The 229,929-nt window shown below is 41.3% G+C and overlaps 5 protein-coding genes and 1 long non-coding RNA gene across 11 annotated transcripts; 5 read left to right on the top strand and 1 right to left on the bottom strand.

The window, feature by feature from the left end:
* The first annotated feature begins 27,821 nt into the window (after positions 1-27,821).
* LOC144039523 (uncharacterized) lies at positions 27,822-30,845 on the top strand. 2 transcript variants are annotated; one of them, XM_077552945.1, is made up of 3 exons: positions 27,928-27,971; positions 29,247-29,348; positions 29,591-30,845. In XM_077552945.1, exons 2-3 carry the CDS (start codon positions 29,338-29,340, stop codon positions 30,015-30,017), a joined length of 438 nt encoding a protein of 145 aa, XP_077409071.1. In that variant the 5' UTR covers positions 27,928-27,971; positions 29,247-29,337; the 3' UTR covers positions 30,018-30,845. The 2 variants fall into 2 exon arrangements, with proteins under 2 accessions (XP_077409072.1, XP_077409071.1); XM_077552946.1 differs by lacking the exon at positions 29,247-29,348 and having other exon boundaries at positions 27,822-27,971.
* A 723-nt stretch (positions 30,846-31,568) lies between these two features.
* paplnb (papilin b, proteoglycan-like sulfated glycoprotein) lies at positions 31,569-37,817 on the top strand. Of its 2 annotated transcripts, XM_077553528.1 has the most exons (12): positions 31,569-31,702; positions 31,895-32,004; positions 32,105-32,165; positions 33,422-33,524; positions 33,592-33,719; positions 34,308-34,616; positions 34,700-34,876; positions 36,165-36,315; positions 36,393-36,473; positions 36,584-36,734; positions 36,797-36,875; positions 37,357-37,817. In XM_077553528.1, exons 1-12 carry the CDS (start codon positions 31,601-31,603, stop codon positions 37,567-37,569), a joined length of 1,665 nt encoding a protein of 554 aa, XP_077409654.1. In that variant the 5' UTR covers positions 31,569-31,600; the 3' UTR covers positions 37,570-37,817. The 2 variants fall into 2 exon arrangements, with proteins under 2 accessions (XP_077409654.1, XP_077409655.1); XM_077553529.1 differs by lacking the exons at positions 31,569-31,702; positions 31,895-32,004; positions 32,105-32,165 and adding an exon at positions 32,895-33,351.
* Positions 37,818-38,211: 394 nt separating this feature from the next.
* LOC144039831 (enhancer of rudimentary homolog) lies at positions 38,212-40,124 on the top strand. The gene is made up of 4 exons (XM_077553530.1): positions 38,212-38,353; positions 38,576-38,663; positions 39,383-39,503; positions 39,568-40,124. The coding sequence occupies exons 1-4, from the start codon at positions 38,351-38,353 to the stop codon at positions 39,668-39,670; spliced, it is 315 nt and encodes a 104-aa protein (XP_077409656.1). The 5' UTR covers positions 38,212-38,350; the 3' UTR covers positions 39,671-40,124.
* An 864-nt stretch (positions 40,125-40,988) lies between these two features.
* Positions 40,989-52,305, top strand: smek1 (SMEK homolog 1, suppressor of mek1 (Dictyostelium)). Of its 2 annotated transcripts, none has more exons than XM_077552739.1 (15): positions 40,989-42,053; positions 42,312-42,367; positions 42,451-42,549; positions 44,541-45,158; positions 45,819-45,896; positions 45,970-46,086; positions 46,318-46,434; positions 46,679-46,810; positions 48,019-48,121; positions 48,200-48,358; positions 48,460-48,629; positions 48,921-49,060; positions 49,970-50,160; positions 50,291-50,502; positions 51,126-52,305. In XM_077552739.1, the coding sequence occupies exons 1-15, from the start codon at positions 41,912-41,914 to the stop codon at positions 51,252-51,254; spliced, it is 2,463 nt and encodes an 820-aa protein (XP_077408865.1). In that variant the 5' UTR covers positions 40,989-41,911; the 3' UTR covers positions 51,255-52,305. The 2 variants fall into 2 exon arrangements, with proteins under 2 accessions (XP_077408865.1, XP_077408864.1); XM_077552738.1 differs by having other exon boundaries at positions 48,918-49,060.
* Positions 52,306-54,517: 2,212 nt separating this feature from the next.
* On the top strand, positions 54,518-209,713 carry LOC144039419 (uncharacterized). Of its 2 annotated transcripts, none has more exons than XR_013289437.1 (3): positions 54,518-55,050; positions 97,036-97,103; positions 209,540-209,713. It is a non-coding gene; the product is annotated as an uncharacterized LOC144039419 (long non-coding RNA). The 2 variants fall into 2 exon arrangements; XR_013289436.1 differs by lacking the exon at positions 209,540-209,713 and adding an exon at positions 117,202-117,462.
* mycn (MYCN proto-oncogene, bHLH transcription factor) lies at positions 178,635-185,390 on the bottom strand. 2 transcript variants are annotated; one of them, XM_077553229.1, is made up of 4 exons: positions 185,374-185,390; positions 184,252-184,442; positions 183,320-184,019; positions 178,635-181,586 (listed from the first exon to the last, which is right to left on the bottom strand). In XM_077553229.1, exons 3-4 carry the CDS (start codon positions 183,993-183,995, stop codon positions 180,883-180,885), a joined length of 1,380 nt encoding a protein of 459 aa, XP_077409355.1. In that variant the 5' UTR covers positions 183,996-184,019; positions 184,252-184,442; positions 185,374-185,390; the 3' UTR covers positions 178,635-180,882. The 2 variants fall into 2 exon arrangements, with proteins under 2 accessions (XP_077409355.1, XP_077409354.1); XM_077553228.1 differs by lacking the exon at positions 185,374-185,390 and having other exon boundaries at positions 178,635-181,589.
* Positions 209,714-229,929: the final 20,216 nt, after the last annotated feature.

The following is a 229,929-nucleotide window of genomic DNA, read 5'->3' as shown; positions in this document are numbered from 1 at the left end:
GAGGGCATGCTGCCAAACTGATTTCTGACTTGAGTGCAGACATCCACTCTTGATTATTGACTACGTAGAGTTTGGAATCAGCAAACTTAAGGGTACATAAGATATTGGCCCACAAAGAATCGAAAGAACCAATGGTGTTATTTTGAAATGCCTGCATTTGGCTGTAGACCCCCTGGTACTTATAGGGTTACAGATGAGCAGGAGCCTATCCATTTGATTTTGGGGAAGAGGTCAGATATACCACGGACTGATTGCCAGGCAATTGCAGGGAACTTGGGACACTACAACTTGATCTTACAAATTTGCTCATCCATCCAGGTCATTTCAATCTCAGGGCATAGAGTCAGTCGGAAATGGAGTGATCTGGTAGTCTAGGATTGTGCTGTCCTAACTAGCCTTGTTTTATGAATGGAAGAAGTCTGCTCAGATGAGAGACAAACCAATTTCCAATACAATCAAAACAGTCCAGTTGTGATAGATTCAACGCCCTGAGAACTGACATGCATGTGTTTGGAATATGGGAGGAAGCCAAAGTCTCTGGAAAAAACCCGCGCAAGCACCAGGATAGCATATGCCGGAGCCCAGATTCAATCCACGAACCTCCTGTGTGGCAGACATACAAACCACCAAGCAAAGGAGAAAGAGTAGCTTTCAGATATTTGGCCTATTATCCCCTTTAACAGGACCTGCCAGTCAAAAGACTTTTTTCTCCCCCGAGTCACTAAATGGCACCGTCACTGGGGCATGAAGTCGACCTGGCAAGAGCTGTAATAGAGAAAACTCACCTCTTTCACTCTGCTGTGTCCGAAAAGTATTTTATATTTCACACCAGACCTGGTCCTGTCTTCGTCACTCGTCAAAGTATCTAATTACACAAATATCCCAAAGTCTGTGCAGATTGCTCTAAACCAATATTCCTCGAGGGACTTTGTCCTGCGTGTTTTTGAGGTTTCCCTCCCCAACACTCTTGAATCAAATAATCAGGACCATTATCAGGTTTCTGCAGAGCTTGCTGATGAGCAGATCCTTTGAATCAGGTATGTTAGAGTAGGGAAACTTCTAAAACATGCAAGACTGTCGCTTTGAACAGAAAAAGATGCTCCTTACATTGTTTCACACAAATGTGAACGCATGTAATAATCCGGCATGTCAATGGACAGTCCCAAATTAAGCTTCAAGGGGCAAATCCAGATCCAGAAATTAAAAACCCTGCCACTGTTCTACTAACTGGCAGGTAAAGAACCTTGTTTATCTTGTAAAGTAAAAACTGTGGCAGGGTTTTTACTATCTGGACTTGGCTTTGCCGCCTTGGCTTAGATCCAAGTAATATCAGCTAGCAAAGATCAGGAATCAGCCGGCTCAAAGGTGCACAGGCAGCCTGCTGCGATCAAGTGTTTGCAAGCTTGTGATGATTGTGAGTGTGCGAGGGAGAGCCATCTGGTCATTGTTCTGCGTTCTGAACCGAGGAAGGAGGAAAGTCCCCTCAATGGGAGTCGGTGGCTGCTGTTCCTTCCCGCCCAACGCAAAACTTCCTGACACGGATAAAGTTTCTCTCAATGTTTGCTCCAGCTCTTCAAGTAAAAACACAAGCACACATGTTCACCGCTCAACTGCAGATGGTGTCGCACCTTGACCTTTGATAACTTCACTGCTTGAAGCCCTCTTAAACACACCACTGAAAAATCGCATAGCGCATAGTTTAGCATAGCGTAGCAAGTCAATCGACTCCTGCAGTCTTGAGTAGAAGTGACCAGTGTAAACAGAGGAGATGCGGGTCAGGGACAGGCTGCTATTATCCCGAACCTTGAAAAACCACAAACAGCTACATAGAGCCAAAGTAACTCAACACCACACCTTGCACTTTTAAACGGAAACAAAGGCAGAGAATGGTACCTCCGATCATCCAATCATATCGTTGCATTTATTCTCTATAACTTATCAATCAAGGGTCATCTTCTTCTTCCCTTTCTTGGGTTGATTAAAAACTCTAAATTGCTCAATGAATCTTTGTAGCATTAAGCGACACAAATGATCTGCTGCAAACAGTTTCTGCAAACAACAGGAAGAACAATCACCCTACCGCTCCACCCTATTTCCTGCATGTCTCATGTTGTTGTTTACAGATGAAGCTATCAAACAGGATGCGAGATCATTAGGCAGGTGAATCATGCTCATGTGACAGTCTTGTCACCGAAATTGATTTCAGCGATGGTATCTCCCGTCTTCTCGGACGTCCTGCGGACATATGATGACCAGTACAGGAAACGTTTACGTCTTTGTTGTTCTACTGGCTTGGTATGATCCTTGTCGCTGTTGTTTGTACTGCGGCCACCTTTCATGAGTCATGAGTTCGCCACGATAAAAGTAATAAACCTCAAAACAACCTTTGGCTTGTGGGTACTGCATTGAATGATACAAGATCTCACAGTCTGATTGACCTCATTCAAGGTCTGTCAGTTCCAGTGCACAATACATATTCCACGCACTGTATAGACCTACCTCTGACCAGAGCACGTTTGGTGGTCCAGCTGCAGCCTCCTTGTTATTCTTGACTCATGTCATGCTTTCATCTTAATACTAAACACATGGACTCACCGTAGCAGGGGAGCAAGTGTCAGCTACACTTTTAAAACCACACCATCAAATGTAATTTGCATATCATAACATCATTCCTCTGTGTGTTCCAGATCTGCCAACAAAGACTCGTAGCTTATGATTTTATGACTGATTCACTCTGGGATGTTATTCCATCAAAAGCCACTAATTGAAGCAGTCGTTCTACTTCTTGACGGTCTTAAGTTCTCCGAAGAGGTTTAGACTTAAATTGAAGGCTTACTCGTTACTAGCACAGATTAGAGCAGTTTGTTTGATACTGTATTCTGTAAACATCTATGCCAATGACAAATTGAGACAGGTTTTTGCGTGGCAGCAGCAGAGGTGGCAAATCCAGGTCCAGAAAGTAAAAACCCTGCCACAGTTTGGCTTTAGCCCCTAGCGCTAGCTAGCTAGATCCATAGTGAAGTGAATCTTCTGTTTTAATTTAATTATAACTGTTTTGATTTAGCTAGATCCATAGTAAGAAAACGAGCACCATGTGTGCTAGCTAGCTAGCTAGCTAGCTCCCTAGCAGATAAACGAGCACCATGGGAGCTCGCCAGGGAGCTAGCTAACTGGCACCTGAGGCTAAAGCCGAACTGTGGCTGGGTTTTTACTTTCTGGACCTGGATTTGCCACCTCTGGGCGGCAGTTAACACATTCACTGCCATTGACGGCTTTAGACGTCAAAAATTAGTTTTTATTGGGCTGGTGGAGGCCCTTGAACTTTAATGTCTATTTCCATAACTTCCTAAGGGACAAGTGATAGATAATAAAAATTAAAAAAGCCTAATCATCGCGGAACGAATTGTCTTCACCCTTGGTGGCTACACTGTATTGACATTGTTGAATGCCACAATCTTTTTTTTTTTTTGAAAGAGTGCATAATACGGATTTAAGAACTAATTTGATGGCAGAACTGTTAGAACCCGAAATTGAATAAAGCCACGGGTGAGTACAGCTAGGTGAATTATTAGTTGGTCTCCTGCCTGTGTGGGTTTTAGTGGGATAAAGAGGCAAGAGTGTGTGTTGGCAGCTTCCCATTGACCTGCGGAGGCTTACTTTCCCTCATATTCATACGGTGCTAATACTCTGCGGTTCCCATGCCAAGCTCGAGCTCAGCTCGCTCACTCTTTGGGGAACCTAAGATGTCACAGTGCACAAAAGAAGCCGTGAAGGCCGTCCAACTCAAGCGGGGGCTATTATTTACAGTAGCAAAGGAAAATGGCTCCTCTCAGAAACTCCCCCCGTCAGACGTCTGTCTCCTCGTAATGCTCCCCTTATTTTGCCCTTTTCGAATCCCTTTCTTTCAGTCGCCGTCCTCTTTTCTCAGCCTCCGTGCTATCCGCCAATCAGTCCTCACTTACTGCCGAGCCACGTCTCCGCCGACATAAAAAGGTAAGTGGTGGGTTTTGTTGCCAGCGAGCCCAAAATTAGAGGTGAGCCCTCAACTAAGGCTTTTCAAATCTTCATTGAGCCCTTTAAACCTGACCACCTCCCCCCAAAAATCCAATCTGATCAAGGGAAGAAATTCTTTGAGGTGAACATAGTCCAAAACAAGTAAGAGCTTTAGGTTACTTAGGTTATGGCTTTCAAGTTCTTTCACAGCAAACTCATCCTAGCATGGCTTTATGGACTTTGCTTTGTAAATTCTGGAAGGAAGGGCCTTCCAATTTATCTATTTATTTATACCTGAATCTTACATTTCCCACTACTATGCCAATTGCTTGATGTAATTAAGTGAATGGGCTCTATTTTGGTAGACTGGCGCCAATGGGCTCTGCGTAAAAACGGGAAAAACGTCATTTTGTCGTGGACACAATTAACTCATTTGCTCCCAAAAACGTATAAAAACGTTCTATTTTAAATATTGCCATGGTAACCAAAACGTATTTATACGTTTTTTAAATTGTTTTTTTTAATGGTGCCTCTGACCTGAAGAGGTCGCTTAAAGCAATGGTAGTTATTACAAAAAACGGCCAGCAGGTGGCAGCAGAGTATAAGAGCTCAACCATGGTACAACAAGCTCTTTTCCCCATTGTTTTAAACAGATTTTTGATCATGATAAAACTTAGCTATATTCTAATGCCAAATGCTACAAAATGGAAACAGATACAAACAGAATAATCTTTCTTTTGGTAAGTTCCATGTTTTTATAGCAGATTTGGACCAAAATGTCCATAAAAAAAACACTCGCTTAATACTTTGGTTGACTTTTTATGAAGGGCATTTTCGGCCTCTCAAGCCTAACATGGTGCCCACGACGGGCACTAGGTAGCTCCCAAGGACCAGCTATTATCTATTTTCCTAGCTTGTATTAGGATGTATCATTCATTATTCATACTTTTTTTTTTCAAAAAAATTAATAATTATTCATAATAATTGTGATAATGACCAATATATGTAGACTAAAACATATTAATTATGATTAACAATATATAATTGATAGTATTTTGAGCAAAAAATACAAATGTAAAAGTGATCTTAGAAGTGTGTATCAAATTGGGTTTGTGAATAGTGATGAAACTTAGCTATGTTCTCATGCATGCTAATTGCTGCAAAAACGAAGATACAAATGTACTTTTTTCTGATGAAAAAAGAGATGCTCGTCTTTCTTTTGGTAGGTTCCATGTTTTTATAGCAGTAAAACACAATATTCTGTGGACCTTGCAAAATCGTCAAAATTCAGTAAAACAGCCAGGAGCAAAGGGGTTTGCTTCAGTGAAAATGGCCGGGAATGAATGAGTTAAGGCAGTCTCTAATTGCCCACGTCACATGACCACATCATCCATAAGTGGAGATCTTGCATTTTGGCTACATCCCATCCCACAACGGTGGGAGCAAAAGCACCGTTAAGCATAAATCTACCTGTACAACGTCTATGAAAATTCCTAAAGAAAGAAAACTCCGCCCACACGTACAGTTACACTGCGCTTTGCGCTAGATTTGCACTGAGAACGAAAATAGGGCCCAATACAAGGTCATCAGGCTCAAGATATCTGATTCCTAACTGTACTTTCATTGTGCTGTTATCTGTCTTTAAGATAACTGCCCACTTCACGAACCGGGTTGAATTTCAGCTGAAGTGTGTTGTTAATATATTCCATCAGCGGCTTCACTGACGGCCCGGCCCGGACCCCCAACCTGCGACACACACACACATATTGTACGTGGACACACGTCTCCGTGGAGCTGTAACAGAACCCACAATCTAGGACGCCCGCCTGGGAGAGATACTGGCGTGAAATATAAACCATCACTCAAGACAGGATAAGCGGTACTGTGTGCACTTTCAGACAGCATGGACGGATACTTGTGAGCGCGGGTCAACATGTTTACCAGGGAAGATGTGCATTAGTCCACGTGGCCTGGCTCCAGGAATGTGTGTGATAGAAAAGGAAAGAGGTGCCTTTAATTTCAGAATTGTTCCCCCGTGTCTTTATTATTGAATTGGAGACTTCAAGCTTCACTGCTCTGACAGGCTTTAATGTCGACATTGGTCTGTCATTCCCTACAATGACCCAAATGTGTGGTCAGCCAGTCAGACTCCACAATTTAATTCATCTGAGAGACTGTTTCTGTGGCTCAGAAGGTGCTACTGTTATGGTTAGCAATCACGTTAATTGGGTGTCAGTTTGAGGTGAGGCGCTTAATTTCATGTGGATGGTGCTATGACGGATAACGTAAAAGTAGGGCTGGGATGTCTTAGTACATGAAACATGACAGTAAGTAATACTCACACAACTACTTGTCTCTGTAGGTGCTGCTGTTTTTGTTAGTTAGCAATTATTTGGGGTGAGGCACTTATTTGTTTTCAAGTGCATGATGCTTTGATGGATTCTATAAAAAGTAGGGCTGCTACTTCCAACAATGAAATCTGACGGCCAGTAAGACTTTCATCTGAGAGACCATTTGAATTCCTCTGTAGGTGCTGCTGTTTTGGTTAGCAACTGGCTTGTTAATTTGTGGCGAAGCAACTAATTTATTCAAGTCAATACAATTTTAATGGACATCAAATAAAATTAGCCTGAATTCCTCAGAGCAACCCAAACCTGATTCCAAACTTAAATTAATTTGATACATTGTTTACATACCTCAACAGGTGCTGCTGTTTTGGTTAGTATTATCATGCAAGTTGTCTTAATGAATCGCAGAGTAACTCAAATGTGTGGGAACTATTTACACTCCACACTTCAATTCAACTCAAAGACTGTTTACGACGTGCATTGGAAAGTACGGCTGTTTTGGTTAGCAACGCGGTTAATCGGGCATCGATTTGAGGTCAAGCACATATCTGCTTCCTCTTTTTCTGCAGGGGCTGTTTTGATTTCTAATAATAGAGAAGTTGGACTGGGTTTGAGCAAAATGACCTAAATGTGTGACTGCCAGAAAGACTTCACACTTCAAACCAGACGTGGTTTAGATGCCATGCTACTGTTTTGGTTAGCAACATACTTAATCAGGCATCTATTTGAGGACATGTGCTTATTAGTTGCAAGTTCTTTGATCGATGATGTGGTAGATGGGCTGGTATGCAGTTAGAACAACCTATACCTCAGTAGGTGCTATTGATTTGGTTAGCAGTGCCATTTCTTTTTTTTTCTCTGCTGAGGGAAAAGAAGGAAGTGTCCATTTGACAAACAAATCAAGTCATGATGTGCAATGCAAAAGCAACCACAACAAAGCTAACATATTTCTGGAAATTCAGGAAATGGAAAACCTTACTTGATATTCAAACAAACTGCACCTGTGGTATCTCAATACAGTGCAACTTTCTACAGTACAATCCATCCAACACAAACAGGAACACACGCATACACGGCATTGCAGTAGAACTCCACTCATGCAGACATAAGGGGCTATTTATAAACCACTTCCTTTTATTTACCCAACTCATTGTTCAGACCACATCTGTTGAGGGCCAAGGGCACAATGGCCAGTCCGGAGCTGACCACACACGGACACACACACACACACACACACGCACATAAGAACACACAAAGAGTACGACAGGAGCCAGACACAAGCCGGCATTCAAAAATATCCCCAGCTTTTGTTCAACGTCTGAAACTCCAATAGCTGATACCACCTGTTAGACATTCTTTCTATGTGACACGTACACGAACATTAGGGGTGCTGGCACAGTCTGGCATTTTGCTTAGTGTTAGAGATGACAGCTCGTTAGATCCTGCCTGTTTCTCGTCAGCTTTAATACAAAAGGAAATCAGTTGAACAGCCACTGGACAAGCCTGTAACCTCCATGGCTCGAAAGGCTATCAACTAGAAAGACCAGTAGCACAGTCAACAGTGGTGGGATGCAACTGTCCTGAAATAGATTTGTTACTTTTTTACTTTTACCCCACTAAATTTGAAACTAAGGCAGAAGGAGGATCATGAACCAGGGAGCATGAACATATTTGAAGAAGATATTTACAAATTCAATAAAAACAAAACAAATTTGACTCTGACTTTACATTAAATAATTTAATTAATTTTAAAAAATCAGAGTTTTTTTTTTTTTTTTTAATCCGCAAATGTACATTTACCAAATTGGTGAGCATAATTTGCGGACGTTGCGTATGTCTAAAACTTTTACTTTGAGCTTTTATAATAAAAATTGGAAAAAGCAATAGGAATCCATTTGCCAACCATGTATTGTGTTAGTAATATTCTAAATTTATCCCTTTATACTTTAACAACAGTGTCACTCACAAGACATGATCTGAATACGACTTGAACTACATGACGTCTTGCCTGTGAATGCTCAATAAGAGAATGTAATTGAAAGGGGAGGTCAACCCCCCCAAAAAATCTTTACAATATGTTGTGTGTGCCCCCAGGTGCTAAAAATGTGAAATATCTCCAAATTGGCACTGCTGGTGCTTGTCTGCGAAAATACCATCGTTGTGTCTAACCCACCTCGGTGTAGAGATACACAACATGTTACAATAAATAATTAAATAAATAGAGCCTTTGGTAATATAGTAACACTCTATTTTTATGATTTATGATGTGCTTTTCTGGGGTAACAAGATAACATGTCAGTGCAACATTTTTTCACAGATCATTTTAATTATTTAAAGTGCCAATATCAGCTCATACTAATAGTTTGAACAAATATGTCAAAAATAATTAAAGGGGAAGTCAACCTTAAACATTTCTTGACAATAATATGTTATATGTGACCTCACTAGTCTAAGCATGACATTCTGATTAATATTGCATTTGTGAAATATGAGTTATGCAGCAAAATCCAGACATATCCACCCCAGAGGGCGGCCATTTTGCCACTTGCTGTCTACTGAAGATGACATCACAGTTGCTCAGGACTCAAACAACGGCCAATCACAGCTCACCTGTTTTCTGAAGCTGAGCTGTGATTGGTTGTTACCTGAGAACTGAGCAACTGTGATGACAGCTAGTGACAAAATGGCCGCCTTCAGATATTGATAAAAACTGCTGGACTTGGCCTTTTGACCAAAATATTGTGTTTAGACTAGTTGGGCCGCATAGAACATATTATTGTCCAAAAATGTTGGGGGTGGTGGGGTGGGGGGTGGTTGACTTCCCCTTTAATTGCAAACTGTCCCTTTCAGTATAGGCGTGAAATCAACACTTCTATTTTTAACACTCTTTTTTTAAACACGACTAGGCTAATTTAGTTAAGTACAGAGTGTGGGTACTTCTGCCACCTGACAGTCTGACAGTCTGACAGTCAGTCACACCAACTCAAAGTCACATGGAGCAATGCTGCGGAAATAACAAAAAAGTTCTGAAAATAAAAATAGGCATTTATTTATACGGCGCCAAATCCCCATGAAGCGGTTATCTCTATTTCAGTTTGCTCTGTCTCTCTTCTCTCTGTCCATTTACTCCGAGTTATTTCCGATGAGGAAAAGTGGCCGTGAAGGGTAAACAGCTCTGATTGTTATCGTCCCAACATGTCCACAGGCGAGACGTTGACGTCGCAGAGTTGGGAAAGCGTAAAGGAGGTGCAGGAAACCAGCGTGCTATTTATTTTTACACAGCAGCCCGCTGCTTCAAATGTATAACTACAGAGCCACAAATATGGGCTGAAATCTGCATTATTTAAAAAAGACGCCAAATCTGGCAACACGAAAGGAAATTTTGCATTTTAGTGTTGTTAGGCAAGATAACAGATCTCGGAGTCTTGTTTCTGTTAGTTTTTTTTGGGCAAGCAAATCATATACAATTAGCATAAATATTAATAATAGGGGTGAACCTATGACATATTTCAGTTTTGGACACTCAATTGCTGTTGAGCAGCCGTAAATGGACTGCAGTTGTGCAACTGCGGGTAAAAATCGTTAACATATGCAACCTCAGCACAAAGAGCATTGCGCCAGATCAACAGGTGTTGCGGCAGCGTGCCTGTAAGGCTCGCCAAAAAGTAACGCCTTCCCAAAAGCTCATTTAGAAGCCAACCGCTGCTCCTAATCCGACGGCTATTGCCGAGCATCCGCACTCTGAGGGAGTCGGACCCCTGTCATGCTCCAGACGAGGGGGGGTCCGCCAAAACGCTGCCAAACAATAAAACAAAGGCATCATAGTGCGGCTGCTGCGGGGAGGGCAGGGAGGGTTCGAGGGAGTGCGGAAAGTGAGAGGAGCAGCTGCTGTGTGGGAGACTTGGATAAAAAGGAATTGGTGGCGGGGCAGTTAAGGGAAGCTGGCGGAGGGGGGGTTTCTCTCTTTTCTATGCTGGGGAGATAAATTACTTTTGTGTTTGTTGTTAGGGCGAGGCCGCTGCCCCTCGCCAAGCCACGCACATACTGACAAGACCACAAAGACGTTGAAGACCAAAGCCCAAATCTGACCTGTCTTCATAGTTGGGCTGATTCACTGAAAGCAAGTTAGAGGGAATTGCTTGAAGGAAGTTAATCAAAAAATAGCAAGAAAAAGACCATTGATCGATTATAGCCTCCCAAAAAGTAACAACAAATATGTTTGTAATGTGGGTTTTTGTGCAGTTTTATGCTACAATGCAGATTTGGACCAAAATGTCCATAAAAAAAACACTCGCTTAATACTTTGGTTGACTTTTTATGAAGGGTGCCCACGACGGGCACTAGGTAGCTCCCAAGGACCAGCTATTATCTATTTTCCTAGCTTGTAATAGGATGTATCATTCATTATTCATACTTTTTTTTTTCAAAAAAAATCATAATTATTCATAATAATTGTGATAATGACCAATATATGTAGACTAAAACATATTAATTACGATTAACAATATATAATTGATAGTATTTTGAGCAAAAAATACGAATGTAAAAGTGATCTTAGAAGTGTGTATCAAATTGGGTTTGTGAATAGTGATGAAACTTAGCTATGTTCTCAATTCTCAATTGCTGCAAAAACTAAAATACAAATGTACTTTTTTTCTGATGAAAAAAGAGATGCTCGTCTTTCTTTTGGTAGGTTCCATGTTTTTATAGCAGTAAAACACAATATTTTGTGGACCTTGCAAAATCAGTCAAAATCCAGTAAAACAGCCGGGAGCGAAGGGGGTTGCTTCAGTGAAAATGGCTGGGAGTGACCCTCGCTCTAAAGTTACAAAACTAGGATGAAACAACAGCAAATGTTACATAAATTCAGTGAGGATCCATTGAATATCTCACGTTTTTCAGCAAATATTTACAATATACAGTGAATGGATGATTTTTATTTGTTTATCTGTTTTTTGCTTTGTTTTTTAGCTTAAAGTCAACCTTAAACATTTCTTGACAATAATATGTTATATGTCCCCTCACTAGTCTCAACATGACATTCTGATTAAGATTACATTTGTGGAAAATGAGTTATACGACAAAATCCAGCCATTTTTATCCACCTCGGGGAGCGGCCATTTTGCCACTTGCTATCGACTGAAGATGACATCATAGCTGCTCAGGGCTCAGGCAACGACCAATCACAGCTCACCTGTCTTCTGAAGATGAGCTGCGATTGGTCGTTACCTGAGACCTGAGCAACTGTGATGCCATTTTCACTCAACAGTAAGTGACAAAATGGCTGCCTTCTGATACTGATAAAAACTGCTTAACTCATATTTTACTAACGCATTATTAACCAAAATACAATTTTTTGACTAGTGGGGCTGCATAGACCATACTATTGTCAAGATTTCTTTTGGGGGGGGCGGGGGTGTGGGGGGGGGTTGACTTCCCTTTTAAGTAAGTATACCACACCAATATTCAAATAAGATGACACATAACAAGGAAGCATTTGTGTGGAGCACACTGTCACACGGACAACATGCGCTCTGTAAGCAGAGGGCCCCGCGTAGTAGTTCATTACCGTCCGTGCCAACGTTCAAACACAGCTGCTCCGCCCACGCAGCCAGCTGTGAGAAGAAAAAGCAGCCAAAAGTAAACGTTTGCCACCAGAGCCTCAAAAACATTTATTTGAGCTACTTCAGATCACATAGCCTGCCTGCTCTCTAATTTAATAGGGCAGCTAAATAAATGTCAGTGTTTGCCAACTTGCTTGCCACTGCTTTTTATACCGGTACGTTATGACCCTCCGCCTTTCTCACGTACATTCAAATGAATGTGCGGCCGGGAATAGAGCGCCGTAATCATGGAGACTGTAGACACAACACGAGAGAGGAAAGAGCATATACGAGGTTTTGGTGAGGGCATGCAAACAATGCAACACAATCTGGCTTCGAGTGCAAGTTGCATTAGCATAGTGGCTACGTATAAAACTTAAATCAAATAATTAACTCCATGTCTGCTTTGGGTTTTCTTGAGCTGTCTTGTAACATAGATAGCGGAAGCGCTAAAATTAAACACACCTGATGTCATACCATTTCCAATTCAATCAAAATTTTGGGGAAACTGTACTAGACTTCAGTTCAGTAGCCATTAAAGGATCAACTCTAAGTGTGCTTTGTTGTTTTTTTGTGTGTTTTATTTTTCGGAACCTGAAATTTATTACTGTGATGTAGCGGTAACAATGTTAAAATTCTACCTAAAACATTGCCTGTGCAGATAATAATGTTTTCGTAATGGTGAGTGACTAAAAGGTTACAGATTACTGTGGCACCTTGTTTTTTGTTTGTTTTATTTTTTTTACACATACACTGCCATTGACGAGTATGCCTGTCAATTATGTTTTTCAACAGGGATAGGTGGGGGAAGGTTTGATGTTGCTCCATATTTAATTTAAAGTTTGGAAATAACTTAAATGATGCACAACCACCAGTAGATGGCAGCAATGCACCATTTTAGATATGAGATTAGTCCAGTTTGTGATTCCACAAACTGGATTTACAGCTGATTATAAAACAACCGGAAAAGACTAAAGCAAACTTTATTTTTCCTGGTTTTCTTTCATTTGGCAGATTTGGTTCATTGAACACAACTGGAGTTTTTGAAAAGTCAAAATAGATTTTTTTGTTTATGACGGCGACTAAGTTGAAAGTAAAAATAACAAAAAAACTAATTTAAAAAACAAAACTTTTTGGGGTGTTTGGAACGGATTAATTCGATTTCCATTATTTCCTATGGGAAATACTGCTTCACTTGTCATATGATTCGGTCATAGTCAGACTTATGGAATTTATTAATCATGCCATTATTTCCAACGGAAATCTTTTCTTTGATCAGAACATCCAAAGCCTGACAAACATTCCGTAGCAGATCATGTTTGAGCTTAGATATAAAAACTATTGTTCTTTGAGAGAACCTGTGCAAATGGGCCAGTCATCAGTGTATCATATAATTACCAGTGGAGTTGTTGAAATTTAAATGAAGGTATAATCTCCCGCCAAATCCCCCTTTGACAGACTTTAATCTTTCCAAATCATATCTGATGACATCCCAGATTTCAGGTCCCAACAAAGAAGCCCTTACTAAAGGGATGAAAAAGAATTTAAACATGACTGCTATTGCAGTGGGACCTTCGTCATGTTTTACAGCGCAGTGACACAGGTTCATCGTTATACATGGCAGTTAAGGTTAGGCTTCTTCACATGCTCTCTGCAACTGACCTGCTTCTGTCAGTTATTTCGGCTTCACCCTACTAATGACCTCCTAGCTCTTTGGCCTCAAGGGAGGGAGGGAGGGGCCATGGGCATGCAAAAATTCTGCAAAAATTCACATCATGTATAACAATAAAGATCATTTTATAAAAGGAATTTTGTTCATTTGAGCCCATAAAAAGTCACTCTAAAATCTGTTGCATAAGTGCTCCTTCAAAAGCATGTTTACATACTTACAACGATCATCATCTGAAGCCAAACGGGGCCAAACTTTCCCTCCCGTCTGTCCTCTCAAAATATATAATTACGCCAAACGTGTTTTTGCAGCAAATGTTAAAAGTAAGTGGCGGTTGGAAGTAGAGTAAAACTGCAGCTAAATCACAGTTTACAGGTGTGATGGCAGGAATGCGCTTCCCCGTTGACATCCATTTGTCGGCAGATGCGCAGGATCTGTTGTGACACACGGGGCATAGTCAACAAATTTCGTCGAGTGTGTGTGTGTGCTGGCATTGATCAACTGAGCTGCTGTCATGCCGCCGCTATTTCCGTGCTTTGGTACCTGGACCTTCTGTAGGGGCGATACATTTTTTTTAATCGTAATTAATCGCATGACTTCAATAGTTAACTCACGATTAATCACAAATTTTATATCTGTTCCAAATGTACAATAACATAATTTTCCTCTAAGTTTTCATAGTCTTTTTAGCATAAAAGTGGAATAAAAAATTAAACTTATAGAAATAACCTCTAAAAACAGTTGGGTCAAAAGTAACCCAATTATGGATAAAAAAAATGGACCGATCCACTTTATGGGTCAATTTTGACCAAATTAAAGGATCTGACAAATATTTATGAGTTGTTTTACACTAAATGACCCATTCTTGACTCAAAGGAGAATCGGTCCATTTTTGACCCAACTGTTTTTAGAGTCTTTTAAACTGATACAGTAATTTCATAATAATTAATAAAATTGATTTAAAATTAAAAATATGCACTGTACAGTAGTAAACAAGTGTGATATTGATTTGTGTTGAGGTCATTTTTCTGCCACTAGATGGCACAATTGCATTTGTAAGACATTGGTGACAGCTCAGTGCATTTTTCTTTTTCATATTAAGAGCTATCTAACTTGTGAAATTCTGCACATTTTTAAAAAATTGTAAAAATACAACTTGACCCCAGTCTCTACAAATATATGCATTATTATTAAATTTATTACTGCAAAATTGGTCATTAATCGCGTGTTAAAAAAAAATAGTGGCGCTAAAGGAACTTTAAATCAACTCAAAATCAACGCATTAATTTTGACACCCCTAATTTTAATGCTATCACTATCATGGCACAATTTTATGAAACATTTATATTATACAAAAACACGCCAGCTAAAGAGGAGTTCCGGAAGCCTGTTAGCTCTCGTAAGCTAGCTGTTGGTTAGCGCCTGTCATTACACTGTAGAATGATGAAGCATCCTTTATGGTCACCTTGGTTCATTTTGGCTGTGTGTGCATGTGTGTTTTGGGTCAAGGTTGTCTATGTAGGTTGTCTGTATTTAGCCCCAAGGTAAGAAGGCCGGGTCAGTTATTTCCAGATCAACTCTGTATGAATGACCATGATGTTTTTTCCTAAACGATGGAATCTTGTCTCATTCCATTTTGTAGCCTAGCAATACACAAAATCCAAAAAGCAGGGAGGAAACTATTATTCAAAAATAAAAAGGGAAGTATCTCCACTCGGTTCTCTCTTTACAAAAATATCACTGCAGTACTAGAGCACGTCTGAGCATGTCCGTCTGCTGCTGCCAGTCTCAGGCATGGAAATGTGGGCTGGACCTGAAGAGAGACCAACTACCCCCTATAAAAGAAAAGACATACACACCTGACTACAACAGGAAACATATGGTGATATCCATCAAGTCTGGCCACACAACACAAGCACTGTGAATTTGTCTGGATTATAACAGGAAGCAGCAGAGCGTGTGCTTATCCATCAAGGCAACAAAATGGATCAACCAAATAGGATTATTGGAACTAAGTAGGATTTTCATGCAAAATGCAATGTTGTTAAAGTGAAACCATCCATCCATCTTTTTCGACTGCTTAACCTGTTATGGTCACGGCTGAGCTGGAGCCTATCCGATGCTGACTTTGTGATACACCCTGGACTGGTTGACAGTCCACCATTGATACTCATACCTGACTATATAGAAATCAGGTGAGAGAACCACTGCACTATCTACAGTAGACCATCAAAAGTCAAACATAATTCATGCATTGAATCGAACCGAATTGTATCGTTCCACTTTCAAATGTACCGTTCTTGAATCACACCATATATTGAGATACATATGAAATAGTCTATTATTAGACAGATGCACACCCCTAATGTATGTATATAGGTGTACCAAGATCTCATAACGCTAGTACTTTTGATACATAAAAATTTAGCCAAAAAAACAGACTGATAATTTTAATATAGATTAATTAGGAGTGTCAAATTTTTAGTTAATTTAAAGTTTCTTTAATGCCACAATTTTTTTGAACGCGCCATTAATGACCGCCCTTTACTTGGAAGGCCTGTACTGGGGGTCAACATTTATCAGTATAATAAATGTTAATAATAATGCATATATTTGTGGAGAATGGGGTCAAGTTGTATTGTATAAATTACTTCATGTTAAAGATTAGTTTTTAATATGAAAAGAGCAATGCACTGAGCTATCACCCAATGTATAACAAATTCAACTATGCCATCTAGTGGCAGACAAATTACTTCAACACAAATCAACATCACACTTTTTTACAGTACATCCTTTTAATTTAAACTCAATATTATGAATTATTATGAAATTACTGTATCAGTGGCTAAAAGATGCAGCCATATTTCTATTAGTTTAAAAAAAATCACCTTATGTTAACAAGAGTATGAAAACTTTTAAAGATTTTATTGTACATTTTATTGTACATTTAGAACAGATATAACATTTGTGATTAATCGTGAGTTAACTATGGAAGTCATTTGACTAATTAAAAATGTTAATCGCCTGACACCCCGATATACTGTATGTATTTATCCCAATATAGCATTTTTCCTTATAATTGCATGAAATTAATTATGACAATTTTCTATTATTTTCATTTCTAATTTGTAATTCCTGTTCGTAAAATGACAAAAGAGGGCGGCCGATACTGGTATCAGCTGACGCGGAATCAAACCAAATCGAATCATGCTTCATGCCGGGCGCAAGTGCTGATGATCCACTCATACTTTATTCACCAGAGTTGAACAACACATCTTCATGTAGGGGTTTATCGGGAAGCGAGTATCAATGAACAAGCGTAAAGCGAGAAGGCCGTCTCGTGTAGGGACCACTCATTTGCCTTTCCTGTGTGGCCAGCAGGAAAAGTCACTCAGCTGTGCGGCGTAAAGGCACAGGAGATGATGGATGTGCTACAGATTATCAGTCATGCATAACCACTAATTCCATTTGGACTCACTGCAATAAAAGGATCACTACCAAGTAGACACACGGAACAGGAAAAAAAAAAGTAACATGAAGGAAAATAAAGTCACACATTTTAAAAGGAAAAAATTGTTATATAAATGTGTCATTGTTTGTTAAACAATGGATGTAGGTGTAACTTCTTCATTGGAGGTTCCTTAACAGTACGAGTACTGTATTTAAAAAAAAAAAAAAAAAGAAGTTTATTCTTTTTCCTCGTAACTTTTCTAATAAATATTTATTTTTCTTATAATATAATTTTGTTCTTGTATTTTTAAATTTCATATTACAGTATTAAATAATGATTTCTTTTTCCAGCACAAACATTTGCTTATTTTTGCATAATAATAATAATGATAATAATAATAATAATAATAATAAATTATATTTGTAATGCACTTTACATTGTATACATTTATGTAAACTTGCAAGCTTTTTCTTTCAGTATTTTAGATTTTTTTTTCCCATCAGTCCACTTTTCCTTTCTATACCGCTAACCCTTACACTTTTTAAGCGGGGGGAAAATTGGCTTTAAAGCAGAGTGTCCGAAATTTTTCTTCCGGGCCACACACAAAAAAAGAAAGGATGCAAGGGCCACTTTGAATTTTTTTACTTTAATTCATCAAAGACACTCATCAATAGTCAATCCAGCAATTCATGTGATCTGTTTAGAATTTGGACATCGACGCAGAGCAGATTGTGGAGGAAACCATTTTTGCTTGTAAAAATTGATTATTTTTATTTGTTATGAAGGAAAACATTGTTACCAATTTAATTGTAAATAGTTCCTTTGCACATTTGCATAATCAGAAAAACTCAGCAGTAATAAAACAAATTTATCAGTGGCAAATGTCATTTTTGGTTTATGTCGCAGACCGCTTAAAACTTGACAGAGGCCACAACTGGCCCCTGGGCCATATTTTGAACACTCCTAATTTAAAGTGATATACATCAGAATTTACTATATAAAGTACTATTTAAGGTCCAGTGGACCTTCACGCTTTGTCACTTCAATTTCTCTCCCTATTATCAGCCCCGTCACGCCTTTGCCCTGACATGTGACATGCCAGCAGGGGAGGCGACCAGGCAAAGGTGAAAGGTCGCGACCCCCCCTGGTGCCCTCCTCGAGTAGAGAAGGTTCAGCGTCCTGCCTCAAGCAAGGATTTGTAAAACAAGCAGGTATCACATCTCTCAGCAACAACAAGACCAATTGCTAACCCGTAAAACCGAATCCCATCATTTGGTCACCTGCAAGAGACTCTTCTCAGAATAACAGGCACCGTCATCACATGTGTTAAGAATATGGAATTATTTCTTTTAGTTTAGATTAATTCTAGAGAAGAAGTTGTTGGTCTATATGGAGTCATATCCGTAAATAAACTTCAGTTAGCACCACCATCAAAAACAGTGATGCACACATAAGCCCCGTTTCCATTACCATATTGCAATAGCGGTATCAGTGACGTAAAGTGTGACATCACAGCAGCTCAAAAGCGGTTAAGGGTGGATTCTGTCTTGTAATTTAGTTCTCTGGTTCAGACCAAAGCAGAAAATGATACATGGATTGATCCTGGTTCACTTAGCGTTCACACTCCCAATCTTTCACATCAGGCCAAAATTTGTCCAAGGAGTTACGAGTTAGTGATTTATGTCATAAAAAAACCTTGTCTGTGTCTTTGGCCCTTTGGTCTTTGTGTGTCAGACCAACTGTCCCAAACCACACCAATGCCACATCTTCAAGTGGTTTTGGTCTGTTTGTTTGGTGTGCAGTTCCAGTATCTTCTATTGATCTGCTTCCAGGTCTCTGACTCTCTGTCTCACATAATTTTTTTTAAAAAAGACCAACCCAAGATGGCTGCATCAAATGAGGGATTATTGTCTTGGATTATTTATTCATATCGACTGAATGCTTTATCTAACAGTCGGCTTCTCAAGGAGACCCAAATGAAACCTGCTAGACCGTAAATTTGACTCTATTTAGAATGGGACTCAGTTTTAGAGTAATATTTATACTTGGAAGAGAGACAATTAAAGAATTTAAAAAAAAAAGTCACTAAATGGTTGAGGAACGAACTCATGACCTTCAGCTTGGTAGACAGCCGATCTACTCCCTGAGCCATGTAGCTCTTGCTGTGTGTTGGTATACAGTATTGCTCATGTCAGATGGAATCTTTGTAACTCCAAGAGACTAAAAACCTTGTTTTTTGTCTCCTCTTGGAGATAAGCAAACAGTAGGAGGGGCAATATCTCAGGTGGTAGTGTGGCAGTCTCACAAGCTGAAGGTCGTGAGTTTGTTCCTCAACCCTTGAGTGACTTTTATTGTATTTTTTTCAATGATTTATTTTACTCTTCCAAGTGTAAATATTAGCCTACTCTAAAACAGAGTCTATTTGGTCCCACTTTAAATAAGGTCAAATTTACTCTACAGAATTTAGAATGATCTTGAACATCTACAAATAAACAATGACCCCGCATGGCACGCTTTGTAGAGAACGATCAGACTCGCTGATGTGTCTCTGCAACCTACGGGGCTCTGAGAAATGTTATACGGCACAAAAGCAACGACATCATGGGGAGAATTCCCTTTCTTAAAGTCCAGCACTAAAAACGTTCGTCATGGAGACAGCGCGAAAGGGACTTGACAGCTGCAAGATCACCATTTATCATTTTACCCAAAAAAGTCTACCATAGGTATTTGATGTGTTCTCAATATAATTTATTATTATAACTTCATGTAGTATTGACTGCACATGACAAACAACAAAGTTCTTGGCACTGGAAGCGCATCAATCTGAAAAAAGAAATCTCATAGATCTAACATCTGACACAACATGGGAGATGTTTGTTGTATTGGAGGTTTAAAGTTACACCATACTGCTAGAGGTTGTTGAGTCTCCAGTTATGTTCTCACGAGATTTAAAAAAATGAAAATAAACATGTTGTGATGTGGGCAACGACAACAACAAAAAACAACAAAACTGCCATTTAACTGACATAGATTTAGAGGTGAATTAGCTTAGATATAGCCGCACACATTTATTAATTTTAAACTCAGTATCATGTTGAAGTCAATCGGGACAGATGATAAATGATAAATGTATTGACTGGCAAGCAAATTTGATTGAGTTTGGGTGAAGCCACGTTAGTCATCTCCCAAGCTGTTAACGGCTAAGCTAAGCTAAGCTAAGCTAAGCTAAGCTAAATAGGCTATTGGCTAGCGGCTACAGTTACGTATGTTTGACATCTAAATTGATAGTGTACCAGGGAAGACATTGAGGAGCTTAAATGTATCATTTACCTGTCAATCAGAATATAATAACAAGCATATGCTATGTATAAAATAAATACAATAATAAATGGGGTCATAATGAGCAAGCCCAGGGAACGGAGCTCTATTATTCGCATCCTGGCCCCTCCTTGCTATGCCCTTTATTTTTTTCCCACATGGAATGTAATCTTATTCCACTGAGAAATATCTGATACACACACTGTGGTCGAAGCAGATGTGTGCGTCCCTTTGTCTCGTGACTGTATTGTTAATTTCAATGTGATTTATACGTCCCAGTCTACTTTGTAGCGATAATAATGCCCGTGATTTGGCGTTCCATTGGGCCGACCTCGGCCTTAAAGGCTTTCGCGTACAATATCAGCTTTCCCAAAGCTAGATGACTTCATTGTCAACTGAAACCACTAAAATCCTGACAGTGATAAGCATTTGGCCTCAGGTAGCAGCTGAACAGACAAACAATGCCGAAGCTGTCTATTAACATTGCTGACCTCTCGGCATTTCATCGTCTCGGCTTCCAGTGAAAGACGTTATAGATGGTTATAATCGTTTTTTCCCCTTCCGACGTGAACGGACAAGTCTCATAGTCCAAATAGTTTGGAGCTCAAGTCAAACATTTATGGTCATGGATGTGCTTAAAAGGCTGTTGCACTCCAGGTATCAACAAATCAATTTTAACAGCACAAACTGAGCACTTCTACAACCTTTTTCGCTATTATTGGTTAGTCCATCTTCTGGGGAGTCTTAAAATGCCAACTTGAAATATAAGCGTCATGATTTTGGTTCAGTTTAACAATAACCCTGACATTTCTTAGGCAAGAATGTCCCTCCGCAAAGAGCAGACCTCCACCAAGGCCATACTATCAACAAAAGTGGAACATTTTGTCTGCTTGTTAATTTCTAATTATTTATTTGAGGATCTCCATTAATCTCTAACAGTGCAGAGACTAATTAATATAAAACCTCAACAATGACAATTGGTACATTTCCAAAGCACAGCCAATCGTACATAAGCTCAAGCCAAATTATGTTTAATTCAACAACAGTCAAGATAAAAGCGAAAGAATGAAACAAAAACAAGACAAGTGAATAACAACTGTAGCTATATAAATTTAGCATAATTTCACCACTGATCACAGGCTTGTCAAGCTACTTCCTGGTTCATGGAGCATGAAATTTTGTTGAAATAGCTTCTATATTTTTTGCTCGTCGTTTCAGCCCCCCCAACACACACACACACACACACATTGGCGCGCACGTTGGGGGTGGTTGTCTTGCAACCTTGAGGTTGTGGGTTCAATCACAGGCCATTATGACCGTGTTGAATTATCCTTGAGCAAGATACCGAACACCCAGTGGCTCCTGATGCAGAGTCGGGTGGGGAAATATTTGACTATTCTCTAATATTTTGCCCTTTACCAAATTAAACCAAAATATTAGCAACACACGCTCCATCCTATGCTGTAAACAAAAGCAATATGAGCACGTTGAGGCGTTGGTACTTAAGGTGCACATTGCTGCATATTTAACAAACTCTTTCATTACTAGACACCGAGTAAGAAGTTCAACGCCTGCAGGTCAAAAATCTGTCAGGATAACGTGTACATTTATTTACATGAGCACTGTCTTACAGACATTCTGACAGCAATTTTAAACAGATTGGCATCAGGATTACATTGTTCTACAATTCCCCCCCCCCCCCCCCCGAGCCAAGCTATATGGCTGCATACTGTAGACATCCGTGCACTCGCTCCCACGTACAAAACACATAGACACCTAAAAAACTTATCTCCACCATCAGCTGGGAAATACGGCGAGCCACGGTCTGCTGACTGTGTATGTGTGTGTGTTTGTGTGCGCGCGCGTGTGTGTGGGAGAGCCTTTGTGATACCATACCCTGAGACAGAATGGACTGTCGAGGGTTTGCCAGGATTAATGGACATTAGCACATGAGGTCATGAGGAAAGCAGGAAATGCCTGAGAGGGTGTGTAATGCCATCTCTGGCCGTTGCCCGTGGAGCGGCCCTATTATACTATATGTGCTGATTAAGTGGGAAAATAGTAGCGCTTTCATCCACATGATGCTAAATATAGAGCCGTGTTAAATAAACCATTGTTCTGGAAATGTCACATATTTGATAGTCAACTTTCATAAAGTAACTTTGTGTATGATTTCCCCTTAGATAACTGCCTCAGTATTGCTTCATGCTGGAAAACAGTAATTGGGACCTGTAGCACTAGCCAGATAATAAATACATTAATTGTTCACATGACCAGTGTCAGGCAAGTCCCATTGCAAGCTAGCGAAACAGGGAACACGAGCTGCTATCTAATCAGCACAGTCAGAAGAAATATTGTGTATCTGTCATCAGCACCATTGCTCTTGCTCAGTCTGCACAGGAAACGTGTAACATGTACACACTGTGGAGCCGCTAAGATCACTGACTAACAAAAAAGTTGTAAGGTACTGTACAAGCAATTGTCTTTATGTTTCTTCACTTGAATAATAAATAAAAACATTTATAATTTATAAAATAAATAGCAAAAAGTCTACAAACAAATGTTCGTAGAATTATTTTCTGCCCCATTTTCATTTGCCATCTTTTAATTGAACTAAAAGGACTTTAGCATTGCTCAAAATAGCTTATTTTAGTTGAGCTCAATTGAGCTTCGTTTAGCTCAAACCAGCCAAGGTTAATTATCCCATATTAGTTTTATCTTGTTTTGAATCGCAAAGTAACTGATCTTTTCAAAAGCTTACGTTGTCACACCGCTTAGCTAAATTTAGTTGTTAGCTGAAATTATGCTTAGGTTATGTTTAGTTTAGCTCAAAATTTGACATTAGTTTGCCGCGAAACTAATTTATATGGTTATAGTTAGCCTGGTTTAGCTCAATTATGTGTAGGCTGTTTACCTTAACTTAGTTTTTGTTTGTGTGTGTGTAGCTCAACTTATATTAATTTATGTATCTCACAGATGATTGGTTCATTTTACTTTAGCTAGTATTAGATTGGCATAGGCTACTGTAGCTGCTTTGTTCAGTTTAGCTCAAATTATCTTAGATTACCTCAATTTAGCTCAACCATTAAATGAGGAAACTGGTTTAACTTAATTTTGTTTAACTCAAATGTGTTCAACTTCTAGTTAAAGTTTAATTCATCTCAAATAGGCATAGTTCACATAAACTCAAATAAGATAAATGTTCACTCAACGTAGCTTATCTTATTTTCACACACACACAAAATGTAAAGGTTGACTTTTTATTATATTAATTGAATCCAAATTCAATTTGAGGCAAGTAAACAAATCAATTTACATATTTTTCAGGTAAATGAAAGCTTTCTCTCTAGAATGTTCTTCAAGAAGCCAGGATGTTAACTGTTGGCTGTAGCTACATTGCTATGCCACCCTACTTTACAGGAAGCAGACTGAAGGAAGTAGGCTGCCGCTACGCTAAAGTTAGCATGCAATTAGTTCACACTGTAATGAGCTGTGAGAGGAGCGGACGCAGAGCAGATTTCCCCTGGTGTCTGAAAACCTGCCTTTTAGCCTCAATAAGACGAAATGAGGTCCTTGCAGAGGGCAGGAAATATCCAAAAGGAAGCAAAACATGACAGCGTGAAATCAGTTTGAGTGGGAAGACAACGATAACTGGGTAGACATTTCTTGTTTAGTTCTAGTCTGATTAATTGCTTTGTCACTTTATTTATTTTAATGGCAGTAGCATGAAACACACATCTGTTCTCATCTTATTTGAAATGTCCCCCAACCCTGCTCATTCTCTGGTTTATATTACTTTCCCAAGCTACGCAATTTGTCGGAAAAACGGATGAGGTAAAGCTATCAATAAGGGCCACATGTTCCTCTGGACGAGTCATTCTAAAATCAACTTGACGCATTCCAACTCAAAGGACGTCCTTGTAATTTCCACCAAAATATATGTTCTCCTGTTTAACCTTTAACCTCGCATGAGCAGGAGCGCTTCTGCTCCGACAGTTTGCTTGACAGCTTTATGCTCTTTATTTATGTTAAAGTATCTAACCATACTCCTTAGGTGAGCTATTCCTATCCTCTTTCAACAGGTGTCCACACATTTCAACTACATTCCCAGCATGCCCCCCAGTCAAATATTAATGATTTTGACTGAGACTTCGCCGAATTGTGTCAGTGGCAGTGTGAAAGAAGAATCTCTGGAAGCAAGCGAGGTCCTACCCATTGTTGTGTGTGGGGGGAAATTAGCCGTTCATGCACTTGTACTCTTCCCCCAAGGGACAGGAGCCGGAATCCCACCCATTTACCAGAAGAAGGAAAGTGATCCAGATATAAAAGGCTTGGGGTGGGCCCAGGCTGTAACTGTTTGTTCAGTTCCACTTCTTTGAAAGAAAATACTTACTTGTGGAATTTTGTTTCAATTTCTGTCTTCCTTAGTGTTTAAGTGTCTTTGAAAATGTTAGGCTGAAGTTTGGGGATTTGTGTGTGAGACCACATTCAGTCATTTCTCTTTGATCATTAGTCGTTTATAATTTTGGTTGACCGGCCAGTACACATCATTTTCGGTTAGCATTACATGCTATTTATTATACCTTGGGTTCTGTTTGGGTTAATCCTAGGAGGGATGGTGTGAATGTGAGTGTGAAATAAGTAGCAACTGAAAAATCCATCCGTTTATATCCATCTCAGGGGGAGGCCATTTCGCCACTAACATTGTAGACAAAAAATCACATCAAGACCAAGTCCACAGTGCCCCCCCTAAGGGACCCTTCTAATGAGGGTCCACCACGGCAGAGTGCCAGCCCATAATTCTCTCCCAAATCCCGCGAGTGACAGGGATCTTTCCATATGCTCTCATTTACGTGAACAAATCAAGGAGCGGGAAAGCGTTTTCATTTTCTGAAGAAATGACTGACGGTGATGACGGGATGTCTGAAAATATTCGACAGAGATGAAGCAGATGTTTTTCTTTGGAAACAAATAAGGAAAAGCGATGAGTTTACAGGCAACTGGAGAGTGAAACATGAACATAGCGTGTGATGCTATTTATTCATCTTAAAAGTCATTGTTTTCATCTATGATAAATTTGTTTTCCACTCCACAACAGTTAAACTGCCCCCGTTGGAAAAAATTCAACCATCTGAAGCTTTAAGGGAATATTTGCACGACACATTTTAAACTGAAAACAGAACGCCCACCCCCTCATCCCACCCCCACGCACACACAAACCCCCGCCCCCTTCCCCAGTGTTGCTTTCATTGTTAGTTTCATTGTTAGTTTACATGTCTGGAAAGGTAAACATTTGAAAAAATAGTCTCATACCGGATACTGAAAATTGAGGACAGATGACAGCTCTGTTGTTGTCTGAGTATATAACGTTTCTCCAGCAAAGTATATAGGTGGCAAATCCATGTCCAGAAAGTAAAAACCCTGCCACAGTTTGGCTTTAGACTCTGACGCTAGCTAGCTAGCTGGCTCCCGAGCAGGTAAATGAGCACCATGGGAGCTAGCTCCCTAGCGAGCACCTGGGGCTAAAGCCAAAAAGTGACAGGGTTTTTACTTTCTGGACTTGAATTTTCCACTTCTGATATTAATACCGCTTTTCCACTGAACAGTAGTAGCACAAAATAATTATAATAATAAAATAATTAGCGCCAACTACTGGCCTGGAATGGATATAGCAGCATATATGGTCTCTGTTAAAAAAAAAAAAAAAGAAGAAAACTTAAATCATTTGGTGGCTAATCAAAAAGTAGATTCTATTCTTGACCGAACAAATTCATGTCTCATGTCTCCAATTCTCCTTAAATGCCGTTCGACACAAAGTGCAGTAGTACCTCTCTCATCGGCCATAAGCCACATTCAAATGTGTACGTTAATCCTTTTTACAGTTGTAAAAGAAGTTCTAAAATGGTCCACGTCTGATGGGGTCATGCATTTTTTGCAAGTGTGTTCTTGTAAAAAAAAAAAAAGCTCCACTAGTGAATCTATTCCGCCAGGCACCTCTGACACTCATCTGGATCGCAACAATGATCCTTTTCTCTCCTCTGCCTCACGCTTGGCTGGACTCCTTGAATAGCAAATAATCCATACTCCTAAACCCCCCACACAGCTCCCACATGCACAAACGCATACACACACAGACACACACACACATTATTGGAATTTAAATGATAGCATGTGTCTGGCGGGCTCTCTGACAAACGGGAATATTCACCTGAAAGTTTAAGTAAAAAAAAAAAAAAAATCCACAATTGCCTCGTCTTTGAGAGGCTAATATTAAAATAAATGCAGCACATAGACTAGCTTCATTATGCTGAGCAGTCCTAATAACAATGTCACAACACTGCCCTCATGTGAAAATTCAAGGGACTTACAAAATGTCTGCTGAAACACACTTCTCTGTAGGGCAAAAATGTTTCCAAATTGATGTTAGAATGATGTGTAATAACTTTGCTTGAATAAGATGCAGGCATCTTTTTATTTGACAATATTAGCATCATCATAAATGATTTCCTCTTTATCAAGTCCACAGGCTGGTTTCTTTCTTCTTCTTCTTCTTTTTATATTTTTATTATTATTATTACTTTATATAGTGGAAAATATGTGCACAATTTTGAAACAATATTTAATTAATTAATTAAAGTATTTAAATAATAAAATACTACAGTAGTATTTAAACATTAAGTTCATGTCTTAAAATTAAAAACTATCGAGGGAATACAAAGTTACACAATAATTTGATTAAAACATGACCAAAAAAAACTTGAAACAAAGCCAATGTCTTTAAACTAGGGGTTGTCAGGCGATTATTTTTTTAATCATAATTAATCGCATGACTTCAATAGTTAACTCATGATTAATTGCAAATTTCATATATATTTTCTAAATATACAATAAAATGTACAATCAATTTCCCCCTAAGTTTTCATACTCTTGTTAACATGAAAGTGAAAAAAAAGTTTAACTATTAGCAATATGACTGCATCTTTTAGTCATTGATACAATAATTTCATAATAATTCATAAAAATTAGTTAAAATTAAAACGATGTATTGTACTGTAAAAAACGAGTGTGTTATTGATTTGTGTTGAGGTCATTTTTCTGCCACTAGATGGCATAATTGCATTTGTAAAAAGTTGGTGACAGCGCAATGCATTTTTCTTTTCATACTAAGAGCTATCTAATCTTTGTCCTGTATTAACTTGTGAAATTGTGCACATTTTTAAAACTGTAAAATACAACTTGAGCCCCAGTCTCCACAAATATATGCATTGTTTTTAAATGTATTACTGCTAAATTTTGACGTGATTGTATCTGGTGCGTTGCGACTGGAATTGCCCCTGTACGGGTTTTCAAAGTAAGGGGCGGTCATTAATCGCGCATTTAAAAAACGAGTGGCATTAATTCACTCAAAATTAACACACTAATTTTGACACCCCTATTTTAAACATATGCTTGTTGTGAGTATGTGTGTGTACTGTGTGTGTGTGTATCTAGTGAAAAGTGGGCGAGTTTCTGAAAGGATCCACTTATCTACAGTCTACATGCTGAAACATAGTAGATACTCACATACTGTATGACAAGCAGAGAAACAGGTAAGGTTTTTCCTTATGTGACGTTTTATGTATTTGTTGCATACTAGGTGTCATTACTGCGCTGATTAGTTTAAATAAATGGCCTTTTGTTCTTTTCTTTTAAACTAATGCAATGTGAAAAATTTTAATAGAGCAGTGACATGATGAGGAACATTTTGCTATTGTATATAAACTTGTAACTATGCAAACTGTGTAAATGTCTTATGAATGTGTTTAGGTTGGTCATTAGGTCTACTATCGATTAAGAAATTGAAAGATTACAGTAGAGTCGTCAGTCGTCTTTTGTGTAGCAACACTAATAACTTTTGATGAATAATTACACATAATTTTAAACAAATATATGTATATATATTTATATTAATAAACTATCCCCAAATGTATTATTTGTTGACAATTCTGTATTTAAAGGGACATTGGCTGTCCTCCCTTGCAAGTTGTCTTGCCATGATAAGAGAGTGGTGAGGTCATCCTCAAGAGTCCTTATCTCTATTGACATTTAAAGGGTAGATACCACTGCAGCACTATATTTTTTTTTACACATGCAGAAGCTCCATATGTGTTTTTCTATGTCATTTGTGTTTGTGTTATTTCTTCCCATGAAGTGATAATGGGATAAAATGGGGTGGGGGGGGGGGGGATTGTTGCCCAAATTTGTGAGAAAATCCTCATGAACGACAACTCCAGTGCATAAATAAAATATATTTAACATCGATCAAAATTAAGTCATTATCAAGTGCAAAATTTTCTAAGACAGTGTTTACAAATTAATTAGAAATGATCATGAAGGAAAAAAAACATGTTTGTTCATGATTTATTATATTATTTAAATAAAAAAATTGAATGTATTAAAATGAGCACATTTACAGTATGTTTTGTATGATCATTATTAGGGATGTTCGATACAACTTTTTTTCAGATTGATACCAGTATGAGTACTCAACTCTTCAGTAGACGCGATAACGATATCAAGTACCGATACCACTAGTACTAGCAAAATTTCAAACAACAACAAAAAAAAAACACACAAAAAAACAATGAGAGATCATTTTAAAGAAAGACCTGAATATCCCAATATAGAATTTTCGCAGCTAACAGCTAAACGAGCACCATGGGAGCTAGCTACACCTGGGGCTAAAGCCAAACTGTGGCAGCGTTTTTACTTCCTGGACCTAGATTTGCCACCTATGCCAAAATTATTTGTAATATAAAAATTAGGAAGAGGAAAGCCTCCCGAGAATCCTTTTCCCACCGTTACATTGCATCACTTGTTGCTAGGCGGAGTCCATGGAACGCAAGGACCTGAGTGTCAAAGACCAGGGCGGCTGCTAATCCGTCTGGAGGGTGTCACTTGGGATAGCTCCCCTAAATGGATTACAGGTCGGCGCACCAGTGGGCACCTGTACACACACACACACACACACACACACGCACACACACACACACACACACACACACACACACACACACACACACACACACACACACACACACGCACACACTGATGCCCAAGAACAGCAGATTAGTCACAAGTGCCTTTTTCACCCCCTGCAAGGAGCTTAAAGTCGGCACCAGCCGAGCAGCACATAATCCAAAAGTTGAATGATTTACTTGTCTTCCAGATACTCAACTCAAGCATCAGGAGTCATGGAAGAAGACTCGAAATCAGAACCAGAAGCAATTGCAGGGACATCGGCGGACTGGACGTCGCTAACGAAGGTGGCTATCGCGGAGCCCGACAACTCCCAAGTAGACGACAGCCAGGAAACATTCGAAGTGACGGCGGAGAGTTTGAACGAGCTGATGAGGAGCATGGAGACGATGCTGTCGGACGTGGAGCGTCTGAGGAGCCAGTGCAGCGACCAGGCCAAAGAGCTCCTGGAAGCCGCCATGGAGCTAAAACAACAGCAGGATGAGCTGAAGGAGAGCTACAAGGAGCTGGCCACGGATATGCAGGAGATCATGGAAGCCATGGAGGGCTTGTGCATCACCAAGAGCGCCTTTGAAGCCCGGGAGAAGGACACAGAGAAGCTGAGCAAGCAGTTTTGATGGACACAAAGTGACTTCTGGCTTTGTGGGGGAAGAATAAGGGCTGTAGTTTTAGATGTGAATGTGTGAGCTTAAAACCCTCGTGAGGAAAGTATCCAATTTTGGGCTTTTTGCTTTTTATTAATATTAAATATTAAATATAAAGCATATGAAAAAAATCACAGAGTGAGCTGAAATTGCACCCAATTGTTCAAAACATATTGAAGTTCATAAAGGCACCGTCCAAAATTTCAAAATTATTGTTGTCATTATTATATGTGGGAAAGAAATTTTTATAGTAAACATGAGTAAAAATGTCCAAATTTTGGCCCATTGACTCCCATTATAAATAATATTTTTTCATGTTTTTTGATCCACTGTACACCTGATGTGTTATAGTGCATTTCCCACAATTACCCAATTCATCCCTTCACTGGGGCATCAACTAAACTTAGATTTTTTTAATATATATATTTTTTACTTTGAGTCAGAAAAGCCATAATACACCAGATAGCGCTAGAGAGCTAATTATCAATTTTGGTTGACCTGACATATGTGCTTACTATGTCCCCATTCTTATACCAAAACAAGAAAGCAGAGTTGGGATCGAGAGCTCAGGCCTGTGAGCGTGTGTGGACGCAGTAACAGTGACGTGCACATGTGCTGTGCCATCGTCTGATGTATTAAACTTTGGAACTTTATCAAAGTAATCAACAATTATTTTTGATAATCAATAAATAATTTTGGAACTTCTCAACAATAAATATTATCTGATTTCTGTAGTCCTCCATGAAAGCTGACTGAATATCTTTATGTGGAATCAAAATAAAACTTTTTTTTAACGCTAAACATGATCAACATTTTTGCATATTTTCTGACATGTCGCAGACCAAACAAATGTTTTTGAATGAAGGCGCGAAAATTAAAACGTGTTTTTTTTTTTAATGTGATTTCATTTGTCAACAAAAAGATTGACATTAATCGATGATAAAAACAATTGTTAGTCATTTAATATGCTATTCAAAGACTATTTTATCATAATTATTGCTTGAATATTCTTGGATGAAATCATTCAAATAACTACCTCCTCCTCCTCTGGTTTTGCAATAAACACGTCAGGCATGAGTCCCCAGACCATAAACACCCCTTTTACACGTAAACGTTGTCTTAAATCTGTAATGAACGTGGTTCGAAGAGGTATGGTTGAACTCTGACACCTCATTGGCTGCAGTGAAGTGCTGACTGAGAGGGGGGAAGAGTATAGAAAAGCGGAGTGTGTGTGTGTGCCGCTTCACTTTTAAGACCCGCAACACATCTGGACTGCAGGTCTACTGGATTTCCAGCATTTGAGCTTTCTCTTTCAGAAGGTAAGATAAAAATGATATTGAAATATTCACTTTTGACAAAAGTATTGGGACAATGGCATTTACGTAGATTTAAAATTTGGTCATAATTGTGTCCACTTCTAAACTACCCAAGGGGGAAAAAATGTACCGGTAAGCATGATAAATAGGTTTAAAAAAAAAAAAAAAGTGTGTGGTTGTTACCCTCGAATGCATACGCTGTAAAAAAAAAAAAAGAGAAAAAAAAATAAGTGATATTTAATGTTGAGCCTCAAATGTTTTACAGTGTCTGTTAGCGATAAAAAAATGGACAAGCTGAGAGTCTTGGCTCTCCTCCAGCTGCTGGCTGTACCCGCCTTTACAGTGAGTCTCACATCTGGTAATGTTTGACATGCAAAAATTTCAGAACAGTATGTTCCGAAAATACATACACTGTGAACGTGCCAGCTACAGTATATGTTTTGTATTAAAGGGAGTAGCTTGCGGTCTCATATGTGTTTGCACAACATGTGAGCGCTTAGACTGAGAGAGGTTTTTGTCTGTCTGCACTTAAAGCAATCACAGTCACTACTTGACCACTGGGGGGAGTTTGGCCCCTTTGGCCCCTGCAGCCGTTCTTGTGGCACTGGAGTTGCAATGAGGACCAGGAAATGTATCACGTTAAGGTGAGATATAAAGGTTAGGCAGCAATCTAAATAAGATAAATGAGTTGTGCATAATTCCCATTAATATGTGTGTGTATTTTTTTTTCATTTTATTTTTTAGGACGGATGGAGGTCATAACTGTGAGGGCTCATCCAAGTCCTTTCAGATTTGTAACATGAATGTAAATATTCATTTGGGAACATGGATTTATTTGCTTGTATAATGCTCACCCAGTATTGTATTCTCCAGCCAATAAATAAGGTACACCTGAGATGAGAAAGAGCGCTCAATGCGAATTAATGACATCAATATTGGTTAAATAATATATTTTTATATATATACATGGAGAACCTTCACTGCAAAGCCTAAAATCTTAAGTAAGATATAATTTATTAAATTTAACCTAAATTTTCTTATTTTGATTTGACATGTTATTTTTTACTTAAAATGAAATTGTCAGGCAAGATCATTGTGCTTATTTTAAGATACTTATTACTTAATTATCTTATTTGATCAAGCAGTCTTGACATTGAGTGTTAACAGTCAGTCAATTTCCCACATTTTAAGATGACAACTAACATCAAAGACCCTGAACTGGGAATTCATTAGTTTTCTTATTTTAAGATTTTGCATATTCTAGTAATAAGATAAATGGGGGAAAAAAATACAAGTATAAAAACAGACGCGTGCAATATGGTTAATTTTGTTATATTTACTAACCCTCAGACTTGAAGGTTGTGGGTTCAATTCTTGGCTAGGTCATGACAAAGAAAATGGGACCTGTTACCTCCATGCTTGACACGTTATCCAAGTGTAAAAATAAAATAGTTTTATTTAGTATAGCTTGAAAAAAGTCGACATTACTTGTTTTTAGTCTGCAAAATACTATTTTCAAGACCGCAGTGGTTGATATGGGGCTAGTATTATTTTCTAAAATTTTCTTGTTCTGTTGGCGGATAATTTGGCTTATTTGAAGTAATAATTTTCTTATTTTACTTTTTTGTTTCTTAAATTTTCTACAGTCCTTTTTGCAGTGTTAATTAATTATTTCTGGCTCTGATTTAATGGGGTATATGCCACGGAGGAGGCTGGACTTCCGGGTGTCACACACCGGCGCTTTTTGGGGTTGCTATTTGCGACGCATGGGGCGCGTCTCGGTCCTTGCGCTTCCGCCCTTGTGCCCCTCAGTTGCGCGTTCCCGTCGATAGGTGCGAGCGTGTACTGTAGTGTGTCTGTCTCAGTTTTCCGAAGCATTTCAGCAAGCTGAATCGGCGGGAGCGCGCGGTCCCGGGGGGTTGGATGGGTGGGTGCGGGTGCGAGTGTTGAGCCTGTGTGTCGCAGTCCGTGGCATCTTCTCCATTATGCAGGTGTACCCTATGAAATGGATGGTGAGTGTAGCATTAAATTGAAACCGTAAAGCAGCTTGTACTGTTGTAGGAATGCCCAGTGGGATCCAGAGACTTCCGAGAGGAGCAGTGTTCCCAATTTGACAGAATCTACATTCAGGGCAAACGTCACACTTGGGTGCCATACTATGGAGGTACGAGATGTACAAATCATTCAAATACTTAGGTGGATACAAGAATGATGAATATTCTGTTCTGCAGCCATCCCATGCGAGCTGACCTGCGTCACTCGACAACAGAACATTGTCTACCGGCACCGACCTAAAGTGGTGGACGGGACACCGTGTCACGTAGGCCGAAGTGACATCTGTGTGGATGGTGAATGCAAGGTGAGAACATGGACCCAATAAAGGAAATTATTTTAGGTTTTAGGGCTGTGTTTGCACACATTTCAATGAACCAAGAAGTGCCAGTGAAAATAACACTCATATATATATATATATGGATATATATATATATGGATATATATATATATATATATATATATATATATATATATATATATATATATATATATATATATATATATATATATATATATATATATATCCATATATATATATATATCCATATATTTTGATTGGGGCTTTTTTTTGGCCACAGGATTATTTGTTTTATTTTATTTACCTTTTAAAATTCATTTTATTGTGTGTTCTATACAAAATATGATTTTATGAATAAATGGGAAAAAATATCGTAGGAAATTGACATTCATTTTAAGGATATTTACTATATTGGGAGTGTGGCATTTTGGTCTTTGTTTATAATTATCTGTTATCATCTTTTTGGGAAATTTTATGTATCAGAACTAGGAATTTTTGTTTTTACTTTAAAAGTTGACCAAATGTGATTTTTTATTTATTAAATTTTTTTGGGGGATTTTTTAAAAAGTATATGCTATATGATTTATCTTCCAGTCAGTGAGCCAAGGGGTGATTTTGGGTTTCGAAGATGCCACACAACCCGACTACTCTGCTCCCACTGACGCCAACCCGAGTGAGCCCCAAACATACGAATACAAAGCCAATGCGTACGGTGAGTGCTCAGCCACCTGCGACGGTGGAATGCAGTATCGCACCGTGGAGTGTTGGCTTCAGGACCCGGCGAACCCCCGCGTGGTGGACGAAACCCTCTGCATTGAGCAGCACCTGCAGAGGCCCCAATGCCAGCAGGCGTGCAACATGCACCCATGTGACGCCAAGTATAGCGCCTCCATCTTCTCTGAGGTTGTTATCTCTCACCATTTACAACAAAGAGAGCAGCCAGGTTTGAAGGCACTAAATGTCGTCTTGTTTTGTTTGCTAATCAGTGCTCGGTGACTTGCGGGGAAGGCCAGCAGACAAGAGAGGTGATCTGTGAGGGTGCGGGAGGTGAACGTCTGGCTGACCACGCCTGCGCAGCCCTCACAAGACCTCTCTCGGTCCAAGTCTGCAGGAGACCGGCCTGTCGCATATACGCCACCTGGCATGTGACAGCCTACGGATTGGTAAGTATAATATTTGAGATGGGAAGAGAGGCAGAAACAGGCACTGACAATAGCCCCACCCTTATATTATTTTTGTTGACCTATTCATGACTTTGCCATATTGTACTGAACAACCAGGACAGGGACAAATGTACTGCTTTCCTACATGGCAATAAGTTCCATTTCATTCTTCCATCCATATCATGTTTTTTTCCTCTTTGCCATTGATTCGAAATTGGATTTGCTGTGGTCTCATGCAGTTCAAACTTTTGGTGTGTAGGTTTCATAAAATTATTGGTAGTGTTGAACTGCTGTATTTCAAAATTAGTGCGTTAACCAAAAGTTCCTTTAACGGCACTATTTTTTTTTTTAACGCGTAATTAATGACCGCACCTTACTTGGAAAGCCTGTACTGCGGGAATTCCAGTCGCAACGCAGCAGACACGTCCACGTCAAAATTGAGCAGAAATAAATTTAATAATAATGCATATATTTGTGGAGACTGGAGTCAAGTTGTATTTTATAATTTTAAAAATGTGCTGAATTTCATAAGTCAATTTATTTTAAAGATTAAATAGCTCTTAATATGAAAAGAAAAATGCACTGAGCTGCACTAACATCTTACAAATGCAATAATGCCATCTAGTGGCAGAAAAATGACCTAAACACAAATCAATATCACACTCGTTTTTTTTACAGTACAGCACATATTTTTTATTTTAACTCAACTTTATGAATTGTTATGAAATTACTGAATCAATGACTAAAAGATGCATCCATAGTTTAATATTTTTTCCCACTTTTATGTTAACAAGAGTATGAAAACTTAACATTTTATAGTACATTTAGAACAGATATCAAATTTGCAATTAATCGTGAGTTAACTATTGAATAATAATGATAATAAAATGTTATTTGTAATGCACTTTACATTTCCAACGGAATCTCAAAGTGCTATACTGTCAGGTTAAAAATAAAAATAAATACAAGTTAGAAAGTGCAGGTTTGTAATCACCATGTCACCATCAACAAAATAGAAAACATATACAATTTAAAAGGCCTTCTAAAATAAGTATGTCTTAAGATCTTTTTTAAAAGCCTCTACACTTTGTGGGGCCCTCAGGGACTCTGGGAGGGCATTCCAGGGCCGCGGGGCAACTGCCTGGGAGGCCCCGTCTCCCATGGTGGAGACACAAGTCCATTGAAGTCCAAATTGAAGTCATGTAATTAATTACGATTCAAAATTTGAATCGCCTGACACCCCTAATTTCTACTGATATGTGCGACTATGTTTTTCTTGTGTCTGCAGTGCACTCGCAGCTGTGGCGGCGGCGTGAGGGAAAGGCAGGTGGGCTGTTTCGATAGTGACCTGAACCCCAACCCAGTGGTCCGGTGCGGTATCTCAAGGAGGCCTGTAGCTGTGGAAGAATGCAACGCACAGCCCTGCCACGAAGCTCAAAGTCAGAAAAACTCAATGGTGGAATACTATTTGATTAGTTTTTTTCATATTTATTCCATCAATATTTTTTCACTCTAGTGGTCCCAAGTCTACAGAATCCAGGGATGCATGAAAGCACCATGACAGGATTTGTACCCCATGTTCCTGAAGATCCATCAAGTGAGTAGTATTTTTTTTTTGTTATTACTCATATTACAAAATATATCACACATTTATGACATGTATGTTTTAATATATGCTTTATCTGAATCTGCATTAACTGGCTCTAGCTTCTGGACCAAACACTGACAATAATCCCAACGCTAGAGTAAACGTTCCTGACTGTGCACGATCTTATTATGGCTGCTGTCCCGATGGTCGTACCTCCGCCAGCGGGCCGGGACATGAAGGCTGCATCCGACATGACTGTGTTAACACCAGGTACAACTTTTTATGTTGTTTTTAATGTTAATTTGCGATGCTAACGCACGTTCCATTCTTAGGTATGGATGTTGTCTGGACGGGGTTACTGCTGCTAGTGGATTTGGGAGAGCAGGATGTCCTGAATACCAAACCACGGTGGTAAGAAGAATGCTTCATTTTTGCTTCCATTTGTGAGATAAAACAGTTAACAAAAGATACATTGAGTAAATTGCAGTAATGGAGGCCTGAATATACCTAAAAAAAAACCTCACGAATTTTTGCAAGTGAATTCTGGTAAAAATGTATGTATTCCCAGACACGACTATCCAAAATTTACTTCATCACCTAGACAGCCCAAACCAAATTTGCCCTTGACACTAGTTTACCCTAATGCACATAATGAAACAGGAAGTCAAACAAGTTGTTTTGAAGCAGCCATTTTGGGTGAAACTTTATCTACGAATATGCCCGAAATGAGCACTAATCGGAATACGGTATCGTCGACAGATGTGCGCAAAATTGTATAGCATTTTTTCCTAACTCGCCGTTTTCATTTTGCTTATATGTTTGTTTGATGCAATTTTGGATTGGATTTCTTTAAATACGATTCATACCGCATTTACCTTTCATTCCAATGCAGCACTCAAGCGATCCAGTCCCTCCATCTCCACAGAGCGCATGCTCCCTGCCACGTGATGAAGGCTCCTGTGATACCTGGAAGAGACGGTTCTATTACAACGCAAGCGTCGGCAAATGTAAAGAGTTTTGGTTTGGAAGCTGCCAGGGCAATGCCAACAACTTTGTTTCTCTTGGCGAGTGTCAGAGAGCGTGTGAGGGTGTTGCAACATCTTAAAAATGTATAAGGTTAATTCTACAATACATATTTGAGGTTACAAACAGTTTGTATATGTACTGTACAGAGTTTCACGGCAAATACAAATAACTCACCACCCTTTCTTTTCGCTTGACTTTACATGAAAAACACGTTAAGAATATGTTTATAGGAAATATATTTCCAGCTGTTTGCTGTGATGTTGTCTTATTCATTGTTCACATCTCTTTTTGCTGGTCATTTCTTTTGATAATATGCTTTGTTGTGTATTGTGGCTCATGTGTCAGAGATATAATAAAGCAACATGATTACCAAAATGTAATAACATAAAAAAAATTGTGGCATTTATTTATTTTTTGTGCTTCAAAGGGCCCTTTTTTATTTATATTTAGAATTGTTTGCTAAAGACAACTAATCGCAAACTAAATGACCACACATAAATGAAGTACAGTAGTTAGTTCAGTTTAATTTAAGATATTGTCACACTTACAATATTTAAAATGAATTATGTAAAATGTACTAACTGCAATAAATTTTAAATAATACAGTGATATACAGGCAACAATTTACATACTGTAGTCTTCATCATAATGTATGAAAACTACACTACTACACTCTTATTTTGTCATTAACACTTTATTCTGAAACCCTTTCTGTTGATACCGGAAGCGTAATCAAATCACTTCCCTTCGTTATCGTAGCGTAAACAGCTTCAAGGCAAAGGGGATTTGTAAAGCGGAGAGTGCCGTTTAATCCCAGATTTCTCGTATAGAATTTAAGATCATTTCAATTCAACACGAACATGGTGAGTGAATACGTTGTTTTAAGATCGAACAAATAAACGTGCACCCATTTCGTTTGGACGCTGATGGGCAGTTGCAGTTGAGCTAACGAGCTAGCTGGCTAACTTAAATCAAACGTGCTGTGAAAACATAAATAATCAACTAAAATAATATTGTTTATGTACTCATTTTACGTAGCATTTTGTGATACTCGTCTCACCTTCTGACCTTTGTCCATTTTCCAGTCTCACACGATCCTGTTGGTTCAGCCCACCAAGAGACCCGAAGGCCGGACATATGCTGACTACGAGTCGGTGAATGAATGCATGGAAGGTCTGGCCTGACCTTTAACGATTCAAATGTCTTAAGTCTCTATAATACTATTTGTATCTTATCTTGAGTGGTAAAAGTTTTCTATTGTACTGCCAACTTGCAATTGACTCAACTATGATCATGACTGGGCTATTAATATATATTGTTGTGATTAATTCGAGTATAGTTGTTAGATTATTATTTTTTTGTTCAAAGCGAGTCCCCGCTGACGTAAACTGCTTCAGTGCTTACACTAACATGGCTGTGAACAGAGATGGTGAGTTAGTTGACATCAGCACAGTCAGTATTGCCAACTACGCATTTTTTGTCCTAGTGACCTTTTTTTTTTTTTGAATAAATATTTTAATCTTGTTAAGAAACAGTCATGAGCAGAATAACTGTCACATTGTTTACTGTACGATGCGATAGGACATCAGTCACAAAGTCAATTGCTTTGAACTTTGCCAAATACATGATGGCCATTCAAGATGTTGTAAAAGCATTGATTTGTAGGTGGGAAACTTTTGACTGAGGTATGTGCTTTCAAGCCGCAAATAGTTTACTGAGGTTTCCTAAGTGAAAAGGCAAAACTTATTTTTTTGTAAACAAAACCATTGCCACTTTTTCGATTAGGTGAAAAAAATGAAATCTTTTTTTTTTTTTTTATATAAATCAAAGATTTTCTATCTAAGCCGTATCCCAGTGTTTTAGTGTCTTTCCTATCTGCATCTTCCTCCCAGGTGTGTGCAAAATGTATGAAGAGCATCTCAAGAGGATGAATCCAAACAGCCCGTCCATCACATACGATATTAGCCAGTTGTTTGACTTCATTGACGACTTGGCTGACCTGAGCTGTCTTGTGTAAGTGTCTTAAGTGTTCCATTTGAATTTTTCAAAAATATTGATGTGCCTTTTCCATATGAAGTTACAGAGCGGACACCCAAACGTACCAGCCGAATAACAAAGACTGGATCAAGGAGAAGATTTACGTCCTGTTGAGACGTCAAGCTCACCAAGCAGGGAAGTAGAGAGACAGTTTGCCATACTGAGTGTATGGAGCATAGCTGCATTTCAAGAACATCTCAGAGATATGTGTGACAGAGGACATCTGTGTATTTTAATGAGAGGATGTCCATATTACTTTTGGGGAAGGTCTTTAAAACTTTATTTTAATTTTTCATTTGCTATTCTCCAAGCCAAGTCATTTGGTTTGGATGTTACCTTTCTCTGTGCAGTGAAATGTCAATTTAGATTTTTCTAGACGGACTTTACATACCCACATTTTTCAAGAGTTCTTTTTTTAACGTTATTCTGACTGAAGTGGTTACTTAAAGGATGTTTAATGCTGTTTGTTGTTATAAACCGTTTGTTTTTACATTGTATCTGATTCCAGTGAAACAGCAACATGTGGCTGTTTCCTTTTGATTCGAATGTAATCAATTTGATATTGGAACTGTTCTTTAATAAACAACTTTAAAGTTATTTCACATGTTTTGTCATTTTTTTGTCAATATATAGAGATGGTCTCATTGGATTAATTCATCAGTAATGTACACATGCTAAATGAGGGAATAATACGGTAATTGGTACCCTAATACATGAAAAATTTTACTAATTGGCTACTGGATTATGCAAGCAAAAGTGTTTTGAAATGCAAAGAATGGTCACTGATTGTTCTAGCATGTATAATAAGTAGTAGTATAGTATTTATAGTGGTAATTTAATTGCAAATTGCCCCATTGTGAGACTAATTAAGGATATACTGTTGACATCAAATTACTGCTTTTGGCTCGATCATGGCCACCTCTTGCCAGGTGAAAACTATGAATATGACATATTTAAATTCCTTGTTTACTACATACAATTGATTTTTTTTCTTAAAATGTTATTTCCCCTACCGGATTACTTAATTTTAATGGGAAAAAAACCCCCACCCATACATGTGTACAGTCCAATAGTCTAGATTTGTGAAAAATTTTTAAAGTTACCAAATGGCGACATAGGATTTGGCCCGACACCAGCGATATACAAAAAATATATTTTTTAATAGTTTGACAACCAGTGCGTTAAAAAAAAAGGAATTTGAAGGGTTACAAAAATAAGAACGAATGGGTATTGTAATGACAACTGATGCCACTGAAGTTATAGCTTTAAGCAGTAGTAGAAGCAATTCTACCAGTGATTATTTGTATTATTCCTTCTTTTTTTTAACACAACTATCCATACTTTTTTGAGAGTAGTTGACTGTAATTACGTGCTCGTAATAAAGAGAACGTGACTTCCGTCATGTACTGTCTCTTTAAATGTGGCGGGCTGCCCTGTTGTTGCTGTGCTGGAAACCCCGTACAGCCTGTTGGGGCCCAAGATGGCTGAATACTCACGGGGGACTGTTAGCAAATATCCGAGCAAGACATCGGGAATGAATGACAAATAGCAATACGGTGTAAAGCAAAACGCTCGAAGTAATTTGACGCTCACGGGTTGTTGGTTTGCATTGTTTTTGGGATGTATAAATACCAGAAAGGAGAGAGTTTTCTCTCCGCGGCCCCGAGCCAGAACATGGCGGAACACTTTGGGAAGAAATAGCAGCTAGCGCTAGCCAGCTGGCGCATTATTGAGTCCTATTTAGAAACATTGTTCCGGATTAACATAAACGCTCAGTACTGCCCGTAAATGTGAAAAGAATGTTTTCGGTGTGCAGTTGGGGTTATTTTGCATTAACACGGGCAACATACGAATCGCTTGCATTTGGCTTACATGGAGGCAAGTCAACTCGTTAGCTTTGCTATTCGCTAACGTTGTGAGTCCGCCGGAGCACAACAACGGGGAGAGTGTTTTGTGGAGAGTTAGTCGACTTCTGGATTAATTCTCGCATACATGGGCATGTAATTAATGTCAACATTGCGCGGTGTAGCGGTTGTATAAACTACTACCCCATCCGCGTTGTGCATTTATCATGTTTTGTTTTTACTACTCTTCACGGGTCTTTTATGTAATGTGTGGTGGTGATAATAATCTCTTGGTCGAAAAAATATAGTGTAAATATATTGGATGTGAAAGGGGAGGTTCGGTAGAGAGTTGCACCTGCTACGGAGGAATAATTGTCGGGTCATCTGTCAAGCTCGCAAGGCCGTTGTCGTGTTCGATTGTTGGACCGGGTCCGAGGGGTGAATTGGAAGTTGTGGCGTTACTAAGGTGAAGCAGGTACCCTGTAACAGCCCAGCAGGGGTTGGGTGAAGGGGGGAGACCGCTCACGACTACCTGCCAGGATGACGGACACTCGACGACGAGTCAAAGTTTATACCCTCAATGAGGACAGACAGTGGGACGACCGCGGCACCGGACATGTCTCGTCGGGGTATGTGGACCGACTGAAAGGCACGTCTCTTCTGGTGCGAGCCGAGAGTGACGGTGAGTAAGTTTATGCACGCCTTGACATCCCCTGTACCTCTCAACATTAGGTGGAATAAGTCCTCACTCCATACTTGAGTAGAAGACAAAAGTTTTGCCCAAAAGGGAGTAGAAAAAATAAATTTGTTCAAATGTGACGAGTAAAAGTAAAAAGTTGTCAGAAAAACAACACTCAAAGTACCTACTTAACCAATTATTTGTACTTTGTTACAACCCACCGGTGCCACTCTGATTTGTTTTCTGTTTGTCGCCCTCAAGGTTCTCTACTACTGGAGTCCAAAATAAACACAAACACAGCGTACCAGAAACAGCAGGTTGGTGATTTTTGTCAAGCTCAAGTGCAGTGTCGCAATTTTTTACGTCTTAATATGGACATTTTGTTTCTCTCTTTTGACAGGATACGCTCATCGTGTGGTCAGAGGCCGAAAACTATGATTTGGCCCTCAGCTTCCAGGAGAAAGCCGGTTGCGATGAGATCTGGGAGAAAATTTGCCAGGTGTGTTTGTCAGCTACACCGGTGTTTATTTTCCCGTCAAGGGCATCATGCATTTTAAAGTGGGAGTCAACGGTACCATCGTTGTTCCCAATTTAGAACACACAGTCTGTAAATAAATAACAAAATGAAAATCTTAAATGCTCAATGAATCAGTTTCATACAGTACAACTAGGGATGCACCGAAATGAAAATGTTTGGCCGAAAATGAAAAATGCTTTTGCGGAAACCAAAATACCGTCAAAAAAATTATGCCAATTTTTTTTTACTATCATTGCATTTATTATAATTAATTACAATTATATCATTATTAGTATAAAATATTTATTTAGCACTGGCATTTTAACAAAACACTATCTAAATTTAAATGTGCCCACACAGCAGACATTTGGCTGGCTGGTACAATTGTACATTAAACACCAAACGAGGGTTGAGCATTTTCTGGCGGTGTGATTGCACTTTATAGTCAATGTAGTTCGCACAGGCGGGTACGGATGCGTGCGGCGGGACAAGGTGCGGCGCACTTAAAATCGGCACATTCTCATATTGACCAATGCTTAAAACTGTTGATAGCAAAAGTGCTAGCATTAGCTAAAGTATTTAGCACGGCCACCGGGATGCCGGTTATAAAGTGGAAGCGTTCGAAGGGGCTCTTATTAAAAAAAAAAAAAAAAAAAGGAACGCGCTGCAGGAGGAAGAGTGGCTCACCTGTCCTGCAGTACACGGCAGTTCTGTCTTTTTTCGACCCGCTTAAACGTTTTAAACCAAGCGATGGTTTTCCGGCGTGCCCAATGACCTCGGGGGAGCCGCTGCGACCGACCGGTGCCAACTCACACGGTGAAAAGTCAGCGAGGAGAGACGCGTACACTCACCCCCGCGTTCGCTGTTTAATTCAAACAGACGCTTGCTTGCGGCGGGTTTTTGCTTGCGTCACCACAACCTATTTCGTTCATATTCTTTCGGCTTTGATTTTATTTCGGCCGAATGCCGAAAATAGCAAAATTGGCCATTTTCAGACGAATATTCGGTGCATCACTAAGTACAACATATTGGAAGTGAAACTAGTGTCTTTGTTTTGACTGCCGACTTGACGCAATAGCTCCTCTTCTTTTATTAATCAACTCTGCAGCTAATGTTAGTTAATGTGTGATCTATATATTTTTTTATAGTGATAGATCATTATGTCTTTTCCAGGGCCGATACGATACCAGTTATTAGTAGTCAAGGAGGTTGATAATGATATTTGACGTTGATGTTTAATTGCAGTAAAACAGAAAATATTAGCGTTAAAAAACAAACCAAAAAAACTTTATTTTGTTGAAATGCCATTGAGCATATTTGTTAAAAGGTAATTATTTTCTTTTAATTTAACCATATAGAAAATGGTAATGTGTTTTAAAAATTTTAACAAAATCATAATTGAAATGTTAAACTTTCACTTATTTTTGTTAATTTTTTTTTAACAAAAACAAAGTACAGGAAGTTCCCAGTTTCGGCAGCATTTCTTATCAAGTGAAATATTAGCTAAATACATCAATACAAATTCCCTGAAGTCAACACTGTTTTAAATTGATCTTTTAAGATCACTGAGCGACCAACGCTTGCAAACTTAGCGCATTTTGGGTTTTCGTCAGGGTTCATAAAAGGTTTCCAAAGATGTTCGCAGACAGTGAAAATTTGTCTGAACATGTTAAAATGTCTTTTGCCACAAGAAAAACTGTTTGTGACAAGTAAAAACTGTTATCATCTTTTGCAACCTTTTACGAATCCTGACGAAACCCAGAATTTCACAAAGTTCGCAAGTATTCACTGCTCAGTGATATCGGAGCTTTATCGGCCTTCTGACTTATAAAAAAAAAAAGCAGATGCCGATATTTGCCAAAATTCCAAATATCTGCACCGATAATCGGATATATGCCTATATTTTTGGTTCACATATCAAAAAATAGGTGTCGGGCTGTCACTTCATCTCATTAGTTTTCTCCATTCTCAAGGTGCAAGGAAAAGATCCATCTGTAGACATCACCCAAGATGTGGTCGATGAGCTGGAAGAGGAGCGCTTCGATGACATGTCATCGCCTGGTTTGGAGCTGCCGCCGTGCGAGCTGAATCGGCTGGAGGACTTGGCGGAGCTGGTGGCTTCCTCGCTCCCGTCGCCGCTGCGGCGCGAGAAACTGGCGCTGGCCGTAGAGAACGAGGGCTACATTCGCAAGCTCCTCGAACTGTTCCGCGTATGCGAGGATCTGGAGAACCGGGAGGGACTGCACCACCTGTACGAAATCATCAAAGGCATTTTTCTACTCAACCGCACGGCGCTCTTCGAGGTCATGTTTTCGGACGAGTGCATCATGGACGTCATCGGTTGTCTGGAATTCGACCCCGCGCTGCAGCAACCGCGGCGGCACCGCGAGTTCCTCACAAAGACAGCCCGCTTTAAGGAGGTGATCCCCATCTCGGACCCTGAACTGCGTCAAAAAATACACCAGACGTATCGGGTGCAGTACATTCAGGACATGGTACTGCCCACTCCCTCCGTCTTTGAGGAGAACATGCTGTCCACCCTGCACTCCTTCATCTTCTTCAACAAGGTGGAGATTGTGGGCATGCTTCAGGTGAGCTCGGATCCACATCAAGCCATGCTATCGTAAAATTTAGGGTCAAATAATGAGGGATTATTATTCTCATTTTTTGTTTTGTTTTCGAAAAATGTGGGATTATTTATAATAGTTGGCTAAACCCTCAAATTAAACGCTAAATTAAGTACTTTCAGTGTGAAGCTAAATGTACTGTAAATCCTGTTATGACTTCTTTTTTTTTAATCATGTGATCTTTTGTGTCAAGTGTGTAATTGTCTCCATAGAGACCAAGAAGTGTTGTGTAAACTCGTTATGCTGAATAGAAGAAACCTCAAATGTGTGTGTGTGTGTTGTTGCCTCAGGTGAAATTCAATATAAGATGATTGCTGTATTTTAGGACAAGGGTAGATAGAACTCAAGCACACACATTTATTTAAAAAAAAAAGTGGTTTAAGTGCGGTGTTATCAGTGCTGGGAAAAACACTGTACTTGGAATACAGACAAAATAAAAATTAAAAAAATGGCTTGACACAAATCACAAACTGAAGATACAAATTGTGATTTGTTGTTTGATTTTTCACTTTAACACAAAGAAAATGAGCACGATAATATAATAGAGTTTCTGATGTTACTTTTACGACTGATAAATGGCGCTCACCACTTTTTTTTTGCCCTCCCTCTCTTCTTCGATGACAGGACGATGAGAAGTTCCTGACAGATCTTTTTGCACAGCTCACAGACGAGGCTACAGACGATGACAAAAGACATGAACTGGTATTACAAAGATTCTTTTTGAGAGAGAAAAAAGCAAGCCGGCGATTTCTAAATGTTTCCTTTTCCCGTTCAGGTTAACTTCTTGAAGGAATTCTGTGCGTTCTCACAAACATTACAACCTCAAAACAGAGATGCCTTCTTCAAGACTCTGTCAAACATGGGTATTCTTCCTGCACTGGAGGTCATACTGGTGAGTCGAGACACTTGAACGCGGGTTTATTGTATGTGCTGCAATCCTGCTTCACTATTGGGATCTTGTTATGTGCACATGTAAATAGAAGAAGAAGCCAGAACATTTGTTCCTGTTTTAAATCTTTTTTTAGCCGCAGTTCGAAGAAGCTTGAGGAGAATTGTTCCTTTTGACCTTCTTTGACAAAACATTAGAATCCACAGACTGACGCAACTTTTGCATGTGATGCAGGGAATGGATGACGTTCAGGTGCGGGGGGCGGCAACTGATATCTTCTCTTATCTGGTGGAGTACAACCCCTCCATGGTACGAGAATTTGTCATGCAGGAGTCTCAGCAAAATGATGACGTGAGTTCTCGGGACGAATACAAATCACCTCATTAGCCAGAATATTTTTGGTACCACTCGGTTAATGAAATGACCTTGAAGCTGACGAAACCTATATACTGTATATATATAAAAATAAAAAAAACTAACGAAACAATGATCATCTAGCCCCCGCCCCAATTAACAGAGGGGTACCGAAAACGTTACTCAGTCGTGTTCTTAATATCTTCTGTTTTTTTTTTTTTTTTTTTTTTGTGCTATCCAGGACATCCTACTGATCAACCTCATCATAGAACACATGATCTGTGACACAGACCCCGAGTTAGGAGGGGCCGTGCAGCTGATGGGTCTGCTCCGAACTCTGGTCGATCCAGAAAACATGCTGGCTACCGTAAATGTGAGTTTGCACGGCTTCATACCAAGTAAACAAGTACGGTATTGATGCGTGGGTTTAAGTGTATCTGGAAAGTAAAAAAAAAAAAAATGTTTGTCTACATTAAACTTTTGTAATTCATTGAAAAGTTACTGAAGAGGTTTTGGTAATGTCATGGAAATATTGTGTGAATAATATTGAATATGTGTAAAAAAAAAAAAAAGGTTTAATGTGCGATTAAAATTTAAATTGTCCCGGAAGTGCAATGTCATGCTGTATCGGTTATGCGACAGTTCATAATGTTAGCGTAAAGCAAACAAGTCGATCGTTCACCGACACTGACAAAATGACAGGGAAATGTTGTTAATCAGTGTTTTTTTTTTTTAAGTAAAACATTTAATTTGCTGAACACTATGTGTTGCTTAGTTTGTTACTGCACTTTTATGAACACAAATATAGACGGCTGTAGCTGCAGCAACTGCAATTTTTGCGGCAAGGCAGAGGAATTTGCGTGCACGTAACGAGAACAGATTAGAAGTCATGAAGGCATAGTGTCCATTAAGTGATGTACTTGTCATACTCCTCCTACAAATTGTCAGTAGACGTGTCTGATCTTTTCAAGATAGTGTTTTCCGACGGACAGTTTGCTAGGAGATTTATATGTATCTTTTTTCTTACATATTTTTGGATACAAAATGTATTTGAGAAATCAGGAGATTCTAATTATGGCCCTAAAGCATTTTTTTTTTTTTGTTCTCGGTTGAGCTTAATCTGTTATGGAGAGCGCTCAGATGGTTGAGTTGTTAATGTTATTGATACCCGCTAGTTTTGCTACTGTTGAAATTTGTACATGACGGTGACAAGATGTCTGGTTTGATTAGAGCATTGACTACAATGTTTGAGGTGATGTGCAAGAGGACTTAAAAAGTCAGAGCGTAAATAAACGACAAGCAGTTTTGGCAATCGTGTAGATCTGGATTTTTTTTTTTTGTTGTCTCCTTCACGACACAAACCCAAAACGTAACTTAGCTATTGCTGAATTGTCAAAATTTTCATACGTCTGTATTATTTTGCCGCTTTTGCTTGATCCTGCTTTTTTCAGCCAATACATTGAAGTGAAAATGACCTGATTAACCCCAATTTCTGTTCACATAATTGTATTGGGATAGGCCTTTAATCAACGTGTCATAGTAATATTAACAATATGTTGTATACCGGTACGTTCTCTACAGAAAACTGAAAAGACCGAGTTCCTGAGCTTCTTCTACAAGCACTGTATGCATGTCCTGTCAGCTCCACTTCTGGCCAACACCACCGAGGAAAAGCCTAGCAAAGGTAACCTGAACCTCCGCGTGAACAAGCCCAAGTGCTGATGTCATAAACCCACTGATAAACAAATGTCTCTTCTCTTAGATGATTTCCAAACATCTCAGTTGTTAGCGCTCATTCTGGAACTGCTGACATTCTGCGTGGAGCACCACACCTATCACATCAAGAACTACATCATCAACAAGGACATCCTCAGGAGGGTTCTGGTACTCACAGCCTCTCAGCACGCCTTCTTGGCACTATGTGAGTTAGCTTAGCTCATGCTAAATCAAATTTGTGTGTGTGTTTTTTTTTTTTTTTTTAGTGTCTTGTCATTTTCAAAATGCTTTCCTGACTCACACCAGGTGCCCTGCGCTTCATGCGGAGAATCATCGGCCTGAAAGATGAATTCTACAACCGCTACATTATGAGAAATTTTCTCTTCGAGCCCGTGGTGAAGGCCTTCCTCAAGAACGGCTCGCGTTACAATCTCATGAACTCGGCTATCATCGAGATGTTTGAGTATGTCCGTGTGGTGAGTAGTTGTGCTAAAAAAACCCAAAAAAAAACCACGCATCCTGGGCACTTAAACACTATCAAATAATAATAATAATAATTTAATGAATGCGTATTAATTTGTATGGTGTATTTTCTCCTTCCTCCCCTTGTGCTGCTGCTTTTCTTTTTCCATACTGCACTCCTCCTTTTACTCCTCTTCCTCGTTACGATACACTCCCAAACTCCCTGCTTCTTCCCTTCCAATACATTCGCACCCGTCTTCCCCGCATCAACCCCCCCCCCTCCTCTTTTCCATTACTCCTAGGAGGATGTGAAGTCTCTCACCGCTCACATCATTGAGAATTATTGGAAGGCTCTCGAGGATGTGGATTACGTCCAGACCTTCAAGGGCCTGAAGCTGCGCTATGAACAGCAGCGCGAGAGGCAGGACAACCCCAAGTTAGACAGGTAGACTTCATATTTTGCACAAATGTTGACAATTCTCAGGTGTTTTTAGTGCATGATGTGATAGATATAATCGGATAAAGGTGAGATACAAAGTTGACCAATTCCAATTTAACTCTTAGATCTGATTGTCTTTTTTTTTCTCGATTTCTATGTACATTTCAAGTGACAAGGAGCTGAACCAATTACATGTCAATAACTTAAGGTATCAACACCAGGGAGTGACAATACATTAGCGACCAATATTAAATACTGTAATACAAATATTAAATGTTACATACCGTTAAGTTGACCTGGGCTGTCCCTGCCTCCCCATTAATTTAAGTGCGTGTACTTTGTGCATTATTTCACCATAGATTTGGCCTTTGGTTGGCACAAAAAACAGCAAATAGATGTCCAGTGAATAGCATAAAATAGCTTTAAAAAAAACTAAATCATGCATATTTAAAATGTGTAAAATAGTGGTGTCAAACATAGGGCCCACGGGCCAGAACAGAACCCTCAAGGGGTTCAATCTGGCCCCCGTGTGGACAGAACACAAACTGCTGGTTTTTTTTTGCTAAAATTGACTGTTGCTAATTTTGTCCACTTGGAGGGTTCACTACCAACCACTTAAATGACATTTGGAAATTTTGGCTATTAAATAATAAATACATTAAATAATATATAGTTTAAGAATGTACTTGTTATTATTTGCACCCAAAAAAGGGGATTTTTTTTAACCTGTCTCTCTCTTTTTTCGGGGGGGTTAAAGATTTATTTGCCACGGACATACTGGTACGAGATCAAATTTGGGTGAAATTGGCTCCTGAATTAAAATGAGTTTGACACCCCTGGTGGGAATACTTCAACTACTGTTAACAAAAACGTTGCACAAACATGTAACTTGTCTCATTCCTTCTCATTCATCAGCATGCGCTCCATCCTGAGGAACCACCGCTTCCGTCGCGACGCCCGCACACTGGAGGACGAGGAGGAGATGTGGTTCAACACGGACGAGGAGGACATCGAGGATGGTGAGGCTGTAGTGCGTCCCTCGGAAAAGATGAAGAGCGAGGAGGACCTCATGGAACCCATAAGCAAGTTCATGGAGAGGAAGAAATGCAAGTACTTTTTGATACCTATTTCAGAAACGGAATTCCATTGTATTTCATCAAAACAGAATAAAAGAGAGTACCAGTGTTGCCAAAAGTCAACATCTTAGTGGCATCTCTGTTCCAACTCTTCCTGCAGTGAAAGACGCAGATGACAAAGAAGTTCTGGGGAAGTCGAGCTTGTCGGGCAGGCAGAACCCGAGCTTCAAACTCTCCTTTTCCGGCGCCACCAAAACTGGCCTGTCAAGCCCGCCGCCATCTGCCTCCCTGAACCCCGGTTCCCCTGGCTCACCAGAGTCTCCGAGCTCAGGAACGCGAAGCTCAGGCGCCACCCCAGCGGTAACCACAAAGGTAGGTTAAAAGGACGAGCAGTCGCTTTTAGAAAATGCTTATCACAATGGCAATATCCAACTCATTTGCTCCCAAAAATGTATAAATACGTTCTATTTTAAATATAATCATGGTCCCAAAAACGTATTTATACATGTTTTGTTTGTTTATGCTAGAGCATAGAGAAGGCTTTGATATGCAGCCTCTGAATGGAAGAGAACGCTTGAAGCAATGGTAGTTATTACAAAAACGGCCAGTAGGTGGTAGCAGAGTACAAGAGATAAAGTTGCAAAAAAGCTCTTTTTCCCCCTCTGTTCTAAACAGATTTGTGAATAATGATGAAACTTAGCTATATTCTAATGCTAATTGCTGCAAAACGGAAACGTACAAATGTACTTCTTTCCTGATGAAAGAAGAGACTCTAATCTTTCTTTTGGTAGGTTCCATGTTTTATAGCAATAGAACACAATATTCTGTGGGCCTTGCAAAATCAGTCAAAATCCAGTAAAACAGCCGGGAGCGAAGTGGGTTGCTTCAATGAAAATGGCTGGGAGTGAATGAGTTAAAGCACGTTGTTTTTTTCTTTTTCTCCTGTTCCCAAATAAGCTTTCAAACTTTCCACTCCATTGTCTTGTCTTCTGCAGGGAGGATTAGTAGGACTGGTGGATTATCCCGATGACGACGAAGATGAGGAAGAAGACGAGGAGGAGGAGGAAGGAGAGAGTAAAGACGACCCTCTGCCACCTTCCAAAAAGTCCAAACTGAACTCCTAAAGACGCGCCACGGACCCCGTTTGCGCTCCAGTCAGACATTTTCTGAACACAGGAATTTCTTCTTCACACGGGAATGATCAACCTTAAACAAATGGAATGAACGAAAGCCACACTCTGCTGGCAGGTCACGAGAGGAGACGGACGCGAACGGATTCTTTCTCCTCCTCCCCCTCAGACCAGCCCGATTCAAACAAGTGCCAATCAGGAGAGCAGGAGGGAGACGCGTCTGAGAGGACAGACAGGTGGACGTCAAGTCAAGGCGGAGGGTCGGCCGGCCGCGCAGCGAAAAACAAACAAACAAAAAAAACAACCTCTTGCTGTTATAATGAAGATGACGGAGGAAATGACCACATTAAAAAAAATAAATAAATAAAAATGTATATGCAGACTGAAGTCCCCCAAGAGCTTGCGCACTTGGATCATAACCCCACTGCCCCCCCACCCACCGCCCCCCACCCCACTCAGGGAAGGACATCATTTGGCCAAATGGTTCAGCCAATTCAGACCCACGCACTCATCCCCTCTCCAGAATTCACTTCTTCTTGTTCTTTTCTTCCTCTCCTTGTCTGTTGGTTTGTGTCCTTTTTAAGTTAGCATATAGGACCAGACAAAGAGAGCTGTATTTCTTGTAGTTTGATGATGTCATCAGTGTTGTCGTTCTCCGGCAGTCATTTCTCTGAAGAGGAAAAAAAAAAAAAGCCAGCATTTTCTTTCATCATTTCACGTTCTCTTTGTCTCGCAAACCATTCTCCTGTTAATTTTCCTTTTTGTAAATGACAACAAAAAGAGACCTGCCTTTAAATGTTCAGGATGTTTTCAGTCACACTTGAACAGGTTTTTAAAGACCTCAGTAGGTGAGCTAGTTTTACCATTTTTGCCCTTTGAAACTGCAGATTTTTTGGAGAAATTTGTAATCCCGTCTTGATTAAAGATTGAGTGGAATTCTCGATATGATGTATTTTGTCATATCTTCTCATTTTGTTTCCTTTTACATGAGTGTACACTTAGTTGTTCAGAATATTTGGGACCATTAAAATGATCTTTGCTGTAAGGTGTCCTACTACCGTTTGTCCTCAAGTGTCTCCTTGTTGTGGCAAAGTTATTAGATCAGGATTTCCCATAGTTATTCTTTTTTTACTCCACTGGATCCAAAAGTATTACATTGGGTCTGACAATAACAAAAAAATAGCAGTAAATGACAAGACAAATGAATCAAACAGGACTTATTATTTTCAGCATTTTACATTACAAGTGTTATTAAAATGGGCCAAAAGTTTGGGAATTCTGACTTGGTCCATTACTCCTACTATTCTTGTACAACATGTAAACATTTAGGTCAGTTTGCATAGAAAAGTCTCCAGAAACATGCAAGTTGTTTTAGTTCACTCCTTGTCCACTAGATGGCAAACTTGTCCTGCAAGAGAGGACATAAATGTCAATCATGCATCTTTTCATGGGCCATTTAAGTTGCAGCTTATAGCTCAGCTCTACAGGAATGTGTGCATTCAAATCTCTACAGTAGTTTCCATTGTCCATGCGGCGCCATGGTGGTATGTTAAAATAAAAGTTTATTTATTAGTCTTACAAAAGAAAGGGAATCCTCATCCAGGGCTTGCTGTGAAAGGATTCTAAAAGGCAAAAGCCAATAAATGCCTGATCTTGCAACGATTTTTCTTCCTCTGTCTGATACCGTATGCCACATCCCAACTTTTCCCACAACAGGCTAAAATTATTTATGCTCAAGTGCATTAATGGCCTTCAACCAGTTCTTGTTAATTAAAAGTCAACAAAGGAGGAGCTCACTGCTCAGATGTCACACATATGCCTTTCACATGAAAGCCATCATTGGACAAAAGAAGCCCTCTCTACCACTGTGTGTTTGTGCGATCTTCATCGCCGCCACCTCTCCCCGCTGCCAAGATGCCGTTACCCGTCCCGGTCCGACCCGCCTGTATGTCTGCCAGTCTGCAGGGTCACCATCAGAGACATAGCTGTTCCTCTGCTTCCCGCTGGGCATGTGAAAAGCATAGTTGACACTTCCTTTTGATCGACTCGGCTCCATGGCATCGGCCCTGTCACGTTAACAACTGGACCCGGATTAGACTGGGTGGACATTTGAAAAAAGGCCAGTATCTATGTAGCTATCAATCAATCTATCCTAATGTTTTTATGTGGCGTTTGCTTGATTGATCCAGCCGAGAAAAACATCGCAGTGCTCAACCTCCCTACTCACTTGACCCGACTGAGATATTTTTCCGCTTTCCCAAGCTCAAAGGGTCATCAAGGGCACCCATTCTAAAGATGTTGACGACGTCAACATGGCCGTGACGATGGAGGTGCAGGAGGCCGGGCAAATCCTTCCAGGAGGGCATCAAAGCGTGGAGAAGAAGGCTGGGAAATTGGGTAATTTCGACTCCAAGGGATTTGCTTTGAAAAATGAAATCTTGTAGTTTGCATCTTTTGTGACAGCAGTCCTGAAACCTTTATGACCTACGTCTTATATTGTTTTTGATTAATGCAAGGTGATAAAGAAGAAAGGCAAATATCCTGTCTTGTGAGTAACATCCTAATCAAATCCATACCATAACAAAAACAATAGCAATCTGTACTAAAGTAACCTTGCTAACCTTGAAACAGAAAGGGGAGCAAATCATCGCTGAATGTCTTGCTGTCTGTCAGTCATGCTGTATGAAAGGTGTGATTGGTGGCAAACAAGGAAGTGAAAGATGATCAACCCCACTGAGAAAAAAAGCTAACTCCACGCATTAAGTAGGATTCAAACCAGAAACCTCTGATGATGCAGATGCAGACGTTCTGTATACAGTACTAACCACTTGCTCCTCCCACCCAGTGTTGCCAACTTGGCGAGTTACTTTCCAAAGCCTGTTGGCGATTTATTTTTTTTTTTTTTTTTAAAGTCAAAAGCGACTGGCGACTTTTTCTGGTAGACAAAGCATTTAAATCATGAAGTTATTTTGAGAATCGATGGCCTATTTCAAAGGCAAAAACAAACAAAAGATAATATATTTTTTAGTTCTAATTCTAAACATATTTAGGGCGTTTTTTTAAAACTTACTTTTTGCCTGTTCCGCGACGTTTTTAGTCTTCTCTCCTATTACAATTACATGCAAATTAGCAATGACGTAGTATTTATGACAGCCAATAGCTACTGTCCTTACTGGAGATTTAGCAACACTGCTCCCACCTGCCAGAAATGTAATCAACCAATCAAATGTAGCTAGCTATTGGTTGACAGCTGTAGACCATTAAACCACCTGCGTTAGCCAACACATCATTATAAAAGTGAGTCCAGTCGTTAACATACTTGGTTACATTATATACAGTAGGCCTACACCAAAAAAATGGACTAAGTTAAAAACAAATAAATAAATCCGGTAGCTGCTGGTATGCTGCTAGCAAACAAGGATACGAAACGGAAATATGACGCGCACGACGCCAGACGAAACATCAGAAGCCCGGTTAGGTTATGTCAACACCGGCACAAGTTTACCCTCACCAACCCCCCTGCGGTGGGCCGTGGCGGACAATAACCTGTGTTTCCCCGGCATAAAGTCTTCTCTGTGTCCGCCGAAGTTCCCCCGGCCTCCGTGGGAGCTTACGGCCCCGCACGCCCGCCGCGTCGCGTGATTAATCACCGCCTTCCATGCCCCGAGCTGGCCGCCCCACCAGGTGAGAGTTGGAGGCCAGGCCCGGCAGGACCCCGGGGTTAACAAAGACATCCGTGAAAAGAGTGGAGGAAAGTCATCATCCGTCCCATCTGGTGTACATTACAGAGGTGAGATACAGTCACGCACAAAAGCCAACGTCACTTTTGACTACCCTGATATGGTGGCCTGCTGCTTTTAATGGATTGACAGGTTCCAGTCAAAAGAGCAGAACATGATATTATGGTCACATTTTGGGCAGTGGTCGAAGGTAGCAAACGCCAAATACATAGTCACTGTTTAATAAGTCAAGTTTAGCGGCTGTAGGCATTCCTTCCATGCTCCTTACAAGTGTTTACATTTTATATTCTTATGTTTGACTGTTGGACTTGTTAAATGAACTACTGAAAGTGCATTGGCGACTGTTATGCTCCAAAAGTGTTATGATATGATTAATTTCACTTAGAACAGAGGTACCTGTGTTATTATATTTCTTTAGGTCATATCAAGACATGTTTCAATATTGAACGGACTGTGCAAAAATCCTTTACGCGGTACTGCTTTATTTAACATAGCAGTATGCATTCTTTGTGCATTCTTTGGACGTTTGAACTGCGCTAAAGGATTGCGCTTAGGCTCAAAGTAGCCTAACCAACAAGAGACATTGAGTATACGAAGATCCTTTGAGACCCGTGTGTTCAAAGCAATAGAGTCTGATTCGGTATGGTATGTTACATATTTTTGTGTGTGTTTACATTGAGAAAAATAGTAATATAGGTAGACCTCAGCTGTTCGCATGGTTATGGACCCAGACTCACCCCGAACAGCAAAAAAACAAAACATAGTAGCTGGCCCCTCTAAAAATGTGAAGAATATTCTCTTTGATAGTGCTCTACAATGCCGCAAGATGGCTAATAGAATAGCTGTAATTGGTGTCAAGGAAGTATGTAGCTAGACTCAAACTAACACATTGAGGAAATGAGACTGACTTGCTGCAAATTACAAAATGCCCTCCCTAAAATGTTTTTAATCCTTATGGCATAAACACTACCTTTGCTCTTATGCTTGGTGGAGGTAATCAGAGTTTAACCCTCCAATGTTACGCATTACGCCTGCCATCCTGTTATCACTCTTTGTCAATCTAAATCAAACAATTCCCATGACCGATGTGAGGAAGTGGAAGAATTTGGGCCTGATCTGCCGTCACTAAATGTTGAGTGGCCTGTTTTGTGGGCACAGGAAACATGGATGTGAGTGTGAGAGCTCCATAGTCTGCATGTTAAATGGAAATGTCACAGTGATAAAGACTGAACCTTCCGCACCTTGTGTGTGCGTGTGCGCGACGGGTCGGAAGTACAGTACACTGATTGGGGGGTGGGGGCCCCCGCCATAAATCCACACCATGCGGTGCAGATTGTAGCAGCAACTGTAGAATTACGATTTATAGCTTTGTCTTCCGAGTAGTGGTATGCTTTCCTGGAATTTTCAGTTGAAGTGGAACCGAGGATCTACAGCTAAGTCGACCACAAAAATTTGTCGACAGAAAAATTTCGGCCCCAAAACTATAATGAATAGTTTTAATATACTAATATTTGCGACACCCACAACCGATACTACTGCAACTTCTGTGTTTACTGTATGGACACTTGTTGTTGACAGGCCGTCCGTCAGCACCAAATGTCCGGGATGGGTTAAAAAAAGAAAAAAAAAAAAGAATACTTGATATATCGAATCGATTTTCCATTTCGAGCCTATCGATTAGAGCTGCAAGATACTGGAAAATCATGCCATATGCGATATAGTTGCTGAATATAGCGATATATCGATTAGGGTTGTACCAAAAAAATCGGTTCTGATAATGATGATTTAGTACGATTCAGAATTGATTTTAAATGTCCAAAATCTATTTTATTTAAATAATTTTATACCGTCTTGCCCTTGTTTGTGTGTGCCTTTTCTTTGGCGCGCTGTTCAGGTTGTACCCGACTTGACCACTTGGGGGCAGTGTGGTTCCGCGCGTTCTGATACACTGTTAAGTTGTAGAGAGTAGAAGGGAAAAAAAGTCCCGATCAAGTTATGCCAATAGAAGTTGCTTTTTTGCAGCGTAGGAAGTGTATATGCTGGTGAGTAATGTTAAGATGCTTTTCTGTATACATTCCTTAAGCATTTTGTATGAATAGGCGTTCTTTTGAGTGATAAAAGTGCTGTGAGTAGCGCACTAATTAGCATTAGAGAATCAGACTGCAATAGATAATGATAATTCTTCATCTATAAATTGAAGCAGAAATCATAGTCAATCAAATCATTTTGAATCAAAAATTGTTCTGAATCGAAAATCAATTTTGAATGGAATTGCAGGTTAAAAAATCGGAATCCAATCGAATCGTGAGACAGTCAAAGATTCCCACCTCTAATATCGATAATATTGCGATATTTAACATGTCCCTAAAGAAATGAAATTTTTATTATACAATGAAAGAATGAAATTTTTTCATGCGGCAAACTCAGTGTATTCTTAGTTAATCGTAATTATCTCTCAATAATGTTCAACTATTGAATGGCGGCATAAAATTCCATATGAAACTTATCGCATATTTTTGCCATATGCATATTACGTCGGCCGATATCGATATTTTTTTATAAATATTGTGCAGCCCTACTATGGATTCATAAAACCATGAATAGATTATCTTAATATCTCTTTTGCCCATACGTTTACAAGAAAATACTATTGGAATTGCCAACGTTGCCAGTTCGAATAAAACTTTATTCAGTACACAACTCGTAATAAATCCTGTTCCATGTCACTCGGCAGCATTGCATTTCCTTGGTACTGAATGTGCTTTTTAAGAACTTGCTCGTCAACATTGTTGCGCTGCTTTTTGACTACATCCTGCATTCACGTGTGTCCCGATGACCAAATTTGAACATTTGATTTTCCACATTCAAGTCAAAGTCAGCAAATCCAAGATTATTGGGTGTTTCTAAAAGATGAATGATAATCCTGTGGTTTGCGTCTGTAAAATTTGCGTTAAACGGAGACATAACCAATTAGAAAGTGACTAAACTATAAAGCTTGCTGGACACAAACAGAGGAGCAACTGTTTCATTGTTTGTACGGAGAGACTACCAAGTCTTTCAGTGCAGTAGAAATGAGTTTTTCCTTGAAGAGAAAAACAGGATGACTCCTGTGAAGGAAAGTGCAATGAAAAAGCATATAAAAATCACCCAGGGCAAGTATGAGCGAAATAGTGATGCCACACGAGCTATTGAATCCGCTTCGCGCGTTAGCATGAATGAAGCCCTTAAAGGTGTCGGTTTCTAGTCAATAAACATGCCGATCGGACGCCCGGTTCAGTGGGAGTTGAACATGTGGGACCAGTCACTCGCACATTGGCCCTCTGGTCACTTTTTCAGGATACCACTGTGTACATTCAAGTCACTATTCAGCCACACAAATCAAACCTCCGCTTAGCTCACGGCTGGTAACGTAAAACTAACTAAACACAACGTTTCCCTAAATACAGTAGCAATCAAAGCTCTGTTTGACAGAGTGAATATCGCTCTATAATCAACTTTTTTTTTTCTCTCCTGCTTTCTCTTTCTTTTTCTTTTTTTATCGTCCATGCAGCCAGGCCTGATGGCTCCTGCTGCTGGACTGTCTGAGACTATTGATGGCGTCTCAACATCATGCGGCGTTGGTGCGCGTCGTGCCAGGTTCATCGCGGCACGCCGGTTAGCGTGTGTGGTCAACAGGCGACGGGGGCGCCGTAGGGGAGCGGGGTCATGGTCCGTTTGGTCCAAAAGCTGGTGCCACACCATGTGTCCATTCAGAGTCTGTTCTGTTTATTGAATGATCATATTTAATGTGTCTTCACTGGCTGACCTTGAATGAAAATTAAACACACACACTGATTTATAATTTTAAAGCCCCCACAAACATGACCTGACAAGGAGAAGAGTTTCGCCACTTTTATTGTGTTGAATGCCTTTTGAGACACATTAAACATAATGTGGCAACATTATGGGGTGACTTTCCCATCAAAACAATGTATGGACAGACATGGAGGCCATGTTAACAGGGGAGAGAGAGAGAGTCCTTTCAATGTAGCATAGATGTTAGCTTAGCATCCATCATAGGCACATAGCTCAAAGTAGCATGTCAGATTGGTATTTACTTTCCCATTAAAACAATGTATGGACAGACATGGCGGCCATGTTAGCAGGGGAGAGAGTCCCTTCAAATGTAATGGAGCATAGACGTTAGCTCCAGAGGTGGCTAATCCAGGTCCAGAAAATTAAAATACCTGCCACAGTTTGGCTTTAGCCCCTGATGCTAGCCAGCTAGTCTCTAAAAGGTAAACAAGAACCATGAGAGCTAGCTAGGGAGCTAGCTAGCTAGCACATGGGGCTAAAGCCAAACTGTGGCAGGGTATTTACTTTCTCGACCTGGATTTGCCGCCTCTAGTTAGCTTAGCATTTGTCAAGCACGTATCTCAAAGGAGCATATCTTATCGACCCATTTATATATCTGGCTGCTGTTTTTACAGAAGCAAGTAGCGTATACGTCTCTCAACCATGCTATTTTGGTATTTGGTAAAAAAATAATAACAAAAAAATAAAAAAATAAAATATATATATATATATATATAATTTTGTTGTGTACTGGGTGTTTTTAGGTCCCAAAAAAGTACTTTGATGTAACGGACAATCAATTCCAATTAGTTTGTTAAATCGAGGTTTCACTGTACAACAAACATGGCAACATGTCTTAAACTAGCCAATATTGCCCACCAGTGGTCGTGTTTAGTGATTGAGCTACTTAAGTGGCCTTAAAAAACTCTCAAAGTCTTCGATTTGATGTCCTTCAACTTGCAAATAAGTTATACTACACTCATGGTTCAAAAGCCCTCTGCCAAGAAATTGTGTGCTTACAGCATTTTAATCTGACAATTGAAGGTGCAATAAAAAAAAAGAAGCTTTTTTTGTTCCGGCCACTTAGAGAAAGTGCGGCATATACTTGACACACTCACACAAACTTGCAGCTCATCTTTCTCCCCTCTCACTGGCCAAGGGCATATGGTTAGTCTGGGCAGGAGATAAGAGGAATGTGTCAGTGTGCGCTACTGAACAAACACATCTTTCATTCCTCCCTTTCTTCTTCCCCCTTTTCCTCGCGTTACCCTCTTCCCGGCTCCTCACCTCTTCCGTCTCGCTGACGGCTGGGCACAATTAGGAGCAGCAGCAGCAGCAGCAGAAGAAGGAGAAGGGGCGCTGTTATATTTGCGGGTGATGGCGAAGAGGGGAGGAGAAGGCAGGGAATGGGCTTCAGATGCTCTTCGGGAATGAGGGGCGGCTGTAAGGAGAAGAGGCAGTGCCTGCTTACGCCGCATTGAAAGAGGCTCTTTCCTCTCCGGTAGGGCACATCAGAGGCGCGCACCGCGCCGCTCGCTTTTGCGGAGAGAAAAGTGGTTTCCACCCAACTCTGCTTCCATTTAACTTTGACTTCCTCAACTCACACATTTGTACAGCACATGAATGCACATGCACGTACTCTGCGTTCGCTTTGATTTTTGATTGCGTTGGTTTCTGTGGCGTGTGCAAATTTACGGAGATCAATACACGGCCAATTATACGATTAGGGCATAATAATTGGAGATTTTTGTCTTGTGTAGAATTTGACTAGGGCTGCAGGCAGCTATCAAATATGTTTAAGTTGAGTATGCTATCAATTATACCACCGATAATTTGAATAATTGTATTTAGAGCTGTGAAAATTAATCGACAAGTAATTGATTATCAAATGAATCCACATTTTGGAGCTGTTTTTAATTTAAAATTGTGTAAATCCTCTGATTTCAGCATACCAACAGTAATTGTTCACTGATTTCTGTAGTCCTTCATGAAAGAAGACTGATTATCTTCTGTGTTGAATCAAAATAAGACATTTGCAAACATCTGTTTTTACTTTGGAAAACAATGATCAAACATCCATCCCCCCACCCTCCTTTTTTAAATGTCACTATATGAATACAAAGTATATAATAACCACCAATTACTGGTTAATAAAAAGTAATGAGGGAAAAATGCTTTTGTAATGCACTTTAATGACAAATTAAAATGAATCAGATTAATCGATCGTAAGTGATTGAATAATCGACAGATTAATCGATTCTAAAAATATTCGATAGGGACAGCACTAATTGTATTAAAAAATATTTTTCAGTATAAACACAATAGCACATACAAGTGGCGATGCAAGTATTAGTCTTGTACAATTGGGGTGGCCATTCTCGTGTTCTATTGTAGTATCTGTGACTTTGAATGGTCATGGCTTTAAAAGGCGAAAGTCTGCCGAGGTGAGTGATGTGGACTTGGAAGGTAGAGTTGGCTGGCTGTTTACTAGCTAATCCGTTAGCCACAAAGTCTGCATGTTGAGTGACACACCTGACCGCTGATCTAGAGGACTGCAAATCAACATTGGTAGAGCTAGTGCTCTAGAATACAGAACTTAGACATACTTTGGTGACATGTTCACAGTACGATGATTTCTTCGACAGTATATAAAAGTTTGAGTTACGTCGCTGCCCTAGGAACAGAAATCCGTCGTAAACCGAGGACCACCATAATTGTATCCCGAAGCAACAGATGCAAAATGGAGCTCATTACCAGCACAGACGTCAACCAGGAACGGACATTTGAAGAAGTCCATGTGCCTTTGATTAAATTTGTGTTATGTCCCGGGTGACTTGAGATTCTACACAGACGTATCCCTCATGTAGAAAAGTGTGAAGATGGTCCCTCTCAGCCAAGTGTTGGGAATAACACAATTCCAGCTGCTATTATTAGCAGCACACTGTTCCACAGGCCTGATTCAATTCCTCCCCGCCACTCCCTCCATGTCTCCTGCCCAACGGGAATCGTTTCATCATTATCTCGCTGCGGCTATCGCAGCTCACTACAAGAAGGGCAGCCCCTTCGCTTCCATTCCAACCAGGCTTTTTATAGGCTTCTGCTTACATTGTGTTGCTCACACAGTGTGTCAAGGGTTCCGGGTGTAATAGTTCCCAGAGTCAGGCCACGCACTTATCCTTTCATTGAGCACTCAAACACTCGCACCCCTTCATCCGCCCGACATTTCAAGGGCACCGGGGGGGGGATGGGGGCTGCGATGTCAGCATATCACACCTCGCCCCGTTTGTGTCACTCTTAGAATTCGCACATACAAATAGAAAGACAAATATAGCAACATTTCCATGAACACTCCCACCAGCCCCAAACTGATCAGTCTCGCAAAGTGTGTTACATTACAGATAAGTGCAAAAGTCACAATGAATCGCCTCTGCCTTGACCTTAGCCAGCAGCTATTACGTTAGCCAGATGGTCAAAAAGGGATGAAAGGCAGAGTCAACTGTAGACAGATGATGTAAGACATTTGAAGGCTCATAACAGACCAGAAGTGTAAAACCAGTATTTCCTGTGAGCTTTTGCATACATTAAACCCTGCGTATTCATGGGGAATCACTCAAATTTTATGTTGCAATGGTTGTAACTCGAAAAACTTGCAAGTTGGGGTACTTCTAACTCACTGTACCTCCATATTAGTAGTTTGAAATATAAATACATGCATGGTTCCAGAGGTGGGCATTCCATCAATAAGGGGCGACCATTTTGTTGACGATTTACGATTGTCAGGAAGCTTCGAAAAATGGACAAATTTAGTACTGACGGAAGTGGGTTTTCGTCCGTCAATGTAATTGTTAATCCGTCAATGGAAGTCCCATTTTGGTGAAGGATTGATGGGTGCCCACTGCGAATGACGGAAATATTGACGAAAGCTAATTTTGCTGAGCAATTGATGAATGATGGATTTGATGATTCGGCTTGAAATATTGACGGATTGACTCTTATGGAAGGATGTCCGACTCTGACTATGATCGAATGATGGACGCTCAAAATTCATTGACGGGCCCATCTCTGCATTTTTCGAAGACTCTGTAACCTACATTAACCTAGGCTAAACCTCCGCATTTTAGAGCGTTATAGAAATCACAAAAAAACACAAATATCAGAATTTTCCATCAAATGGCTGAAGACAAGTTCCACCAAAAAAACACATGAATTGATGAATTTGCAAATAGATGGGGTTTGACTGTATTTGTGCTTTGCCACATTCCCAGACATCCCTGGACATCGTTGTTACAAAGAAAAGGCACTTAACACCCACAGAGAATTAAATACGATGTCAGTTGTAGCTAAAAGTATGCGCTGTGTAAATGTACGTTTAGCCTTACATGTGAGTCGTCGAGCCCTGAACATAAATAAACTGCCAATTAACAGCGTCTGACGCATGCTGAAATCCGACTGCCTTCCTCTTGTGTTTAATAGCTGACCCGCGACCAGCGCGGTGTTGGTTTAGCACTGCTGTACGTTTGTCCCTGGAGCTGTGAGCCCGATCCCGGGGACGAAACGTCTGTGAGGGTTTGTCAGCACTCTGTGTTTTTACAGCTAGTGTCAGTTCCGAAGTTCAGGGTCTGCACTGTAGGAGGTGAATTCTGATGCAGTCTAAACACAAGTGATGAAATGTCATCCTTGTCAGGAACTTGGGCCTTTCGTTCAGCTTTTTGTCTCAACGCTCAATGAGGATATGAGAGTTTTTGGCATTTTCTGGGGAATTTTATCAAGCTTGACATTGGAAAAGGAGTCCCTCTGTCTCAAACCGCAAATACAGATTGTCATGTGAAATTAGATGGGGGGGATGGCGGACCCAAATGCAAGAGAATAAGACGGAAGGACAGGAATCAAGTGCATTGAACCATAGGGAAAAGGTGAGCAGACTTGACCGGACTGGTCGCCATGGCTGGACAGGATGTGACGGTGCTGATCGCCATGACTGGACAGGACGTGACGAGACTGAACCTGATTTGCCTTGACTTGACTTGGTGTGGAGTGGCTCTGACTTGGCAGTGACGAGGACGACTTGGCAGTGACGAGGACGACTTGGCAGTGACAATGGCTACTTTGCTGTGACGAAGACTTGACGCGCAAACTTCCACACATAACATAGGCACCCACAACGACTGGACAAACACAACAGACTAAATACACCGACAATGAGACACACCTGGGGAAGGGAAGACACACACAGATGGACGTGGTTAGACATAACGAGACACGGGAAGAAACCAGGAACACAAGACAAAAAACACCAACCACTGACAAAAATGAGAACACCCATAACAAAAAACAACTGTGATGTCATTTTTCCGTCGACAGCAAGTGTCAAAATGGCCGCCCCGTGTTGAAAACACTGGGAAAAAGAGTTTGTTGCAACATCTCTTATACATCTCTGCTCTCTTATACTCTGCTGCCACCTGCTGGTCGATTTTTGTAATAACTACAATTGCTTTAAGCGACCTCTTCATGTTAGAAGCTGCAAACCCCCAACCCTCACAGAAACCGAAAACATGACGCAGATCATGTCACCCTTACAGCATTGTGATGTCATAAAAATTGACGTACGTATAAGGGCAATTTCTCTTTTTCAGGGTTATTCTATCAAGAAATTATATCAGATATAAATATTAATGCTCTTAAGGTCGAGAGAAAAAAAAAGCAAAAAGTAGGACTGCTAGGTATTCAAAGAACAAGAAAGAACATATTTGCAGGGAAGAGTATTTCCTCTTCCCAAAGGGCACAACATTCTGGTTAGCTTCAGTTAAATCCTCCGCCTGTTGGTCATGGCACTCACGAGGTATCGGAGCACGCTAATGCCGCTGAAGGGGCTCGCTGCGACCCGCTGGGTGGTCATGTTCATCAGGTGGCACATAAAGCCAAGTGGCACTGAGAAGTTTTTGGTCCAAGTCCAGAATTCCAAGGTGTTTATTTCCCACTTGTGGTGACTTTGGCTGTATTTTCATACCCTTAGCTGTAGCGCTTGACACTGTATTCAGAATAGATTTTTATTTGACATCTCCGAGGGCTCTTCCCCTGATAAATCACAATTTCAAGGTGGAGAAAATGAGACACTTAAGTGCTCAGCAGGAAATGAGGCAGAGCCAATGTAAACATGTGTGTGTGGATAAGCGCAATCATTATCCATGCAATAAGAGACCAAACCAATGGGAGTGATTGGACTTTTCAACATATCTCATCCCATGTCTGTGTGGTCCTTTTTTCCTCCATGTTCTTGACCAACTCTTGTCTTATCTGTCATCTCCTCCATAAGGCTCAATCTTATCAATGGTCTTACACACGCTGTCCAAATACCGCAACCTAAGGCGAGCACACGGAGGCCAAAGTTCACCTGTCTCTAATGTGACCCCCGTGTGACCTCCTCTGATGTGATTGACCACAGCAGCAGCCATAGCAGGGGCCTGATGGGGTGGGGTGGTGGGTAGGAAGGTTTCTAGGTCAGGGGTCGGCGAGATGCCACATGTTCGCTCGTCTGTCACATGGTTCAGTCCTCTCTGGTGACAGTGGCCGGCTTTGAGAGGCACGACGCGGCACCCCCCCCCCCCCCCCACCAAAAGGGCCCAACCCCCTCAGGGATGCGTGCGGTTCATTCAGGCCTCTGAGGAAGGTGGCATGTGACTCGGGATGATCTTGGACACACGTTCCACAGTGTGCTCATGATGATGTGTAATGGCTGGAATACAATTCATAGCAGATTAGCTAAGGGTAGTTAAAAATGGTATAGCTCAGATTGTCCCATGGTCCCAAAAATGTATTTATACATTGTTTTTTTTTTTTTGTTTTAATGTTTTTTTATTTATGCTAGAGCATACAGAAGGCTTTGATGCAGCTTCTAACATGAGGTCGCTTAAAGCAATGGTAGTTATGACAAAAAATGACCAGCAGGTGGCAGCAGAGTATAAGAGCTCAGATATGTATAAGAGATGTTGCAACAAACTTTTTCCCAGTGTTTTCAACAGGGGGCGGCCATTTTGACACTTGCTGTCGACTGAAAAATGACATCACAGTTGCCCAGGTAACGACCAATCACGGCTCACGAGTTATTTGAGTTTGGTCATGTGATGTTTGCAAGCTGAGCTATGATTGGTCATTACTTAAGCAATCATTTTGTGTCGACACCAAGTGACAAAATGGCCGCCGTCTAAGATGAGTGAAAATGGCTGACTTTTGCTGCTTAATTCATATTCCACAAACACTGTCATAAATGGAAATTCCACTGTGTTTCTATCCTCTGATAAAAATTGCAGACAAGTATGATGTCTTACTGCTTGGAATGTCAGTCTGACAAAACAGTCTTCTAACGTATATAACCTATTTTCATTCATTATTGTAAAAAACTAAACAAAAACTCCAAAGTTTTCATTTTCAAGTTTCACTAAGTCTTCTCATCTATTTGAGTGTTTCTAGAGAGATAATCGGTTTGTTCTCAAGCTATTTTCAAGGCTTTCAGTTGTTAATTATGCATTAAAAATAACAATGAGGGAGCAGACCAATAGTATCGATTTGTGAGGGGGGGAAAAGAGAGAGTTTTCCGCTTGACCGCGAAGATACATGATCTCAAGATCCGAAAAAGGTGGTCTACACATACGCGCGAATAAATAAGACGTGATACTGCAGACAATCGCATTTGTTTTCGGTGGAGGTGACCCTGTCCAGACTTCCATGGTAGGGCGCTTGCGTTCCTGCTGAGGAGGTGAAATGTGAGCCGGCTTGCTGTCCTGGATCGATGGACTCGCCTCTGCTGCCGTCCCAGGAGTCCTCTCGATCACTGTCACCGCTTCCCCGTCTTTGCGTCTTCCTGCCTCGGCATTCTGTTGTTTTTTTTTTGGGGGGCTTTTCGGCGGCTCGTCTCCTCTTCACTCATTTTCTGCCCTTCTTTCCTTGTCAATATCCTGTCAAAATCTGCAAACGGAAGCAACCATAATACTGCTGAGGCATGAGAAAAACACAATATTTGATTAATCACAAATATTGTTGGCCGCGTGAAATATTGAATAACAGAAACCCTTGACCAGTCTGTCCACTATAGCTTTTATTAAATTCTTCAACATCCTTTGTTTATTTCTATTTACTTCCCGTTGTGATTCTTTTGTCAACGTTTGACTTTCTTTCCAATTGAACCGCTTCAGAAGCAACTGGCCTTTTTTCGACCGTGAAATAAATAATTAAAGAAGCTTTTTAATTAGTATGGATTCATTGTAAGAACAAAGGAACGCTCACTTTATGTCTCAATTGTGCGTTTATGGCTTATACCTGAAAGGGTTGTGTGTTAAAATTATAGCATGCCACATTAATTGAAGCCATTCATTGTACTGAGCTCTTTTGACCACCTTTTGTTATAAGGTTAAAAAGATAAGAATTAAATGAGCCATTTGGTGGTTAATAATTGATTTTAAGTAGAAGTCTAGTATCACATTTGAATGAAATTTCTTTTTAAATGGCTTTTTGTCCTGATTTAGCAAGTTATTTTCTCAAAAGGATCACACATGGGCTAAGGAAGAAAGCATTGATTTTAGAATCCGGATAAAAGTGTGTATAAGAATTTTTTTTTTCTCGTTTTAGTTAGGGTTGAACCTTCTCCCCTGGTTAGCTCATTAACAAAGTTATTAAAAAAAACGTAGAACCGTACGTTTTTTAATACTTTGTCCATCACTTCCAAAAACGTATTTATATGTTTTTTTAATTTTCATGCTACAGCATACAGAAGGCTTTGCTGCAGCCTCTGACCTGAAGACGGCGCTTAAAGAAATGATAGACGTCCAGAGGTGGCAGCAGAGTATAAGAGATCAGCCAGGGCCATGTTGCAATAGCTCTTTTCCCAGTGTTTTCAACAGGTTTGTGAATAATGATGAAACTTAGCTATATTATAATGCTAATTACTGCAAAACAGAAACAGATACAAATATACTTTCCTGATGAAAGAAGAGGCTCTAATCTTTCTTTTGGTAGGTTCCATGTTTTTAAAACAATATAACAAAATATTCTGTTGGCCTTGCAAAACCATTTAAAATCCAGTAAAGTAGCCGGGAGCGAAGGGGGTTGCTTTAGTGAAAATGGCTGGGAGTGAATGAGTTAATAAAGAAGACAATAATTGGTAGATAATTTCTTTCAAACTTAATTTTTGCATTAGTGCTAGATGCAAATACATTTTAAGAAGTGTGGATTTAGACATAATATTTTTTGATATTGAGCAGCCCAATCTTGCGCACCATTTTGTTTCTTGTTGTTTAGAAATGTGATCAGTTCGGCAAAATCGCCGGACTTATTAACAATCAAAGAATTAATTATTTCATTAATAATCCATTGAGTATCATTATAGTTGCAGCTTCTTCATTGCTGAAACAAAAAAAATCGACCAAGTGACGGCTTGCTACTTGAAAAGTTTGTAAGTTGGTGCATTCATGCGTCAAGGTACCACTGTCCCAAAACAAAAAATAAAAGAATTCCAAGATGGACGATTTTCCTGTAAACATTTTCCTGTGGGTGAGAGCCATCAATCCACCTTTTGGCAGCGCTCCTCTCGGAAACAAGGATCATATCCAGTCACAACACTCGCCTGTTTGCTTTCCACCGCAGAGCTCGGTCAGACGCCAGCGGCGAGAATTTCTCTGTTAATGTGTGTGTGGTGGGGCGCTAAGAGGGAAAAAAAAAAGAGCAGAAGGAAGCTCTTCTGCTCTCGAGTATGCGAGAATGAGACACAGGTGAATAGCATGCACCCTTGTATCTAATTTGTTAATATGGCCGGGAGCAAAGACAGCCTTGACGAGCTCCTTCTGTGAAGCTTTCATCTCTTTCACATTGTTCGCAGGGGAGGACGGCCGCTCCCCTCAACACATGTTACAGTGCTTTTGTAATGAGTTGAAAACTCCCATCTGTAGCGGCCTTGCCGATCCCGTTTCTTCTTCGGGTCAGGAATATCAGCCATTAATCATTACCTGGCTGTGTGACAAGCCGCCGTTTGATTGGAGGTTTGATCGTCGGCGCTTTGACAGCGCTTTCTCTCTAGTCGATGTCGCTAGAGGGGTAAAAAAGTGGCGGCGGGAGGTGGAAGGTGGTGCGTAGGGGGAGGGGGGGGGGGGGTCCAAACACACATCACAAGAAGTATAATTGGCCATGAGTGAGCGCTTACTGGATCAGCAGCCCTGCCTCCTGACTAAGCGCTGTGTATCCGCCAAACTGGACCCCCTCCAAGCAGCCGGGAATATTTTTAATTTGCCACCTACATCAGGCCTCAGGAATGTAGCACCCCCCAAGTGCTCCACCACCCTGTCTCTACCTTTACCTAGGCATAGCATACGCCACCTCCTTGTTGCTCTGCTTCCCATTATCTTTATTTAAAATGCACATCAATATTGACTCATCAGAAACACATGTTCTGTGACACACGGGCACATGTGCAGATCATACATGCAATAATAGGACGTGTTAAGCGATTATTCTGAAAGCTGATAGGTGGGTCAATGTAAAATAGGTCCAAGGTGCACTCCGGAAATTCCTACAAAGTAAAGCCTCGATTTATGTTGTTTTCATCACATTTTTATCTCAAGCATACTTCTTGTTTTATCCAGATCGGAGGCTATGCCTCAGGTGCGCTTACAAATACCGCATTTCCGCTACAGTCTTGGCCCAAGTTGGGATGACCAATTGTATTCACGAGCAGACTGATGGCAGCAAGAAATAGAGATAGACGCATATGGCCGATATGCCGATTATTAGTAGTCAAGGAGACCGATATTCATTTTCAGTAAAAAAAGAAAAGAAGGGGGGGGGTGTTGGTATTGGTATTTTTTATTTTTTTTTTTTAAATGCAAATGATATTCTTGACTGTTGTAATGTCTTAAAGCATGTTTATTGAGCAATTTTTCAGACTTCAAAATGTAGAAGTTTTTTTTTAGTCTGAGACAATAGACATCCTTTTAAATTTCTACCAAAATGTTCAGGGAGCTCCCAAGGTTATTAGTATTAGTAGTATCAGTCTTAAAAAGTTAAATGGAAACATAAACAAGTAAACACCATAGCTCTCTATAGCTTTCTACAGTAAATATTTTACCCCCAAATTTAAAAATACCTGAGATCTTAAACTTACACATTTGTTTGTTTTAATGTCGAAGGAAAAATGGTTTGAAAAAGGCCAAGCAGGCAAAATGTGGTTGAATTCTTTATGAAGGGGGCTATCCCATCTAAAACAGGCATGCCCCAGCTTCTAACCCAGTCTTTGGACGCCATAGCATACCTGCTAGATTCTACAATTACTTGCTCGGTTTCACTTTCAAATTCTTCTTGCCCGAGCAATCCACGTCTCCTGGTCCACCTCTAATGCCCCTGGGAAAATAAGTTCACATGCAAAACCACTTGCTTTGTTGTTTGAATGACTCTTCACAGCAGTCATTTTAGCATAGTGGTTAGCATAGTAAAGCAGTAAGTAGTCAGGAGGCTACAGTTAGCAGAATTTTGAAAAAGACTACCAAATTGGTTTTGGGCAAAACTTAGTAAAGGTTGTGAAACACTTCACAATGGCATCAATGGAACCATCAACACTCCTTCTTACTCTATGAACCAGGAAGTAGCCTGTTAGCATGTTTGGACTATAGAGTTAGACACTAGCATATATAAGCAATAAAAACATCTTACACAGTACTGTACATAAATAATTCATTGCACTCTCTAAAATACTCAAATTACCAAGTCTGCCCCCGTGCAAGGCAACCTAAGATCATGCAATGGATCAAAAGGTGAGTAAAAGCTTGCATTTTTCTTCAATTCCCCCAAGGAAGGTTAAGGGGCGGCGTGCTTTGGCAGGGTTCACCGCCAAGGTCTGAATGCGTGTGCTTGTGTGTGCGAGTCCTCTGCGTAGTTAGGAAGGTCTGTCTGAGGAGAGCCCGTTTCCGCCGCCGAGGTAAATTCCTGCGCGCCTCTCACAGTGTCAACGCCGACAGCGGGCCGTCTTTGGGGGTGGTCACGCTCAAGAGGCCCCCCCAGTTTCATGGCTGGGGAAAATAAAGGGGCTCTCTGTCTTTGTGCGCTGGAAACATTAGTGATATGCTTCAGTCAAGTAGCTTGTGTTTCAGCTACCAACAGAGGCCTTTGTGGTGCACATGCAAGGAAGGCTTTGTTTGGATGTACGGTAATCGTTTCAATCCCATCAATTCCAAAGCCTCACATCAGTCATTTTTTCCCATTTGTTTGCGATATGTTATGATATTCCACTATAGATTGAAGGTGGGGGCTGGTAGGGCTATTGGTGATTGAAAAATCTGATTTTATCAACCAACCAAGTTTCATCCACATCTCCTATCAGATTGCAATTTAACATGGTAAAGCTCTTTAATCATGTTTGGAATCTTACAGTAATATATATATATTTTTTTTTTGGATGGTCATGATATAATAATTGATCTCCACTAGTTTGCTGTCCCAAGAAGTAAACCTAACATCGTCGATCATAAGTTGAGAGTTGAGTTGGTCTGCCCTTTCTCCCATCCTATTAACTAATTTTCTCCCAAAAACGTATAAATATGTTCTATTTCAAATGTTTTAAGTGTCCCAAAGACGTATTTTTATGCTAGAGCATACAGAAGGCTTTGATGCAGCCTCGTAACTGCAGAAAACGGTTGAAGAAATGATAGTTATTACCAAAACGGCCAGCAGGTGGCAGCAGAGCAAAATGGATCAACCAGGGCCATTTTGAAAAAAGCTCATTTACCCACAGTTCTAAACAGATTTGTGAATAATGATGAAACTTAGCTATATACTAATGCCAATTGCTGCAAAACAGAAATATTTTTTTTTTCCTGATGAAAGAAGTGACTAAGTTTATTTTGGTAGGTTCCATGTTTTTATAGCAATAGAACACTATCTGTGGGCTTTGCAAAATCTGTCAAAATCGAGAGCGAAGGGGGTTGCTTCAGTGAAAATGGCTGGGTGTGAATGAGTTAAAATATAACAGCACGGACAATGGGTTAGTTGATCATGAATTGTACTTATAGTTGATCGAGGATGATTTGTTATTTTAGTATTTAGAATCTAGACTAAAGCATGTGAAATCTGGGATGTTTGAAGCCTTGGTGGAGGTTTGTGCTCCTAGGGCAGGACTTGACTTGCCCAAGACAAAATGACTTCAGACTTTAAAGGTCATGACTTTTTGAGAATTGCACAAGACTTGATTCGATCTTTGCTGTCTTCTGTAGAATGTCCTTGCTGGATGTGAAGCTGCATATTTTAAGAATTAGTGTACTTAATGCTTAGTGGCATCTAGGTATGAGTCACCATTTTAGTGTGTTTATATATGCATGTTTTGGCGCGTACCATTAGTGTGCCCTTGACCCAGGCACTTTCTCTTTGGCCGTTCAACAAAAACGGTGTGTTCCTGACTGTGTAGCGTTAATGTAGCTCTTGAATATGAGTGTCTTAATAGTCATGTTATTAGCACAAAAGGCTCCACAAGCACTAGACTGCCTGCAAATTGTATAGTAAGTGGTTGCATTGTTGTGCATCCGGCCAGAGCACGATAGTGATCGCCAGGCCAATTACGGTTGCAGTTAATTATCACTGTTGTTGATTATCCTAATCATGTCTTGGGGAGGAGCCACCAAACATGCACAATAAGCGTTTTATTGTCTCTCTCAATTGGACCGTGGAGGGAAATTGAATGTGTGTGGCAAGGGGGGGGGACTGGCTGCGACTGTTATCTAATATCTGATGTGATACTAACACCTGCATGTAACAAATCAGTCAGCTGGGGGAGGGGCTGAAGGGAAGAGACTACCATCAATTCCTCTTCTCCTCATCCTTCTCTTTGTTCCATACATCAGTCGATGTGGTAATGCTACAGAAACATGACGTCACTCGGGCAGTTGCACACATTACTGTAATAGCTTGCGCTCTGTGAGGGGAGGGGAGACCAGACATCTTATTTTGCAGCAATACCCTACATACAGTAGGTAGTGGATCGACTTCCTTTGTCCATCGCTTGACCAAAATTCAACAATAGTGTGGTATACTTAAATATTTGGGTTTCACTATTTTTCATGGTTTTGGATTTATCAATAATGGGAATGGGAAAAAAAACAAAACACACAATTTCTTAATAAATTCCTTCACTGCTAAATTCTCTAGGCACAAGGCAAAATTGTTTCTTTTGTTGCTTTGCAGGACTAAGCACAAATGCCACAAATCTACGCAGACAATGGATTGTGGGAAACTGATTAATGGGGTCTCGAGGCAGCTGAAGCAAAATGGAAAGCGCTACTTGGGTGCAACCAGTAGAGGCACTGTTGAATCGGTCTCGACTAGTTTGCAGTCTGAGGAAGAGCTGAAGAAGAGCAATGAACATTCAGAAAGATGTGACCTTATTCTGTAAATTATTTAAAACAAGAATTGTTTTAGGTGCGCACGAAAATGTAGTTCTATCCCTTGTTTCTCTACAAGATTAGAGTGGAAAAGGATTGGCTGACATGACAGGATTTTCAAATCAGATGGACATGTTTAAGATTGTTCAGGTCTGTGAAAAAAAAAAAGCCTACTAAAACGTCATAACTTTTATTAGGGTAAATCACAGGCACTTTAACTCATTCACTCCCAGCCAGTTTCACTGAAGCAACCCCGTTCGCTCCCGGCTGTTCTGCAAGGCCCACAGAACATTGCGTTTTATTGCTATAAAAACATGGAACTTACCAAAAGAAAGATTCGAGTCTCTTCTTTCATCAGTAATAAAAGTATATTTCTATCTGTTTCCGTTTTGCAGCAATTAGCATTAGAATATAGCTAAGTTTCATCATTATTCACAAACTTGTTGAAACAGTGGGGAAAAAAGCTTTTTGCAACATGGCCCTGGTTGATCTCTTATACTCTGCTGCCACCTGCTGGCCGTTTTTGTAATAACTACCATTGCTTTAAGCGTTCTCTTTGGATCAGAGGCTGCATCAAAGCCTTCTGTATACTCTAGCATTAAAAACACATTAAAAACGTATAAATACGTTTTTGGGACCATGACAATATTTAAAATAGCACATGTTTATATGTTTTTGGGAGCAAATGAGTTAAATGTTGTGTGTTTCCATGCGTTTGAATGGGATTTGTTAAGTCTTGAAAGAACCACACTCCTAGTTACATTAGTTGTAAATGAATTGTTTTTAAATGATTTAGGTTGGTCTTATTTAAAAAATAATAATAATAATTTTAATTTTTTTTTACATATACTGTATATCACAAAACCTATTTGATCAGGGGTGTGTAGATTTTTTCCATTCCAGGCCCCCTGTGCTGGAGACCCAAACCAGATCAGGCAATCATTTAGTGTAAACATGGTATTCTGTTCTTGCCTTTGTCTCTTGTTGTCACTCTTGCATGTATATATATATTTTTTTTAGTATTCCTTCCATCACCACCGTTGTCTCTTTAATCTCTCTCTTCCTTGACAACCACATCTCCCTCCAAAGAGACAGCGTGAACATGAGTGCTATAGCCGGAGTGCACTACTAATCATGACCCTGCGTTCTGATGAGCAGGATGTCTCGCACCGCTAGGACCCCTCTGGGAGGTGTCAGCACCACTCATTGATGGTGTGTGTGTGTGTGTGTGTGTGTGTGTGTGTGTGTGTGTGTGTGTGTGTGTGTGTGTGTGTGTGTGTGTGTGTGTGTGTGTGTGTGTGTGTGTGTGTGTGTGTGTGTGTGTGTGTGTGTGTGTGTGTGTGTGTGTGTGTGTGTGTGTGTGTGTGTGTGTGTGTGTGTGTGTGTGCGTGTGTGTGCGTGTGTGTGTGTGTGTGTGTGTGTGTGTGCGTGCGTGCGTGCGATATGGTCCCTCCGGCATGTGTATCAGTGGTAATGTAACGTAAACATCAATCTTGGGCAGTGGAGAAAATGGAAGATCAAAGCCGAAGGGACACCAGGGGGATGAAGCGTTGCGTCTAAATGCGTCCGTCCCATCGCATCGTCTGCCCGTGATGTGAGCGGACATGAAAACGAAGCGGATGCGCTGTGATTCATTAGAGCGGTCGTAGCGTGGTTGCTTTCATGAAAACGGGCGGAAGAGAAGCAGCTGAAAAGAAAAATGCAGAGCGAGGTCCTCAACTCTCATCTGGCCAATGAGAGATGATGGCTGGTGACAATACAGCTTTCACCAAAAATGTTCCGCTGACCCCGTACGGCGCCGTATACACCCCCCCCCCCCCCAAATCTCTGCTGTACCTTGAGGTTCTGGCTTGCGAACCTCTGCAGCATCCAAGCCACCCTCCTCAAACGTGTAGCTGTTAACTGTCACCCTCAGCCATTGAACTCCTCGGCGGGGCCTCTGACCGGGGAGCCCTGGGACAGCGGCGGGAAAACCGTGGAAGTCCTTTCATATGACGTGGTCTGTGATATGAACCCAATGTGACAGTGGCAAATTACCGCCAACGAAGGGCGCCGAGGGCTGAGGGAAGCTATGACGCGGGCGGGACAGCACAATGACGAGTACAAAGCTGCTGTCCCGCTGCATTAGTTGTGCCTAATTTTTAATTTCACTCCCTCCAACTCGCCATCCCTCAATTTATTACTCCTGTCGTGCTGCGTGAAGCTTGGGAGTTCTGCTTAAATGGACACATGTGGACAGGCTGGCACTTATGGATCTGCCATGTGAACCAATACTCATTCCTTTCATGCAAGCTCTTAACCAAATGTTGGATTAAGGTATTGTGTTCCGCACGCCAAGCTTGTTTGTCTGCTATTGATCACGAAGAGCCATAATCAATCTTGTGAAACCCTTGCTTGGCAACAGGTCATACTTGCCAACTTTCCCGATTCACGCAGGAGACTCCCGAATTTCAACTCGATCTCCAGTAGGGATGGGAATCTTTTGCGTCTGCGATTCGATTCAGAATCAATTTTCTACTCAGAACGATTTTTGATTCAAAATGATTTGATTGACAATGATTTCTGCTTCAATTTATAGATGTGCAAAGAATCGTCATGATCTAGTCCAGTCTGACTCGCTAACGCTAATTAGCGCGCTAGTTGCGGCACTTTTATCACTCAAAAGAACAGCTATTCATACAAAACCCTTCAGGAACATATATATATATATAGATGCATGTTAACATTACTCACTGGCATATGCTCTTCCTACGCTGCAAAAAAAAACTTTGATTGTAATAACTTGATTGTGACTTTTTTCGTCTACTCTCTAATGTGGCTACAATTTAACAGTGTATCAAAACGCACGGAACCACACTGCCCCTAAGTGGCCAAATCAGGTACAACATGAACAGCGCTCCCAATAAGGACGCACACACAAACAAGGGCAAGACAGTAAAAAATAACTTAAATAAAATCAATTTCAGGACATTTAACATTGATTCTGAATCATGCTAAATGAGAATAAAAAAATTTTGGGGTACACCCCTAATCTCCAGTGTTGTTCCCGATCAGTCTCTCCCACTTAACTCACAATGTGATGTCAACGACGTCAACAGCATAACTTTTTTTTAATCTCCAATTAAGTGCGCTAAAAGAAGGCCTAAATACACTGATTTGTATTGTATGGTGTCTGCATATTACATGTCCTTTCAAAATCAATGTTAACACATCGAATGCTACCACCGAAAGGACTTTACAAAAATGGTAGTTATTTTCACTACCAAAGAAATTGTGGTAAAATTACAAATTCTTCCTGTTAATTTTTCAGTAAATTTTTGTTTTCCTCATTTTAGGGTTTTTCATATTTTTTTCATTTTTTACAGTGATTTCATGTTGTTTTTTTTACATTTGACATGCAAAAAGAGTTTATTTTTGTAAATTAAATATTTTTAAACTACAGAAAAAAACTGTAAAATTATTATTATAATTTTTTTTACAGTGCACTAGTGTTGGTATAAAGAAGCAAAAAAAAACAAGAAGCTGATTCATGCAGATGCCAGTTGCTAGTAATATCGCCCACTTGGCAAATGGGCCTTTGGGTGGTCGCTGTGACCAAAGTGATGTAACCCCTTTGATTAAGGACTGATAAGGGCATGCGATCCTTGTCGAGGAAACCTCGCGTACCCTGACCCTGCTTCTACTCCACATAAAGAAAATTACTGTTAACAATCTGCTGGCAGAGGCGGCCGATCAGACGTTCGCACAAGCAGGACAATGCCATTGTTCTCCCATCTCGCACCCTCCCTTTACTCCCCCCAGCAAATTATAAGTACCCCACTGGGCTCGAGGAAGCCTGTCAGGCTTAATTCCGAGAAACTGGGGACATCTAAACCGTCTTGGAGATGGCAGTGAATAGAAAAATGTTTCTCCCTTTTTTTTTTTGTCTTCAGCCTTTTGTCCTCACAGTCCTTGATTGTCTTTTAATGGGTGGCGCTTTGAGGTTCAAATTCATCTGGGATTTTCCCATGCGAGTGATTGGCCGGATGGCTGCGGGAAGGTGTGGTTAGAAACAAACCAAAAACTGGGATTTGACATGAAGTGACACCGGCAGCATGGTCACCTAGTGGTTTACACCTTTAGACTCACAGTCCTTGGGTTTGTGGTTTGAATCTTGGCTCTGGCTTTCCTCTCATCCAATGTCAGCTGGACCTAAATGATGACGAGCAGTATAGAAAATGGAGGTCAGGATGAAGTGACATCATAACTTTCTCTCGTCCTAATAAGTTGGTAGGTTTTTAAACTTGGTCCTTTCCCCCTCCGGTTACCTGAAGCCACTCCCTTCTTTTTTGTCTTATTCTCTTATAAGCGGCAGGACGGTTTTGGTGTATGGGCTAGTGAGTGAAAAGGCGCTAATAAACATAACATGGAAGACGTTTTTGACAGGCGGTCCTCTTTTTACGACAGAGTTCCATTCTCACGGTGAGACTGAACCATAACAGATGTTTTCCTGCTAAAAATGTGACGAGACATGTCACGTTTCAAGGCTGGAGCAACTTTCTAACTTTCTTACCGGTTATTCACAGTGAACTGAAGCGACAATAAAATGAATAAAAAAATTGGTTTTGTTTTTATTTGATAGAATCAATGTTTTTTATTTCTTAAATTCACATTATGTAAACTTAAACAGTAAACTTTGTTTTCTGGTCTAGAAGCATAGCTAGATTGATTTTTTTTTTAGATAAAAAAAAGCTCTGCTCTAATCAAAATCTATTAAAAAATATTGCTTTATTTGCTCTATGCAGAGCTAAAAAATATTTTTTACTCGAAAAACGGCATACATTTGGGGTTTTGCGCATATACATGGCCTTTAAATATTTTGAAAGGGTTACCCTACTAATTGAATCTAATCACTGGCTTTCCATGCAGGTTTTGAGTTCCTTTAAGCAAATTTAGTGAAATTGTGCAAAACGAACATGTGACTTACCCCCGTTTCCATTTATTATTTTTCAAATATTGAAAGGAGTGGAGACTGCGCCATGAAATTGTCACGAGGGAACGTGAGTGGATGAAGGAAGGTGGACCCAAATGCGCAGGGAAACAGGAAATAAGTGCAATGCGTGGTACTTTTATTAGCCATAGTGAAAAAGTGAGCAGACAATCATGACTGGACGCGACGTGACTTGACTGGTCGCCATGACTGGACAGATCGTGAGTGGACTGGTCGCCATGACTGGAACGAGTGTGACAAGACAGGACCTGATTTACCTTGACTTGACATGCTGTGGAGTGACTTGACTTGGCTGTGACTATGACGACTTGGTTGGCTGTGACGATGATGACTTGGAGGTGATAAAGACTTGACGCACGAACTTCCACACATAACAAAGGCGCCCACACCGGCTAAGGCCCCGTCCAGACGGAAGCAAAGCCGGCTTCGTTCCTCTAGAAAAATCTCGTACACACAGAAGCATTTCAATACTTGTCCAAAAGAAGACGCTGAGGACGTTTAACGGCCGTAATGTATATGCCAAGCCTGGAGTGGCGCTGTAGCGCAGCCACAGGGAGTTAACGGAATGCGTAGAAGAAGAAGATTTACACTTTTTTTCCCCCCAACTTGATTGCAATCTACAAGCCAAACATGGCTTTGTATGTTTATTTTTTTTCTGAGAATATTGCCCTCACCCTCTAAAAAAAAATATCTATTTGTACGTGGCGCTAATATGCCGTCGTACGACAGAGAAGCAAGCCAATTAGCTGCTGTTCCCAGCGCGCTGTCTCACTGTCTTCTGTGTGGTGTAACATCACCCAACGACGCTCGCTCGTTCGCCCTTGACTCTCATTCCCATCATCTCCCTGACTCCTTAAAAATAGACATTGAGCGGGAAGCTGCTCTCATCTTGCCCCTTCCGCCCGGGTCACCTTGCTCGTTGTATCGACCCCTCCCTTTACGTTTGCTCTACTGTCTACATTTTGAATACATTTGCCTCGCTGTTGACTATTTGCATATCAATTTCGACAAGGATGTTCTCATCATATTTCATCGAGCGTAGCCTATCTGTGAGCTATGCTCAGATTAATTAAAGCCATTTATCTGCAAAAGCTTACCTGCTGGGCTCGAGGACATCACCATTTGTCTTTGAGAAGATTGAGAGGAGTGAAAAGATTTTTTTTTTTTTTTGTCCGAAGCAAGGTGCTACCTCTCTTTTGGAGACAAAAGAGGCGGAGTGTATTAGGCGGCGATGTCGAAGACATTCAGCGCATCATCGCACCCAGCACCGTTTCCCGCTAAGCCTCCTGTTGTTCCTATTGCCCCCCCATCCTCCCTCCTTTCACCCCTCTTTCTGTTGCATAATAGCTGCTGATGCTCAAAGCTTGCAGCGGTGAGCTCACACAGCCTGGCCCCGCCCACCTGGATCCAGCCGTTACTGAAAAGCTGCCAGTATTTCATCATCCCCCCTCGACGAACCCCCCTGCGTTGCTGCAGTACCCGCCGCCGCCTCTGGGTGGCAGCCCAGGCACGCATGTCCTCCACCAGACCAGACACATTGTCCTCGTTGACTCCATCCGTGCGTCTTAACGGCTGACAGGAACAGAAAGTGCCTGGAGTCTGCACTGCTCTCGCTACAGTCTGGCATCGACTATCGGCGAGATACACCAGGGAGGAAGCGAGAGGAGAGAAGCGGAGGGCGGGGAAGGAGGAAACGAGTGTTTGGGAAAAAGGGACAAAGAAAATATATAAGGAAGAGAGAAGGAGAGGGGAGGGGGTGTATAGTGATGTATGGAATGGTGGAGAGAGCAAAAACGAAGGAGACAGACACAATAGGATGCTGGAGAGGGATTCGGGAGAAATGATTTAAAACCACGGACGAGGCAAAAATAGACAAAGGCAGGAGACAAATATAGAACAACAAAGAGAGCAGGCCTGATTTAAAGACAGATGTGCCTGGAATGGAACAGGCATGCTTGAAAGGGGTCCACAGAGTAAACTCAATTAGGTTTTCGGAGTTATTTAAGAACGCTGCAGTATTCATATGCATCAAAAAAAAACACATTTCTGAACAAAGGCGTGTTGGAGCTACATTTTAAGAGGGGGAAAAAGACAATTGTAAATTCTATTTCAGTAAAAAAAAAAAAAAAAAGTTGTATAAAGTATACGTTATTTTGAAGAAAAGTCAGAATGTTAAAATAAAATTGTAATATACTGAGAAAAAAAGTTGTTAGTCAGAAGTATTTTCTGGAAGAAAAGTTTTATTATGAGGGGGAAAATGGTTATAAAAAATATTTTTAAAAATAATTTGAAACGATTAAAATTTTTTAATTATTTTTTAAAGGCTGTAACAAGAATGCAATCAATCATAATACAAGAGAGAGGAAAATACAGCTGCAACAAACCATTATTTCAGGAATTGATTTATCGCTCTAACAATTTTTCAATTAATCGCAAAAAAAAAAAAATGTGTCAAAATTTTCACATGGGGAAAAAAACCCGACGAGAGGATTTCTGTGCATATAACTAGGGCTGTTCCGATCAGTGTTTTATGCTGCCGATTCTGACACCGATTGGCCGATACGAACACGTTTAATTACGCATTTTTAAATTTAGAGCTGCTCAATAAGGATTATTTGAATAATTTATTAATCTGTCAATTATTTATTAGATTTTTTATTAGTGCTATCACTATCTAACATTTTTAGAATCGATTACTCTTATCGATTATTCAGTCGATTCATCGAATTTATTAAAATTTTGCATTAAAGTGTATAAAAAATTTTTTTTTCCTCCTGATAACTGTTTATTAACCAGTGGTTAGTGTTTATTTCGCACTTCGTATTTGCATAGTAATAAAAAAAAAAAGAAGGGGGGGATTGATATTGTACTATGTTACCGGTTCGGTCATTGTTTTCCAACGCAAAAACAGATGTTTGCAAATGTCTTATTTTGGTTAAACACAGAAGATAATCAGTTTTCTTTTTTTTTTTTTTTTTTCTGGAGAGCTCAGTATTGTTCATTCGGTAATTTTGCGCTCCTTTTTTTAATTTTTTTTTTTATATATATATATATATTTTTTGTATTTTTCTTTTTTTTGTATGTGGGTGAATATGTGTTATGTGTGCGCATTCACTAGTTCACCTAAAACCTATAAAAAAAAAAGTCTACAAACGATTACTCGATTATTATAATAGTTAGCGATTAATTTGATAATTGATTACTTGTCGATTAATCGATTCATTTTGACAGCTCTATTTTCAACTCATTATTGTTGGGCATTGGGCTCAAATGCTCCCATGTATTTCTGCATGTGTTAAAATGTTCGCACCGCACGCCGGTGGTAGTTTATATTGTAGTAACGTTAGACGGAATGAGAGCGGCACTTAAGCCTGCACCTGTCGTGTGCGGGAGTGTGTTTTTTTTTTTTTTTTATGTGTGTGTGCAGAGAGTGGGCGGGTGCCGGTGAATAAGAGAAAGCGTTAGGGAAAAAAAAAAAAAAAAAAGAGTGCAGGAATTCCGCTCTATCCCCCGAGGTTAGCAGCTCCCCAGTGTCATGCGCCATCTCCCCCAATGATACCACATGGCACTTTTTATGACCTAACAATGCAACTGCGTCGATTACACAAAGAGGGAAGGCACAGACATGCACAGTGCCCAAATGCCCAAAGTGCATGGAAAACGTTGGCCCAAGTCCAGAGGATTATATCACTTCCCCCCCGTTGCTCTACACTTCAATTGGAAGTGTGTGTGTGTGTGTGTGTGGGGGGTGTAATGGAGCCCCACCTGTACCAGTGCAGTAGTGCTTCCCCTTTCCCTATTTGGCACCTCTGCGACGCCAGCTGCAGCCAGATTCCGGGTGGTTAGTAATTTACACAATCTGAAATCCAACGGCATGTCTTATCTGGAACAATAAATATCTCAACGTCCGAGGAAGTGATTAGCTAAATCGTTCGCTCAGGCTTTTTTTTTTTTTTTTTTAATACCTTTTGAATTGGAAGAAAAAAATACATACAAATAAAAGATGAATACAACTTTTATAGAACAGCATTTAAAAAAAAAAAATAAAAATTTTTGCTTAGCGTTTTCTGCTCGGTGAATCGAACCCGTGTGGCGACCATGTCTCCAGTTTGGCAGCGCAGAGTGTTACCAATGCAGTGTTTCCCACACCATGTTAATACTTGGGCGGGCCACCCAAGTAAACCGACCACCACTCAAGTAGATTTCAAGAAAATTTAATAAAAACAAAACAAAAAAAAACATGTCTCGACCAGATATACCGCATGTATCATTAGTTCGCCGCCACTCAATTGTGGATCATAGGTTAGAGGAGAGAGTCGTTGTTGTTTATGAAATGTTCTAGGTTGATTGAACCTGACAGTATTAATAAAGGGGTTGGGATGGCTTTCATTGATACAGACATGGCAGGGCTAATGTCTATATCAATGAAAACGATACACACATTAGCCCTGTTAGTGTTACAGGGCTAATGTGTGTATCATTTTCAGACATTAGCCCTGTAAGGACGCACAGATCCTCTACAAAAAAAAAAAAGCATTAAAGTGAGCTGTCTGGACCCTTTTTACTGCATAATGACCCCCTGTCATGAACTTTGACCTGCAGATTGTACCCATAATGGGGAGCAATGAAAACGCCGGGGATGCGGCAAAGTCGGGGGAACTCCCCAAGGTCACTTGCTTTATTAGCCTGAGAGCGAGCAAGAAATAAAATTGATAGGAAAAGGAAGTGAGCAGAAGCGGTTTTGCTTGACAAAAAATAAGAATGACTCGCACACCAACGCAGACATGTAGGAACACAATAGCCTACTTTCCCCCATTGTTTTGGCCCAGTGGAGACCCCCGAAGTAATTATGAAAATTAATTACCATTCCTCGGGGAGTTGCATGGAAATGAGCTCCTATTTTGCAAAGCTTGCGAGGTGGACTGCAGTGAATTGAGAGAGCTGGAAGTCATTTTTAACATCAACTGGCATACTACTGTATAAAGAAGTTAACCATAGTAGAATATGGCGGCCACAGTTAACTTGCATCTTGTGATGTGCTTGCATATGGGAAAGGGGAGCCGCGGGCGCCAATTTTTAGCATTTACTGAATAGCAGGAGAGCAGTTAAACAAACTAAATGAGCAGCTGTCGACCACTTCTCACAATCAGACACCACCAAGCCCCGCCTCTTAAAGGCACAAATTACACTTACGGGTGTGCGTCTATCAAGAAAGGGCGATTCAATATGTTTCTAAAGACTATTCGATATGCATCTCGATACAGAGGTGTGATACGGTTGAAGGACTCGATTTGGTTCGATTCAGTGGGATTCGATTCGGTAAAGTACGGCTCAGTCTGAAAGAATAGATATAGATATATTTTTCCAATAAAAGTCGATTCGATACGTATTGATTATATTTTCAAGTGGAAAGGTTTATTTCGATTCTATGTACTCGTATCGTTTAAATCAAAAGCGATTCTCCGATTCCAAGCGTTTTGTTACACTCCTTATGTCACTACAATATGTTCAGTATTTTCTCGGGCCCGACCGATATGCATTTAAAAAAAAAAAAAAAAACAGATTACCGATTAATTTGCCGATTATTTATTTATATATATAATGCATAAAATTACCCCTCCTCCCCAATTCCTTTTCCATGGGTGACACTTGCGCACTAACTTTTGCTATTAAAATTTACATAGACCTTTTCAAAAACATTAATGTATAAAGTATACAAAGGTTATTGAGATCATCCCTTCACTTTTAGCATTGTCGCTAAGATAGCAATGTTTTAAAAAATGAAGCATGTTTTGTATTTAAATATACAGTGGATGTCATTCTTAACGTCATGTGTTTAGTTTTACAGTTAACTCCAACTACGGTGTCATTAAACAACTTAAATGACGCTTATGGACAACAGAATAACATGTGCTACACACTTGCTATTTGCTAATGCTACGCACCAAAATGGTGCATTCAGGATGCCTTCACAGCGTCATTTTAAGGGGAAAATAATTGGCCATTTGGCCCAATTGGCTGATTGTTTTGGCCGATGTTGGAAGGCCAATAATCGGCCGATTTTAATCGGCGACCGATTAATCGGTCGGCCCTAGTATTTTCGATACATTTTATGTTTGCAATTTTATTTTTTGTTCACTTTTTTTTTTTTTGGGTGTTTAAGTAAGTTTGGAACTTACCCATGCTATCCTTCACCGTACTACGTCTTTATGAGCATTGAACTACACCAAATCTGCATCGATTAAACTGCGCTTGACAGAAATTCGTATAAGGTTCAATCGACTGCAGCAAAAACAGAAAACAGCCAGAGTCAAGTGTGGCACAAGCCATTAATCCAACCTGGACCGGCATGCAGATGTTACCCCGAACGGCGCAATCCAATCACGTCTTCGCACCATGGAATGCAGTCCGATGCCATAACAATATAGGACATCAAAGCTTGTCGTGTTGTAAGCTCCCGGGGCTTGAATAACCTCCGAGATTAGTGTTGTAAGTCAAGGCGGCCATCCCCACTCGGGGGGACCCAGACGTCATAAATGTCCCCAGACACTGAAAGCCGGTCTCCAGCTTGGCCTCGCTGACCCCCCCCCCACCGGCTCGACGTTTGGAAACGTCGTTAGGCGGCTTCCGGGGTCAGTCTTTGTTTGTCACATCGCGTGTTAAAAGCCCACCGGGGCGTTGTTTTCAACGCTGATATCTGAGAGCGTGTGCACGAGAGCAGCTGTGCCGGGGAGGTCCGGTCCGGTGGGTGCGACAGAGTCACCGTGACCTTAAACAAGCAGACGTCGTGTCCTTGAGTTTCACTAATCAATGGAAATGAGTCATTATCATTACGGATTTATGTAAATATTGACCCATTTGAAGCATCTTGAAGCCAACTCGAGCTAATGTGTTTTGATTGCGCGATGACAGGGTCATTTCCTTGGAACTGGTCTGGGCTTTGCGACGTTTTCATGATCAATCCTAAAATCAAAATGCACTTGAATAGAACATCTTCTAGTTGAGGAGATTACATTTTCATCATTAGCTTGAAAGATTATGCAAAATGTCCCTTAGCGATTAGCGCTTAGCGCTATACTTGGGGTGGGGTATGTATAAATGAATGAATGAATACGATTTGGGCCTGGCTGTGGATTTTCCCCAGCTAGCTCCCATGGTGCTTGTTTACCTTTTAGGAAGCTAGCTAGCTAGCTAGCATCAGGGGCTAAAGCCAAACTGTGGCAGGGTTTTTACTTTCTGGACCTGCGTTTGCCATCTCTGATTAAAGTAAGCTTTAATGAGCTCAAGTGTGTGTAAAACATGCGGGATATCACAAGTAGGTGTGTAATGTACCCTAACTCCCACCACCACTGTACAAATAACAAAGGTTTCATGATGGCTACAGCTGTTTAGTACATCCCAACGTAAAGAACGGTTAAGAAAAAAAGATGATGTTCAAACAAACTCATAAATTTTTATCGGCATCACAATCCTCCCTGTGAGCAAACATAGCATTTGTTTAGCAACGTTTCTCTCAAATATTTACACTTGGTTGAGCAGGAAATGCTATGAGGGGAAAGATGCGTTCAAGAGCGTATGGAAATCGTAACAACACAATTGTATGTTTGTGATAGGAAAAGACCAAAATAAATCCTTAAATGCTCTTCCTCCCCCGTGGTAATTATACTTCCTATTGCAAATACAACCCCCACACCCTTTTCCTCAATGCTGCCTCACATTATCATAATCCTGCCCATGAGCATGGGAGTCATGGTTGCGCCTGGAGGCTGGCGGTGACTTATGTTGTGGCTTGCTAATCATATTACAGTCAGCTGCCGAAAGCTGATGTTCTTGGCACGTCCCCCGCTGACACGCCTGGTAGACTCGGCAGCCCTGCAAACCTCTAAACTCCCACTGATGGAATGATGGCGAGGAGGAACTATGCTCTTCGGATAATTGTTTCGGTGTTGAGGTCAATGTGGTTAAAAAAAAATAAAAATAAAAAATCCCAATCTACTGTGTTGTGAAATTTTATGAGCTGTTGTTAATACTGTTTTTTTTTTTTAAAAATGGGAATTGTGACCAAAAGCAGCGAAAAATTTCTTTCGTTTTTAGAAATAAAAGGATCTCATCGCCCACCTCTAGAGGTCTGAAAAAGTCAGCCGATGACAACTTCTGCTTTTAATTTTGATTTGAGAGAACTACTTGAAATATATTGTTTAATGTTCTTGAATAAAACAAGATTGCAACACTGAAGGTGTATGCTACTTATAATGAAAAAATAATATTCGGGGTCGGCAGGTCAGACTTTTTAAAAGAACGGGGATTGCCCAAAAATTGTGATCGGTGCACCCCTATTTATAATTCAGTTACTGGTTTGGCCCCTAAAAATGTTGATCATTTGTGGGGTTTCCATCCACCCATTTTCATTCGAATTTTCAAGAAATGTGAAAATAAAAATGAATGGAAACGCAAAAAATTCTAAAAAGTTTGGACGGTGGATTTTAAATCGAAAAAAGGAAAATGCTAAATTTGGCTATGGAAACAGGTTTTGCGAATAAACGCTGACAAGACCGGATACACGTCGCATGTTTGTAGTCACAAAGCAATGGCGGACAATAAAGTAAGGTATGTTTAGGGAGACGATGAAAAATAAACCTTTTTGGAATGAAATAAAGAAGCGCATATTAATGCAATTTTAGATGGACAGCAGCAAGGAAACACTACGGTTGATCAAGAATTACAAAAGCAAGCTCATACGGCGTCATTGCACCGCACAGTCGCTTCCTGTTTTTCTTCTTCTTCTTTTAAATTAAGTCCCCTCTCAACAGTGGGGGAAAGAGCTTTTTGGCTGGTTGATCTCTTATACTCTGCTGCCACCTGCTGGCTTTTTTTTGTGTGTGCAATAACTACCATTGCTTCAGGTCAGAAGCTGGATCAAAGCCTTCTGTATGCTTTAGCATAAAAAACGTCCGTCCGTCCGTCTTCTTCCGCTTATCCGGGGTCGGGTCGCGGGGGCAGCAGCTTTAGCAGGGAAGCCCAGACTTCCTTCTCCCCAGCCAATTCAGCCAGCTCATCCGACGGGACCCCAAGGCGTTCCCAGGACAGCCGAGAGACATAGTCTCTCTAGCGTGTCCTGGGTCGTCCCCGGGGCCTCCTGCCGGTAGGACATGCCCGGAACACCTCCCCAGGGAGGCGTCCAGGAGGCATCCGAACCAGATGCCCGGAACACCTCCCCAGGGAGGCGTCCAGGAGGCATCCGAACCAGATGCCCGAGCCACCTCTACTGGTTCCTCTCAACGTGGAGGAGCAGCGACCGTTATGCCCCTCCGTGAGTCATCACCTTATCGTGGTGGAGGGGTTTGCGTGTCCCAATGAGCCTGGGAGCTATGTTGTCCGGGGCTTCATGCCCCTGGTAGGGCCACCCAAGGCAAACAGGTCCTAGGTGAGGGACCAGACAAAGCATGGCTCAAACGACCCCAATGATGAATACAAACCGTGGATCTTCGTTTCCCTTGCCCGGACGCGGGTCACCGGGGCCCCCCTCTGGAGCTAGGCCTGGAGGTGGGGCTCGAAGGCGAGCGTCTGGTGGCCGGGCCTATACCCATGGGGACCGGCCGGGCACAGCCCGAAAAGGCAACGTGGGTCCCCCTTCCCATGGGCTCACCACCGGTGGAAGGGGCCAAAGGGGTCGGGTGCGCAGTGAGTTGGGTGGCAGCCAAAGGCGGGCGCCTTGGCGGTCTGACCCCCGGCTACTGAAGCTAGCTCTGGGGAATGTCATCTCTCTGACAGGGAAGGAGCTCGAGCTGGTGTGCGAGGCTGAGAAGTTCCGACTAGATATAGTCGGACTCACCTTCACACACGGCTTGGGTTCTGGTATCAATCATAAAAAACGTATACATGTTTTTTAGACCATGGTAATATTTCAAATAGAACGTATTTATACGTTTTTTGAAGCAAATGAGTGAACTTTAAAGACAAAATTCTGCAGACACAACTTTTGCTTGCTACCTCGCTTTTACCAAACACTACATGTGTGCACATAAAATAAAAACAACTTTTAAATGTTTTTATTTGTTTTCATGGTCACTGTTAGGACCAGTCAGGGACTGTAGGCGGGTACGATGTGGTTCCCGGGCCACATTGAGCATCAAATTTTTGGGGGGATTCAAATCCTCTACTTCAAATCCATGAGGCAGATGTGTCGAACGCTAGGCTACCGTGTCGGCCGGATTTCAAAGACAAATCAAGATGAACAAATCTGATTTAGTTTTTGCCCCGTAATCAAGAGCAGATCCATCAAACCCAAACAAATGCCTTATCATATTTAAAAAGCAGATTGTGTTGACTTGGCAGCACTTTGAGGTCGCCTTGTCAAAAACAGTTAAACCCCATCAGATGGCTGCGAGTATTTACGTCGTCCGCATAAGGTGATCATCTGTTTTCTACGCCGCACAGCTGTATAAGGCGTGTGCTTACACACACACAGTTTTGACGAGCGTCACAACCTGCATCATCGCCGTTTGATGCTCTACCCGGCGAATCAACCAATGAGGGATGTTAAAGTTGTGGTCCTGCCGTTGACTCGGCGCTTCGCCACCTCCCATCAGCCCCTCAATCACCACCACCACCACCACCAGCTGCCAACCAGAGGCGTTCGCCGCTCGCGCACAGGAAGTCAGCTGTATCGCGAGCGGATGTTGCGGACGTTACCGCGCGCATGCCCTCGCCATGTGTGAGCCGGCTACCGGGAACCCACATCGTCTCGTCCTTTATGACATCACGGCACCATATGAGCTTGACTGACAGACGCTCTGCTTGTTTTCCTCTTTTAGGAGTCCATTTCCTGTGCTCCCTTTGTTTTAGAGCGTATATTTTAAAGGGGTGGGGGGGGGGTCTCTCCTTTTTAAATGTGGTGTTTACATTGTGTGAGTGCTTTGAGAGGAAAGCACAAAGCCACCGCATAGTGGGTGGATTATAAACTTGGACTGAGTTTCAAACAGAGTGAACTTATAAACACAGAACCCCCCCCCCCCCCCTCCCCAATGCACGCTCTTTACTCACGGCCCGCTCACATATGACTTTGGATCAAACCCAGACCAGCAGCACTTTGATGAGTGTGCGCGCTTGTGTCTCTGCTTGCTTTGTGTTTGCACCTTCTTGTGATTGCCGCTTGGGAAAGTAGCGTAACTGATCACGTTTTGTGGTCAGATGCGAGGCGACGCTCAAGTTAGTAGGAAGCAGGAACAGTTTTCCTTTTTGTTTTTGGAACGTTAAATGCCGAAACGATTAAGTAAAAAAATCACATGTATGCATTCCAGGCCACAAGGTGGCGACTTTAGAAAGACACTTTCTACAGAAATTGCGTGGGAATGCTGAAAGATGAATGCTAACTTGAATGCTTATTAAGTAAATTGAAAGATAAATTATGTGTAAAATTACAAAGTATTAATTGTAGTAAGAAAGATAACTGAATAAAAACATCAATCTGTCAAAGGTTGGATTCGAACCATCGCCTCCTGTTCCCAGGTCAAAACTCCGCTGCACTAGCTGAAGAGCTGACCAAGCGGGGTTTGAACCGAGGTTTTCCAGTGTGGCAGGCAATTGCTCGAACCACTGTGCCATTGCTGCCGTAGACGAATCTATTACATTGTACTGACCATTTGCACCGACGTCACGTGATCACGTGACCGCCCTATGATGGACGGCGGAAGGAAATTGTTGAATGGAAGAGGACGTGACTTAGCAACTTAGCAACTGTTATTTTACAAATTAGAAGTTATTATTGCCCATAGAGTCATCAAATCTCGCCTGTCAGTCGAAGTTGCAGATTTAGTCGGGACTCACAGAGCGTGATATTTACTTAAGTTGGAGATCCTTACCTTCTGTTGCCTGCTGTTTTTACCAAGTTAATCAAATCGCCGACTTTGCCGGAATTCACAGCGCACAAGCTATATCCTTATGTAGTCAAAATTTAGCAGTAATAAATGTAATAATAATGCATATATTTGTAAAGACTGGGGTCAAGTTGTATTTTACAATTTTAAAAATGTATAGAATTTAACAAGTTACTCCAAGTTAAAGATTAGATAGCTCTTAATATGAAAAGAAAAATGCACTGAGCTGTCACCAATGTCTTACAAATGCAATTATACCATCTAGTGGCAGAAAAATGACTTCAACACAAAACAATGTCACACTTGTTTTTTACTGTACAGTACATCTTTAACTAAATTTTATGAATTTTTATGAAATTACAGTGATTAAAAGATGCAGCCATATTTTTATTAGTTTACCCCCCCCCCCCCCCCACACACACACACACTTTCATGGTAACAAGAGTTTGAAAACTTAGAAAGAAATTATTTATATTTTATTGTACATCTAGAACAGATATAAAATTTGCGATTAATCGTGAGTTAACTATTGACGTCATGCGATTAATTACAATTAAAAAATTGAAGCTGCTGACACCCCAAATAAAAATTGCTTCAAGCAGTTTATTTTTTTAATCAAAGTACTGAAATTACTCCTACTGGTCACACCACTACTTTTGAGGCTCATTTTCAAAAGCTTTCCAAACCCTTTTTACAACCAACACCCAAACCCCCTCATCCCCCCCGGTTGAATAGGCCGTCAAGTAAACGGCCTCTTCTGAAAGGCGTCTAATAGTCAGTGCACCTTGACGTGTGAAGAGTCAGTGCTGGCACGACAACCCGAGCGGCACTTTGGAGCCGATCTTTGGTTGTCACGATGTGCCGAGGCACACGAGGGGGGACGACCTGCGAGCTGCGAAGACCACAAGGACCTGAATAGGCATTATGTGCCAGCTGTTGAGAATGAGGAGTAATTGCGCTGTTGGCATGACTCCACATGGGCCCCAGTGCTGCGGCTATGCACCCCCTGCCTCCAACCGACCCCCACCCTTTGGCACTTTGCCAAACCCGTCCGCACGCTACGTCCCTGACCCATCCCACCGCAACCAAGTGGCAGCCCAAACCATACAGGGCCACCCTTATTACACCTCAGCAGCCAACCAAACACGCATATACACACCCTTTACCACCAGCACTCTGTTCCACATTCCAAGGGGGGGCACTGGTTAAATCTAATCCCATAATAAGATGCTCAGCTGTCCGGGAAAAGAAAGAGAACTTTCCTCTGGTAAATTCTAGACTTCCTTTTTTTTTTTTTTACGCCCTCCCTTCTTTTCAGCTAAAGTGGAGGCAAGATGACACTCCGGGCCCCACCGGCCATTTGCTTTTGTCTTTCTACGACCTTGATTTATCCTCTCTTCTCACTGTTTTATGTTTTTTTTTTTCCGTCAATGGTATAAGATTGCCTCTGTGTTGGGTCCTGGGAGCCTGAATGCATTGGGGGGGGGGGTGACTTTGCTTAAGGGCCATTTTGCTCTGTTTTGCGCATGCAACACATACATTCTTGTTTAGGTTCCAAACAAGACAGATGTAAGCAATTTTGCACATTAGATCATCTACTACTATGTTTTGTCTTTGTTGTCAAGCATTTGCAAAAGCTGCGTTAGCAGTTAGCATATAAGGGAGGATTTGAGTAAAAAAATAAAAAAAAAAGTATCTTGAGTTTGAGGCCACTAAAGATGTGTTCGCGAGAATTTTGTCTGCAGGTTTCATTCCCCGAGTGCATCGAAGTAAATTATGTTAAGCCGATGACTTAAGTTCATATAGAGAAATTGCCTTGAAGCTTTGCATTAGAGTGGTACGTTATTTGATATTATTTTTTTATTGGCATGGGCTTGTCAGTTTGTCCCCATTACATTTAGGGGAGAATCCTTAAATGATGATGCCAATAATGGGCAAAATATAGCAGTAAGTAAGTGGAACCCCTAAAATGGAAGTTCAGATTTTGAATGAAATAAAAATAGTCCATTCACTGGTCAACTGATTCTATTAACCCCTTTGTAATTGTTCAGGCAATGGCTTAAACATTTTTTTTTTTTTTACAATAATATGTTATATTGTGTTATATTATATTATGCTGAGTTATGCAGCGAAACCCAGCCATTTTTATCCATCTCAGGGATGCGGCCATTTTGCCACTTGCTGTCGACAGAAGATGACATCACAGTTGCTCACGGCTCAGGCACCGACCAATCACAGCTCACTTGTTTTCTGAAGCTGAGCTGTGATTGGTTGTTACCTAATTCTGCATTAGAGGATGGTCGGAAGTCAGACTTTTCAGAGTTCAAACCAGCAAGTGTGTTCGGGGAACACAAAAAAGTACCCCGACTTCACCGACGGACTACAAGTGACGTCACGCTACAATGGCGAACACCTTTGGAAACATAGACCGTGAATGGTAAAACACAATTTACTCGAGTATAAAACTAGATGGCTTTCTTCATTCATAAATATTTGACATAACTTCACGCAACACAACGTAGGTGACAGTATGCCGCTATCTCCCTGCATGAAATTAAACCGGGAACTACTGAACTGTATGGAATGCTCATGAAATAAGATAAAAACAATAAATGAAGCAAAATTGCGAGAAGGCAAGTTTGCTGGAGGTCAAAATGAGTATTGAGGACCAAAATAAAAACACAATTTATCACTATCCGCCATTTTGGTTGTTGACTTTCGCCTCGAACACTTTCAGGTCGGAACTGGGAAAAACCAACTCGGATATATCCGACCATCTTCGAATGCAGCATAAGACCTCAGCAACTGTGTTGTCATTTTCTCTCAACAGCAAGTGGCAAATTGGCCAACTCTGATATAGATAAAAACTGCTGGATTTTGCTGCTTAACTCGTATTCCACTAAAGCAATATTAACCAAAAATACCGTATTTAGACTAGTGGGGCTGAATAGAACATAAATATTGTCAATCATTTTTTGGGGGGGGTTGACTTCCTCTTTCAGCAACTTTTTTAACACACATAGCTATGACATGTGTAAAAAGACCATAAGCACTGTTAATACTAACGCGTAAAATTATTAAAATGCTCATTTTACACTTATTTTTGGATAAGTGCTGCAAAAAAAGCCAAAGAAAAAGCAAAATGTGTGTAGAGGTAATCTTTGGACTGACCTCTTGCTAGGTTACATGTGGCGTCTTGCGTTGGATGGTTCAAACAAAGTTTTGTGCAAATTTGAATGGCATCTCCTCAGTACGATTTTCGACTTGAAAGGTTTGAGTCCAAGTTTAATCCGGATTTCATCCATATTGTGCACTTGGAAGCAAATCTAATGTGGGAAATACCATTTAACTGTAAGCCCTAATCAGATCAGGTAGGATATTAGCGAGGTTAGCTTTTTTTTTAAATTTTTTAAATTTTTTATATATAATATATATATATATATATATTTTATTGTGTATATATATATATATATATATATATATATATATATATATATTTTTATATATATATATATATATATATATATATATATATATATTTTTTTTTTTATATATATATATATATATATATATATATATATTTTTTTTTATATATATATATATATATATATATATATATATATTTTTTTTTAATTTATTTATTGTATATTTTATTTTTTTTATTTTTGTGGTAATGAAGATTTTATTAACTAATTTAGCACAAAAATATATATATAATTGGGCTATCTTTTTTTCTTTTAGCAGTGTTTCAGCAAACTTGCATTTTGTCTGTTAGGAGTGGTGTAAAATGTGAGTTAGATATGCAAGTTGCTGCTTAAGGAGTGTGTGTGCGTCAAAGTGGAAATCTCTAAACTTGGGTTATCAGCTTTTGGAGCCTGGGAAACTATAACAGGCTGAGATAAAGACAAAGGGGCACAGAAAGAGGAGAAGGAGAGTTAACCATGAACTATATTGTGTTATGTTCCGTCAAGGTAGAATAAGTACTTCTGTAATGCTTTTGGATTAGAAAAGGGAAAAAAATACTATTCTTTAATAATTAATAACGCATTGATGCAATGATTTAGTGTTGGGGGAGGTAGAGGATGAACGCCTATGATCAACGGTGGGGAAAAACCAAAACAACAGATGGGACTGTGTATGTCTTTAACCCAGATTCTCTAATCCCATCTTCACTGCAAGAATGTCCATATTACATATTAGACATGACACCAAACGAACATTTAGGTAGGAACCCCCGACTCAGGTGCAAAATGTACCTGTCGCAAACACGCTCAGAGTGTGGGTTTTGAGTTTTCAAATGGTGTTTTTAAATGGCGTTTTGAGGTGAGCAGTTGGTGTGGGGGTAGTGAGACCCAGACTGTCAGCTGTCAGGGTTTAAAGAGGGGGGGGGAGTGGGTAGTGGCGGTGGAGGGGTGGCATCCCTCAGCTGATGCAGCAGAGGTGGGGTGAATCGGTCAGCTGATGCTATCAATAAGAGATGGGGGGTGCTGAATCAGCTGGCATAACATCATTCGCCGTCATTTGACCTCATAAACCAGGTCAGGGGGACGACTTAATCACCCTTGTTACATGCATAATGGTTGGCATCCCGATAAGCCGGTATTGCTTTGTCGTGTGTGACAGCAGCAAGTAGCCAGCGCTTAATGAAATAATCAAAACAATCTTTTGAGTGTGACATTCTCACAGGGGAATTCATTTAATGTACTAGCGTCAAGTCCTATTTTTTAAAATTGCATTCTCCTCCTTTTGCACATATTTACACCAACCTTCTTCCTCTCCATGACCTCTAACATTCCCTCTCTTCCCTAAAAAGAAAAGCATCTCTTTGCCCTTTAATTCTTACCCGCGTCAACCCCCCCTCGCTGTCGCTGACACGGTTTGGCGCCCTCTTGCCAATCCAAACCTTTCTAGGTTGGGTCAGAGGTCGTGTTGGATGCAAGGGATTGCCTTGTAAATTAGTTGACAAATCCCTAATTACACCATTGTAATCTTTGTCAGGGTGCCAGTCTCCAGTTCAGTGGGTGTGCCTTAATCCCTAATTAAGCAGATGAAGTTGAAATGTGAATTAAATTGATTTTAGGATCATGTAAAATTTGCCAGTAATTACATACACTGAATAAATTGGGAAATTTTGTTTTTGGGATATTGATATAGTTTGAATCTTTAGTGAAAATGTGCAATCATTTTGTATTTTTAGCTTGACTATGCAATGTTTTTTTTTAAAAACAAAAATATAATAATAATAAAAAATAATGCATTCGATTTATATAGCGCTTTTTTGGACACAAAATTAAAGGCTTGCATTGCTCTAACGAAAGATTAATACTATACAGGCAAAAAAAAAAAAATGGAAATGAGTAAAAGTAAATGAACTACTTCTCTGCTCTTCTCCACTTAGTGAAGATGTCAGAGTAGAAGCTAGCTGATGTTAGCCATGCCAGTTAGCTAGTTAACATGTTTTTAGTCCTACTATGTTTTTTTTTTTTGGTCTGACAACAGATTGTTTTTCCAGTTTGACTACAGCAGTGACCTTTTTAGAGATAGATTAGTCAGATTGGTTAGATTAGTCGAAATGGCTTACTGAGCAGCCATTGCAGCATTTCCAGCATCTCTAATTGTATTAATGATGTTAGTTTACAATTAGTAGTATGAGATATCAGTTGGTATCGATTCTTTCCTGTCCACTGCTATTACAGCAGGCCTGTGTTTATCCTCCAAGAGTGTCATTGACGGCTGGTTAGAGCTTCTGTCGATTTTTACCTTAAATCAATACAGTGCCAGTGCTGACGCTGCAGAATGGCAGCCAGACAAGAATCAATGAGTCTCTTAATGGGATCAGAACCCCAGCAGTTGCCATAAAACCTCCAAGGTTACAAACACTCACACAGGGGTTAAAAAAAAGAAGTCTCATTACGGACAGAAACAGATTACGGATGCTTTGGACATGCTTACAATTGTAGTACTTGAACCAGTGCAACCAACAGAAACGAAACAAAGAGAATTGACTGCTGGGAATAAATTAATACAATTTCAAGGAACGAGTAATAGACCGGATGACTCATCACTACGTCCTAACCATTCTCCTCTGGGCTGCCCATGATGTTAATGCATTATTGGATATTCAGTGCAAATGTTATTTGATGAGCAGGAGGGCAGAAGCACAGGGAGTGCCTGGCCATGATGGCGTTGAGCCGTGACTGAGGTCGGGAGCGAGTGATCAAGTAGAAAAAAACAGCTGACTCACCAGGGGTCATGATCAAAAGAAAGATGGCAGGGTGACAGCCTCATGTGGTGCCCTTTGCTCTCCAGACAGCCATCAACTTTCCTTCATTAGCAGAAGGACATTATGCCGATGGTATTCAAGAACATATGAAGGGGGTGTCGATATATGTTAATTTATGAACGTTGAAACGTTTGATCGATGCATCGATGAATAGATCTGATTTGCTTTGCTCAGGCTGATTCAGTCCATCCATGTAGTTGTGATCCCATCGTGGAATTGGTTGCGTAAAGCAAAGCAAAAATGAACTGAATCATTTGTTTTATTTAACTTTACAACTGGTTGACCCATCAGTGACTCATTTAATGCTTCCGTGTATTGTTTTGGTGCAAAAGAAACTAGCTGTCGGTCATTCCATGCAAAATTACCTACAAAAATCTGAATATTTTAACCAAGCAGATTTTGATTTTAATGAAACTCGGTGTGCTTGTCGATAGTGATGGCATAACACTGGATGTCAAATTTTAGGTCAATCGGAGCAGGGGTGTGGGAGCTACGCCCTGCCGAATTTGGACATTTTTATCGAAAAAGGGGCGTTGCCACCTTTTTTGGAACTCTTATCTCAGGAACAAATGTTAAATTAAAAATTTTAAATTACCACCAGGCTTTCTTTTTTTTCTATCTTTCATAGAAATGCTCTCTTTTAGGTCTCTGTCCATCCCTATCCAGTGCAAGGAATCAAGAGTGTGATCATCATTCCACCTTCAGATTGAAGGTAAGTTTGTTTCCAGTCTTTAAGGGCCTGTTTTTGTTTCTTAATCAATGTTCCTATTACAACCGCTTCCTGAGATGATTGCTTTCAACTTGCTATTGGCAACAATGGTTGAAGCACCATTAAGAGGATGAGCTTGTAGCTTTTACGTTGACAGCACTTTTATCCTCGCTCCAAGCATCCTATAAAGCTGACTGGGCCTTTTTTTTTTTCTTTATTGGCTAAAACCACATTTTCTTTCTGTCCTGCATGTGAGAACATTTTCTAAATATCTCTCCAAACATTTATTGTCAAACGGTAAGTAGTTGGAACCAGACAATTAATTGATGATTTATTCCTCAGCAAATGGGTTTGTTGTAACAGTAGTTTTAAAATATGTTAATCGGCTGCAGTTTAGCTGTTATTTTTATTTGTCACCCCGTAAAACGTTGTTAAATGGACTGGTGTTGTTAAAAAGGCTTTAAAATTTCTTATGTCTTCTTGACTGATAAAAACGTTAGAATAATGACATGGTAGGTGATGATCATATAAAATTGTTACCCGGGGGGCAGCATTTTAAACGTGATGATTCCAAATCGCCAGGCTGATGACTTCGATTTTGATGGCGACACTCAAATTTGGGGCTTTACTGCATCACTTTATTTAGCCGAATGCTTTGGTGCTGGCTCGGCCTCGGCACTTGATCCACATTGTGAGAGACAAAGGTCGAGTGAAGGAATTTGGGGTGGAAAAAGAGGAAAAGGGTGAACGGCGGAAAAACAGAAGGCGTCCCAGAATGGGAACGTGGGCATTTTTATTGGTGTCATGAGAGGAGAAATCAATAAAAAAGGTGGAAAAAATCCTCCCAGTTTTAAAAGCTCCATCACGGAGGCAATTAAAGAGGCCTTCAAAGAGTCCGTCTAATCAGCGGTTAAATAAAGATAGGAGCAGGCGATGCTTTGGATGGCCCCTGCTCCTGTAATCTAACACCTACTGCCCTGTACTCAGTGGCCCCTTGAACCCAATGTGTGTGTGTGCGTGCGTGCACATCCTTGTGTGTTTATGTGTGTTTTCTCCTCTTGCACACATGTGGGCGTACAGAGATCCCGGACGTGTTTCTGACAGCTTGTATGTGGTTAACAGGCCCTTAAAACGCAGATTAACCCGTTAAAGCGTCCACTCCTTCCCTGTCAGTCTGGCGTGTCTGACCTCTGGCTAAACCACGCGCAGACAAAGCTGATATGTATGCCGGCTTTATATATTGCACTCATAGCGGGACCAGTCTACCCTCTGTATCCATGACCCTTCCGTTTACCTGCCGTCTTATCTGCCGCGCCATAGACTCATTCGTCATCTGTGTAGGTTCTCACCGTGATAAGGCGCCTGCCGGTGGGTCAATACTCCAACATTTGGTCTTTCTTCGCTTGCCTCTCCCTGCTTAAAAAGAGGCGGCGTGTGGACATAGCAGATTCCAGCCAAAGCAATGAGTTTGCTTTAGGCATACAAGAGAGCAAGATAGACACAAATGGCAAATCCAGGTCCAGAAAGTAACAATCCTGCCACAATTTGACTTTAGCCCCTCGTGCTAGCTAGCTAGCTCCCTAGCAAGGTAAACAAACACCCGGGGAACTAGCTATGGTGCTAGCTAGCTAGCTAGCACCTGGGGCTAAAGCCAAACTGTGGCAGGATTTTTACTTTCTGGAACTGGATTTGCCACCTCTGAAGATAGACGGGTGAAAAAAGCTCTTTTACACAGTGTCATCTTGTTAGTCTACAAGCCGGTTGCTTTACCTCGACTCCTGTCATCATGTCAGACATTCTCTCAAGTCTGACTTTATTGCCTCAGCAGAGAAAGATGTGACTCTGTTGTATTAAATCATTCTAGACATGACGGGGAAGCAAATATAAGCCACAACATTCCTCTTCCATTTTAAGATGACTTGTTTTTGGCTGCAAATCAGAAGTTGCCCAATCGGTGGTGAGTCAAGATAAAGTTTACAATCATCAATCAATGTAAACTCCATCAATTATAGCTATTTCAACACTGCATGAAATTGCCTCACAAGTCGTATGTTGTTCCTGCGGTTGCTGTGCCAACCGCTGAATCAAACAGTGAATTAAAGGTCAGCGCTCATTTTCACAAAGGAAGTATAAACAATTTTTCTTTTTAATGGTGTTTATAATGTCATACAATGGCATTTTTTGGCATTATCTCATTCACTTCCTGGATTTTGACTGATTTTGCGAGGCCCTCAGAATAATGTGTTCTATTGCTATAAAAACATTGACCCACCAAAAGAAAGATTAGAGTCTCTTCTTTCATCAGGAAAAAAGTATATTTGTATCTGTTATCAGTTTCTGTTTTGCAGTAGAATATTGCTAAGTTTCATCATTATTCACAAACCTGTTGAAAACACTGGGAAAGCTTGTTGCAACATGGCCCTGACTGATCTCTTATACTCTGCTGCCACCTACTGGCCGTTTTTTTGTCATAACTACCATTGCTTTAAGCTACCTCTTCATGCCAGAAGCTGCATCAAAGCCTTCTGTATGCTCTTGCATAAAAAAAAAAAAAAACATTAAAAAAATCTGTTTTTAATGTTATACAATGGCATTTTTAGTCATTAAGGGTCAAAAACGGGCACAAGCTTGATTACTCAAACAGATGTGGAAGCTCATTTATTAATCCGGCGCACCCACGATTGAATCTGCCAAACAGGATGAATTGCCACACATTTCATTCTTCCCATTTTGAAAGAAATATCATGATTGAGACCTGAAAAAGGCGCAATAGCTAATTAGGAATCGACCAAATCTTGTCCTGTTGCCAGACACAAGTAGAAGAGCAAGTGTTTGCGTTGCGTGTTTGTATAACGGGCCTTCCAAGTCATACATCACATTCACAATTATTCTACTAGTTATTTGTCTTTGTATTTTCTGGCATTATGGAGGCTCAGGTCAGTCATGGTACAAAGACACTTTGACAGTCAGATCCAAGATTCGAACCAGCCAGTGCAGTCATTGGGTTTGTCAGTAGTCTTTCAATAGATGAAAATTTCCATACATCAATTTTCCCATCTATCTGGATCTGGTTCCACCATTTGGTCACAATGTAGTATTTGAAAGTGGACGTAAAACTCTTATACAAGCCATCCCGTGTTGACCATTTAAAAAGGTGCTTCCACCTTGGCTTGGCTTTTCAGAGCCAGGGGGCTTCAGTCCTGTCTTTCCTCCAATCTTGTGGATGGCCGCCCAATTCCTTCTCCCTCCTTCCCATTAACCCCTGTCACCTTGCGCCTCCCAGCACATCCCTGTGCTTAAGCCAGCATTATGAGTGAGGCTCATTAGGACAGCATTAGTGTCAGAGATGGACACGGTGATATGGCTGCGCTGCTCGATCAAGGAAGCCAGGGAAGGACACCCCAAGCATTTTCAAAAGAAAAAAATCTTCTTCCCTAGCTTCGGCGACTCTTCATGCTATTGTTCAGGGAGGCCTCGGTTCTGACACAGAAGGTCAGAGGTCGCTCGTCCACTGGAGCCATCCCGCTTCTTCATCCCTAGTGCACTGTCACTACAATTCGCCAGTCACGCTGGTCCCTGTCAGCGGGTCCCGACACAGCCGTCACTTACGCTCGCATGCATGTGAATGTGCTTACATATGCTTTGCTGGCAGAGCCGTACGGCCACTGGCAGCCCCTCAACTACTTAAAAACCATAGCACCAGAGAGGACAAAGACGCTCTTTTCTTTCATAGTGACCCAGTGTTATTGGAGGCAGCACCGGAACACAAGGCGACAGGGTCTAAACATTTCTTTAAAAAGGGCCCCTTGTGTCATTACATCCCTCATCTTGGCGGAATACTTTGGACAGATTTAGAATTATCTGGGAAAATATGCCTACAATCTCACAAAATTGGAGTTTGAACTGTCATGTATCTGTGACGTGACACACATTTTGCATTACGCCATTCTCATTGAAGGCTTCACACATTGTTCTACACTTTCAACTTTAGCATGTTAGCATGCGCTTTATTCCTCACATTTTTTTTGACGCGCTACTCATTTTACATTTATCAACCGATTCTCACGATTCCAACTTCAACATTTTTGACAAATTCACGCCAAGCGTGCTTGCATTTTTTCTAATTCTAAAAATTCATGGTTTTCTCAAAATTAACCATTTTTCAACCAAAAATTCATCAATGACACAAAGACCAATGATCCAAATTAACAGATTAAGAAATTAATCAATCCCATTTGCAATTTAAATCATTCAGCTCATTCAGTTCACATTGAGAACAATTCTCAACATGCCAAAGATTCCCACAGACCATAAAAAATTAACATTTTAAAATACCCACTTCAAAAAAAAAGCGATTCTTATATTGCTTATTTTTCTCCTCTAAATCCTACAATTTTTGAGCAATTTAAACCGTTCCAACTTTAAACTGTTAAGCTTATTTCTACTGCAACATTTCCAAATGTAAAAAATAAAGCCTAAATATATTATTTTTTGTTTTTCTTTTATAATTTCTACATTTTTTGACAGATTCAAACTTTAAACTGATCAGCTCATTAAAACGGCAAATATATATTTTTCAAAATTTCAAAATAAAAGCCAAATTTTTTTTGTTTGTTTTTCTCCTTTAATTTCTCCATATTTTTTTTAAACCGATTCCAACCGTTCCACTTCAACACGTTCAGCTCATTCAAAGTCATTGTATATCATTTCATGTTCAGTATCATCAGTATCACTGCATATCCACAATTTTTAATTCAGCCTCTCAACCTTCACATGCAATTTCTCTAGGAATTGCATTCTCTAAGTTTAAGTTGCGATTTGGTGTTACAGATCCTGCTAGGTTTACGAGGACACCAATACAGTGTATTACATTTTGAGAAGCGACCAGTGTTTATTGAAGTAGTTTGTGCAGCAACATGAGAATACGTAATAATGCAGTATTAGAAGTTGCTGCGTTTTTACGGTTTTATGACATGACTGGATTGGCGTAGGTAAGTGATAGACTACGTTCCGACTTAAGCACAGATTCGGCTTATGTCGCAGCTACAGGAATGGAACCCCATCATTGACCCCCTTTTATATTATTTGTATGTATTACAGTTTTCAGGCTCAACTAGATTGAGGTAAGGGTAGTTGAACTACTAAAAATCCATGCAGACCTTTGCTTTATCACAACTTGTCCAGGTAACATTTTTCTTATGTCATTCGTATCAAAACAGGAGCTCAGGCTTAAGATTCAAACCCAGGACCTCAGAACTGTGAGTCAGACACACCAACCACTAGTGGAACCAGATATTTAAAAGCTTCCAAGGGGTTAAGCTCTCTATCGTGTTTTTTTTTTTTTTTTTGCTGCCATGAATGTTGATCAAATTTCGAGAAAAACAAACAGGATCAAAGTGTTCTGACAAGTTAGCATCTTTTCCACATGAAGCGGTGGTGAGTGTGGAGCCAGCTGATAGCAAGCCAGTAGCCTTGGCCCTGTGACCCAGATAGCACCACTTAGGAAACCACTGCCCACATTCCCATCGCAAGCAAATGGGCCCCTTCGCCTAATCATTAACACGTAAGCAACATGTTCCTATGCATGTGTTTGTTGTATGCGGTGCTTGACACTAGGTTGCGAAAAACATGGGGCAAAAAAACAGATCTTCTCTTCTGATCGTCTTTGTTCAGTGTTTGATGGAGTCCTTAAGAACATATGTTTGAATGGGTGTGATAGTCTATTAAAAAAAAAAAGCAGTTGGATGTTGGGTAACTTTATGATGCCATAAGGTGTGTTTGATGTATGCGCCGCGTACACGTGTGCGTTTCCACGAGGTCACTACAGCCCAACTCCTTTTCCTTGTGTTTATAGCTCATAAAAGGACCCCCCCCCCCTCTCTCTCTCTCAAACACACACACAAGCTGTCAGAAATCTCACTGTGATTTTTCTTGCGCCCTTGAGGCTGCTCATTTAACAACCAAAGAAGAATGCGCGAAATAAAGACAGGAAAGAGATGAAACGCATGCAAGCAGTGACTCAACCGTATCGAGTGTTCAGGTGTGCATACGCCGAGATCAGAGGTGAGAGGACCAGCGTGTGTGTGTGTGTCAGTGTGAGAGGGTCTCCTGCATTGGTGGAGGAGTGATTGGCTTGACTGGAGCCACCTCGGGGAAGCCACCTGATAGGCTGCTTAGGGCCCCAAGGAGGCAGGTGAGGGTCAAAGGTTCCCGACCAGGAGGCCAAGGGTCTGATTGGGAGAAGCATTCGACAACACTGATTATCCAATAAGGTCTTCTGGCTTTTCAACTGACGTGGCTGTTTTGAATACAACGCCAAATAGTGTTCTATTTTTACAACAAGCAGGGCTGGACTGGCTATCTGCCATTCGGGGCAAATGCCCGGTGGGCCATCCTCTTTTGTGGCGGATGCTGTGCTTTTTAATTATTATTTTCCTATTTTACCCCAAGAGACTGGCCCACAATTTAGAGGGCCAAATCTGTTAAACCGTTTAAATAAAAAATAAAAAATTCTCGTTAAAAAAAAAAAAAAAAAAAAAAAAAAAAAAAGAAGAGGGACAAGTTTCTAAAGCTGAACAAAATGGAGGTGACCGCTCTAAAATTCGCCTTAAAATTAACGTTAAAAATAAATAAATAATAAAATACTAATACTACTACCCTACTTTACACTTTTATTTTTCGGGTGAACTTTTCTCCACAGGTCTCGCAGGAAAACCGTGCTCTTAATAATATGAATGAATGAATGGATACCTTTCACACTGGGTGTGTTTGTTTGTTTTCTCGGTTGTGATTTATCAGGATCAAACAGCAGCGTGGGCATTACCTACAGAGGACTCTGCTCCTTTATTGCCGCTTGGAGGGATAACAATTGTGTTCATGCAGAAAGCCGGCGTGTTCAAGGGAAAAGTGCTCAGGCCAGAGAGGATTTGGGAAAGGGAATTCACCCACGCAAAACCCATGCAATTTCACTTGAAGGCAAGTTGCTTCGTGGCCATGAGGGTACAACCAACCACCCACACTTCTCATTCCTCTGCTAATCTGCTCTAGGTGTGTAGTTGGCTTGCATCATCTTGGTAGTTGATGGTGCAAGTGTTTGGCTCAGGCACCGTAGAGTTGACTCTCTCGAGCAGGGATGGGCAACTGGCGGAATGCAGCCCACACTTGGAGTGGCTCTTGTTTGATTTTTCAAAATTAAAATGTTTACTAGAGCTGAATGGAATTGCATGTCAATCAATAAATAAAAACGCTCTGCTCTCACATTTATTTATTTCATGCTGCAGACGCTCTGCCAGGACGAAATGTTATTCAAATGAGGGGGCAGTCTTAAGCGTGTCTTGTGTTGGACGCCGCCGTTGCAAACTGCCTTTCATTGGTCAAGTGAGCAGGTCGGCAAACAAGGAAGTCTTGCCGACTTGCATTGCAGAGCTTTATTAATGGACGACTATCTTGTCCCCTCGACTTGTTGTCAAGCAACTCAAGTCGCAAGTTGTATTTATATGTAATTCTATTTATATATTTATTTTTTGTATTTATTTCGACATTTATTTTTATTTTTTGAATCTCGTTTTTTATTTTATTTTTTATTTTTACATGTATTTATTTTTACACATTTTTAAAAAAAAATGTCTTTAAGGATATGAAAGAAAGAATATTATATTATATATTATATTCTATTTATGAGAATAAAATATAATTGCACATGCACTACAGTAGGTGGCAGCAGCGCTGTCATTGTCAGAGTGCACAAAGAGTATTAGCACAAAGAAGAAAGAGAGAGAGAGAGAGAGAGAGAGCAATGATGATGACATGATGAGCTCTCTCAAAAAACAAAACAAAAAAAAAAAGTATTAGCACCTCAACGATTTTATAGAGAAATGATACTATTTATATAGTCTGGTATAGAAGCACTGATTTACAATAATGTTGGCTTGCTGTTCAACAGTTTTGGGCCAACTTTGAATGGGATGTGTTTGCAAGAGACTGAAGAGAGACCTTTGCACAAGAAAAAAAAAAAATCACAGTTTATGGTTCATATTCAGCGTTCTTGGATATTTAGGTAGACCTCAGGAGATTGTTAGTTCAACTTCCACATACCCTTCGGCAATATATGATTCACAGTCTAGGCCATAGTACTTTACAGGTTACAGATAAATAGTGGAACGTTTTTAACCACCAACAATGAGTCAAGTTGTATCCGGTTCCAATGCCGTGTGTGGTTTATCCTTGGGCAAGATGCCAAACCCTTCAATTCTTCTAGTGGCGCATCATCAAGTGGAAATTGGAGCACACCAAACCAGGCAACAGTAAAAGAGCCTTGACAATGGATGTGCAAGAAAAAAAAAAATCCAGGACTTCAGACACAGCCAGGATCTATGACAGTTTACATTGTTTAACCAAGGCGGAGTTTCTACTGGGTAACGGTAGTTTTTTATCACCTTTCATTTTAGGGGACTTCCGCTCCCTTCTGAGGGTGGGCGACACTGTAGCCAGAAGTCAGATCAGAAATGATCTCAGCACAAACACACAACAGATACGGATTAATATAATCCACCTTGCGCAAATCTCCAGACAAGAACAGCCGGAATATTTTAGGTGATGCACGAACCCCTTCCGAGCCTCTTTTGAAGTCAGTCAAGAAAAAAACTTAAGACATGATAATTACATGGAGAACCTCTTCACTTATGAATATCACAATAAATCATTCACACCTGTGCGCACCTGAACGTCTCTCAGCAAGCACCTTAAGCAATCGCACCCAGCAATTTAATAATATTACCTCAAAAAAATAATGACCAAGCACATAATGATGGAATGGAAGAGTTTACAGTGTAGATTTCACTGCATTTTAAATCACTGGCCTTGTAGCTGACAATATCTTTGAAGTGTCAAGGTGTGGGCGTTTACCTGCCAGATATATGGATTTTTCTTCTAAACCACACCCTCTTCATTTTTCGCAGAATAAATACTCAGGGTTGACTGTTTGATGTGCTAAGAACAACTCAAATGGAAAATATCCCTCCGCTTTGATGTGTTACCTTAAAATCCATGCCCTTTCCTCACTTGTATGAATACCCTTAATCCCCATTTACATCAAATATTACACTTCGTCACCTCCCCCCCCCCCCCATTTTCACTGTAATAAATAGTTTGTCTCATGAAAAGAAATAAAAGTCTACACGCCCCTGTTCAAATACTAGGTTTTATGATCTAACAAAGTGAGACCAAGTTAAGTCATTTCCAAACTTTTTTCCACCACAAATGTGACCTATAACCTTGTACAACTCAACTGGAAAAAAAAATTCCAGAGGGCAAGTTTAAATAAACAGCTGAGATAATGTCGTTTCACAAATATGCACTGCCTTTAGGAGCTGGGATGTGGCTGGGTTAGGAATGAACATTCAAACTCATTTTAAATCTGAACATAAAGTTGCCTCTGTTTAACCCCAAATAAAGTTCAGCTCTTCTAATAGGCTTTTCCTGACAATGTACTCACATCTCCGAGGTATCAGACAGGAGAAGGGTACAAAAGATTTCTGAAACACAGTGACAAGAGTCACTGTGTGGAGAGAATATGGCACAGCAGTGAAACCAACAACTGTGTCGTCGTCCCCCCCCCAAAAAAAAAAAAAAATCAAACATGATACGAAAACGGCTTGAAGAGTCTGACAGCAAAATTCAGAGAGATGCAGAAATTTCTGTAACAAGGTCTCGTATCTACTTCATATGTCTGGGCTGAGGGGAAGGGTGGCAAAATGGAAAACATCCAAGCTTGGATACATTTGAATAAAATAGTGATAGACCGATATATTTTTTCCAGGGCCGATACTGATACTGATTATTCGTCGAGGAGGCCGATAACCGATATTTCAAGCCGATATTCATTTGCTCTAAAAGAGAGAATGTTTGTCAAAATAAAATAAACATTTTAATTTGTTGAAATGCCATTAAACATATTTGTTAAAATAACTACAAATTTTCAACACTGAAGGTTTTTCTTTTAATTTTTCACATATCAAAAACAGACAGCTTTGTTTAAAAATTGCAGGGAGCTTCCAAGGTCAATCAGCATTCTGTTAAGCTAAATTAAGCAATAGCTCCCTAAAGGTTTCTACTGTAAATAAAGTTTTCAGTAATGTCAACATAATTTCTTTCTTAAAAAAAAAAAGTGTTGGGAGTTCCCAGTGTCAACGTCATCTTTTATAAAGTAAAGTGTAAATTTAAATAAATACTGTACATAAATGAAAAGTTACCTGTATCTCCCTAATTTTGGACTTTTGTCATGGTTTGTAAAAGGTTTCAAAAGATCTTTGCAGACAGTGAATAATGGTCAAAATTTCTTTTTGACAAATAAAAACTGTCTGTGAACAACTTACAAATCCTGATGATAACCTAAAATTTGCTACGTTCACAAGCATTCACCGCTCGGTGAGATACCAGCGCGGCCTACAGATTTGTAAAAAGGCACCAATGCCGATATTTGGTATGCTGACAATAATCAGTCTATCCCCATAATAAAACACACATGTAAACAACGTGGAGCACGTATATGGCAGATCGGAATGAATCGCTTCACATATAAACAAGCCACCAGAAATCTGTTGGATGGAAAATTCTGTGGTTCCGAGCCCGGTACCGCGGGTTGCCTTACGTTGCGTTCGCAGACAATTCATCCCTTCCCAACCCTGGCGTCCTGTAACGTCTGGGATTCAGCCGGCTTTGCGAGATTGGATCAGTCTGGGGACAGGAAATACCCCCTAACAAGCAGAGTCAAAATGTGATTAGTCTTCATTTTTTCCTGATGTCTATTGGGTTTATGTGCGCCGGCCTGTTTCTGGTGACTCACATCGCTCAGGTAATGACACATTATCCCTCAACACACACACAGTAAAGCCCCTGCTACTTTATAGGCATGATCAAAAGCAGTAGTCGTGTTGTTTCATCACTCTTATCCACTAAATGAGGCCAATCATTGCGTTTTATGACAAGTCTCAAACTTTTAAGTCCAACTTGCTTTCATGGTTATCCCTCTGCCATGTTGGGTCCAGGCCTTCCAGTTCCTTTCACAATAAACCTTTATTCCCTAGTAGTGCCTTTATGACAAATTGTCCCGCTAGTTCTGTTTATGATGAACTCCCAACCTTAGGTCCGGCCACGTAGCCTTAACGAGGGTCCTGCCAGTTCGGTTCCACGGGATAGCCTCGAGTTCCTTCGAGTCGCCGCGCACTGACCTCTCCAGCGGCTCAAATTAGATGTAAATTGTGCCTGATTTTTACGGGAGTCCCTAACGTGATCCAGATCCCCCCGGCATCCCTGCCAGCGGGTCAACGCCGTGAGAACGTCTCGCTCCCTAACGACATTTGGAGTGGTCGATGAGAGGGGTCGCGGGTAATGGTGACCTCGCTGGCCTACACTTCACTTCCTTCTAATTAGAGCGCCGGACCAGATCAAAGGAGCCAAGCGTATCGCAGCGGGAGGGCTACTGAAGGAGGAGGCAGGCTAGTAAAGACCAAGGGGAGGCGGGTGGGAGACCAAAAGGCGGGAGGAGGCTTTTCTATAAGTAACAGTCTTTCGGATGGATGGGGGAGATTTTTAACGTTTTTTTTTCATTAGATCTTGAGGTTAAGGGAGCACTCAACCTGTGGGATGGAACCTCTTTCTATCGGCATCCGGAGTCTTTTAAAGGCTAAGTAGGGGAGAAAGGTGGAATCACATTTTGTATGCCTCGCACACCTTAGCAAAGCCCAACACAGACTGTTGCAGCAGATGAAGCCAGAAACGAAACAGTCCTCCAATAAATACGACCACATAGGTGGTTTTGAAAAGGTGCCAAATTACGACCAAGTGTTACGTATTTTAGTTTAGCGACATCTATCGACTATGTTAAATAGTGCAAAAATACAAACGTGAGACTCGAATCCGGTCTGTCTGGTCGGAAGACGAGTGTTTATTTGACTCTGCTATTTGTCCAGTTATTATTTTAGTGTTGACTACATGTTTTGTAATGGTCTACAACCTCACTGTGCCTTTTCCTAATCTCATCTATTAGTATTCCATGTAAAAACCGGCCGAACCGAAAATATTGCGACGCTACGTTGGTCTCGCGCGTGATTGTTCGCTGGGTTCTCAATGGAATTTGTTTCGCTCCACGCAGCAACAGAGGAAGAGGGATTTCCGCTTCGGTAGGTGGTGCTAACTTTATTGTAGCATTGCTAGCTTACTTTACACTTCGACAATTAAACAAACAAACTCCAGATAAACTAACCTCCACGCTTCTTCCTTAAAGTAATCTCCTTTTTGTCCCGGTACACGTAGATCGCCGTGTCGTACATCTCCGGGTTCCTCTAAACCACGACGATCAAACTATCCTCCATTGCTATGCTACACGTTCTGTTCACAAACACTTCCTGTGTTTTGTCTGTGACGTATTTGGTGACATCGATTGGCGGTGGCTGATGCGATGGCGCTAAAAGTTCAATTCAGTCAACACCGACGAAATGGGCGAAGTAGCGAAATGCTCGCCGGAAACGTCCCAAACGCGCCGCCCGGCACGCAATTGCACTCCTCCCCGCCCGGGTTCGCGTTTCAGTTTTGTATTTTTTCGCTATCGAACATGGCCGATAGATGTCGCTAAACTACATTACGTAACACTTGGTCGTATTTTGGTGCAAGGTAAAACGACCAATATGGTCGTTGATGTTGGAAGAAGTGGAGCTTTTTGGGCTTTCTCATCTGCGCTCACTTGGGATTTGAAATGCACCAAAAACACATCAATTTGTAAAACTGTCACACACAAACAAGCCATTGAAAGTCATTTTGTTCCCATGGTTACTAAAAAGGAGCACAAGCAGAATTTATGAGAGTCTGAATTAATATTACTATATACTAAAGCAGGACATTAACTGCATGATGGTTTACCTTCATGATATCTCACGTACCTTAATTGTGGCTACACAACAAAAATACTGTAGTTGAGAATTTTCAACTTAAGATGTTTTTAAATATTATGTAAGACTCACTCAATAATGACCACAGTATAACCCCAAAAATGTATAACCAAAAAACAACTTAGCATTATTGAATTGATGCTAAATACACTGGGATCAAAACATTCATTGACTACATTTAGAACGCTGCAGCTCAAGTTCTGACCAAAACAAAAGAGATCAGAACATGTCACTCCAGTCCTTAAGGCTTTACACTGGCACCCAAGTCAGCTGTAGAATATATTTCAAAATTCTGCTACTGGTCTTTAAATCACTGAATGGTTTGGGTCCTGAATATATTCAAGAAATGCTGACCGAATGCAAACCCAGCAGGGCTCTGAGACCTACAGACTTAGGCCAATTAGTGGAACTCAAGAGTTTAAAGCAAACATGGTGAAGCTGCATTTAGCTGTTATGCTGCACACAAATGAAATAAGACACCAACACAAGTGAAGTCAGCCCTGAGTGTAAATGCTTTTAAATCCAGGTTTAAACTTTTTCTTTTTTTTCTTTCTTTCTTTTTTAATCATGTTTTTTAAACATCCTTATGCTAAATGTTTTAAAAGTTTGCTGTCTAATGTTTTAACATTGACAATGGTATGTTCTTAAAGTAAATTTTGTAACCTACTTTAGTTTTCTCTTCTTTGCTCCGAATGTTAACTACTGTGTTTTTTGATGCCTATATAGATGTCTATACAAATAAACTTGCCTTGCCTTACTATTGCAGTGGAAAAATCAATATATTAGAGTTAGGCTGGCTTAGCAAGTGGCAACGTAAGATGGCCGCCGCACATACAATAAGTTCCTGTACTAAAAAAAACAACCCAAGAGCATGCACAGTTTACAGTATATGACCAAATTATCGGGTTAGAAAATGAGTAATTTGGGATCTTATTCAGGTTTTTAAAAACCTAAAAATGAGCATATTCGGGTGTATAGTTCATGTTCTGTTTTGGGATGTCAAGTTGCAGGACATTGGTGTAAAAAGCACGACTATTGCGAATGCGTACACAAGTCAAGTGTGTAACATTTTGCTCTGTTTTATCTGCAGTAGCATGCTTCAGAATTGTATCGTTTTTTTTTATCTGTGAACATATGGTAAAAATGTAGGCTAATGTGATACCCTTCAATGAGCTTCCATTAGTCATTTGCCAGTGATCTAAATCCACTTTCAACAGATGCTAGAGCTCCAGTGTGTTGGCGAACCCTCTCGACTGTGCTTTAAAATGGATAAATAGGACTACGGTTGTACTGATACGGATGCTAGTATCGCTGCCGGTCCTGATACGGTACGTGTTATACTGAGATTAAAAAAATGCACCGATACTAACACACCAATACAACCTAGCAGTAATGACAAGTGAAACTTAAAACAGATTTTCATCACATGTTTTCAGTAGGTATCAGTGCTATAAAAAAAAAAAAATTCTATCGATTGCATCCTTAATTGGGACCGTTAAATGCAAAGGTACATTATGTATGGGGATCTGAGTTTTAACAACAACTCGGTGCGTTGATGGAGCCAGACTTCTAGGGTCTGGCGGTAATCGTCGGGATAAAACCGTGTCATCCCTGTCACTCACCTAGATTTATCAGCAGGAAATCTGGGAATGCCACGACATTCCAGCACCGGACAAAGAGGGCCACAGTGAAACAGATGAGATGGGATTTGGCACATGAGCGGAGCCCTATCGCACGCTTGTCAAAGTACATCATCTATCAAGATAGGTTTTGGATTATTTGTAAACTTAACCGCAGAGGAAAAGGGCGATTTTGGCTAATCTAAACCACTCATAAATCACGGTGATTAAAAACTTGTTTGTAAAAGTCAAGAAGCAGACCCTCTCTAGTCAGCCATGTAGCCCCCCTGGGGGCGAACCAGCACGCTATACAACCCCCTACTATTGATGTTGACATGTTCACTGACCTAGTCTATCAACACACACACGCACACACACGTACACAATTGGTCTAGCCCTTCCGTGCGAACAGGCTCTGATATCATTTGTGTCGTCTGATCGACTCTGATCCGACCTCAGTGTGTGTGCGTGCTTGCCCTCTGGTTGTGTATGTATCCAACTGAGGGAACCCTCCCCGCCCACCACGGGGCTCCCCAAACACCCAGATGATTTTTTAGCATGACCTAGAACACGTATTTCTTCCAAATAAACCCAACAGAGCTCAATGTGTTGCCAACCATCAAAGAAAGATTTTGATATCGTGCCACAGTGATTGGACTGATCTGGCAACAAAAGGGAGTACACCCCTAAGTGAAAATGCCTTTTAGGATGCTCCAGAGATGTTCAATAGGGTTTGGAGTCATGCTTGGCAAGGCAGTGGCCATCTCAACCAAATGTTTATATCAAGTACATCTTGGTCTCATCAGATCGCAGCACCTGATTCCAGCAATCCATGTCCTTATCCTACTGGTCTTCAACAAACTGTTTCTTGTGCATCATCTTTATGACGAGGCTTCTGACGACAAACCAATTTGATGTTTGCGTATTGTCAGAGCACAAACAGGATGAACGCTGAATTCTGGCCGCACTCGTATGTCTGTTTTCCAAAGGCAAACTCTGGGTCTTCTGACTCTGTTTCCGGATCTGATCGGAACCTGCCCTCTTAAACCGCCTGATGGTCTTGGCCACTGTGCTGCAGCTCAGTTTCAGCTTGTTGCCAATGTTCTTCTAGCCTAGGCCATCTTTATGTAGAGCAACAGTTCCTTTTTTTTCCCCAGGTCTTCAAAAAGTTTTTGGGCTCGGGGTGCCATGTTGAACTTTAAGTGACCAGTATGATAGAGTATGAGAGCTATAAAACTAAGGGTGTATTCAGACCTGCACTGTTTGGTCCACTTTAAACGGACCAGAGTTTGTACTCCCAAAACCATATTCATACATTTTTATGTTGTTTTTTTTAATGCTAGAGCATACATCATAGGCTTTGATACACATTCTGACATGAAGAGGTTGCTTAAAGCTATGATAGTTATTACAAAAAACGGCCAGCAGGTGGCAGCAGAGTATAAGAGATCAGCCGGGCCATGTTGTAAAAAAGCTCTTTTTCACAGTGTTTTCAACAAGTTTGTGAATAATGATGAAACTTAGCTATATTCTAATGCTAATTGCTGCTAAATAGAAACCGATACAAACATACTTTTTTTCCTGATGAAAGAAGAGACTCCAATCTTTCTTTTGGCAGGTTTCATGTTTTTATGGCAATAGAATACAATATTCTGTGGGCATGGCAAAATCAGTCAAAATCCAGTAAAACAGCCGTGAGCGAAAGGGGGTTGCTTCAGTGAAAATGGCTGGGAGTGAATGAGTGAAATACTGTAGCTGCAGAAAGGTGAGGGGGTGCACTCACTTTGGTGAGATACTTATGTATATAAACCACGAATATTGAACTCAAAAAGTTGTATTATTGGTTGTTGTATCACCTCATAATGCCGTTTACATTTTTAGTCTGGTTAATTAAAGATGGAAGCCTTCCAAACAAATGGTCTTCACTGAGGTACCAAAATAAGTTTGCAAACTGACTGACAGCTCTCCACACCAACTCGTTATGGTAACAATTACCTTGGACTCAATTGGTCAGATTCTAGTCCAGTGACTGAGGTCTTATTGTGCGACGGCGGAACACAGCAGCCTTCTTCTCATCTCCCCTCCCGACACATCATTTTGGGCTTGACCCCTCGGGCCCCTTCAACTCCTCACTTCCTCGCTCCTAATACCTTCCTGTCTCCATTATTGGTCCGCGGAGGTCACTCTGTGTAAAGGTCAGGGTTTAGGGGTTATGGCTTCACCCAGGCAGGACGCCAAAAATAGGTGGCATGCGATTTTTAACCCTACGGGAATATCTGCGAGCTATCAGCTTCAGTCGTGCGGTTTTTTTTGGTGATTTATGTTGGTGTCATTAATTTTCTTTACATAGAGATTGGCATGCATTCCCGTATGTATACTTTGGCAAAAGTTCTACTGTACGTTAACTAAACAAGTCAATACCAGTTTATTGACTCACATACCAAGGTCATTGTTCATAACTGAAGACAGGTAGGTCTTTAAAGCAGGAATCTAGTAAGGTGTGGTGGCCAGCCAGGTACAAAACCCCAGTGGTGGGAAGTCACATAGTAAAGTACAAATACTTTTTTCTCTTTTTAATTGGATTTTTCTAGGTGTCTGTAAGGTATAGTGCATGTCAATGAGCGGCGTGGATTTGGTCAGAGACTTTGGGGGATTTGTGAAAGTTTTAAAACTGCAAACTCCCTTTTAAGAAAGTGCGTTGAATGAGTGCTTCTATTTTAGTATAGTTTATAGTGCTCTCAGTTGATTAAATCTTAAATACTGTAGTTATTAATAAAAAAAATTCATATAGTTAACTCGTGAATAATCGCAAAATAATCACATCATTTGTTCAAAATTTGCAATACATTTTCCCCTTTAATTTTTAGTGCTCTTGTTAAAGAACAAGTGGACAAATATGTTTACCTAATGCAAAGTTATTTGAAGTTAAACATATAATACAAGTTAGTATTGTGTGTGTGAAACATTGAGTCATGGATTTCTGTTGAGGTAATTTTTGTGCCACTAGGTGGCATTAGCGTTTCATGATGTTGGTGACAAGAACAGTATATTTTTTCATTTCAAATTAAGAGCAAAATTAATTAGAACATGAAGCAACTCGTGGACTCCTGGCCATTTTGTTAGTTGTAAATTACAACTAGACCCCAGTCACGACAAATATTTCTATTTCTATTATATCTATTATCGCTAAATTGTTTTATAATTACTCTTTTGTACAACATTGCATGCCTATGGATGTGCATTGTTTTTAGTGACACAACTTTCTTGCAAGCGAACCGGAAGTAACACTGGTAATGTAACACGAACCATCTTCTGGAGTTGCTGAATAAAATACGCCTTAAGAGCACGTGACTTGGAGCTACTCCAAGTGACAAGACGGACATCCACTCAGCTTTTGGGCCCTAGGAGTGTCCATGCAATTCCCTTTGACTGTTGCAACAACCTAGCTCGGCGCTAACTGGTACTACCGTTGTCCTCTCGAAGCAGTGAAGCGGTGGTGGTACTCCAGTCCAAATGGCTCCTCCATTCTAGTTTTGCTCTTTAAAAATGATGTATATTAGCTGATGAAAAGTTAGCGCGCTAATTTTGGCACTCCTACTACTTAAGCAATTATGTATTCATATTTAAGTACCTGTATGTGTATTTCAGTACAGTGTATGAGGCCTGCATGCCGTTACAAGCATCAGCCACGGTGCTGGAGCCCTGCAATGTAAATTAAAACGATGCTCCCCGCTAGCATAAACCACTCCCATCCTCGACTGGGGCACAGTCTGCAGGAGCTGAATGCGCCTGCATGGCGGACTGCATTCCCAAGTAGCAGCTCACCTGCGCCGCGGTGGCATAGTGACGGTAAACGACTCATCGGGGCTCTTCCTCCTCACCTTCCCTTGTTGCTGTTAACACTTTCCAAGCAGCTGCAACATGAGAGCACTTCTGAAGGTGCCGGTGAATGGGACGGGTCGACGTACCTGGTTAACTGACACGCAAGTGACAAATGGCGCCGCGCGATGTAAGTGCGTGCGGGTAGCTCCAATTACCTGGAGATTTGAGAGGAAATAGTTTACCTTTAAAGTTATGCGCACTGAAGATTTACTGCCTCGGGAGTGTTTGTTTAGAAGTTCTAATCTGCATCGAGGCAGAGCACACCTGAGAGCAAAGGGCATTGTTAGGAAATGCAAGATGGAAAATGTAAAGGGGCTTTTTGATTATCTCCACCAAGGAAGTGTTTATTGCATTTGGTCGTCTTGCAATTTTATGTAGTTTTCTTCCAGTCAATACTAAGTTACCTTTAAAACCAATTAATCAGTAAAGTATCTACTGTAGGTTACTTTTAAAATCAAGTAATCAGTAAAGCAACCTAGATACTTTTAAAATTGACTAATCACTACATTAACTAAGTTACTTTTAAAATCAAGTAGTCAAAGTAACTAAATACTTTTAAAATAAAGTACAGTGTTCTCTCACTATAACGCGGTTCACTTTTTGTATCACAGATTTTTTTGGGTGCAATTTTGCATGGATTTTTTTTTTTTTACATTAATGTACCTATTTTATAACATTTATAAAGGTTTGAATATTGAGAATGTTTAAACAAGAGAGAAATGGGAAAAAATGTAAATGCCTCGATGGGAAAAGTGTATAAATTGTGTGGTGAGCGGTTTTAGAGCCTTCCAACATTTGTAAGAAATGTAAAACACAAAGCTAACTACTTTGTGGATTTCATTTATTGTGAGTATTTTTTGGGAACCTAACCCCAGCACAAAACGAGGGAACACTGTAGTCAAAGTTTATTTAACAAAATTTTTTTTTAATTTACTGTAGTCATGTTTTTCCTTCCCTAGCTGTAGTGGCTATGCTAATGGATGCATCCAAGTAATCTTATATAATGTCTTCATGTGCAGTTTATTGCTGAAAATGCTGTAAAGCTAATGCTGATCTATGCACCCAACAGCAATGTAGCTTTGCTTAACAGTGGTTCTGTGTAGTGCAGCTGTCTGTTACGAATGGGGGAAAAAAATGGCACCAAGTCTTGGGTAGAGAAACACAATGTGAGGGCAGAAGGATTGAAATTGGCCCGACTATAACAAAAGTAGGGTCAAAATGTGGAGGGTTTGCTGAATGCACATTTTCTGACTTCTCACAGATGATTTACTTGGTTGTGCAATTTCACACTTGACAGGTAGGCAAGCATTCCTGAAACCTAACACTTTAGATATAAGCTATAAAAAGTTACCTTTACATCCCCCATCAGGGTAAAAAAAAAAAAGGTTACGGTACTCGATAGTGTGCTACTCCAATGACTCCCATGTGCTAGTATCAACAAGAGAGAACTATGACCGCAACATATTTCATGACAATGTGCTTTTCAGTACCTTTCAAGTAGCTCCAATCTTCCTTAGATTAAATTAATTACAGTATGAGAAATGGCAGTTTCTTTTGATGGCGGCCGTGCATGAGCACCTTTCATCAGGAGATTATTCACAAAGCAAAACTGTTTGACTTTCCCCCTTTTTTTTTTCTTTTTTTTTTTTAAACAAGAGGAGGAAATGATAATAAATCCCACCTGTGCGAGCGCATCTTCCTCTACTGGAGGATGTAAAGGTTCCGAGGCGCCCGTATGCACCGCTATAAAGACTCCCACCTCCTGACCCAGAGGGGCCAACCTGTAATAAGAACCATTGGAATGACGTGATTGATCGCGCAGCTGAGAAGGCAACAGGCTGGATGGGCCGGTGCTTGCCAGAGATGAGGATGGTATGTGGTGTGTGTTTGTGTGTCTGTAAAATGTTCAAACTGAGACACTAAGAAGCCATCAAGTGCAAGTATTTGCTGGCATCGGGCCCTACAGGGAGAACTTACTTCTTTAGAGAATTGACTGGAATAAATAAATACAATTCCATGTATTGCCATTATGTAAATGTAATCAGTGTTTCTGATAGTTTGCTTGCCCGGACACATTGTCGTTAACAAAAACTAATGAAATAACCAATACTAATGTTGAAAAATGGAAAAATGGAATTTAAAAAAATAATAATTTAAGTCACTGAAACTACATTTTCCGTTTACAAAACAAAATGTAGTGAAAATGTTCGTCATTTTCTTCTTTGGCAATGAAATTAATACATGAGCCTTGGGTTGGTTTTAAATATCATTTTAAATGCATGAATATTGGTATATGTCACCTAGACGCGACATCATCTGACAGCAGCCAATTAAAAAAGCACCACCAGATGACATCGCTCCTCGGCGTCAGTCGTGCTTGCGGCTTTGTCTGCAGGTGATCGCGCTGCATTACTTGGCCTATTTGTGCTGCAGGGAATTTGGAACCCTCAGTACTCGACTTGTAGCTCTTGTGATCATACGTCGGGTGATTTCTTAATATTGTAACCCCTTCATACTATATCGAGTAAAAAAAAGAAAAAAAAAAGAAGAAAAGAAGTGGTCGAATGAATATGTGCAATATGAATTTGCATGTATAACGGAACGTATGGTGTTCCACAGGGTTAAATTCTGGGGCCTCTGCTGTTTTCATTCTTTTTGCTGAGTGGCCCCTGGGTGCCACTTTAAGGAAACAGTGGTGGTTGTTTTAAAGTGCTCTTTAATTAATTTAGTTAGAGTTGAGTGATGTAAGTCAGCGTCCTAACTGCATGATTTGCAATTCCAGTACGCCACAACTAGCTATCTAGCAAAATTAAAGAAAAACTTCTTCAAGCTGCATGGAGATTACATGGGAGTACAAGACCACCTCACTTTCTGAATTCAAGGTGAAGAGACCCAGATTCGAAGAAAAGGCTCCTCTCCCTGTTCATTTTATTCACCAGTAAACCCTATACCTATGTCTTGTGAATGCACATAGGAAACGGGTAGGGTTCAAATACCTCCAACGAGATTAAGAATCACCGCACTTAACCTAAAGCGAGGTGTAAATCACACTGATAGCTGTCAGGCCCTGCAAAAACACTTTATTTGTTCAACAGCTTTGTTTCAAATCTGAGCAAAGTGACATCCGCGTGATGGATGCCCCGCAATCACAATGAAGCGCGGAGGTGAAGGGGACTTAAAAAGACTTGAGCAATTGTTCATATCCCGTTTTGCATACCTGATGTCATCTTGAAGTGAACACCTCTGCGTTCTCACGGCCCTTGCAGACAAGTTGTGTCTTCGCTGCTGTTACGACTCTGCATTCTTGTGACTGTGCCGGTTAAACAGAGATTGTGAAATTATTCACATACTGTACTTAAGTATAAATACAAATACTGGTGTAAAAGACATACTCGTTAAAAAATAAAAAAATACAGGCTCTGAAAATGTACCTGAGCACAAAAGCAAAAATACAACGATTACAAACAATGACTGTCCACATTCTGGCTGTCAAGCAGAGGTGGCAAACCCAGGTCCAGAAAGTCCAAAAACCCTGCCACAGTTTGACTTTAGCCCCTGATGCTAGCTAGCTAGCTCCCTGAAAGGTAAACGAGCCCCATGGGAGCTAGCTAGGCAGCTAGCTAGCAGGTAAACGAGCCCCATGGGAGCTAGCTAGGCAGCTAGCTAGCAGGTAAACGAGCACCATGGGAGCTAGCTAGGCAGCTAGCTAGCAGGTAAACGAGCACCATGGCAGCTAGCTAGGGAGCTAGCTAGCTAGCACCTTGGGCTAAAGCCAAACTGTGACAGCGTTTTTCCTTTCTGGACCTGGGTTTGCCATCTCTGCTGTCAAGTCGTACATCTGTTGACGTTATTGTTAATGCGTCCTGGTTCAATCAAGAGCTCAACTGTTGTCGACGTTATCGCTTCCTATTTACATAGTATTTACGTTGCGTTGTACTGCCCACCAGTAGTGTAATTGTCTAGCTGCAAGAGGATTTATTGCATGAGGACACTGAAGTGAAAATTTGCTAACCCCCCAACCCTCCCGAAAAAAATAACAAAAACATGAGTAGGTGTGATTTGCCGGTGTCACTGGGCCCTCTAATCCGATTAGCCTCATCTCCAAACCTTGCCCTCCTGCGGGCAATGAGGGACATGGAGGCTCACACACCGATTTCCCCGCCATGACTCAGTCACACCTGCAGCCGCTAACTTCCAGGCGTCACACTCCACTGATCGGAAGTCTGATCCCCGATAAGGATTGCGCCTTGCTAGGCGGAGCTGCAGAGCGGCGCTGTCGAGTGAAAAGCTGATTGAGAGTGAAACGGCGGGGGTGGCAGAAATGGGGTTGGTATGAATGTGCTCCTCGATGGGTGGGAGGCGCTCGGATGGGGCGAGTGACAGAATGATGATGTGGGCGGATCAGAGCCCTAAGCTGTTTCTTTTTCTTTCTTTTCTTTTTTTTAGGTTGGAAGTGTTGATTGATTAATGGTTTAAAAACACCTGAGGGAAAACATTGCTTGAACCTCCTGTGCTGTTCATCGGCGTTGGCTCAAAATGCACATTCAGCAAAATGGGGACTAAAACAATCCAATTTCGGGGGGAAACAGAAAATGCAATTTATGGAGAATTGCATGTGAATGCTGGAGATGCCGAATGAAAAAATGGTGGAATTATGTGGAATGATGTAGAAATATGTTGATGAGAAATGTGGAATAATATTGAAAGAACTGGAATAATACGAAATTGTATTGATTTGGATATTGATAAAAAAAAAAAATTATGTTCATGAAAAGCGTGCAATGATATTGGTAGAAAATGTTAAATATGCTGATGAAAAGTGGAATTATATCGAAAGATTTGGAATGGTATTAAATGATATGGAATGATGCAAAAGGAATTTGGTGAAAAATGTTGAATATGTGGATGAAAAGTGTGGATAAATATTGAAAGATTTGAATGATATGGAATGATGTTAGTAAAAAAATGCAATATGGGGCATATTCTCCTGTTCACTTCTAATTTCTTACGCATCTTTTTTGCATACTTTAAAAGTGTGACGATTGTCCCGTCTCGGCTTCTGACACACCAACCATGCGTAACTAGGAAATTCAGTGAAGTGTGACGGTGGCCCTAATTTCCGGATCGGGAAGTTTTCAGGAGACTTGAATTCCATAATGTCACACATTAAATTGACTTGCGTAGTGGATCCAGAAGTTATAGTGACCTTCGCCGGTGACGTGAGCGCTGCTCATCTACAAGCTTCTTCTTGTGTGTTTTTGCATTCACGTTTTAATTCAGAAAACACAATTTAATCAGAATACCACTGGAGGCTTCGTTGTTGGCTATGAGAGTCACGGAGAGAAGGCTAGGAAGCAAGTGGGTAAAAAAGATAAGTCTGGTGTAAAAGCCGGCGTGTGGACAGGTAATTCCTGCTTTAGAGCGCCTCGTTGTTGTGGCATAGAAATGCCCAGTGACAACCTGGTGGGAAATATTACAGCCACTCAAGACTTTTAGTGAGTATTTATTTTCCTAGCGAACAGCTTAATTTCATCATTTCAAGTCTTTTTTTTTTTTTTTACTGCATATACTTTTTTCAAATTATTATTATTGTTCAAATTTGCCAGGGTGGTAAACAACGCGTCTCAGGTGTGAAATTACGGAAACATTTCTTTCCACTTCACATGGACTTCAAGCCTTCTTAGCTGTCATGAGTGTAAAAAGTGCTGTTGATGTTAAAACATCACATGAATATAATAGTCTTAACTTTAATGATGATGATGCGGTGAGTCGGGCCTCAGGGATGTAATTGTCTTCTCACTTGTCACATATATAAAAAGGAGTGAACCAATGTAAAATGTAAAAACAACAAAGAGTGAGTGGCGTGCCTTGGTGATGCCAACATATTCTCTTCTCGCGTTCTTTGTTGACACCGTTCCTTCTTTTGGAATGAATGTCAGAAAATGCTTCTGAGGCATATTTTTTCAACAATGTTGATCAATTTCCAAAGAGACTTCAAAGCTTCCACTACACGACTTCCTTTCATAAATACCTGTACTTTTAACTCCCTTTTTTTTTGCATGTTATTAGCACATCTCTATTGAGTGCTCTCGTGCACCTTTACTGTCGTTTCCTTTAGGACGCTCATGCGTCAACAAAGGTGCATTGTGCAGTTTTACAATCCTAAATAAAAAAAAAAAAAAGTGAAAAGAAACAATAGAGCGTTTGTGGATGCTGCGCAAAACAGCGGGGGGGGGGGGAAGCTTTCCAGGAAGAGAAGTTGTTGTGCAAGTTAAGGAGCAATCCATGTTTGAGAAAATATTACGTAGAGGAGCTGGCAGAACATTCTCTCACGTTTGGCTGTGAAGCATCGCAGTGAGCGCCAAGCCGTGTTCCTCTGGTGGCGGCCAGTACTGCAACTGAACACAACACACGCACACGCTCTGCCTCAGGGGCTGTTAACCGTCTGCGTAGCGAAATATTGCCTTGGGAAAAAAAGTCGTGTGTGTGAAATTGCTTTGTGACTGGCAGATTATACAACAGTTGCACAAGGCTTGTGACAACTCAGCATCTCCTTTTTTATAGCAGTGGATTATTTGAAGATTACTCACACTGTGGTGTCAACACAGAGATTAAGTGCGTTGTGAAAAATGTGTCGACACATATCAGATTGTAATATCACAAATGCATTTAAATATACTCACTAGATTCGCTTGAAGGTTTGGAGCCTGCAGGTGGTAAGGCACACGCCAACATTTTGTCTTTGGTTTCAGGTTCTTATAATAAAATGACAATTCGTCCACAGGGTAAGGTTTCTGTTCTGTGGCTTGCATGTGAAGCCAATGTTGATGTTATTAAATGCCTGTGTGGATGTACAAGAATTTAAGCTTTCCATAATCAGGATTTTGGAGCGATTCACCAATCACCAGTGAGTTTAAAATAAAAAATTATAACCAATCAGCGAGACGATCAAACGATGGACCAATATATCTATTTCAAGCTGCTCAATTCAGAAAATTAAATTTTGAACCGCTACTGCCACATGTGGCTGAAAAATGAAATTACACTCTCCGTTCTTCAGGCACAAAATGCGCACATGACATCACATCCGCAGACAGAGGGTGGGAAATTCCAACACGAATCCAGTCTGAAAACTTGCTGGACAGCTAAGGTGGGAATCTTCTAATCAGAAGACGTTTGAGTCATAAATGGTCAAATAAAAAATCTATTTTTAAAGATATTTTTGGGCAAATTTTTACATTGCGCAGCATTCAGCTTTACATGATCAGGATGGACCAATATATCCACTTTAATAACTTATTTACTGCAACCCGCAAATTTGCAAAAAATGATTCCCATTGAAATGCATTTGGGAAAAAAATAACAAGCCCGAGAACAATTATAAACATTCAAAACACGGAAAATGGGGCACCCCATGTTTTATTTTGCTGATCCAATCAACTGATTGATCGACAAATTATAACATTACAACCATATGTCATTAAATTTGCATAAAATCTAAAATATCTGATCCAGACAAGCAGATTTGTGTAAAGTGTACAAGTAATGTTTATGCTAATGAACATGTACACTCTAAAAACACTTGTCAAAAATAACCAAATTGGGTAAAAAAGAGACCGACACAACTTTTTTTGTTATTTATTTTAACCCAAAAAGTTGGGTGATTAAACTACAAAACAACACAGATTTTGGTGTTATATTGTGGGTTTTGTACAAAACAATTCAATTTTGGAGAGTGGTTTCGTAGGTTATTAATTTGACCCCAAAAATGGAGTTGGACCCTTTTTGGCACAATTTTGGTCTTCTTAGACAGGATCTGACATTAAGCCTTTTTGGGTGGTTACCATGAGCAGAGTTGTGGTGGTCCTTCCAGAACCGACACCGGCTCTGATTTAAATCAATACTTAACGAAATTCTTAATTATATACTGGCATACCAGTGGTCATCGGGTCACCATTGTTGTTGGACCCTTTTTGACCCTACTGTTTTTCGGCTGTACTTGAGTGTAGAATTGCTTAGAAGTGAGTGCAGGCCTTCACTAAATCTGAACCGAATAATACAATCTAACACTTGATAATAATAGAATTAATGGCACTTTTGCACAGGATATGATTGCCCCCTAAAAAAATCTTTGTAATGAGGGCCGGGAAAAAAAGGGGTCAAAAGTGAGATGTTATTCTTGATCCATAGTGTTGCTAAGTCATTTACATTTTTTTTCTTCTTTTTCTTTTTTTTAAAAAGTCGTTTACATTTCAGCGTTTTAAATGCTACTGCAAAGAGACCATGTTGCTAAGAGTGCATGTTAAACTGGTCGCCCACCAGAATGTCCCGACGCAGCTTTTTTTTTTTTTTTTTGCGTGCGTCACACAGAGGCTGACGAGGGCACTCTCGCCTGGTGACACGTCGGCTCCGGAAATCTGCTGACATCTCGGCTTTGAACGGGCGACGCTGAGGCCTGTAGCGACAGTTGACACTCGCAATGACAATGTTCAACCAAGGGCGACGGAAAGATTGAATCCGGGTTCCAAGCAGCGCTTTACTGTCAAATGAGCATTTGTTTGAGCTCAGACCATCGCCACGGAAAGTACATGCCTTTAGGAAGGAGAGCATCACTTATCATTGTTTCTTAATATCCTATTTCAAAAGTGTGTTGCAGAGTCCAAAAATTAATACATAAACGTGCCCTGATGGCATGTAAACAGTCTCGGTTGGTTGCTGCATAATTTCTGACATATCTACTCAGCTTCTAGACTGGAAAGCAGACATCAGCCTTTTTTTTTTTTTGTGCTGTGGAATTGTTTGGGCTGAGGAGGGGAAAGTGGGTCAGTGTCAAACACCCCGGGGAAGAAATAGCATTGCAAAATGGGGTACTGGCTCGAGTTTGCATGTACTAAGGGGGTGAGTAGTAAGTGGATGGAGAAATGGGATGAGAGTAAAGTGAATTGAGAATGCTGTTTAGCTACTCATGCAGAAAAATTAAACCCTTGAACCCTTGCAGTCGTGTCCCAAAAAAACATGGAAATGGGTTGTTTTGCAAGGTAGCACGCATGCTATCATAGTGCGTGGAAATCATAGCATCCCAAGATAGTTATACAAAGAAAACAAGACAAGCTAATGAGCATATGATTTTACAAAATGGTACTTTTTTCCCCCCACCTATTTCCGATTTTGATGTGACCTCTCTAAATCAATCACTGCTTGGTAGAAATGGAACACTTGATTATGTTAGCCTGTAACAGCTAACTGAATCGCGTCAAGTCATCAATGCTTATGAGGAACTGGACCAGTCTAGCTTTTTTTAGAGATTGCCGCTCTCAGTTTTACCTCACAATGCTAGTTTGCTATGAAACCCAATATTTGTTTTAAAAATAGAAAGCGGCCACAAATTTTGCGCTGCACACTCCAGTTCAAATGCTAAAATGAGAACAAAAGAATCAATTTAAAACTTCTAACACCAACAATGCTTACATTTATTTGGGGGTAACCAACGTTATTTTATTATTTTTTTTTTTGAGGTGCACTCACACACATATATGGTCACTCAGCCAGGAAGCAAACTCGCGCCAACCTGCACCGAAGGCAAGTGACTATAACCACTCCGCCACCCAGAGCCCGGGGTAAACCAAAGTAAATGGTGGCAAGCGTGTCCTGACTTCTTTCTGAGCATGAGTTTGAATGTGATTGGTTCATTCTCAATGCATACGTGAGAAACCACGTTATCGCAGTTGTTTATTTATACTTCCCCTCTTGAAAATATTTTATTTTTTCCAGTTGAGTTGTATTGGTTATAGGCCATATTCTTTTCTTTTCTTTTTTTTTTTAATATAAATATAAAATTTATTTATTTTATTTTTATTTTTATTTTTTTAAATTATTTTTTATTTTTGGGATTATAGGCCATATTCTAATGAAATGATTGATCCTGCTGTCATTTTTATATTTAAAAAAATGGCATTTGAACAGTGGTGTGCAAACTTTTTATTTTCACTGTAGGTGGCTAAAGAAGTCTGTCTTGGTTTGTGTTTGAAAAAAAAAGAAAAAAAGATGGTGACATTTTGAAAGAGCCTTTGAATTGGGCCAGCCCTTGAGTGTTGGTATAAGATAGCGGGCCTTCAGAAAAAAAGATGTTAGGATAACAAACATCACATATTTTGGGTTTTCAACTTTCCATATCTGGCATTAGATTTTGAAACCTGCTTTTTTTCTCTCTCTCATCCTTGGGCCGCCATGTTGAAGTGTTTTCCACGACTGAACAGTGGCACCGGGTTGTCATGAAAAAAAAAAACGAAAATAAGCTATATTTGAATAATATTTCCAAATCCGAACCTTTTACGTTGCATTGTAAGAATAAATGCTGTTGTGTAATGTGTAAAATGTCTTCGGCCTCCAAACGCTGGTCATGTGACATTCGCAAGCTGAGCCCTGAGGAACTGTGATGTCATTGTCAGTCAAGAGTAAATGGCATTATATGACAATATGGCCGCTCCCTGATATGGATAAAAACAGATGGATTTTTCTGCTTACTTCATATTCCACAAACACAAATGATTCAGAATACAGTGTTTTAATGTTGTAGTTTAGACCACACCAACCGAGATCAAGACATTATCGAGACTAGAGAGTATCAAGACCAACACAAGACCAAGCTTTTTGGAGGTCTATGCTGAGACAAGACCAATACTTTTGGAGGTGTGGATCAAGACAAATACAAGACTTTTGGAGGTCTAGATCGAGACAAGACCAAGACTTTTGGAGGTTGAGGCCGAGATGATAAAGACTTTTTGAAGTCGAGACCAAGACAAGATCAAAACTTTTAGAGGTCTAGGCTGAGACAAGTTCAAGACTTGTAGAGATCTAGACCGAGACAAGACCAAGCCTTTTGGAGGTCTAGACGGAGACAAGAACAAACCTTTTGAAAGTCGACACAGAGACCAGACAAAATGTTTGGAGGACGACAGAGAGACAAGACCAATACTTTTGGAGGTCAAGACCAAGACAAGACCAAGAATTGTAGAGGTCTAGACCGAGACAAAAACAAGCCTTTTGGAGGTCGACACAGAGACAAGACCAAGACTGTATACCGTACATCAAAGAAAAATCACAAATACAAGACAGAACAAAATGACCAGTATCTTTTTCTGTAATGACGTTTGCAACAAAAACAACAAACGATGAACTTTCTGCAGCCAAAGCACTAACTTAGAGGACACTGTTGACTAGCACACCTGTAATATTAAGTTGCTCTGAGCATTTAGCAAAAAAAACGATCCTTTGACCCTGATGTCAAACCTGATGCCAACCTTGACTTGACCTTGAGCAGCGGTGACTAAAAAGTATTGAGCGTCTCAAACAGGGCAGACAAAACTGTGGAGGAATGAAATAGTAATGAGAGGAGATGGGCCAGTGCTCCACCACCGAGCACCTCCATCTCCGCTCTCGCCCTTACCCCCCGCTGTGATAATGTCCCCTCTCGTTTTCGTCTCATCCTCCCCTCTTTCGTTGCACCACTTCCTTCCCTCGTCTCCTCGCCTGAGTCCTCGACAGCAGGGGAGAAGCGACCAGAAGGGGCGAGAGACGTCGACGTGTGAGAGAAGGAACACTTTCTTCCACTCGCTCGTATAAAGCCATCACTATCCCTGTTAAGTCCCTCCGCCGTCTGTCCTCCTCGCCCGCCGCCTGTTTGTCAAAGTGTTTATTCAGCCTGGCATTGTTTCCCCGCTCCTCGTTTTCACAGAAAGACTCCGAAAGCGTGATTCACTGCATTCACTTGAGGACAGTAGGGGAAATGAAAAGACATTTGGGGGGTAAAGACCCCCTGCCTCATGCGCGCCAGTCAGTGGGAGGCTGTGGAGGCATCCATGCCAGTGAGAGCTGGCGCTAAGGTGGTGCGGCAATGGAAAAAGGGGGCCTCTTTGGTCCGTGCCCCTGCTGATTGAGATGTACCCCACACAGGCTAAACCCACTTTGAGGTGGTACTGTGGCGCGAAAGGCCCCCTTTAGCCTCCGGGGCGCGCCAATTCCAGTCAAGAGCCTGCTGGGAAGCAGCTTGTAGAGAGGGGGGGTGAGCTTGACATGCTTCTGGACGGAGCCTAAAGGAGGCTACGGATGAGGAGGGGAGCCAGGCGGGATGGGGTACAGCTCGGTGCCAGGGTTGCCCGGGTTACAGGCACAAGCAAGAGGCATGATTCTCTCTCTCTCTTCATGTATTATTTTTTGAGCGAGTGTTGTTTTGTGCGCTGTCTGGTTGTGTGCTGCTATCCCGCTGTGGGGATGCGCCAATCCCTGCCGCTCTGGTGTCTTGGACGCTGCACTTTGATGACACACACACACTCACACAGATAAACAGAGAAAGTCTCCCACACTGCTTCGGCGTCTGTGCCACTTTCATTTGAAGCTAGACGTGACATTCATGGTATAAAGATGACCACATAAACAATTTTTGTTTGCACTTTTAAACATTGTCTTCCTTGCATAGACGGGCATAATTGTTGTTGTAGACGGCGATGTCACTTTTCACAGAAACATTGTCATGATGGAAAGTGAGTGGATGAGGGATGGTGGGCCCAAATGCAGGGAAACAAGAATCAAGTGCAATTTGTGATAATTTTATTAAGTATAGTGAGAAAGGCGAGCAGACAGCCATGACTGGACGGGACAGGACTGGACTGGTAGCCATGACTAGACTGGACGGGACAGGACTGGACTGGTAGCCATTACTGGACGGGACAGGACTGGACTGGTAGCCATGACTGGACGGGACAGGACTGGACTGGTCGCCGTGACTGGAAGGGACATGACTGGACTGGTCGCCATGACTGGACAGGACGTGAGTAGACTAGTCGCCATGACTGGACAGGACGTGAGTAGACTGGTCGCCATGACTGTAATGAGTGTGACATGACAGGCCCTAATTTGCCTTGACTTGACTTGCTGTGGCTATGACTTGGCTGGGGTTATCGCTTCTTGGCTGTGACGAGGACGACTTGGCTGTGTCGAGGACAGTCAGGCTGTGACGAGGACGACTTGGCTGTGTCGAGGACAGCCAGGCTGTGACGAGGACGACTTGGCTGTGACGAGGACGGCTTGGCTGTGACGAGGACAGCTAGGCTGTGACGAGGACAGCTAAGCTGTGTCGAGGACGACTTGGCTGTGTCGAGGATGACTTGACTGTGTCGAGGACGACTTGGCTGTGTCGAGGACGACTTGGCTGTGTCGAGGACGACTTGGCTGTGTCGAGGACAGCTAGGCTGTGACGAGGACAGCTAGGCTGTGACGAGGACAGCTAGGCTGTGACGAGAACGACTTGACTGTGTCGAGGACAGCTTGGCTGTGTCGAGAACGACTTGGCTGTGTCGAGGACGACTTGGCTGTGGCGAAGACGACTTGGCTGTGGCGAGGACAGCTAGGCTGTGGCGAAGACGACTTGGCTGTGGCAAAGACGACTTGGCTGTGGCGATGGCTTTGGCTGGGTGTGGGTTTGATCCCTGAGTTGGGTAGACACCTCAAAAGTAAATCCCACCCGTTGACACAAATCAACTCACCAACAGCTCTAAAGCAAGAAACACTTGCCTACCCAGCCAAGTAGTTGCCATGATTTACTACTATGGTCAATTTAGAACCTAACATGCATGTGTTTGCAACTTTGGAATATGGGAGGAAGCCAGAGTATCCTGAGGAAGCCCACGCAAATTTGGGAAGGACTTTTGCAAATGCTACACAGGATGTCTGCAGCGGGGCATCTTTGAACTGTCAACTCACCACAAAATTTCCCCCCCCATTCTACTCTATTGTAGTTTGTTGAAAAACTGACTGGCCCCCCATGTACTCACAATTTTTTAGCTTTTTTTCCATTATTATTAATTTTCTGTGAAAAATGGTGTGTATGCACTCAAGCACAGACACTCAGATTACGCCCTGAATAGAAGTTGGACCCTACAGAAGTGTCTGACAATTGGTCCCATTCAGTGGCTTTTATGACGGCCTAATCACAATAGTTGGAGAAATTGCCTCGGAGCCGACAGATTGATTGTATGTGCAGTGAGGTGTGCGTGTGATTACAGGAGTCTGGCTCGTGTTATGGATCTGTGCAGGGATATAAAGCGCTTACTGTACTGTGAACCACTATAAGGTGTTCTGGTATCCATTTGGACCATTCGGCACTGATGACTGGGGGTGGCGAGAGGGGCTTAGGGAAGGGGGGGGGATGCTGCCCGCAGATAACTACTGCTCTTCCCTGATCAAACAAACCGCCGAGGTGGTCATACTCTCGCTCACTCTACTATCCATATTTTCCTTCTTCTTATACTTACCTCACCGTCTCGACTTTCTCCCGATTGACCCGAGTTGTTATTTTTTTCCGCCATCTGCCTCTCACAATCAACATTATCCACGAGAAGCAGCACGGGGAAAGACGACAAGAGGGGTAACGATTCATGATTCATCAGCTGGAGCTGGAGACAGGAAGCATTTTGGCGATTCAAGTGGAAATGTTATACCTGATGTCAATGAGTGATGCATGGAGGGGTGGCGGGGATGAAAGAAGGGCGGTCTGGGCCTAGCGGAGGCCAGACAGTACTCCAAAAAGAATAATTGGCCACTGCCCACTTCGTAATGGAACTGTCAAAGGGTTCTACTTTCACAAAACAATGGCATTTGTGTGTGCGCGCTTACGTCTGTGTGGGCGTGCGCACATACATGTTTGTGAAGGCACAGGCTTTTAACATGATGCCTAGAGGTTGCCATTAGGCCTCTTGTATGGCCCCGAGGGACATTCAGATGCCTGTAAAGGAGATGCAACTAAGGGGCAAGTGTACGATGTCACCCTCAAGTGCACATTTTAAATCAATACCCGCGCTATAAGTCGAATTTTTTTCATCATTTGGCTGGTCCTGCAATTTATACTCAGGTACGACTTAAAGGTAACATAGGCACCCAAAATACCCATTCCCTAATCGTGTTGACTTTGTTTTGACATTTTGGCCCTTTGTCGTTAGCATGCTAAAGAAGGTAGCAGTAATGCACAAAACAGTATTTTCCTACTGCCAAAAAAACAGTAGAGGAAGAAATGGAGGAAGAAGAGAATTAGTAGTTATGTCCATAGATATCTATAAAGACTAGATGTCTCAGCCGCGCTGCTGGGCACGAGGCGGCCATCTTGCCACAGTCACCTCGCTCCCTTCTCTCAATCATTACTATGTGTTTTTATCGTACATGTTCTTTTAAATAACTCAAAAGTAGCGTTATCAAAAATCAACTGATTATTATTATACCACATACTTGTTAATAATTAATTATTCGTTGTCCTGTAAACCGTGAGTTGTATAGTTTGGAGGTGACTAGCATGACTAGCATCTTAGCATAGCTGAAAGACACCATTTGATCTCCCAGTAGATTGAACAAATGAAGAAGGAAGTAAACAAGAAGAATCGAATGACTCTCCGTGAATTCCGTTTATTTGTGTTCATTGGTAGCATAAACACCTTTTAGAACATGAACAACATATTTTAAGAATCATCATTCACCTGAGAAATGAAGGAAGGGACCAAGAAGATAGAAGTAAAAGCAGTTCTTGATGTTCCTAATCCCTCCTTGGTGGCCTGGCTTCCTTTCAACACAACAGGTCCTATAATTACCCCCTCTCTGCTGGCAGCTCGCACTCACAACTCTAGCAGCGGGGAGCGGGCTAATGCTCTTCATCCTTATTGCAGAAACACACACTCACGGACGTTGAATCTGTCTGGAAAATGCTGCGAGGAAGCAAAAAAAGACGGACACAAGACGATGCGGCCGCTCGCTGTGACCCTCGGCCCAAAGTCTGACAGAAGATGTCGTCAAGTGGCTGCCGCTCTCCGGCTGTCTGTCGGCCTCTCGCCGCCTGTTTGCAGCTCACCTAATTAACACGCTCTCGTCGCCAAGATAGTTTTCGCGCGCAACAGCCACCCAGTGGGTTTAGCAGAACGTGTACCAGACCAGCAGTGTTTTTGTACAAATTCTGTTTAATGAATGTTACATCATCCACCAAATGTGCTCATTTTGTTCTCTCACTTAACCAATGTCCACTTTTTAAATGAATAACTTTGATGGACTACACATTTTCTGGTAGGTTTAGAACATAATTCCCGTGTTGAACAGTGGATCACTGTAATGGATTTCAAATGGCATCCGCAGTGTTTTTGTTCAAAGTGAGCGAGCGACGGACTCTCAGTAGGAAAGTAAAGCTCCATCTGCAATGCACACAGATGCCCCCTGATGCTGCACCCCACCAGGAGATCTCATGCTTAATGAAGCAACCGTAATGGACTGCCAAGAACATTAATAATAGATCAACTCCGGGTCTCTTATAGCGGCTAAATAGCTTCCGAACATGATGACATAGTTCGGATCGATAAAAGGACACTTTACACTTGGCCCTGAGTTCCGCCTCAGGAATGAACATCCTTCAGTGCTCCGGATTGATTTTGTCAACAGGGGGAACTTTGTGGTAAATTTGTGCAGTTCAACTTTTTCGCCACAGTAATCCATAATGACTAGCGAAACATACAGCTTAGGCATTTGGTGTAAATTTGATCTCTCTTCCACTCACATGAACCTTTGTTCTCGTCATAGTAATGCAAAAACATATGTTATCTAGAAGCTTAAATTCCCGAGGTAGCTGTAGTAGCAATTGGGTTTCTACTCCCTACAGTTCGGAGGAAGACATTTAATAATCTTGTCAAAAGCTAATCCTAATGCGGTTAAAGGGCTCGGTGTTGTACGTCCACATTTCATCTGTAGAAAGCCTTGACAGAACGTGAATAACGTACAGTTCCCCATCATAACGTGACGGATGGGTAGGGTAGATCGTGGGCTGAACCGTATTACAGAAAACTTGGCAAGACTTGAGAAGAGAAGGAAAAAAATTGCCAAAATCCCACGGCGCGCTACGTTTCGGGCACTTGGGACCGATGTAGCTGCTGGGAAAAAAGGTCGCATAACAAATCCATGTACAACACAAGTGATTTAGGTTCAGCATGATAACGTCACAGTGACTATGTTTACATGCAGTCAATATTCGAGTTAAGGTCAGAATTCTGGTTTCTGAAACAATCGAGGTAATACGTTTACGTGCGGACCGTTAGTTATATAAACGCGATCAGGGGGACCTTCTTTGAACGGAACTTTGTTTTGTGTTCTGCGCATGCTCTGTCTGCAAGGAATCTTGGTCTTCAGGAACTATTTGTATGCGCGGCGGCCATCTTACGTTGCCACTAACTTGAATAGGTTAATTTCTCAGCGACATTTTCACGTTACTCCCCAAGTGTAATGGTAGAAAGTAAGAAGCGGAAATCACGTCTAATTTATGACGTGGTCCGTGGGTCAAGGTTAAGAGCAGGGGTGTCCCAGTCGATCACAATGACCATGTACAGTATATCGGAGTAACTGTCCGTTCACATGTAATTGGGTTATCCCGACTCATTCAGAAACCAGATTTAAATTATTTTTTTTATTTACTTATCATTGCTTTGATGTTTGATTAGTATTAGCATGCCCATCAATAAACCGTAAATGTCACATGTCGAATTTTATTTGATTAGGAAATTACTTGCTCATAAAGTTAATGACAGCTTTACATATAATTGTGAGTTCTGTATCTGGAACACACAAGGAATTCCTCTCTGGTAGTTTGAGACACTTTGGAATTACAGTAACAAGCCTCTATAACAAAATAACAGTACAGAGTACAGTACAGAGAATCATTAAGCAATTTAAGGATATCATTAGTGCGGTAGTACTGAACAGCGACAGCTGTGCAAATGATGCGGCGAGTCGTAAAGTTTCCTGAGCCGTAGAGTTAATGTTTTGTTTAAGATGACAAAACCACATGAAATCAAGCAACTCAATTAAGATATAGCCGTTTAAGTGTCTGAATTCGCTTGCGGAATGACTGCCTTAACTCGTCCTTACGGAGCGTTCCAAAGGTACTTTTCAGTATCTGCTCTTTCTCGTAGTTCGGTTGCCTGCGTTGCCATAGGTGGCATTGTTATGTAACATCTCATTTGCATATCAAGACACATAGCTGACATGTTTGCGTGGTGTGAAGCAAAGCAGATCAAATCCATCTCCCTGCTGAAGGCTCGGGTCGAGGTGAAGGGTTAGACTGAGTGTTTGTGTGCGTGTATGTGTGTGTGTTCCTACTTAGTTTTTGTTGTGATAATTAATCAAAGCAGTGCACAAAATAGCATGTATCAAAACATATTTTTCTCTCAGCTCCTTCAATGAAGCTCCTCCTCACATTCAACACTATCATCCTGCAACTCTGTTACTTGTGGATAAGAATTCCATCCGAGGTTACGCACCTCCCAACTCCCTCGCCCATCCCACCTCAACCAACCATGACCCCCCCATGGGGGTCATACAATGACTGTCATGCATATTATTATTGGCAGGGGCCCTCCTTCCCCTCTGGGGGTCCGCTCATTGACCTCCCAACAAAGGATGAAAGTGTCCCGTCCAGGGGAGGGGGCCGGCCGGGCCGAGGTTGGGGTGAAGAGGCCTGCGTCCTCCTCCGGGTCGGGATAAGACCCAGCAGGGCTTTCTTCACGCTAATAGGCACGACCCCTGAACCCCACACAAAGAGCATCACTTCAGGAGCCATGGGCACTCAGTGTGTGAGAGCAAGTGGGAACCAGTGGGAATGAGATGGGGGCTCTAGGTGCCTTTGACAGAATCGGACCACTGACTTTACAGAGGACAGAAACAAGAGAGTGAAGACCAGAGAGAGGGAGACGGGAGATAAGGGGAAGCTTCGGTTTTTGTTTTGGGGGGAAAGGACTTGTTGCAGGGGTTCAAAGGGCTTTTCCTTCATTGGCCCATTCCAGCAGTTCTCCAGTGTGGTAATGGCCAAAGTGGGAGGGATTATTGTGCTTTTCACATTCTGTTTAATTACTTGTTGCTGGTGTGGGTTTTAAAACGTTACAACAGTGTCTGACATGTGTATCCAATCTATTATTTGAGCTGCCTTTCGCAGAATCGCAGGATGGTAGCCAAGAACATGTTTTTTGGTCCATCAATCCATCCATTTTCTACACTTGTGAAGGTCACGGATGAGCTGGAGCCAATCCCAGTTGACTTGAAGCAAGTGGCAAAATACACATTGGGCCGGTCGCCAGCCAATCACAAATGCCGATTTTTGTGTTATCGCTATTGGTTGATCTTTAGATCTACATCTAATTGAGCATTACGGATTAGGAGTGACTCGTTTACAATTTATTAACAAGCAGTGATTTTTTTAAATTTTATTTGATAAGCTCTGAGACTTTCAGTTGCCAGGAAGTGACAAAATGGCCGCTTTTATTATTATGATTAATTACATCTTTTATATTCTTTTGTTTTTATGATGATGAATATTGGACAAAAATTAAGAATTCTAGCTTTTGTTTCATGCTATTAACATATACATGTGGTAAACCAGTGGTTAACAACCTTTTTTTTAGTGATGTATGCCCTGTGAAATATTTTGTCAGCCGAGTACCCCCTAACCAGCGCAAAGCATTCCTGATCACACTTTGGGGATACCCGTACCCCTACTTGGGAACCACTGTGTTAAACACCTCAGGACAGAGCACCTTTGAACACACCCATTTTTCAAGTGAGCAAAAATATTGGAACGGACATTAACTCTTTGACTGCCAGACGTTTTCCGAAACGGGATGTCGCCAGTGCCAGCCGATTTAAGCATTTTGACTGATCTTTCAAGGTCCACAGAAAATGTTGTGTTTGGACTATGGAAATACACATACTACCAAATGAAAGATTGAACTCTCATCTTTCATCAGAAAAAAAAGTTTGTTTCTACCTTATTCCGTTCTTCAGTAATCAACAATAGAAAATGGTTACTTTCACCGAAATGCTCTGTTTTGAAACAAAAAGCGGAGAAAAAGAGCTTTTTGTGAAACGATGTTATTTCATGCACTCTAGTGAATTGTACACTTCTTTTTGTCCATGAATGATGCCACAAACACCTAAATAGTGCTTTACTTCTGTAAAACGCTTTCACCAACAATGAAAAAGTGTTTTTAGTTTGCAAAATACGTTTATTTCCATTCAACAGTGTAACAATTTGACAAAACAATTTCGCAAACTATTTACAAATGTGTGCAACTGTTGGACTACTTATAATTATGTGGATGTTTCAAATACAGTTTTTCTTTTTGTAACGCTCTCCTGCGTGCAAGGAGAGGGAGCAGGATTCGCACAACTTACTTTCACTTTCATTGTCCGTTTCGCGTGCAGACGTTACACTTTCTTGACGGCCTTTTTTTCCGGGGAATAAATAGCAAGTAGCAGACTGTACACACTCCTCCGATGAATATGCATTGGACTCGGGGCACTCTCCGTCGTCCGATCGAATGTCCGCCTGAGCGTGCTCGCTTGTGCTCCGCGTTTTCCGGTGTCAGCATCGCTAGCCCGTGAACCTTTATGACGTTGTCATAGCCGCCGTGTCAATGCTTCCAACTTCGCCGTCAACCTCGGAGTCACCATCATCATCATCATCGATGATCGTCATCAATGTGCTCTTTAGCGTTGAAAATTCCCAACTGTGAGCTGCTTGCAACATTGTCCGCTTCCTCCTCCATCTAGCTCCGCCTAACGTATTCTACTGCCGCGTGCTTAATGATTCCAACCACGGAGTCACCATCATCATCATCATCGATGATGATCATCGTCGTCATCAATGTGCTCTTTATCGTTGGTCGATGCTTTTCGTCTTTGAAAAAAACGGCTCTAGCGTGAGCTGCTTGCAACCGCCATTATGGCTTCTTCAGCCATTGTCCCCACAACACTCTAGCCCCGCCTCACGTCTTCTGCTGACGCCCACCCGATCTTGTCAAAAGAGAGTCATCGCTGCCCTCTAGGGGCCAAAAATACTCATTAAGCTCACTAGACCTGCTTGAAACTTTCAGGACAGCTCCGCAAGCCTTCCCTGCACCCGTTTCAAAAAAATATATAAAAAAATGGGTGGACGTCTTTTAACGTCTTTGGCGCTCCTCTGAGGTTTTTGCAGAACGTCATTTAACGTCTTTGGCAGTAAAAGAGTTAAGCTTTTCAAGGCCTTTACTGCAGCCTCTTTCAGTTCTTATTTTCGTTTCTGGGGGTTTCGCCCTTCAGTAAAATGCATGCTCTATTGGGTTAAGGTCCAGTGATTGACTTGGCCAGTCTAAGAGCTTCCACGTTTCCCTCCATGATGAAGTCCTTTGGCAGTGTGTTTTGCAGTGTTCTTTATCTTCTGTCATAATGACTCTTCTCGCTATTAATTTCAATGCATTTTTTTCTGTAAATTGCCAGACATCATGCTTTTTTTTTTTTAGACTTAAGAATTCATTCTGCTACTAGCCATCATGAGTTACTGTACATCACATGATGATTCTACTTTCCTTGTGTTTTTGAAACATACCAAAATCAATTCTGTATGCTATAGTTTGGCATTGTGTATGCTAAAAAGTAGGGCCCACCTCATTAATAGGCTATTGAATTTGACTGGCCAATATTGACTCTTTTAAAAACGGCAACAGCAAAAATAATCTGCCTTTTTTGGGAAAATGTTTATTTATTTTATTGTTTTTGTAACACATTACAACATCAAAACAAATGTCAAATTAAAACGTCCAATAAAAAAAATACTAATACCCCCCACCCCCACCCCAAATGCTAAATTTTACATAATTAAAAAAATTTCAAAATATGAAATATATTGTAGCGTTGAACTTTTGTTACATATTTTTTTTAAGGGCCGTGCATGATGTATTTGTTTGCAGTACAGTAAGCTCTTAAGGAGCATTTGGAAATTTCTAATGTGGGAACTAGAGGCCCCCTTCTTGTTTCAGCTCTGTTGATCAGAGGGGGGAGCGAGAGGTTAGGCTGGTGGCGGCAGTGTGTGTGTGTGGGGGGGGGGGGGGGGTTGGATACTGTACCTGCAGGGAAGCTCCAGTGTGAGGCAGCAAGAGGGGTCCACTTTTGGTTCTGCTATAATCCATCAACAATGCCCCCCCAGCTCCCGCTTCACCTTCACCCTGCAGAGCGACATACCCCACCACCCACCACCCACCACCCTCCACCCCCAATAAAACTCTCAGCATCTTCCCACATCCTCATGCTATGCGCCAGAAGAGGCCAATGATGGAAAGTGGGTATTCCACTTGAAGCCATTCTATTTTAAAGCCATCACGAGCTGTCAAATGGTTATTTTGGCTACTATTGATTTTGTTTGCAGGGGCTAAGCAGAGTCATTTTTTTCAGGGGGAGGGTGTTGCAAGCTGCAGCAGAATATGACACTTGTGACAAGGCTTCCTCCCACAAATAGTATGCCCTGATCTTTATGGGCTTGCCGCCTAACACTTTTAGAACAAGTGTGTCAACATACACATAAATACCTCTGCATTACAGGTGCAGTATTGGTTGTCACTACAACTATATATCTATATCTATATCTATATCTATATATATATATATATATATATATATATATATATATATATGTATATATATGTGTAAAATCTGCACACAAAATTCATGTTGTAGTAGTATAGAGCAGTATCTTTAAGACCCGGTCTAAGTGCATGCCATCTAGTGGTGAATGGTGATATTGCAATGTAAAACTATAGTTTTCCCTTTTTTTTTATGATAATTTTTTAAAATATATTTTGTGTTTTTCCTATTTTTCTGGGATTTTCCCTCCATTTAGCCCTCGTTTTACAAGTAAAATGTATATTGAATATTTATCAACATTTTTTGAAGAATTCCTTGGGTTTGTAAATTAAAAAACAAACAAAACGAAGCTTATTATTATTATTATTTTCAACCAATCAAGGTGCCACTTAGTTGCCCAAGTCTAACAAGCAATGCATGTGAATATTTAGGTAAAATTTGTGTGAAACTATATGAAAAATGTAGGACTTATGTAACGATCATGTCAGCTCTAATATATTATTAATGATAATTAAAGTTAGATACTTTTGATAGCATTCGTCTCAAATTCCACACTAACATACACGCATTATTTAAACATAAAGTGATGCGATACTGGACACGCACACACACACACACGGCCAGGAAGAGTGTTATGTCAAGTACCTCCCATCAAGCTTTGTTCCTGTGTACTGAAGTGAGTGAAGCGAATGGCAATTCTTCATTCTCACCCTCGGCGCTCACCCCAACTTTTATCCTCTCCTCCCTCCTTTACCTCCTCACCCCCACCCTCCCCGCGGAGTTTCCCCTAATCCGTATTGAGGAACGGCACCCCTACTCTTTTCCTTCCTCTTCACCCTAACGGCCTCCCCTTTTTTTTTTTTTCAAAAATATTTGAATTTATGTCTGTTTTTGCTCCCTCAATTCAACTCCTTATTTTCTCCATTTCACATTTCAAATGTTGACAAAAAGTTTTTCCCAGCCTGATTGACAGCTCGCCTCCCCTCGGCTCAATTCCATCAGTGACCCCTCATAAACCCACTGTACCGATCCATCACGCTCCCATTTTTTACATTCTATCACTCTTCTCCAGCATCCCTTGGTGGACCTGAGACAAAGCAGACCCCCGTTGTACGCCCCTCCCTGCCTTCACAACCCACCCACCCAACAACCCTTCAGTTTCCGACCAGGCTTGGGCCGGTTAATCTTCCTGAGGCGTTCAGTGTCTAAACCCCCCCCCCCCCCCACCCCAATGCAAGCAGACAAAGAGAGGGCTCCCTAATTCTCCCTTTCTCTACTTTGCCCTCCACCCCACCTACATTCTCCATCCACCAGGCCTCAGAACCAGCGGAAAGGCTTTGAAGAGGTAGAACCACCGCACCGCCACCCCCCCACCCCAGTTTCTGCCTTCCATCCTTATAGACTGGACTGTCAGGGTGGCCCTTCTTCCTAAATCCTGCCTCTCCATATAGATGCCCCCTCCCATGCCGTAGAATGTGTTTTTTTCCAACCTCATTGAGTGTATGATTGGTGACGTTGACAGCTCTGCGTGAGATGCGGCCATTTTTAATCGGACGTTAATTTATGGCGCCGCAACCGCGAAGGCGTTGCGTTTTGTCCGCCGAATGAGTAGTGCTGTTTTTTCCCCCCCTTGGTTTTGTCAAAAGAGTGCAGCGTGATGCTACAGCTACATAATAGAACCACTGTGCGTAGCGCCAAACTTGCCGACATCGTGAATTTGGCATAGAAACAACTGTTGTGTGATTTTTGCACAGACAGACATCATTTGGTTAGAGAGGAAGCAAAGTAATTTGGGAAGGATGTGATTACTTAGATTAGGGAACGAGACAGACTGATTAACTTTGTGACTTTGCAGTAGATAAAGGCTGATGAGCATCGACTCAAAAGCGGAGCCTACACTGTAGACCTTCACTTGCTGGTTAGTGAGAATTAAAAAGTTGTATGTGGCCCTACTAGTATAGACATTGTGTTTGGATTTTATGAATTAAGCAGAAAAAAACACACCCAGAGGTGGCAAATCCAGATCCAGAAAGTAAAAACCCTGCCACAGTTTGGCTTTAGCCCCAGGTGCTAGCTAGCTAGCTCCCTAGCTAGCTCCCATGGTGTTCGTTTACCAGCTAGGGAGCTAGATAGCTAACGTCAGGGGCTAAAGCCATACTTGTGGCAGGGTTTTTACTTTCTGGACCTGAATTTGCCACCTCTGATCCACACCTTTTTTTTCTATCCTGGGAGCGGCCATTTTGCCACTTCCTGCCAACTGAAAGTCTCAGAGCTTATCAATTAAAAAAGAAAGAAAAAATTTGAAAATGACATCTCAGTTGCTCAGGGCTCAGGTAACAACCAATCACAGCCCATCTTGTGAACGTCACAAGACCAAACAGTAAACAGACTCAGATACCTGAAGCAGCTAAGATTTACTGTAAGTCAAAATATGTCACAACTCCAACTTGATGTTAATTATATCTATCTACAACTTAGAGTTAACCATTGTACAGTTTATTTGTCCACAAAAATGTTCAATCAAACCCTATTTTGTGGAACGAAAGTATGCTAGCTTAAGGCTAACATATCAGGTGGGATACCTTAACAGGCTAACCTCGCAGCCCAATGGTGGCTTTAATATTATTTTCAATAAATACGCCTATATTTATCCACCCTGGTAATAATTTTCAGAAAGTGTTTGAGGGGTGAAATAGAAAGCCGAGAACCCAGAGAATAATAAAGTCGTTATTATAGCACTGAGGTCAAAACGTGTCCTACTCTGTGTGTGTGTGTGTGTTTAGGGGGGGCTAATAATCGCTCAAATATGGGGATAATAGTGCACACTCACAACCTTTGTGAGGTGACATTTATAGTTTTGGACAAAGGTGACTTGTGTAACTGTGAGAGAGCACATGCGCTGCCGCTTTCTTTCTCACCTCTGAGTGTGTGTGTGTGTGTGTAAATTCTGTTGGGTGTGTGAATGAGCCCTGGCAGAGTAGGGTGGGAAATGAAAGCTTATTCAAATTTAGAGTATGATTAAGTGAGAAGGAGCTAGTAAAAATTTGAATATATATATATATTTTTTAGCATTTTTAGAGTTCAGTGTCAAATGATAATGCACGTGTTGGTGCAAAAATGACTGAAAAGATTTTAATTTGTATGCCAGGCCAGTACAAATTTTTCACACGCAGGAGTATTGCTAGGTTTTGCTAACAACCTCATGATACTATGATATGTATCATAATACATGTGTATCCCGCTACACGGCTTTCAAAGTGATACCCATATTTGGCATGACATCCATTTTTATGAAAACTGTCATATGTATACCCAAATGATATTTTTATTATGCTGGATGGCAAACATGTTTTCTTCTTGTAATGTTAGCAGCACTTGCGGTTTTCCGCTAGCGCCGTACCTGGTCGGAATGTGTGCGCTGGGAAACTTTATGAATAGATGTGCAATATCGATTCTATGTTTTAAGTTCGATGCATTGTAATTTATAGCAATATTGTTTCGGAAAATAAGTCCACCTGTTGCTGAACTTAACCCTTAATTCACAAACATTATAAAATATATTATAACTATTACTCGTCTGGGTACGTAGAGAACCGGCAGGCGTTCTGTATTGGACAAGTTGTGACTGTGAAGCCAAATTCCTTGTGTGATTTTACATCTCTTGGCCAATAAATCTGAATCTGATTCTATATTACATATTATAATATCGTTATTGTTATGAAAAGGTTATGCTATAGAAAAAAACAGGGCAGATTCTGAATCAGTGCAAATAATTCATCTAGAAAAGTTTATTTTGGATAAAAAAAAATTTAATTTATTTGTTCACCAGTGCAATTATTGGGATAATAAGTTTTGTTCCTGCATTTGCCAACTACTGCCATCTACTGACCTGGCATGCAAATGACAGTGTTTTAGTGTGCTGGGATCATTTTGACAAAAATGATCATCTCCATGTCCATCTTCAAAATTTTAACAATACGTTTTGTGTTCTTTTAATGATTCTCCAATTCTATTGAGATGTGATTCAAATGACATTTAACCATAGCTTTGGAGTGGGAAGTGATCTTGGTGCCGGAACTTTTAAGCAGTTGGACCGTATTATAACGACTTTTCCTGGGAACAAGTTGCTTATCTTCTCTCCGCTTCAGAAATTTGTGAGTCAGGATCACGTCGGATAGCTGATCTGCACGGATGAAGACCAGGCACCCGATACGGGCTCTCGTTCTACTGGATTTGCTGTAAACTGGCACAGTCGAAATCTGAGATGGAAGCATGACCAAACAATCAGCGCTGGTGTTCTTCAAGACAAGACCCCCAAAACCCCCCCCGCCAAGGTCGGTTCCTCTTTTGAAAAGTGACGGTCCTTCCCCTCTTTCTTCTGCGCGTCCCGCTTTCATCAATGCTTATGGCGCAAATCTTTTCAGGTCCACTCTTCTGCGGCATTCCAAAATCCATTAGCAGCCAAAGTAGAGGTTTAGGGTTTTAGAGGGGGCGGCATTGCTTGTTTCTGTGGGTGGATACCTGCTTGAATGGCATGTGCACAGCTGGAAAAATGATCCTACTTCAAACAAGCATATGAATCAGAGGTATCACTAACACCACCCACTCCAAAGCAATAAAACAAGTGCAGGGTGGGGTTCGCCGCACGTTTGCGCCAATCTGCGCCTTATGAGAAGTGAAAGGAACCAAAAGAAAAGAAAAAAATTAGTCGAGAGGTCCGCCGATGATCTTAAAAATGGAAATGTTTTCGGTTTGGTGGCATGTCGCCAAGCAGCTGTGCCAGTTATGTAACCGGCATAGCAAGCAGTAGCAGATGTATGTATAGGGGATTTACATACATCGTGGTGGGGGGGGGGGGCACTTTTCCGAAACATTTGTGGGGCTCCTTGTTAAATAAGACTAAAAAAAGGAGGCTACAGGATATGAAGTCAGGGCTTGAAATTGCCACCATACAGGCCTGAGGGCTTTGAATGCAAATGCATACAAGAAGAGTGTAAACGTCCGCCCGCACCTTATTAATTAACCCTAATAAAAAAAATGCCAATTGGCACTAAAATATGACACAGTTCAAAGAGCCACCAATTTTTCTTTTGTTCTGCCGTATCTTATCGCAGTACAGGAAGCAGTGAGCACGATAAGAACTTTTTTTTTTTTTTTTTATTGTTTGGCCCATGAATAACTTGGATGGGAAAAGTGTGGGAGTACATACAGTAGGTGTGTGGAAGATAATGTTTGAACTTGACCGTTAAAATAAAAAGAACAAAGTGTAAAGGGTTAAGTAATAACCGACTGACTGTTTGAATGCGTTTATAGTAAATGCTTAGTCGACTTCCTGGGAAAGGAAAGTGAAAGTGGAAAGACAAAGGATGTTGCGAATTTTCAGTTAATTTTAGACAAGCGCACATAAAAAAAATTGTCAGTTTTTCCACTGACAAGCTTAATTTATGTTTTTTTTTGGCATTCATTTTCATCTCTCTCTCTATCTATCTATCTATATATATATCAGGGATGTGATTTTTCCGCTAATTCGCGGAATTCCGCTTTTTTTTATCTCCCCCCCAAAAAAAAAAAAATTCCGATTATTTTTTTATTTTATTTTTTTTAGTAGTTCATTGTGTATGCACATGACTCCGACAGATAACATCTTCTGCTATAACAAAGACATTTGTGGTATGCTCTAATATGAGTTACTTTTCATTTGGTCATGATACAATTATTTGTTCATGAAATTTGAACTCTTCAACATTATTTATGTGTTAACTTAGTAATCACATTAGTTAGATATGATGATATTCTCAGTGATAGTTTTTAAAAGCAAAGGCAGTCCAATGTTTTTGAATGTGACTGATTTTGAGTTGACTAAAACTGCCATTTTATATGGGATAGTTTAATATACATTGAAAATTTATGCTGTTGTTTTGTCTATTTCTTTGTCATGTGAGTGCATTGAAAGTACTTAAAAACACGGAAAACCCTGGACCTAGCTGGGTGCCATCGCCCCCAGACCCCCGGCTAAATTTTCAAATTATTTCACTTTGGTCAAATCACATCCCTGATATATATATATATATATATATATATATATATATATATAAAACAAGTTTTTTTATTTAAAAGATGAGAGTGCATGGAGTCAGACCAAATCAAATCGTTCCACTTTGAATTATATCAAGATATGTATGGAATCGTATTGTATTAGAGAGATATCGTTGAAGAAAATGGCACTTTTAGGTCTGACAAGTTAATTTGCTTGTATGTAAAATGACAATAAAAAAAAGTAATTGCATCAAATTGAGCCATGTTGAATCATAAACTCACTCACAGTCGATTCAGATGATTGATTATTGATTGATTTAAATATTTGTTTTCAAGCTATTATTGCGTAAAAATAGCAGCGGAAGTGGTGGAAATGGGCTCGTCTTGTAAATGCGGGTATTCCAAAGTCTTCTAAAACCATCAGAAAACAAGTCTCAAGTGACTACTGAGTCTGTTTCGGGGGGGGGGGGGGGGGGGGGGGCTTTGTTCTGCAGACATCATTTAGAATTCCAGTACTATTGAATGAATGCCAATGTTTGGACCTTTATAGCCACAACATGCTAATGCTAACATGACAGGTGTCCAGGTTGGTTCACTTGATCTCATTAACTTGTAAAGTAACTGATTTGAGGGATAGATGAAATTTAGAAGGCCCTTTAAATCTAATTTACACTTACAACTTTATACATACCGCTGCTTTAAATGAAAATAGTCTTTTTGTCTGGCTGGCACAAAAATCCAGCAGGCTGATTTCAATTGGCCGTGGCACCGCACATAAACCACCAAGCAAGCCCGTTAAATTGAGCAGCACATCCTTTTTAACATAGTGAAAAGCCACATATATTATTTTTACATTGGCCTTGACGGAGGTTCTATGCACTCAACAGAGAGTGCCCTTTTTGTTGTGCGACGTTACGACTCTGCTGCCCTCCCTCAGCCGCACACACACACAAACATACAAATACTCGGCCGGCTGATGGAAGGCAAACTCGTAAAAGTGTCACATGGTCCCATTTACGCCAAAAGGGAGTCATATGCCATTGTGCACGGCTCCGTTTAAATCGGTTCTGCTGAACTGAATGAGGGTCTCGGCTCTTTCCTCGAGCCTCGCTGTGTCTCCGTGTAATTACACAGAATCCCTTTTATGTATTGTTCATTGTCCTTTTCGTTCTTGTACATTTGCTACAGGCATTTTATTTGCGAAAAGACCATTGTGATGGCAAATCTCAATCAAACGTTAGGACTTCATTGCGCAGTCAACTTGTTACAAACTAAGCCAAGATTGTTTGTCGTTTTTAAGAACACGGCGGCGAATATGACTTGAAAGTCGAGCTGAGCCCGAGGGATGTTCCCACAGCGGACGGATATAAATTACATTCACATGAAAGTTTATTTCTCAAAACGACCATTGAGGAGTTGCTGGCGCTTTTGTCCAGCCCATAACTGATTTGTGTGGATGCACGACCACCTAGGATACAAACCAGAATAGGGTTTGGTTCTCAATAGAATTCAACAAGTATAAAGTATGAAAAATTATATATATATATTTGAAAAAATAAATAAATACAATTTTGTTTCCTGGAATATTTTTTTCTGTTTTTCTATAATAATAATAAAAAAAAAAGTAAAAAAAAAACTGAACAATAAAAATAATAATAATAATTTGGCAGAAAAAGCCAAGTCAGAAAAACTGGATTTTTTTCCTTCAAGAGATTGCAATCTGCTTCCATACTTTTTAACCCCCAAAAATGTTATGCATTTGGGCTCGTGACTTTTAGCGGGTGGTTCATTTTAAAATTCCTCATTCTTGTTCAAAATGGTTAAACATTGTCAGCTCACTGAAATTAAAGTCTGTGTGAAAGCATTTCATAACGCTAGATGGCTACTTATTTTCATGACAAGTGGCCAAATAAATGGGTTAGGCGCTATTAGTGTTTATTTTTTATTTTTATTGTAGATAAATTGCACTAATGGGTCATAGTGGAGGTTTGCATATATTTAGCTCAACTTTCCATAGCTAACATTGAAGTGTTGTACGCTCCATTTTGCCTCTCTTGTTTAAAGGCATAATCAGCAATCTTTTCCACACACACGCTCAATTCTTAACAATGAGTTAATCAATTATTACGCCCATCCTGATTAAAGACCGCGGAGAATCGCATCAATGTTAATCTGTTTTCCAATCCTAAAACAATGAAAAAAATTGTAACTTTGTAGATATCAAATGAGAAAAAAACATTTTTTTTTTAAAAATGACAATAAAACCATGACCAATATTATTGAATGTTGGTTGGCTGCCCAGAGCTTTGTTTTTTTTTTTTTTTACAGAATGCAATTACCAGCGTTCTGGTACTGCTCAGTGGCGCAGTTGGTAAAAAGCATTGTCTCGTAACTAGGAGGTTGCGGGTTCGAATCCCACCTCCGACTGTAAATTGCAAATATATCCATGGTCATTATGCTAAGTGATACACATGTATACCTGGCTATTATAACAGGAAATGCATTATAATTTCACTGAAATTATTAAACATGTGTACCCATTCATCCTTGATTGCTTTTAGCTTTAAATATGAATACGCCCTGACCCATGAGCTCGAACAATTCACATAGCTCAATGCTTACAGCCTGCCACCACAGAGAACCTGGGTTCAAACCCCACTTAGACCACATTTTAGTACATTCGATGGTTTGAATCCCGCCTTAGACTGGTTGCAGGTCAACTTTTCTTTTTTCTTTTTTTCATTTATCTTTCAACTACAATTAACAATGAGCATTTTTCACATAATTTATCTTTCACTGTATACTTCATACGCATTCAACTTAGCATTCAGCTTTCAGCATTCCATTTCTCAGAAATTGCACTTAGTCTAGTATATTTGATGATGATAATAATAACAATTGTTATTATTAAGTATATATTTTTAAAATCAACCTTAACTCATTCACTGCCATTGACGGCTAGGTGTCAAAAATTCATTTGAACTATTTCTATTAGTTTAACATGTTTTCCACTTTTGTTAATAAGAGTATGAAAAAAAATGTGTTGTACATTTAGAACAGATATTGCATCTGTGAAATACAATAAAACATTTTAATCGCCTGACGCAATTTAAAAAAAGAAAAGAAAAGATTATTAAAAATTAGGGGCGTCAGGCGATTCAAATTTTCAATCGCATGACTTCACTAGTTAACTCACGATTAATCACAAATTTTATATCTGTTCTAAATTTAAAATATTTTTTTTCTAGGTTTTCATACTCTTGTTAACAAAAGTGGGGGAAAATGTTAAACTAATAGAAATAGTTCAAATGAATTTTTGACGTCTATAGCCGTCAATGGCAGTGAATGAGTGAATAATAATAATAATAAGTAATTATGTATTTTATAAGTAAGCAATTATAAATATATATATTTGAAATACTCTGGAGCATTGTAAGAATTGTCTGATGGTTCACATGCAGCAGTGTGATGTCGGGGCGTCATGTTGACTGTCCAGTCATATTGACCGTCATCACTTCAGGTGTTCAAATGCTCTGCTATGATGTGATGAAAAGGCACCTCGCAGCATTCCACAAAATCATTTCCATGTAAAGGCCGCACCATCATCTACTGTAATATAATAATCAGGCTTGTCAGAGCACATTTTTCATTGCCTTGAAAAGTGCAAATTATCATTTCTTTTGTCTAATTGTCATACTTTCAATCTCTGATTTCATCATTTCTTTTTTAAATTCCCCTCCGCCATTCATCCCTGTGAGGCACACTGGATGCTCATCAAACATGATTAAGGCGAATAATAAGCCTTTTATGTACATGAAATCATTTTACATACATTTAATGGCTGCCCACATCTGCACTCTCGCCGTTGGCCTTGAAAAGTGGAATAATTTCAAGGCTTTGAGGATGATAAAGAGTGATGGAGGCCGCTGTATGGAGAGGCAAAGCGTGCTTTTCCCATATCAATCAAGGCCTATGGATGGCGAGGCTAGTTAGCGGCCCGCGATTGTATTGAGGCCCTGGGCCGGGGCTTCCAGCATGTCCCCGAGGCCGCTCCCTTTTGCTTGGCCCAGTGGGGGGGACGAGGTGGCGCCTCTCCGGCCCCAAATCCAACCCACGTTCATGCGTCCGTTCGGATCCATCATTGCGGGGCTGGTGTGGCGGGGCAAGGGCCGGCCTTTGTCCGACGCCGCATTCTTTGGCCCATTGTAGGCCCACCGCAACCATTTAGGGATTTTAAAGGCTCGTTTGCACAATTCCTTTTGTCGGCGACCCTCGGCACAGAAAAGTGTCCGACGTGGGGGGAGCAGCGTTTTTTTTCAAGTGAAAGGGGGAAAAGATTTCAAACTAAATGGGAAGTGGGGAATTTTATTTGTTGGCGATGTTAATTTTTAATTAGTGGAACCTCTAAGGATGAACACAATCCGTTCTGGTATGCTGTTTGATCTCTGCTTTGTTTGCATTTCGTAACAATTTTTCCCTGTCGGAAGTCATGGAAATGAATATCCTGTTCTGGGGTCAAATTGCGAGTCATACTAATGTAAGTTTGTCAAACGTAAAAACAAATAAAAAAAAAATAGCGCTTTTCGATACCACTTTTTTCAGAGCAATACCAGTATGAGTACTCAAATCTTGGGTAGTCACCGATACCAAATGCCAATACCACTTGCTTTTTTGAAACATAAGATTTCCAGCCCCCAAACACATTTTTCCTTAAAATGCATGAAATTAATGACAATTTTCTATTCTTCTTATGTCTAGTTTCTGATCATTGGCTGCTGTCACTAGAACCGATACCTTGAAATAAGGACTGGTACTCAGCCATTCCTCATTTTTACTGTAGTGATCCAGGTGTAATGCCAAGGTAATTTTTTCTTAAATTCCTTTGGTGGGCTGTGCGTCTGGTACGCACACAATATAAAACAATTACTGGCCACATACATCATCATTTAGCATTTAGTAATTAACTATTTTACCGCCATAAATGTCAATTGACGTTAAAGACACGCCACTGTATACCACCAACAGCATCAATTGACGTTAACTACGTTTTTTTTTTCTCAATGGGCAGTGTAATGTCTTGTGCAGCGCAGGTTTGTGAAATCCCAAAACACCCACTAACTATGGCCAACAGATGGCAGCGTTGTATCTCTTTTCAATGGGCTCCCGGGTATCAAATTACATGAAAACATGGCGGATCTCAGGAAATAGAACGTTTTCAACGATGACGTGAATGAATCAAAGCGTTTGTCACATTAAATCTAATCCACAGAGCGTCACGAAACAAAAATATGAGTGTCAAAGTCACTGTTGTGCAGAAAATGTATCTTTTTGCGAAAAGCTTGTTTTCGCCTTTTTTTTTTTCCATTTTCGCTTGATGTCTCTCAAATTACCTATTTTCAAATGGTGATTACTAAAGAACGGAATAAGGTAGAAACATACTTTTTTTTCTAATGAAAGAATGGAATCCAATCTTTCATATGGTATCCTCCATGTTTATGTGGTATTAGCACACAATATTCTGTTTGCCTTTAAAGATGAGTGAAAATGTCCAAAATTTTCTGGCAGTAAAGGGATTGTCAAAAAAAAAAAACATAACATCATAAACTACATCATGCCCACCAGAGATGCTGATTATTTAATGTCACAGATTGCTATCGATGTGTTTTGCTAGTCAAACTTAGCTCTAACAAGTTTTGCTCATACCAGCCAATCAGAGAACAGAAAAAAGTTGACCTTATTGTGAGCCAGCCAGCCTGGCCCTGTGAGCCAAATCCGAGATCTGATTAAAAATAAAATTAAAACATTGACATTGCTAATATAGTCAAAGTTGCAGTCAGCCAGCACGACAGATTGACATGGCAACAGATTGAGGCTGAAATTTGATTGGACCAATAAAAATCCACATTAATCCAACGTTTAAACAAAAAAACACCACAAAATCATTGACGACGTGAATGATGACGTTTTCCATCCTCATTTCTTCTTTTGTTAGAAAATCCCAAATCTAATCCTTGAACGCTCACTGACTCGCTCTCAAAAGTTCTTCTGTCTGTCCTTGGCTTCCACCCGCCATGTTTTTCTCATGCCAAGCGAGGCCCATGTCGTAATGGGATGTACAGATAACGACTCAGACGCTTCGCTTTTTCTCAAGAGTCAAACAAACGCACAGCACAACAAAAAGCTATCGCCAGCCCCTCCCGGCAGCCTGTATGAAAACAACCCGTTATCAATGGGGAGGGGGAGGGGGTGGGGGGGGATATTTTTGCTGTTCTCTGCATTCCCGGCCTGAGCTGTGAAGGGACCTTGGTGCGAGAGTTATTTTGACTGTGATAAATGCTGTGTGTGTGCGTTGCATCACCCATCTCGCTTATCCCGCATACTTAATGACATCATCATCGCCAAGCGTTTCGATGTCAGATGATTTAAAGGATGTCGTTAAAGGTACTTATTGATATTCAACTGCTGGTGCGACCACCCTTGCGCCACTTTAGTGCCTTAACGCTGATATAGATGCACTCAGCATTCTTATTCATTCATTCCAATACGGCACTTATATCTTGTTCATTTCTAAATTAGGGATAATACTAACATTATCAGATACAGTGGTGCCTTGAAATACAAGTTTAATTCAGTTGTAACTCAAATCACTTGTATGTCAAATTATCTTTCGCTTTTAAGTTAATGGAAATGCCATTAATACGTTCCAGCCTCCCCAAACTGTAATCCGTTTTATTTTTTAATGATGAAAAGAGAGTTGAGTAAATATTGCTCCCATTCATTTCCCCCCTTCTTGGCAAGCAGAGAGAGGAGCGGTGAGCAGTTACGCATGGAGGAAGGACGACGAATGAAACACTGCGTACACAGATGACTTTTGCTCTGGTGATTAATTTGTCCTTTTTTTTTTTTAAATTAAGAAACAAATGTGTCAGTGGGTACTAGTTAGCCCCAAGGACAACATGAGTAGCATATGGGTGTGTTTTAAAAATAGATCACCAATAATGGGACACTATCTCTACAAATATATGCATCATTAAATTTATTACTGCAAAAAGTTGACATAGTTGTGTCTGCTGCATTGCGACTGGAATTCCCTCAATACAGGCTTCCCAAATAAGGGGTGGTCATTAATCGTGCAATTAAAACAAATAGTAGCATTAAAGGATCTTAAGATAAACTCAAAATGAACGCTCTCATTTTGACCCCCCTAATATTTTTGTCACGTTTGCTATACCATCAGAATCTAATATTGGCCCAAGACTAGTACAGTAACAACAATGAAATAGAATGGTGTTACATGTATTGGCCTCTGGGGGCAGTATACTACTGCCATTTATGTTATAACTACTACAAGTGACTCAGTAAGTACGGCAGAGGACAAAGAATATTTGCCTTTTAATATTGTTATATTGTCAGTATAGATGTTTATTTTATTTTTTATTTTTTTGCACAGTTTGTGTTAAGAAAAATTAATTTGTGTTCCTTCAAGACATAGTCCTTCAGGGGAAATGGCACAGCTAACGTGAGGTAATCACACATAAAGATAAAGAAGTAGCTATAGTGTCAGCAATTTTGAATCCCATTTTTTTTGCTTCCTTAGCGTCGATTTGCATTTTAAATATAATTCTATTTCACTTTCCGACAACAGGGGGAGTCCTAGTGCAAGAAAAGCTCATCGTAGCACAAAGCCGTAGCAATTACTTTCCCTCCTCCGGTGTTTTGAAAAACAAATGAATTCAAATGTGATTGTTTTATTGATTGCTCCTCGGCTATCTGGTAAAGCGTCTGAATATGCGTATGAGCTCACAAATGATGTGACGGAGGGCGTTTATTCGTGTTGTTGTTCAGCGTCGTCCGGACGCAAGCGCGTGAATGGTCCGCCCCCTGGAGGGAGGTTGATGGTTGCAGGCTAATCTGATGCTATGTAGGATACTTAAAGACTCTTACGGTCTTGCAAAGCACATTGTTATAATCCTGATTGGGTTTAGCACTCAAGCAGAAAGCAATGCATTCCTTCCTATTGTGTTTCATTCAGCGGAAAAGCTTGAGAGAAACAATAGAGGCTGCGCATCTCAATCTGCGGCTATTGTTCCTCTTGCAGTGACGAGCGGAGTCTGGAGGCAACTTTTACTGACTTAACACTTGACTGTGAGGAGGAATCTCCGCAATCGTTTGCTTTTTTTTTTTTTTTATTCAACGGGGCTTTTTGCGGCTGGATTCGGTGTCCCTTCGGGGAAAACGGGGAGGGGGCGATGAATGAGGGAGGGTCATGGCTTGTGGCTGGAGAGGTCACAAATGTAATGACGTGTTAGGTGGTGATGAACCTAAAGGAAAAAACAAAAGGTTGCTATGGAAAAGCGGACGGCATTTGAGCAGTAGACAGCTTTTGAAAAATGTTTTATTAGGTAGATTGTGTTGCATCCTGTGTGATTTGTTGGACTTGTGATTTGTTTGACGACGTGGCCTGGCGAATGTAGCTGCGTGTGTTCTTTTCCTCAACTGAGGAACGTGATAGAGGCCGTTAAATTTTTGATGGATGGATGGATCGTTCATCTTGGTAATTGCACACATTCAGGATTTATTTATAAATCATTGTCTTAATGTTTTTTTGCTGACACCTGCAGGACTGGAATGGAAAATGAACTGCAATTTTATTGTTTGTCTGTGTGCTATTTAGTTTTTTCAATTAGAATTTATTGGCCAAATATCTAAAACACACAAGGAAATTGTCTTGTCACAATCCGTCCATGAAATATAAAAAAACAAAAAAAACAATGACCAACAGTGGCTTCTCAACAGAGGTGGCAAATCCAGCTCCAGAAAGTAAAAACAGTTTGGATTTAGCCCTTATCGCTAATTGTTTCAGTTGTCGTGGTAGCTAGTTAGCTCCCATGATGCTCGTTTACCTGCTAGGGTGCTAGCTAGCTAGCTAGCACCCTGCCTTTAGCCCCTGGTATTCAAACTGTGGCTTTAGCCCCTGGTGCTAGCTAGCTTGCTCCCTAGCATAAATGAGCATCATGGGAGCTAGCTAAGGAGCCAGCTAGCGACCATAACAACTTGAACAATTAGCGATAAGGGCTAAAACACTGTGGCAGGGTTTTTACTTTCTGGACCTGGATTTGCCACCTCTGTTAAGAAGCCACTGTTGGTTATTGTTTTTTGTTGTTGTTTTTTTTCATTATTGTTTTTTTGTTTTTTTTATACATTCCACAGACGGATTGTGACATTTCACCACTGTACAAAAATGCCGTTTTTACTTACTGCAATGTAAACATACTCCTAGTTGCAGTCAGGCTTGGCAAAGACTTAATGTTGAAAAATAACAAAAGTCAAACCACTCTTTGGCAGTGTTAGTGCATCCTTGGCTCAAAGTTATTTTTTTTGGTATGTAATTCTTGTTTGATCTATTAGTTTTATTCATAAAGTGGACATCTTCTGAAACACTGACTCCAATTTCTTGTATTTGGATCCCATTAGTGTCTGTCTACCCATCAAGTGGAAAATTATTCAACCTAGTACTGTATATCCTTTAGGTCCTACCCCTCAAAACGAGCTGTATTTCTTTTTTAGCATTGTGGTATTGACTGACCATTTTGCGAATGTGCCCGGGAACCGTTTTCATTTGTGCAAACGTGGCATAAAGTGTCACCTTGAACGTTGCCTTGCGCAGGTGTGCGGTCAAAGGTTGCGAAAGAGAAAACGCGTTGACTGATTTCATCTTTGCGTCGTCAGTATTGAGACGTGCAGACGAGCGGCGGGTCAACTGTGTCAACTTGCCGAGTCATGTTTGAGGAACGCCGGAGATTTTTAAAGCTCTCTTGGAGCACACTAGTTTATACATCGTCTTTTTTTCTTCTTTAGGCTTTTCCTTTTCTGTTTTTATTTGTATTGCACGGAGCTGCGCTTCCAGCAGCAACTCACAGGAAGTCATTCACTTCCTAATTATCTGCACATCAAACAGAGGCCGCCGCGGAGACGCAGACCATAAATTCAAGCGCCCCCCCCCCCCCTTCACCCCCTTTGTCCTCTTCCTCCTCGATGCTGTGGTCCGATAGCGAGGCAACAGCTGCCTCTAATTGGGGCTGTATGGTTGAAACTGCAAACATATGACTTCCCTCCCGTGCGCTAATGCCAGGGCCGCGGCGCGCAGATCAGGTCACCCGCCCGGTGAGGGATGGGGTTTCAAATAAAGAGAAATAAAGCCCCTTGATGGCACACGGGAGAAGCGCGGCGCGGTTTTGCGTCTGTGAAGTGGTCTGGCGCGGCCCACTCCTACTGCACGGAGGCCCCCGGGGTCAACAGGAGCTCGCCCAGATTGACAAAGAGAAAGAGAGGGATGAAGAGAGAGAGAGTGACAGGCTGTGATAACAAAGGCAACCACAGTGCGGTTTGGTGATGGCTCTACGGGTGAACGCTGACGAGTTGTTAGATCCGGCCCGGCCCAGATGTTGCAACCTCTGGAGATGTTTGCTACACTTGCACTCATTTGCCCTTATTGAAACCACCACTATCATCTACATCACTTTGCCGTTTTAAATGATCTTTTTCACAGCAGTCATTTTGACACAATAAAACGGTGGGTTGCCCTGAAGCTTTACTGTACGTTGTTCAAATGTAAATACCGTTCATCTTCAAAGAGTGTCGTCAATTAGGCGCCACTTGCGCCTTTCCTCAAATAAACACCATCACCCTTATACAAACATTTGTACAAATAGGGAATCATCTTAAAGTGTTGCCTTACTAAAAAAAAAAAAGACATCCTGCACTCTTTCCAGTTGCATGCCTTCAAGTCAATATTTGAGGAAATATCGTTTGTATGTGACAAATAAAAAGGGACTGATTATATTTTATTGATGACACTGGACATAATTTTTGTATGTGGACATTGTCTAGCCATTATTTTCTATTCCACTTGTCTTCATTAACTCATTCACTCTTAGCCATTTTCACTGAAGCAACCCCCTTTACTCCTGGCTGTTTTACTGGATTTTGACTGATTTTGCAAGGTCCACAGAATGTTCTGTTCTATTCCTATAAAAACATGGAACCGACCAAAAGAAAGACTAGAGGAGAAAAAACGTCCATTTGTATCTGTTTACATTTTGCATTAGAATATAGCTAGGTTTCATCTGCTGCTTTTTGGTAAAAACTACCATTGCTTTAAGCGACCACTTCAGGTCAGATGCTACATCAAAGCTTTTTGTATGCTCTAGCATAAAAAAACATATAAATATGTTTTTGGGAGTGGAGGACAGAGTATTAAAAAACATATATGTATACGTTTTGGGGTTTGAATGAGTTAATGCTGCAGGTTATGCCGTAACGGTCACATGTTCCAAAAATTACATTGCAACAGTAGATTCATAGACCACTTGACATTTATTGAGTGGTATCAGTGGTGGTACGTAATGCAACAATTTCTCCCAGTTATCAGTGTTTCTTCTTGTACAAACTCTAGCAAAGCTGCAAACGTCGTAGATCGTCAACGTGTCTTTCTAACCAGGAATGTCCCAATCACATGATCGGAATTGGGCCTGATCGCGTCAATTTCATCTGATTGGATTTGAGGAGAAAAGATAGGGTTTTTAAGCAACAAAATAATCTAGAGGTGCATAGATATTGCTTAAGGAAAAAATAACAAACGCTTTCTACTGCGCAACATCTCAAAACGGCCGGAAAAAGCGGAAGCAAAGACAGCCAGTAAGGGAAGGTTCTGGTAGTCGCGGGAAGCTAACGTGAAGCTAGCGTATACAGTATGGAAATATTTTAACGTGGAAATGATAGTGCTGCATTTAACACGACCAATTTAACAAGTCACAAAATATTTTTACCCAGCACAAACATTTCTTGCGAGAGGTGTCACCAATGTTAGGAGGCTTTAGTAGCTAGCACTAGCATGTAAATTGGACCCTCAGAAAGTGAATGAGCCCATCTATTGTCTCTTATGGCCTCTTGTTCCCAAAAAACGACCGCAGTGGGAATTTGACTTGCTCTGGGCTATGTGCATATGCGCTTCCTTGCTTTCTTTACAACATTCAGCAGGAAACACAATTAGCCCAATCAAAGTGAAAGGAGCGGGGAGTGGGCGGGAGGGGGTTGGGGGGGGGGCTGTGTTTTATGAACATGGGTGGTGGAATGGCAGCATTGTGACAGCGGAGGGTATTAGGTGTTGGCCTGCAGCTTTTTTTGATGTAGAATCACGAGTGGGCATCTGACTCTTGTTAACCAGTGGACGCGACAATTAAAGATATATGGGCCGGCGCAGCCTTGTTGTGAGGATACATTAGCAGATTAGATTTTAAAGGGACATGTTTAAAGGATGGCCAGTAAATAGTGTTCAGCACTAATGCGCGCTAGGCACGTTTAAAAGCGCAGTTTTAAAAGCACGTTAATGGAAGTCTATTAAAAGTGGTGTTGGAAAGATTCATTACCGCTCGGCAAACTGCTGTGTGAGCTGATTTTGATTAATATGGTCATCATTGGAGATGCATCCATCTCTTTCCCACAGCGTTTCGTTGACTGGAAAGCTCTCACATGTGTAACCTTTCACCTTGTATTGAAGAGACACAGGGACAATTACTCAACTGCTTGTTTTTCACGTGGGCACGTCTTCACGAAGATTAAGTCATATCGGACGATCTTGCATAATCTGGCTCAGTGTTTGACGCGTTTAGCTTTAGAAGTCGAGGAATCATGTGGTTAAACTTTATTGCAATTGCATAGATTTACTCCTTTCTGTACATTATGAACCAGCGTCTTATTCTTTCATACATAAATAGACCCTTTTATAACTGTTCTTCTAAGAACAGCATTTATTTTTGAGTGTCAGAGGGAAAGTGAGTCAGTTTTCCACAAAATACTACAGCAATTTCTGGACTATAAGGCACACCTGGCTATAAGCCGCACTAGCTAAATTTGGGGAATACTCAAGTTTGTTACACATATAAGCCGCACCCGACTGTATGCCACAGGTGTCTGAATGTTACCGCAACGGTGGTTCCCGCTACTTTCTTTTCCATAATGAGGGCGCAAATTCACGTTCCGTCGATCCTACTGTATTTGGGCTCACTTGGTTTGTTTAGCTCTGCCTGATACTCTTGCGCTTCCTTTATAGAGCGCCACCTTGTGATCTGATGGATAAGCAGCACCTTTGTATTAGCCGCAGGGTCGAATGCAAGTGAAAAAAGTAGCGGCTTATAGTCCAGAAATTACTGTATAAGGGGAACTGCAAAAAACACATTATGCTAAAGGCTTCCCTCACAATGTTACCAACCACAAGCAGGAAGGGGACACATTTTATTCAAGAGGAGACTGAGGGAAGACAGTAAAAATGCCACAGCAGCATAATGGAGACTGTGGAGTATAATACCGAAGCTAATGTTAGCAAGTGTGGTTATTTTTGTCCTTTCTGGACATGCATCCTCAAAAATTGTAATTTTGCCAGCGAGCAACCAACACTGGATTCCACTATCACACATATATTGATCCCAGTTGATCAGGTCATACCTATTGATACTAGAACTAAAGTACTTGATAGTTGACTCCCTCATCTTGTCCGGTACTCAGTTGGGGACTGAGTTTGGAACAAAACAGATGCAGTCAAGATTAAAGATAATTAAAAGTACAATGATCACAATAATTCTTTGATTGATGACCCTGTGACATCTCAACTTTTGTCGGTAATACTAGCGACGAGGACAGCCATATTTGTTCGCAAATCGGATGCTGATGATGCTGTAGTTTAACCTAACTACAACGACCAAATTTTGTTAGTTGGGCTAGTTTAGCGAGCTAGTTACCTAGCTAGCTATCTAGTTTAGCATTTAATGCTGCCGCAGTAGAGAAGTAGTTACAGTTAATGTTTGTATAAAAATGCACTTTTACGCCATAAATATAAAATAATCAAATGAAAAAGAGTAAGTACACCAGTAACAGAGTAATGCCAGGTGTGCTTGACAACGTGGTCTTTCGTTGCTGTTCAATGTGCGCTGTTTGTGATCTGAAAGCGTACATTATTTTGGTACCGCCATAGACAACGGTTTGGTCAGTTATCCAATGGTAACCCCAAAAATGTCAATTTGTGTGGAACTTTCTTTGTTTTTATTTCTGAAAGTCATCACAGTCAAACTCTGAAAGTCTCATTATAGTTTGCAAGTCGTGTAATGGAAAAAGGGGCACAAGTGTCTTCCTGCCAAGGGCTGAGCCATTTTAAAAAATTTCCAGAATCAGGAAATTCTTCAACATTTTGTGTGCGTTTGTGTGTTTTGAAGTCGGGGGTGTATGGCGTGGCTTAGCTCACCCTCTGTTTCCAGCCCTCTCAACAAGTAGGCTCACTGGATGTCCGTAGTCAGCAAATGCAAGGGGGTGCGGACAAAAGGTCCATTCTCGCAACAATAGGGGGCATTTAGACCGTCACATACCCTGGTTATTCTGAGGGTGGGGATGTCGGGTTGGGGGCGGGGGAGGCAAGAGAGCTGAGGGAGCGAGAAGAGATAGCAGTGAGGGGGGGGGACTTCCATGGAAAAAAATGCTATCTATAGAAAAGGGTTAGTGGTGTCCAAAAGCTAAGCTTACCTATGGGCCAAGTCAGAGGTCAGGTACTAGACACACAGAGCAATCCCTGTGGTAGACTGGATGGACAACATAGCTCTCTGAACACAACACCTGGGCTGAACAGTCTGCTCGACAAAAAGTTAGCATGTATGCGTGAGATGCATAAATAAGAGCTTTGTGAGGAAGCTCCCGAGGCAGTCTTTGTCTAGAGCGGTTCGAGGCCATTTTGAGCCTTATCTAACGAGTAATATGCAAAAGAGATGTTAGAAAAACAGGACGTAGTTCAACTGTAGTGCGAGATGGGGTGAAGATTAAGCTAACTGACAACAAGCTTCATGAGCAGCATTCTGAATCAGAACAGTAGGATGACCCAATGCCGACAATTCAGGTTGGACATCTTTGCGAACTGGACACTGGACTTAAAAAGTGGACAAACAGCCATTCCAGTAGAAGTTGTTTTTCCAGCTCGCATACCAGAGGTTTTCTTTCCTCAGGGTTTAAGCATTTGCTTTCTAAACAGGTCTATCGTGATGACAAAGCTTTATATGGCCAAAACCGCACCCAGTTTTGGTTAAAAAGTCGCTGAATGGCCCCTTAGAAAGAAACACCTGGCTGTTTACAGAGCCCCATAAGAAGTTAGTTTAACAACTGTTTCATAAATCAGATTCTAAGAGGTATTTCTAGTACCTGGTCATCCAGGGCTTTATGGAGCCGATACCATATGGGTTGTCATAAAGATTCTCAAAGATTCTGTCATTATCATTGTAACATTAGAGGATATGGGGTGCGAAATGACCAAAATAACCGCACATGCTAACGTCATCTTGGTATATTGTTATACTACATTTTTACGTAGCTTTTGCTTACTTCCGTCAGTCTCCTCTCGACTAAAACGTGTCTCCGAGTAGTAAATACAAGTCACCCTTGCTCTCCTCCCTTGTTTTTATTTGTTAGCCTGTCTCATTCAGAGGGAAGTGTTCAATTAAAAAAAAAAATAAAAAAAATTTTTTTTACAGTTTCCAGGGCAGAATTGAGAGATTTGTTGGCCTACTTTTTGTTTTTAAGTTGTTTTAGTACGTAGTATGAAATCTCTAGTTGTTTTAGTGTTTTGCCTACATGCTAACTGGTTGCGCTAGTCCACTTTCTATGCCCGTTAGAGACTTAATGTAGGAGCGCTAGTTGTTGCATCTTTAAAAAAAAAAAAAAAAAAGGAAATCTTTCATTCCTGCTTCCTACTAGCGGGGTATGAGTATGACATCAAAAAGTGGCCAGTGACAACGCACAGCCGCATATTTAGGTGAGGCAACGAGTAATTGTAAAAGCTATGACGCGTATCAGTACCTACGCATTATAGTTGGTTACATTTTGTCCAGAGATTGAATGAAGTCTTGCTTACCTTAAAGCCATACGTAGGACCGAGCCAAACACTAAATCTTTCATAAATCCTCCTACTTAACACTGTCTATCTTTCTTCATCTATTCTATCTATGCTAACTCTAAAAGTGCTTTCCTGTCTTAATCCAGTCAGTAGATGCTAAGGGTCTAACAATGAATCGTACGTATTTCAATTTATTTTCTGCACCATACACCACGTTACCAAAGGGAGTGTCTACCTTCTTTTATTAGCTATTTTTTATTCAAATCAAAGGATGATGCTCTAAACGCGATGAATGACACTGACCTCATCTGTGAGGAGTTAGGGTCATTTTGATGGGTTTGTATGTGTAAGAACACAGAGAAGGTCAGGTTTTTTTTGGGGGGGGGAGTAGGTGGAGAGAGAGAGAGAGAGAGAGAGAGGGAAGATGATCTGCAGCGGTGCACAAAGCGAGGGTGCGAGCACCGGGAGGCGGGAGCACTCCCCCTTTACAATTGGCCTTGAGGATCGTTAAGTGATTGTGTTACACAGAACAGGTGAACTGCGTCTCTCTCCGCCTCGTCTTTTATATTTCTCTCCCCATTATGATTTACAGGGCTATTCTTCTCGGGTCGCCGCCACCCCACCGTAACTTGTGCTGTTCTTTTGAAGGCGGCCTGCTTGCTGCCATTGTACCGCGTCAGCTTTGAAGTGCCCAGGTCTTAAATGAGGATGAGACGAGGAGAGTGAATTTCTACGGACGGACGAAAAAAAGGGGCTCTTGTTTCTGACAGGTGTCTTTTATAGAAGGGAGTGTGCAGGGCTGCTGTTTTGTTGGAGATCGGGTTCCGGGCAACCCCATCACCTGCTAATTGAATAACATAAGCTTGCCATCTGTGGAGATTTACCGGAGCTGACCTCAATATACTGTTTAGATGACTGCGTGTATAACAATACCTTAAATGAGTCATACAAATAAAAGAATTTTCTTAAAATGACACATACGGCCTTCTCTCCTCAAGTTGTCAGGGGACAGTTTGAGGTCGAGATTATTCATCAATGCGTTATTTTTATTTATTTATTTATTTACAATATATTTATCTTTCATTCATTTCCCCCACTGTAATCATGTCACTTAGCGACATCTTAAGAGACACAGACAGCAAGCTATGCTAAGCCAAGCTAGCTGGAGAAGCTAGCATGCACAGAGACAAATTTAACCGTTCACAACAATTTAGCGGAAGATGTTTGGCTCTCATGAGATAGGGACGGGATGCACTGTGGTGCGACTTAAGATTGTTTAGTGCTAATTTACTCACAAAAACCAGCGGAGTTGTTATTTTACCTCTAGAAGAGGCGGCTGGCTGGCTCGTCGTAAAGTGTACACCTGTGTTCACATCTTCAAGCTTTGTCAGCTTCTCTTTATATGTAGTAGCAGTAATGCCATACAATTTGTTTGTCTCTTCATAAGCATGTTTTTTTTAATTCTGTGAATGGCTCTATAGGAAGTAAGTCCGTCAACAACAAATGTCCTTGCGGAAACACGAAAGTGGCGAAACATTAGTTACGGGCGCCGTAAATACGGTTTTAAAATGATGCATGGTAGCTTCGAGCAGAAATTTTTGTGTCGACCAATTTTTTTGTCAACTTAACAGAGTTAGCCAGCACTTGTTTTTCTTCAGTGAGTCCATCCCATCTTTAGGTAATGACACCTAGCAGTGTCTTACTACTTGCTGAAATTCCAATTTCACAAAGAAGTTTTTTGGTTTGAAAGCCTAATTTGCCACGTTACGCACAGCAGATTTGGTGACTGAGAATAGCGTAGCAATAAGTCTCTATTATAAGTATTGTCTATTAAATGCAACTTTTTTCTTGGAAGCTATAGGCTCGTCTTCTATTTTATCCTTTGGCCTTTTGGTTGGCTGATTTTTACTCATTTTTACTAGCTTTAGGGCTTCATTTTTATTTATCATGACAGACTCTAGCACATGATCTAATATTTTACAATAAAACAGAAATAATATTTTTTGCTTGGTTAGGGACTGCTACTAAGATGCTTGATTCTGACACTGGCTCCCTACCGGGCGTTCCAAAGTGCTACGTTCCCAACACCAGAAGTGTATCAAGTCTCGAAACGTGGGCCGTTTGAGGGCACCAATCTGTCCTCCCACTATGACATTTCAATTTGCCGACCTAGTTAAATAAGGTAGTTCAAGGACAACGTTGTCAGCTGGAGCCCACTTCCATTCATGTACACAGACTGAGTGCCATCATGCGGAAGCTAATCACATCAGCTGTTATCTCTTCATTAACTCCAGTCTAAACAGCTCACTCTAGTTCAGCGCGTCTGCGTGGCCGTGTGAAAACGAGAGAATGCGTAGAAAATCGTGCGTAACATTGCCACGAGGATGTTTGCATGTTGTGTTGTTTTGTGTATCACCGCTTGTTATTTAGAAGCCCGCTAAAGACTGGCAGCAGAAATAGCACCGACGTGCCATCTGGGTCTGGCCTCGGGCGGGTGTTTTCAGTGGGGGGTTTGTTGGTAGAGGCTTGCTGGACAGTACTGCAGATACGGAGGTAGGGGTAGACCAAATACACCCCTCCTCCCGTCCATCGCTTTGCCTGGAGCTTGCGGTGTGATGGCGAGAGACTGAACACACAGCTGTCCACGGCCATTATCAGTGATGGATGAAGCCGCATCAGAGCATCAATGGCATGCCCCGCCACTCCTTGCCTCCCTCCCTCCCTCCCTCCGCTGTGTCCGCGTGTGTGTTGTTTGTGCGACAAAGACAGAAGGGAATATCCCGGCGACATAAATTAATCACTGCGGCGATTGAAACGACAAGCGCTGAAGAACAAAAGAGGGGGAATGTGTGCGCAAGATGCCTCATGCAGTAAATCTTCCCGTTCTATTGGATTTTGAGTGGGCGTTGGCCTATTGATGCAGCTGTCCTAACCGCCAACTTGTTTTAGCTTCCGGTGATAGCGCCACCTGTGATGTGTTTTGGCAGGGAGGATGTTTTGACTCAGTGGTTACATTTACTGTAATAGATTTGATTTGTAAATCGCTTTCCATCACAATGAACTCTTTTGATGTGATTGCCAAATACTCACATTCTGTACTTAAATACCTTGTAGAGTGACTTCAGATAGTCTGTCTATACATGGAATGGAATCAAATTTAATTTAAGTACAGTTCAACAAAATCACTTAGCAGTTACATCCTGAGAGACATTAAAAATAACAATGACCAACAGGAAGCCTGATGGTTCGCTAAAACAGCGGCCCAATTACTCAGTTGAAAAAGAAAAACATAAGGAAGATAATTGCTTAAAAAGTGCAAAGAACTCTGTAGTACTCAATTGTGGAGATTAAGCATTCAACTTTTGCAGAGCATGGTAACTTGTGACACACGTTCTTACATACTTGGCCTGCCCAACTACATAAGAACTTGATTGCCTTTGTTAGCATAACCTGTTATGTTGCGTATTTACGACGTGCAGTTAGCTAGCTAGCTTAGGCGTCGCCTCTAAACTGTGTCTTCCGTTGGGATACGCCACTGTCGTAACCGCTTTAGAATGCCTGCGGTGTGCCTACTTAAAACTGAATTTTGAAATAACAGAAGCTGTTACATCTATTTAGATTTGTTACAGTTCTATTTATTCCACTTACACTGGGGTCTTTTGTAGGATTCATGGACAAGAGCTCCACAGAAGATTACAATTAAGGATGGGAACAGTAATCAATTACTTGTAGTCGATTCATTAATCTGTGGAATTGATTGCTTGGTACAAGAAGTCTTTCTTGTACCACGCAGGGACTGCTTTGGCCCTAAAAATGCCAGAGGGGGGCCAAAAAGGACCTGTGCTTTTGAATTAACAAGTCGTTGCCCTACAGTCAGCCACCTATCGTTTGCAAATGCAGCCAATACGCAGGCATTATGCTGGAATGTGGCCCAAACCGAGGGGGAAGTGTAGCGCGCACACCAAGTGTTCAACTAATGCTTATAAAAGTCTATTCATGTGATTGTGTCTATTTTTACAAGAAAGAAAATTTTGCTGTGAATGTAAAGTATCATTTTGCATGAGAATTGAGGGGTTGCACATTTTATGAGTGTGTGTTGTTTTATCATTTTACTGTTTGAAAAATACCAATTTTATTTTATTTGACATATTTCTTACAGTGATTTGTGGGTCCTGTGTATCCAAACAATGTATATAAAATTGAATCAGTATCAAATGTAAAACTCAAGTAAGAAGTCGACAGTTTGTTTTTCCATTTCTTCCTGTGTTTTATTGATGATGCACAGAATTCAAACAAGAATGATCAGCTTTGAAATTACAACTCTGAAATATAGAAAACACACAAATGTACCCTAGACTACCAATACACCCCATGTCCTTTATTTTGCACATTCTTGGCACTTCCAAACCTTCTCTCTGCACGTGCCACAAGTACACCAAAGTGGCACGATTGTTGCTGCACTCCGTTTTAACCTGGCACGTCGCACGCTTCCCAGGTTCTAGTGTGGCGTATTGTTCCCGAAGGCGCTCCTCCACATTCGCCTTCTTGGCTCCCACACGGGAGAGTGCCAACTCGTTTTGCCGGCGCCACCAGGAAGTCGGACCGTTTCTCCTTCACGCCAGTGCATGCTTGGTACAGGATGTAAGGGTTCAGCGCTGCAATGTCCAGCATGTTGTAATCCCGGATCATCTGGTCCATCACATGGACTACGTATTTTAGTTTTATTGTAGTCTATCACTGTATTGGGCTTCTTCTTCCGTCTGAGGAGTTGTTTGGCGAGTGCCAGAGATGTGAAGAAATGATCTGTTGTTCCTGTTCTCCCTTTGTCCAGAAACGGCTCCATTAGCTTCACCCACCACGTGTTCTCCCACTGGCACCCCCAGGGGACCACTGTGGTCTTTCCCAAGATAGGGGATCATGTTGCAATCATATTTTGTCTTCAGGTCACATGCCACCCAGAACTTAATCCCATGCTTGTCTGGTTTCCTTGGAATGTAGTCCAAGAAACAACAGCGAGTGTTTTTTGGGTACAGCTGTTCGTCTACGGTGATGTGCCTGCCTGGATTGTACGACGAAATGCAGTTTGCAGCAAAGGACCTCCAAACATCAGAGATTGCAGCAAACCCGTCGGTCTCATTTGGTTCAGGTCGTGTCTCCCTATCATCGAAGCCCAGGTGTCTTATGATGTCCTGGAAATGGGCTAATCTTCAGGGTCAGAGGGTTTTCCCAGTTTTTCAGACCAAGAGTCGCGCAGTGATGAAACCTTGCTAACTCCCCGCAAAAAGGGGATGGCAATGAATGCCATCCGTGCTGAACGGTCGACCGCCGAATGGAACGGCGCATGTCCAGAGTGATAAAACAGAGGAAACTCTGTAAACGGGTCGTCACTCTTGGTTGGACCAAAACAGCTGGCTTCCAGTCCGCCGAGTAACATCCAATGGGATTGTAAACGAAAGGCCTCCCCAGTTGTTGCTCGTGCCATAGTGTGCCGTCTTTCATCTTACGTTCTGCGCCAGAGTTTGCCTCCAGTTGGCCTTTCTTTCGTTGTGGCAGCTGAAAGAGGAAAAAAGTATTTGTCCTCTTTGCGTGTTCCAAAATTTGAAGACAGATTTAGTGTAAGAAAAAACACCTTTGCAAAAATGATTTTTTAATCTAACAGAGATCTCTGGACATTCAAACAGCCTCTAATTCATCACTTAAACAGGTGGGATTCAGAGCGTCGAAATGTGTCTCTTCCGCGTGTACAATGGCTTCTTATAGTTAAAACCGACCGCCTCTCTTTCATTTGTAGACAAAACATACTCTCTGGGTACTTTTCCATGAGCGATGGCGAAAACAGAGTCAGGAGTGCGTGTTCGAAACAGATTCTGTTCTCAAGGACCAAATGTGTTTTCGCACAAAACGCTGAGAAGGAACTTTTTTAGACTAAATAGTATGTCCCAGCTTAAGGTCAGATTATACCGAAATCAACACCATCTGCTCTGCACAGGACACAAAACATCTCGACAAGGTTAATATAAAGAATTAAAATGTTAATAATGTGTAACAATGGTTAATATATGAAATGAAGAATTAAAAATGTTATAATATCTATCACAGCGCAGTGTTCTGTTCATTCTTATCCTCATCCTCACCTAGTGTGATCATAAATTTGAGATGAGCAATGAATTCAGTCTCAAAATATGTGCTGTGAAAACCTCAACCGAGGTTATTATCTATGCAAAAATCTAATTTGAATTATAATTTCAAAACAAAATGCCTCCTTTGTATTGATGTAGGATTGCTTTCATCTTTTCCCGAAACACAACTTTTTTTCTGATACACAACAACATAATTCAGCAAAGAAAATAGGACGTTTAAAAAATATTACTAGAAAAATCCTAGTCTGCTATTTCTTCTCCATCTGAGTTTATAGGGTTGACTTCTCTCTTCTCTGTGCTACATCAATCCTACTGAGTGAAGCTTGGAGGCACCCTTTTTACAGTGCTAGCTGAAGTGAGGGGGTAGCGATGGCCTATTGCTCTCAAATGTCTAATTTGAGAGAAATGGATGTGCAAATTTGCACCAGAAGTGGCCAATCAAGTCCATCTCTTTTTGTGCTACACCCAGTCAAGTGAGCCACAAACGAGGGAAATCTGCATTACACTTTAAACTCAATCACCAGCAGCTGTTTCAGGCCACATTTGCAAACAAAAAGGTGTTGAAAGTACTTGGTACGTCATTTAAACGGTGCTTTTCCACCTTACAAAGCCCTCAAAGTGCTTTACATTTGGCTACTCATTCAAACTACTGATGACACAACATCAGGAACATCTGGGGGTTTAGTATCTTGCTCAAGATTACTTTGATGTGATCACAAAGGCATGGGATCGGACCCACAACCTCTGGGTTGGGAGCAGCGGTGGCAAATCCAGGTCCAGAAAGTAAAAATCCTGTCACAATTTGGCTTTAGCTCCAGGTGCTAGCTAGCTAGCTCCCATGGTACCCGTTTACCTGCCAGCTGGTGCTAGCTAGCTAGCATCAGGGGCTAAAGCCAAACTGTGGCAGGGTTTTTTTATTTTCTGGACCTGGATTTGCCACCTCTGGTTGGGAGACAACCACTCTACCACTGAGCCACGCCACCCTGTGTTTGTTGTGTTTGTGTTGTTTGTGATTTTGATGTCCTACAAGGATGAATTGTCCAGTGGAAAATGCTGTCAATTCCATGCTCAAATGCTAACGTTTATTGCCAAAACCAAATTGGGATTTGAGTGTTGGATCCACCAGTTGATGGTATCAAAAGTGCATGTGATGGATGAGGTTTCCATAGGATTCAATGATGTCCTCCACTCCCACCAATTAAAGTAATCAGTGTCACGCCTGAGTTGATCTAAACCAGCATTGAGCCTTTCTTGAGTCTTTCGGGCCTCCTTGCCTGTGAACACTATTACCTTATTCTTCCAAGCCATCGAGCCATTGTCCCCCCAAATCGAATTCATCCATAATTAACCTTGTGTGTAATCCCGCGAGTTGGCTGATGGATGTCCGAAAAACTGACTTAATCCCTGACCAAGGTTTCTGCTGATTAGATTAGTGTGCACTGACTCATATTTTCAACAATGGCGTCGTCTGACTCAACAGCTGTCAAACACGAGAGATGGGCATAATCTTGCCATTAAACATGCTAATATATTTTTTTATCCGCTTAGATTGGGCGAATTATGAACGTGAAGTGGCTGCAGGTCGGTCCGGTCACCCGTCCTAATCGGCCCAATCGCATCTTTGTCGCCACCGACGGGTGAGGCGGGCATAGACGTGTTTCTTAGCAATCTAATAAGACACAGCCATTTGCATCTGTTTCGAGTCTGTGAAGCAGAAAAGCAGTAATGTTATTAGAATGAAGACTGGTGGTCGTGTCTGGAACGTCCTGATCCATCACAGGGAAGTGACAGCGGGCAGACAGGCCTGTAATGGAGCGGTCATGGATCACAGATTCATAAATGTAGCCTGGCTAGAGGAGAAGATGACATTAAACACGATAAACATATCAAGGCATCAGATACAGTGGTCACTTGAGCTTTATCGTACAATTTTGAATAAATGGCTCAATAGCGCCACCTACAAATTTTTTTAACAAAACCTTTCCTGTAGTACGTTTGGGCGAGGACCTACAAAAGTCTTCTGTAGCCAGTGGCTAAACCTAACAGGAAGTCAGCCATTTTGACTCTTATTTTGGAATAGCTGCCATTTTGGGGCTTTTATGGAGGTCACATTTTAACTAACGCCTACAAAATGCATTTGATTATCTTCAAGCTTTGGGTGTTTCATCTATGTTGATTTTTTTTAGATTAAAAATGATTGAAAGGTTTTTTGCACACTTTTTGTTACTGTTTGCAAAGAAAAAGTACGCTGTTTTTGAGGGTCTTAACCTCGGCGGAAACTTTGTACACACGTTTGCCCTATAAAAAACATTTTGTGCAAGTACCCCAACGTGGCCAGGGTTGGTTGCGAGGGCCCCTTTAAAGCTGCTTTGTGTTACGGACCAACATTTAGAACAGGAGCAACTAATGCACTACAATGCCCTTGCTTGTGTTTATCCCTCATTGGCAAGACCCCACATCATCGCTCCCTGCTCACCACGCATACCACCACCCACACTACTTGCCAAGTAATAGCCTTTCCAAAACGGACACTCACTTTGTCCAACTCGCACGCATTGTCTTCCCAGTTCTTGATTTTTTTTTTTGAAGGTCTGCACTCGCTACCTACTGACCCGCCTGTCTGCGCCTGTCCCAGCTGCGTGCAGATGAGTGCCGCGCCAACTGATAGTGACGGGGGGTATTGAAAGGCGAGCAACCCCGCCGCTCGGCCCCGCTCTACGATTCATTAACCCGATTTGCACTGGGCTCTGTCCCACATGTGTCAGCCAGGCGCCCGCTGAGGATTCTGCCGTCCTGGCCCGTCCTCGGCCCGCCATCAAACTGACAGATAACTGTCGGGAAGTGAGGTCGCGGACCTTTCTTCATACGCTCTTTTACCCCTATGTTTTCACTTATTAATCTTTGGGATTTTTGGCAATTTGCCGTCTTTCTGGAATATAACGATGAGTCCTTATCCAGACGTCACGGATCATTAAGTTGTGCTTGTTAATAATGTAATTGTTCACCGTTTTCTATTATTCTTTTGAAAGTGAATTATACAATTGGTTCACCCTCTCTTATAGAGGACAATCAGTTCTGAAATTTGAACCTTTTTTCATACTTACCGTTCCAAACATTATGCAAACCTTGTCAGGGTGTGCACACTATGGATGAATGAACTGATTAACTGCCAGTCAAATAAGATGTTATAATTTTATTTGCATAGTAATGAAATAAGCAAATTATCTGCCATCTCTTGAATCCTAAATTATTTGATTATTAATAACCACACATGTACCTGGATAGCCAACGTTTGTAAATTTTGCATTACAATTTCTGCAAAAATCATTTATAGTACAATCTTTAATCCTGTTTTCATTTCATTGTTGGACCAACCTGGACATTCTCATGTTGAAATAACAATACTTGCTTGACATATCTTCCTCTCAGTTGAGGTTCTGGGTTTGAATCATCCTGTTTGAAGTTTGTATTGTTCTCCCTGGAATATTGTGGCACTTCTTGTTATGATTAGATAGGGCTTGGTAAATTGTCCAAAGGTGTTAATGGTTGCTTGTCTATTTGTGTCCTGTGCTAGCTGGGATAGGCTCCAGTTACCAACAGCCAAATTGTTGACAATCATGACATGTAAATATAAATGGATGTCTACTAGCAAATATATGAAGAAAAGCTCATCTTTTTTTCTTTTTTTTTTACTTTAACTTGTTTTGAGTTCGCACAGTTTTCAATTCCCACTCAACGGCGACAATTTGACCCTGCGCTAGATTATTTCAAAGGTCAGCTACCATCCCAAATAGGATTGCGTTGAGCCCTGGAGCTTACACAATTTATTCATCCTTCCTTCTTGAGTGTGTAAAATATCACTTGAAGATGTGTTTTAGTGGGTTTAGTTTTAATCTGATCCTATCTCTGGAAGGGTCAGGTCAATGGTCAAGCCTGTCCGAGTGATCAAACTCCCAAGCGAAACTAAATGAGCGTTAAAGCAGCGGAGCATCACACGGGGGCATGCAGATTGTCAGGAACAATCATATCCACAAACAATACACATGCTCTGCCGCATTTTTCCGCTTTCTAATCTTGGTTTGCTCATAATAGCCTAAAAAAAAAAAAAAATCAAAATAATAAAATGAATGTGTGATATCATTTTGAATGAATTAATGAATACAATTTTATCATAATTGAATGCGACTGCTGACTCTTGCAAGGTGAAAAGTCGCATGTTGTACTTGTAGTAGTAGTAGTTTTTTTGTTGTTGCCTTCTTTATTAAATCAAACTCCAACATCCAATTCAAACTGAGCACACAAACCAGAACTGGGCTGTCAAACAAGACACAAGAAAAAGAAAACACACAAAACAAAAAACAAAACAAAACAAAACCCCCCGAAAAGGTCTAATCATTTGTTAAGTTATTAAATACTGACAAGGCTTGCTTCGTCCTAACAATGACCTTCCAAACCACCACTTACCCGTTGAAATCAGGTCATTTCCTATCAAAATCGGGTCACTTCCTGTTGATTTTAGGCCACTTCCGGGTCACTTCCTGTTGAAATCAAGTCACTTCCGGGTTACTTCCTGTTGAAACGTGTCACTTCCTGTTGATTTTAGATACATATAATACATTAAACACAGACAGACGCTCCCCACCTTACGAACGAGTTACGTTCCGGACGATCGTTCGTAAGGTGAATTTGTTCGTAAGTTGCTTCAGTGCTATATTTTGTATTATAATTTATGTTTAAAGCCTATATAAGTATATTGAAGGTTTATATAAGTATGTTTAAGGCTTGTACAAGTAACCTGCATTGGTTTGTACTGAAAAAAACTTGTAATAAAATGGAGAGAATACGTACAGTACTGTACTGTACTACGTATGTTAGAGAGAGAGAGCGAAAGACACACACAGTATGTACATGTACGTAATAAGATAAATAAAATGAAGTTTAATTTACTTTTGGAAGATGTACTCAATGCTTAAGGAGATGATGGAGGAGGAGGAAGAGGAGGATTTTATATCATGAGAGATTCTTCGTCGTCGCTGGAATCGGCTTCAAAAGTTATTTCCTGCTTCATGGGGACCGGCGTTTTCTTCCTCCTCCTCCTCGCCACGTTGCTCAGCCTCCAATGAGCTCTCACAGCGCCAATCGTCGGTATTAGCGGCGGAAAGAAGCACTACGCGCAATACAAAATCTAACTTACAGCATTTCTTTCCGAACATTTTTCGACATACTGTACGCGCAGAAATGTTCGTATGTACCGTTGTTCGTAACTCGAATGTTCGTAAGTAGGGGAGCGTCTGTACATACATACATTTAGATACATAGATTCACATAAAATTCTAAATGATAAAATAATAAAAATACAACCGCAAACCCATTGATTGGTATCATGAACCACAAAAGGAGTCCAGGTCTGCTCAAGCCTGAGGTGATGTTTTCAAGACGGTCATCCATCTGGCCACGCCGCTCGTGTACATACAAAGGATACTTTAGCTTAGACTCATTTGCTTTGGGTTTATTGGACCAGAAAACCATTTGTTATGTGTTTCCTCTGGAACAGCACTCATGAATCAACCTTGATACATGTACACACATACACAGAAGCAGCCAGTGATTACTCCAAATAAACACACACAATGGAGAGCGGACAAACACACTCGAGAGCTACCACACTTCCACAAAAACTGGCACACCTTCAGATAATCTTTACAAGACGAGTGCTCCGATGAAGAGAGTGTGTCACTGCCGATATAACCACTTTCTTAATGAGGCTGTCTGGAAGCATGAATCATAATATTTACAAGAAAACGCTTTGTTTATATGTAGCCCTTTATCTTGGAGGCCACCCGTAAGGCAGCAAGCGTTTTGCGCAGTTCGGTGGCGGCCGTAAACAGGAGACCGGAATTGACTGTATTGCCATGCCGGTTTGAATTGGAGTCAATTTCAGCCCTCGTATATGCATATGGATAATTTCAGCCTTGGTGTGATCAAAGTGCATTCAAAAATAATTGTTACGATAGTCTAGCTAACAGAATCTACTCCAGCAAGTTGTTCCATTTCTATAATCACCAATGCCATTGGAAAGGCGGTAAATCCAAACAAAAAAATGTTCTAAACTCGCTCCATATTCCTTGAAATTTTTATATTGAATTCTGATTTGCTCAGCTACCCAACCATTAGGTTCTGCGGTTACTACAACCATCCGCAGTCTGTGCGTAAACCATCCTCCACGAACAATAGCGAGTCCTGCTGCACAGACACCCTACAATCATGGCAGATATGTTGTGCTTAAAATGCTATGCTGTGCCACAAAAATGCAAACATTTGCCATAAATGGGTTAATGTTGGCACCAAATGTACATTTTTATGCGCGCGAGTCTGTTTTTACACAACACATTCCAAATGCTAGAACAGGCTTGCCGTTTTGCACTAATGTTGATTACCTGCTTGGATTTAGAATACAATGCAACTAATCCAAATTTGGATTTTGCATTTTTTTTGCATACTCATCCATTTTCGGTCTAAATATAAATGGATTACTGGGCTGCTCCATCTAAAAGGGATACTTGACTCATTGAGCCATTTTCAGCAATAAAAAAGTTAATATTTTGTGCAGAATGAATTTGATCACTTCATGAGGAAGTAGGTAACGACCAATCATGGCTCAGTTTACTAACCAAACCCTGAAAACTGGTGAGCCATGATTGGTTGTTACCTGGTACCTCGGTATCTGCCCTGCATGCCGGATGGCCAGTTTTTGACAAAAATCTGTAGATCTCAAAACAGAAGGATTTTTTTCCCCATTGCGTATGTCCAGATATGATGTTTTTGTCATTGCCTGCTGATATCCCATGAGAACACGAAACTTTCCAAAGACGCACAATATTCACAATGCGGCCCAAGGATCCATCCGGTCTCAGCAAGCCTCGGTCTCGAGGTCTATATTTAAACTCTATTCTCGTTGCGTCCCCTGTATTTTGATAAAACCTCGACTTTGTGGCTTTACCAGGAGAAAAATCTTTCCATCCTTCCTTTGACGTTTCGTGGCGGCAATAGCCACTTTGTTGTGGTTTATCACCGTGTCTGTCTTCTCACTTATCTCCGAGCCACTTAAGCACCAACTGTTTTCGCTTTATAAAATGAAACGACACAACAGCTAGTTGCTTTTAGCGTCGTCCTGCGGCCGACCGCTGTTGCACGTCGTCTCGCGTTTGAGCTCCAGGTGCTGACAGACGCATCGTCCGGGACGTTTGGCTCAGGGTCCCGGTTGCATGAGAACGACTTCAAAGACAATATAGTTTACATAAGAGGGGCTTAAAGATGGACGAGGCAATCTCATTCACAATCAATACAGGCTGCGTCAGGGCGGCCGGTGAATGGACTAGCATTAGCATAGATATGCGAAGGTAAACCGCGCTAGCTGGATTTGTTTTCTTAATTAGCACTTCACAGTGGCTTTTTCCGCCTCTTTCTTCCCATTGTCGCTCTTCTCTCCCTTCACTAATCCTGTCCTAATCATCACCACTTTTTTTTTTTTTTTTTTTTATCTCTCTCCGTCTTTTCCCCTTCCTGCCCCGCGCTCCCTCCGGCCGGGCTTTCTCTTTCCAGGCGCTGTGTTGTGCGTCCAAGGCCGTTTTCTTCCTCGGAGCACACTCTTGAAAGGCTATTCATGGATTCTTCAATGCGGCCCTATTACGTTTGTGTGTAAGCGAGAGAGAGAGACGGAGAAAGACAAATAAGGCGAGGGAAAGGTATGCCGGGGTTGGGGTGGGCCGCGCTACAGTACCATCTGTATGCAAATGTCCTCAGACTTGGTAAACTTTGATCAAACACTCCGGCCTCCTTTTCTTTCTCTCGCTCGCTCACTCTCTCTCTTTCTCCTCCCTGTCCACTATATGTGCTCTGCAATTACTGTAAGCTTGCGTCTCTTTGCCGCTTTGGCACTGGAACTGACCCTCGTGCCCCTGCCCACACACATCCTTGTCTTCTACTCTCCCTAAAATGTCCCTCACACTCGCAAAGTCTGAGCACCTGCGGCCACACTGGACCCCTCAACAGATGGTGACCCCCCCACCCCTGCCCATTCGCACACACATTGCAGGGCTCTTGGCAATGGGTGACGGGCATGCCTTTGTGCAGAGGTTGGGCACATGACACACACATACACACTCATGTTTGTCTTTGTATCATAGTGGGGACATCTCATTGACATAATGCATTTCCTAGCGACTTACCCTAACCTTAACCATCACAACTGATTGCCTAACCCAAATTCAAACCTAAACTCTAAAACCAAATCTTGAACCTCAAAAAGAGGTCCCCACAAAATGTCCCCACAAGATCAAGCCTCTCCCCACAATAGTAATTAAACCCAGAAAAACAGGTGTGTATGGGCACCATAGTTTAGCCATTGAGAAACCCAGTTCAAACCTAAACTCTAAAACCAAGTCTCGACCCTCAAAAAAAGGGAACTTGTGGGGACCACCAAAAATGTGACCACAAGATCAAGTCGGTCCCCACAATAGTAGTTAAACCAGGTAAAACACGCGTGCATGGGCTCCATAACGTAGCAAAGACAAAGGCGCACACACACAGTTGTGTACCCACATACAGCGGCCATTGTTTGCGCCATATGGTGGAGGTTAACGTGTTGAATACAGATCGGGTGTTCGATAGGACAATAGAGGCGTTGTCTCGAGCGTCGTCATCGGAAGTGAGGAAACAAAACAAAAACACGCCGCCTTATCTCCTGTACAGCTTTAATGTGCGCCAGTCAAGAGATTTGTAAGCCCATTAAGAAGTGTGTGTGTCTGGACTGTCTAACCAGCCACCCATGCCAGGCAGGATAATGGGTATTAATCAGGGAAAAGCCATTGCCATATGTTTGTTTAATTCTGTGAAATGAGCCTCGTTTCAGACAGCACGCAGTGTGCGTTTTGGGCATGCGTGTGAGCGGACTTATGATGTCCGCCACTATGAGATGGACTGGAAAGAGTAAAACGTCCATCAGGCATCAAGTAGGAAAACTTGTACATCAGGGGTCTCAAACTTGCGACCTGGGGGCAGGGTGATTTTTTTTTTTTTTTGTTTTTTTTGCGGCCCCCTACTTGACGTCAAAGTTAAATATTTGTCGTTTTTGTTGTTGTTGTTTGTCAATCACTTATGAGCTACCATAGCTCATCTTATGACCATTTCTGGTGAAACGCTTCAAACAACAAACAGTTTGTTGGAATGGAGGAGAAGATTTTGTGGGTTCAGACTATTTCATTTTTGTTGGCCATCTCTCAATATGAAGAACGGAAAGTATGGTCTTGTGACCTCGCCAAGTACGAGTTTCCCAAGAACATACTCAAGAACGTTGGTACGACTGGGTACTTGGTAACTTTACACCGACTCTGACATATTTCCATGATAGCAGCAGGAAATGCATCTTGTGATCAGAGGTGCCAAATCCAGATCCAGAAAGTAAAAACCCTGCCACAGTTTGGCTTTAGCTCCTGATGCTCGTTTTCCTGCTTGGGAGCTAGCTAGCACTAGGGGCTACAGCCAAACCATGGCAGGGTTTTTACTTTCTAGCCCTGGATTTGCCACCTCTGCTTGTAATATTTCCGTAGCCAATCAGTGATTGTGGTGACATTTCACGAGATCACAAGGATATTCAGAAACGGCCCTTAAGATTCCATCCATCCATCCATTTTCTTGACCGCTTTTCCTCACAAGGGTCGCGGGGGTGCTGGAGCCTATCCCAGCTGGCTTCGGGCAGTAGGCGGGGTACACCCTGAACTGGTTGCCAGCCAATCACAGGGCACACAGAGACGGACAACCATACTCACAATCACACTTATGGACAATTTGTAGTGTTCAATTAACCTGCAATGCATGTCTTTGGAATGTGGGAGGAAACCGGAGTACCCGGTGAAAACCCACGCAAGCACGGGGAGAACATGCAAACTCCACCCAGGAAGGCCGAAGCCTGGACTCGATCTCACGTCCTCTGCACTGGGAGGCGGACGTGCTAACCAGTCAGCCACCGTGCTGCCCGGCCCTTAAGATTGACATTTTCAAGTCCAGAAAGTAAAAACCCTGCCACAGTTTGGCTTTAGCCACTAGCGCTAGCTAGCTAGCTAGCTCCCTAGCAGGAAAACGAGCACCATGGGACCATGGCACCTGAGGCTAAAGCCAAACTGTGGCAGGGTTTTTACTTTCTGGACCTAGATTTGGTGTGTTTTTACTTAACTGGCAGGTAAACGGCGGTTGAATGGATTTAAACCCTCTGGTGCTGTTACATCTATCAAAACACCAATGGAACAGTGAAAGCTCTCATGCAGTAGCTGCAACTCCATCAATTATTCTATTATTACTTCCTGTTGGTGTCCCCATATGTCTCACCACAGATGTTTATGGAACAATTCTGTTAACTGTCACAATGAATCTGGATGCGCGCCTTTTTTTACTCACCCTTTATTTTCCCGTGATGTTATTGTCCGTGAATTTGTTTTCATCCGGTAACCTAGTAGGATAAGCCATCAGGCAGATGGCGAAGGGAGGGGAGGGGAGGGGAGGGGAAGGCTCCCGTGAGAGGAGGCGCACACACTTTGCAAAGACACCAGACTCCTGTAGCATCCGCACACATGCAGACACCAGACCCCAGTTACGTAATCCACCAGTTGCACTCCCCCGCGGAGAGGCTCAGTCTCGAGCTGTCTCAAGTCCAAAACAAAGTCATCCGTCTTCATGTTGCGTCTTACGTAGTGAGCATACCTCCGGATGCCTTGGAGCCTTTGGCTGACGGTGGACTTGGGACACAGTCAGCTAATGTGGTTTGAGCAGGAATGAGAAAGTCAGCATCTCCACCGTTCCAAGCGTTTGCCACGCGTTCGCCAATAGTTTTAACACAAAATTGGAACATGACCCATTTTGAACACAAACATTTTTTGAACATGCTCAAAAAAATTGTTAAAACTGTTTATTTATTTTTGGAACATGTTCAAAAATTTCCTTGCAACGAGGAATACTGTTAAAATTGTTGGGGAACGTCTGGCAAACGTTTGAGACCTTGAACAAACTCTAAGGAGAAATCAACATTTGCGATGTTTTGAACATTTTCTAAATTTCCTTGTAACAAATAACTGTCGCAACTTGTCACATTTTGAAGATGTTCAAAATTTCCTTCTGACAAGGAAAACTGCTCAAACTGTTAGCAAACGTCGCGTTGCGACCTTGAACCTACTCTGCTGAACCCTGACGAGAAATCAGCAATTGCTATCTTTTGAACGTGTTCAAAATTCCTTGTCAAATTTCCTTGCGACAAGAAAAATGTTAGGACTATTGGCGAACAATTGGCAAATGTTTGCAACCTTGAATGAACCCTGACAAGAAATCAACATTCGCTACTTATTGTTCAAACTTTCCTTACGTCGCAAGGACATTTGTTTTCGCAGGGATATCTTGAACATGCTCAAAATTTGACACAAGAAAAACTTAAAACTGCAAACGTCTGGGGGAGCATTTGCGGAGTTCAGCGAACCCTGACAAGAAATGAACATTTGCTACCTTTTACACATGTTCAAAATTTCCTTGCAACAAGAAAAACTTTAGTGTTGAACGTGTGCGACCTTGAATGAACCATGACGAAAAATCAACATTTGCTACCTTTTGAACAAAATTTATTTGAGACAAGAAAAGCTGTAAAAACTCTCGGCAAACGTTTATGACCTTTGAACGATCCCTGACAAGAAATCAACATCAGCTACCTTCGCAAACGTTCGCCCTTCAGAGGGTTTACAGGCTTAAAAAGAATTCATCAAAGTCATCGCCGATGTGTGTTTTTACGGCTTTTAATTCCCTCCTGGCCGATTCCTTTTCTCTTCCGCCCCGTCCCGCTGAATGGCGACTCAGACCGTGGCAACAGATTTCCCTTTCAGCCATCTTCAGAGAACGCCCGGCCCGGCCCGGCCCCTGAGTGGCACATAGTTGGGTTCGAGCCCGGCAATGGAGGAGGGAGCACGAAGAGGGGAGGAGGCCGTAGCCATGTGGCTGATGTTGGTAAACAGTATCCAGGCTTGTCCTGCCATTGTGGCCTCCGGCGAGCAAGGTCGAGGCTACCGGGCACCCGGGGGGCCACACACAGACCGGGAGGTGGCGGCGGCGATCGGCGGCAGGCGGGGGTGTGCGTCGTACAATAGGTACACACACGCATTTGCATTCATGCGCACAGGCAGAAATACACGGCCAAATAAAAGACTCGCTCTCTGTGTCTGCCACTCAGCAGCTGCTCTTGTTTCCATGGCAACGGCCGGAACAATGTAGTAGCGAGTGGGTGTGCGTGTGTGTGTGTGTGTTTGGACGCACTTGAAGTGTGTGTAGGTGGGTGTGTGTGTGGGTGTATGTGAGAGGCTTCGGGGGAAGAGGATCCAGAAGTCTTTATTTCTTTGTCAGCATAAGCTAAAAGACAAATAGGGAAATTGTCAAATAAATAAAAAGGGGGAGGGGCTGGGGGGGGAGTAAGAGTCACAACAACCAAGATGCCGGTTTAATGATGTCTATTTATTTGTCAAAATGAGGTATTTCAAAGTGCTATGAGTTGCAGCACTAATAAATGTACATTTTAAAAATCGGGAGGGGGAAAAACAACATCTCATATCCATATACCCAATTCTATGCACCCGATAGTTACAAATATAAACAAAAGAGAGAGTGGGGGGGGAAAGGATAAAAGTACAAGATAGAACACATTTGCTGTACAAAAGTTTGAGAATAGAAGATGAAAAAAGATAAGTGATATCTACCGAGAACTCATTTTCATACGAAAATATAAGTATCAAATTTAGTATGTATCAGGTTCACACTAAAAAGTGTAAAAGGTGTGTAGAATTAGTAAAATGATACAATACAAAGAAAAAAAAGAGGAAGGGGGGGAGGGGGAAGCAATATATCGTTATATTACAAAGTTGGTGACGCTCAAAAATTGAGGCCTTACAGTACTTTTTAAAGGTATATAAACTTCCAGTCTAGTTATTATTGGCAGCTTCCTGACATGTAGATATTTATATAAAAAACCCAGGACAAAATGTATTACAAAACAAGGCAGATCTGAGTGTATGTTGTCTGTACACTGATGTGACGGTGGATATAAAAAATAGTCCGCACCCCTTCCCAAATGCAAAACATTGGTCATATAAAGGAATCAGACTATGATTAATCAGTTGTAAAGTTTTTTTCCATCATTAATGTGGCCTTTAACCTGTATACCTCAATTGAAAAACAGAAATATAGACAAAAACTTTGTTGCATAAATGTGCACACCCGCTAACTAATTCAGTGTTTTTCTTTGGGTAGGAATCAAGCAAATCTGTCACCTGCTCACCCCAGCTGTTCGACCTGATTCACATCTGGACTCTGGGTGAGCCATTTCAAAACCTGACTCATATCTTCTGGTGAAGCCATTTTTTTTAGATTTCTAACATCTTTCTAGCTTTTTGCTATAAGAACTGCTCATAATTCCCTCTACCTTGACTTAGGCCAACAGTTCCTGAAGAAAAATGAGGAGAAATATTATCATACCTTTTGAAATTGTGACTCTGAAGTACAACATTCCAACCATAACACCTTTCAAGTGTGATTTTGTGTGTTGGACGCTTTTGAAGACAGGAGATTGTTGTCACAAGTACTTGCCACAATTTCCTGCAGCTCCCTCAGCATGACCAAATTTCTTGTCATCTGAACACACATTCAGTTATTGATATCACCACTGAGTTATATTTAATGCTTTGGAAATGATTTTGTACCCTTCCCCTGACTGAACAATAAGATCACTCTAATGCTGAAGAAGGTACAAGATGTGACAACAAAAATGTCAGAAATAGCCTACTAGAACATCTCAACTTTATTTGGGTTTCATCAGAGGCACTTAAAATGGTGGCATGTGTGCGCTGATTCATATTTGACATGAGTTTAAATTTGGTTCTAAGAGGGTGTGCACACTTTTGCAAACACATCAAATTTGTATTCCCCCTCTCTATTTTTTGAATCGAGTTGCACAGGTTATACAGTAGATCACATAAATGGTGTAAAAAAATATATAAAAAAGATTTATCATCTCATTTTTTTACATTACAAAAACGTTGCAATCCAACGAGGGGTGTGTAGACTTTCTATCCACTGTATATACAAAAGTGTCTGCTAGAAAGGTGCACAGGTATACATCCATTTACTTGGTTGGAGCACCAGTGTGATCGAGGAGTGAGAGAAAACCTGTAGTGGCATCATCGCTTTGTGTCCATAAAGTCTTTCTTGTCTATTTTGTATAAATGTGTCCGCTTTTGCAGTGGTGAAGGCAAAGTTAGAGTTGCGCTCGACTTCTTAGCAAAGTCGAGCGCTCCGAGCAAAGTGCCCTCCAACACCGGTCCCGGTTGGAATCCTCTTGATTCCAGGCTGGTGTCACAGTGAGTACAAAAGAAAAGAAAAGAAAACAATGCATACAATACAAATAATACCAAAACATGATATAAAAAAAAGCCTCTATTTCCTCATTATCGTTCCTCGATGTGACTGGATTGAAAAAGTAAACCCTAAACATTCTTAACGTCAACAAATGTGCAAAAAAAGTGGCGGCAGTGAAAGTCCCGACATCCCTCCAATAAGCATCCGCCCCCTCCGAGATGTTTGTGTACATGCGGGCCCGTGTCTGTGCTTAAGTGGAAAGGCCAACTCAAAGTCGAGGCGGTTTTCGGCGGAGGTTTTTCGGCGTCATCCCGGGAACGTGTTGAGAGAGTTTCAGCGAGTCCTGGCAAGCTCCAGCCTGCGCATCAGCTGCTGCCGGCGGGCCTGCAGCCTGTCCTTCTCCAGCTGGAGCCGCCGTTGCTCCCTGTCCAGGGAGCTGACGTACTCGGTGGCCTTCTTCAGGATCAGCACTTTGGCCGCCTTCTCGTTGTACGCCAGCTCGGGCACGTGGTCGCGCAGCGTCAGGAAGCTGGAGCGCAGGTCGTTGCGGCGCTGGCGCTCCAGGATGTTGTGGTTGCGCCGGCGCTCGCTGTCCTCCGAGTCGGAGCCGCCCCTCGGGCTGCTGTCCCCGCTGGAGCTGCGCTTGCTGCGCAGGCCCGACGAGACGGCCGCGCAGGACGAGGACGAGGTTCTGGTCGCCGGGCGGGCGCCGTCCGACGTCTTTTGCCTCTTGGGAGGTGGCGCCGGGTCGTCGTCCGACGTGTACGGCGAGGGCGCGGCGTAGTTGTGTTGCTGCTGGTGCACCGAGCTCCTCTTCAGGATGAGCTCTTGGGGGGCTCGGCTGACGAAGCGGCCCCCCGCGGCGGATCTCTGGTCTTGACTTCTAGAAACCATGGCTGGCGTTTTGCTGATTGTAGAACGCCTCTTTTCTACCGTAACCACATCAATCTCCTCCTCTTCCTCATCGTCGTTGTCGTCGTCATCATCCTCCTCCTCCTCCTCTTCCTCTTCTTCATCGTCATCCTCTTCCTCATCTTCTTCTGGGAAAGTAAAACAGAATGTGTTGTGAGTTCATCTGTCAAGCCCAACAAGCAGTCTCACAATGTCACATATATGTACGAGCTGGTGACAGGTATGCGTGTGCGCGCGTCTTCGAGCAGACAAGATAACGCGAGTGTTGCTCAACGCTGTTTGCAGAAGCAGAAGCGCTTTAATGCTTAGCGTCAGTCACCGCTCGGCTAATCTGCCGCGCAGGCGTTGACACGTCGAGTCTCACTGCTGAGCGGGCAACTTGGATTTCTGCCGCCGCAGCTTGTAATCGGCTTCGTCTGGGCGGGACGAGTTGGACGTCGGCCGCGGTCCGCAGTCGGGCCCTGACGTTGACCTTTGACAAAGACGGACCCTTTTTTTAAGATAAGCCGCTCTGGCTAATACCGTCAATGAAGTCAACTCCCCAAAAATTATTTACAATTTGTTCTATGGGCCCCCATTAGTTTAAACACAGTGTTCTGATGAATATGGTGTTTTAGAAAATGAATTAATCAGCAAAATCCACCCATTTTTATCCATCATGGGGGCGGCCATTTTGTCACTCGTCAACTGAAAATTACATCACAGTTGCTCAGTTCCAAGTAATGACCAATCACAGCTCAGCTTGCAAGTGTCACATGACCAGACTTAGAAAATAGGTGAACCGTGATTGGTCATTACCCTGAGCAACGATGATGTCATTTTCAGGCAAAATGGCCGCCCCCAAGGTGGAGGTAAAAAAAGTGCATTTTGCTGCTTAGATGAGTGGAGCGGCATACAACATATTGATTTAAAAAAAATCTAAAAATGCATTGACTCCTTTAAAATGTACTGTCTATGGTTACAGTCCACTTGAAGCGGGGCCTGGCAGTGCAGTGACCAAGCACAACCAGCAGACGGCGCCGCACCTACAATCTTTTCAAAGACAATTTGGCGCTTAACCTTTTTTTGTTTTGTATCTTATTGGCTGCGTGAGTCTTTCGGACACGGCGTGCGTGTGGCAGCAATCGGATCACGGCGCTTTTAAGCCCCCCCCTACCCACCGCTACTCCACCCCCCCCGGCTTGGAGGGGCGCCAGGCAGACAGCTGTCGGGATGGAGCGCTTGTTCAAAGCTGTCAGCCCCCTTAAAAACACAAAAAAAGAGAGTGTGCGGTGGAGGCGGCCTTTTGGCGAAGGCTGCCTTCAGTGGCCGCTCCGTGCCAAATTGGGGGCTCTTTGTGCTCCTTTTTAGTGTTTGTTTGGAGTATTCGTAAATAGATAAACGCTCCCCTGAACCCCCACTTCCTATCTTGTGTCATCAGTGCAGCGTCAACATGTTTTTGTTGTAGCCCAATGATGACATCATTGCATGTTTGGGGCACATGATGTCCTTAGTCAGGAACCATGCAGACATTGATCAGCTCTTTTGTTGCTTTTATTTAACACCGTTCTGCTTCTTATAAAGTCTAAAGCTTTTTTTTTTTGGGGGGGGGGGGGGTGTTATTCACATGCCAGTTGGGCACACACAATTCCCTATTTTGCCGCCATCTGCCGGAAGGAGAGGCGTCTGATTACATAAAGGCAGTTCACTGTGTCACTTCAGTGTGTGTGTGTGTGCGCGCGCGCGCTAGTAATCCGATTGCGGGCCAGTCATATGAACAAGTCATTCCAGGGTGCGCACAGTGAGCTTCTGTTATTGTTACGTTTGGCGGTCAACCCGCTGCAGACAAAGACATTTGTTTACATGCGCTCATTCTTACCGGAGTCGCTTTGGGCGCTCGCGTGGGTCGTGGACGCGCACGCGCTGACGTTCGAGTCCCCGCCGCCGCCGCTGCCGCTCTTCTTGTTGACGGGGAAGGGGAACACCACAGCGGGGTCCACGCACTCCGTCGCCGCGTTGCGGATCGCCACCTCGGGCGCTTTGACGCAAACGTCCCGCCTCCCGGCAGTCGAAGCAGGAACAGCCGGAACCGGCACGGTCACCGGCGCGGTGACACTCGTAATAGCCTTGCCCAGTTTCTCCGTCACCGCCCTCTCCAGCTTCTCCCTGGCCGAGAATCCGCTCCACATACAGTCCTGGAGGATGATGCTGTTTGGGTTTGTATCCAAAGCGGAACCGAACAGATCCATATCGTCGGACGCCCCCCAGATATCGTCTTCGGGCAGGAGGAGCAGCTCCGAAGCCCAGTCCAGCGGCTCCCCCAAGCCGAAGCCCAGGAGGTCCGCCTCCGGGGAGGCTGCCGCCGGCTCCCCAGGTAGCGCGGCACGGCTCGGGGAAAGGGGCGGGGTGGGCAGCAACTCGAATTTCTTCCAGATGTCCTCCCCCGGTGGCGCGGAGTCGGGACCACAGAAGTAGAAGTCGTCCTCGTCCGGGTAGAAGCACGGTTGTAAAGAGTCGAACTCCATGTCAGAGTTTTTACCTACGACCGCCGGCATCCTTTCCCCCCACGCTTGAGAAACCTGCGTGAAAAAAAAAAAAAAAAAACTCGTCAAGCTCTTCGTTTACCTGAGGACACACGCGCGAGTCAAAGCCCACACACAGACACGCAGTCTGCATTCCACGCTCTCTCCCGTGTGACTTTTTTTTTTTTTTTCTCCGTGAGTAAAATGTGCCACCCGTGCGTAAAAAACGCCAAGTTTGCAAATGACAACGCCTGGCATAGGACACATAAAGGCTTGAGGGGACTCGTACCTTATCCGGACTCGTGCTTGTTCACGCGTGCACAGTGGCGGCAGTCAGCAGCGGCGCAGACACCAGATGTGAAGCAGTCATCGACGTGGGGAGCACAGACGGTCCTCTGACACGCACGGTGGCTGGCTGCACTGTTTTACACTCGCGAGCCAGGCAGGCAAAGGCGGGATGGCTCCTCCCACTCACCGTGCCTGGAGGAGGCGGAGTGGGATGGGGGGGTTTGAAAGAGGGTGTAGAGAGGAGGGGATGGAGTGGGGAGGGGTTATGCTTGTGGATAGCTCGCTTTCTCTCAAGGTGAAGGGAGATAAGCATTAAAAACGAGACATAAAGACGAGTGGAAAAAGGAACGAGACGAACAAAGGGATTCCGAAATTGACACTGTAATATCAAATTATTATTTCGTATTTATTTTTTTAAATGAATCAACATTTATTTAATTTTGAATATATATTTTTATGTTTCAAGTTGGCTCCCTAATTGGTTGTTTATTGAAATAATAACATTCATTATCCTCATATATGCTCTTGAGCACAGAATATTTACCCCAATTGGCTTACAGTCAGTCAGGACCCCCCCCCCCCCCCCCACCCCCCCCCACCCACACACACGCACACACACTTCATTTCTGCGATCATCCAGTCAAGTCTATTCGTCTCTTTTGTCTGCGGATCAGCAGCTTCTCTGCTTGCGGTTACTCAAGGCAAGGCAGTTGTCAATTCAAGGCTCACTGCGCCCTCTTACGGCCACTTTTGTAAATGCAGCTATTTCCGCGTGAGGCAAAATGAGTAATCTTTTTTTTTTTTTTTAAATAAATAAGAAACACAATTGGTGATAAAATGACTAGCTTTCTTTGTTCTATAAAGCACCAATTCCCACTGTGCTCCAGCACATCACAGTGATCTAATTATCCTCAAATATATCAAACTTTAGTCATTTAATTGAGATAAATTCCACACCAACTATTTAAAGCAGCTGTAGGTTAGGAAACTTTACATAAAAGTCAAAATGTCTATAATGCATGTTTTCAAAACTAAGTTTGTCCAATGCTCAGCATTGGTCACAATTACCATCTAAAAAGCACACGCTTGCATAAAGATCCAATAAATAAAAGTCATCCCATACCAGTGCCAGATGCGTCTCCAAGCTGAGTTAGGCTGCAGCAGTTCCTTGCCTCACGCTTTTGGAACTGATTTCTTGGATAGCTACAGCGTGTGTATGTTAGCTCTTTCATCCTTTACGTAGCTGTGGCATTGCCATCAAAGCCTCTCTGATATCATTTGTTATCATCAAAGAGATACTTTTGAACAATTTCAGTTATTGAGTAACCCCCCCACCCCTCCCACTTCAGTCAGGGTCATAAATATTGGGACATCGGCATACAATTTGAAGTGCCATGATCTGTCATGGTATTGTTACTTTCAGTATCAGTGTAGTATTCAACTTGGTATTGTGACAACACTCCGCCACTCAATAACGGTTGGGAAACACTGCGATAATGTGTGCATTAGGCAGTGGTGCGTTCACTTGTCTCCGGGATAAGACCGTTACGTAAGAGCAAGCGGTGGTTGTAGCCTGGAGTCATTCCCATTCATCCCCATTTTTTAATGACAGCTCCAAGGAAGGGCACATTTGTAATTATGTGCACGGGCACACACACACACACACACACACGGATATTGACATAGGGCAACGTTTACACAATGGCTTGGATTTAAGGCCAGCTGTAAGGAGGAGAAGTGACTTCCTCCTGTTTTCCTACTCAAACAATAGAAGATGACTTGAGCAAAATGCAAGATTTTATCGCACCTTCATTTCAGCAACGCGCCGCAAAATGATGTCTGCTGCACTCGCGTTATTGCTAGAGGTGATTTAAAAAAAAAAAATTTTTTAGTTGTTTGTTTTGGGGTCGAGTTCAAACAGCCAGTGAAAAGTGAGAATGTGCAGCTGTTGTCTCTTTCGAGGAGAACTAGCAGGGAGTTTCCTGGGACCGGGGGAGACGGTTGAAGGAGTGGAGAAACTCCCCACGGGCTCTTTTCTTTTACTTTCTCAAACCACTGTTCAGCTCTGATACTCTGGCAGCTACAGGAGCTTCCTATGTGAAAGGAAAACACACTTCTTTTTTTTTTTTTGGTCCCATTGACTGGTTAGTGTGGAGTGGAAGTTGCATGGTGCTGCTTAATTGGCTCGTCGGCCTTTGATGTATTCAGCTTTCACAACAGTTAATGTGATTGAAAAATTAAATTAATCCATCCCAGAGTCAAACTGTCTCCAACATAAAGTATTTACGTATGAACTGGGCTGGCAACATATTAACAGCCGTAATATTGTTAGCCGTCGTACAAGCGTACAAAGACGTAATAATGATGTCAACTGATAAACAATAAAATGCTAACAATTAACTTAAGCTAACAGGTATGGTTTGAAAAATGGGCAAAAAGAGCAGATGTATGCATGGTAATTGAATTTGACAAATAAAACTTCAAACCGACTACATTTTGTTTTATAGTAACTTAGGGGTGTCAAAATTAGTGCGTTAATTTAAGGTTCCTTCAACACCACAGATTTTTTTTAACACGCGATTAATGACCGCCCTTACTTGGAAAGCCTGCACTGGGGGAATTCCAGTCGCAACGCAGCACACGCGTCCACGTCAAAATTTAGCAGTAATGCATTTAATTATAATGCATATATTTGTGGAGATTGGGGTCAGGTTGTATTTTACAATTTAAAAAATGTGCAGAATTTCACAAGTTACTTCATTCGAAAGATTAAATAGCTAACAAATGCAATTATGCCATCTAGTGGCAGAAAAATGACCCCAACACAAATCATCTCAGTCGAGATTTTTTTTTACAGTATAGTACATCTTTTAAATTTTAACCCAATTTTATGAATTATTATGAAATGACTGTATTAGTGACTAAACGTTGCAGCCATATTTCTATTTAACAATTTTTTCTTCCTTTATGTTAACAACTGTATGAAAACTTGAAAAAAAAAGATTGTACGTTTTATTGTACATTTGGAACAGATCGAAAATGTGCAATTAATCGTGAGTGAATTATTGAAGTCATGTGATTAATTAGTATTCAAAATTTTAATGGCCTAACACCCCTAAAAGTAACACTCCATTAGTCATGCTACCAACGTAGCAGCTATGGCTAGCTAACGTTGATTTGTGTACAGTGCACGTCTCGAGCAGGGGGACATCCCTGTTGTTTTAAATAATAACAGCTGTGACGTATATACTCCCCCATCCCCCTCCAATTCACTGCTGGACTAGCATATGGATGGTTAAGCAATTAGGCCAGTTATGATAAAATATTTATAAGTCACTCGTAGTGGATGCAGCGACGACAATCTGCTGTCATGATGAAGGTGCAGACTGTTTTTTATATAAATATATATATTTTTTTATTTTATTTTTTTCCGACTAGTCCTGTTATTTATTTCTAATATTGCTTTTAACTGTATTTATGTTTCGAAAATGCAGATTAAGAATTCTAACGAGCATTGAACTGCCTCATTTGTGGGTCAGTTATAAGAGGAGAGTCATATAGTGATTGTCGGAGCATAAGTAGTCGTCGTTGAATTACAATCATGAATTTGCATTAGGAGCGGGAGGTGGAGTGCCCCACCCAATCCAGTGGCATGTGCTATTTTGCATTTTCAGTTCATATTTAAAACACAGCAGTGATTCAGCTGTAAAATACTTTTTTTCCCCCAATGGGTTGATTGGCACTATGAATTCTGCCTAGCAACAAGCGACTCATGTTGACCAAGAACAAGAATCAGATCTAATCTGTTGAAACCCATGTGATTAATCAATACTGTATAATGAAACCATTTGTTTATAATCATCGAGGGGGTAGCTGCTGTTTGTTTGTTTTTGGGCGACCATCTGCGTCAACATCACATTATTTGCATTCAAGCTAAAATGACTTCTTCTTTTTTTTTTTATAACCTCTGCCAAGGAAGTCGATCAAAAGGACAACTCAAAAACACTGCTTGGAATGACGTAGTTCAAAGTCATTTTAAAGTGGGAACATGTTGAGGACAGTAGTGCGTTTAATGTGACATATAATGCTTTTACGAGCTATTACATTCAATTTCTTTGTCATAAATTGGAAATGTGTGTTTTGAGCTACTAAATTTTTTTGAAAATCAAGTTAAGGGATAAAGCTATTAAGTAGTTTGGAAAAAAAGATCGATTGCCATGATAACATACATAAAGCTTCTTCACAAACTTGTTTACGAGGGCTGCTAATACTTAGCCCCGAAGTGACAAATTTCATATTTTGCTGTTCTTACTGTCACACAATTAACCTTCCTAACCCACAGTCAACTAAACAAGCCCCGGATACAGTATATATTTTTTTTACCTATGGAGCACGTTTTTTCCCGTTAATGGCGATTCACGTGCAAAGTAGTTATTTCTTTTCTGATAATATGACTTTAACAGAAGTCTGCAAGGACCTGTTATTGGGGGGGGGGGCAGAAGCGAGTTCCAACAAAGTACTGAGGAATTTCTAAAGAAGGTAGTTCCTCTGTGAGCAATGCCAGCTAAATGCTTTTCCCAATACATAAACCGACATGACAAATATTATTAGAGAACATGTTTGCCCGTGTTAACCCCCCCCCCATTGCGTGTGCTTTTGTCAAAGAAAGTTTTGTCCGTTTAGAACACGCACAATTGATTTGACATCTTGAAAAAATATTAAAGAAAAAACTGGAATCTGTCTTGTTAGATCATGCCCGCAAATCCTGTTCATCTCCGGGTCTACCGGTTCAATGAAACCGGCACATCAGATGAGTCACGCGGCGTCGCATCAGAACGCCGTTAGGCACGCTTGGAGGATTGCCCGCAGCTATTCCTTCTTTTGTTACCTTCTAGAAACAAAGTTTGGAAAGTGACTTTCTTTGCCAGCTGAGTGTGTTCTTCCGCACGTCAACTCCAAGCCAACCTCGTCTCACCTTGGTTCCCGTCGCCACGTGACGACCGGCTTGCGGGGCTGCCGTTGCACGTGTAGAATTCCTCAAGTTATTTCACGCGACCGGCAACCAGGCATTCCAATCTGTGTGGGAACTTTGGTGAAGATGAGCGGCGATAAGCGCGTTTTGACGTCTCTCATCATTTTGCGGAAACGAAAGTATAGATAAGACGTATTGTTATGTTTAAGCAGCAGTCAGGTGTGACCACACATTATACGTTTGCTATGTACAGTCGGAGGTGGGATTCGAACACACGACCTCTTGGTTACTGGACAAAGGACTTAACCAAGTGCGCCACTGAGCAGTATTAGAGATCTGGTGATGATGAGAAGTTGTATGTACGAAAGTGGGACTTTGAAAAAGTTCCATGTCAGTCCCATTGGAAATGAATAAGGAAAAGTTAATATTTAACGTTAAAATATGCGAGTACTGTAAGTAATGTGGAATCAGACGATATCTACCCCGGGAGGCGTGAATTTTTGAAGCAAGTTGAAATTTGAACGGTGTAAATCGGATGTATTATGTGGGAGTTGTTTCTCTGTGAAAAAGTGAGGAGAATAAAATGCTATAATAATAATAATTATTATTATTAATTACCCTTAAAATAAAAATATACTCAAAGGGCCCTGTGTTTGTGCAAAGTGCAAATTTTATGCAAAGCGCAGTCTAAATGTGTGCATGGGTGCAGTTTTCTTTTTTTGTTTTTGTATTTTGTTTGACTAGTGCAGATAGAAAAGGGTCGCCGTTGTGGGATGGAACAAAGCCAACTTTTGGCCAATCAAAGCGGGTCCCCTCATTCACATTAAAATCAGGGAGGTGGAAGCGGCACATTATGGAAGCAGAAATTGAAGGCCTTGAACATTGGCCACCAATGTGACGTTGATGCGAGCAACTGGAGACCACCTTTCACCCGCAAACTTGCACCTGTGTGATTACCACGATAATGATAATAGTTTTTTAATTGAATATGACGTCCACCACACATGTCCGCAGAGCGCCGAATCTGTCTACCTGCACCGCAATCAAATCCGCCAAATCGCGCCACAATTTTGACCAGGTTTTAGCGAGTCTAAAACCTAGGGTTCTTACGCTATCTAGAAAAAAATAGGTGTGAATGTTTCTCAGTCGAGATGTATAATTTCTAGTTCCCTGGCAGCAATGGACTACTTTCCTATTGGACAGGGGCTTTAGCGGCATTGTTTTTTTGTTCAAGATACTGTATGTTGAAGAGATTCTGTCCTGCTAACAAACATTGCCGAGGCACAGTAAATAAATCAATGAAGAAATTAAAGTTAAGCTCAATAAATTAACCCAATAAATGCATGCGGGTACATTTTGTAAAAGCACTCTTAAAACTCTTAGCTGTAACGTTAGCATTGGTGCTAACACAACAAGAGGCTGAGCCACCAACGCTGCAGACGTATGTCAAGCCGTGACAAAGATGGACGACGGAATATTGTTTAAAATGTTTTTTTTATTTTTTTTTTTAGCATTCACATTATTGATTTTTTTCATGCCTGTATTGGGCTTAACTTTTTATTTATTCATTCAATTGATCAGTTCCGGACCTCAGCGGTTCCCATTAGAGCAACAAATGCTAGGTAATCATGCGTCGCTGTTTCATGGATCACATTACCAGTTATGGATCAAGACGTGACCACGAATCAATCGGCGTGGCCCCGAAGGTGAACATCATTAGAAAGCCTGACGATCAACTGGAAATCAATATCATTGATGGATTAGCAACAAGGGCGCGCCAGCAACAGGAGACACGCTCGGTTTCGAAGTCGTGCGCCATTGTCACATCCTCCAAAAGTCAGCCTGCTAGAAAAATTTTAAAAAAATATTTATTTTGTGTGTTTAAAGTGGCAGACGTAAATCCACCTTTACTTTGACAGCTTTACTGGCTTGTTGTTGCTGTTTGTCGAAAGCGGAGGCTTTGGCAACGCTCGTGAATCACGTAACGGAAACCCGTTTTGACTGATGTTGATGTGGGGGGGGCAGTCAAACAGACAAGCACAGTCACGGGCTGTTAAATGCGCTCTAATAAGCAAAGACGTGCTTAAATAATCAACGTGTATAAGAGCGTTTACATGATCAATAATTTTAGCCATTTTTTTTTTTACCCAAAAATTATTTGATCATTGATTTCAACCTGGCCCATTTGTGCATTCAAAAAAAAGCAAAGTCAAAGTCTCGTACAGCATTATGCACGTTCAGAAAAAAAAGCGTCATTTACTTTAACGTTTTGCTTACGTTGCCACGTTTGAGCAGCTGTTTTGATTAGAAAAAGGCAGATAACGCATAATCGCGATATTGACTGTGTGAAAGCCGGCTTAAGGGGAGAGGCCGATGCGGGTCTGAGGGGAACAAGGTGGAGAAGAGACGTTATTACGCAAAATAGCTTTTGTTTGTGGATGAACTGCAAAGAAAAATCTCAACAAAAATGTTATCGCTCCATCATGATAAGAATACCAAACCAACCAGCATTTTTTGTAAGAACGTTTTCTTCACTTAAGTAAGGACTGTGTGTATTAAACCAACTCCTTTATATAAAGGGGAAGTCAATCCTTTTTTTATTTTTTTTTATTTTGACTATGATATGTTCTATGCAGCCCCACTAGTCTAATTATGGCATTCTGGTTAATATTGCATTGCCACTTGCTGCCGACTGAAGATTACAGCCGAAGATGACACGTGAGCTGCGATTGGCCGTTGCCTGAGGCCTGAACAACTGATATCATCTTCAGTCGACAGCAAGTGGCAAAATGGCCACCCTCTGAGATGGATAAAAATGGACGGATTTTGCTTCGTAACTCATATTCCACAAATATAATATTATGTCACGTTTAGACTAGTGAGGTCACATGTAACATATTATTGTCAAGAAATATTTAAGGTTGACTTCCACTTCAAAGAGCCAAAATGAATGTGAACTAAAAATGTCAATTAACTTTTATTTTAGCCTTTCAATCACCCAACTAATGAACTCTGGGTCACTGAAAATTGACTTTTCTAAAGTCGGTGCATCCAAAGAGTTTTTTGTTTCTATCAAAAAACAGAAAAATGTGGACACCATATGAAAACACCAGGAGATAATTTGAGTGACATTGAGCAAAAATTGAAAAGATAAGGAGAAAACGAGTTTTTTGTGAAAATATACATTTTCTGCACAACAGTGATTGACACAAATATTTTTTGCTTAGTGACGCTCTGTGAATTAGATTTAATGTGACAAAGGCTTTGATCATTCACGTCATCCTTGAAAACGTTGTAATTCATCAGATTTGTCATGTTTCATTGTAATTCCATACACCGGGAGCCCATTGAAAAGAGATACAATGCTGCCATCTGCTGGCCCTAGTTAGTGGGTGTTTTGGGATTTTACAACCCCAATGACAAGGCAGTGCTGCACAAGACGTTGCACTGCTCATTGAGAAAAGTTTAAAAAAAAAAACATAGTTGACGTCAATTGACGTTATTGGCGGCATTCGTTAGGATTTTAGTATACGTCATTAAACGTTTTTGGCGGTCAAAGAGTTAAAAAAAGAGCACTAAAGTTTGAAACCCTGCCACAGTTTGACTTTAGCTCCAGGTGCTAGCTACCTAGCTAGATACATCGATGCTCGTTTACCTGCTAGGGAGTTAGCTATCTAGCATCAGGGGCTAAAGCCAAAGTGTGGCATTTAGCCCCAGGTGCAAGCTATAGCTAGCTCCATTGGTGCTAGTTTACCTACTAGGGAGCTAGCAAGTTAGCTAGCTAACTAGCATCAGGGGCTAAAGCCAAACTGTGGCAGGGTTTGTACTTTCTGGACCTGGATTTGCCACCTCTGAAAGTTGTGGTAAACCATAAATATTGACCATAACAAAATAGGGGCTAGTTACTATCAAAATTAATTTGTTTTTTTAGTTAATTAGTGTGATAACCCAAAGAAGCAAGTAAGTCTTTTGGTACCAGTGAACCCTGAAACCTGCTGTAGGTCAATGGGGCTGTTTTTAGCACACCCCCTCTCCTTTCTCTCCCCATCTTTATCCCCCTGCATTTGTTTTGATCCTTCGGGGTCATTAGCAAGGCTAAATGTTTGTCTGCACACAAAGGGAGATGGTTAATATGTTTCAACGCTTCCATTCGTCAGCTCGCTTGTCGGCGGCTGCTCATTGCGCGTGTCCGTGCGTGCGTGTGAAAGGGGAGCTCAACGTCTCAACTGGCATTTCAAGACTTACAAGCATTTCAACACCTCTGGCGGGGGAGGCATTTCCGAGTGTGTGTTTGCATGTGCATGTATGTTTGCGGCTAAATGCATTCCACCTCCAGGGTTGGGTTCCCAGCCGGCCGGGGTCGATATATCACACCTGACATCATCAGTGTGCGGTTTGGAGGCAAGGGAAAATAGAACGTTAGGTTTCCTGCGAACATGCGCCGTCTTGTCCGTTCGTTCCAGTCAGATTAGCTTGACTTACAAGTACCGGGTTTGGGGTGAGAGAAGAGAGGGAGCGAGAGGCCGGTTGGCGGCGACGTTGTTTACTCAAGAGGTGAGAAGGGGGAAACCAGAGCCATAAATTTGGAGTCAAATGTTTGTGTTGACAGGAAGCGGTGTTGTTGGCGCTTTTGTGATGATATCGCTGATGATTTGCTGAAGCCGGACCAGGACAGGAAGTCAACGGTCAGGGAAAATGGCCGTCCTCACAGCGTTGAGCCAACAGTGGGCAAAGGAGCCATTTGTCTTTGTGACGAGTGGTTCTTTCCTCCCGTGGCTCAGCCCATTTGCGGTATTCAAAGCGGCAGTTTGATTTACCGTCTCTGACATGACCAAAATGTCTCCTTGCTTCTGAGATGTCAGTTTGAGTGCAATTTTAATAACCGACCAAATGTGTTACTTTTATGTGACTGTTAAGGAAATGGAAGGAGGGCCTGTTCTCGATCTGTCCAAGTAGTAACTACATTTCATGACCTTGCTATCACACTACCTGGCTTTTCAGTTTTAGCTCCTAATTCAGGTTGTCTATCCCAAGAGTCCTTTAAATTGGCATCAATTTCTCAGATAACTGTGAGGCGTTCTTCTTCTAAAACAATTCTGAATCCTCTCTCAAATATCTAGATAGACATACAAGTAGGACCTGGTGACCAGGAATTTTGTGTGTGTTTGTCTCAGGGGCTACTATGGCAGGTCGTGCTTCCTCAGCAGCCACAGGAAGTACATCCTCTACTGTTTTTTTTTTTTTTTCAGGAGGATGGACTCTAAAGGAGATTCCGTCGCTTTACTCTTTTTCAAAGTCTATAGCAAAAGGTGCCATTTGTCCCAAACTGGAAACCTCTAGACAACCTTATGGCTCAGCATCTCACTTTTGACACCAATTTGTCAGGATTAAGTATCCTCAACCAAGTTTGAACCTGGGTAACTGTTTTCCATAGTCTACAGGAAAAAAGGGGCCATCTGTCCTAAACTGGGCACTCTCGAGAGAAGATCATGTCGAACCATCCCACTTCAGACACCATTTGTCAGAGAACAGTCCAAAGTTGTCCCCCTCAACCCAGGGCAAAAAAATGTACCATAAATGCAGTGTTAACTTACATAATCAAATCAATGATTACATGAATTTGAACATCTTTCTCAGTGTTTTACACTTTTGTGTTTGTTTCATGCAATTAAAAGTCAGTTATGTCTGAATGAGATGGACGTAAATGACTGCAAGAGGAGGTCTCCCACTCATTGAATAGCAGTGGGGGTGCCCCCTCCATCTTTGATATCTTGATGTTGAGAGTCGGGGGAGTTGTTGTAGCGTTGCTCCCTGCCCCCCTTCCATCTTTATCTCTAGAGAATTGTCTTCAACTGTATTCAACTGGCAGTCTTCGTTTCTTTATTTTCTGTCCTCTACATCATCAAATGAGCGATGTCAAGTAGCACAGTAGATTTCTGATGGAAGTCTCAGAAATAAATTAAAGCTCCTTAGGGCGGCCGATTATTGCCCTTCAAACATCTACCAAAACAATCGGCCCATTTGGCCCAATCGGCCGATTATTTTCCCCTTAAAATGCTATAATAGTAGAAAAAACGAATTTTCCGACGCTGTGAAAGTACCCCGAATGCACCATTTTGCTTGTGTAGCATTAGCAACTAGCAAGTGTGTAGTGTATGTTATTCTGAATTCTGTTGTCCCGAAGCACCCTTTAAGCGGTTTAATGACACTCCAGTTGGAGTTAACTGTAAAACTAAAAACACGACAATAATAATTACATCCACTGTGTATTTGAATACAAAACATGCTTCATCGCTAGTCTAGCGCTAATGCTAAAAGCGAAGGGAGGATCCCATTCAAATGCTAGGGAAGTTAGTATCGTCTTTGGAAGTGTTTGTCCATCAAGTAACAAATATTCACATCCAAATGGTGTGGCAACACATACCCACAGGTTCGATAACACTACGCAATGGCATAAATTCTTCCCAATGTGTGAAAAACGAGTTATTTTAATAGAATTCAATCGTAACTTTCTTGTGTATTTTAGTATGTACACTATGGATGCATGGCACCACACTGCCCCCAAGAGGCCAAAATGCACAGGAACAGTCAGTATTTGTTCTTACTGTTTTTTCAGTTGCTATTATTTAGTATATTCTATTCTTATTTCACTTTATTGTCATACGATGGACTTGTCATTCAAAAAAGTGTAAATCTTAATAGCGAAAGTTCGTGTGTAAGTGACACCCATTGAAAAGGAATGGGCGGAATCATTTTATATGTTATTTATATGTTTTAAAATAATCAGCAGATTAATCGATAATCGGTATTTCTTTCTGCCAAAAATCGGCATCGGCCTAAAAAAATGCATATCAGTCGGGCCCTTAACTGGTAGTGAGATGGGGTCATGTATTACTTTGTACTGACATGCTTTCATTTTCAAGATGATAGCGGAGGTCACACGGAAAGTTCTACCTCCTGCAAGGCCCAAGCCGATAAGATGGTTAGTATGTAACACACGGAGCCAACCCCTGCCGCTGTGTGCTGCCATGCTAGGCGATTTACTGACTTTGATGGCTGCCACAAAGGACGCGTGGGGCAATCGGGTGCAGTGTGACCACCGGCAAGGTCATGTGCCAGACGTCGCATGCTGCTCCATCTGCTCATGCATGGCGCGCATGTGTGCGCATGCGACACGCCATACCTGTCAGCAATTGCGGCTCGGATCATCTTTGCTGCAAGATGACGTGCAGGGAAAGAGTACAGATGAAGCAGAAGGGCTTCAAGGTGGAGTGGGGGGGTGGGTGGTAACAATGGGGTGTTGTTGCCCGGCGTGGCTGGTGGACGACTGTCCTGCATACTCGTCTCCTGGCCAAATGGCTCATTAGGAGGACATTGTTGACGGTAATATATATATATATATATATATATATATATATATATATATATATATATATATATATATATGTATATATATATATATATATATGTTCCTCCTTGGTCCCAACAGACCACTCCGTCTTGTCATCATTGATCATGCTTAGCTGTCAATTGACGCTTTGCTTTGTGAATAGATTCCAGTAGCCTACAACCATTTGACCTTTCTGGCGTCCGCAAGGTCACCCCACCCACCCCGGGGGAAAAAAAAAAAAAAAATCTTCTTCCTCCCGCCTCTCCTCTTAAAAACTCTATCATGTGGTCCTCTAATCAATTAAGCCCCATCTGACATTCCACTGGTGTGAGGTCATGCCAATGTTTCCTTGAGGGGGTTTCCTCCTTGACCCACACCCACCCCTTCCGTTCACCCTCTTCCCCACACCACGCCAGAGTGTCTGTGCAAGCATGTAGCGTTTGATTAAGGAGCTTTTCATTTGTGCTTCTGGACATGGCTGGAAAGAAGCAAAGGATTTTTTTTTTTAACGCTGGTTGGATACAGGTAGCAACAAGGACATTGTCCAAATGATCTTGAAGACTAAAACAGGGCACAGTGAACCTCATTTATCAGACCCATCTGCGATAAGTGAAAATCCATAAAATAAAGAGACTGTATTTAAAAGAACACATTTTCTGTAGTTTCCCCCACTGACATAAAACACACTTAAACTTATCAACAGAAGTGGCAAATCCAGGTCCAGAAAGTAAAAACCCTGCCACACTTTAGCTTTAGCCATTGTTGCTAGCAAGCTAGCTAGCTCCCTAGCAGGTAAACGAGCACCATGGGAGCTAGTTATGGAGCTCGCTAGCTAGCACCTGGAGCTAAAGCCAAACTGTGACAGGGTTTTTACTTTCTGGACCTGGATTAGCCACCTCTGCTTATCAAACACACTTATTCATGTATTCCTATGGTCCTGTTTGCACAGTTATCTAAATAGGAGGCCAAACGTGCTCGCTTCAAGCTGTTTATTTAGCCTAAGCGCACTAGAAATCGGACACATAAAACAATAGAGTACACATTATTTAAATACCACTGTCTTAAAAAAACATAATTTTGTATGATGAAAGTCCGCTAGCTTAATGCTAACACGTAATGTGAAACGTAATGGATGGGCTAGTGATGAAATTAGCATAGCTGTTACGGTAATTCTAAACCTTTCAACAAATGCTACTTTAACATAAATACAACAGTAACACAACAAACTGAACATAGACTAATACTCACAGCCATATGTATTTGTCTCCCTTAGATCCTCAGCAACCTGAGCAGAGAATGTTTGCGAGGGTTGTGGATGTTGATTTTTCGCCACGGTTCGTTCAGTCTCTTTGAAGATAATTGGAGAGGACGGCATGGCTCAGTGGTAGAGTGTGGCTGTCCCATCTGTGAGGTTGTGGGTTCGATCCTCACCCCTGGTGGCCATATCGAAGTGTCCTTGAGCAAGACACTGATCCCCTATTTGGTGAATATGAGGCGCTTTGGGCACCAAATCGTGTAGACAAAAAGCGTTATATAAAATTAGCCATTTTAGAACGGCTTTTTTTCCTCTCCTTCTTAGCTGAGCAAAGAGGAGAGGGGAGAGAAGTTACACAGGATAGGGGAGGAGGAGCCTTTTTGTCATAAAAAAAATAAAATAAAATTGAAGGAAGGTGCCAGCAAGTCCTTGTTAGCCCCACGGACAACATCTGAGCAGCCATTTGGTATGTTCTAAAAATAGCTCACCAGTGTATGGGACACTGATAGATAGATGTATTTTCAATCATATTGTCATGCAAATGTATTTCTTCACTGCTTGCCTGAATTCAGCTGTGGTCGGCTCACCAGTGGCCTGAATGGGGATGAGCGCGAGAGAAAATGAATGGCTGCATGGAGAGACACTGTTTAAATTGTATGTTTTTAAAAAAAGAACGTGCATCATCGCACACATGACACTCAGACACTAATGAGAGGGGTCCAGAACTTTGTATCAATGAAAAGTTAAGATAGTATATCACATTCTTGTTTACCGCCTCACATCCTCTCTGTGTGTGTCCCGTGATTTGCATGAGGCCCACAATCATGCTCAGTAATCACAGTGCTAAATTTAACAGCGGAGGGCTAAGAGGGGGGAATCAAAGGCCTTGTTATCTGCTCCGTGCTCATAATGTCGATTCTTAAACTGCGCTGTGATCTGATAAACATGTGGGTGAAAGGGGGCCGGCCCCAAACATCTGCACGCCTGCTGGCCACACGGTAGCAAATCTTTACTAAAAAGGAGGAAGCAAGGCAGGGAAAATAGATAGAAATGTTTCTAGTAAAAACCTCGCCCTCGGTGACGACTTGCTCGGTATACGGAAGTTGAGCCTCAGAGGGGCCAATTGTGTCCAAGTGGGAGAAAAGGAGGCGTGAGCGTTCGGGGTTGAGGACGGATCGGAACAGGAAGAGCGATCGCCTATGGCAAACGAGACTTCCTGTCGGATCCAGGTCACTCCGTGGCAGCGTGACACTTGGGTGTGTGTGTGTGTGTGTGTGTGTGGGGGGGGTAATGGTCTGTAATAGCAATAATCAGCATGATTAGCTCGAACAAGGTCCAGCTTCAGACCTGCAATGTGGAGTCTTAGCCACCCAAGCTGCTGCTGGCTGATAAGCACCCTTAGCATCCCTACATACTGATTGATTTAGGATTTGTTTGGATTTTATTGAAAATTATTGATATGGTAATAATCTCAAGTCAAGTTGTCAGCATCATCAAAATTTTATTAAAAGGCAATATTCTTGGGTAGCGTTTAAAAATTCTCAAGGGTCAATATAAGTGCAAAATATGAACTATGGTGATTTTTTTAATATGAACATTTCACATTCAACTGATATAAAAATGTTTTTTTTAAAAAAAAAGTGGAAAAATCAAGAATGTTCTCACCCTTTGTCGCATAACAACATGGCTAATGTGCAGTGGAACGATGTCTCTTCACACTAGGACAAAACTCAAAAGACATTCTGTTCTTCTTTTATTGTCACATTCAATCACCCAAAAAGTGTACATTATCGGTTCTATAGTATACATTTGTTTACCATTTATCCACCAAATATCTGTAATATTTATAATGTATAATGCCAATAACGGCATAACAGCAATATGCTTTAATTTTTTTAAATTGATTTTGTAATTTAAATTGACTTTTAATATTATAAATACATAATAATAATAATAGGATCCCTAGCTGTGTAAGTTTTTGCTTTTGTAAAGTTCTAAATCCATCCATGTCACTCTTATGGGTCTGACATAACCGCTAGCTAGCGCTAAGCTAACCTGGGTAAACCCCCCCCCCCCCCCCCCACACACACACACACACACACACAGAGGGGGGGAAAAACATGGCGGGGCTCAGAGAAACCTTGTAAGGAAAGGCGCCCAGGAAACACTGGAGCTAAAAACTAAAAGACAACAAAAATAAAAACTCTTAAACGCTAAAAGAAAACAGAATAAAAGGCACAAACAAAGCTAAAAGACAATATGATAAAAGGAACTGGGAACTAAGAAAACAAATAAAAAGATCATTTAAATGCCAAATTAAAAAAGTGTGTCTTGAGCCTCCTCTTAAAAATATCAATAGTCTCTGCAGACCTGATGCCTCAGGCAGGCTACAGGTGAGGACCATAATCTCACCGTGTGTTTTGGTCCTCACCCTAGGAACAGTTAAAAGGCAACTGCTACTGACCTCAGGATCCGCGACGGTTATTACGATAAAAGCAGATAAATTAGTTGGCCCAAGACATTTCAACACTAATAAAAACACATTAAAATCTTTCCTGAAAAGACAACCACTATAAAAAAAAATGGATGAGTGCATTTTGATTGAAGCATACAACCAACAGATCATTTGACTGTATTTGGTGCAGTTGTCATGTGGACACGTTTGAGGTTGTGACCGCATTTAATTGTGAATGAAAAAAAAAAATAAAAAAAAATAATAATAATTGTGAATGGTGGGAACGCGAGAGCCATTTCCTCCTCAGCTGGCACAGAAAAGACGCCAACGCTGTGCGACAAATAAATAATTCCTCCTGGGGAAACAACTCCTTGAAAACATTTGCTGCTATTAGAACATCAGTCATCAGTGTTGTCATATTTTATTATCAAGCTGTTTTCTTTAATAATCGAGCCAATTTCAGACCCATTGGGCCACCTCTGCCCCGCAGTGTCAGCAAGTCGGCGTTCTCCGACCATCCATCTCTTTGTGTCTAAACAGCTTGTCAATCAAAGCGCTGGCACTTCCTGTTTACCTGTCCCATTGACCCTCTCTGCCTTTGGAGAGCCACCGGCGCTGAGTGCCTGAGGACAAGCACTCACGCGGCGCGCTTCAAAGTGAAGGCAAAGTTTACCCAGAGTTGAGCTTCCACAGGTTGCCCCGTCCTGTCCCGCTATGGCGGCGTTCAGATAAGAAGGCCGCTTCCTGGGCCAAACGTATGCATACAAAGAGAGAGAGAGAGAGAAAAGAGGCGATGGGAGACAAACAGTTGAAGCGTTATCATTTGTTTGAAAGGTGACTCAGTGTGCGCTTGCGTGTCAGTTTGTGTTGGGGATTTGCTTAATGGGCTTTGTGATGTCTATGCTACTGAAAAGAGGAGATCCCTCGGTATTAACGAAACAAGTAAGGTTGCTTTGAACTCAGTCAACAAGGTACAGTGATGACCAAAAAAATATTTGCCTGTATGGATTGGGGATGTGCTGGTATCGGCACCAGGTATCGATATCTGGACATACCGGCCTTATTTCAAGGTATTGGGTACTCATGAAGGATGCTGATACCAGATAGATCAAATTTCCCGACCTACAAAACAATGACTGGTAATTTTAAAGAAAGACAGATGTATTCCAATTTCCTATTCTTCTAATTTGTAGTTTCTGATTGTAAAACAGCCATGACTATTACTGCTATCTCACCCACTATACATTATATAATATAGAAACTGGATGACAGTTGATTTTTAACTCATTAAAACAAAAATTTTAATATAATTGTCCCTCACTCCCAAAGACGTAGTTATACGTTTTTAAAATGTTTATTTTTATTTTTATGCTAGAGCATACAGAAGGCTTTGATGCAGCTTCTGACCTGAAGAGGTCGCTTAAAGCAATGGTAGTTATTACAAAAACAGCCAGCAGGTGGCAGCAGAGTATAAGAGATCAGCTAGGGCCATGTTGCAACAAGTTCTTTTTCCCAGGGTTGTGAATAATGATGACACTTAGCTATATTCTAATGCTAACTGCTGCAAAATGGAAACAGATACATTTGTACTTTTTTTCCTGATGAAAGAAGAGACTCAAATCTTTCGTTTGGTAGGTTCCATGTTTTATAGCAATAGAACACAATAGTCTGTCAAAATCAAGTAAAACAGCCGGGAGCAAAGGGGGTTGCTTCAGTGAAAATGGCTTGAGTGAATGAGTTTTAACATTCTTAAGTCTTACTTCAAACATTGCCTCTACAGTTAATTCAGTTTTATGATGGCCACAGCCATGGGTGGACTCGTCAGACCGTCCATCATTGTTTTACGTTAAAGCTTTCACTCTTTGTCCTGTTTGGTGTCACAATTCTACACAATTGAGTGCAGTCTACTTGTATTAAGGCAAGACATTCCTCGATGTCTGCGCCCCAGCCTGGCAGTTGTTGGGACCGATGGAGTCCATTATTGACCGCCCTGTGAACTGAGAACATAATGATTGTTCTGTTCCTGCCATCTCTCAGTGTAATAGTACTGTAAACCAACAGCCCCTTGAGCCACATTGCCTTGCCGCCTTGGCATTCCTGCAGCAAATTAGGGAGGAAAACTAAAATATTCGCTCATCTGTCAACGTGATGAGTGAAAAGGGGGAGCCATTTAAGCCTAATGCGTTTCAATTAGTGGCTAACTGTTAAGGGGAAAGCGGATGTCCGATTCAAGGGACACGCGGGTCATCGGTGAGTGATTGGTCGCCGATGAGGGTGGGCGAGTCAGGGGGGGATTTCCAAGTATAACTAAAGGCCTTGTGAATTTTAGCAAATGAGCAGTAATGTCCGAGGAATGATGGCGATAATGATGCATTGGGCAGGACATTGGATTTAGGTTGGGCCCCCAGCGCACACAGGAACTGCTTGTTTGTTCCAAGCAGCGCTGTTTCCTTTTCGGACCGGCTGTGTGAGTGTGTGAATGTGTGTGTGTGTGTGTTTCACTGCGATAATCAGGGAAAGCGTGTGTTAGCATGTATGTGTGTGTGTGTTACCCCACATTTTTCCCCTGCTTTGGCTGTCTGTTCAAAGCGCCACCCCAGCTCGTGAGGACGGATGCGCCACGCAACCCACGGATGAGATCACCGCGCGTCCAACAAGGGACTTCCTCCCTGCACAGGAAGTGGAGGCGCAGCTGAGAGAGAAAGGGCTCTTCCTTTGCTGCGTGTCCAGTATCCTCCTCCTCTGCCGTGATCCGTGTTTTGTCTCAGGAATGAGAAAAAAGCGTCACTAGCGTCCCCCCTCCTCTTTGTCCCCCCAAACCAGGAAGTGCTGCTGTTGTGTTTACGCAACAGAGGTCCAGCCAAAGTCACCAAAAGGCCTCTGGGAGTTTGGGAATCCCCTCGCTTATATCCTGATTTGTCAAGTGGACATCCGCCATGCGTTGCCCAAGCATAAGTGTGTCTGCATGATGATACGGTCGTGTGACGCTTCGGCGGGAAAGAGGAACAGAAGAGCATCTGTGTCCATGTTGGCGGTCTTTTCCTGAGGTGGTTTTCCCTCTACAAAAAACGGATTCCATTTACTCTCAGCAACGTTTCCCCTTTGCGTTATTTTTTTTTTACTTCACACTTGAACCTGATTTCAATCATCACCGTTTACAGACGTGACAAAGGGCACTTTAAACCATACTGGACGTGGATGTCACACTGTACGTGCGTGATTTGTTCCGGAAGGGGGCCCAAGGGGAGCGTGTTGTAAAACTATAAAGATCTAGTGCATGTGATGGGTTGAATGTTAACAAATGAGGTCTTTCTACACATCTGGTGCTCTCAGAAGTGTTCTAATATTGCCATGACCAAAGGAAATGCAAGAAATGTTGCACATACCTCGATTTAATGGACTAATTTGGGGAAGCGTTCGTTTGTTACATCCAAGTTTGTTTTGTTTCTTTTGGCCTAAAAGCATCCAATCCAGTCAGCTACGAAATTATTGGTCACATTCGGAAATACACTCCGAGAACGAACTTGTTCGCTCCGACCATTCGGAAACTCGGAGGTCGCTCGACTTTGCTGTTCATTCGGAAATTCAAAGTGTGTGCACCAAAAACAAGACTGGGGACACGGTGTACTAGTGTGTTGGGCAATATGAGATGGAAACGGTACGAGCCTGATGCAAGGGTTGCGGGCTTTTATAAAGGCTGTCATTCACCATCCGCCATATGTGTACAATGGATGATTCTTAAGTTGGGAGGAGAAAAAAAAATCTGAGGAATGCGGTTTAGTGGCGCTCAGTCTAACTTTTCTTAAGGTAGTGGTTGTAAGGTTGGCTAATATAGATGTTAGCTAGATGTGTGGGCTAGTAAGTTGATTACTCTTGAGCTGAGTTGTAAACAAAACATTCGTAGTAGTATTGCTAACACAACACATTAATGGAGTGGAGCACACTTTGCTTCTCCGAACATACACACTCTCAGTGTAGTGCACGGACTTCACAGCATATTTCCGAATGCGCCCTCTATGTACTTTTTCTGTAGCCTAAAAAATTTGAGTAAATTATTGTAAATATAAAAAAGCTTGAAAATGTTTAAAAAGTTTTGAAGTTCATCCCAACGTTCATGAGCCACAATGTTAGTGCTTCCTTTTTTCACTTCACGTCCGATTATATGCCATAGATCAGGTCTTTACAAAAAAATATATATAAATATAAATACATTGATATGACATGTTGTTTTTGAGCTAGCTGGCCTACGGTAGATGCTAAGCTAACATCTACACTCCATTACATTTGAAGGCACTCTCTCCCCTGCCAACATGGCTGCCAAATTGATGCGCTTGTTAGCCTGCTCAAGTCCACTGTAAAGTCTGTTTATTTATGACGAGAGTCTGTTTATGGCTCCACAGCGCCATTTACTGGCACTGTGGAATATTGCAGCCAATTCTGGAATAATAACAAACTTTGAAAGGTACTGTAGATGGGGGCATTTTGACTACTACTACTACTACTACTTCTAATTGTATTATTATTACTAGTCAGCTGAAGTATGAAATTTAATTAATTTGAATTTTAAAATCGGCATATTTTTGTAATGCATTTTATTGTGAAGAATGCACTAGAGAGAACGTAAACTAAACACAACAGCTAAAAAGACCTTACTGCAGCACATCTTACAAACATTTCTCTGGCGACGATGGATACTTAAGTACGTTTACCAGGAGGGTCCTTCCAGTATTCTTGAGGGCCCTTTACCGTACTCCTAAAATCAATGGCTGGAGCGGCTGTCATAAGCACTGATGGCCTCAGGACCTGTTGGTGGAGGTCAGCGAGTGCAGGAGGCGACAGCTGTAGAAACGCCGGGAGCCGGGTGCTGCATGAATACTGGTGATTATAGCAAGCATCACACATATGCACACGCACACACACATTCAGCACACACACAAGCAGAGTGATCAGATCCTTATCTAAAGGATACATTGTTTGGAGGTTGCTCCAGCACACAGGACATATGGAGCGCTTTTGGTAACCCTTTGATGCACAACATGGGTCAAAAGGGACCCAACCAAGTTTTTATGATCTGTATCGTTGCAATAAATCCAATGTTATCATTCGGTATTCCTCAATTAACTTGTTTTTGGTCATTTAACATTATTATTTTATTGTTTATCTTCATACTTTTTGAATGAAAACGATATTTTCATTACTGCCCTTCCAATGCACAACATGGGTCATTTTTGACCCACATCTATTTTCTGTTATTTCATGTAAGCCAGAGGGTTACTTTGCTAAATATTTGAAATAAATGTATTTTATTATTTACTATCACATATATTCAAAATCGGCGGCACGGCGGTTGACTGGTTAGCACGTCCGCCTCCCAGTGCAGAGGACGTGAGATCGAGTCCGGGCTTCGGCCTTCCTGGGTGGAGTTTGCATGTTCTCCCCGTGCTTGCGTGGGTTTTCACCGGGTACTCCGGTTTCCTCCCACATTCCAAAGACATGCATGGCAGGTTAATTGAACACTCCAAATTGTCCATAGGTGTGATTGTGAGTATGGTTGTTCGTCTCTGTGTGCCCTGCGATTGGCTGGCAACCAGTTCAGGGTGTACCCCGCCTACTGCCCGAAGCCAGCTGGGATAGGCTCCAGCACCCCCGCGACCCTTGTGAGGAAAAGCGGTCAAGAAAATGGATGGATGGATGGATGGATATATTCAAAATCAAGGCCACCATGGGGCTCAGGAAATATGAGGATATCCGCAGCTTCATATGGTTTGACGACAAGAGGACCCCAGGGCGTTACGTCTGGAAACCGGCCACATGGCAGCAGACGTGTGGAACTGTTTCCTGGACAATTGCGGAAGACGATTCATCCCCAGTGACTTTGGCCCCAAGAGATGAGCAGCTGGTGCCATTCTATGGCAGGCGCAAGTTCTTGCCGTATACAGTATGTCCAGCAAGCCGGCAAAGTATGGAATAAAAATCTTCTGGATGTGCGATGCAAGGGTCCCCTATGCCACTGGTTCTCAAACCCGGTCCTCGAGTACCCCTATCCAGCCTGCTTTCCATGTCTCCCTCAGCCAACACAGCTGAAGATCGTTATCAAGGCTTCATGCAGAGCTTGCTGATTAGCTGATAGTTTCAAACACCTGTGTTGGCTGTGGGAGACATGAAAAACAGGTTGGATAGGGGTACTCGAGGAGCTACACAGGGAGACGGTCAGGAGAGGAGGTGCAGAGGTACCTTGGGGAGAAAATCGTCTGAAAATTGAGCGGTGGAATCATACAGACAGGGGCACATAGAATATGGAAATAAATGTATAAGTTCTAGCACACTGTTAGAATTTATCATATTTTGACTCCCATGTTGAATATTTTATTGCTCACTCTCTCATTGATCGCAACATGGACAACTTTATACGTTTGTTTGTTTTTAGAGCATGCAGAAAGCTTTGACGCAGCCTCTGACCTGAAGAGGTCGCTTAAAGCAATGGTAGTTATTACAAAACATGGCCAGCAGGTGGCAGAAGAGTATAAGAGATCAGCCAGGGCCGTGTTGCAACAAGCTCTTTTTGCCACTTCAACAGGTTTGTGAATGATGACGAAACTAATTGCTGCAAAACGGGAACAGATACAAATATACTTTTGTTGAATGAGTTAATCTTAGAATCTACCACACTTCCAAACTGGACCTTTAAATGTGTTTTTGTCTCCTGTGGGCTGCGTGGGTCAGTGGTGTAGCGCAATTGTCTTGCAACCCAGAGGTTGTAGGTTCAATCCCATGCTGTGTGACCACGTTGAACTATCTTTGAGCAAGATACTGAACCCCCAGTTGCTCCTGATCAGTAGGTGGATGAGTAGTCGAATATAAAGCGCTTTGAGGGTGGAAAAGCGCTGAATGAAGTACCATTTACCATTCTGGTTGTCTAGTACCAAATGAGCCCGTTTCCGTTTATTGAAGGGGAGTGCTTTGCGCCCCTAAATGCAAAGACCCTTGGCTCATTTGGGGTCACGGCCTTGGATGCCCAGAGAGAGGTGTTGCAGCTGGGGTGGTGCTCTGGTGCTTGTAGGAGCAGCTGTTGTGTGTTAGACTGTCAACATGGTATTGACGGAGGGGTTCATTCTGGCACAAGGAGTTTTTGGGTGAATTTTGCACTCAGGTTACATTTGTTTTGACTCGGTATCACTTATACCGTGAAAGGCCTGTGGTAGATGGTTTGTAGTCAATGTGCTGAACGGTACCTTCGTATTTGTAAACTTCTGAATTTGCTTCCTGTGGCGAGACCACAGGTTGGAGGTCTTGAGACCAGAGGTCTTGAATGCGGCACGAGTCCGCCTGGAATCCGTTGTGGAGATCTTGACTTTGGGTTGGAATCACTTCCATGGTAGGTCTGTAGGAGATGGTACTAAGTACTTCTCCACCTTAGGAGGCCCTCAAAGCGCTTTACATTCAACTACTCATTCACCTACCGATGACGCAGCATCAGGTGCAACTGGGGGGGAGTCAGTATCTTGCCCAAGGATACTTGTACATGGTCACAATGGCATGGGATCGGACCCACAACCCGCTGGGTTGCAAGTTAACCACTCTACCACTGAGCCACGCCGCCCCAATAGAGATAGTTCATTAAAATGAACTCGGTTCTTTAACCTTTAAGAGAGGCCATCAATTCTGATCATTCCTACGGATGTGTTGCTGTAGAAATGTTGAACGACTCAAGTTTGCCTCGAATCCGTTAAGTGATGCCTCGACTTGGCATCACTTAAGATCAGAAGTGGCAAATCCAGGTCCAGATAGTAAAAACCCCTGCCACAGTTTGGCTTTAGCCCCTGATGCTAGCTAGCTATCTCCCTAGCTGGTAAACGAGCACAATGGGCGCTAGCTAGGGAGGGAGCTAGCTAGCACCTGGGGCTAAAGCCAAAGTGTGGCAGGATTTTTACTTTCTGGACCTGGATTTGCCACCTCTGCTTAAGATGCCATGGAAGGCCAGTTGGATATTATTAGCATTATTGTACGAAGAGGGCTTCTGATTATACTTCCTACGATGATGTTGCAACAAACATCTTTTACAACCCGTCGTCGGAATCTTTGATTTCTGATCTTCCCTTTCTGTCCACATTCTCATGGGAACCTCGCCGCATTTCAATGAGCCGTCTGGTTCACCTCTCAGCGCTAGCCGCTCCGGGGTTAACTCCAGGGTTCACAGGTCACAGGATCACAGGCTCCACAATGCCTCAGATTGTTGATTGTTGATGCAAAGGGCGGACACGTAGCGGAGGGATCAGGTCGTGTGCGAGGGCTCGTTTGCGCTTGTTTGATTGTGCACATTTTTCAGTTGGTGCGATTGGTTGAGTTTGAATGGGTTTTCGGCATGCACTCGCTCGCGCATGGCAGCATCGCACGTTTGCGACAGAACCTTATTGGTCGGACCACCGTGGCAGATGAAACTTGATGGACTGCAGGCTCTTTAAGCGCCTGTTGATGGGGATTTGGAAGGCCTGTCTTTGAGGAGGAAGGGGGTGGGGAAATTCAATTTCCTCCCCCTGCTTGCCAGCGCTGTTTGGATAGCTTGGCCCGGGATTGTAGAGGGTGTGTGACACTCAAGATTACCCACTCACCGCTGAGAAAGTGGTGCGGTGGGGATCAGAAGCATGCCGTGACTCAACTTGGGAGGAATGTGGCATCGCTGAGAGCTGTCAGTCTGTCCGTCAGCAAATCTGTACATCTGTCAGTCTTGACTTCTTTCTCACCACTCCTCGCTGACGTACATGTTCCAAAGTATTTGCATATTCATGCCTTGGCTCTATTCCCACATTCTCAAAATATGTAGGTTAGCTTCATTGAAGACTACATTGTTCATAGATGTGAATGTGAATGGTTGTTTGCGTGACTGACTGGAGACCAGTCTGGGGTGTAAACCCACCTTTGGCCAAAGTCAGTTGGGATAGGCATACTATCTATGAATTATTATTTTATTTTTTTTACTTTCGCCCACTCAAAATGTTCAGTGGCATCAGACATATCCATAAATGCATAGTTTTTATTTATTTGCAATGCCCTCTATGGACAATTATCACAATATTGTGCTATAAGCAAAACTATTTTATATATATATATATATATATCCAAATTGATATGATGCCATTAGAGCCTTGAATATGTTATTAAATAATAATAATACTTTGAAAGTTCATTTTTTTAACAGCAATTTTCAATTGTTTTACAGAAGACGCGGTTGTACTGCAAGGGCTGGCCGGTCTTGCGTGGCCGCTTAGAGAAGTGCTCAAAAGCAGCACTCCAGAGTTTTAGACGAGAGGGGTGCGGCAGCCACACGGGGGGGAGGCGTGGTTTTACTGAACCGGGCGTTTCACTTCCTAAAAAACAATTCCAACGCCATGGTGTCAAAGGTAAGATTTGATCATTATACATGTATGTCTATAGTTGACTGTGGAAGGGCTTAAAATATCGAGATACATCCCCTTTAATACTTCACAGAAGCAAACGAAAGTGGTAACATCGTCTTCCTAAACACTTTTCCAAAGGTCTTAGAGCCATGCGTGATGCAATAAATAAAACAAAGTGCTGAATAAGCAAAGGTGGAAATGAATTTGCACACAAACTTACCTTTGTGGCTTCATGCTTACTCAAATGTGTCTGACCTATTTCCACTCGTTAGTGTTTAAAAAAAAACACCCAGCTATTCAATGTTGAGGCAATAAAAAGCAGCACAGTTCCTGCAGAATTAGGGAAGAGGCGGAGTTTTATAACACTTTTTAGACAGTTCAAGCATAAGAGAAAATAGTCTTGCTATAAAGTTCTTTTCAATGACAACCTCAGGACAGACTCGACAAACAAAATTAGATAGAATAAAAATAAAATGTTTGGACATACAGGGTTTCCTTCCGACAGCAACAAAGTGCAATTTCTTATATTATCCTAATCATATCTTAGGCGCCTTTGGTTGACTGAACACATTCATCATCCTGAATTGCGTTGCGGGCGCTCATCTCAATTCAGTGCCAATTGACCGTGATGGACAAGAAAATAAAAAATCTTCTTGTTCAGCAGGTTGCGCTTCTTCACCGTTGGACTAGATTCACACGCTGATTCTATTCAAGAGGTGCAACTATAAGTCATTTCCGCTTTACAACGGTTACCAGAATGGACCGCCAACACCTCCCCCAAGGCCAGTCAATCAAAAACATATCTGCCTGACCTCTTTGATGTGCATACGTTCTATTTCCGTGAGGTGGTGGTGGTATGCATTTAATTAAAAAATATATATATTTTTTTTTTGGCGGGTTTCTTGCAATCTGAAGTTCTATGCGTCAACATCCAACTCCAACGAACACCACTTAATTATACGCTGTTTCTCACTTTCTAGTTCCCCCGTTAAGATATTGAAATAGACGCAAGCACCTTCCACAATCCAACTGAGGGTTTACATTCCACCTCGACCAGGAATGTCAATTACCACAGCATTGTTTGTGCTTTTGTTTGTTTGTTTGGCCTGGGCTGCGATAGAGATCACGGGGAGGGGGCGGGAGGTGCTGTAAGTGACACTCGAGCTGTTGGGCTCCTCATTACCCTCAGCCGTCGCTCTCTCACTGAGCCGTAAAATAGAGGAATGTCTATAAGGCCTCATCCTTTTTTTTCTTTTTTTCTTTTACAAGAGGACAGACCACTTCATCATACACAGATGGTGCAGCATATGTGTGTTTGGTATGTCAATGATAAAAAAAAATAATAATAAAAAATTTAAAAGAGAGCGAGAGCACGTTGTCATTCCTGGAAAACTTTCTTGGTGAAATGATGTTTTGTTTTTATGTACTTCAGTAAAAATGAGTCAGGATGCCGGAAGCATATAAAACAAATGGCTAATATAAAAGCAAAGCCAAACTGTCCTGAGATAATAAATAAATAAATAAATACATGAATATCCTCTCAGTAATAAAAAAAATAAAATAATGATGATGGGCACATTACATACAGATTTGCTGCATAAATGATTTACAAAATTTTTAGCTTTGCCACTAAAATAAATGATGGTAGTCGAGTGTTTAACTTCACAATGTTCAATTGTATGATATCACCGCAATGCTGCTACATGTAGTGCAATGACAAATAACGTAAACATTTAGAGTGACCTTTGGCCCCAGATTGGCCGTACATCACCAGCTGACGATCTGTGAGCCAGCCAATCACGAAGAGAGAAGCAAACAAGCATTCGCATTCACACCTGAACGCACAGCTCACTATCAATGAGCTGGTATGACATATTTGTATGAGGGAGAATATATGAAGTCACAACGCAACAAAAAGTCCCATGGCGGGATTTTTGTGGGAGACACTTAAAAAATTATTTATTATAATTGTTATTATTATAAGTAGTAGTCAATCTCAGGGGGGCGGCCATTTTGTCTTGTAACATCACTTGCTGTCGATTGAAAATCACAATTGCTCAGGTTTCAGTTAACGACCCAATCATGACTCACATGTTTTCTGAGTTTGGTCATGTGACATTCGCAAGACGAGCCCTTATAGGCACTGTGATGTCATTTTCAGTCGACAGCAAGTTGCAGTGCAAGACAAAATGGCCGCCCCCTGAGATGGACAAAAACAGGTGGATTTTTCTTCTTAATTCGTATTTAACAAACACGATATTAATCAGAATACTGTGTTTAGACTAGTGGAGATACACAGAACATATTGTTAAGACATATTTTGGCTTAAACTTTAACTTTTTCACTTCCTCTTTAAGCGCCTAAAAAGTAAAAGGGGACGCTTAAACTGTCAAACCGTAAGGCTATTTTAGCTCATCAGACACCTGGACAAAGCTGTTTCTTAAATATGCGCAATAACAATATACAAATATACTGATAACAGACAATTGAAGATCCCACTCGAACAGAAATTTGACAATACATTTTTTAAATTAAAATATTTAGAGTATATTTAGATTTAGAATCATCTTTAGATTTGGCTTTGTGTTGATGTGGTCCATGTGTTCCGTGAAGATCCCACCACCCTGGTGCTCTTCTTCCGTCCCTCGCGGGGTCGAGGTCTTCCCAGCGTCAATGAATGAATGGCCCTGTGAAAAGATAAAAGGCCACTTTTGTACTTTTTCACAGCCGTAAACAACGTGATGGAGCAGGCCGTACATCATACACAACACATGCCGCGTAGTGCACACGACTCCCTCGAGTGCGCATCCACACGGCTAAATCACGGCCGCTCACCTTCCGCCGCCCTCGTATGGATTTCACTAAGAGGCCTGCATGCAAATCATACGTAGATTAGTGATTTACACGGTCGCCTTCAGATTGCATTTACAGACGCGGAGAGGAGGTCAGATAACTACGGCGGGAGGACTTGTTTGGATGGGAAATGTTGTCTTAAAGGTCAAAAGTCAGCTGTCGTATCCCTTTAGCATCTGTTTTTGGATAGATGCACCTCTTCTTTTTTTCTTTTTTTTTTTAAACACATCAAGATGCTCTCATTCACTTCCGCCTCACCATCTCCTCTCCTTGCCTCACTTCCTCACCTCAAACCTACCCCAGTCGCCTCCCTTCCCCTTTCTTCCTGTTTGCCGCAGCGCCTCCTCCAGTTCGCATCCCCGCCACATCTTCACGTATCCTCGTCTCCCCTCAACTCCTTTCATCTTTTTCTCCCTCTCTCCCTTGTCTCCTCATCTCACCCCCCTTCTGTTTATGTTTCCTCGCTTCAAATCGACTTTTATCCCCCTTTTCTATCGAGGACCAAAATTTAAAATGAATAAATAAATGAATAAAAGTGAAAATAAAAAAGGATCTAATAAATATAGTTCCAAAATAAATACTAAATATAAATGGAAATAAAAACAACAAACTATATATATATATATATATATATACCCATAAATAAATAAATTCACGCAAAAATAAATTCTAAAATAAAATACGAGATCCCAAAAATAAAAATAAATGTGGAAATAAGTACAAAAATAAATACAGATATTTTTTTTATATCCATTTTTATTTTCAGTGAAAATAAAAATGGATATCAAAATAAAATTCAAAAATTAAATAAAATAAAGAAATACAAATGGAAATAAAAAGAGCTATATATATATATATATATATATATATATATATATATATATATATATATATATATATATATCACGTTACATATCATATCATAGATATCACATATTTATTTCATGCTGCAGACACTGTCAGGACAATGTTATACAAATGATGGGGCGAACCTAAACGTGTCTTGGGTTGGACTCCGCCATTGCAAACTGCCTTTCAATAATCAAGTGAGCGAACAAGGAAGTCTAGTCAGCTTGCCGGAGGTTTCAAACAATGGATGGCAATCACAAGTTGTGATTCTATTTATATATTTATTTTTGTATTTATTTCCACATTTATTTTAATATATATTTTTATTTTTTTATCTTACTTTTTATTTTTATTTTTTTTACTTGTATTTCTTTATATCTGGATTTTTTTAATTTATTTTTTTAATATAACATTTTTAAATTATATTTTTTATATCCGTTTTTATTTCACTTTTTTTCATTAATTTTTTTATTTTTTCATTTATACATTGTTAATTAAAATTAAAATTAAAATTAAAAACATTGTTATACATTAAACATTATGTTAAGTTTTGGTCCTCTAGACTTTTCTCAGTTTGAGTACCAATATTGGTCCCGGATCCTTACCTCCTTCCTCCACTAACTTCCTGATCTTCCTCTCCTTGCCTCAACTTCCTTTGCCTTCACCTTTCATCCTGATCCCTCTTCCTTCCTTGCACTCACCTTGTCGCCCCCCCCCCCCCTCCCCACCCCCGTGCTTTGCCATTCATTAAATGTGCTGTCTGCGCACTTTTGGCAGTCTTGTCAGCATTTTCCATCTATGCATTTTCTATAGCGCTTGGCCTAATTAGGCTCACGGATGAGCTGGAATTTATCGCAGCTTTTTTTTTTCTGATGAAAAAGAAGAAACGAGAGCATCGCAATTGTGAGGCAGACGACGTAACCACTAGGCCACTGGTCTGCCGCTTGTCTGCATTTTCCTAATAAATCCAAATAGTTTGCTGTTCTTCGGGACATGCGCACCCTTCCCTCCCTCACTGTTTACATCTCATTGCCTTTCTTCTTCTTCTTCTCTGGTCCTTATCTCCCCCATCCTCACCTCGCCTCAACTGCGTTGGCCCGAACTCCCCTCGCCTCTTTTCACCTCACCTCTCCTCGCATGGCCTCACTTCTCACGCCTCCTCCCATCTCTTCTTCTTCTCCTCAACTCCCCCGACCTCCCTGCTTCTCGCCTCGCCTCCCTTCCGCCTCCGCCGCGTGTGTCTCGTTTCACGTGTTCTCACGCGTCGCCCTCCTGCAAGCAACGGGGTGTAAAGCGGCGCTGCAGATCTCGCCGGGCACCTCATCGCCATGCAGATATCGCTCGCCAGGAGCTTATCTCGCCCTTTGATCTATATTGCTTTATTTGGTTTCATATCAATCAGCCTCCTCTCATTCTTTTCCGGTCGGTGACTTCCTGCCGCAGATTAGTCCTCCATCCTGGCCACCTTGGTGCCTCACGATGCCGCAGCGTGACAGGATCACGGGTCAGAGGGCAGAGGTCGGGTAAAGAGCGTTGTAACGATGTCCAGACTCGGAGCGACTGACCGCCGCTTGTTATGCGTGTGTGTGGAGGTAGTTAAATGCTTGAAAGGAAACTGTCCATCAATGGTCAATCTGAAAACAATTTGACTGCATTAAGGCATTTAAAGCGTCTCCACTGATTTCCCTATTGGCCTCTCCTCGTCAATGGGACACACACACACGCACACACACGCGCGCGCATTACACAGAAGGCCTTTCACAATTATGCATTCACTTGTCTTGTTTGCTTCCTTATTTTCTACATAAGTTTATTCATTTATTCATTTGCTATTGACTGCGAGTTGACGCTCGCCGTCGCGTGTCGCGCGACACATGAACTGTGACTGCTCGGGGACGGTGTAAATATGAGCATGTGGGTGCGCGTGCGCGAGGACATGAAAGTACAAACAGGATGCGCGGAGGCCACCCGAGTGCTCCCATGATCTGTTTCCATTTGGATACATTCAAGTGCCAATAGCACATAATAGTCATGTGACCCATGAAGGAGATTTCTGAAAACCATTTTTTTTTACTTATTTTGCAAGGCCCACAGAATATTCTGTTCTAGTGCTATAAAAGCATGGAACCTACCAAAAGAAAGATTTAAGTCTCTTCTTTCATCAGGAAAAAAAAAGTATATTTCTCTCTGTTTGCGTTTTGCAGCAATTAGCACTAGAATTTAGCTAAAGTTTCATCATTATTCACACACCTGTTGAAAACACTGGGAAAAAGAGCTTGTTGCAACATGGCACTGGTTGATCTCTTATACTCTGCTGCCACCTGCTGGGCGTTTTTGTAACAACTACCATTTCTTTAAGCGACCTCTTCATGTCAGAGGATGCATCAAAACCTTCTGTATGTTTTAGCATAAAAAAATATATAAATATGTTTAAGAGAGTGAACGACAAAGTATGTTTTGAAAAATCTGTTTAGACAGCTGATTTTGAATTTCTGTTATGTACGTAAATAAAAAAAAACTAATGATGGAATAGTTACAAGCTTTAAAAAGAAAAAGAAAAAATATATATAAAATGATATAAGACTTAGCGCAGAATGCCCATTGATTTTTGATTACAAGATTAAGAGAAATCTTCTAAATTCCCTACTATGCTAGCTTTTGTGCAGTTCTTGATCGTTCTGACCTATTGAGAGCTGCACACACCTCTCACTGTTGCAATTGTGACGGCACAAGCAAGTTGCCATGTAGCTGTAGACGAGTCCAATCGTAATTAGCCCGTCTTACTACAGTCTTTCTACAGCTAATCAGTGGAATCGTGCTTATCTGGAAGCTAAGCTGTGGAGAGAAAACTTAACGTGCTACCAAAAATAAAAAAAAATAACTGACGGCGATTTCGGAATCAGAATTTTAATCAGCATGAAAATCTTAACAACAAATTGTTATTTATTTAAAAAAAAAATCTGAATTGTACCACACTGTATCAGCATGCAGCTCATTGGTCGATTTGAATGTGTGGCGCAACTAATTCTATGCACCACAGAATCGGATGAAAATCTTCCCCTAGATTTGTCGGCTGTGGCCACCATTTCCCACCACATAGATCCGCCTCTGGCTGCACACTACCCCCCCCCCCCCCCCCCACCTAATAAGGACAAGTACAATTGAAAATGGATGGATGGACTTGTTGAAATGTTTTTTTACCCCCTTGTTGGTCGACTTCTGACTTGTTCAACTGTCGAGCTATTTGAGTTGCGACCACAAAATGAGTCAAGAGTTCCACAATGCCAACAAGGCCTTTTCTCGAACCCTCCCCAAACCTACGAGGAAGCCCGCTGATACCTCTATTTAATTGCAGCATGTAATCTGCCTTAAACACAAGGCTGATAATAGCGCTGTAATGTCTAAATGGAGGTTAGGAATAGAAAAGCCGGCCCCCCCGATTCGTCCCGACTCTCTTATTATCCCCTCAGCCCCGGCCGCAAGGAAACGGCGAGCCGCTGCGCTCGTTTCAAGCAGCGCCAGATTCTCTGTGAGTCATGAAGCTGGAGAAACACTGGAGAACGGCGCCCCTGTCTCAGCGCCTCAGCTTGTGGCCCGCAGCGCCCTGACGGATTGCTGCGAGACGCAAAAAAGCGAATCTCCTCCGCCTTCGCTCCCAGCCATGCAGCTCGGCCGCCGCTGACCGCTTTTCGGGCCCGCATAGTTGAGGTAAACGGATGTGAAAAATAGTCGAGAACGAGCCATCCCTTAAAGGTGGGGATGACATTTTTAGCTGTGTGCGGCGCTCTTTTTCAAAGTTAGAAAAATACTAGACATGAATGATCACATCTCGCCTGCGGCTATCATTTGATGGATTACAAGAAGAAGAAAAAAAAGTCAGACTTTGCAGTGCTATATATACTTGAGGCTTCTGCATTATGTAGAAGACAAAACAAAGCAGGACAAAAAACACACAATTCCTTAGATAGACCAGTCAGCATCTCATTTATGCTCTCTCTCTAAATGTTTCTATTTTAAGACATAAAGGGCTGCCAGGCTTAGAAAATTGTGATAAAAGCCCTTTTGTTATCTACTGACGTTAATAGAAGCTAAAATTGTACAGTGTCAGTTGGAAACACACAACGGCAGAGATTCGACAAAATCGTCAGCAATAAAAGAGCTCTCATGAATTGAATTGTAAGGCTAGGAATCGATTCAAATTTCCTCAATCGATTCAATTTCCCAAAAAATTTCCCCGATTCGATCCGATTCACTTCGGTTCAATCCGATATTGGTTTATTTTTAAATAACAAGGACATAATAAAAATTTTTTTAAAAAATCCACTAAAATTAAATTCCAAGTTAAATTTTGCAGAGACAGTAACTGGTTAAATGATTTATTTATTTATGACAATAACACGTGTTCTAATCACTTAAGTGTTACACAAACATTGACATCAGCTGCATGGATGAGATGATTTTTTTTCTTCATAATTCTCATTCAATAGTTGTAAATATAAATTTAAAAAAAAAATCTGAATTGTCTTAAAATACAATAAGTCAGGTCTTTTATAAATGTAAGAAAATACTTTTAAATTCATGTGAACAGTACATTTCAAAAATACAGTAAGATACAAAAAATTGGCCTTTAAAATTCTATTTTCTCGTTAATTTATGTGGAAATAAGAGAAATTTAAAAAAAAAAGTCCCCCTGTTACTTTTTGGTAGCAGGCACTTTCAATATGGCCAAGCTTGCACTGGTGCACTGTCATCTTGGTGAACGACAAGAAAACTAAGTGCAGTGTGAAAAGACCTTAACTCTTTAGTTATAATATATATACTGTACACTGCAAAGTGAGCTGCATTTAGTTGTGCATATTAGTTCCAATTACAAAAAAACTCTGGATTAATGTGCCATATGTTTAACCCCCCGCAGTGAGTGTTCATTAGGGAATATGCAACACAAATGCTGCTAATCAATAGACATGTTTAATGCTAATCGTCGACCGCGCCACCCCGTTGTATTGATTCCTATTGCGCATGGAATGACAACAGCTGTAGGTAGAAGTTCACGGCTCTGCACACAAGCACGCACAACGCCAGCGTGCGTTCGAACACACAAAGATCCACGCTTGTTTGATGACGCCGCAGAAGGAGGGAGGGGGGGGATACGTATTGATCAGTCCTGCCTCTGAAGGACGCGCACACGAGGTCATCTCTCACCGAGGCCGGAGGTGACGGTGACGCTCGCGGCACTTCAAACGCAGCGGTCGTAACGTGCGGCGGTCCGACGCCGTTGCTTAATAGGGGTCACGAGGGAGTGGAGGTTGTGGTCGGGCCTTTTGATCACGGTGAATGCAAATGATGGCGGCTGACACAAGGTGGGCCTAAACTGTGTGCCGTCAACAAGTAACTGGCACGCGAGGCCGGCTGCTTTATCAGACAAACAAACGTGACACACGGGATAAAGAACACAACAGAAATATAATTCAAACTGCTAGTGCCATGAAAACTGCAAGAGCTTGTACAGATTAGTAGACTAGTTGTTATGTGTTATTGTGTTTAAATCCATCTACGTTGCTACTAGCCGTATCCTAGCTAGCGCTAAGCTAGTTTGTCTCTCATGCGCACTGTACAAGTTTGTACGCGCCATTCACTGGCCAATGGCAGTTTTAGTCCCATTTTAAATGCATCTACATTGCTATTAGCTTCTTCCTAGCTAGCGCTAAGCTAGTTGAGGTCCGGTTCCCTCTCGTTTGTTGCTAGCACAGCGTTAGCCAGAACAAAGGATGTTTTTGTTTATTTTCTCTTTGGTCCAATTTTAAATACATCTACATTGCTCTTAGCCTCATCCAAGCTCGCACTAAGATAATTGAGGTTCCCTTTCGTTTGTTCCTAGCACGCCGTTAGCCGGAACAAAGGATGTTTTTGTTTATTTTCTCTTTGCTCCAATTTTAAATACTACATTGCTCTTAGCCTCATCCAAGCTAGCGCTAAGATAATTGAGGTTCCCTTTTGTTTGTTGCTAGCACGGCGTTAGCCAGAACAAAGGATGATTTTGTTTATTTTCTCTTTGGTCCAATTTTAAATACATTCACGTTGCTATTAGCCTCATTCTAGCTAGCGCTAAGGTAGTTGAGGTCCGGTTCCCTCTCGTTTGTTGCTAGCATGGCGTTAGCCAGAACAAAGGATGTTTTTGTTTATTTTCTCTTTGGTCCAATTTTAAATACATCTACGTTGATATTAGCCTCGTCCAAGCTAGCACTAAGATAATTGAGGTTCTCTTTCGTTTGTTCCTAGCACGCCGTTAGCCAGAACAAAGGATGTTTTTGTTTATTTTCTCTTTGGTCCAATTTTAAACACATCTAAATTGCTATTAGCCTCATCCAAGCTAGCGCTAAGATAATTGAGGTTCCCTTTTGTTTGTTGCTAGCACGGCGTTAGCCAGAACAAAGGATGTTTTTGTTTATTTTCTCTTTGGTCCAATTTTAAACACATCTAAATTGCTATTAGCCTCATCCTAGCTAGCGCTAAGCTAGTTGAGACGTAAGGGCCATCCAAGCAGTCCTCTCTGACGACAATATGCTATGACGTGTTTGTTTTCACCGGCCACTTCGCCACTCAATTTGAGTCACCGCCCATTCGTGCGCAGTCCTAACTCAAAACAAAAAGACATCAACAAAATAAACATTAGTTTAAAATGTCTACTAACTTAAGATGATTTGCTTTTGAGGAGGGTTGTCGCATGTGTGGGACTGTATGAAGTGAACTCAAATTTGCTTGGAAATGAACTCAATCAGCTGAAGGCCTCAAAGAGGAGTGCCTCATGACCGCCCCAGCTGAATGCGAAATATGCCGCTGACACAGCCTGAGAAGTATTCCTGCTATGCTTTATTCTGTTTCCGCACGGCTACATCCTCACTTTGACATTTGGCTGTGATAAGAGGAAAGCCTTGAATCCCACGCGTATCCACACTGAATTCCGACCGCCGCGGATCCCGACTCCACTCCCACACCAGAGCGGGTACTGTAAGAGCGCCGCGCACTTCCCGGGACAATGCTGGGATTCAAACCCTGTATGCATGAGGCCCATTCACGATGCTATCGCCAACATCTGCAATGCTAATGACGGTTTCTCCTGCTGGAGAGGAACGCTTACCATTTCGGCCTTCCATATTCTGCTTTTTCTCTCTTCCACAGACTTCTTTCTCTCGCACCCCATCTTTCCTTTTGCTTGTTGTGTAGGCGTGACATCAAAGCACAATCCTGCTAGTAAACGTCATCCACTCCCTGTTCAGCTTTGGTGAAGTTGTTACAATGAAATGAATTTTCTAGATTGTTTGTTCAAAACAACAAATCTGATATTTTTGCAAAACCCATCTATCAAATGTTAGCTGAAATGAAAATTCTTGGTGTGGGGTCAGAAGTTGTGATGTCAAACCAAGATTTCATTCATGTTGAACATTTAGTTTGTTACATTTTCTGCATTCCAGAGAACTAGCAAGGCAATCTATTTTTTTTAATCGTAATTAATCGCATTACTTCAATAGTCACACTCACGATTAATTGCAAATTTTATATCTGTTCCAAATGTATTATAAAATGTGCACGTTTTCATAATCTTGTTACCATAAAAGTGGGAAAAATTAACACAATAGAAATATGGATGCATCTTTTAGTCATTGATACAGTAATTTCATAATAGCTCATAAAATTTGAGTTAAAATTAAAAAGATGTACTGTACTGTACTGTAAAAAACGAATGTGATATTGATTTGTGTTGAGGTTATTTTTCTGCCACTAGATGGCATAATTGCATTTGTAAGACGTTGGTGACAGCTCAGTGCATTTTTCTTTTCATATTAAGAGCGATCTAATCTTTCAAATGAAGTAACTGGTGAAATTCTGCTCATTTTTTAAATTGTAAAATGCAACTTGACCCCAGTCTCCACACATATATGCATAATTATTGAATTTATTACTGCTTAAATTTTGATGTGGCTATGTCTGCTGCATTGTGACTGGAATTCGGGTCGGTCATTAATCGCACGTGAAATAAATTAGTGGCGTTAAAAGAAATTTAAATGAACTCAAAATTAACACCCCTAGAATCTATTTTTTTTCTTTCTTTTTTTTCTTTTTTTCTCAGGAGAGCTCAGTATTGTTCATTCGATTTGACATCAGCATTGCTCTCCTTTAAAAAAAATAATAATAAAAAAATTTAAAAAAAAAAGGTTTTTTTCTTTCTCTTTTTTTTTTTTAAATATATATACATATATATACATATATACACATATATATATATATACATATATATACATATATACACATATATATATATATATATATATATACACATATATATATATATATATATATATATATACACATATATATATATATATATATATATATATATATATATATATATATATATATTTGTATGTGGGTGAGCATGTGCGTGTGCGTGCGTGCGTGTGTGTATTCATCAGTTCACCTAAAGCCCATTAAAAAAAATCCCATACTAATAATATAATATAATAATAAATTGCCAAATGCAGAAACATCAATGTAAGTTATCACGATGTAGTGGCTCTCGCTAACAGACAGAATTAAGTAACCAGAATTAGGTTAAAAAATTCTATATACGTAGACCATGTTCCTATAAATTTTGATATTTGGTTTTTATTTGAGGCAGATATTTTTTCCATTAAAATGTGATTTATGAGGAGGTTAGACCATTGGTCGATATTCAGAGTTTGTTTATTTTTCCAGTTAACAAGAATTGTTTTTTTAGCGATAGTAAGGGCTACAAGTGTAGATTGAAATTGTTAATGTGGTAAGTCAGTTGTTGTTAGGTCACCTAGCAAACACAAGTTTGGAGATAAAGGTATCCTACAGTCCAAAATAGCGGAAGGTTTTTCTAAGACTTTAGTCCAGAAATACATAACCGGAGTACATAACCATAAAGCATGAACATAAGTGTCTGTAGTGTTTTGTAAACATTGGAGACAAATGTCGGAGTCTGAGAGTCCCATTTTCTTCATCATATATTGAGTAATGTATGTTCTGTGAATAATTTTATATTGGATAAGTTGTAAATTTGTGTGTTTTGTCATTTTAAATGCGTTTTCACAAACTTGAATCCAAAAGTCAGGTTCCGGTGCTATAGACAAGTCTGTCTCCCATTTCGAGATGGGTAAAGACATTTTATCAGTATACGAAAGTAACTTATATATTTTTGAAAGTTTTTTTGTTGTTGTCGGAATCGATCCTATCCTAGAATCTATATTTAACGAAAGATCTTTCAGACAAAAGTTAAGTCATTTGTTGTGCTTATCTAAAGCGATGAAATTGTACCTTCTTTTTAGGATTGACTTATTGAATCGTGCGGTGACAAATGTCAGAGCCTTGGGAGAGGTCCGCCCTCTTGTGTAATCAATCTTAAGCATGACTTGTATTTTGGCATCCCTCATCTAAACAAACAGTCGCAGCACACAAGGCGCTTTCTTGACTTTGCAGACTTTGTTACATCAGAGTCTGCTTCAACTTCCCTCCCGGTCCGAGTAAAGGACCGCTGGAGGCGCTGGGCCCGCCGGAGGTGACTTCCTGTTAAACAGCTGGGCCCTTGTTCGTCCCCGGCGCGGGCTCCACGGGCGATAATCTCCCATGAGTCTTTCCACATGGCGGAGAAGCCGCCGTGTCGCTCCGCTGTTTTTCCTGCCCTCCAACAAAGAAGAAAAGGTGATTGTGTTAAGTCCTCTCGGCCTACGCTCGGGGTCCGAGAGTGTGTGTGTGTGCGTGCGCGCAGCGCTCAAGCTGTGAATCACTTTGCTGCCAGGATGACTGCATGAATCAGCCTTTTCAGTAAGCATGCGAAGCAGCGGCTGGCGGAGGTGTAGCGATCGGGAGCGTTCAGCTGTCACCAGCTGACCTCACCACAGACAGACTTTGTGGAGCACACAGGGCTTTTCTCTCAGGCGGCCTCCACTGGAGAACACTCGCACCTCAGTTGGCCCGGGCCTTCCATCATCTACACTGACTTGTGTGTATGTTGAAGAGACGGGGAGGGGGGGGCGGACATCCATTTACTAGAATTCTCCCCTCTCATCATCCCAATTCTTGCCTTGACCTTTGATGCCCCCGGGGCACAGGAACTCACCCGGGAGGAGGTCACCTGAGCGTGCCTGATCCTTCTGGTGCGTACTGATGGGAACTGTGAGGGTTTGTTACCTTTGCCAAGGAGGAAATAGTTTTGGATGTGTCTGTGTTCGCAAGCGTTTGGATAAAAGTTACCGACTGCTTGGAAATCTCCCAATGGGGGGACAGTCCGGTATATTTTGGAGATAGTCTGGGGATTCTGTTGGGTGACCAGATGCAAAAACTACAGGTTTGTTTTACAGACCTTTATGGCCGTGGGCCAGGCGGCAATAAAGATCCAGACGTTGGACCACGGGCCAAGGAAAATCCAGAAAATGGGCCAAGAAAAATCTATAAAATGCCGAGCCATATAGGTCAAGGAAACTATTGGGCCACAGTTCGACAAAGATCCCCAAATCTTGGCCCACGGGCCAGAAAAATACATAAATGTAGCTATTAGTCCAAAAAACAGATGGACCATAATCAAAATAAAATAAAAAAATCTGAGATCGGGATCCGTACTTCAAAAAAGATCCCAACGTTTTAGGGGCTAAGAAAGATATTCTATAAATAGAAAGCAGTTGATCAAGAAAAATGTTGGGCTGTAGACCAGAAAAGATCCAACAAATCGGGGGGTCATTGGTCAAGGAATTTCCAGGCATAGTCCAACAATGATCTAGAAATTGCCAAGAATGATACAGAAATTTGTAGCCGTAGGTCCAAAAAATCTGTTGGTCATAATCAAATTTAGATCCAGAGATTTGTGGACATTGGCCAGGAAAAAAAAAAACGGAGATCTGGAGCCATTGGTCAAGAAAATTGCCGGATATAGTCCAATGGAGATTCAGGGGCTATGGTTCAAGAAAGATACAGAAATTTAAAAAAAAAATTAAAAATTCAGGTCATTGATCCAAATCAATCCCAATATTTGTAGCCAAAAGTCGCTAAAAATGCTGGACATAATTCCAAGAAATCTCCAGAAATGATGCGTCACAGGCCAAAATAGAACGAGACAGAAGCCAACATTATGAGCTCTTTTCTTAAAAAGCAGACTGAAGGTTTGGGTCATGGGCCAAGAAAAAGGCTGGAATTATGAGCCATAGATCATGAAAACTGTGGGGCCATAGTCCAAACCCCCCAAAATTGGGGTTATGGGCCAAAACAGAGCCCAGACTATTCACCTAGAATTTGACTAGAAAATAGCATTTTTTCAAGATTTTTTATTTTTTATATATATTGCTGGTGGTCAAATATTTCTTTCTTCCGACTCATGCTAATGAGTCTTCCACATTGAATGAATCCATCCTGTTGTGCGACCGAAGGATACAGATACAAAAGTCACGCTGTTGGCTCCGACACAGAGCCTTTCTCAACTTGCTTTCCAACTGAAAGGCGGATGACACACGTGCTGCTATGATTGGACGAGACAGCTGCTGCCGGGATGTACAGAGGCCTTTGATTGGCCTTGGCAGCTGCCCATGCTCAGCTTAGTTTTAGTGCTTGCTAAGTGTGTGTGCGCGCGCGCGCCCGAGTGTGTGCGTGTGCATTATCAGTGAGGTCACCGTTATAGCATACCGCGTAAATGCTTTTGAGCTGATGTTTATCCGACTAATCAAGTTAAGGCTTCGGCTGCAGTGAGCATCAAGCTTGTGTTTGCACTTTGTGGCTGCTTGAAAGCAATATTTGTCCGTCAGGAATATTTAAAACAAAAAATATATATTTTTTATTCCCAAATGTCTTGACCTGAACACAGGCAGAACATTTTGGGTTCTGTTTGTGAATAGTCATGTTAACACTGATTGGAGGTGTCCTGGCTGGTCCACCAATATTGTAAGTAGGGATGTTTGATGGTCGGTACTCGCCCATCCCTATTATTCAGGGAGAAAAAAAGTTCCTCATATACATATCGTAAATTTTACAAAGACAAACAACACAATGTACAGCAAAGATATATATACACACATATATATATATATATATATATATATATTATTATTATTATTATTTTGTTGGTTTGTACTACAAAAAAAAAGACAAAATAGAATTCGGAACAAGATTCAGGTGCACCACCACTTTAGTTTAACAATTAACTCGGGCCTCCATCCCATCCATCCATTTTCTTGGCCGCTTTTCCTCACTAGGGTCGCGGGGGTGCTGGAGCCTATCCCAGCTGGCTTCGGGCAGTAGGCGGGGTACACCCTGAACTGGTTGCCAGCCAATCGCAGGGCACACAGAGACGAACAACCACACTCACATTCACACCTAGGGACAATTTGGAGTGTTCAATTAACCTGCCATGCATGTTTTTGGAATGTGGGAGGAAACCGGAGTACCCGGTGAAAACCCACGCAAGCACGGGGAGAACATGCAAACTCCACCCAGGAAGGCCGAAGCCCGGACTCGATCTCACGTCCTCAGCACTGGGAGGCGGACGTGCTAACCAGTCAGCCACCGTGCTGCCCTAACTCGGGCCTTCACTATCAAAATATATTTAGAATTGGTTACTCTATCGATTATTCCATCGATTAATCGAATAATCGGGTGCAATATTATTTTGCCTCAATTACTATCTATTAACCAATTATTTTTTGTTTATTTATTATCTTTTACGTGATTTAAAAAACAACAATTAAGCAATAATGTTATACTGGTCGATGAAAAAAAAAAATGGATTCAGTTACTGGTTCGCTTACTTTTCGATTACTCGATTAATTTGATAATCGCTTACTAGTTGATTAATCGATTAATGTCACCTCTACATTTAACACACCCGACCTATTGATTTTTTTAAGCCAATTCTGATATTTGGCAGAATGAAATTCTGATTACCGATTAATCGGCCAATTAACAAAAAAAAAAGTGTAATGAACATCTGACAGGCAGAACATCTGACTGTTTAACAATATTTTTCATATTTAACTCATTCAAACCCTAAAACCTATAAATATGTTTTTAATACTTTGTCCTTCACTCCCAAAAACGGAATTATATGTTTTCTATGTTGTTTTTTAATGCTAGCGCATACAGAAGGCTCTGACCTGAAGAGGTTGCTTAAAGCAATGGTAGTTATTACAAAAAATAGCCAGCAGGTGGCAGCAGAGTATAAGAGATCAACCAGGGCCATGTAGCAACAAGCTCTTTTTGCCAGTGTTTTCAACAGTTTTGTGAATAATTATGAAACTTGGCTATATTCTAATGCTAATTGCTGCAAAACTGAAACAGATAGAAATGTACTTTGTTTTCCTGATGAAAGTAGAGATTTTAATCTTTATTTTGGTAGATTCCATGTTTTTATAGCAATAGAACGCAATGTTCTGTGGGCCTTGCAAAATCCTGTCAAAATCCAGTAAAACAGCCAGGAGTGAAGAGGATTGCTTCAGTGAAAATGGCTGGGAGTGATTGACATAAAAATAACAAAAATCAAAAAAAATTCACCATTATTCTTTGTCTTATATGTTGTGTAAAAATAAAGAAATCAGCCAAAAATTTCAATTAAAAGCAATCTAACCACAGGAAAATTCGTTTTGTTTTTTTCATGATTAGTATCAAAAAGTCTCACAACAGTTCAAGAAGCTTAAATGCTTGTATCCCCGGAATGCCCTTCCCGCTCATACAGCGGCGTCCATAAAAAAGCGCTTTCAGCGCAGCACGGCCATAAAGTCAATATCCACCCTCTGCGGTTTGTTTTGAGCCGTACCGACAGCTGAAACCATTACATAATCGTCGTGTCGCCGCAGACCGTGCCACCGCCGCGGCGGCGGGGGCCCTTGGTGGCACCCCCCGCAAATGGCCGTCCTGCCTGCTCGCACCTGTGAGTCATTTGGGCCCAAATTGTTTATTTGGCTTTACTTAAGTGCTACCAGTGTTTCCTCTCGGTCCCCTCGGAAAGCAGCAAGACCCCAAGTGAAAAACAGCACGTCCCTCTGGGCCATACGCAACTTCAGCGTGACCACCATCGAAATAACACCAAATTAACCTAAAAGGACTTGCCCCCCCCCCCCCCCAGGCACTCTTAACGAAGTCATTCTGGGGGCTTGGCGGAAACACAGAACTGTTGCATTAGTCGTATTTTTGTCTTCTGGGAAAAGGAAAAGCTCTTTTCCTGGTATTCAAAATATCTTCGCGTGTGTGTGTGTGTTTGTTGTCGCCACCGCAGGCGAGCGTGTAACCTCCGCCGAAAACAGCTGCACGGGACGGGTGACTCAGCTCGCCGCCCGACGTCACGGCTGCCCGCTCGGTAAGTCACGCTCGCACCAGGGTGATCAAATCATCTTCCCGAAAGGCAGAGAGAGAAAAAAAAAAAACTGGAACGAGATCAAATCCCGAGAACGCCGTGGTGGGGTTTTACAGGTGCTAACAACGTCCTCACAATTGGCTAATGAGATAACGAGCAGGCTTAATGAGGCCTTGAAAGAAGGTCATGATGTAATGAAATACCAAACACACACACACAGCGGTGTGTGAGATGAACTCTTGTGGGGAATGAAAGACGTGGAAGCGAATGTACAGTCTAATAAGTGGCCTATTATGGCTCATCCCTGGTGGGCTGCCGATTCCTAATAGGAGATGGGATGATAATAGACGCTAAAGTGGAGTCAAGTGAGCGGAAGGGGAAATGTTTACAGTTTGTCAGAGATAGCCGAGGCGGTTTAATGAGCCGTGACTTGGGGAGGGGGCAGGGGGGGGGATCATCTGGGGGAGAAAAGAAAAAAAAGTTGAATTATTTCTGTCAGGATGTTAATGGCATCGAAAAGCCATTTTGTAATGAAACCTCGTTTCTTTGTTTTACACAATTCAATTAGGGGAAAAAAATAAGCCAATTAGGGCCACAATATCAGTACGAATATTCATAGCAAGATATCAGGTATCGATGTTGCAGTTTTAGTGAACAATCATTTTTATTGTTCCCAAATGCTTTGCTTTGTTCCTGCAGTGGCCACCCATTGCTTTTTGTGTGCTTATTACATGTTTATTACATGCTTGTTACCATAGTTGTAATTAGCAAGACTGTCAAACTGCAACGTATTATGCTGAGGACCGATTCTGATATTTAGCACAAAAATACAGTAAATCAGGTTTTACTGACATCGCCCCGCAAGTAAAACTGTAACATAAACAGAGTTTGTGTGTGTGTGCTGAGCTCATGTTGGAAAAAATCAGCGCTTCCAAATGTTTGTGGAATCTCACTGAATTGGGCGAGCCACCGCCAAAATGTCACGTGTAAACTCCACATAGGGAGGCAGAAACCATGGCTGCACTGCGATGTCCCCAATGTATTGCAGTATGTAATACTAGGAACTTTTTTATTTTTTATTTTAGTTTTAGTTTTGTTTTTTATTATAATTTTTTGTGTTTTTTTAAAATACATTTTTTAAACACTGTGATATCCCCAATGGATTGCAGTAGGTAATACTAGGAACTTTTTTTTATTTTTTATTTATTTTGATTATTTTTATATTTATTTTTGCATTTTATTTATTTATTTTATTTTAATTATTATTTTTTTTTAACACTGTGATATCCCCAATGTATTGCAGTAAATAATACTAGGAACTTTTTTTGTTTATTTTTTTTGTTTTGATTTTTTAATATTTATTATTTTATACATGTATGTATATATATATATATATATATATATATATATATATAAACACTGTGATATCCCCAATGTATTGCAGTAGATAATACTAGGAACTTTTTTATTTTTTATTTTAGTTTTAGTTTTGTTTTTTATTATAATTTTTTGTACAATACTAGGAACTTTTTTTGTTTGTTTTATTTGTTTTGATTTTTTAATATTATTTATATATATATATATATATATATATATAGTATTTAAACACTGTGAATACTAGGAACTTTTTAATTTTTAATTTTATTTTTTGTTTTGTTTTTTATTATAATTGTTTTATTTTTTTAAATATATTTTTTAAACACTGTGATACCCCCAATGTATTGCAGTAGGTAATACTAGGAACTTTTTTATTTTTTATTTTAGTTTTAGTTTTGTTTTTTATTCTAATTTTTTGGATTTTTTTTAAATATATTTTTTAAACACTGTGATATCCCCAATGTATTGCAGTGATAATACTAGGAACTTTTGTCAATGAATGCAGTTAACACTTTCAAATTTGAAGGACATCAAGTGAACAGTTGGAAGTCCAATTAAGTTGATCTGTAAAGGTGCATTTTTGGCTCATTTTTCGGCCCATTTTCTTTGCAAGAGTTCTGTATTGTTTATAAATACCAACAAATAGGTGAGTAATGTTTGCCAAAGCTCTTTGTTCTATTGTATATCGTGCACGAGCTGCCAATCCCGGCACTACAGTACTTGACTTTATTGTTTGACTTCTAAAAGGAAGGCGAAGGAATTCAAAACATATCCCGAGTG

Source organism: Vanacampus margaritifer, chromosome 19 (genome assembly GCF_051991255.1).
Source record: "Vanacampus margaritifer isolate UIUO_Vmar chromosome 19, RoL_Vmar_1.0, whole genome shotgun sequence".
Taxonomy (NCBI): Eukaryota; Metazoa; Chordata; class Actinopteri; order Syngnathiformes; family Syngnathidae; genus Vanacampus; species Vanacampus margaritifer.
This window is presented reverse-complemented; position numbering and strand designations above follow the sequence as displayed.

Bases quoted from the DNA above. Each gene is read 5' to 3' on its own strand.
- smek1 (XM_077552738.1), top strand. From the start codon at position 41,912: ATGACGGACACTCGACGACGAGTCAAAGTTTATACCCTCAATGAGGAC. The intron at 46,087-46,317 runs GTGAGTCGAGAC...CATGTGATGCAG, and splicing joins CTGCACTGGAGGTCATACTG to GGAATGGATGACGTTCAGGT. The intron at 50,161-50,290 runs GCAAGTACTTTT...CTCTTCCTGCAG, and splicing joins GTTCATGGAGAGGAAGAAAT to TGAAAGACGCAGATGACAAA.
- LOC144039831 (XM_077553530.1), top strand. The intron at 38,664-39,382 runs GTCTGGCCTGAC...TCTTCCTCCCAG, and splicing joins GGTGAATGAATGCATGGAAG to GTGTGTGCAAAATGTATGAA. The intron at 39,504-39,567 runs GTAAGTGTCTTA...TTCCATATGAAG, and splicing joins GCTGACCTGAGCTGTCTTGT to TTACAGAGCGGACACCCAAA.
- mycn (XM_077553228.1), bottom strand. From the start codon at position 183,995: ATGCCGGCGGTCGTAGGTAAAAACTCTGACATGGAGTTCGACTCTTTA. The intron at 181,590-183,319 runs GTAAGAATGAGC...TTACTTTCCCAG, and splicing joins GAGCGCCCAAAGCGACTCCG to AAGAAGATGAGGAAGAGGAT.
- paplnb (XM_077553528.1), top strand. From the start codon at position 31,601: ATGTTGAGCCTCAAATGTTTTACAGTGTCTGTTAGCGATAAAAAAATG. The intron at 32,005-32,104 runs GTGAGATATAAA...TTTATTTTTTAG, and splicing joins AGGAAATGTATCACGTTAAG to GACGGATGGAGGTCATAACT. The intron at 36,474-36,583 runs GTGAGTAGTATT...AACTGGCTCTAG, and splicing joins TGTTCCTGAAGATCCATCAA to CTTCTGGACCAAACACTGAC.